General features: G+C 32.8%; 4 protein-coding genes and 1 long non-coding RNA gene across 9 annotated transcripts; 4 read left to right on the top strand and 1 right to left on the bottom strand.

The window, feature by feature from the left end:
• Window positions 1-10,882: 10,882 nt before the first annotated feature.
• LOC147065181 (brain-specific homeobox protein homolog) lies at window positions 10,883-22,203 on the top strand. Its single transcript, XM_085956941.1, has 6 exons — window positions 10,883-11,072; window positions 11,196-11,297; window positions 14,300-14,407; window positions 15,015-15,191; window positions 20,032-20,087; window positions 22,036-22,203. Exons 1-6 carry the CDS (start codon window positions 10,883-10,885, stop codon window positions 22,201-22,203), a joined length of 801 nt encoding a protein of 266 aa, XP_085813067.1.
• A 28,823-nt stretch (window positions 22,204-51,026) lies between these two features.
• LOC147065179 (protein son of sevenless-like) lies at window positions 51,027-102,473 on the top strand. Of its 3 annotated transcripts, none has more exons than XM_085957145.1 (31): window positions 51,027-51,473; window positions 60,113-60,232; window positions 60,405-60,545; window positions 61,046-61,222; window positions 62,992-63,222; window positions 64,458-64,587; window positions 64,708-64,811; window positions 65,004-65,171; window positions 67,888-67,952; window positions 68,118-68,248; window positions 68,799-68,978; window positions 70,704-70,845; window positions 71,333-71,465; window positions 71,560-71,734; window positions 71,837-71,887; window positions 74,042-74,138; window positions 74,704-74,860; window positions 75,411-75,650; window positions 76,327-76,422; window positions 76,871-77,053; window positions 77,817-77,979; window positions 80,195-80,319; window positions 80,915-81,037; window positions 81,128-81,248; window positions 81,614-81,773; window positions 89,886-90,941; window positions 96,049-96,165; window positions 96,269-96,381; window positions 96,857-96,981; window positions 100,892-101,022; window positions 101,880-102,473. In XM_085957145.1, the coding sequence occupies exons 1-31, from the start codon at window positions 51,378-51,380 to the stop codon at window positions 101,986-101,988; spliced, it is 5,160 nt and encodes a 1,719-aa protein (XP_085813271.1). In that variant the 5' UTR covers window positions 51,027-51,377; the 3' UTR covers window positions 101,989-102,473. The 3 variants fall into 3 exon arrangements, with proteins under 3 accessions (XP_085813271.1, XP_085813272.1, XP_085813273.1); XM_085957146.1 differs by having other exon boundaries at window positions 101,886-102,132; XM_085957147.1 differs by lacking the exon at window positions 71,837-71,887.
• On the top strand, window positions 81,986-84,167 carry LOC147065180 (uncharacterized). Its single transcript, XR_015071833.1, has 4 exons — window positions 81,986-82,058; window positions 82,369-82,502; window positions 82,851-83,056; window positions 83,481-84,167. It is a non-coding gene; the product is annotated as an uncharacterized LOC147065180 (long non-coding RNA).
• Window positions 102,474-149,200: 46,727 nt separating the features above from the next.
• Window positions 149,201-216,493, top strand: LOC147065178 (organic cation transporter protein-like). Its single transcript, XM_085956697.1, has 12 exons — window positions 149,201-149,643; window positions 159,627-160,564; window positions 190,349-190,535; window positions 199,654-199,783; window positions 200,390-200,518; window positions 211,161-211,353; window positions 211,524-211,629; window positions 213,707-213,957; window positions 214,307-214,386; window positions 215,020-215,195; window positions 215,509-215,681; window positions 216,032-216,493. Exons 2-12 carry the CDS (start codon window positions 160,020-160,022, stop codon window positions 216,264-216,266), a joined length of 2,205 nt encoding a protein of 734 aa, XP_085812823.1. The 5' UTR covers window positions 149,201-149,643; window positions 159,627-160,019; the 3' UTR covers window positions 216,267-216,493.
• A 3,962-nt stretch (window positions 216,494-220,455) lies between these two features.
• hoe1 (OCA2 melanosomal transmembrane protein hoepel1) lies at window positions 220,456-260,658 on the bottom strand. 3 transcript variants are annotated; one of them, XM_085956310.1, is made up of 18 exons: window positions 260,493-260,637; window positions 253,434-253,573; window positions 251,909-252,347; window positions 243,529-243,811; window positions 236,975-237,047; window positions 234,955-235,090; window positions 232,016-232,206; window positions 230,956-231,249; window positions 227,797-228,000; window positions 226,963-227,078; window positions 226,629-226,767; window positions 226,351-226,486; window positions 225,932-226,125; window positions 225,218-225,311; window positions 224,729-224,871; window positions 224,172-224,282; window positions 223,002-223,149; window positions 220,456-222,771 (listed from the first exon to the last, which is right to left on the bottom strand). In XM_085956310.1, exons 3-18 carry the CDS (start codon window positions 252,168-252,170, stop codon window positions 222,593-222,595), a joined length of 2,703 nt encoding a protein of 900 aa, XP_085812436.1. In that variant the 5' UTR covers window positions 252,171-252,347; window positions 253,434-253,573; window positions 260,493-260,637; the 3' UTR covers window positions 220,456-222,592. The 3 variants fall into 3 exon arrangements, with proteins under 3 accessions (XP_085812436.1, XP_085812435.1, XP_085812434.1); XM_085956309.1 differs by lacking the exon at window positions 253,434-253,573 and having other exon boundaries at window positions 260,493-260,658; XM_085956308.1 differs by lacking the exon at window positions 253,434-253,573 and having other exon boundaries at window positions 260,391-260,637.
• Between the last annotated feature and the right edge of the window lie 7,575 nt (window positions 260,659-268,233).

Here is a 268,233-nt window from a genome sequence, read left to right as displayed (position 1 = left end):
GTTAGCCTTTTTAACACAAAAAAATGGTTTGGAAGGGGTCTGTTTTCAAAAAATATCTATAATATTTTTTTTATAGATATAAGAGACGGCAGTAGGTGGTGGGGTTAAAAAAATCTAGCAGGTGCCACTGGATTCTCGCCTACTACTTATAGCCACGTAGCTATAGCACGTTTCAATTTATATTCCCCATACCCAGACACTCCACACTTTGAGACTGACCATAAACACCTGACCTGCAGGTATACTTAAGGGTGCTCACCTACGAGTTATTGCAGGTGGTTAAGTCATGCGGTCTTGACGAAGAGGAAGGAGAATTAAAATTTAAATCGTCTAAATATATTTTGTATTTTTCCATCCCTGGGCGTCCAGACCTGGAAACCCCCCCCCCCCCTTGTGTACACACCTGGCTGATTTTCGACTACACTACATTCCATGGACGGATCCTTCATTAATAATCAAGTTTACGCTTTCTTAATGAGTACCAAAAATCAAAATAAAATATTAATTTACACATTGGCTGCATGTCTAGTGTAATTAAATTAAGTTGGAAGTTAATTTGATTCATTTTCAGCGTTTCGCGTGGAAACTTTAAAACATTTTGTGGGGAAAATGTGGAACATTACTGAACTAATCTCGACAAAGCTAAGCTATTTACAGAACACGGATAAAGCATTCTAAAGAGGGATACTGACTTATTTGAGACAATATAAAACTAAAATACGATTTCAAGAAAATTGTTGCAGATATTTTCATACTACTGAAAAAAGTGAAATTTAAAAAAAAAAGTTATTAAATCAGTAAAAATTGTGGAAATTTGGCATCTAACCCTGACATACCATTATATTTATATATTATTATACTACTAGTAGGGATTGGCTAATGTATTGGGTGTGTTATATTTATGGATTTACATAGTTGCATACTGTAATTCATAGTATATCCAATATCCATAGGAATTGGTCATACTCATTCCTTAGATTTTTTTTTCAAAAATATATCAAGATTTACGAGACTATTAAATTAAATAAACTAACCGATTACTGAATTTATTACATTCTTAACAAACTAATAAAAAACTAACTAGCAAGAAAATAATTATTTACTTGCTAGTTAGTTACTTTATTTCATGGCATAATAATTTGACGAATTCACTTGTCTATGAAGAAAAGTGGTTAGCATTTCTCACATATTTTTTGACACCAAGTTTTCACTGCTCATTGTATAGCATAGAAAAGGTCGTCGTATACAAGGAATTATAGGCATAGTCAAATTTTTATAGCATGTCACTTGCCTATTCGTTTTGGCAAGTTCACGTTCGTCTTCAAAAATATGAAGAAGAGCTTAAAGCTTGTTTGTGAAATAAGCTCGCGCCAATAAATAAAATGATTTCTTTTGCTAAATTTTACTTTGTAAATTTATATTTTCAGTGTTTTAAGATAGTGTAAGTTATAATACTACGATATTCGTAGATCATATTGACTGGAATGGCTGTCACAACACGCTTGTGATAATTTAATCGAGTATTATAATATTAGGTATTTTATAAAACTTCACTTCACTATCATCTTAACGATATGTGTTTTGTTAGCATAAGAAACTTACTCAATAATGCTAAATATCTATAAAATACAGTATTATTTTATCTTCCTATTATTCCAATACATTAACAGCTATTCAAGGCGACTGACAATGCTGATAGATACCTACTGTTTATTGCCACTTTGATACAATCATCTTGTCTCAATGTTACCAATTTCCCCCCAAGAAAATTGTAAAGCTTATCTGGTAGAGCGGTCTGAATTCGTTTTACCCCACTCTTCCTAAATAATTCTACCCCCATACCCAATTTCCCAACCACCCCCCAGTTTCCTCCGCAAAATCTCTTCGCTTTACCCTATTACATACGTTTCATCCCATGATTGTTGGGGCACTGGCAGAAATATGCGCAGGAATGAATAACCAACGTGTCAATTAATTTGCTCATAGACAACGCGTACAAAATTAAGATTTTAAAATATGAGCGTTCGTATCTACAGATGGATGTTCCGATTTATCTGGAAGGAACATTTAAAAAGGTTAAAGAAATATTATAAAGCCAGATGCTGCAGAACCCCTTGACGAATCATTGTATTATTCAAAAAAAATTTAATGGACACTATGCCTTGGCAAATAAAAAAAAAGTTTTGCCTCAAAATTCTTAGGAACTATATACTTCGATCTCAGCAGTATAACATCATGTTAAAGATAAGCAGCAAAAATGGAAAAAAGTACTTAAATCTTAGACTATAGATACATCTAGACACCCATTGCATTGCTAAATGAAGCTGCGTGCCGTGCGTTTGGTTTGTGGGCGAGCGAACGCATTCGTATACAAATGTTTGAGACCATAGACCATTTTGCTAGTGCTCGCCCAAAGTGCTCGCACTAGATGCTCAGAATTAAAGTATAATTTTCTATTTTTTTTACGTTATATAGTATTTTTAAGCGGTCAAAATGCAACCATTAGGTAAAGATATCCATAATTTAAGTTATTTTAAAGAAGCACTAGGTCACTTGATGTTAAAATACATAATATTATACAAATAAATTATTACGAACATGTATCAACTTACCTATGAAACGTAATACCATCTTCGTGCTTATTAGTACGGCTACTACATTTTAATACAACACACAGAACCATCTTTTCTACTTAATTAACTAAAAATATTTACCACTGACTTTATGTTTAACACAAAAAATAGCAATTTTAGCAACACGGTTATCGACGCTTAGTTAAGCAATAAAGTAAGATTTGGCGGCGACACCGTAGCAAACCATCTCCCACATCTGTAAACTTTTTATCTTACTCTAGCGCGTGTCGCAGAGATTATAAGGGTGCCGAATACTTTTTCACTTGCACTTTTGCATCGTTTTTGTTCAGACCTTGACTTAAATCTTAGACTATAGATATATCACTTAAATCGTCACTGATGCTCGGTAATGGAGATGTCACATAAAACATAAGAAATTACGAGTAGGGACTTTGTATATTATATTATACGGAGTACAGTCTATTGGACTTTTCCTTCTCCCATTTTGACAGCAGGTATTATAATCAATATTGATGGGGTATATTTTCTATCAGACTAATATTCACTATTATACAATACAACACAATGCAGCTAAGAAAATTATTTGGTAATAACCAAACCAGATATTCGTAAATGAATATTTTAAGCCACAAGTAGGTATACTATTTATCTTATGTAGTTTTCAATATTTGATTTGTTTTGACATTGACAAATTGGGAAATTAATATTCATCTAAGTTTTCTCATCAAGAATAAGATGATATATTTATTTAGTCTACATATTCTGTGTGTACAAATGTGGCGCAGAGAGGTTAGTGAAACGGTTACATGTAAATTGTACGTAAAACATTTCACCGTAGCACAGTTCGCCGTGAGCTTTCTATCGGAAAGATATGACCGTATACTACACCGTATCCAATTTTATTAGATACAATACCTATGCACATTAATTCAATTTTCAACGTTGATTTTGGTAAAATTCATGCATTTAAGAATGAAAACCTAACCTAAACTAACAAATAATTCAGTATATCGGCTATTTTAAAAAAAATTTTGCTGCTGGCTTCCCGTAAGTGTAGTGTAAGTAAACCGAAAAGAACCGTGTTTTATTTTAGACATGAATTTTATGCCAGTACTTTACGACCCAAAGAGGTCGGACGGTCTTTAATATACGGCCATATATTTCCGATACAACATTTCACGGTGAAGTGTGATACGGCAAACTGCATACGTATAGTTTCCGGACATGGCGTAGTGAAACATGTTTGCGATAGGCGGTTCCAAATTTGAAACCTATTGACAGACTCAAATTCACAATTGGATAGACCCACGTTTGTTTGCGCGCTTTTCATGATCTTTTGATTGTGAATTTGAGTTGGTCGATAGGTTTTTAATTTGTATCTACCTATTGTTCTGCTGAATTCGTAAAAATAATGTCTCATCTCTAAGCCGATCATTATGCGATAGCCTGCGTTGCATTTTCACTCATCGTATGGTTCCTGAATGTTATTATATATTATTATACGGAATAATGCGTAATTGATAGGCGGCTCTCGTGGTGCAGTACGTAATGCGCTAGCCTTCCACCCGAGTTCGATTCCGGTCAGGACACACAATATTTATGTGTTTTGCAGCGCTCGGAATGGACTGGAACGCACGGAGCTTTTTCGTTTACGATGGATTTTAATTTGATTAAAAATAGTTTACTTAATCAAAATATTTCGAATTCACGAAAAATCAGAGATTTTAATGAAGCGGCATGTATTTTGTTTAAACCAAGGTACTCGTATCTTCACTCATATTTCTATCCACTCTTAGTTGCATATTTTTATTCAAACTCCTAACGAAACCAATAGGAAATTGTGATTAGTTTGTCTGTTATTTCATGTATTTTAATAATGTTTCTCACCCCAATTAGATTCATATACATATAGGTATTTATATTTGTATAAATTATTCATGTCAATACCTGTTAATAATGTATTTTTTAGAAAACCATTTCGTAAACTAAAATGATTATATATTTGTACTGATGATGAAATAAGTACATTATTTAAATTAGGTTAAGTTAATTAAGCTATTTATATATTACAGGTATTATTATATCTAATATTACACATTTTTGGACCATTATCGAGCGTTCCTGTTCGTAAAATTGTCCATTTCGAGCACTGGTTTTTCTCAAAGCCTGGGTGTTTGTGATTGTTCAAAATTACTAACAACCACCTTGTACGAAAAAACAAGGACATGGTTATTAATAATTCTAAAAAAAATGCGTGATTGATTAAAAACCACTCATCCATCGATGGGTTGAAAAGTAGGAATAGCAAGTTACAATTTATTTATTAACACAAGTCGAAAATAATCTTTCATTTCCTGTCACATTAAATCAACATGTACTCGACAACTTCATGAATTGATTGTTCGTAACATTCGTAACAAGTCGATGAGGTGGTCGGTTCTTCAAAAAGTATTTACCAAAACTAGCGCTAGAAACTAGCGCTAGAAGTGTGTTAGCATGACATAGACGGTCAAAATTTTTTTCCGCGAGACGGAGCGATAATTTTACCGATTTCACGAACCGGTACGGCCTTCCGATGCGCTCCGGTCCATTTCGAGCCCCGATTCAAAACTTTACCGTATTGTTCGCAATCTGAATGTAGAAAATCAATAAAAATTAAACAAATATAATATTTATTATGTTTTTAACACTCAGTACAGGATTACTGCATAGGTACTGTTTCCTCAAGGGGGCCTCCAAGCCTGTAAGTGCCTCAGATATACGTGTGCCTAAAACCGCCAATGCACCTTAAACATGCGTTGACTGTATGGCTACCAAAGAATACTCGAGTTTGACAAAATACATTTACATTGTGAATTTCCATACTGTTCTCTGTCTGAATCAACTTTTATCAATGGACAAGTTTTCATCTCAGTACAGTGTTGTACTATTAATTTCCGTAAGTCCGCTAATCCACCCTTAACCGAGTTCGGGAGGGGCGTGTCTATCCGAATCCGACCAATGGGGATGAAGCCACCCTTGTTGGAATTATCCAATCAGTGCTGAGCCGCGTAGCCATTTTGAATTCGGATTTGTGGAAAATTAAATAATTCTTTCGTGGAAAACTCGATGGACGATTTGGAGAAATTAGTTTGAATTAATTTTTAATTACAGTAATCTGTTTTGAGTTGGACGATTTTTCATATTTCATAACGGTAATTTCGTTAAAGGAAAAATCTCAGATTTTTCATCGGAAAATCTGGAATAACGAAGATAATGAGACGTCTCTGCATATACTTATACAATATAATATTATATTTATATTTACAATAGATACCTAGCGATTTTGTTTGGCTTAGTAATATTACACTAATAATACACCCACGATGGCCGCGCGGCTTAAATGTCGGACTATAGCGTCGTAGGTCCCAGGTTCGAATCCTGGATCTGGCAAGAACACACATTGTTTTTCAATTTGTGTATGAGTCAAAGTATGGACCTAATAGGTTAAGCAAGTGGCTGACATCCATTTATCGTAAAAACAAAATGTGTTAATACAAACTTCCACTCTGTGGAGGCCCATATTATGATCCTATTAGGATCGGAAATGGTCGGGGATCAATATAATTTAATATTATAACTAAGCAAAAAATCTAGTATGGACGACTGTACAATTAATCAAACAGTGGTCAAGGGTTCGAATCCCAGCTGAAGATATTTTCCAAGACGGACAACTTGTTAGAATGTAGACCTATTATACTCGTTATTCTGCATTTTCTTGTCTCCCAAATAGCAGATCATCGAATAGCTCACACAAAAACTTGCACTAAGAGTCTTATTTTTTGTATTATAGCACTTGAAGGCGATTCCATAACATTTGTTAAGTGATTTAATGGTAGCCTTCAAAGTAAAAATAGTCGTACGTTGGTGTATTGAAACTCATTTTGAAAATACCCGATATACTGGATTATTTGTTAGTTTGGGTTAGTTTAGGTTAGGTTAGGTTGGGTTAGGTTAGGTTTGGTTAGGTTAACCTAACAAATAATCCAGTTTATCGGGTATTTTCAAAATGTGTTTTCCGCTGTATTCCTGATAACCGAACAGTAACGGCTAGGTACTAGCATTTTATAAGTTTGAAATTTTTATTTTGTTATTACAATACGCAAGACCGTGTATTTAAATGGAGCTCAAATTTTATCGGCTTATAGAGACGCGGGTTCTAGGTTCGAATTTGGCAAAATATTATTTCTCAATGCGTGTTTGAAGTCAGAGCATGGACCTAATAGGTTGAGCAAGTAGCCATTTTTCGTAAAAAAAAAACCTCCACTCCACATAGAAAAAAAAATCGGAGTGAAAAATAAATAAAAACGTTTTAAAAAATCTAATCTTATATGTGGACTAAGACATCAGGATCTAAAATGTGGCTAATCTAATCTTGACTAATTGAATCGATAGGTACAATTACAGTATCAGAGTGAGTAAAAACAAGATTTTTTTATATAAAAAAAATGAGATCTTTTCTTTATTCAACAGTGACAGTAGGTATCATCTCTTAACATTCCTGGATGTGGCTTAGTTCTGCATCTGTCAAACTGGTATGAGAGTATCTTATCGTTTGTTTTCTTCCACGACCCGATTAAAACAAACTATTCTTTTATTTTCGTGTCAGTTCATTTTAAAAATTTACAATTTGTTTTTATGCGTATCTTTTCTTTCACCTTATCCTATTTAATACGTCTTCTCCATATTTCGCTCTCTCCTACACATTTACACACATTTTCCCTCCTTACGTTACAGATAAATAAAGGCAAATCTATGTTTTTTTTTTTTTGAATTATTAATAACCATGTCCTTGCTTTTTCGTACAAGGTAGTTGTTAGTAATTTTGGTCAATCACAAACACCCAGGCTTTGAGAAAAACACATACATATTGTGTCCTCACCGGGAATCGAACCCAGAACTCTCGGGCGGAAGGCCAGTGCCTTATCCACTGCACCACGAGAGCCGCCTCAAGGCAAATCTATGTTTTATAAGGTTTACACCTTATGTTTGTATAAAATTGGTCTGAATTTACTAAAAAATGGCGACAAATTCAAATCGATAAAATCATTAACATGAAAGTTAATTTTGTTTTTGAGGAAATTTGAAAAAAAGGATACTGTACATGAAATGAGCATGTCTCATAGGAGTTAATATTGGACAGGATTTGAAGTCTCTGAGAACATGGGAAGTAGATACAATCCAAATGAATCCAATGAATTAAGTTAGTGCATCTTGGTACGGGTGAAATTTTAGTCGCGAGTAAAGCGGCAATTACATTGTGTATCAGGGATTTCCAATAGCGTGCAACTGAGACAGATGCGCCTGCTGCAAAATATCGTTAAAGAAAAACAGTATTAAAATATACATTTTGAAAGTAACATTTTCAATGTTCATTAAACACTTAATTATGAATATAGAAAATTTGTTTGTGGATTGTTTTATCTGTTCAGTAATTTTAATCTTTTAAAATTTGGGCAGTCGCAGATTTCCATGAAATTGATGTGCCGGTAATTTCGTCAGGAAAAACTTCTTAAAAAGTAGCTTATTTTTTACAATCTGAGTGTAAAAATATCACAGCAACATAGCAAGTGATGTATTTTATTACAACGTTTTTCTTAGGTCGTATTCTTATTGGTCCGGTACAAATCTTGCAATCGATTTTTAACTAACTTCCCGACTAGCTAGACATTTGAAACTTTTAGAATATATCAGAACACGATGCCAATGCATTCTTTTATGAATTCATTTTCAGTTAATTCTATTTTGTATGGAAAGTTATTTCAGAAAGATCCGTAAAAAGTAAAAGACTATTATTGGTTGCTAAGGGGATGGTCCTAGCAACTAAATTATTAATATATATATACGTGCGTTACTATGGAAATCAAAATGAAATGTCAAAATGACATTTCAGTACCGGGTATTCTATATTTGTTTGTTTGTTTGTTTTTTATTTACTTCATATCAAGTACAAGTTTGAGCATATTTAGCATAATAATTCAACAGAAAATTTAAAGACGTTGTATATAAAAAGTTCTTTTTATCTTGTAATTATTTACCACTCAATATCGCCTTATTTTATATGTCAGTGCCTCGAACATCCACGTACCTAAAGCATCCAGTGAATGTAGGTGCTAATTAGCTGTAAGGATAATGTTACTAATATTAATGTGATGTCAACGATGAAATAGGTACCCAAAAGAAGTCAAAACAAAGTAAGAGTGACATATCACGCGGCATCACAAGAAGTATCAGTATCTTATCATTTCCGAAGATTTCTGGTAAACGAGGGGTTGAGAGAAGAAGAACGTTCTGACTCGAGAATTTTAAGGACTAGTTCTGTTCAGAGCATCAATTAACGATGAAAAAATAGTCAAAATCATAGCCATCAACTGATTATGGATATGCCATCGAATGAAGGAGATACCATTTTGTGTAATATTTTTTTATCACAATTAATTAATACAAATAAAAAGTGGAAAAAGGAAAAAATAATTTCATGCTCAAACGAATTTTTTTTTTCTAAAATGTCACCACCCTAAATGTAGAATATAACAATGAAAAGTCACATTCTTATACCTTTGTGGTGCATATTATATTGCCATTATTATTAAATTTATCATATTACAAAACAAAAACATATAATATCGAATATATTTTTATTCGTAAAATTAGAATTTGTTTTCCCCTACTCTAAGGAGTTTTCATTATTGTTAGTGAAGTCACCAACACTGTCTTCATGTTTATAAATATGCTCCTGATCAAAACCTAAATGACATCGCTGATGTACATAATATAATCGATAACGTCATGCAGGTCATATAAATAAAATAATTTCAAATAAGTAATTTATTTTACTGGAAATAAAGCTAGAAAACTAAAAACTGCCTTTAATAACCAAAATTAAAATATAAGAGAGGGCCGCAAAGACGTCGATTACTGGGTAGAGGGGATGAAATAAGTTCAGCCTTCTCGTAAACGAGTACAACCCTTGCAGTTTATCAAAACCAACCCCCAGTTAAGTCAGTTCAACTCGCGACTCGCGGTGATAACGTTCGTTACTTTGCCATATCGCAGATAGTATTGCCGAAGTGTAAATTATAATAATTATTATATTTTCGAGTACTAATATTTAAAATTCAATTTAATACCGATATTTATAATATCAACGTAAAAAATAGATAAACAAATAAAAAAAAATATTATTATTCTGCTTCTTAAAATATTAGTGGTAAAACGATTAATTTATTAGATTTTTCTTGAATTAATAACATATACAAGTAATAATAGCGTAAAACAATAAAATTATCAAACGGTTTTGTGTAAAAAATAATTTAGTGCTACAAAAATCAATTAAGTACCTACCTATATTTTAAGCTTTGTGTATTAAGAGATTGCTCTCATTTGTTCATGTGAAAACGTGTATCTTTCAAGCATGTTTAAAATGAGCTGATTCCTAGTAACTTCATTTTAAAAATACTTTACATAGTGAATATTCCAATGCTTTTTTTTACTATGTACTGTTTATAGATTAAGTAAATAAAAATCATTACACTTAATATATAGATAATGTTCATTTACAAATTGTTCCATTATTTACCAAATGAAACAACCAATGATCAAAACGTATGTAGATAGCTTTCAAATTATACTAGACGTTCATTGATACATACAAAACTTTCCACCTTTATTCTACATTCTCTTTGTAGTGATCTCTACAGAGTACTACGGCGTAGAGTGTTCTACGGATTTCAGTATTAAGACTTAGCTTATATTACTGATAACTTATCAGTAATATAAGCTAAGTCTTAATACTGAAATCCGTAGAACACTCTACGCCGTAGTACTCTGTAGAGATCACTTCTTTATTTATAATATTATTCCTTATCAGTGATAAGGAATAATATTATAAATAAAGAATATTAAAATCTATATCGATATACTATTAAACGTAATATCATATATTTATAATATATTTAGGTTTCTGGCAAATTATGACTTTTTGATCTCTGTGTTTTTTAGGTATGACATTTTGTGTTTGTGATTCAATTTGTCAGTATTATGCAGGTATTAAGAGACTCTTAACATGCCTGGTACTTTAAAAATATGTTTCTCAATAGTGTAATGTGAAAATATAATATTATATAAAATAACTATGTTTATAATAACTTCAAGATAATAAAGTATATCTAACCGAGACTGCATTTAATATTAACAATAAAATGACACGACATATTTGTTGAATCAAAGATACAAATTGACCAATCGAAATGGAGCTTCGTAAAGGCTTCGATTCAAAATCGGAACCTCCTAGACATCCAAACCGAGCCTTAAACGATCAAGAAAGCCAGCCAGCCTGCAAGACTTCCTTCCTAATAGAAGACATCCTTTTTAGAGGAAACAGAAACAAGCACTTCGATCGAAGACCGGATGTAATACCCCACGAAAATAATATTCCTCATCATTATGATAATAGCAATAACCGAGCTATTTCGCCCAAAAGAAGCGGTTACCAGGCCTGCTATGGTATACCAGAAAGTCAAGGATTCCGACAGTCTGTGGGGCCGGGTGGCATGGGAACACACGAGGGATACATTCAAGTAGCTATGGGCGCCTTGGGAGCTTATTTAAATACGGCGCCGGGGCCTTATAAGAGCGTCGAGACGCCGTATTTTTTATCGCAGGGTGATTATATTTTTTATTATTCAGATTTTAAAATAGTCTAATGGTCATTATTTAGCAATGATTAGTATGTTGCGATTGTGGCCTGTATATATCGATGGCTAGGTAACTTTTATAAATTGATTTTTATCGGTATTCTCATTTCATTTGCTAGTTTCGGACAATAAAATTTACGCATAGATTTTTTTCATAGCTACTTATTGCTTGTTGAAAAAACTGAACGTACGCTTTTAACGAAGATAGCATACGAGAATACTATTACTTAGAAAATACAGGATAATAATTTGAATACTTGTAATGCAGTACAGAGTGCCTATTATGTATACTTATCTTGTTGTTATACCATAATTATAAGACGACGTAAATCCACATCTGGATGAAGGCCTTCTCAAGGTCCTTTCACCCTTCTCGGCCCCTAGTATTTTGCTGTCACGTAATTTCACCGATCATTATAGAGCATCCCTGTAGTCGTTTAATGTCCATTGGGTATCACTGTAATAATATGATAGCATTTAACTAGCGTTTGCCTACTTGAATACTTTATGTTTAAGACACAACGAATGGTCACATTTATATATAGTATTCAGGTGCCCAAATGCGCTGTATGTCAGTTTGGTTCTTTATACAATCTTAAATTGATATTTGTTGTCCGAGATTTTATGAGTAGTTGTTGGCATGGTCGATTTGTGACTCGTGAGTGCCATTTGAGAAATTTATCTTTAAACTTACTTTTTGGCTTTCATCTGCGTGGTCATGCATAATGTTCTGAAGGTCTTCTGGGTCCTTTGTAAAGACACCACTGTCATCTGCAATGCGTTGGTAATTAAGGTATTCAACATTAATGAAAATACCACTGTTGTCCCAGTCTAGTCGCCTGAATAAATTTTCCATAGTAGCTGTTAATATTTTAATTGTTATATAAAATATATTTTAAAGCTAACAATTAATTAATTGTATTATACCTATAAGGAGTCAGTGTATATCTCCGCCACATGATCTATATACTTTCTTCTTTCCGTGCTATATCCGTTATCGGATGTCTGTGAAGAGTTCGTTCATTGTCTCTCTGTCAATTGCTGCTCTACAAAAATTTATCTAATACATAATTGCTGAAAAATTAATATACTAGTAATAAACACATTCACAAAAATACATTTTGTTGTGTTTTATTTTTGATCATGTCCGATCCCAATAGGATCATATGAGCCTTCACAGAGTGGAGGTTTTGTATTAACAGATTTTTTTACGTGAAATGTATGTTAGCCACTTGCTCAACCTATTAGGTCCATACTCTGACTCATACACGAATTGAAAAACAATATGTGTACTTGCCAGACCCAGGATTCGAACCTGGGACGTACGACGTTGTAGACTGACGCTTAAGCCGCGCAGCCATCGTGGGTGTAAATTTACTAGTATATAATTAATTGTATCTAAATAACTTCAAGTATATACCACTATATCAACGGCGAAACAAGGAGTATGTGAGAGCGGTAGCCAACTCCGGCCGCAGAACTGGATCTTCATAGATTGTCAGGAAAAAATGTAAATTTTTTTATATCGAGAACTAGTGTAATGCTCAGAACCACTAGTTTTTGAAACGGTTTCAGTAGCTCCTGCTGAACGCTGTTTTAGTAAATCAAGATTAAGCAAGAACAGCCTTACATTAAAAATCTATTTGAAATTATTAAAATACATTCTTATCACTCAGGCAGTCTTGAACGTATTCATCATTTTACTACAACCCACGACAGACCTACCTATATAGGTTTTTTCAGAAACATTTTAGGGGTCGTCCATAAATGACATCACTCAATTAGTTCTCCCCCTTTAGTTATACAACTGATTAGTTGAAAATAATAAATATGAGTACATATATATGTATATGAGTAATAATTATGTTCTCATGGAATATTAGATTTAGAATTATTTTCAGAAAAAATGAGATTATATTTTATTGCTAACCTAACCTAATGTGATGCTTTCATCACAAATCATGATATTATACCAGGTACCCCCCCCCCCCCCCTTAGGCCTTACCGCGATAATTGATGACCTCTTACCGCTGAAAATAATAAAAACGTTAGTTTGGGTCAGGGAACTCAGAAATACCTAATGGGAACTGAAATACATAACGGGTAAGGAGAAGCAGGCAACCGATCTCTAGTAAGAAGAATACGGGATAAAGTTAAACGCGTGTCAAGAACATGTCATTCGTCGAATACTAACAACTGCTCTCCGTTTATGCATTGACGTTCATTTAATATTGGTATATTACACATACTATTGCACGTCTATAATGCTTGGTTCATTTTCGTAGGACACTCACACATTCAAAACATTGCTTCAAAATTTACTGTATTCATATATAGCCTATCGGAATTATATTTATGATCTGTTCTGTGGTTTAGGTACATATTCCTTAGCTGAATATTATTTTGAGTACCACTGTGCCTTAAGTCGCTTCTAGGTTCCAAGCCTAAGTGGGCTCGCACATCAGAACTTGCCGCATGCGTCTTACGACAAATTCGTCGATGTGACGTCATCGTAAACCAAGAAACAAACGTTATCAAATGGAGCTTCGCAGATTGGCCGATGCAACTGCGACGCGAAACGATCCGCAGATGCAACTAGTTGCATTTGCTACAGCCTGCATGTTGTATCTAAAAAAAGTCGACTCCGCGCAAGCGCACAATTGGCGGATCGGTCATTTCTCTCCAGACTGTCGCCGCGTTTGGCGAGCTAGAGCTAGCAGCGCTAGGCAGATGTGCGAGGTTGTGATCATGCAACATTCGCCGGCAGTCTCAGAGGTTTTGATTTATGGCCGTCAGGCACACAAGGCAAGTTGTGATGTGCGAGCCGGCGTCTCAAGCTATATTTGAGAGGTAGTTTTAATATCCAATTTACATTAACATTGTTATCTGGATTATCAGTAAACCCAATTGTCACGTATACTTGCAATAAATTATGAAATAATGCCATGACCTATATTTATTTTGTTTTAGGATTGCCTTACCATGCCCTATTTGGCCCATCAGATTTATCTTTGTCAGCTCTAAAACACTGCAGACGAAGAAAAGCAAGAACTGTTTTCTCCGACCCGCAGTTAACAGGTAAATATTATAAATTTATACATATTAATATTAGGTAATATAATAAATTAAAATTAAAATTCCACGAAGTACCCATGGTCGATAGTATTAATATATTATTAATTATTATTAATCAAATTACTTGTTATTCAAGGCTGTATAACATCAAAGGCCTGGTCCAGACCGACATAATATACATTTCACGTACATAAACAAGCATTGAATAAAATTCCTTTAGAAGCATTTGTCATAATATTTTTGTTATTTCGCCACATACCTATACACTATCAAAAAATATAGCCAATTAGAGGATTTGTTACTGTTTTATCTTATGGAATGTTGTTTTTTTTTTATTAAATCTCGCAATTTTATAGAATGTGAATCGTACAAACTATATTTATTTTGATGTGTATCGAGTTTTCAATATGACTGCGCGAGCGTTTGTGTATCGGAAAAGCTTACAAACCATTGTATAATTTGTATACGGGCATATCTATCTCGGTCTGATTATATTTTTATTGAAAATACATAACTTGGAACAGTCTCAAAAATATGCATTAAAAAAATCCTCGAAAAAATCTTGTCAATTCAAAAATAATTTGTTAACATAAGTGATTTTTTTTACCAGGATTAGAAAAACGTTTTGAATCGCAGAGATACTTGTCTACTCCAGAAAGAGTTGAACTAGCAAGTGCTTTATCCTTGTCAGAAACCCAAGTGAAGACATGGTTCCAGAATAGAAGAATGAAACACAAGAAACAACTTAGGAAAGCGCAGCATCAGGATAAAGACAGACCGAGACAGGGTAAGAATGACATGAAGTCATAATATTATACCTAACTTATTACTATCTGCGACATAATAAATGTTTGTAATAAACGGTTTTGTATTATAAATTAAAGTATGTATTACTTTAATTACTAATCGACGTCACGGATCACTCCAATATTTTCTGTTGTAACTTACTTGAACTTCCTAAAAATTTTAATCAACTATTTCTTTTATTCAACGAAGAATTCACAATATTTTAAGAATGTATCATTCTAATTATTAAACATACATAATGAGAAAATATAGCCAATATAAAAAATCTTTTTTGAATAAAGTAAGACACACAATAGTAATACCCATTGAAACAAGAGATAACAGTGTAAATAATACGAAAAATTATTGAAAACATAATATTATATAGAAACTTGATGGTACATTAAAGACAGATTGGACACTCTCGTTGATCTGTCAAAACAGATTTTCACATACACGAGACTCAGTAGTTTTATCAACTAGTCAACAACTAATGTATGCTACTGCTTCCAGTGAAAATTATTCCCATGACCCAGATGGTTGAAATCCTATGGGGTAGAAAATTATAAAATAATTGCAAATTTTCGCGTATTTTTTACTTTTTACTCTGATCTCTGTGGTAGCTCATAATATGTGATTCCGCAAGTATTTCTACAATAACCAATATACAAATGTGATTATATTACCTAGGTGCCTACTTATGTATTTTTTCTTTGATTCTTTTCACCATAAAGCAGTTTCATTTTATACGAGATTCGCTATGTGTATATAAGTGTTGCACAGTAAACCTTTACCCGTACAAACTTCCGGTTTCTCTATTCCCAAATTAGCTTTAGTTAACTTCAGTTAGATGAGTTAAGGGCGAGTTTCGTCTGAAGAAAGGGGGAGACATCTTGTCTTGTTCAAACAATCACCAGTCAACTCCCTCTCGCATAATTGAATCAATTACGTCAGATGTCGGTACAGGGAAACCGACTGTTAGTTGCGTTTAACGCGAAAAACATTTTTAGTATGCTATTTCTTATCTTAAGGGTTAGGTTAGGTTGATCATGCTTATACAGAAGTTTGAATAAATATATATAATGTTTTAAAATATATAAATCTACTTAAACAATCTATATCTATGCATAAAATAAAACTTGTTACAATTTTATAATTTAAGCCTCCCCCTCAATAATGATTTATGTTGCATTTGGGCATTTTGAGATAATAAAATAAAACTATTTTGTTAAGAAGAAATTATTTATTATTAAAAGGCCTCTTCTGATCTCCTTAATCATTTATTTTTATTCCTCTTCCAATTTTCCATGTGAATTTTTCTCTGTGAAGTCTTTTTACATCCTCAGGGTTAACAAAAACTCTTGTTTGACAGATGCATAGATCGTTATTGTAGGAAGGTCAACATAACGGATCAAAAACAAGTGATTTAATGCTGCTAGATCAAAAAAATAAATATCCCAAACATATTATTTAGTTCAAAACTGCCAAAATGTAACATAGATCATTATGGAGGGGGAGGCTTCGATTATTAAAAGACATTCATGGTACCTACTCGGTGAGCAATATAGACTTTAAAATGTAAAAACATGAGTAATGCACAGTTTGTACACTTATCTAAGATTACTTACACACATGTTGTAAGGTATTCTATATAAACAAAAAAAAAACATCATGATTTAGATAGCTCATTTACGTAGGTATACAAACGACATGCTGCTATAGCAAAATGAACCTACGTCATTATTGTCGCTTTGTTGACGTAAAATCAGGGAATTCAGAAATAATGAGAACGGAAATACCTAACGGGATAAGGAGTAGCAGGTAATCGATCTAGAGTAATGAAGAATCCGGGATAAACTTAAACTCGTGTCAAGAATACATCATACGTCGAATACTGACAACTGCTTTCGGTTTATGCATTGACGTTCATTTAATATTGGTGTATTGCACACACCATTGCACGTGAATAATGCGTGTTTCATTTTCGTAGGACACTCACACATTCAAAACCCTGCATCAAAACGTAGCGTTTTGAATATAGCCTATAGGAATTATATTTATTTTATTATCTGTTCTGTGCGTAAAATGACAGTTTACAGATTTGTATTGTTCTGATATATGGGTTTATTAACATATTGTAGGTATGTCTTAACTAAACACAATTGTTCTTACATGATAGTTGCTTTACATAAGAAAAACATCACGTAGGTATCTTCACTCCCATTTATTGTAATTTTTTTTTTTAAATATATTTTAAATATTCATATTCAAGGTAAATGGTAAAGACAGAGAATATAAAATGTTCTGTAATTTATTTAAAAAAACTTCTTGGTTGTTTATGTGGGTGAGTTTTCAGTGTATGAGTAGTTTTCATAATATTATAATGCATATAATTTTATGTTAAACCTTATGAGATATAAAATATTTCGTATAATCGTCGAATTTTAGATTTTCTATGTATTATATATTCAATTCTACCCGTTCGTACCTACACAAATTCTAAAGTTTATGAAAAATTCTGTCAGCATAACCAAAGTGAAAAGTTCTAGAAGTCTCCGCAGAGTAACATTCCAAACGAAGTTAACTGCACCGCAAGTTTCCTCACATCTTGTAAGACGTTCTGGGAATGCTGCTAAGTTGTATAGACTTGGTGGGGGACGTTTCCCCTTTCTTGGAGAGAAATCTTAAGAGCGAGGGGGTTGAACCGCCGACCAATCAGACTGCGGGAAAGTCGAGAAGGCGGGAAAAGCGTCTTTCTTTAGTATACGAGGCCATCTTGAATAATGTGACTGAAATTATCTAATGGTACCCGGTTCTTGGAGTAATGGGTGTCTGTACCAAATTTGGGTAGAAGTGAGGGTAGTAATTGCAAAGTCTTGCAACCTCCTCTTCATCTATTTTGAGATTCTTAAAAATACTTTCTACCAATACTACATAACACATTACGGTAGAGTTCGGTTATGAGGAATACAGCGGAAAACACATTTTGAAAATACCCGATATACTGGATTATTTGTTAGCTTGGGTTAGTTTAGGTTAGGTTAGGGTAGGTTTGATTAGGTTAACCTAAAAAATAATTCGGTATATCGGCTATTTTCAAAATGTGTTTTTCACTGTATTCCTCATAACCGAACTGTGCCCACATTACTTAAACAACACGAAAATATGGATTTATAATAAATGATATGCGTATTTTTTAGTCTCTGTATTTTCCATTTCTAATTGTTTAATAATTGTAGAAATAATATAATTTTGAAAAACCTCAGAAACATACATGTAAGAAAAAAACGAACTCACGTTTTTAACTTTCCGTATAAGTGTTTTTGCTAATAAATTTCGTTCCTTCTATGATTCATGCGAATTATTTTTCATAACTATGTTTTAACTAAGGTAGATACTTCAAATTACTTTAAGGTCCTTAGTGAGACATAGGGTTTTTTGTAAATATATTAAAATAAAATTTTATCGATATAACTGACTTTCCCAATAGTATTGAATACTTCCAGATAATTTTTACATATACATAATTATTACCACGTTTTTATTAGCTCGTATTCTTGTTTGTCTGGTACAGATTTTTTCTTGTGCAGTACAAATTCTTTCTTGTTTGTCCAAGATTTTTAACTAACTTCCCGATTAGCTAGACATTTGAAACTTTTAGAATATATCAGAACACGACGACAATGCATTCTTTTAATACTTTTGGCCATCTTTAAGCAAAATTGAATTCATTTTCAGTTAATTCTGTTTTGTATGTTTCGGAAAAAATTCGTTAAAAATAATATTTACTACTCACTATTGTTGGTTGCTAAGTGGGCCCTAGCAACTAAATAAATAATATATACGTGCGTTACTATGGAAATCAATATGAAATATCAGAATGACATTTCTGTATTCTATAATATTTATTCAGTATTTCTATCAAGTACAAAAAAAGTTTTTATTGATACATAGAGTTGTCAAGTTTATTTGATTCAACAGAAAAATTAAAAACGTGATAGGTATATAAAAAGTTCTTTTTATCTTGTAATTATTTATTATACATTTTAATTGAGAGTCCAGGTGGGCTCTAGTCGAACCCAACATCTTTATCTACTATTTCCTCTCTCTACTCTGGATCGCCAGCTTAACACGCCGAGTGTCTGGATGTTCTTTTCTACTCCATCCAGCCATCAGAGTCGTGGCTTTTGGGTTGTCCCTGCGACTTTGTTAGACACATTAGACGCTTCGATGACGATGTGTCGTCTATTATTCTTACTATATTGTGTCCCGCTCAACAGAGTCTAAGTTGTGATTATATTGAGATGCACGTCGCGGCGACAAATTTAGTCTATGGTTTCGGTTCGTCATTTTGCAGAATATCTTGAATGATCACGATCTCTGTAAATTCTATGATGGAGAGTGCCAATTCTAATGTGTTCGTATTTTGAATTATTATTCATTATTTATGCTAATTTCAATTAATTTTAACAGTTTCTATGGGTGATTTCTATCGGAAAGAGATAACTTATACTATACGGTCTTCAATTGTATTAAATTCAATATGAATACTGGATTATTTGTTTGGTTTGGTTAGCTTAGGTTTTCATTCTTGAATTAATGAATTTTGTCCAAATCAGTTATGAAAATTGAATTAATGTTCATATTGAATATAATAAAATTGGAGACCGTATGGTATACGGTCATCTCCTTCCGATAGAAAGCTCACGGCGAATTGTGCCACGGTGAAATGTTTTATGTACAATTTACATGTAACCGATATTTCTATCACAACCTAGCACCCAATTATTTCTGCCAATTACAGGTAAAGAAAAGTAATTGCTTTTTTATTTTTTTTCTAGAAGTTTCTACGGCTGGATTTGCACCAGAATCTCCGAATTCTCCAGGTAGATCACAGGTAAGTGCATTTATAATCATTAATTGAAATTTTGGATTTACAATTAAAATGTGTTAGGTACCTAGGTTTTGTTTAAATGTTTAAGTAGTATTTAATACACCCCATGCCACCTCAGTTAACGAAAACCAATAGAAGAAGTTTTTTTAAGCTAGCACAAAAATCAAAGAGTAGATATAATATATATGAATTAAGAGTCCAATATTTAGATGTTTCTACACACTACATCAATAAAATTTCGCCGCAGGCAACTTTTTTATTAAAGACAACTTCATGAAATAAATTTGCACATCATATTGTGATGTGAAATTTACTATGCAATTGTGTACGACATATCTGTATTAGGTACCTACTTCAACAATATGTATAAAGATGTATTCGAGTCGCCCTCAATGGATGTTTCGACAAGCTGATATTTCGATGGTCTAATGTTAATATCCCGTAAGTGATTTTTTACAAATTGTGCAGGAAGCTAAAAAATCTAAATATTTAACATCCCGTATCTGACTGTCAATAGCACACATATGTTGTAACTACATAATATGCCAATAACCCGTAACGTAAAAAGTGGTAAAGCAAAGCACCCTAATATAATGATAGCATCCAATAAAATGTGATATATAGGTATAAAGATAAACATCAAATATGTTATATTATGTACTGTTTTACCTTTTAAATAATTTGAAAGAGACATTTGGAAGCTGAATTCAACACACGTCATGCAACACGCTTGACAGCTTAGAGCATGGGTGGCCAACCCGCGGCCCGCTGGGTGTCAACTTGTGGCCCGTGGAGCAGTGAGAAAATAAAAATAATATCAAATGCTACCGCTAGATGTGCTAATTTTGCAAATTAAGATTCGATATTGGATCAAGATTTTAAAAAGCACCATGTGCTTTTTCTGCATTTGTTACGCCATTCTCTGTAGACGTGAATTTATTACCAAGAAATTTACAAATGGAACATTGTGAACTATGTTGCGATGAACAGATAAAGAAGAAATTCCATCAGGTTGGTTTGGAAGAGTTTTACAAAACATATTTGGACAAGGATAAATATCCTGCATTTTACAAACATGCTCTAATGATGACTTCGCTATTTGGAAACACTTACACGTGTGAACAGCTTTTTAGTCGGATGAAGCATATCAAATCCCGAGTGAGAATACGAATTACTGATGTGCATTTGGAAAACTGTTTGCATGTAGGAACAACCACACTCGATATCGATATTGATGCGTTCTGCCACACAAAATCAAACTTCTCACTAAAATTTATTATTTTTATATTATTTTGTTTATGTTTTATTATTTAAAAAAAGTCTGATCTAATAAATATGTTTGGTTCTGATTTTTGTTTTATTTGATTAATATTTATAATATGTATTTATTTTTTGTTTTGTATTATAAAAATAAATGGTTTTGCGGCCCGGTAGGAAATCTCATTTTTAGAATCTGGCCCGGCTGCTGAAAAGGTTGGCCACCCATGGCTTAGAGGCAAGATACGGGCTATTACAGGTTTATTCCTGCAATGTTCAGATATGGGAAATTACTAAAATGACTGTATCATTTTTGTTAAAATAACTACAGATACGAAAATTTCGCAGTCGATGAGCAGTATTTTTGTTGTTTTTAGTATGTCAAAAAGTAATTTTCGTCATATATGTCAGATATGGGGTATTAACATTAGAACATCGGTATGTTAATGTACCTACTTATAATTTACGTAGTTTGATGTAAAAGCGGTGTTTGCCCCCTTCATAAGAACAACGGGGTCTTTTGCAATGTAGTTCCGCAACCAGCTGCGACATACATTCAATACAGAATTATTTATCAAACACACCATGTCAATCCCATAGCAGATAGATCGCACTCTATTATCATTGCAGAGTGAGCACTAAGCTTAGTAGACTTTAAGAAGCCAATTTCAAAAATAATATTTATTATTTCCAGATGTCTTCAACAGGCCACACCAAGGGCCCGAGAGTCGATGGGGGCCATGACGCCTATTCTCTACTGCAGTACCGGCCGCAAAGTGACCCCGGATCTGACCTTTCAAACCACAGTGACAGTGATATAGACATAGTTGGAGAGCATAGTGTGCATTCATATAATGCTTAGTAAAAAAATAATCGGATTATACATCCAGTGATGTGTCAAATTTGTGTGTTATGTGCGCCTAGTTTTATCTACCAGTGTAATAATGTTCCATATTATGTTCATATTTTGTTCACGTAATAGATATACCCCCAACATTATTTACATGAGGTGGGAAAATTGGAAAAGTATATGAGCCAAAGTTAAACCGATAGATAAGGTAGATCACAACGGTATTAAATGAGCATATTAATTAGCTTTTCTCCATATTAATAAATTTAATGCCAAAGTTTACATAGTATAATACTACAAAAAATAGCCATTACAATATTATTAGTATGTAAATCTTCTTTTTAATTTTTTTTTGTAGTTGAATTTTGATTTATTTGTAAATGGAGCATATCATGTTATGGAGCATCCTAGAATTCCTGTCAATCACCAATTTTATTAGTGCCTATTTCATGATAGTATCACATAACTTCTCTGATTACCTACACCTCGTATATTGAGTTTATGCTGCAATTGGAATTTGGTCGATTTCAAAAAGAGGCACATAAGGTTGAGACGATTTTCACGCAATTGCATCAATTGGCCGAGCCAGAACCAGCATTATATAAATTATAATCTATGCATGGTCCGTTTTGTTACCTCTTCATTTTTAACAATCAATGGTATATGGTTATTTTCATTCTTTGTGAGATGCCGTGGATCGTAACTGTAATGTATTACCGTCAAAATGATACACAGCACTTAAAATGAATCGTATATAGCTTCCAAACCATTTAACTGACAAGGCTCGGTTCAGACATGGCGTAGTAAATTTGTACTAGCTTCTATATCCGCAAGTCAACTTCAACTACCAATAGGCTATATTCAATACGCCGCATCTTGGTGCAGGGGTTTGAATGTGTGAGTGTCCTAAGAAAATGAAGCACGCATTATTCACGTGCAACAGTGTTTGTAATACACCAACATTAAATGAGCGTAAATACATAAACCGAGAGCAGTTTTCAGTATTCGACGTAAAACGTATTCTTGACACGTGTGTAAGTTTAACCTGGATTCTTCCTTACTCGAGTCGGTTACCTGCTATCGCCTTACCCGTTATGTATTTCAGTTCCCATTATTTCTGAGTTCCCTGGCTAGTACAAATTGACTCCGCGCGGTACAATCCGCGCGGAATCCACCGTGTCTGAACCGAGCCTAACTGTTATCAACGATAACCAAGTTAACTATTTTAATTTCATTGTACCTAAATATTTTATTTGAAAAATCGATATTGATAGATAGGATAATTATATTATAGTAAAGTGATTCTAAGCTTGGTCGGAGGAGCTTGCGAAATATTTTGTAAAATTGCGATGATTTGGCTCACATGTCGGTTCGACAGAAGTTAAAAAAAAATGTGTTTTAACCTTACTCACCTAACCTAACCTAATAATAAAGGTGCCCTTAAGCAATTCGACCTATTTAATCGATTGGATAAGAACACTCGTCCAGCACGTGACCACCCAGCCCTCACTTGACACTCTAAAAAAATTATGGTTTTAATATACGTATTTCAAGCTTTTCGAAATGATCAAAAAAGTGGTAATTTACACCACGTTTCGCAAGCTTTTCGAACCGTAGCGGAAAAGTGAAAAGTGGTAATCACTATATACTAATAACCAACAATTCAAATGACATCTAACACTAGTAAAGGAAGGTTAAAACAATCTATTTTCTTGGAAACAGCTGTAATTTTAAACACGGAGTATGGTAGCTATGAGTCGCGAGCTCGTAGAGCTTTTGGGGTCAACGCGGTTCATTGGCATCTAATACATTTAAAGGATTTTATAAAAAAAACATGTATATTTCCAATATACAATACACCTACATGTCATTATTTCTGTCTTTCATAATTTTTCTAATGAATAGAAATTCTAGTATTTAATGGTGTCGAATTTTATTAATATCATTAAAAATAATTAGAATATCAACTAGGCTTTGATAATCTACTATCTACCTTATAATATAGCTGCATATTCGATTTCTTGTTGATGACAAAATGCATTCAAATAGACCAGAATACCCACTATTCATTATGAAAAAAAAATAATCTCGAAATATGTAGCCAAATTATGTACATGCACAATGGCAAACACTCACTTCTTCATTTAACCGTACATAATAATATATTGCTATACTATAATATACGCTTTTCTTTACTGAAGAATCTGCTTTTCTTGTTTGAACAAATCACAGTCACAATTTTTAGTATCTGAAAATGAATGGGACGGAGCTTTATATAAGTATAGCCATTTTTGTTTAGGAGGCGGCACGTGAGGAATAAATAATTAAAGCTCCTACATCCTACTGATCCTCATCTTCGTAACAGAAACTATGAATCTCACTAATGTATGCTTCTAATTTAAACTATAAGTGGCTAAAATACCTATAGATGCTACCTGTTTAGATCACTTTTGAGAGATAGACGATCAACGAATGGATAAATATCCAAATTAAACATTAAAATATGCTTGTTTGACGTGGAAATGGATGGGATAGATTGTATGGGTGCCAAGTGATGGTTGGATTAATCGTGTACTGAAATAAAACCAGAAACAGGTTCAGAAGTTGTCCGCTTTCAAGATGGGTGTTTATCAGTCAATTTTAAGTCACACAAATGGTAGCAGTCAGGGTTCGAAATGGACAGGAACGCACCGGAGCGCCGTTCCTGTTCGTGAAATTGGTAAAATTATCGCTCCGTCTCGTGGAAAAAATAATTTGACCATCTGAGCTAGAGAGGACAAATAATAGAAAATCTAACACTCTTATTTTTTTGAAATATACATAAAATTTGATATCTTTGCTATGTTAATAATATCTTCAAAAAACTGTCGAGCGGTCTGGTTCGTAAACTTTTCCATTTCGGGCGCTGGTAGCAGTGTATTAATTTTTTTTAAAACCGTCATTTTTTACGAACTTTGGTAATTACCAATCCGATTTTCACCATTGATACTGTTGAAAGGAACGACGATCATGTACCCACTATTAGAAAATTATTTATATTGTTCTTCTTCTTTGACCACAATATCTGCTTCCAGCTAAATCATATTATGGACACCACACGACGCCTCCAAAAATCTTTGTCGCTTGTCAGTCTTCCCAGCTAATACCAGCATCCCGTAGCTCTGTCGCATTCACTCTTTGAATGATAAACCATATTAAATTATTTAACCATGATATTCATCTTCTACCCAAACCTCTTTTTTCTATATCAATGTAAGACAGGAAAACGTAACGAAGACAAAAAAATACCCCCTGCCCTGTCGCGGAGAAAGACGACATTGAAAGTGCAATAAATATCTGCTCTTTTTTTTTTTAATACACTGATTTTAGTTTTATAGTTTTCGTGGTAGATCTTTTTGTTTATTGGAATTTATAATAAAATATTAATTTAATATTAAATTACAATTACTACTGTATATTATGACGTATACAATTGCCAAATTGTGTTTGTATTATTGTAAAAATATTAATTGTCCACAGATTACAAAATATTAGGAACATGTAAATATTATTTGATTGTTTAAAAGTAGAATTACCACTTAAAACTTAAGAATACAGATACCATTTGGCATTTAATAAGACTCACATAAAATTATTAAGTGGTACCTGTACCTAAATATATAAACAATACGAGTAATTATTATCTAGTCAATACATTATTTTATAGTTTTAGCATGACATGTACAAAAATCTATTTAATATTCGATATTTTTATTAGTGTAAGAAGTTAGGTGACAGGTAAAATAATTTGTATTTTTCAGTGTTCAAGAAAAAAATAGTTAAGGACCGTAATGAGTTGATAATATTACTTCTAAGATTTGTTTATTATTATGTACATATTGTATTTGTGATACGGTTGGCTACGCTGAGCTGGATTTTTACAGTACAGCCACAATAAAATATTATGATCTTCACAATCGTTCCCAATGAAAATGTAATATTGCTGGGGTATGTACATGTATCCGCACAGTCAATTGGTAGCGACCGCAAACAATAACGAATTATTTTTAATAGGTAAACCATTTCTTTTATTCAACGAATAATTCACAAGATTTTGAGAATGTAACATTCCATAAGTATATTGAACATACACAACTTGAAAACTCTTCAGATATAGAAAAATCATATTTGAAAAAAAATACGATGCTCGACGGGATTTAAACCCGTATAACCACTGGTATCGCACCAATCCTACGAGCCTCCTATCTAATCACGACAATTTAAGCTAGTAGGTTATACATGAAATGCTTTTCAAATTGCGCTATTATTGACTATCGGTTTTTCTGTATTAAATCAAGGAATATTAATTGCCTTAGCCATAGTATAATTGGTTAATGCACAGTTGGCGCGATATCAGTGGTTATACTGGTTCAAATCCCGTCGAGCATCGTATTTTTTTCAATTATGATTTTTTTTAGTGGGTATAATAATACTATATATTACATTATATCTGAGGTGTTTTCAAGTTATGTAATATGTTCAATGAATTATTTCATGTAGTTTGTGAATAATTATTGTACCTACTAATCGAGCTAAGGTGTCATAATTAATTCAACAATGTATATTAATACTATGGCAGGATCGATTTCAATGGTCAAAAAACGTTTATAATAAATTGTTACGCATTATTATTTGACTGTTGAAAAGCAAAGTTGCACTAGTGATCATTTTGCGACGTTTATTTTTTTAACTATACGTCTTTATCATTAAAATTTTATTTGGCTTTACGGTCTACCGAATCTACACAATATAGTGAAATGTCTCATGTGCTTTTTTTGATGTCTCGTGATTATCACACTAAATTCATATTGCATCTTGAATTATTGGTCTACTGAAAAGTTAGCAATGGTCATTTTATTTTATTATTTTCGGTCAATACAAATATTTTAAAAGCTTGCATATTGTGTTCTTCTTCTTCCACGGCGCTACATCCCGGGGTGGGATTTGGCCTCCTCCACAACCGCTCTCCATTCACTCCGATCTCTCGCCACACTTCTCCAGTTACCGGGTCTTCCTTTATGAAGCCAGTCCACTTCTACGGCATCAGCCCATCTCCTTCTTGGACGCCCTCTGGGTCTCTTCCGTTGGGGTAGCCACTTCGTCATGATCCTTGGCGCTCTAACTTCAGGCATTCTCTCCACATGTCCTGCCCATCGTAGTCTTTGGGATTTACAGTATCTTATGATTGTTTGCTGTTCAATCAGCTCTTCCAACTCGTGGTTCATTTTTATTCTGTAGTTCCCATTTTCCAACGTGGGTCCAAAGATTTTTCGGAGTATTTTGCGCTCGAAGACAGCTAATTTATTTTCCTCATTTTGAGTTAAGTACCAAGTCTCACAGCCATAAGTGACCACGCATATTGTGTTATTATCTGACAAATTAAAATATATACGTACATAATTGCAAAAAAATATAATAAAAAATACTATTTTACTAAACCCAGGGGGTCACCCCCCATGAGTTTGGAAAACACTGGGTAGTGATAATTAAAATAGTGCCGGGTCATCGTTTTTTAAAATCCTTATCAACCTCACCCCTATTTTTTCCATGGTTGCTCTTTCAATATTGATGGAGAGGTACGGAAACTTTAGTAACTGAGTGACGTGTAAACAATGAAATCTATTGACCCACCCCGTCTAGTAGATATCGTGTGCGTAGAACTGTAGTGAAAAAGGGCAGTAATTGTTTTCACAATCGCTTCGGAATTGAACTGACTAATTGTTTCTAATGCATTTTCATGTCTATTTTTCTATTTTTTGAATATTACCAATTAAGTTTTCAATTATGTCCCCAATATCAATGAGACAGGTACTTTTTTATATTTCCCTATGTGATAAAAAAAAATATAGTAAGATGATTTTAATGAGAAATGTTTGAAAATGTATTGAAGGCAGCTCCGGTCTAGAAAATAAGTTCAGGGTCAATGCAACTGCTTATAAAAATATATGTTGAATATTTATTCGAAATACAGCTGCAGGGACATAATATAGATGTAAGTAGTCTTCTTTAATTATGTTATTCTAATTTATTTTAATTTTCAATAAGTCAACCGTATTGGTCCAAATCCTAGTACATAGTTTTAATAAGTAGTTTTAGGAAAATGTATTGTGAATATATGTTATTAAGTACCTAATAAATCTCAATAAAATTATTAAAATGCTATTTTTTTTTGTTCCCCACACAATTGTATTTCAGAGAAAAAAAGTGTTGATTCCCTCATGAAGTGAATTCCCTCAAATAAATTTTTGGCGTTAACAAGGCATACCTATATATATATAACATATTATATTGAAAATGACTACATACAATATTTTAAAAAACCTCAGACACATAATAATATGTATATTATATTATTTAAAAAAATCATTGAAAGAAGTTTGATAGAGTGGGATAAAACCAATAGATTTGATCCAGAAAAGTTACCCAACCCTTGCATAATATACTTAAACAACATAAAACAAAATAGATAATGGTATGTTAATTAAAATAACGTATAATAAATGGTACCTACCTGATTATAATGTCCCCTCCAAGGCGGTGTACTTATGGATCTCCAGTTATGGTAGTGGTATAAATAATATTATCTTTATGAGTCATGACCATCATCAGGTTGAATCTATTCACTGCTGGATGAAGGCCTCTCCAAGCTGTTTCCACTACACTCGGTCCCGTGCGTTGCGTTGCCACATAATTCCGCAGAACTTTATCATTTCATTGATCTAGCGGCCTCTAGGTTGGGTAACACTGGATGACTAAATTTGTCCAACGATTGTCCTTTTTTCGAGTGTCCAGCCCATTTCCATTTAAGGTTTTTAGCAAACTCTATTAGGTACATCGCAAACCCTTGTCTGTTCCCTTATCCACTGATTCCTCTTTTTGTCCTTTCGCGTTATGACCATCATGCACCTCTCCGTACCACGTTGTGCTACTCTAAGTTTCTGGATCTCTCTTTTGCTTAGGGTCCATGTTTCACACGGATTACGGGAAGCACACACTGGTTGAACTGGCACACTTTGCGCTTTAGGCATAGTGGGAGGTCACTTTTAAAGACATTATTCAGGCGGCCAAAAGCACTCCAGCCTAGCTTTACTCTGCGAACAATTTCATCAAATATATATCTATAGACACTTGCTGTCCCAGATAGATGTAGCTTTTCACCTGTTCGAGCTGAGTTCCATTGATGAGGATCTCGAGGAGTATTGGTTGTTAATAATTTGTTCAATCCCTTGCTACCTTGCTCTGCGTCTAAGTCACGTAGTCAAGACTAGGGAATCCAATCCCGAGCCAAAATTCTGATCCCGGGATTTCGGGATTACAATTTGACAATCCCGGGATCCCGGGACTGGTCCTGGTATTGGCATTTTTTTTTCCATTGTTAATATAAATTTTTTACAAAATAAATAACATCGGTAAAATCGGTCAAAAATAAATCTAGTATAATTTTTATACTATTTAAGACATTTATTGTTAATATTGTATATCTACGTTCAATCTTGGAAATACATAAGTTTAATGGAGTAAATATTATTGTAATATAAATAATAATGTGAATTTAATATGAGATTGCTGTTTCTGATAGTAAAGACTTAATGAATGGGTTAGTGAGATTTAAAATAGTAAAGAAAATAATCATGGGGTAGTTGTGGCCTTTCCGCTTCATAAATCTAATTAGTCAGCCAAATATGAAACTGCCGTAAAACGCATGAGAGGTGGAATTACTTTGTTAAAAGTGCGAAGCATTGTTTTTTCCAATCTTTCTCATTTTTATTAATTTATGTGAAAAAATTAAATGAATCGGCAACTTACACATGGGTATAAATCAAACTTCATTAAAACTCAGTTTATTTCTTATGTAGTTATTTGTTATTAAAAGTATTTTTTCTGTTATATTTTCGTTTTTATTTTATTTTCCATAAAAATTGATAAAAAAAATCAATCCCGGGATTCATAGGTATCTAAAATAGCTCGGGATCCTGCGATTGGAAGCCCTAGTCAAGACCCACTCAGGATTATACAGCTAATGATGCCGATTACAATGGGTGGTGGAAAGGGTGGGTAAGAATTGAAGAAGCCGTCAGCAGTGAATCGACAGTGGCTGATGATGGAGATGATAATACTATTCATTATGAAATAAGCCATGATATAAAATTCCGACAATATAAATTCACCAGTTTTATAGTATTTTGTACGAAACATGAGCGCTGGTTTATACTGTAAGTAGTTTAAGCATATCTACTTATGGCTAAAGATATGCAACATTATATGGACATAATGGTATAGGTAGATTCTACATTGCATATCTACACAGGCTGACATAGCGGTTAATATTCATGGAGTAAAACCAGAATCTTTATCATTCACAAACTCGGTTCGTGGCAGATATGTTTTTTACATACATAATCCTCAAAACAACAATACTTAAGACGGTACTTCAGTGAAACGGCAAATAATTTTCAACTATAGGTGCGACGAAATTTTGGACTTGGAGCGAACGTCGAGCTGTGAACACGTCAATTTGTTTCGTGATGGCGACGGGGGTATTAATTCTTAAATCGTGTAAAGATGACTAAAAACGTTACCCATTTACTTGAAAAAGAAAACATGTCAATGAATATATTATTATTGTTACTAATAGAAAAATAAACATAACATTAAATGGACGCATGTTGGATTTATATGACAAATTATATTTCGTTTGGCACGCGTCATTTGCACAACCCACGCATCGCCTTGCCACGATCTTTTTAGACCATGCCTCAACTGAGGTATAGCCTTAAAACACAATCACTGCTGAACTTTTAATTAACTTTTAATTACCACATTCAAATAACACGTTAATTATATCTAATGACCAAGTACTCGAAACGCGCCAGTCGCGGTGTTAGCACAAAATGAGTTAAGAGAGAGGATTGAAGAGAAATAATGAGCTTAAGCAGATACTGAGGCTAAGAACAGGACACACAATGGGTAAAAAAATTGATGTCGTCATGGAAAGAAGCGATTCGCACCTCTGCGATTAATGTGGCGTTTTGGAAGACATTGTACATATAGCAGTACAATTGCCTAAATATGAACGACACATTGTACAGCTGCAAATTGCGGATATCTTTGAGAATGTTGATGAATTTATTGAAAAGTGCCCTGACCTGACGGTGGGTAGAACGGAAGAGCTCGGTAGAATTGTAAAGTTCTTTAACATAATTGGAATGAGAGCCTGATCAGCGGGTCCTCTTCCAGATGAGAAGAGGCGATATGACAGCGAGTCACAGTCAAAGCCTCGGTAAAATCATAAAACAAAGAGAGAGGATAATTAATGTCCGGATATTTGAAGCCGTTTTCTTTGAATATAACTCATTGTATAATGTCAATTTTATTATTATAACTAATCTATAAAACGTTATGCCATCATATTGCTTCTCAGTTTTTTTCACAACACAACACAGTTAACCATAATTTCTACTAAATTAAATAACACTATTTACTTTTCTCTCTCTTTTATTTTGTTAACTGTCAATTCATGGTCGAACTGCATTGTTTTGTTGTTTTAATTTAATAAAAAGCAATTTTTTTTGTAGCACTTATTCCACTTTTAATCAATAATTTAGGACCGGTTTCGTCCGCCTCTCATCTCATTGAAAATGTCCCTCTGAGGCGGACGAAACCGGTCCTAATTTATTGATTAAAAGTGGAATAAGTACTACAAAAAAATGCTTTTTATTAAATTAAAACAACAAAACAATATTTAACACTAACTGTATATTTTTCACAAAAACTATATATTTCAGCAAGTCGTACTCCCGGCTTTGCCCTAAGCGGCCTAACCACACAAGTCAAACAGATATATTTACTGGCTTCATGTCTAGCTCATATATTTTATTTACTCTAACATCTAACGTATATTGCGGAAATTATACGCGTGCCAAGTGCTTTATCACTCGCACTTATGGTTAGTATTTGTTCACATCTTGTACCTATACGACACATGTTTTGCTTACACCGTAAACTTCATGAAGTTTGTCATCGTGAACAAAACACACAAAATAGTTTTGAGATATTGAGTAATGAATGCAATGATACATATTTAAATATATATAATATCATGCATCACTAAAACCAATAACAATACATTTAGGTAAGTATACGATAAATATTTTCCCGTCTTCAGCAGCGGCTCACGCCACTCGCTTCTGAGCCAGCAGATAACATTGCACTAATACTCACATCTTTTTATTCAACCTCTCTGTCGGTACTAGGTTTCTAGGTTTAGGGATGACTAACCGACAGTTTCTTCTTCTCCATTTCTCAGTTATAGCATATTATGGAGACCACACCGATGCCTCTGAGAATCCTTGTCACCCGACAGTTTTCTTGCATTTTTCAATATTTCATATGCTCCGTTTTGAAGTAAAAATGGTATTTATAATTACCTAATTATTATACGAAATAATGACAAAATGGGTATATATATTATATGTGTCGCTAGATTTCAAAATCATCCAAGTCCAAAATCGATGAATAGGAGAAAAACAGCTTTTTGTTTTCTCAAATACACAGTCACAAGGGTGAAAGTTTATATTATTTCGAGTATAGATTATTTAAAATTAATAAATTTCATATTTTGATAATGCAGAAATGTTAGAAAACAGTAGTTCTTCAGAAATTCACAAAAAAGTCAAAAATACCTAAAGGTGGACTTGGCTGATTTTGAAATGTAGCGACACATAGAAAGAAAGCTTCCTCGTAGAGTAAATTATGATACTCGTAGCATATTAATTATGTCAGAAAGATGAACTGTAATTTGGTCACCATCTTTTAGGTTATATAAATTGACACCACAAATCGAAAATTATTTTTCAAAACATAATATAAAAAGGATGAATGATAGCTCTTCTATGATAGAGTTAACTAGACTTCATTCACCTGTAGGCTGAATGCGATAGGCGGGGAGTCTATTTGAAGTTTCAATTTAGAAAACTGCAGGTGATTTTAATATTATTATTTTAACAATGGTGTTACCGTCTTTGAACCTGGCCAATATTTTTATTTATCAAGGTATTTATTTATTTAAATGTCATGCTGATTTTCGTTTAAAAGATCATTCATTAGTGACAAATTTCATAATACCGCACCAACACAAATGTAATAATGTACGATATCATTATCATCATCATTCTTAAAGTGGGGCCACACCGGCAACAAGTCGCGCGACAACTCGTTAAATTTTACGATAATTATCATATAATTGCTTAAGAAATTTTACGATAATTATCATGCTTATCGTAAAATTTAACGAGTTGTCGCGCGACTTGTTTTCGGTGTGGCCCCACTTTTAGGTATTCAAAACTTGGCGGATCTAGGCCACCGTGAGAAACTTTCTCCAACCCGGATGATCCACAGCGCTTTAGGGCAACCGCCCACGGCAACGGTTGGCCGTAGCAGCGCAGCCCTTATTATTTTGACCGAGCATCTTTAATTAATATTCGCGATGTTGCCGTAATCCAACAATCACAGTTTCCATACTGCGATGTCATAACATTCATAACAATATTATGGTGAATAATGATTTTTCATCTACTAAATCACAACTAATCGCAGTTTCTTATCGTTATTTTATACATATATTATTCACTGGAATGATTTTTATAGTACAAGCAGTATTATTCAATTTACTGAAAAATAATTACAGGATAAAAAGAACTTTTTATATACAACGTTTTTAAATTTGACTTGACTAGCTTAAACGATCAAAAAAATTTGTACTTCATAGAAATAATACTGAAATGTCATTTTGACATGTCATATTGATTTCCATAGTAACGCACGTATATATTAATAATTAAGTTGCTAGGACTCCAGACCCCTACCAACCAATAATGGTGTCGAAATAACTTTTCATACAAAACAGAATTAACAGAAAATGAATTCAATTCTACTTAAAGATGGATAAAAGTATTTAAAAAAAATGCATCGGCATCGTGTTCTGAAATATTCTAAAAGTTTCAAATATCTAGCTAGTCGGGAAGTTAGTTAAAAATCGATTGAAAGATTTGTACCGGACAAAGAACCACCGGACAAATAAGAATACGAGCTAAGAAAAACGTTGTAATAACCATTAAAGCAGTTGTAATTAATAAGTTCAATAAGGATTTTTTTTAAATAGAGATAAACAACTAAATAAATAAGCTATAAGCTACTCAATATATTTAACCATATAGTTTTTTTCATAATAACATATTTTTTTTAGGAAATAAAAACAACAATTATTTTTATCTATGTAAAAAAAATGCTATGTAAGTGACAAAGATATTTTTAAGTAATATTATATAGAAAATAATCTTTATTTTATAAAATAGTTTATATTATTACCTATATGTAGTTATATTGGGTCGAATATTATGTTTAAGTACCTAAATATTACCTATTTTGTCGGTACTACAATATATTGTCTAAAATATCGATTACACTACGCAATAAGATCCATTACCAGAGCTCACAAACACCGAACTAAAACAGCATTCAAGTTTATCACCACTGACATAGTTGTACAATGTACAGGGTGTCATCAAAACTCAATAAAGCACAAGGAGAAGAGAATTATTTGGTGCAGAGATTTTGTGAAAACCCTATAATTAAACTGGGCTGCCTTAAGTGTACAGAATCACACAGGGGTTGATAACATTTAATGCGAATGATATTGTTTTTACTTTAACCATTATGATTGTTAACGGTATCAAGTTTTGAAAGTTTTCGATTTTTAATATTACCCAGTTATTTAAATTACACGTCTTGGTACAATTTTTATAATACAACAAGTGCAAATGTGACCAACTAACGACAATCGAGTGTAAATAATTAGATAAAATAAATGTACAATAATTATTGTAAGTCCCATATACCTACGTAACTGTTTTAAACACTATATAAATGAGGTCGCGATATCAAATCAGCGCTCGAATTGGACAGTATTACTAATCGGATCGCTCGATATTTTTATGAAAATATTAACCAACTTATTTATGTACCTACCTATATTTTATAAAATGCGTGAATTAGATTTTTTTTTTGATATGCCTATGTAGCCCAGACGGTCAAATATTTTTTTTCAAGAGATCGAGCAGTAATCTAAGAGATCTCATGAACCAGAGCTGCGCACCGGCCCATTTCGAGCAGTGTCTCAAATAATGATCATTTATTAATATCTAGGTATTCTAAAAAAATATTATATTCATGTTTATTAATGTTTACTATTTGAAGACTGACAAGTCACAATACAAGTAAACCAGACAGTGCGTAACTTGACAAAAAATACAGTCCTGTTAAGCCTTTTATGTTAATTAAAAGATTTCGTTTCCACTGTCAATACCGAATATATCCGTATTGTCTAATTTTTAAAACCGGTATTTTGGTATTGAAAAATTCTGGGATACCGATTTTGAAATACCGATATTGCAATCCCTACATTGGATATACTTACTCGAATGTTGTGAATAAAATGGTTATATATTATAATATGAAGCAGTTATAGGTTCAAATACTGTTCCACGTATACATTTAATAGTATGTGAAAACTGTTCTCTCATGTCATTTGTACTAGTTAAATCCTTAGCACTTTTGCATTATTTTCTAAACACTAATCTAAGAGTAAATAATATGTGTGCCTAATGATTATATTAAAGATAGGTATCTCAAATTAAACATTCGTTTGTGTGACTATGATCTCAGAATGAGTCAAATCAATATTAAAACCATGACCCCCACATCCTGAAACGGCCTCCGAGGCTAGAATCTTTGGTGCCCCCCTACCTATCGTTAAGGTTAAAGGCAATGTGACACTATACAAACATTTTCCAAATGGTGTTAGACGTACAATTATTTAGCGATTTTTGTATTTTTGAAAACATGTACCTAGGTACTTGAATTATGGAGTTGCCGAGTATTGACACACAATAATCAGAAATTGCAAAAATTGGAGAAATTGAAAAACAATAAACATATTTTAAAATGTTAATATCTTTTAAGTAAAATTGCGACGCAGGCGACTTTTTTTACTATTAGAACAAATTTTTAATGTTCGTTTATCTCACTTATCTGGTCGACTCATCACGCCGGGCCCCGCCTAAGCCCGGGCCCCCAGGTCTGAGTCCTCTCAGCCGCCCCTTGTGGGGGCCATGATTAATAAATATACTGTGGGTATTCTGCGAAAAAGCACTAAGTCAAAATTTTGCTGTTTTGACTTAATGGTGAGTTAATCTTATTAAGAGTACGCTCTATAGTTTACAAAAACACACAGTCATATCTATAAAACTGGCGAAGATAATTTATGTTATAATTCAAAAAGACATCTTACATCTATTCAGAGAAAAAGCACAAAATGGACGTAGTGCATTTGCTTCTCTCATTCTCAGGCTATATTCACAAAAATCTGCGTGCGAAACTGCACTAAGTCATACTCAAAGCAATATCGCAGAAAGGAATTTGCCTTTTATACCTATATATAAAAAAAGTTAAGACCGTCCAAACTTTCAAACTCGATTATCTCAAAACTAGTATTTTTGACTTAATGCTATTCGTAGAATACCCACGATGGTACATACGTAATATGTTTTTTTTATATGAATTTATACGGAACCTGGAAACGAGGAATCGATCGCAAAAAATGTTTTTTGGTTTAGTGGGTATTTTTATTATGGAAATTCATAAATTTGTCCACGAAAATGATCGCCAAATGTTGGTTTAAGTGCAATGAACAAGGAAGCAGCTATTGGGTGAGGGAAAGGTAAGTGAATAGATATTTCGAGGGGGCGAAAAATGAAAGAACCCTTCACGGCTTTGACAATGGCTAAACAATCGCTTCGTTTTGATTACACCCTCCGATAGTATACCTTGTAAATGATTTACCTATCAAGGGCTTATTCCTTTCCGGCTGTCCTGTATAATCGTAGAGATTTTTTTTATAAGAAGACTATTAGAAGGTAATTTTTAAAATATCTATTGAATATATTTTATAAAAAAGTAAAATATAATATTCATTAGATATATTTACCCTTTTACAGTATTTTATTATATTAGATTGCTATATTATGAACAATAATTAACCGTATTCGTTGGCAATGTGTATTTGCCATTGGTGAGTGCGTATATGAAGATGACGAAAGGCGAAGCCCGGGTGGCAAAAAATGACTCGAATGTAATAAATACTACAAAACTCAAATCAATTTTAATTTCAAATAGAATATGTTGTGTTCAGTTATTATTTGTAGCAACCATGCACCGTGGTGCTTAAAGAAAGAATTTTTAGAAAATATAAAAGAATCTTGACTTGCTCTGCCGTCATTTATCTTTAATGACATGAAGTGTCCTCGGTACCCGTGTACTGAAACTCTGCCGAAACAGAGGAGTCAGGAGTTGAAAGTGATGAATCTCAGGAAGGATCGGAATTATACCGTCATCCATAAAAAAATAAATTTATGTTCCGTAAATACGGCTGTCCTAGGACTTTTTTTCAGTTACCAACTACATCCTACCTTCTTTGAACAGGCACCCTTCGTCACTAGTGTGTGTTAATAATATATTGTTTGTTGTTTTCTTTCTAAGATAACCTTTTTTATTGCAAGATACAATTTTATCTTCAAGCCATGATGGAATTGTCGAATCGAATCTGAATAATTCAGCCATTAACTTTACATGTTGATTGTAGTATGTATTCTGTTCTACGCTAGAGTGAACGAATGACTTTCAATCAAACATTGTATGAACGTCCTGTTTAAATAACTGTGACGTTTGCCACATTGTGATATTCCATATTATATGCTACACATGGAGCAAAAATCGATATTTCCTCTCCTACCACGCATATAATATGTATCCACAAACAGAAAATAAAATAAAGTTGTTATATTGAACCGATGGTTGAAAATCTCTGATATAAATTTGTATCTTACTATTCCATAAGCGTCCAATAAATAAGTTAGTAAATCGAATGATAGAATGAGACGGAGAAATTTGATAGAATGAAATACCAGACGTTTTGTAAAATGGTGGCAAATCAAAATGGACCCCATCAAATGCAATTTGCCGAATAATGTTACATTGAGAACATTCTCTTTGAACGCCCTTACCATATGAAATTAAAAGGGTATAATATTATGACGTAGGTATACACTTAATACAGTTATGATTTTTATTGCCTATTCATTCAAAGAATTACCTAATTATGCTAAAAAGATTTTTTATCATTACAAATTACGGCACGCACAGTTTTGTTTCTAATTTGTGTATTTCAAGTTAGAATCCCATGTGGCTGGGTAAACAATTCATATTTTTTAAATCAAGGGTTGAGTAAATGACTAACAACAAATTATCGTTAGAAGTCTTTTAAGATATGGCTCGTCTCGTAGTGATGCTACTCGACCATCCTACACGTACCGCAAGTTACCGCAAAATCGCGGTCACCTGCGGTCGAGAGTATGCACCGCGTCGCAGGCCAGCCGTATTTTTTTATGGTTGTGTGCAGTCTGTGTAGGTTGGCTCTTACCCGAAATCACCAAAAATATTATCACAAGCAGTTAATATCTTATAACTTATTTGACATGTTATTATTGACTTTCCATCCGGTGTAAAATTAGTGCTGCGCTAACATCACGAATCTAACCTCAAATTATACACGATGGTAACTAATAATTGAGATACGCTTTATGTCAAATGTTTTCGACGTTTCATTTCGAATTATATTGATATTTTCCAATATAATATAATAAGAAAATGCTTTGCGCTAGTTTTTTCCACGAAGGTTTAAGTTTAAACTAACTACTCTTAAGGCTGTACCTCAGTTGAGGCACGGTCTAGAAAGATCGTGGCTAGGCGATGTGCGGATTGCGGGTCGCGGGTGCAAATGACGCATGCCAAACGAAATATAATTTATCATATAAATCCAACATACGTCTATTTTATGTTCTGTTTATTGTTCTATTAGTAACAATAATAATATATTCATTGACATGTTTTCTTTTTAAAGTAAATGGGTAACGTTTTTAGTCATCTTTACACGATTCAAGAATTAATACGCCCGTCGCCATCACGAAACAAAGTGACGTGTTTCCAGCTCGACGTTCTCTCTCAGAATGCGAGCGAGTCCAAAATTTCGTCGCGCCTATAGTTGAAAATTATTTGCCGTTTCACTGATGTATCACCTTAATACTAACTATCTCTATGACTAAATGCATCGTGTCACGGACCAGCCACACTCGACCGCAGACAGCCACAGGCTACCGCAGTTTTACGGTTTCTGGCGATCCGCGTAGATCAGCCTTTAATAATAATAAAACAACTAAAATAAAAAGGTACTTACATATTTTCAAAAAAAAAAGTTTCGGAAATTATTTATAAACACCAGCAATAATTATTGCAAACGTTTAAATTCAAAATACTTACCCTCTCTAATAACCCCAAACGTCAGCGCCACTAATAGGAAGTATAAACACTTACGACAGGTCGCGTGGCTACGTGCGCGAAGCCAGCATCCCTTTCTAACATCTCCCATCAAATGGGGTAGAAAATTACACCCACTTTTGATACTATAATAAAACGTAATTCATCGAATTATTGTATCGCTGATTGGGAACGTTTGTAAGTTTCTGTAGTATGAATGTAAATTACTACCTATAAACAGTACCTACTATCCAGGGAACACAAAGGGTACCAACCAATCGTCAGTACATAGTACATACCTTCAATTCAATATTATATAGACAACCGCTGAGCCAAAAGGGCGCAAGATATTTTTGGCAAAATGTAGTTCATGAGATCAGGGGTGGGGAACTTGTAGCATTTTAAACGAATCCATATTTTGTAGAAATCACATTGAATTGTTATATTATTGTTGATTTTTCTCTTGGTGGTCATATTTTATTGATACAGCAAACAAATAAACAATTTATAAAAATTGTTTGTAAAAATGTATTCATTACTCATGTTTTCATTTGGAGAACAAATTAATGCAAATCCACTATTGACTATCTAATCAACCATCCGGAAATTGATAAGTATGCAGTTCGCCGTATCACACTTTACCGTGAAATGTTGTATCGGAAATATATGGTCGTATATTAAAGACCGTCCAACCTCTTTGTGTCGTATAGTACCTACCTACTGAGATAAAATTCATGTCTAAATAAAACACGGTTGTTGTCGGTTTACAGGAAGCCAGCAGCAACCAAATTTTGAAAATAGCCGATATACTGGATTATTTGTTAGGTTAGGTTAGGTTTTCATTCTTGAATTTATGAATTTTGCCAAAATCGGCTATCAAAATTGAATTAATGTTCATATTGAATCTAATAAAATTGGAGACCGTATAGTATACGGTTATCCCTTTCTGATAGAAAGCTCACGGCGAACTGTGCCACGGTGAAATGTTTTACGTACAAGTTACATGACGTAACCCTAATAAACAATCAAGTGTGGATAATACTAATAATTGTATTCATTTTTTTAGTTTACAATGCGGACTATCAAAACTACATACGTCGAATTTAAAACATAAATAATTACAAGATAAAAGGAACTTTTTATATACGACGTTTTTAAATTTTCTGTTGAATCATAAAAACTTGACTTGACTAGCTTAAACGATCAAAAAAATTTCTACTTGATAGAAATACTGAATAATGAAATGTCATTTCAAATTGATTTTCATAGTAACACACGTATTTATTATTTAATAATCTAGTTGCTAGGACCCCCTAACAAACAATAATGGTATCAAAATAACTTTTCATATAAATCAGAATTAACTAAAAATGAAATCAATTCTACTTAAAGATGGCTAAAAGTATTTAAAAAAATGCATTGGCATCGTGTTCTGATATATTCTTAAAGTTTCAAATGTCTAGCTATTCGGGAAGTTAGTTAAAAATCGATTGCAAGATTTGTACTGGACAATCAACCACCAAACAAACAAGAATACGAGCTAATAAAAACGTGGTAATAAAATAGGTTTGTTTCGGTGCATTTGTGTAGCGGCAAAAGTTTACTAATAAACATATAATTTGTATGTAGGATGATGTATGTCTGTCTGTACTAGGCTTTACGCTTTACAACACTCATCCCTTCTCAATAAAATAATCCACGGGCGGCTCCAGCTATGTAATAAAATTATTTGCCACCCGCCATACAAAACGGTCTAATAAGTTCAATTAAGCAGGTAATGAAAATAATAAAAGCGAATTTCTTTCATCTATGGGCGCGGGATGGAAAGCGATTTGGCAACATGTCATGAATGATTAAATCAACCAAAGACCCCTTTCGTATCAAATAAACTGGTATTCAGATGGTGTAGTTTAATATTTAGCTTTGAATAATTATTAATAGGTGTGTAAGTAGGTACGCGTTAAAAATGTTACATTCTTAAATCTTGTGTTTTATATAGGTATTATTCAGTGGCGCTTAAAGTGACGTAGAGACTCATAAATCAAATAACAATCGTCCACGTTCACTAATTTTATTACAAAAGAATTTCACCAATACGTACTCGCAATTTTTTAATGACTTGAGTCACTCAAACCAATATTTACCGGTGACGTGTACAAAAAATATTTAATTTAGCCTACCCTCATAGGTATACAATATTCGCAATTTCTGTAGGTATTGATTTGCTATCTCCTAGCAACGCAAGATCTGCCTACTATCGTACCGTGACGTATATAAACTTGTTGATTGATCTGTGCAATCTTAATCGATATAGTTAAAAAAAACAATTTTTGAGAAACACGCATATTTTATAGATTTAGGTATAATTTAATATTTTTATGACTAATTTTGTTTGAAGGCTCTATTTTAAATTTTCTGACGAGCGACAAAAAATATGTCGCTATCATTATTATATCAAAAACTTGGTATCAAAATTTTTGGTTTGAATAAAGTTTGTGTCAATTTTCCGATATTAAACTAAACTATTACGTACCTATTATACCTACTCGATCCAAATAATTAGAGCTTGTCCAGTCGCGGGTACATGTGGACGGTTCAGTGAAGTCACCTGCACCTCAACCATGTGCCAGAGGTGACTCGTCGCGAGTGTGTGTAGACGGCTCAATGAGGTCACATGTACCTGGAATGCACCAAATAAATGCAAATCGCGCCATCTAGACTAGGCCATAGGAGGGGCATGTAGTTGGACTATACAATCTTCTTCTTTCGTGTAATGGCCAATAGAATTTAGCGCAATATCAACATTATTGTCAATACGATCTAAAAAATTTACAACCGTCAGTGGAATTTTAATTTAAATTTTTGTTGGGCAATATAAGTACATAGGTACTATGATTATTTTTTTGATTATTGTGTGTCGATAGTTAATCACAAATCCAATTAATCTTTTATGCTGAGCATAATATAGCTGCCGTAATTTTTGATCTGATCGGGAAATTTCAGATCCCTGTAAAGAAAAATCTTTTATGGGAAAACTGGTTTCACGACGACATCTAATATATCGCGAAATCTTTGACGTACAATATATTCTTTGTTCATTGGTTTGTTGTGGTCTATGGTATAGACTCTATACCATTGCCGACTCAAGTAGAAAGCCGATACATTCACAACGACTGGTCCTACTTTTACCGCCCCTCCCGTTGTTGTCTATGTATGAACTGTCATTGCCTGTCATCGTTCTATATAGTGCTAATACTGATGCGTCTGTCGTGTTCATACAGGGAATGGTTTGATTTGAATATATAAGTTACATGATACATAATACACTAGCATTAACACACCTTCTACAAATCTACTTAATGCATAGATCAATGCTACTTTTTTATTTGCAATTCGATATTACCACCGGTTTTTGTGTGAAGGACTAGTCTGACTTTAACAGCTGATGAATAACAGGAATGTATATTATTTATTAATAACACTGGTAGTCAATATCGATTTGAGAAATTTTTATAATTCAATTTGAAACGAGAAAGGGCGAATCAATATATCAAGCAATCTGGGATCTGATTTTGACAGCTGAAAGGTGGACCACTCGTTGCTTGTGCAAAAAGTTATGCTCAGGCTTCATTAATCTAAAGATGGCGGTGTCTATACACATTATATTGATTATTAAGCTGATTATGTTTACCTACCGAAAATATTAGAGAATGTATTTAGTATAGGCTGTCATCAAGCTGTGGACCTCCGTTGACGATTATATGTTATTAATATTTTACAATAAACTAAAATTTGCTGTATTATCTTACCGTCGATAGATAATTTAAAATCATATCAATATTTTTTACTTCTTATCTTTTTCGTATTATCTCTCGTATTGCGAGGATGGGTTCACAGTCTGAAACAGCAAACGATATCTCAATATTATAGAATTAAAGAAACAATTGATAAACCACGTGAAAAAAATGTTATGGTTATTAAATCCCATACAAAGCCAGACAATACCAGGAAGATTTATGATAATTGATAAATAACCACGTGAAAATTTTTATTGTTTGATTATTTTACCACGTTTTTCTTAGCTCGTATTCTTGTTTGTCCGGTGGTTGTTTATCCGGTACAAATCTTGCAATCGATTTTTAACTATTTTCCCAACTAATTAGACATTTGAAACTTTTAGAATATACCAGAACACGAAGCCAATGCATTTTTTAAATACTTTTAGTCATCTTTAAGTAGAATTGAATTCATTTTAAGTTAATTCTGTTTTGTATAAAAAGTTATTTCGGAAGAAATCCGTAATCCAATCCACTATTATTGGTTGCTAAGGGGATGGTCCTAGCAACTAAATTATTAATATATACGTGCGTTACTATAGAAATCAAAATGACATTTCAGTAGGTATTCTATATTTGTTTGTTTGTTGCAAAATAGCAAAAAAATGATTTGTTGACAATTGCCTTATTTATCCTAAATTATTAATACGTAGAATTGTCAAGTTTATATGATTCAACAGAAAATTTAAAAACGTGGTATATAAAAAGTTCTTTTTATCTTTTAATTATTTAATATGTTTTCTCATTCTATTAAAAAGCCTTTATGTTAATGTTACGAGGGTTGTAGGTACCTACTACCATAGAGAGTAGACGACGAAGTTTTCAGTACCTACCAGCTACCTACTTTAATAAAAATGTTTTTGTTATAGGAGCAGTGGTCGAGATGGAAAACTTTACGAATTGTAGCTATCGATAATGAATTTTAGTTATCACTCTACTTATTACAAAAGATGTGATTTTGTGATAATTCTCTCTTCATCCTTTAGTATTTACGCATTGGTATATTTTTTTTGGCCGTCTCTTTAACGTAAGGCCAAAGCTGTCGTATATAACAGCTAATACTATAACAGCATCGCATATATTTATGTATATTTGGATTCAAACTTCAATCTCGATAAACCCATAACTAATAATTCGGATTTACAGTAACCAGGATGTCAAGTTGTAGAGAAAATATTGAAACATTAATACATATCCATTTTGTATACCTACATACCAGTAACGAAGGGTGGAGGTAGGCTGTTAAGATCCGCTATTATAAATAGTGCACATTAAATTTTGTTAGTAATACGTATTTGTTTTTATTGAACTAGGACTGCAATTTACAGATGGTGTTGGTTAGTATTTAAAAATCAATTAAACCCTGCCTAAACCAAACCATAATTGTTTTGGTATACTTTGGACGATACGACGAAATTATGCACACTTTTTCATTGTTACTTATTCGATTTCGTTTGATTAAGAATACATATTACACATAATGTTGGTTCATTTTTTTTATTCATTAAGCCCTGTCTGACCCAAACTATAATACATAAAACATTATTCTATCTATAAAATGTCCGTAGTTATGTATGATTTCATTACATAATTTCAGGTATTTTATAGATAGCCGAGTATTTTTTGACTATTATCTATTATGGCTTGGTTTTCGCAGGGTTTAAATGAATTTTATAAACTAACCAACAATGTAAATTGTAGTCTTACGAGGGTGGGTCAATAATTCCTTAGAAAAAAGCATTAAAACAGTTTTTTTTTTTTATTATTTCTCAACATAATCTCCTTGGAGCTCAATACACTTGGTTAGACGTTTCTCAATTTTTTTTAAACCGTCAGAAAAATAAGTTTTCGGAAGGTCCTCAAAATAAGCATTTGTCCGATCGATGTTCTTCATTTGAAAAAAACGTCGTCACTTTCACATAATCACTTTTCATGGAAAAGTTGTACCTATTATTCCTTTAGTTTCTATGTTTGCCGCTCCTAAGCAGTTTATGATTTGCCTACTTTTACGGGAAGTTATGTAATATATCATATATTATATGTGGCTATAAGTACAGTTCGATGTTTTTTGTCATCAATCGGGGATCATTTCTCCGGGGACTTGTTACAGACCAATCAGGGGAGATTATGTGCAGGATTGGGCGAATCAAACCGGGAACAAGATACTCGGCGTTGCGCTGTTAGGTGCGGATTACGAGTTTAGTGTCAGTTTTCACGTCAACTCGGCGGAATACGACTTAATGATTGATCTTTCGAAGCAGAATTAGGTACTCACCGTAAATGGTGGAAATCATTAGAAAATCGTCAGCGAATTAATTGAATAAGTAATAAAAATATTTGCTAATTATCTTAGTCATCGCCATAACGCTGGCATTCTCAATCAGTGTGTTGCGACCACAGAATAAGTTAATATATAAATGTACAAGCCATCGTCATGGACCAAAGATCTGAAGCAGGGTGGTTGACTGACCGTCATAAAAACCAAGTTAAAAAAATAAAACACACTACAAAAAGTACCTAAACCCTGACGGCTACAATTATTAAACATGGAACATGCTTTGCCTACGGATTCTCTGAATGCTGGTTGTCGAAATTCGAAGAAAATAAAATAAATTGCGGATTACACGTCATTCCCGAAGTCTCTCGCGGCCGCGCTACTTTTGTGACTATATTTTTCGTTACGCCTGTGCGATTTTTCGTAACGAAGCCGCCCGGGAGGTCAAGACAAAAGCATGTATCCATGCTAAAAACCCACGTTAATTTCCCCAAATATTAAAAACACGTTACGTTTACGTGACAAACTAAATATATTATTATGATACAAACGTGACTATTGAAAATAGCATATTATTAATTTGACGTGTGTTTAAGTTTATCTCATATTTTTCTAAACTCGAGATCCCTAGCCTGTTACACCCAGTAGGGCAGCGATTTCCAAACTGGGAGGCGCGAAAAGTTAAACACAATTATTAATGTCACAGGTTTGCAGTTTGCAAATGCTTAGTTTATAAAACGGCCGCTAGTTATACTACACAGCGTCATATAAAAGATTGTTTGCAAACCTGTCTGAAAATAAAGAGACTAATTTTATAACACTTCACTTCTATACTATTTTGTATTGGCGCTGCTTTGTGTCAGGACTTTTTTTTAAATATGTGGTTGTGAATTGCAATTTGATGTGTTACCTACCTTTTTCATTTTTGTATTGGTACACTGTTGACTATTTAAAAATGTGTCTGTATTATTTAATGAAACAAAGGGGAAGGAGCCAAGATTAGATTTTTTAAAAAGGGAGGCGTCGTAACATAAAGTTTGGGAACCACTGCAGTACAGTAAGCCAGTTCTCATTAATTTTGTGTTCCCTGGTTACGACACACTGGTGTGTCACGAAATATTTGACCATACCTACACGAAAACATTATATAGCATTGTGTGGCGCAGTCGATCTGACCAAATTCTCAAGACTTTCCAATTTCCAATAGAGTTCTTCTAGATTTAGCGGTACCCATTTATTTATCCAGCAATAAATAGAATATTTCACTTATACTTTTGAACATGATTTTGAACTAATCTAAACATTTAAGTCGAAACTGGAAATGTCGATTAAAATTAATTGTAGTTAATGACAAGTGGCATGTGAGTAGGTATCGCTATTCGTTGCATCGCTAAAATTACATCCAGTGACATATATAGGTAAATTAACGCCCACGACGATAGGTACTCAAAATGCAGCTCCCTACCATGATCAATATTATTACCCCCAGTTCTAAAGTTGTTGTATGGGCGATTTACTAGTTTTGAATAAATCGAATTTATTTTACATTTATAATACACATATTACAAACAGGGTATGATGGCATTACAGTTATCGGCCATTGTGCCGGCAAACGTAATAAAATAAAATTAGGTATAGGTACAATTATAAAAAGAAGACATCAAAATAGATTAAAAAAACAATTTAATAAGTATTGATAACAACAAAATAATATAAAACCAGAAAAAAAGAAGAGAAGGAAAGTCGTTATGTAATATGAAAGCAATTATTATTCAACTTGTTTAACACGTCCCATAAATGCAATAGGTAGTTATAAAAATTAGTATTTGTAGTGCCGTCAAATAGGTTAATCGCCAGTGACGTCCCTAGACAAAATGCGGCCCCTAAGCAGTGCTAAAATGCCGCATTTTATTATATTTTATACAGTATTTTTTATCATCCTTTCATGGCTCCAATATCTGAGAAATGTGTTGTATGGATACATTGCTAACAAGATATAGGTATACCACTAAATCTCACCATCTTATTTCAATAGACAATATTGCGAGTCCACGGTTTCAGGTACATTCAAAAATACACCTGACAACTTTCAAAACTCGCAAGTGACTGGCAAAAATATTCGGATGAATTAATTAGGTAAGTACCTATGTACCTACCGATAATTCAAATATAATTCGCAAATCTGCACGTGTCATTGCTGGTCATCAAGAATGTTACGTCCAAGGACAACGGAAGTAAACTAGACATCGCAAACTAGACTAAAAAAATACAGTCCTGTTAAACCTTGTATATAAATTAATATCTACATTTTCTTTCACACCAGTGAGATTATTTTTTTAATGGAAAGATATTTCCGTTATTACTAAGTTTAGGTAGGTACCTATTTCTATATATTACACTTAATGATTGTACTCGATTTGCCGCCCTTCGAATAACTGCTGCCCCCAAGCGACGCTCAATCTGCCTACCCCCACGGGACGTCACTGTTAATCGCACGATACACAGCATCATGAAACGTCACATTCGTCCTGCGATGGGGTAGATGAAATTAAAGGTTATATTGAATCCAAATATATGGCATAGTCGAATAAGTAGGCTACATATTATGTAGTGGAAGTTTTTAGACGTTGGCGTAATATGTTGCCGCGTAAATTATAATAGTTGTTAATGTAATATGACAATCTCTCGTCTTGATAATTTTATTATTTATTAATTATTGAAGGTACCTATATATCAGCGACGAAGGGTGGAGGTAGGCTGTTAAGATCCGCCATAAATAAACTAAACTAAACGTAGGCAGTCATACGAATTTGTTTTCATTGAAATGAGACTACAATTTATTTACATATGGTGTTGGTTAGTTTACTTTAGTTAGTTAGGTATTATAATTGTCAAAAAATACTGGTCTATCTATAAACATTGGATATTTTATAGATAGAATAATATTTTTTATCTATTATAGGTATGTAGTTTGGTTTAGGCAGGGGTTAATGAATTTAAAAAAGTGAACTAACAATATGTGTAATATGTATTTTTAATCCAACGACAACAAATAAGTATGAATGAAAAAAATGTCCACAATCTTGTTATAATTATACAAAATTATACCAAAACTATTATGGTTTGGCTTAGGCAGGGATTAATTGATTTTTAAAAACTAACCAACACAACTAAATTGTAGTGCTAGTGCAGTTAAAACAAATGCATATGACGAACGAAGTTTAATGTGCACTATTTATGGCGGATCTTAACTGCCTACCTCCACCCTTCGCTACTGCTATATATCATAGAAAAAATCCCAAAACGATTCGAACGTTAGTTTAGTAAGGTAGGTACCTACTAAGAGTTGATTTTCCATCTTCTCGAACTTCGACATTTGAGCTAGTTTTGATTGTTCTGCGTCCTCTTAAAATATTATACAAAGTGAGTCAATTCATTTTTTGAGTTCCAGTGGGTCTATTCTATACTTATCGAACGCTTAAGTGATAAATAGTATCAAACTTAGGGTAGGTTTGTATCAAAATATTAGCACTTATTGTAACAATTACACGAAGTTGGTTTTTATTGGTGCAATAAGTGCTTTATTTTAACAGCAGTAAGATAGGTGCTGTTAAAATATAGCACTTATTGCAACAATAAAAACCAACTTCATGTAATTGTTACAATAAGTGCTAATATTTTGATACAAACCTACCCTAAGTTTGATAATATTTATCACTTTATCACTTTAGCGGTCGTTCGATAGGTATAGAATAGACCCACATGACTCCCTTCCTTCCTCTTTATGCTCATGGTAACTCCGGTCTATACTACAGGATAATTCCAATAAACCAACGAATACGGAACCAGTTGGAAGTAGTCAAGAGTTATTGTGATGTGTTAGAAGTCGCCAAACCAGTTTTACCGCATAAGATTTATAGAATTTCTCACACAGAGATCTGAAATTTCCTAATACATTAAAATTATTATAAAACACTTTATTTCAAAGATGTTAAAGAAAAACTCCTCAATCATGTTTTCCATACCTTACCGGAAAAAAGTATATTCATGCTGCTGAGCTTTTAGGCACTTACGTAGTGTCATTATATTTGTTCATGTAATATATAATTTATGGAAATAACTCAAACTGCTCCAAATTGAATAAAGTATCAGTCAAGGTAAGTAAGTACCTATACAAATTGCTTACGATACTGTCTGCATAATGTGGACAACTTTTTAAAATAATCGCGGCAACCAGTTAATCGAATGACGTCATAGCAGTATTGCTATGTTCAAAATCTTATTACTAAAAAAACTCCAAAAACAAAATATTTTATTAATTATTAATCGATGTAAATTAAATGCACCCGCTATCAAAAATTTAATTAATTTCATTGCTATAGTTACTGCTGATGGCTATAATGACTGACATTACTTTATTAATATATTATGGGCAGTTTAGTGCACTTGAATTACCTATGTACAAGCAAATATTTTATAATTATTTCAAGTCAAGTTTCGGTATTGAATCTATTGCTCTATTGACGTATTTATATTCATAGAATTCAAAATGAAATAACTTTTATATTTATTGTTTCAAGGATTTGGAGTTGACACACCGCATTAAATATTGATTGCTCGCCGCCCTGTGGGCATGCGCAAAAATTCGAACGAGGGAGCGCCTGTCAAATTTGTGAGACAGAAAACAGAGAGTAATTAGTGTTGGGCACTAAGTATTGAGTCAGGTAGGAATGACATAGTATTGACTTGGTTTACTTACAAAATAAAATCAACCTAATAATAAACTATTATAAACGGTAGCGAGTGTATACAAAATAAATAAAAAAGAAACACTGAAATAAAATAAACCAAAATGAAAACAGATTATAATATGTTCCGTCTGAGAACGTATAAAAAAGATTATTCATTTAAATACACATAAATATATTATATACTTATATAATATATATTCTTTTAAATACCTAATCAATATTAGAATACACCACGACATTACCTATTCAAAAATATTTTCCTATTGTTATAAGAAAATATTACCATCACAAATGAAAAAGCGTATCTATGACAATAATTTATGACATCTACATCTGAAATAAGCATGTGAAAAAATAATACGTTATTTGCAATCAGATTTACGTAAAGTTTGTCAATGGTTTTGTTATTTGGCGGAGAGTTGGTACAATACTAAGTAATAATGGTCATAAAATAATAATAGTAATACCTATAGTAACGACTACATTAATTTTCCATTGTTCACATGGGGGGGACATCACTAATTGAAATAATAAGAATGGCGGCGGCGTACCGTTCCTCTGATGTCTGAATTCGTTTGTGAACGATATACAATAAAAAATACAAACTTGTCATCGAATTCGCGTACAGTGGACTAAATAATGGCTCCCGTGAATTTCGATCGACAGTTTCGTTCGAGATGAATCGTGAAGGAGCGGGCTATTATGGGCTTTGAGATCGCCGAAGAGACGCCCGCTGCGGTGACAGCCTTCGACGAAAACAAAAACATGGACGTATTACTGATTATTCTTCTCGAGACATTTTGTTTTTTATATTGTGATGGTTGAATGATCAAATGCCGGCTGTGTCGTTAGGATAAAATGTTCCCGAACAGGACTGAGCTAAGGGATTACGATTTTCTCAAAACCGACAATTACCAAAAATGGAAAGGGACGTTTGCCACTTCTTTGGGGAAGGTAAGCTCCGTGCACTATTCTCTTCGTTATTTCACTTTATAACAATGAATTAAAATACATTTTGGATACAAAGGTTGTATTTTTGTTCCCCTAATTGACATATTATGTCAATTATCTTAACATATTTTTCGTTTTCACAGATAAGCATTTATATGAAAGGTATTTGGCTTATGTCAAAATTTACGATCATTGAAAGTTGTATTAAGTATGTACTACGCGTGGTATCGAAATATTTTAAATATCTAATTAGGTACCTATATGATAAGAAAATCGTAACCCCAATTGTTTAAATCGTGATATTTACGCTTTGTTACTAATTTATGAAGACCAGAAATTCCATTTGTTTGTTTTTTCGCAGCACCTACTTACTGCTTTGCAATAATAGTATAATAACATACCTACCTTAATACGATTGTAATTTATTATACTATAAATTGCCAGGATAATATTGATGACCAGGTTAAATTACCTATAGGCGCACATATATTTAATTGCAATGAGGATATTTATTTAATAATAATACCTATATTTCGCAAGTCAGCAGATTTTGATGAAATGATGATATAGCATTTCTTTAATGTCAAAAAAACCTGTGACTAATACTATCTGAGTTCCCGGCTACAATTATTATTACACCTGACATAAATTCTTGATCTAATTTCATATTTTGTATACTTAGTTATGATTTAGCAATATCAGCAGTCTGTTTTGAACCTATGGTATTTTTATCTTACATTTATCTTATTTATTCTTATAATTTATTGGGAAAATACCTATATCGTAAGTACTCAGTAGTGTCATAAAAATTTGAATTGTTTTCATTTCATTCACTTCATAATTCGATGTGGATCCTGGCTGCCTCACGAAGAGGTTTCTTAATAAAAAGTTCTTTATGAACGGATGTTAGCCTTTGCTCAACCTTCTGGGTCCAAGCACACATTGAAAAATAACATGTGAATTTTCCACATCTGGAATTTGAATTTGAGACCAACACTTTACAAGTGGATATGATATCAATCAGCTATTGTGGGCAATGACATTATTAATGGACAACGCACTCAATACAGTAGTTAGCAAATTTGTGCATAGCAACATTCGCACATGCATAGGTAGACGTCACGCAATTTCCATTATGCGATATCACGCATCGGGAATTTATAGCAATATGACCTTTATTGCAATGGCGTTAGAATAGTGTTTGTAGTGTCAATGTTCATTTGAGCGAACCCGTTCGAACCGAACCATCGGCAGACCCGACAAAAAGCATCGGGAATTTATAGCAATATCACCTTTATTGTAATGGTGTTGAACAGATTATGCCATTTGGGAGACCCGACAAAAAAGTGAGTCATTTTTTTTTCCAGATGCTTCGTCATTGATTGTGGGCATTTTAAATGTAGAATTATTGTAAATTACATTAGATAAACATATTGAAGTTAATGGCCTTACCAAACAACACCCGCTTTGCACCACACCCGGTCTTAATCTTAACTAAAGAGATCTTTACGTTGACATAGAATGTGGTTTGCATCCTGTATTTCTCTGCTACATGTACATGAACGGGTAACATGACCAAGCTTATACAGCCTGCCAGCAGAGCCACCATGTCCAGTCAAGAATTGACTGGTGCAACGGTCCGAAGTCAAAACAGTTGTCTCCATTTGCCATTCGACATTTGGAAAAAAAACATACGTGCGCCTGCCTTTGGCGGTGGTATTCCAATTTTTCTGCTAGGTCTAATGCCGCATATTGTGTCATTAGACGGATAGTCCGGTTCCTCATGAATGATTTCTCACCATCAAGGCAGGAAGGCAGCGTAAGATAAACGTCATTTGCTTCTTCGCCTTTGAGGAGCATCGATTAAATTACAATTAAAAATTGCATTTATTACCAATAATAAACATGATTCGGCCTATTGACGATAGAATAAATGCAACAGTTTCTAAACATAAAAGCAAACCAAAATCTAACACAACATACTTATTTTGGGTTTACTTATTTATTGTATGTTCTACAATACCCATCTAAAACAATACGGTTTTAATTAAAATTCGCCTACCATTCCTGCATTTGTTTCTGTCACAAAATGGTGGAACCGTTTTGTAATGAAATACAATTGTACATCGATAATTTCTAATTGTCTAAAATTGTATAAATTGGTCTAATATACATTCATTTGAAGTTTTACATGACGTTATGTCAATCTTGAGCCATTTTTTTTTGATGATATGGAGTAGTGTATCTTCACTACATAAAATAAAACTTCACGTGAGATACATTGACACAAATATAAATAATATATTATATTATATGGAAAGACCATCAAATGTGTATCATGTATGAAAAAATATTAAAATCCTTGTTAATTATTAGGAACTTTTCGCTGGCAATCTATCTATATTTTAGGAATGTCCCTCATGTAAGAAAAATATTACTTCAAGTCCATTATTTCCTATATTTCCTCAATTCATAGTTTAATGAAGTCATCCGAACAGACAGAATGTTTTCCAAAACCTTGCAATAAATTTTTTTCATGCTTTGCAAAATTTTCTCCATTATTTTAAGTAAGGAACCCAAACAGTATAATATAAAATGCACATATAATTTAATTATTAATAATTTCTTTCAGTAGTGCAATGCCAATGACGGTTATGCCATTTCGTTTTGTTCATCTGTCATCAACTTAAATAATATTTTATAAATTGAAACTGCGCAGAATGCTTAATTTTTTTAGAAAATATAGAATTATATATAGGATTAGTACATTGTTGGAGACTGGTAACTGATGGTCCAGAACCACCGATTGTATGGTACTGGTATATCCAGGTTTTCAACAATTTTGATGCACTTATTATATTTTCTATAAAATGCTAATATTTTTCATATAAATATATGCTACACATCTCATGGGTGTGCCGATGAATATCAGAAAAGCTAAGGGAAATATATTGTCAAGAAATAAAAATATTTAATGTCGTCTAATATAATAATTTATGGGAAGAATAATAATTTATGGGAAGATGATGGAAAACGTTGGAACTGGAAGAAAAAAGACACCGTGACTAAAAACCTCAAAGAATAGTTCAACTAATCACGAGCTCACTGTTCTAGAATTCTGTAAGATGGATATCTCTACTATGAATGTTAAAGTGCAACAAAGCACATTTATTAATGATGGGGTGGATTTGGGCTCATAGTGGCTATCTTGGTAGAGGTATCTTCGTGTGGCGCAAGTCCTATTCCACGCCTGAACATAAAATGCATATTATATTTTTCTATGTGTGTTAGATCCGGTGCAAGGACCCAATTGCCGGCCACAGACGGACAGTTCTCGTAACAGGTTGAACATGCCAGTTAATAACCATACAGTTATCTTTGGTAGATAATCTGCTGCGCCCATAGACGGACACTTTTCGACCTTTCAGATGTGTGCCATGTTCAAACTGCCAGCGACCTCCCACTCCCGTGTTTTTGTAAAACTGTTGGAATTTCAACTCACCGAAAGTTTTCGGGTGACGTTAGCTAGCTGTGTCGTAAAGTAGGAGTAGCTGGCGCGATTTGGCGGCAAATTTTGACAGTTCTGTCATAATCTTCTAAGTTCGTTCGATAAGAAGTATATTATTTTTGTTGCGTATTCTTTTGCTACTCATATTATATAATTACGAATATTGTGAAGTGTCAACTAGGTACCGCAAACAATGTTTATTGTGTGTTGTTAATATGTCTGTACCAAATTAATATATTATATTATTCAAAACCAATAAGTAAATTGTTTTGGTGATTGAATAAAACATATTACATAAATTTAATGTATATAACCCTGATTTAAATAAAACAATACGTATGTATTTTATCTTAATTAAATTTTATTAAAACAATTAGTATACTATGAATAATTTATTCAAAATAAAAGAATCTGGACATATATTTACACAAACAATAAATTGTAATCATAATAAATCTAAAAAAGTAAAAATATTCGTAGATCAATCGTTCGTTCAAGTATACCCTACTTAAAACTAATTTAACACATGGTACCCCTGTGTATGATCTTGGCGAACATAACCTCCATAGTTTTTGACACTTGATCTGCCACAGACAATAACTGTACGTATATGGGCACGTCTCTTGACAGTTCGACAGATTTAAATGGGGTAGTTAAACTGATCTGTAGTGTGTCCACTAACGTACAGTTATTGTCTGTGCCATGTTCAAACTGCTACGAAAACTGTCCGTCTATTGCCGCCTAATGGGTTATGAAAATGTTTAAACACCATACCGTTTAAAAAAATCGGTGTGTGTACTTATGTACGCACGTTAGAAGTTATACTTTGACGTAACAAAACAAAAACAAAACTTGTGATAAACTAGATTCTTTGACTAGCTCTTAACCTTATAGCGGCCCGTGACGTACGACGAGCGTCATAGTAGATCGCGCGATACACGCCCGTGACGTACGAAATACGCATTCATATTTTCGCGCCTTTTTAAATGTCAAATCGACTTTTTCTCAATTTTGGTGTTGCTAGTGACATCTATTGAAATAATTCGAAACAAAAATTGATTCAAATCTTGGGTAAAACCGTGACTACAGACATATTTCAATTCTACGAAATTAGGGCTGCCAAAATTGGGAAATCCCAAACTATCGGCCGCCATTCTGCCCATATTTTTAGTGTTGAACGCGCGCGCTCGGAATATTTCATTGATGTGTATTATTTCACATGCGATTGATCATTTTTCGGTTATTTTAATTTTGTTTCCAATATATAAGTTCTATAACCACGTTTTATCAAAAAATCTGACATTTATTGTGTACTTTAGTGTTATTTTAATTTGTAACGAAGTTTTTTACGTGATATTTTAGTAGAACTTTGTGAGATTGCTTCGATGTATTTAGTTTTGTTATAAATATAGAACATTTCATTGAATATTAGTGTATTCTTAGTGTTTTTGTGATTTTAAGTTATTTTACACGTGTTTTTTGACGATTTGTGATCAAAATGGATGAGCATTTGATGCAGCATTCGGATGATGATTTGATTGAAGTGCTCGTGGAAACAATCGAATCTGAAGACGAACCGAGTGACGACGAAAACGATATTGAAGATTGTGATGACGATATTCCTGCAGACATTTTAAATGGTATCGAAAGACCATCGTTTTCATGGCAATCGGACCCATTTGATCCTCGTATCTTTTCATTCGATTCAAATATTTCGGGAGGCAAATCAGATTTGCCTTCTAATGCTCGTGAATCGGATTATTTCAAATTATTTGTTAGTGTATCATTTGTGGAGATGATAGTTCGTGAAACGAATAGACAATTTGTGTTTGCCACCAAAAACATGCGTGTACTGAGTGACCGTTTGAAGCGATGGGTAGACTGTACCACCGATGATTTTTATACCTTTTTGGGAATTTGTTTATTGATGTCGCGGAATTCTCGAAATAAAATAACAGAACACTGGTCAACAAAACGATGCTTATTTTCACCGTATTTTTCGGAGTCTATGTCAAGAAATCGTTTTGAAATGTTGCTTCGTATGCTCCACTTTTGCGATAACGAAGCACAGGTTTCAGGAGATCGTTTATTTAAAATTCGACAGGTTTTAACTTCATTGAAAGACACTTTTCAAAATCTATTGTACCCTCATCAAAATATATGTATTGACGAAAGTCTTCTTTTATTCAAAGGTAGACTTTCGTTTCGACAATTTATCCGAACAAAGGCTAGTCGATTTGGGATAAAAATATTTGTAATGGCCGATTGCCATACTGGTTTTGTTTTAGATATAATTATATATACGGGCAAACAAACGGAGATCGACAAGCTAAACTATATTGGCATATCAGGAAATGTTGTGGCCACTTTACTGAAGCCATATTTGAACATGGGCCACACGTTATATATCGATAACTGGTATAGTAGTCCAACACTGTTCAAATTTTTGCATGAAAATGGCACAAATGCTTGCGGAACAGTAAGACGGAATAGACTCGGGATGCCAAATTTCACCACCAAATTAAAAAAAGGTGAAACCGAATCGTTTCACACGGACGATATGATGGCTCTTTCTTGGAAAGATAAAAAAGATGTGACAATGTTGACCACTCTGCATACCAATGTTACTAAGCCGACAGGAAAAGTCGATTACAAATCGAAAGAACCGATTGTGAAACCCGAGTGCATAGTAGAGTATAACAAAAACATGGGTGCAGTGGATCATGGTGACATGGTCATTTCTTCCGTCACATGTGCCAGAAAAACGATCAAGTGGTACAAAAAGGTATTTTTTCACCTTATTGATCTGTGTCTACTGAATGCCCACGTCATCCACCAAGAAAAAACTGGCAAGAAGCAACCCTTGGGAGATTTTCAAATACATGTCCTGACACAGTTGATCGAAGATCATAAGACTGAACCAAAGCAGAATTTGAAACGGAAGGCTCCATTGCCAGCTAGGCTTACCGAACGCCATTTTTTGGGCAAAATTCCGTCGACAATAAAAAAAACCAATGCTACTCGACGATGTTATGTGTGTTTCAATTCCAAAACTGATAAAAAACGTAAAGAAACTAGATATTTATGTAAACAATGTGACATTGCTCTATGTTTCGAGCCTTGTTTTGAAATTTTCCATACGGAAGAAAATTTTTAGTGTTTTTTTTTTGTTTATATGTGTAAATATAGTATAAATATAGTGTAGTAAATATATTTATAAACTTTCTTTACTGTACATATTTATCGTTGTCTGTTTGGTGAAGTTATTTTATTCGTGAAACTATTTTTTTTTAAAGTGAAGTGGTTTGTGGCAACCCTAATTCTAGTGCAAATGTGATGACAGATTTACGAGATTTCGTATGAATAATTTGTTTTTGGAGCTTTTCATGACATCATATCAATGTGAGTGCTATATTTTTATATTTTTATGTAGAATTTTTTATTTTATTGAAATATATAATTCTTGGGCCCTGTTAGTATAAACTCTGTATATCGGCCGGGCAGCTGAAAGGTTAATTATCTTGTTAAATTACACGCTCAAGAAAAAGGACCGCTTATTGGAACGTCGTATGTTTATTTCTATACACTTTACTTATATTACTAAATTATATAATGGTTTCTCGTTGTTTTTATTTTTAAAGTACCAGCTGTTACTGACGTTTAATTGTTTGTTTATGTAAGGAATTGCAATTGGCCGACAATAATGAATTCGCTACCTAGACAACGGAACAACTCTAAACTATAATATTATTATTCTAATGGAATCCATTAGAATTTAAATTCAAATTCCATCAAGTACCTTCAGTTGATAGTATTAATATAATATTATTATACTGTATAATCGTCACGATTGCAGTATCATACTGTGGCGTAAAGGTAGTGCGTTAGGCTTATAACTGAACAATCGGTGGTTCGAATCCAATTGAGTCCGTTTTTTTTTCGTGTGAAAAAATAAATTATGTGTTACATGTCACACGCCAAAAATACACTCTGATCTGATTTCCCAAACGCGCCAAAAGAAGTATAACTTCACAAATGTCTTAATATAACCTTAATTAGTAGCAAATATGGCTTAGGCTTTGGCCACATAGGCAGGTGCTTCGCTAGTGCGATATGTCACTCGCAAAACTAACCAGAAAGCTACTTCTCACAGAGAATTTAAGTTTACAATTTCGAAAATGTCAAATTCGAATTTGTTGGGTGCATAATGTCAATTCATCCCATGCGTCATTATTCATAACCTCAAAATATATGGTGTTTGACATATGTCATACTGAAGAAACATCCGCCATCTTGCAAAATCCATAGATAATGGCAAAATCACTGGGGGACACAATAAAAATAACCAACACGTTTGTTCGCTGGGAGACTAACGAGGTGACTCATAATCACGTAGCTAGGCGCGAAGCGTGCAGTGTGGCCATTGCGATAGTATAGTGTGCGTCCCTTAGCTAGGATATGTCACCTAGCACATAGCCACCGAGCAAGGCACCCGCCTATGTGGCCTTAGCCTTACAATAAAGGATGGATATAAAGCGTCAAGTCCACTAAGTGTGACAGGGCGGAGGAAGCGTACAGGTTGCTCAGTTTATGCTTCTATGGGCTTGGTTAAGCGGGGATATCTTCCATGTCACTCGCATATCTTTCTTATTATTGGTTATATCGATTTGTAATTTTCGCCAATCAGTCCTTCGTTGTCGGTTTCTAGGTGTAAATTAAAATATATGCCATCTGAGGTAATGAAAGGAAAATATTTAACTACTTCGCTATTAGCATGGGTAGTGCCTCTTAAATTCTGTATTTTTATTATAGTGTTTTTGTCTAAGGTGGCGGACAGTATATTGTAACATTTACGAGAATGGCATTTGTTTTAAATATATTTATGCTCAATAGGTCCTTGTTTTCATAAATTTTAACAAATTTTTGATGCATTGTTCCATGATCGGTTTATGGTGTGACTATTGTGTTTTTGTTGAGAAATTCACTTAATTAGTATGGCATATTTTAGTAGTTGATAAGTAATACTTTTTCAATGTGTACAATTTTTAATTCTAGGCATACACAATTTTCATCAATATGCTTTGATGTATGTATAATTATTACATAAGAGTAAATATTTAATTGTTGTTTATAGGTGTTGGAGCAGGTGCATCCATCGTTGAAAGCTGCCGAGGAGGCTCTCATGTATGTGGAGGACCTCATTCTGACTTTGATGGGGAAGCTGTGTGCCAAACCATGCCCCCACACTATTCAAGTAATTATCTACCATACCATATAATATAAGCAAATATTGATGTCTCTAATAATGTCAAGAGAGTTGTCTTTGCAGTTTTTTTTTTAGAAGACTGTTCCGATTTAGGAGTTAAGCAAAACTTGTCATTTAAAAATTATGTTGTCAATGTTGTATTGGTTGTTCTATATTATAGGATGTGGAGGAGAGAGTTGGAAAGACGTTCCCCAACCCGATCGATCGGTGGGCGCTCAACGATGCTCGAGAGTCCACCGACAAAACCAAAAAGAAGAAACCGGTGCTGCCCCTCGACAAGATTCATCAGATGTTGCAGAAGGTATATTATAGCAAGACTATATTAATTCGAAATTAGGGAGAACAATATTTCGAAATAGATTCAATTAATTACCTATGTATCTTACGATTATAGATTTTTAAAACTCTAAATGAAAGATTTATTAGGAATAATGATACTCTAAAAAGATAACAAAGTAATGTCTATCCATTCAATTACGTATTTTGAATTATGGATATTATTTTGAGGTAAATAAAATTACAGCAAATATTTAATGATCATTTGTATTGGTGAGGTTTTATTGTGGTATTTTTTCGCAACTACATGTAATCAAATGTGCCACCGCGTGCCTTCTGCAAGATTCACTGCCATTTATTAGTCATATTATTCCATCTTCATGCCAGAATCATTCTATAGTTTGGCTGAATGATTAGTGACTTTCCAGCGGAATTCTGCAAACTTAGGTTAGCAAAAAAAATTCATGTTTTACATACTTCTGACATGTGTCTTTTGATTGACATCACTTGTATGTTTAATTGCAGGAGGTGTTTGCTTACAAGATCGACACGATGGTGACGTCGTTCATCGTGGCGATTGTGGAGTACATCGCGGCCGACATCCTGAAGCTTGCCGGCAACTATGTCAAGAAGATCTCCAACAATGGCGCTTTGCTCGCCATCTCCAGCCAGGATATCAAGACCTCCATGAATGCCGATAAGGTGACATAAATCTTACACGTGTAATCAACAAAATTATCTATGCAATTGATATTATTCTTCCTGATGCCTACAACTTCACGCAATTAAGACTGTAAATACATATTACATAATATAAGCTCTGAATAGAATTTAAAAATTTCGGTTTGTGTTCATTTTTGCCCCACTGCTTTCTTCAAAATTTGTCTAACAAATGACTGCCATTCTCAGATATGACACCATTTTTACTTTCTACTACTATGTATCGTCATTCTGATATTCATTTATGTATAATTTTTATAGCTATACATACAATTAAATGCACTATATGAATTAAACAGGACGTGCAGAGAAAAATTCAGTGAAACATAAATTTGATCAAAAGATAATTACTTCACCGAAATGACCTTTGTTATAAACGGCAAAATCTTCATAAAGTATTGTTTTTTTTAGCTTTGAATACCTATAATTCACAACAAAGTTTAATTTGGCTACTGACTTCACAATGGTGCCTTATTATCTCAGATCGAAAACAATCATTTTGACTAAGCACTAAACGATCCCATACCATTCTCTAAAAAAGTAATTAGCAAACTGTCAATTGCGTAACTTTCTTGAATTATTCATGGGTTTTATTGCTCTTTATATAAAAAAATGCATCAAATCTTCCGACATTTACATATTAGTGCTATGTAATGAAAATAGTAATTCGACCAAAAGCTTTACAACGATGTTTGTTGAAAGAGTTAACTGATTAAATTAAGTATTAATACGGGGAGTTATTGTGATTAAGTAACGGAAAAGTTTGCAGTGAAAGATGGATGTTATGGTGGATAGGGTAACCACCTGATTTGAGATTCAATGCCACTTGCCAAAATATTGTTGGTTAAGCTTTTTGTCGATCGTGAGACGTGATTTTTACTCTTATATCTGAAAAGTTTGCTGTTTAAAGTCCACTGCTCTAAATGTCACATATCATCTAATTGGTTTGGTAAGTTATGTTGTCAAAATGATTGTCGCCATTTGCTTTATTTGTAGCTTTGTACATAATCATAAAATATAAATAAATACTGTATAGATTATAAGGCTATTTCTACTCTATCAATGTCTCCGTTTTGTTTACACGCTCTCTCGTTACTTTCACAACATGTTGTATCATATTGGGTGACCACAGCACAAGGTGAGTTTAAGTCTTATTGGATTTTTAATATGCTAGATGTTGTGTTCTTTCTTGTGTGTTCTTCACAGGGACCGTATTTATTACGTCACAAAGAATATTGCATTTGCACAGTCAAAACATTGGAGCTGCAGCAAATTTTTGTAAATGATTATTCAAAATCATCGTTAAATAATTCTAAATGGTATCATCGGTTTCAAATCTGAAGGTTTATTTAATTGCGAACATTATTAGCAATTTCATGAATGTTTGTGGTGCTGTAGTCTACTGCTCCCTGGATAAATATTCTTATGCTCATCGCAATTGAGTCATTGATAATGTTGAGACACATAATATAATTATACTTATTCGAAATTCTTTCAATCTGTTTTTCAATAAGAATCTTTATTAAAATTGTAATTTGATTTTAGAAAATAAATGCTCTTTGGGCATGTTGGAATTCCTATGATTGCTTTTATTTTGTATTTCCAATGTAATCGGTAATGTGTGAAAAAGTAGCAGTACCTACAAAAGTAGAGTTACTAAAGTCAAGATGGCTCTACTTTGTAGGAGTTTATAGGTATACTACATCCAATAGTAGACGGTTAACTAATAAATGATTGTGCTATTTTCCCAGGCATTGATGGAGATGTTCTACCATGAGCAAGTCCTGCGCAGAGAGAAGGCGGAAGAGGAGGCGGCACTGGCACGGCCGCTGGAGCCTTCGCGGACACCTCGAGCCTCGCTCACCTACGAGGAGCTCGTCCGGGACCTCATGAGTGACGAGAAGCAGTACCTGCGTGACCTGCACATGATCATCAGAGTATTTAAGGAGGAAATTGAGAAGATTGTGCCTAAGGATTCCAAGGTATACCTATTATATTTACAATGATAATTTTTGCATAAATTGGCTATTGCGGGGCGGGACCCTGACCAAAAGACATTGATAAAACCTTTTGTATATAGATGGTGCAGGGTTTAAATAAATACAGTAGAACCTTGTTAATAAGAACACGGATAATTCGAAATTCGCCGTAATTCGAAATTTTCACAGAAAAAAAGTCCCTTGAACATTATTTTCATATAAAACCATATTTTTAATTCGAATTTTGTAATTCGAAATTATTTCAGAGTCCTGGCATATAAAAATATTCAATAAATCGTAATAAAGTACACTATTTCATGAGCCGTCAGTCACCTAAGAATAAGGTAGTGTTTTTTTGAAATACGCCATTTCTTTTGGCATTCCCCAGTGGTTAAGCTACAACATACGGCCGTAGCCATAAATTGACAAACTATAATTGAAGTAGGGAGTAAAATGATGTTAACGCGCCTGTTTGAACATGTACCGTTTAAAAAAAAAATTTCGGTTAGGTACATGTTCAAACACGCGCGTTAACATTATTTTACTCCCTACTTCAATTATAGTTTGTCAATTTATGGCTACGGCCGTATGTTGTAGCTTAACCACTGGAGAATGCCAAAAGAAATGGCGTATTTCAAAAAAACACTACCTTATTCTTAGGTCAATAATTATTATAAAGCAATCATTATTCGTAGGATGTTTATCACATTTGAATGGTCGAGGACATAGCTTATAATCAGTATTTTTAAAAGTATCTTTAAATGTGTAAATCTTGCCCATTTTTTGAATAATAAAATGCCTAATTCTTCTCAAATTTGGGATCACAGATTATCAATATAATTTTTTATCGTAAATATTTCACTATAATAATGTCGACATAAATTATATTGATGGTTTTATAAATGCGTTTAAAAATTAATAAATGTATAAAATCTTAACACCACTGCACATTTATGTACTGAAATATGACTATATTCTAAAACATTTGGGCGAGAGGTTTAAAAGAATACTATTTTATGTAATAAAAATACTTTATGCAGTCATCAAATGTTTAAAATCAATATAAAGGATAATAAGGCTTCAAAATTATATAAATAGATTATCTACAACGTTTAAGGTATGTCCAGGATCATGCTTTGAAAATAGAACAAAAGCTCCAATTTGACCTGCGCTGAGCCCCCTTAATAGCCCCTTAATGTTTAGATTTGAACATTATGTTAAATTTATCTAATTTCCAGGATGTGGAGTTGATATTTGGCAACATTGTTGAAATTTACGAGTTGACTGTCACTCTTCTCGGCTCTCTGGAGGATACTGTCGAAAGTGCCTCCGAGACCCAGATGCCACACATCGGGATCTGTTTTGAAGGTACACATCAATTCCTCAATTCCTCTTTATATTAATTTTTCAATATGCATTTAAAACAAACTTCTTATTTCAGTTTGAACTGTATATCTAGTTATGCAATAATTTATTGTTGTTTTGTAGAATTGGCAGAGGCCGTTGAATTTGATGTGTACATCAAGTATGCCCAAATTGTCACCACGCAGGAGTCCAGAGAAGCCCTCCAGTCCATCGTTGATGATCCAGAGGTAGCTAATATTCTTCTTTTTTTCTCAATAACTGCTAGATTTAGACTTGTTATACTTATCTTCACTCCGCTCTGTTTTATTGGATCTCATTCATCCAATCCATGGGGTCCATTTAATGTAATTTATCTGTCTTACGTTAGCTACTTTATTGAAATGTACTCCTGTGACAGTGTGTGTGTGTGTGATTTACAGCTATCGGAGCGCCTGGACACGGCGGGGCACGGCTTCCGGTTGGCCGCCAAGTATTTCCTGCCCAAGTTGCTGGCCTCGCCCATCACCCACGCCTTTCTCTACTTCGACTACGTTGCCATGCTGCTCAAGCTGGCTCCTTGCACCGAAGACATGGAGAGCTTTCAACAGGTTAGCAATCATCACTTTTTACTCGGTCAATCACTGAGGTTAGGTTGGTAAGGATTCGTTGGTCAGGGAAAAGGAAACATTCAGGCGTAAAACTGCAGGGGGATTATTTTTTCAAACCTGGTCTAAGTTTATGATTATATTCTGGCCTAGGCATTGACCTTCCTACTACATCTTTGAATCGAACACAGCAGACCATGTATGATATTCTGCACTTTTTTTGCACACAAAGCAGATGCTTTTAATCTTATCTCAGAGGCTGTATCCTTAGATTTTAATTGGTATTATTATTGATTTCTACTATTGTGTAAAAAAAATAATATCTCTTCCGTTGTAAAGTGAATTATGTGGAACATCACAAAGTGGGGGTCATCTTGAGTTGAGTTGAAGTTATTTGCTTAACTTGTTTGATTCTTGTTCTGGATCAAACACAGACCAGGTGCTGTATTTTGACCTGCGACCAACATGTGGGGATGCAATTTCTTTTTGTGCACAGAAAGTCGGCAAGGCAAGTGGTTATCGCTGACTCTGTTTAGATCACACTTTTTGTATGGCACCCCTCCCACCGTCTCTTGTTTCCTTCCCAAATTATCAAACATTGCTTGCATTGTGGTACATTTATAACAGTATTGATTCTCGTAAATACACCAATGTCAAAAATGTGACCAATAGAATCATATCCTTTACGAGGAATTTCAAATGGTAGTAATAAATTATTAATGATTGAAGACATTCAATAATAATTGAGGTTCTGAGGATTGAACGAATACAAGTGCATCAGTGACACATGAGAAATGGTTATGAAGGCATTTTGCGTTGCGCTGACTTAAAAATGCCCTTGTTATAATTATTAAACAGCTTACCATACAATAATGAATAAACCATCATTATTTAAAATATTTAATTGAACCTATCATTAAAATATTGCAAATTACAGAAGTGGCTAAACCAAAACAAGCTGCCGTATTGTTAATTTACAGGGAATGCAATTGTGCCGACAAATAGAATATGGTTTTTTCATAACCACCAATTCAACCACACTAAAAAAAATCTGGAAACACTGAGTCTTTCTTGTAATACAAAAAGTGTAAGAAAACTCCCTCTGGTATGATGGTAAAATCTCTGAATGCGGCGTGATTTGATTAGTCTAATTCCCAAAGATGGTTGGTTACCAAACAATTATTGGCAACATTTCAATGGGACAGACAATCTACCCATTTGAAATTTTAATTCAAATGTATGATTCAAAACATATTTTAGTTGACAAAATTTCTCTTCCGTAATACAGGTAAAACCTGATGTCTGGATATCATTGAATCAGGTAGTATTGAAACAATAAAAAAAACATTACATCTGTGTTGTCATGCTCTTGTCAATGTATCCCTGTATCCCTTTACAGAAATATTTAAAATTCCTTTAAAATAATGTATGGCATGTTTATATAAGACAGTAAACCTTCATGTAACAAAAAATAAAGATCAGTGGTAAGGTTTTCTCTATGGATTCGAATTTGCGAATTGAACATCTTCTGTACCTATATTATCATGTACTAATATTTCTCATTTCTATTTTTATTCTAGTATTGTCCGTAATTATTTCGTATACGTATCCGTTAGTTTAAATAAAAATTGTGGCATGTTAATAAATTCTAAATTATAATAGGGTAAATAATATACAGTATGCCGTATCTTCATTGGAATATTCGAAAAATAACCTGAAATTCAAATTTTTAATGTAGAACCAAAATGAATGTATATAAGACAAATTTATTCAATGTAACACAGTTAAAATATTTAAATAACAATGAACATAGTTCAACTAGTCAATGACAGGAGAAAATAAAGCAATGGTGGATTCTATACTTTCACTACACCGCCAATGATCATTTTCAAGTGTAGCCAAGCTAAAAATCTGTGTTTATGAAAAATTATGAAATGTAAATAAATAAATTTTACATTTTATGTTATATACCTATTTAATTATATATAAAATTAAACCTAACCTAACCACTCTAATAAGCATTGTGTGCAATTCAATTCCATTGTTGTAAATTTTGATCGTGTTAAGTTCAATGAGGTTGATTTTTTCTCTGTATTCATGGAAAGACACTTACAAATGAAAATTATACATTGCATCGTAGCAATATAAAATGTCATTGACTGAAAACCGCTTCATACTAATCAGTGAACACCTCATTGGCTGCAGACCGTTTAATAATCAATATGCCGATCAATGAATGGCCTCAAATGCTTTACGAACTGTCTGAAATTGTGTACATTAACTAAAAGCTTATCCTAAAGGTAAATCGATGGTTGCATTATTTAATTTTGTGTGACATACAGTCATTTTGATTTCTACAATCAAAAGTAGTGATTTCAGGCCGGTTTTCAAGTGTTTTTTTGACATTACTGAACTGACTTTACTACAATAGTTTGGTTTGTATATCAAGTACCTACAAAGAATAAAATTGTGTGAGAATTAAACTCATCGATGTTGGAAGGGATCTGGAATTTAACCACAAGTGTGTACAATTGTCTTCACCTTTGTTTAATTGATTAAATAATTTATTACTACATATAACTTGGGTACACATATTATATTATTTGGTTTCCAATATCCATTTAAAATAAAAATGAAAATTCGAAGAATTCCTTAATATGTTTAGTAATTGCGATAAAAATATTTATATTTTGATTTTGCTTTTGCTTTTGCTTTTCAGGTGGAGGGACTCATGAGACCCATTCAGAAGGCGCTAGTGCTGGCGTTAGGGAATGCACCAAAAATGTTAGCGACTATTTTTCAATAATAATTATTGTCAATTTTACCAACATTTGATTTACATAGTATATTATGAGTTTCTGTTAAAACTTTCGATTTTCATAACAGTATGAAACAAACAATTACATATTTTGAAAAATTAATATTGTAGCCGTTGATTGTGGTTTATAGTGAGGCGGCAAGTAGAATGGCGAGCAGAGCCCGTCGGCAAGTGGCTCTTGAGAAGACCAATGAACTGGCTCGCCTCATTGACAACTGGGACAACAAGGACATTGGACAGTGTTGCAATGAGTTCATCAGAGGTAATCCCACACGACACCTTTATATCAATCTCACTTTAATTTGTACTCACTTGATTTGCATCTTTGTGGTTACAATATTTTATGAAAGAACCTCTTAACGCGATTTGATTTATTCGTATCATCTACCATTGGCTGTTTTTTGTACTGCCAACTTGACGTTACGACTGTTCTTATGATAGCCAATTTTGTTTTTAAGAGAATTACTTTTCATTTAGTCGACATCTTAAATAAGTATGGCCATCTGAAATTATGTACTTTTCCACTTGAATGATATTTCTGAAAAATATTAATGCAAATATTCAGGGAATTGTCAGGGTATTATTCTACGTGTTACATACCTGTTTGTTTGATCAATAATAATTGCGTAACACTGTTCAAATACGAGAATCATTAATTGTGGCATGGTGCTGATCGACAAGCGAGGCAGCAGGCTGGCTGTCCTCTGTCTGCTTTCTATGCCTCTAGCATTTAAAATTTCATAATTTACCTATGGGCATCTATCTATTTAAAATGATTTATACTAATTTGATTGTTTTAAAATGTCTTCCAGAGGACAATCTAGGCAAAGTGGGCCCAGGAAAGAAAGTGACTGAACGACGGGGGTTTCTTTTCGATGGACTGCTTCTGCTGTGCAAGCCTTGCGCAGGCGACAAGACCAAGTCCGAACTCAAGCTCAAGGAGAGGCTCTACATTCGAAAATTGGATATCATCGATAGGCCAGATACTGACGGTTAGTATGTGTTCTAGTCGTAACATTTCAAGGCAATTTTTTGTCTACCAACTCCACATTAATCGCTGTGTACCGGGTCATTATTTTTGTCCTGGGGTAATATTTATCGGAATGCTTTCTTTTTCGAGTGGGAGCATAGAGTTATTTAGTCATGTTTTTGCTATTTCATTATTATAATTACGTTAGAAGTTTATTAAATCAACATCCGCAAAATCAAACTTTTACTGTACTTATATTTTGTCGGCATTTGACAGAGTCGATCACGATATTCTAATGGAAAAACTCCAACTTATTGGATTGTCGGATCGATTTTTGAAGCTATTCGGGAGTTATTTTAGGAACCGTCAACAATACGTTTCGTACGGCCTTTATCAGTCACGGACCTTTTACACATTTTCTGGTGTCCTCCAGGGCTCAAACTTAGGGCCATTGCTGTTCACGATTTTCATAAATGACATAGCATTGGTAATTAAAAATGCTATGTTTTTGTTGTTTGCTGACGACTTGAAACTCTTCATTGAAGTTGTCACCTTGGACGATTGTCGTCAACTCCAACTTGATATAGATAATATATTAGATTGGGGCAGGCGTAACAAACTGGACTTCAATATTGATAAATGCAATGTTTTATCGTTCATTAAAGCCTCACGAGTATTGTTTTTCCAGTACTCGATGCATGGCAGAGTTCTCTCGCAAATATCATCTGTAAGAGATCTTGGAATTACGTTTGACGGTAAACTGACGTTTAGTGGTCATATAGATACCATTTGTAAAAAGGCGTTAAAGATGTTGGGCTTTGTCTTGCGTACTTCCCGGGTCTTTTCGGATGTTACGGTACTAAAAATTCTCTATAACTCCTTAGTTAGAAGCAGACTTGAGAGTGGGTCTGTCGTTTGGGCCCCGCATCGGTTGAAGTACGGCCTTATGGTGGAGAGAGACCAAAAGAAATTTTTACGACTCCTTTACTTTCGGCTGTATGGATATTATCCGTGGCTCTATCCGACTGATTTTCGCTTAGGGATGCTAATACATACTGTAGCTTAAAATTTAGAAGGGATCTTTATTTAGCTACATATTTTTTCAGACTGATACGCGGCGTAAATGTGAACTCTGGCATTCTTGGTGGTGTTGGCTTGTGTGTCTCTGATAATTACCTTAGGAATCGAGGGCATCCGTTGTTTGTTCTCCCACGGTGCAGAATTAACCTGCCATTAGTAATGCCAATTGGGAGGGCAATAACCATGTTTAATGAAATCGCTTCGGATATTGATATATTCCACTTACGTGAGGTGAATTTAGGTGGACGTTGTTTTTTGAATTCTTAAAATAGGGTCTGCTTAACTCATCCGGTGTACTTCCTTGTACCTTATATACTTAATATTTTTTGTACTTACACATTTATACTGTAGAATAACTTAATACTGATCTATCTCTTGTTTTATGTACATAAAACTGTTTTAATAATATTTCTTTGTTTCTAAATGTCATGTTGTGAACGTCTTAAACTTATAATTTGTAATGTCCACAATATGTAAAATAAATAAATTGGAATTGAAATAAATTGAAAATTAGTTCAGTATTATTATTGTAATAGTAGGTAGGTATAAAATATGTTTGATTATTTTGTCAATACTTATTTCGATACAAACTTTTGATATTTCGTTTTTCGAATATTCCATAACTAAATGAAAAATTGAAGAAACTCCCTTGGTTTTTTGTTTCCAGAATTGAAGAACTGTATGGAGTTATCGCCCAAGTGTGGAACATCGGTGGTTCTTTGCTGTTGTGGAGCCATAGACAAGAATAGATGGATGGCTGACCTAGTTATGCTCAATACCAAAAATATGCTCGACAGAGCGCTAGACAGGTAAATTAATTCCTTCATTTCGATTATGCCGACTGAAAAATTCGAAGTTTTCAAAAGAACCAACAAATTATTAAACTTTCACTTCTTTTTATTGTCTTTCCTTTATTGGTGGCAATTTACTCTAAGTAGCTTAAATGATTTAAAGTATATATCGGTTGCAATAGCTATGAGAGAAGCTGAGGGCTGTATTAACGGGTGGGGTGTTACTGTAACCACATGGGAAGGGAATGAGTTGGGAAAAGAGGTTACATCTACTCTAAGTTTGATTTTAGACTTCATAATTTGATGTTTTGTTTAACACTGTTTTAACGCCAGTAGGCAACAAGGTTCATAGGGGTCTTGGTTAGGAGGGTAGTAAGGATAGATTTAGCTCAAACATAATATATTATATTCCTGTGAAAATATGGATTTTCGTAATTCTTATTCGTTAGAACCATTGTTATAAATAATTAACGTTTACAAATATGTATTTTTCTTTTTTTTCCAGTATTTTGTTAGACCTAGAGAAGAAACATCCTTTGAAGCTACCTCCTCCTTCGCTGTACAGATTCGCTGTTGAAGACTCAGAGGAGAATATTGTTTTGGAAGGGAAGCAAAACTCCACTGTCCCTTTAATTAGGGTATGTGTTTACAATAAAATTAGACTAATTGTAAATCATCATATTATGGAATAATTACATTTATTTTATTTCTATGTCTTATTTTTTTTGACAGGGTGCGACACTTTTAAAATTAGTAGAAAGACTGACTTACCACATCTACGCTGACCCGATGTTTGTGCGAACATTCCTGACCACGTACCGCAGTTTCTGCAAGCCACCGGAGTTACTAGACTTACTAATCGAGAGGTTCAATATACCCGACCCCAGCCTCGTATATGATGCACCAGGTTTGTTGGCCGTTGGCTATCCTTCACATTACACTATTTTATTAAAATACATCAATTCGATAGTCATTCTACATATTTCTATTTTTAAAATTTCACGCTTAGCACCGAGGAAAAAGAAGTGTTGCGAGTCTAAACAGGGCTCACCGGATTTGGGTAATGATTCAATAATATTTTGTAAATGTTCTGTTGTACATTTGTAGACTTCAATTTTTGTTACTGTATGATATTTTTATTGTTACTTATGAGGGCTTTATGCGGCTGTTACTTGGAGATTATTGCAATCATTTTCATAATTTACAAACATGTGGTTGATAGGTGTTTGTGTAGCGACAAGGGGGCATCGGGGTTTTCAGGTTACCAATGGTACCTCAGTAATATAGTCCTCACAAATATAATGCCTACTGAATACCAGTGGCTGAAGATTGTGCCACAGTCTGGCTATTGCGGAAAGCCTTAGAAATTCATTAAAAATTGGATTCAAACACGTACCTTTTACTTTACAAGGGAATGCTCTTAACCAATTGGTAATACAGTAAAACCTCGTTAATAAGAACACTGATAATTCGAAATCCGCCGTAATTCGAAATTTTCGCAAAAAAGAAAGTCCCTTAAACATTATTTTTATATAAAACCATACCTTTAATTCGGATTTCGTAATTCAAATGATTTCAGAGTCCTGGGATACAAAAATATTCAATAAATTGTCATAAAGCACACTATTTCATGAGCCAGTCATTGAAAATTATGACAGATTTTTCTTAAAACATCATAAATTACTTATTTTAAGAAGGTAATATGATTAATCCTGACATTTTATGTCCCATTAACACACACAGAATCGGAAATAATGTATGATCGTAAACGAAATTAATGAAAATCATTTTCTTTTTTTTTTTAAATTTTAATATTTTCCCCCCATACATTTCATAATTCGTAATTTGATTTTTTTTTCGATTTTCCGTCCCATGGAATTCGTATTAATGAGGTTTTACTGTATCATTACCTTGATTTAAATTACAAGGGTGGTAACAGTTTCTTGACAGAATTCAAAACAATTCGGGTAGTAATCGTAGGGAATTATTCGCAAGGACAGTTTGGTCAGTAGCATATTTGTTAAGAACTCTCACTCAGTTTAAAGATGTGTATCTCGCTCAGTTCAAGATTTTGTTTGTTTCTGAGACTTTTACATGAGGCGTCTAATTACAAAATGCGACAGCTCCACAATTCGATATTTGCGGGAAACAACGTTTTTATGTTTCAAGCTTCAATTATTTGTTTTAACGTAAGATTATTTTTTCCGTTGTATTCTATGTCGAAATTAGAACCAAATGGCAATTTGTTTCAGCCGATAAACTCTTAAATGTAACAAATATAGGCAAAATAAAATTGGACATAGCGCTACTTGTACCTCACTTTTTAATGTTATTCCGCATAAGGCACGTATTTCCGTGGCACTGTCATGAGTTTACCGGATGCTACCGGATGGGAGACGCCATTTCCAATATTGAACGTTCCCTTATTGGTTGACTTAAGCACGCACGAAATCAAACCAAGCTTTAAATAATATGAAACACGGACTTGGCGCTTTTTGTAATAAATTGACTCATTTTTTTTTCATAGGGTTTTGTCGCGTTTTGGAATAAATAGGTCAATACATATTGTGTAAAATTATACAAAGAATACATGCGTATTTTTTTCTCGATTTTGACCAAATGTGGACTTATCATTTTTTGGAATTAGACGCCTCACATATTCCTCGCTGTTGTTTATTTTTTCATTGGTATTTTATGAGATGTTAATTTACGAATGACTGCATTCTTATTTGACTGATTGGCATGTGTCAATTTGTCGTGAAAATGTTATCTTCGCAATTACTAAAAAAACTTAGTAGTAGGTATGTCAGAATAAAATTAATTTTCAATAACGATGTGAACAGTGCATAACATATCTGATGTATTCAATTGAATGTTTGTTGTTTAAAAATGTAAAAAGTGACATTTCATCTCAATAATGCTATATTGTCTGTGGTGGTATAGTTGTTAGAGCACTGGTCTCTGAAGCTGTGGTTTACGAGTCCTGCATCTGGTAAAAAAATAGGTGTTGTTTTTTTCAATGTGTGTTTGATACAAAGCATGAACTCAATGGGTTGGGTGAATGGATAATGAGCATTCCCCACAAAAAAGTCTGTTAATATAACCTTCACTCTTTGATAATTTACTTTATTGGTAGGTAGGTAATTAAGAATGATTATGTTTAATATAGGTTATTAGGTAAAGAAGATTTTTAAAAATGTTGGTTTTTTTCCAGAAAAAGCTGAAACGGATACGGAGAAACTTAGTAAAAACTCTTCACGAGAAGACTTCAAAAGATATAGGAAAGAATTTCTTCAACCGGTGCAATTCAGGTAATATTCTCGACGACTTTTAACCTGACTGAAATCTAATAATCATTCTAAACCGCACCTAAATTGGGTTCGCACACACAGAGTAAGAAGAGAGGCACATGAATACGTTGATTTTGCCTTTGCATTTACTCCCAAAACACATGTTATTTAATGTATCGGCGGACAACATACATAGTTGGAAGGTGTTTTGCATGCATTTATAGAATAGTCACTACCGAACCGCACAGAATTCATACTATTCATAGCACATGGGTTGCTATCAGCTAGAGCGGCTCCAGCCAGTCTGTCAGATCGTCAGAGCACGAAAACGAAAATGGAAGTCATGGCGATTGCAATGGCATCCCAGGTTAAGAAATATCTTTTAACTAAAATTGAAATACTATGCATTGGTATTTTAGTTTTATTATTTGTCCGTGAATACAATCATTTTCCTATTTTAGAAAGATTTGAAAACAGTATGTATTTCAAATTTGCGTGGTACATGCATATGTCGATTTGAATACGGTACCAGTGGTAGCAGTAAACAAAACCTTATGCTGATTTTATATCATGTTATTGTTTGCAGGGTATTAAATGTCTTGCGTCATTGGGTCGACCAGCACTACTATGATTTTGAGAAGGATCCCTCCCTCTTGGAGAAGTTGCGAGCCTTTCTCGACAGTATCACAGGGAAGCCTATGAAGAAGTGGGTCGAAAGTGTGATCAAGATCGTTCAAAGAAGGGTAAATATAGAAGTGTCATAATTTTAGTTATTATCCTTATACATTTTGCAGTTAAATTTCATAACACGATAATTTATCAGATGTGTTCTAAAATTATTAGAGGTAATGGCCGGATATTAGTTTCTAGTCAGCTGATAAACGTAGAAGATTGCATTCATTATTTAATCTATTATTTCTGTACAAATTGTCATAAACGTCTTAATAACCATACATAGTACTAAATAGCCTGTGACAGAATTGTATGATTCGTGAAGAATATTGAAGACTGAGGATAAAAAAGACAACTGTCAATATATCAAATACTAATAAACATGAAGAAGTGTCAATATTTTTCTTGGCATAGGAATAATGACTCAATTGAGATCGATAATTGAATTATAGAATGTTGTAAACAGTTATGTTTAGTTGAGTAACTCAACTCAGTGGTTACCTATACGATTGCATCTATCGGCACCTCAATTGTTTGACTGTTGTAATAAATTGTATAGAATATTATGTAGTATGTCTAGTTTTAACACTTTTTGAATTTGGTATGATTTTTGTGTTACAGAGTGGCATATATGATGGAGACAAAAGCGCCACCTCCCCACCCGCCCCCTCTTCCTTGGAAGGAGGTCCTCTCTTGCCCGCCCTTCCACTGGCCACCCCGGCCCCCGTCTTCGACCGCATTCCCCCTCCCCTCGAGTGGAAACCCTCCCTCTATGCCCCCTTCTGCGACCACCTTCTCGCTCTGCACCCGATCGAGCTGGCCAGGCAACTCACTCTGCTGGAGTTCGACATGTACCGAGCTGTGAGTGGTTCTATTGATCATGGCATCATACACACAATAAAGCTTCAAAAAAATCTATATATAACTGCCCTTCAATAAGACATGGGACTACAATAGTGTATTGGCAGAAATGGAATGATAAGAAAACAGATCATACAGCTTGTTTTGACACGGATAATTAAACTGTGTTATTGGGTGTATGCAGTGGATATCTTGGGGAACCTAAACATTAAGTTATCTTTGACTGGCAACTATGCCTTTTTTTAAGATAAATATATGTCTTGTGATATATTATTGAAGCTGTGAAATGCTTTATAATTATATAATAAAAATACATATTCTTTTTAACACTACAATAGGCTATGGGGCCCAATGATAGTAGTGTAATAAAACAGTTGTGTAATTAGTAATAGAAGTGAAGCAATCACAAAAACCCAGGCTTTGAGAAAATCACATAAATATATTGTGAGCCCACGGATGATGGGAACTTTTTTACACACTGGCCTATGAGGACCGCCTCGCCATGTCATGTTGGCATGGATTAGGAAAAATTAAAGAAATTCGCTTGACATTCGGTTTTGAAAATAATGCTAAATAAAACATGACAGCAGATTTACTAGTTTTTAAACATTAATTTGATATGTTTTGATTTTTTTATTGCTGCTTAATTTATAGTGATTTTTTTTATTCATTTCAGGTAAAACCTTCAGAGCTGGTCGGAGCCGCGTGGACCAAGAAAGATAAAGAGACTTCTAGCCCAAACTTACTTAGAATAACTAGACATACGACAAATGTAAGATAATATAATATTTCAAATGAAACACAACATTGTATATTAGGCTTAAAACATAGTGCAATCTTTTGTTGTCAAATAGAGCTGTTATCTATGCCTGTGTATTGTGTGCAGTAAAGTGCATTCCGAAAAATCAAGCAGTTTACTTCCATCATTCCTAATATAAGTCATCACGTCACAATTTTTTGTGTTTTTTAGCTGAGCATTTATGATGCCCACCACTTGACTTCGATATGCTGTTTGATTTTAAGTCTGTTCCATTTGCACGTTTAGATGCATTGTGAATGTCCACTATAAAACTAAATAATGTGAAAATAGAAATCAAAATAAAAGTTTATGAAATCACAATGCCAAGTTTGGTAACAGAAGAGCATTATTGATATTGCCAATGTTGAAATTAAAATATATACTCCCACATTATTATAATCCTTCCAATGTATTGTTGCAGTTTACGCGGTGGATTGAAAAGTCCATTGTGGATTCAATGAATTTAGAAGAGAGAACGGCCGTTCTCTGCCGTGCTGTGGAAGTCATGATGGTTCTACGAGAGCTGAACAACTTCAACGGAGTGTTGGCGATGGTTTCCGCCATGGCCAGTGCGTCTGTCTACAGACTTAACTTCACATTTCAGGTTCTTGGTTAATCTAACCTAATTGCAATCATTTGAAACTGTTTCTTTTAATTTTTTTTGCAAGCTACCAGTCTGAATGAAAAATATAAGCACAGTGTGACTATAAATGAAACACACTGTAAATACGGTTAGATGGTTTGGGTGCGAGTAACAAGAAATAACGTGGAGGGGGTCGAGCAAGACAACCTTTTACAATAGTTAAGACCCTAAATGTAATTTTCAGCTGGTTGAAGTCGATTTTTTTAAAATAAATTACATTTTCATTTTGTTTTCATCATTTTTACAGCTTTAGGACATTATGTTTTAATAATGGATTAGCAGAAACGGACCTTAATGCATAGTTTTCATTCATTAGTCATCGGCACTGCACCCAATGTGTGCCTTGGCTCCCCTCTGTACACCGCAGTATATGTCTCTCGACCCTCTTTATCCCGTCTGGTTTATTGAAGAGATGCCTTTTGGGTGGTTGGATGTTTTCCACCCTTGAGACATGGCCTACCCATGGTGGAGGTAGGGCATGGATATCCAACATAAATAGTGCACACTGAACTTTGTCAGACATGCTTATTTGTTTTCATTGAACTAAGAATACAAATTGCAGTCCTCCAGTCTACCTACTCTTGATGTATCAACCATAGTAATTCTCATATTAACTTTTGAGGAGTAGTTTTGATTGAATGCTTAACTTTAGAGTTAACGCATTAATTTACTCACTGTAAATCTGAGTGATTTATAATGTTGTCGTGACTTCTGTTTATGATAGATGCTTCCGGCTCGGCTGGAGCGAGCCCTGGAAGAGTGTCGAGACCTGAACATGGGTCATCTGCGAAAGTACCAGGAGAAACTGCGGAGCATCAACCCGCCATGTGTGCCTTTCTTCGGCATGTACCTCACCAACATTATGCATATTGAAGACGGCAATAAAGGTAAGTTAATTCACACGTGTGGTAATTTCTTGTCTATCCATAGCCCACTATGGTAAAGTGGTATTTCAAAAAAGGTTATTATTTTTAAATAAATTGTAACTATAAGACACTAAAACTATGTTCTGAATATTTTAAAAACTATAAGAAACTATATTCAGCCAGTATCTAGCTAATGTATTTGAATGGCGACTCGCTGACAGCAAGACTGGAATCTCCAGTTTCAAGACGTTCGCGACCGAAACCGAAGAGACGTGACATGCTAGTGTCCCAGTCTCTCAGTTTCCAGTCACCCTTAAAACAGTGGTACCAATATCAGTAGATTCGATGAAAAACCATATTTTCTTCCCAAAATTGGTTACCATGATTACCAAGATGGGCGAACCGATTTAATTAAAAATATGTGGCAGATGTTGAGAAATACTCCTGCCTGTATAATTACAGGCTGTCAGAATATTCCCGTAAAGATATTATGGAAAAAGTTTAGCATGAAGTAGGAGAGACAATGGGTTTGAGATTATGAGATAATTATTGTAAGTGGGTTTTAGTAGCGCCGTGTGCGAAGCATCAGTCATTGGCCCGTTGATGAGTTCCATCAGCAACCAGTTTGTCGGATTTTAATTTCTCCATGAGCGAAGGGTCTAATGTTTGAGACTTTTACTGTTGTTTGTTAACCCGATCGCCACGGATGGGACATATGTTGTTTTCTACATAAGCTCTGATACTGGGCGGATGTCGCAACTGTTGATATCGAAAATTGAAATGTCGGTAAAGTAGGAAATACTTCACGCATAGTATTGATTTTTGTATTGAAAAATGCTCTGATTCGTGTTCGTACCGCCATATCGATAACTTTGTCAAAAATATGTTGTTTTAATTTCATAAACATCGATCTTTCGAACCCCCTCGATCTATTGAGATTCGCCGGTACGATTGCATCAGTTCAAATCTACGCGGTATTTTTCGCGGCTGCGCAGTAGGTATACAAAATATATTTCATTCGAGTTGAGTGTGCGCCGAGTATTTACCGTGTAAAGTTGAATTCACCGCGATTTTTACATCATGTGCGGGAATACGAAAAAGACAACCAAAAAACGTATAGAAATTTGTCGTAATATTTCTAAAAATGTACTTGAACTTGTGTTCTGGATTATGTCATTTATTACTCATGTGTCTCCCCAATTGTTCCAAAGTCATAAATTATTGAAAGTCGTAAATATTTAGTAAAGATGCGTCCACACGGAATGAAAAAATATATATTATTATATTTTAGAGGATTGCAAGTTTTACCAATAAATTACGAATTACTATGAAGGAATATATAAAACATATAAATTTTTGATAAAAAAAAAACACACGGGTAGGTATACAATATAATATAAAATATAAATCATGGAATATTGACTTTTCAACTATATTACATATTATCTTCGCGTACAATTTAATGCTTGTAAATTTTTAAAACCTTACCGAAAAAAAAGTTTTTATTGCACTTTAATTTACGCAATTTAAAAAATAAATATTGTTTTTTTTACAAAACATAAAATGACAATCACTAACATTACACAATGCTCAATAAAACTGAAAAGTAATCTACAAAATCCAAGTTTCACTAAAAAAAAAATAACAAAAAAATTATTATAATATTTTCAACCAGTGTGGACTCACCTTTACGCTTAAATTAGAATGGCCCATAAAACATGTAAAATGCTGACACAATCTATGCCACGAAATAAAACTGGGGACTACCATCCAATTTTATAAAATTAGTCAGTGATTAATTGTCTTCATCGGCACACTTGTTTTGAAGTCGAGTGTTATGTCATCGAACATGGCTACAGAGTTTATCAGAACAAAGCAATATGGTAGTTTTGTTAAAGTAAACACAGCTAAATTCAACACTCCATTATGTGTTTTAGTGTGGCACTTGGATCTTTATGTATCTAGGCATGATAACAGTTGTAGCCACAATTTTTAACTGTCGTATTTATACAGCGAAGAATAACATTTCGAAAAACCTACCGCGGACAGAACATCTTTTGTATGGAAACTTTACGCACCGATCGGGTTAATAAGATTTTTACTGTGTGTTCTCCTTCTTTTCTCTTGAGCAGCTTTTCTCTGCAGCGAGCCTGAAACGTCAAGGAAAAACACAGGTGGCAACCCACAATACTATTACGATAGATTGTAACTGTTATCCTTTTTTTTTGATTTACAGACTTCCTCCCGAATTCCGAGAATCTTATTAACTTCTCCAAGAGACGCATGGTGGCGGAGATAATTGGGGAGATTCAGCAATATCAGAATCAACCTTACTGCCTCACCGTTGAACCTAAGCTCAGAGTAAGAACTGATAATTTGTTTTATACCAACCCAATTACATATAATATCAGCATAAGCTTCTCTACTATAAGGATCCAAAATATAATTATGAAAGTGAAGCTGAAAAAACAGGACTCTTGGGTCTACTGTTTAAATTTGTAACAAACTTCACCATTTTCACCTGCATTTTGTCAAAAACTGCAAGCATTTCAACACATTATTTCAGTATAGAAACAGTCGATTATAATTTCCATAAATTATTATTATTATTAATGGAGTTGCCGATTCTCTGTTGTTTGATGACAATAATATAATATAGTGGCGATGAGTGAAACTATGTGACAGGCTATCCTGGAAGATGACACATCAAATGCCTTATCAATGTGGAATTGAATCATAACTATTCACGTATTAGAATTCAGCAGAACATGTGTAGATGTTGCCAATATATCTAGAGAATATTCAGATGAATAATCACAAATATGTCATATGCATGTGTGTCATTCTTATTGAAGAGTGAAAATAATGATGGCAGTTATAAACAAGCCAGCAATCCATAGAAATATGTTTACTGAAGAGGTTTGAATTGATCAGGTGTTTGTCATTTTTTTTGTAGGCCTTCCTGGAGAACTTGAACGCATTTCCGGGCCTTGATGCTGAAGACACTAAGATACGAGATTACCTCTATAATAAAAGTATGATGATTGAACCCAGGAAAGCAAAACAGGCCGTGCGATTTGTAAGTATTGTTTGTCTAGAACATGAGATGTTTCCTAACCGCCTTATCAAATCGGGCAATATATAATTAACTATTGTTGTTGACTTACAGCCGAGAGATTGGCCAGAGCTGTCATTGAAAAGTCCAGGAATAAAGCCGGCGCGATCGCGTCACCACGCCTCTTCGTCTGCCTTCACCCCGACACTGCCCGACACCGCTGATGACCACAGCAGTAAGCCACATTGCATCCTGATCTTACTCAATTTAACGATCACATTAAACTGTAATTTACGTTTTGCTGCAATTCGATTATTTCTCGATTGCCGATGGAGGTTTAATATATTATTCTATTGTAAAATCTTTTCAATGAATTCAATTGTGATGAGATGAATAGAGCTCGAATTGAAGAATCTTATTCCTGCTATATTATTCAATATGCAAAGCAAATTAGTCCCCTCGACAGTAAGCAAACATTAACTCACTGCACAGTGATAGGGATCACTACTGTTAATTGAGATTAATTGAATTTAATTGAATTAATTGAATTCAAGAGAATCACACATGATATTGAATAACGTAATGTAAATTTGTTTGCAGGTACGTTGCAACTGTCACCGACATCATCAACGTGGGATGGCACTTCCATCTCCTCATTTGGCTCAACGGTCAGCCTGCAGCAAGTGGGGGCCGATGATGACACTTCTCCCAGACCTCTGGCTCCCCGAGGGAAATTAGCAATGGTGTGCTACTATAATAGGCCAGTGACTTATATTATTATTTCTTATTATTATTTGGATTATGTTCGGAACATATTTAATTATATGATTATTACAGTAGTCAGGACTGTGCAGTAGACAGTAGTAGTAATGAGATATTATTTTTTCCATCTGCTGCATATTATTCGCGCAAGATTATACCAAGTTAAGGGATCATATCTTATCAATATCTCTGTGCTTTATTAAACTTTTGTTTTAAGGGCACACATGCTTACCTAGAGTTTCTGTTTTTTCATTTAAAGTTGAACTATGACATTGAATACTAGGTATGATTTTTAAAGTGAAAGTGATATTATGTTACATCTCTTTTACGCATGCTAATATGATTAAAAAGTTTTTCTTTCTCTTTCTGTCACATTCGAATTTGATTACCAAAGTTTAAACATTTACTATGCGTATTAGCTGACGTGCTTCGTCGTTTACAAATTATAACATGAATTTAAAAAATATATGTATTTATAATATTAAATATATTTTATAATGTACACAGATTTTTTTAACAACTATATTATATATACTTTTATTTATTTGTCGCATATTCAAAATGTTCTTGCTATATTAAAATCTTTTTTTTAGCCGGCCAAGTAAATCCGTATTTTTGGCCATAGACTAATAGAAAAAACTCTCTGCTGTCAGATTATGTTGATAGCAAATTGCAAGATACCTAACGAAGGAATTGTGTTTTATATCAGGAATAAGAAACACTATCTGTAAGTACAATATTATGTTATTTATTACTGTAGTAGTATTCTGTGTGTTTTGCATATATTATTCAAGTGTTAATTTATTGTTTTCTTAGTCTACATTAGTTGCGTGGTTAGTTTAGAGGTTATTGCGAGAATGCCTGTGATTTCATATTTATTTGTTTGATATAATCTAAGGCGTTCTAGTTGTTATTAAACATGTTACCTACCTGATTACTTTATTTTAGTTAATCAATCTTTTTTGATGCTTTGTATTATCACTAATCCGTTTTAATTACCATTCTTCAAACAGTCGCACACTATAAAAGATTAAAAATCACACTATTAACAGTTCATATGTTATGTTTTTTGCAGATGGAGAAAATGTCTACCGAGATCTTTGCTTGTCGACGGTTTCATATGAATAAGATGGAATGAAATAAATCTTTTAATTAATAATGAAATAAATCCGACTTTCGGCGTACGATCCGAACATGGCGTGATTCATATAATATTATTTATGACGTAGACCATCAAGCATATATACCCATTTTATAGATTTAATAGTACAATTACAAAAGGTAAATATAAAGTGACTAATGTTTGTAACCTATAGCTATGTCTATCTCGCATACATATTTAAAAAATAAAACAATTTTATAATTACATTTTTGCACTAAATTTATTATCGATAATGATATAAAAGTTGCTAAATTGATTCATAATATTCTAAAATATAATATAATTTTGCATATCAGTTACTTGTATCATATCAGGTATGTCATTTGGTAGAGCTTACTCTCCAAGTCTTTTCTTTTTCATCCTCAATATCACTTTGATATTAGAAACATTGTCTTTCTAACACCATTTCAAAGACTTTAAGTTTTCTAGATGCTGTATATTAATTCTTCTCTTCGGCTATATCTGCATCTTAGTTGCAGCATATGGATACAATGCGGCGCCTCCAAGAATCTCTGTCACTCTAGTTTTTTTGCATCGTTCCAGGTCATACTAGCAGCCCGTAACTCCGCCAGATATGCTATATAGATAGTATTTAGCGGCCATCCAGGACGCCGGAATCCGGTTGGCTTGAAGAACAGGCAAACCAGATTGGGATTCTCTTCAGGCACTCGCAGCACGTGGCCGGGCCAGGTACAAAGTTGCGTATTCACTCTCAACGTGATGCGAGGCTATTTGGTGCGTTCTTTTATCTCCCGTTACTTCTAAAATTACCGCACACCCAGTATCCGTCGTAAACATCTGTTCTCGAAGCTCAGTATACGGTTGCTCGGAGCCTTTGTAAGGTGCCATGACATAAAAACTAGTAAGATATTTAAAATAGCTGCTAGAATGAATACATTGTTGAAAGGAAATGAAAACTGATAATATGATATATCAATTAATTTGTCCATCTGAAGTTGTAGATATCAGTTAATAATTATGTGTTATACCAGTAATTAAATGCTGACTTCAAATGAAAATTGACTATTAAATATTGAAATAATATATTACCAGTTTTGATTTTTTTAAGTACTATACTATATCCATGGTTCATATTACAATGTCATAGTAAAACTTAGAAGAATAAAATATGTCGTAAGACGAAATCAATCTTGGGGTTTTAATATAAGTTAAATAAATAGTACACAGCTAATTTGTTATTACTTTGAATACATGCCATGTCTTTACATCAATAAAAAACAGAAAAACAATTTAATAATGTATAAATATTTATATAAGACTTAACAACGTCTAGTTAGACATCTAGTTAGACACGATGACCTCCATTTAATTTCCTCTTATTTTAAAATTCACCAAGATATATCCTAATAAGTAGGTAAGTATATTACATTTGTACATATAATAAGTAAATCAAGTACTTAACATAAATAATTATACTGTAAAATTAAATTACAATTGAAGCAGTATATATGGACCCCACAGAGTAATTAACAATATAATAATTTATATAATTATATCGGGTATATACTATATTGACACATTTTAATGAAGTCTATTTTTCTTGGTACCTACGTTCAATGATAAATGTTGTTTTATATTGTAACATAAACAATGGTAATATGCATTGATCTTTCTGATTTTTAAACTGTGATATCTATTTTATATATCTATTGATTTCTATGTGTATTATTGATACATTATTTATTTCAAATACAATAATTTCAAAACTAACAGTAAATAATATATAGAAAGCGTCATGTTGTTTAGTTGGAACATCTACTAGGAAATTCCATCCAATCCAAATTCAATTTTTACCAGGTGGGTACTTGTAGGTCAGTTATTTTTGGAATAAAATGAATCCCTTAAAAAATATGAAATAAGAATAGAATGATAAATATTTGTGAAAATTTACCAAATCAACATGTTTAACGTGAATATTTTCACACTAAAATGATAAATATTGTTAAGAAAATATACACAAACAGTTCATTCAGAAGTTATGACGTTTAAAAGATCCCGCGAGTTAACTCGTGCGTGGCACTGATCATGAGGTGATATCAGTTATAATCATTTATGAGGAATGGTTATAAGCCATTGGCACAACCAATTTGGTTTTTGACCTTGAGAACAAAATGTACTTTTTACACGGAACCAAAACTCACGGCTGCAGAGACGAATGCTTATACAAAATATGGCGCAGTGGAATCGCCAGCAAGATCAGGTATCATTATTTAGATGTAAGTATACATATTATTTTGAATTTCATAAAATTACACTCGTTCTGGGTGTCTCGTAACAGTAAACTATATTAGTAAATTAGATATATCTTGATGAACTATAAAATAGTGATGTAATATAGACTTGTTGAAAATATATTAAGCATAATAAAATTTAAAATAAAAATTTAGAAATTCAGCCTTTCTGGTTCTCTAATATTCATAGATCTACTGGTTCTGGGATCTACTATTTCTGGCAGTAGACAATTCATATAAAAGTGATATATCTTTTTTTCAATCTTTTCAATCCAAAATGTCTCGTCTTTTTTGATTAATTCTATTTTAACAGGAAAATTATGTCCCGTCCAAACTCCAAATAAACAGACATCTTTCTTAGTAATATGAAGCTGCCCCTGAATCTGGAAGTACCAATCGTGATTTTTATCTATTACCATATTCCTGTCTTTATCTACTTTCCAAAATTTAATTTTTTTCTGTACAATAGCTTCATCTGCACTTATTCCAGCAGCTGAGAAAGGACATTTTATTTCAATAATTGTATCATCATCGCTGATGCCATCTGGCGTTGCACCGATAAAATCATACACATCATCGATAAACAATCCACATCTCTCAATCTTAATCCGTTCTTGTACACTAAGCTGTTGTAAAGCTATTGATTCATTTTCTTTACCATATTTTACCGCTTTCACGTTGGCTAATGATTGGCTATATAATAAACGTTTTACCAAAGGCCCAAATTTTGTATTTTCTCGCCGCTTACACACCTTACCAAAAACAGAGGCAGTAAGAAGGTTTCGTCGCCTTTCTAGCCATTCTGCACATTCAGATTGTAATACGGTGCGTCTTTCTATATCCCTCCTCTCATAGTTTGTCAGTTTGAGTTTTTTCAAAAAAGTTTCTTTTAACAATTGATATTGATTTTTGTCCATATCAGGTTTTTGGCAACTCTCTCCATAATCTGGATTAGATAAAGGAACAGTATGTATTGGTTTTCGCCAAGATTTTCCTATTTTTTTTTTATTTATTTTCAACCTTCTTGATTCTAAGCGATTTATGAAGGCTTTTGGGCTATTTTTATAAACTTGTTTTTGAATTGTGCAATGTAACTTATTTGTATTAAATGCGATTACCGCCGCTGCACATCGTCCCATGTACGATTGTCTTTGAGAGTAGTTAATTCTCTTGCCGCCTACAAATTTTGCAATCATGTTATTAAAAGATTCTGAAATATTAGTAGAAAAATTATAAATTAAACTTTTTGAATTTAGCACCAAACGAGAATTATATATCATTAATTGAGAAAATAGACTGCATTCTTTTAATGCTGGTACATAATTTACATCAAGCATGTCCTCTGTATTTGGTTCATTTGTACAAAAATATGGTAGACAAGAAGTATGGTCTCCAAAAACATGGTGCGGTCCATTAAATAAATCTTTTTTCAGAGCGATAACCTTTTCTTCGAAAGTACTATCTTGTAGTTTTCTATACTTGATTGCACCTATGACGGCTTTCCGCAGACGTCTTTTTCTTGACGCAATGATTTTTCTTACATTCAAGGGATATCTTGTGTCTTTGGTTAATGCCTCTATTTTGCCACAATAATTTCTAATTAAATGGTTTTTACATTCAACTTTCTCGACAGTTACATTCGGATAAGGGTGACAATCAAGAATTTTTTTGTATGTGCTGGAATCTCCATCAGCAATCAATTTTGAATAAATCAATCCATGTGTATTAATAGATTCTTTAAAGCCTTCTAATATTGCTGTAGATTCCATTCCACCTGACGGACCGGTATAATTTAAAAAGCATTTATGTTGTTGAGCAGGGATATTTTTATTTTTAGCTTTGGCGCACAAATCGCAATATTTATTTTTCACTGACATGTACAAAATCTTTCCGGTTCTTTGACCAATGATCGTGGCAGCGCCAGATGCTGCGGAATAATTGCATCTGTATGAACGTTTCGACCAACAGCCGTCTGCAACAACTGATATCATGGGAATACCAGAAGAATCGACGTCACCATTTTCGATTGCAAGTTGTCGCTCTTCTTTCGCAGCGTTTTCCATACTCTTATTTTTGGTTTCTTCAAACCACTCGTACACCTTCTGTTGACTCTTTCTGTATGTTCTTGCTGTAATCGATGGTACGTCAATTGCTGAACACATTTCTTCCAGATTTGAAAATCCACTGCCGATACTGATTATACTGGATACAAATGCGTCACACAGATTCATTTTGTTTTTGTTCATTTCAGTGGTATATAATTTTAATTTTTTACCACAAAGTTTACATTGAATAAAAAATGTACTACTAAAGTTATCCCGATTTTCCCCAAAAATTTCTAAATGTGATAAATTACAATTAAATGGAGAATCATGGTGGCTAATTAATTGAAGTTGTTGGAAAAAATATGAAAAGTCTATAATTCTACGGCCTTCTACACGGAATTTAGGGCTTGAATCTTCAATTTCATTTTCTATAATAAATTCTTCGTGTTCGTGTTCAAATGTGGGATGAAATTCTGGTTCAGGTAGTATGCTTTGAGGATTTCCATGCTCAGGCATAGTCTTCGGCAATATATCAATACTATAATACATTCAAAAATATTAGTTTAGTAGATAGTTAACAGAAAACAAAATGTATAGCTGCTATTAATTATTGTACCAGATTATAATTTTTGTCACAGACACACTAATTTCGAATAAGACATGGCACAAACATAATATAAAAATAATATAAGTACAAATGATCATTATACTTAATTGTGTGTATTAATAAGTAATACGCAAAACTTCCTTTTGCAAGATAAATAAATATTGTGAACCAAAATTTTCTGTGAAATGTGGTTTTTTCAACTATGTATAATTATGTCAAATTATAAAATAATAATTTCAAACCTTTGTGTTTTTAATGTATTAATATTTCCATCTTTTCTCCTACGTCTTTTTTTGGAACTTCCAGCCATCGGATAGTGAGTTCGTGGCATTTTTTGTAAGTACAATCGATATAAATAATTGTGATAATATTGTTAGGTACCTATGTCAAAAACCGAGGATGAAAATTTCGCATTCCCGCTGAAATAAATGACGTTCATAGTATTGCCAGGCTAAACTTTCGAAATTAAAGTTAGTTTTTAAAAAAAAAATTACATTGGAAAATATTATGTAAGTACAGGCATCCATTATTATGTTATTTGATGAAAGTATTCTTTAAAATCATCTGTATTATTATAATCTCGCAAATTCATAATTTAGTAAAAGTTAAATTTTCTGTAATATAAACATCAGTAGGTACCTAACCTATGTTGATTCATAATTTTGGCTAAGTAAAAAATATAGATATTTTTACTTCGCGATGTGTTTGGGGTGTTCTAAATTATGTAAGTATGTTTAATAACAAATGTGAAATTCGTAAAACCTCATGTGTATTATTTATTAAATAAAAATAGTAAAACTAATAGTAGATACAAATGGTGAAAAACTTCATTCTCTTATTTACTAAAATATCAATTCAATAATATTTTAGTAGATATGGCAATACTGGACGACCCGATATATGTCACTGAAATAAAATAAAATCTATCACAATTTATAAAATACATACCTACTACAATCATAATTATTTTGAATGTAGAGGGAGATAGTTATAGAAAGGGACAGAAAACTGATTGCTATGTTGCAATATTAGGCAAAATAGATTGCAACAGTGTTAAAAATTATAATGTATGATTTAGTATGACATAACGTAGAATTGACGCAAATACAAATTTCTTCAGATTTTTTTTTGTTTTGTCCTCAAATGTCAAAATATGTTTTCCTTTTGAATAATATGTTCGAATTTGTGTTTGTTTCGCCTATTTTTGTGTTCAATTTGTAGCATTCACTTTTATAAACATATTTTTGTACAATACTTGTGTGTTGGCGTATTTTTTTGGTCATATAAAGTTAAAATAATACCAGCTAAAGATTCCATACATCATACACCAATTCGCAGGTGGGTCTGGCGGATATCAAGATGGTCGAATATTTCGTGGAAACAGTTGTTTTAAAAAGGTCTCTATTTAGTATTACAAATTTATAACTAACAAGATATTTCATCATTTATTCAATGATTAATGATAAACCTTCTGATACGTAGCTTTATATTATTTCGTATGTCTATAATTGTAGCATATTTAAATAACAAAATGTCCACTCGCTTCCATTAGATTTAGAACCAATAGAAACTGCAAATATTATAATTATACTGAATATATTTTACTACATTATGTTTTATAACATTACAACTATCTATAATAAATCGTTTGAGATAATAATTAAGGGAAAAATTTGTCATCATCACAGCCTATTAATGTCACAAAAATATGGCTTCGTTCTCAATTATCACGTTTCACGGTTTCAAAGAATATTATTTTACGTCATAAAAATACTTTATGTAGTTATCAAATGTTTTACATAAATATTTGACGATGAATAAGCTTCATAATGATATAAATAGTTTTTCTACAAATCTTACGTACTATTCAGGCTTAACCTCTGAAAATACCAGAAAATAGCTGACATGGAACACCTTCCCCCTTAACAGCTTTTCATAATATTAAATGTATTAGGAATCATGGTTGTTTTGAAATTATGTTACTGATATAATTGATTTCATGCCACTCTATGATTGTAACATAATGAATAATTGTTTTCCACAGGCACTCGAATGCGAGTTCCACGTCTGGTCTGGGAGATATGTCGTGCCGACTGCCGACTGCTTCCATCACAGAACTGTCCTCGCGCCTGCTGGACAACTTTTCCAATGCCCCCCCTCCCGTCAGTCCGCGTCCCTCCTCCACCCTGCCCCACGCCGCCCCCGCTCAGCGCCCTCCGCCTCCTCCCCGAGGAGGAAACGTCCCCTCCCCCGACCATCAGATGGTTGAATTCCGCACGCCCAATGGCCCCGACTGGGCCGCAGGTCCGTGGGGAACTGAGGATAGACCCCCGGCCGTGGAACCTGTGGACTCGGCTTCGACCGAAACCGCAGCCAGAGATGACCATCTGCACCGGATAGCGGAAGAGCCCGCAAACTCCACGTGGCCTTATGCGCCCAGGCACGACACTGAGGTTTTCTGGGCGGTGCGGCCACCGGCACTCAGCCCTCGTCACCCCATCGTGGATGCCGACGTCTTCCCGAAGAGCGCCGGATCCCTCTTCGACTACCCTCCGTGCGGGGGCAAGCCGCCGGCCCTGAGTCCTCGTAATTGTAATCCTCAACCGCGACGCCCGTCTATTGTCGACGAAACCGGCCTCGGGAGAAGTCGACTGGAAGTGGACCGGACCACCAAACCTGCTCTGAAAACCAACGGAGATATCCTTGACGGCGACGGTGAGCCTCCGTCTGTGGCTCCTCGGACGTCGCGTGTAATATCCAGCAGAGAGAGCGAATCCTCTAGTCTATCTAATGACGTCACCGAAGACACCATTAAACCTCCCCCTCCGCCTGAGCGTCCCCCCGCCCTCAGCCCGCGCACGGGAATCATCCCTGCCCCCCAAGTCGATCCCTCCAGAACTCTGAAAAACAAGCGCACTCCTACGCTGAGCGGGAGCTCTACTGCCGGTAATATCAGCACCGCAGACCCAGTTGCTGGCCACCCTGACAGCCATTCGGGCCGGCAGTGCAGCATAGATGGAGACGCTCTGGTCAGGAGTACTCATTCCGAGCCCAGCCCAAAGAATTTCTCCACAGGAGACGTGTTCAGCCATTATGGAAGGTGAGATTTAGAAAAGTGTCAATGCCAATGATAACATCACAAGCTGTAAATCTTTTTGTAAATGAACTGAGGTCGAAGCACATCATGATTTATTTTTACTAGTAGCTTTTTTATCTCTAATGTGAATCAAACTTAATACAGTAAAACCTCGTTAATACGAATTCCACAGGACCGAAAATCGAAAAAAGTTACGGAATATGAAATGTATGGGGGAAAAATATTAAAATTTTGAAAAAAAAATTTTGATTTTTATTAATTTCATTTACGATTATAGATTTGCCTACCAAATTTCCGATACAATTCTTTCAAATTAAAATCTGTGCAAATACCATGTGTTATTATTCCGTTAATTGAAGTTACCAAGTAATGTTGGTAGATATTTACCACCATGTGTTGAGCTAGAATTATAAAATAATATGATATATTTTTTATTTTTCCAATTTGTCCAACACAATTGTTTGGCATTGTTTCTCTAGTAAAACTATGTGAAAATCCAATAAACAATCAACAATTAAATACCTACAGGCCTGAAACATGTGAGTTATTGTTTTTCCTTTGAGTGGAGTGCATTTGTGCCTCTGATGACATACCGCTGTGTCAATGTCATTTTTATTACCTTCATAAAATAAGTAATTTATCGTCGCTGCATATTCAATATGTCGTATGTGACGTTTGGCACATTCTGAGATAATCGAAAAAAACTGTTTTAAAAAATAACCAAAAATATTTTGTTACATTTTTTTTTTATTAAATTAGACAAAAATATTTCACTTGTTATGAAAGTCTAATTTTTAAAAAAATATCACTATTTCAGTGTAAAAAAAACAATTTACATATTTTTCTGCACATACGACTTATTCTGTGCATAATTTTTGTGCACATACGATTTATTCTTCTAGCTAGACTGACACAATATTTTGGGATCTACAATAAAATTAGTTAACACTAATACTTATTACAAGAGTTTATTTTACAATAAATATCTAATGTTGTCTTTGTTACAATTTTAATAATATAGTGTATACTTAAGAAAATTATAAGTACCTACCAAAAAATTTTTTTCTGTCATATGTGGAGCAAATTATGGATGTCTACAGAGTGAAGTAAAATAACATACTTTATCTAGGATAATGGTTATTACCTAATATTGTGTCTTCGCACTGGACCAAACACATTGAAAAAACAACATACATATAGGAAAATTAAGAAAACTAAACATAAAAAAGGGCGAATAACAATAAAAATAGTCCTAATGAGAAGGACGAACCTGGTATGCTGCCACCAATTCATTAATGATCGGTTCTATTTTTGCGACAGCGCTGAACCCACGTTCCACTAAATATGACGAAGGAAATAATACAATTGAATACTTTTGGGCTATAATCCAGGATAAAGTATAGGTATCTGCCTTATATCGGTATAATTTTGAAAATAAAACATATCAATGTTATAATGATGTACGAATAGTTTTTAGATTTTTTCTTCTACTTTGTTTTTGTTTACACCGCCCCCTTATTTAGATTCATCACCCCCAAATTGCATCCGAGGCTACTGCCGGCCCCCTGAATTACTCCGGCGCCTCCCAAGGGGCCCACTTTTAGAATCACTATTATAGACAAATTTTGAGTTTTAAAAAACTTTCTTTTTATTTATCTTTTTTTTTTAAAATCCTTTTTTGGAGTTTAAAAAACATCAATACTTACACCAAGTTCTTAAAAGATGATTGCAGCAGGCATGATACAGTAGAACCTCAATAATTCGAAAAACGATAAATCGAATTTCGCCGTTTTTTCGAATTTGTCGTCAATTTTAACCCCCAAGAATCATTTTTCATACAAAAGGTTTGTTATAAATCGAAATTTTTATTTCGTAATTCGAAATGGAATTTGGTCCCAAAGGCCATTTTTATCCATATAAATCTAAATAAATAATAGTAAAATACTTATTTTCTTGGAAAGTAATAAATTTAATGTCGGCAATTAAGTAGGCAAACACCTGCAAATTTACTGACGGGAGGCAAAACCCAAAGTTTAAGTTGTGGAAAAACCCAAAACTCCTAAAGTACTATGACACAAATGACTTATCCAAGCATCAATATTATTATTGCAGGGGTGACAATCAAGGTACATTTACTTGTCATTCATGTAAATTCAGAATCCATTATTTTATTAATGTGAAAAAAATGTTGTTTTACAAGGTAATATTAGCACATAGCCACTAAATGGTTTTCAGTGAATTTATTTACGAAATTTCGTAATTACTAAGTAACTAACTTGTGACATTTTTTATAACTGACAGAATTACGTTGTTAATATGTATTTTAATAAATAATGAGCTTCTTATCTTTTAAAATTTAAGTTGATAACAACTGAATGTTTAGATTAAACTGGCAATAATGAATACACAGTGACCCTTTGTTTGACAGGACTAGTTCACTAATTGACTTAATGAATTCACTTTTGAGACATTTTTATTATTGTTTATAGAATATTAAAGAATTTTATTTTAAATACACACCTACATAGGTACCCATTTTTACTGTGAATTTGTATGAATCTAGATTAGATTTTCGAAAGGAAAAACATTCTTATTTAGGATTTTTTATTCTTGGTAGGTACCTATCTAACTGGATGTCTGATTAGTCAGTAATTAGCTCTTAATTACAAAGTGTAAAAAACACATACTTTGAACTAGTTCACCATTGAATTACTTTTTCACTGGTAAATACCACGTAACACTATTTTTCAATGCATCGTCTCCATACAAATTGACGAATTTTTTTTTCGGAAAATTCGATTTATATCGATTTTCGCTAATTCGAAATCAAATTTTCAGGGTCCCTTGGATTTCGAATTATCAAGGTTATATTGTATCAATAAATATTGTGAAATGTGAGTGTTTTTAATTAAAAACCTTGACTTTAATATTCACGTAAATGTACTGTTAAGATCTGTCGAAACTATCCGCACTGAAGAATATATCGGATGTGCCTTGTGCTGCGGATTTTAAGCGAAATGAAATGATCGTATGTGCAACTTTTCTCACATACGATTTATTCAGATGCATTTTAAGAATAGCTGCACATACGATTTTTTTAATATCGAATTCATGCTCTCTCAGATTTTTTTAAAAATGTAAGCATACGTTCAGACCGTGGAGAAAAAAAATCCGCTTCGAGTGGTATCATTAACTCATTTTGACCAAAAAATGCACATAGGTCATATTGAATATGCAGCGACGTTATGATGTTTTATGAAATAGTGTACTTTCTTACGATTTATTGAACATTTTTATATGCCAGGACTCTGAAATCATTTCGAATTACGAAATTCGAATGAAAGGCATGGTTTTATATGAAATTAATGTTCAAGGGACTTTTTTTTCACGAAAATTTCGAATTACGGCGAATTTCGGATTATTAGTGTTCTTATTAACGAGGTTTTACTGTAGTATTTAGTATTTATAGCTCACGATCTTCTTGTGAAATAACTGACTCAATTACATAATATTATAATTTTGTTACATTGTGGAAATGCTGGTAAGGAACAGTGGCGGCTGGTGGTCTTCAGAATAGCATTTTCTGGTAGTGCGCAATGGTTTACCTTCTATACCCAGCATTGGAGCACAAGCTCACGCCACTTCCCTCGGTTCAACGCCAACTCTTGCGCCTCCCGCCATGTCAGACCTGCAGCACGTAGGTCGCTTTTGTAGCACCGCTGCAGGGTGAGGGAGGGCCGGCCATGGCAACGGAACCCTTGAGGCTGTGCCATAAGGGTACGCAGTGTCACACTCTTTGGCGGCATCAGGAACACTTGTCCTAGCCACGTAAAGGTCGTAAAGCGTCTCTCCATGATTACCTTAATCACCGAAAGCTGCCGTGTCAATAAGCTAAGACAATATCGTCGGTCCCTATTAAAAAAGTCGGATCTGCAAAATGCTATTTTTCAGTACGAGCAATCAAAGATGTTTCATCAAATATCCTTTGTGACTTATTGCTTGCCATAATGAATAAAAATACGTGTTATAGAAACTTTTTTATACGTTTATAAAAACATCCGTCTGTCCGGTGAACATAGCAGCAACTGTCAGATCCGACGTATCTTGCTCACCCACGCCCAGCCAACAAATTCGGTTGGTAAGAACCGACATTGTTATTCGGACACTCTCGGTAGATCCGTCATTTTTAACTTGAGTATCTCGAAATTTTTCAAACAAACAAAAAAAACTGTGGTTGTGGTATAAATGTTTAAAGTGTTTAAATAACTTTTACGTAATAATCCGAAAATGACAAAATTTCAGATCCGACTTTTTTAATAGGGACCGACGATATCATAGTGTAAAATTACTGAAATATTGAACTTCTCAGAAGGTAAATTAAATATGTCTTTGTTTATTTATTATATTTCTTAAAAAGAGTTTTTAAACAGCTCAAATGATTTAATATCAATAAAGAAAAATAAATGTCACGATTTACGACTTTACGCTCTGAGCAAACAATGCTTCAGCCGAATAAATAACCGCTGATGTGTTTTTTTGTTTATTGAATGTATTTGAGTGGCTTAGAAATAAATGCAGTTTGTATTTTCGTAAAAGTTTGGCGATTCATTAAATCTTAAATGTGAAATTGTTAAAAATTAACTCGCCAACATTGTTATAAAACAGAAACTGGCGTTTTTGTTTCTAGAGTCCTAATTTCGTGCGCCGATTTAAAAGTGTGTAAAAAATTCTACACCAAACGTCATTACAGGAACATTCGACCACGGTTTAAGTAGTATATAATGACCTCATTGTAATCCTGTGCAAACTGAAAATCTGTTTGAATCGTAATCGCTTTGCGCACGAACGGAGTATTGTTCATAGTTCGCGAAGTGAGTGATACACGTATGAATAACAATGAAAAGTTGAGCGATGTCTTCAAAGATGCAGGCGGTGCGTAGCACTTGCATGGTATTAGAGGAGCCGCCGCTGGTAAGGAATGATTTGAAGCCATAATAATATTACCTATATAGGTTCAGTAGTACACTACACCCTGTTGAAATTCGAAAATTAATTAGTTTCATTATGAAAATATTTTTTCCATCTTGAATTGTTTTTTTTTCTGTTTCAGGTATGCAGAGACATCTCCTAAACCTCTACCGATGCTTGTGAGTAACGAGCTTTATAATCAGCCGCCCCCTTTAAGTCCGCATGTCAACGTGCCCAACTCTGTGCAGAACTATGAAAGGTTTGTATCTATTTATAAAATTATGTTGCAGATTGATTAACGCTATGTTTAGAACATCATAAAATATTCACATACAAATCCTAATGAAATTTTGTGTTTTCAGGCATCACGGAGTGAATGTAGCAGCATTCAGTTTTCCATCGCTTGGTACGGGTTCCAGCGTCAGTCCGAGTTGTCCGCCTGTCGCCAGACCGTCTCCCACTGCTACTCATTCTGGTACACTCCATATTCATGAGTATCTTTTTCCATCGCTCGAATGTTATCGTTAAACTTCGACATTTCAACAGATTCCTTTCTTTAAATAATTTTTCATTTAATTTTAAAGTTACAAATATTATGTAATTCGTAATTCATAATTGAACGTAGTTATGCAGAATGTAGCCAGTCCACAATAATGTCGAGCTGAGATAATGGCACTTTAGTAACAACATGATTATTAAAAATGTAAAATGTCAATTTGTAAATAGTATTTTATTTCAAGATTTTTAGTTTTTTATTTAGAACAATTTTTTTGCGGCTTGGCTATTTTCAGCAGAATGTAGAGAAAACCTCGCATCTGATCTATATCAAATCTCATTTTTATATTTTTTGTGGACTGGCTACTTTCTGCATAACTATGTCCAATTTGGCTTTGTTAAAATTTTGAGTTACCAAATTCATTTTCCACATCGTAATTTTCTGTTTGTTTCAGTGGTGCCGCACACCCCTCCGCCGCTGCCTCCGCGCCGAAGAAGGGACTCTATCCCCACCCCTCCAGCTCCCAACCCCCCGCAGCCTTCACCCACCATGCATACCCACTCCACTACACTCACGCAGGTTTGTTGCTTACATAATATTGTATATTTTGTTAACATATCTATTTGTCTGGGTTTCTATTGTATCTTTATATAGAGCTTCCTAACCTTAGGGCTTGAGCAGACTGAGAGCGGTCTGCGTTCTGCGTTCAACCGACAGTTGACCGGTAGCATTCAATAAGAATTCCGACAGCAGACATGTGGCGGTCAACAATAAATGCGTTCCATTTGTATACAAACGTTGTAGTGACACGGGCGCTGCGTATGCGAGACCGCTGTATTCCGACTGCGAGTGGGAGTAAGTACGCAACAGCGGTGCGTTCTCACTTCCACTCGCAGTCGGAATACAGCGGTCTCGCAGAAGCAGCCCCCGGGGTGGTTTCGCTCTATGTCGTTTGACAGCTCAAATTCCGAAGATGAACCATTGCTTTTGTGGAGCTTAAAGGCGTCTCAAACAAAACGAAAGCACTGGATGTATCCGATAAATATGAAGCGAGAAGAAGGAGAATTTGATGTATTTTTAGTACATAAAATTTTTCAGCAATTCATTAAAGATGAAAAACGATTTTTTATTTACTTTCGCATGTCAATACAAAGCTTCGATGAATTATATAATTTGATTACATTTGACATAGACTTGTGAACTAAATATAATCTAGGTACTAAAATTACTGCTGTAATCAATGCATTTTATCAAACCGGATATTTAAAAACTTAATATCGATGATTTTAAACGAAGTGACATATAAACTTATTTGTTTGTGTACCTACCTCTATCTATAATATTTGACATTTCGATTCTAACCTTTCAATTTTACCCATAACCTCACATGTCAAATTTATTCTATTATTGAACTATGAAAACTATAAATCTCGCCAAATTATCAAGTATTTATGCACGTAAATCAATCAAGTGTTGATTTAAAAACAATATGTTTGTATTAAAAACGATTTATATATAATTTGCGTCACTTAAATCAAGCATCAATCTTCTCTCTATCGATTAATTTTTCTGATCCAGACATTGCAACGGTTGAGAGGTACGGAGTTCTTTGTGATTCCGGTAATAGAACTCTAGAACGCAAGCGTCCTCATTGACCGGCGCGGTCTGACTGCCTGCTGTGTGCACAGTCATGATGAAGTCCATACAGTACAAAGAACGCTGAACTCTGAACGCGGAACGCAGAACGCCTGACCGCTCTCTGTCTGCTCAAGCCCTTAGTGAGTCACCAGCGATTGGGCACTGCGCCACAAAGTATTGTTTAAAGTAAAATTCAAGCATTTTGTTGACGACACATTTAGTGCGATGATGTTAAAATAAAAATCATTTATAAAATAATGCGAGCACCAAGTCAAATATTTATTTATTATTCTTTCGAAAAAATTAGTTAAATGTTTAGTTGGTGTTCTAATTCCAACACTAGCAAATAATTACTTGCACTAGTATATGGCAACATTTGATATGGGATAGTAGAAACTTTAACCACTGCAAATAAATCGTACTTCTCATTGCTGCCCATATTCAAATCCAGAAATGTCCACAGAAAAACTAAGACCCGGCTCTATAAAACCGTCATACTCACAGTCGTTGCATACGGGTGCGAGTCATGGACGCTAAATATGAAAGCAGCTGAAATGTTGGACTGCTTTGGTTAGTGGAGAATTAGGTACAACACGGAACTATACCGCTTATACCAAGATTCAAAACTCTCCACCTCCATAAAACTCCAGAGGCTAAACTGGGCAGACCATGTCCAGCGCATGCCTGAGTCACGGATACCGAAGAAGAACCTCGAAGGAAACCCAGGGGGGAAAAGGCCAGTGGTAAAACCACGCACACGATGGGGTGATAACATTACAAAAGATGCCAACCAGCTGCTAAAAATCAGGAACTGGAAAAGACATGCGGAATACCGTTCCGGCTGGAGAACGGCGGTGGAGGAGGCCAGGGCTCGACTTGAGCTGTAGCGCCATCGAAGAAGTGGAAACTTTAAAAAATGTTTATTTGACAAAACCTACATTCAAAAGTTCGATAGTACATATTTGAAATCCTGCATGAATATCCCAAAATAATAAAATTAGAACTTCGATGTTTATGGATTCTTTTGACTGTAAAAGAAGGGTTTCCGTTTATTGAAGAAAATGTAATAAAGACAGAAGTTTAGAAGTTCTACCATTTCCATTTGACATCAATCGTTACTTACTATCAGGAATTCAAAAAGGTCATCATTAAAACTAATTTTTGATCAGGAATTACGACTAGCTCTTTCAAGCATCGACCCAGACAAAAAATCTTGTGTCCTCTGGAACAAGCGTAGGTATCTCATTGAAGTATGCAAAATATATTAATTTAAGTCACGAAAAAGTTATACATATGTATGTACATAATATAAAGTATTCTTCAGTGTGCTGTGCAAATTTTGTGATTTGAATTGTGTGCAGTGGGCTGTGATGTGAAATGATTGAGAAGGACTAAGATACGAGGGTGGGTCAATAAGTCCTTAGAAAAGCCGACAGGTGGCGCGACTAGTACTGTAAGCGGTTTGTTTTCATGCAGCGGCACTACCGATTCAGTATGCTGCGAAGTTTCAATCAGATTGGTCGGGTTGTTGTTTTTTATTTTCGTACATTTAAAAAAAAAATTTGCTTGTTTACAAAAATGGAGAAAATTGAGTTTAGAGCTGTTATTAAACATTTTAATATAAAAGGGTTAACAGCAAAGGGAATAAAAAATGAGTTGGATTTAGTTCACGGCATATCTGCTCCTTCACTTGCAACTATTTATAACTGGTTAAATGAATTTAAACGTGGTCGTACATCAACAAAGGATGAACCACGCTCAGGACGTCCTGTAGAGGTGACTACACCAGAAATGATCAATAAAATCCACGATATGGTGTTAAGTGACCGAAGATTAAAGTTGAGTGAGATAATTGAGGTTACAGGGATCTCAAAAGGTAGCGTCATTTCTATTTTACATGACAAATTGGGCATGAAAAAAGTTTCTGCAAGATGGGTGCCGCGTTTGCTCACAGTCGACAATAAACGCAATAGGGTGGTGGCCTCTAAAGCCCTGTTGTCGCTCATGCAACGCAATCCGGATGAATTTTTTCGTCGCTTTGTGACTGTAGATGAAACATGGATACACCACTATACTCCCGAGACGAAAGAACAGTCAAAGCAGTGGATTGCGAAAGGCGAACCATGTCCAAAGAAGGCGAAAACCGTAAAATCAGCTGGTAAGGTTATGGCTACTATTTTGGGATGCACGTGGAATTATTTTCGTTGACTATTTGGAAAAAGGAAAAACAATAACAGGGGATTATTATGCATCTTTATTGGACCAGCTAAAAAACGAAATTGAAGAAAAACGGCCTCATTTAAACGGGAAAAAAATCCTCTTTCATCAGGACAATGCCCGTGTTCACATATGTTTACGATCAATGGCTAAAATTGAAGAATTGAAGTTCGAATTGGTCGACCACCCACCGTATTCGCCAGATTTAGCCCCCAGTGACTTTTTCCTTTTCCCAAACTTAAAAAAATGGCTAAGTGGACAACGTTTTTTTTCAAATGAAGAAGTCATCGATCGGACAAATGCTTATTTTGAGGACCTTCCGAAAACTTATTTTTCTGACGGTTTAAAAAAAATTGAGAAACGTCTAACCAAGTGTATTGAGCTCCAAGGAGATTATGTTGAGAAATTAAAAAAAAATACAAAAATAAAAACTGTTTTAATGCTTTTTTCTAAGGAATTATTGACCCACCCTCGTATTTCCCATATACTTATATGCTATGCCCAAGCACCTAAGAAGTAACATATATGTACCTGTAAAATATTTCATTATTTTACAATAATTGGTATTGGGAATTGTTATGAATAAAATAAATGCATGGGATTATGAAAGTATTGATCGTTATTTTTTCTACAGTGTGGAGTACCAGCCGTCCCTCCGAGATCGACGTCGCCCCCTCCGCCTCTGCCTCCGCGCCCGCAGCCCCAGCCTCCCCTCCTCCGTCTTGCTCAGTCTACCATTCTGCAGAGGAGGCATCAACACAACAAGTGAGCCACAACTCACAACTTTACTCTATTAATTATTACTATCAGATTCAACCAGGCTGTATTCAATGGGAAACAATGGATCTTGAGATAATTATTTGTATTAAACTATCATGAAATACATATACCATGGCAAATACAGTCAATATGAGTCAATAGCAAACTAATAAAAAAATAGGTTTTTTATTTAATACTTAATTAAAATCGAAATTATTTCCTGCGAGTGGCCGAATAGAATCTGGTCGACTCAGAAAAAAGACAATATAATTTCTTATACATAGTATGTAGCAAGCATGTCCTACGGGTCGATCGCGGGATGGATTTTGGTCAATCGCACCATAGGGTGATAGGAATTGAGTTTCAGTTATTATATTGTAAAATCATTTCATTGAGATTATCCATGGGAAGCATTGACCGTTCTGATTTTTCTTCCACTTTAAATTGAGGCGTAGTTTCACCTTCCGTCATGCAGTAAGCTCTTTGAACAGTAGGATAATAGTTTGATGATGAGTGCAATGAGTGCCCAAAAGAAGACCTAAACATCATTTACCCGCGGAATGAGAAATTGAGCTTTTTCTGTGAAAGATGATAGGTGTTATTTAATTTGCAACGCGTCAGTGCCCTCGGCCAAATATAATATTAAGTGTGTTCAAGTTGAAGAACGACAATAAGAGAGTGTGGAGATCACTGCCAGTCTTGATACTGGATAGCAGATCACGGCCTACATGAAAGACATGTCTGGTACCTAAAACCTCGTTAATATGAACACAAAATTTTTATCAATTTTTTGTCCCGTCGATTTGAATTAATTGACATGTTTACTGCATTATAGTATATTAATAATGAATGTTTTGTGTTAGTTTCAGCGGCGAGAATGGTAACAAAACCCCCCGCCTGCCGCCGAAGCCTCCCCCCTCCACGGTCTTCCACTCGCCCAGCGTAACGCACGCGCGCCAGGAGACGCAATAGCGCCACGCCATATCGTCCCATCCACCGTTCACCGTCACCCTGTTACTTCATCTGTTCACACAGCTCATTATTATTTGTAATGTTACGAGTCCGTCTCATTTGTTAGTTTCCTTGTAAAGTAAAAGTATTCATTTGGGTGGTTTTTGTCCAATCTTTCCCGCGTCCCGCTGGCAGGATAAGTTTTGTTGATTAATGTTGATTGTTAGATATGTATTGTGATTCAGTTGTGGTTCGTGTATTTCAATTCTGGATCTCAAAGTCATTACAGCTTTACAGGAATAAGATGTGTGACCTTCGCATTCCCGTATATGTCGGTAGAGTTTATGGATATATTATTATCTAGCACATAACACAAAACCGCCACAAGACAGGATAAATTGACTGTACCGATAACGATCATTGTTTTCTGTGGTTGGAAAGCGCTGCCTCTAGCATGTCACCTTCCATCTACATGCGACCGGTGATAGTTTTCAAAATCAAATTTTAAAAAAATATATATTATATAGGTATTGTTTATTGTAATATGTATATATATTATATATACATATATATGTATGGTAATTGTAGAGACAAACTGCAGCTGGATTTACATATGTGTTATGATATTATGTTTCTGACAACATTGTTGTGTTATATTTGTCCAGTATTACAATCATACTGAAGGCATTACATTCCGATGATGAAAAGATTTTACCTTCATTTGTTATTAGTGGCAGAAACACCTTCTGATAATCCGCAGTATACCGATAATTACATTTCTTGTAAATATCTCATTGTTTTTTTAACTGTTATTGTATTGGCTATATTATATACTATGTTCTCTGTTTGCTAAACGTTTTAAAGTCTATATTATAAACATGCATTATCTGTTATATGTGCCATAAATCAAATCATTTCAATGCTGTTGGTTCTAATTTCACCTGTGTTCTACTAATATATTATAATTCGGCCACATTCATTGCCTACATTTATATGGAACGGCTTTCATTTATTTTATGAATACAATATGCGAAATAACGTTTAAAATAATATTGCTGCATTTTACATATTCAAAATTAAGACTTAATCGGTATAATTGTCGTTTTTCCTTTATCCTTTAAGTAATTATTAAAACACCTTTAATTTTTTGCTGTATATAAATTTAAATGTATTCACATGTGGCACTTGCAGAAATGGTATTTACTGATAAATTTATCAAATAGCTTTTATGATGTTTTGTTGCCAAATTGGTACCCCATGTTTGTTGGGAGACATCATTGAAATAATATGTATATATTATAATGTTGCCGTATTTATGAATTTTTTTTTTACGACAACATATTGAAAATATTGCCAGACTCGAAGGAGTGTTTTTTATACTCATTTGTATTATATTCAGCTTTTACTATTTTTATAAAGTTAGAAAACTGTGTGTTGTCATGCTGTTACCTAAAATTTTTCCTTATTTAGATATTTTATAGAATTGTCTACATGTGCTTATAACATGCATAATATAATACTCATTCGCTAAAAGGATGCAGTGGTAAGATGTTTTTATACCGTTGAAAAGAAGTGATTTCCCACTATCTTCTGTTTTTTGCTGTTTTTCGAATATGTTGTAATAATTTGTACAATTATCCATGTTGCTTACTTATTTTATAATATTTCTCAGTTGAGTGTATCAGAATAAAAACACAGTTTTGATAGAAACTTATAGGTATTAGACGATTATTTGGTTCTAAATTTGTTTCTTAAATTTTCACGATGGCGCATTATTGCAAACTCATAAAGCAACATTGATCAATACCTATTTTTGTCTAAAATCGTATTTCATAACTGTGTTTTTTTTAGATACCTGCATCTGGGTTGATACTGGGCAGTTTTATTAAAAACCCGTTTTTGTATTCCCCTTTAATACCCAAGTATTAGTTGATTTGAGTGGGAAGTGGTCTTCCATGTGTTATGTGATTTTTACAATATAATAATGTTATTAATACCGATATCTGTTTTTTATGCCTTTTACGTATAATCATATTGCAATGCACCACATGTAAAGAATATTCAAATTAATTTGGAGCCACATGGTTTTTGATAACACATTCGATAGAAAGTATTAATGAAATTTTTAAGTCCATCGTTTTTCCGTGTTTCTTCAAAGGCATAATTTTATTTATAAAATAGATTCATTCATTCATAAGTTTATTGTTATCACGTTTAATCATTTTGTGCAATGAGATAATTTGAATGGGCCATAGACAATTTAAATATGAATTCAACATAATACAGTATTATGTACGTTATAAATAAATAAATTGTTGAAAATTATATTCACTTTTTTTTTTTGTAAATATGAATGACGATTGCCCTAATGGTGTCCACTGATTCTTTTAAACTATAAACCGATGGAAAATATTGACATTCCTTACATATTTTTTATGTGGTTTAATAGTAATAAGTGAATTGAAATTTTACATGGATGCATTACGTTTTCTGCCATTTTAGTATTATTGTTTGTTGAATTTAAACTTAGTCAGATCACTATTTTATTCATTATTTGTCTTGTTAAAAATAAATGAGTAGCTGTTGAGGAAAGAGTCAATACTGACATGATCTAGTTTTTATTATCAGATAACTGCCCCATAGATAACCAACCGACCTTGTTTATAGTCCTACCAGGAAAGTGTATTTGCATCCCACGGTATAAATAAGACATACCACTGTAATCTATCGGCCGCTATTTTCATGACCATGTCCCAGTTTCGCTATTTAGTTTAATTGTATGCACATAAAATGCAGCAGTATTTTATTTTAACTTACTCTTTTAGAATGCATTCACCGAATGCGGCAGTGGCCTGTGTCGGATGCAATTCTGATGTCGGGACTTATTGTCGACAAAAGTTTGTGTTAAAAAGATGATTTGGTATGGCTGTATGTCTTGTTTATAATTTGTGAAGTGGTAATAAACACAATGATTTACGAAATGAATTTTTTCGATTGATTGCAGTAATTTTAGTACAATGTGCTTTTCATTAAAATTGGTTATTAATTAATAATTGAAATGTTATAATCGGGGTTTGCGTGTAGGTTTATTCTCATTAATAATTATTTGCAAAGGTGTGGTATTTCCTGATGCGGATAGTGAATACTGCGACGTGACTCAATTTTGTACGATTATTTTTAGCTTTTCATTTTCGTGTTTATTACAAACAGTATTTTCTCTCTCAGTGAGACCATTGTTAATTCCTTTCGCTAATAATTACGGTAATTATTTTAGATTTACGAACAATTGCAACGTCGATCGAAATGGCACATTTTTTATTTTAGGTTTTACAATTTTTAGTCAAATAATATTATAATTATATTATAATGTATGATGCTTGTTAGTTTGGCTCACAAAGTGCCAATCTTCAATACATATTGTACTAATACAAAAATCCATATAAATCCAAGAAACCGTAAAGATCCAATACCGCAGGCAAAAAGACGATTGTGAAATCTTCATAAACAATATATTATTAATGTTCCGTGGCAGTGTCGCCAGTGTATATAGAAAATAATTATAGCACATAAAATGTGGTAAGAAATAATTCTAGGTAAAATGTTTTATGGTAATTTATATAAATATTATATAATAATTGTAATACATATTGTGTACTTGTACAAAGAGAGATTGATGATTCATTTTATCTGCGAGAGGATAGATTGATCTGTTTTGAAATATTTTTTTTGTAAATTTTTTAACGAAATGTGATTTGATTTTTTAAAAATATTTTATAAATATGTAAATAAATATAGTAGGTTTGATTAAATCGTTTTTTATTGATGTGGCATGTGGCATGTTGCATAACATGTTTGTTCAATCATTATTTAAATATATTATATTTGTATTATATTTTCTTTTTCAAAGTGTAAATTATTAAATTGTGTATGTTACTGAAAGAAAAATGGCAATATTTGATATTTTATAATAATTGTAAACAAAATCTTTAAGGACCACTATAGTGATATAGATTGTTAACGGCTCTCTTTCATTGAGACTTTTCATCTCCGTGATTATTTATTATCCACTATGACCAGATGACAGCTTCTCCAAACCTCTCTCCCACATAATATATATAATATGATATATATTGTAAAATGTTGCTTTTTCTACCATAAAATCAATGGACATTATTGCAAAAGAATTGTTCAGATTATCGTAAAGATAATTTATATTTATCTTATGAATTTTGAATGTATTAATTTTACAAAAGTAAAACGGGTTGTTAAGTTTTGGCCTTTCATAGAAATATCATTAAAGGTTTTCTGTCAAATTCATACCGAATCTTTTGCATAGAAATCTTTTTTTACTGATACTTAGACCATACTAAACATACTATAGAATAGGTAATAAAAATGATATTTTATCAGTGAAGTGCATATTGGCATTTTTTATGATGCATTGTTGTCTTTTCAGATAATATGATTAAACAAAGTTATATGATGGCAACTTATTATATGTTGAAATGACTTCCTGTGTATTGAAATGTCAACATATTATGTCTATTCTTATTGAAACTCGTTGAAAAGTTATATAGAAATGAACAGTCTCAGTGCGATTAAGCCGGCGACCCGCTAAGTTCTAATGTTAGATTATTAAAAGAAAATTAAATAATATTATATCATTATGATATTGTACATTTTAGAAAAGAGAGCCCAAATTCGTTAGAAAATACCGATGCGCGTGTGTCAATGGTATGTGATACAGACACTCACGCGAGTTATATATTTGCTAGGGTAACGACGGCTGCCAGTGCTTCAAACGTTTTCACTTTTTTATCCAGCTTTTCAAAATATTGTCCTCGAATTTAATAGCCTTCAAACAGGCAATATGATTTGGATCCTGTCGAGTCCAGAAAAGTTAAAAAAAAATTCTTGCATGTTAAGAAGGGCATATTTCCAAAATCAGATTTGAATTATTATTCATAAGTTAAATTCAACATCCACAAATATGGTAATATTATACGCCTACGTCGTCTGATTGAGAGAAACCGAACTGTAAAATTCTATTATTTTAGGAAGACCTTGTTTGATTCAATTAATTACAATAATTAATATTGTGCAGATTTTGTATCTTGTAAACTCTACAATTTCTCGAATTTCTAATGGTATTTACTGTCCCATATTAATAACTTTTCTTTGTTATAATCAGAGTCTTCAGGATGTCATTGTAAACAATAAAATTAATATCTAAGTATCTCATTATTTAGTGACTTGGACATGTTTAAAGATAAGTACATGTCAATGATATTGCTCCGTTTGATGTTAATTTGGCTCTTTTTACCGGTCACAAATTGCTGTACAGAGATAATAATCAAAAAATGGGCTTGAAAAGTTTGCTTAGTTATAGTTATACAATTTATAAATGCTGTCCTGGTGTACGGTGTACAGGATTACAATTATTAGATAAAACGTTTGGAGCGGTGGGGGCCGTCAGAAGATGAAATAAATCAATTGTTAAATTGTAAGGAGCACACTCAAACAGGTAAAACAAAATTGATACCGGGAATTCGGTGTTATATAAATAAATATATTTTAAAATAAATTCAAGTGATGATAATATGTTAAATGATACGTTTTTTAATTTTTACAACCCAATCTTATCCCGAATAAATGGCATGAGGTATAATTTTCAAAAACCTGTTCATAATAATTCAATATTCATCATAGTCATCAATGACATTTTTGCATTTAAATGGCTGGATGATTTTTTAGCCAATAACAAAAATATATTGTCGCCCCAAAAGCAAAAGGACACTTTGACGGTTTTGAGTTATGAATGCAGTTTTGTTCGTATTTTTTCTCTCTACATTGTAGGCAAAATGGCATTTGTCGAGTTAAGTCACTTGTGTATTTGTAAACTAATCTTCAATTAATGTATAATAAAACTATAGCATGCACACGATTTTGCCAGTCTGCAGTGGTTGCAAAAATAATATAAGAAAAAGAGTTCTATGTGTAAATTTAAAAATGTGTGAAGGCCTTTGTACAAAAAAAAAATGTTTCAGAAAAAGTGGATCTTGTGACGACACAAGATATGAAAAATAAAAAAAATACTTTTCAATCTCAGTAAAAACGCCTGTACACGTGCATGAAATTACTGTCCGCAATAGTGCTTATTTTAAACTATCATGACAATAACTGTTAACATGTAAAAGTGCTGACTGTCTCTCCAATCTCATTCTTCAAGAGTAAGCGAGGCGCGATGTCATTTTATACTATCTGACGGGTCGTATTGAAAATCGGTTAAGCTCAAAATGAGTAGTTCGTTTTTTTACCGGCATGTTCTACTGCACAGGCGTAGATCGAAAATAATCTTACTTGCGCGTTGAATTCGATACCTTCCAAACTTGTTTGATTTATGCACGCAATCTTGCCAACTACAGGATAATACATGTTTCCTCATACATTTTCTTACTGTGCACAGTAAATCTATGTACGTGTAAACGGCGTATAAGTCACTTGTGCCCTGTATTTCATTTCAAAATATTAAGAAATAACCTCCACATGATTTTTTTCCACTCAAAAAAAACTTTAAATGCGTTTTTCTCAAAACTCTATTTTTACACAAGTGCCCCTTTGCTTTTGGCGCGAATGAAGTCTTTATTACAATAAATAGAACCAAAACAATATTGGAGATATCAGGATGAATTTGTATCATTCTAATTATGTAATCAATTTCTATTTTATATTATTAGGTACATAGGTATTGTGTAAAATTACACATTGAATATGTATTACTTACATATTTTTTATTAAATTTTGACCACATGTCTTATCAGCTTTTGGAAATAGATGCCTTATCCGTATATGGATCCATTATTCTGCTTGGTTTAGACCTACATAGCTTAATCTTTCTCTATGTGAGGTAGGTACATACATAATTATGTTTTATTCAATTATTGATGACAATTTTTTTACATCCCTTCCTAGGATAGAAAGATGAGTAAAAAATAATGTGAATTTCCATTTTCGCTTCTGAGCGATGTGTGTGTCCGCAGAATGGAGGTTATATATAAAGAAAATCTATAACTCATTCGCCCTACCTGCTGGGTCCTTGCGCTGAATTAATCACATTGGAAAAACACATAATTTGAATGGAACCTGCGCCCACAGCTTTGAAAAGATAGCTGCTTTACCAAGTATGCCACCATAGGAATTATGCAATGTAACTTCTTACATTTCTAAACAAGCCAACACCCGAGTCCTTATCCAAATACAGGCGGCTCTTGATTTTCGTACATTTCTCAAAACTTAGATTTTTGTTGATAACGCAAAAACTGGTCACTTGCAGTCGCTCCTCCAATCCGTGTCACCTTCTCAAATAAGTAAATAAGTTTTGCGCGTGCCGATGCGTTGTGAATTTAGCCAGCCAGTTTTTTGTTTATGTAAATATTTCGCCTTTATAAATTTATAAATATGAGTGAGAAACGGAGAAACTGCAGTGTTGATACGGACAAAAAGAAAAAAGAAATTTAGGACTCGTAAACTTCATACGATCGAGACAAAGATAAAAATAATTAAAAGTTCTGAAAGCGGTGTATTTTTTGTTTCAATCAACCATTTGTACGATATGTTCAATTTTGAAAAACGATTAAATTTAAGGAATATGTTCAAAATTGTGGAAATATATTCGAAAAGACACGCCATAGTGTTGGATGACATGGAAAGTTTTTTGTCATCTTGGATTGATGATCAACGGCAAAAAGATGTCCCTTCGAGTTTCGAGAAAGCTGGTTCGGATTAGTCAAGTAATTTAGTACCACTAAATGATTTAGTAACTGAAAAGTGTCCGAACACAGTACGATTCTGAGTGACGTATCAAAATGAACAGAACACAGCGTAACAGCAAAAATAATTCGTTAATTAATTTTTTATTCAACAAATAATTCACAAGATTTAAGGCTATACCTCAGTTGAGGCACGGTCTAAAAAGATCGTGGCTAGGCGATGCGCGGATTGCAGGTCGCGGGTGCAAATGACGCTTGTCAAACGAAATATAATTTGTCATAAATCCAACTTGCGTCCATTTAATGTTCTGTTTATTGTTCTATCAGTAACAATAATAGAATATTCATTGACATGTTTTCTTTTTAAAGTAAATGGGTAACGTTTTTAGTCATCTTTACACGATTTAAGAATTAATACCCCCGTCGCCATCACGAAATAAATTGACGTGTTCCCAGCTCGACGTTCTCTCTCCGAATGGCAGCGAGTCCAAAATTTCGTCGCACCTATAGTTGAAAATTATTTGCCATTTCACTGATGTATCGCCTTAACAATGTAACATTCTTTTTATTGAACATACCTACATAATTTGAAAACACTTTTTATATATTTCTCAGAAGTGTTTTCAAATTATGCATGTTCAAAAAATAATTAAGTTAATAATTTCATTTATAATGGCCATATTAGAAGAATTGGAGAAAGAAATTCTACGACAACTAATTAACTCCACTAAAGATAACGTGTTCAAACTTGTCTCGTGACTTGTTTAGTATTTAGTGAGAGGTGGTGGGGGCTGCTATTCGAAAAAAGAGAACAAAATGGATTGACTCAACTAAATGATTTTACTAAATTACTCGACTAAATTTGTCTGTTCATACATGTTTAGTTACTAAATTACTCGACAAATTCGAACCGGCCTTAAGGCTCTTAGTTTGCATGGAGATGGGAAGACTCAATTAAAAAAAGATTCTAACATGGAATTTCAAGCAAGAAAAGGCTGGTTCGACAAATTTAAAATAAGGTATTCTCTACATAGAGATTAGCCCTGCTTGGTACATTATCAATGACAGAATTATAATGCCATATTCATTGAATTTTAATATTAACACTCGACCGAAGGTAGGTACTTGATGGAATTTGAATTTAAATTCTAATAGATTAAAGTTTTGTACTATTCCAATTGAGTCGTTTTTTGCGACCCGGGTTTCGCCTTACAGCATCTTCAGGCACTATGTACACTCACCAAAAGGCAAATATACACTACTGACAACGAATACAATTTAAGTCTAATTTATACAACAAATCAATACAATGAAGTAAAAACTTTATCACCTACCTATTGAGTCAATAAAAAAATATATAATAAACAAATTATGAATAGTTGAAGTGTTTGTAAAAAAACCCCCTACCTTATCAATAATAATACACTCGATAAGCATATTATATAAATCGTCGAAACCTAATAATAGATCATTAGCAATTATAAACAATAAAAATATTACACTCGAGGAGTAAAATCGTCCATTCTGGGAACAATGGTAACGTATTGGAAATTAATGGAGTTAACTAATGAGATGTATCTATGATAATATCAGTCTTTAAAAGTTATGAATTTTAGTTTGACCATGGAATATTGTTATCAATGTTATGGAATATGGATACATTTTATACTAGCACTTTTGGTCGTGTTAGATACCAACCTAGGTAGGTATTCCCATATACAACAAAAATACCATTTCCTCAATGTTTTAAGTGTATTTTTTTAGAAATAAATACATTAATTTCAATATTGTTTTAAGTTAGCAGGTGTCTACTACTAGCATTATTATTCGGACCACTTTTTTATTGCCTTATTTTTATTGGTATCACGGTTTGTTTAACAATTAAGACGAATGTGGTTCTATATTAAAATATATAGATAACTAGCAAAGCTTGTAAGTTTGAGGAAGTTATCAAAAATATAATTAGCATTTTTCAAGGTAAACTAAACTATGTACCTAGCTGTTTTAACAAGTAATGCAGGAGAAAGTTTTGTATTTTGAATATATATTTAGAATTTACATGGTATATATATATATATAATAAATATATCTCAGTGACGAAGGGAAGAGGCAGGCTGTAAATTCTTCTTCTTTGGCCATATCCGCCCCTTAACTGGAGCATATGGACACCACGCGGCGCCTCCAAGAATCCCTGTCGCTCGCCAGTCTTCTTGCTTCGTTCCAGGTCAAACCAGCATCCCGTAGCTCCGCCGTATACACTCTGTAGATTGTATTTAGCGGCCTTCCAGGACGCCGGAATCCGGTCGGCTTGAAGAACAGGCAAGCCAGGTTGAAGTTCTCTTCTGGCATCCGCAGCACGTGGCCGAGCCAGGTCCAACGTCGCCTCTTCACTTTCAGCGTGATGAGAGGCTGCTTGGTGCGTTCTCTTATCTCCTCGTTGCTCCTAAAGTCATACCACCGCACACCCAGTATTCGTCGCAAACATTCCCAATAAACAGTCCCAGACATTCCGCATCGAGTTAAATGTTGCTCCAGCCATTCCCATTCGGATAGCGAGTTCTCTTTCTGCAAAATGCCATCTCCCGTGATGTGTACCCCCAGGTACTTGAAGCTGCCGACGCTCTCGATGTTTTGTCCGTCGCAAATCAGAGGGAAATCTGGATCAGGACAGGTGCTATTACACAAGACGTTGGTTTTCTTCGCGTTGATTTTCAAACCAACGCGAGAGGAGTTGTTATGCAACCTGTCGATTGTCTCTTGAATGTCCTCGATTGAGTTGTCGAATAGGACAGCGTCATCGGCGTATTCCAGGTCGCATAGCTTCACCATGCCTCGGTCGGGTGGTATTGACTTCCGTAGTATGAAGTCAAAGAGAATAATGAAGAGAAACGGTGCAAGGACACAACCCTGTCTGACTCCGGTCGTGACCCCGAACCATTCCGTGATAGTGTCTCCAATTCTGATACAGCATTCGGTATTCTCGTGCAGGCTTTTGATTATGGCAATGATCTTGGGAGGGATCCCGTATGCTACCAGTATTATCCAGAGGGAGGGGCGGTGCGGACTGTCGAAAGCCTTCTCATAATCCACAAATCAGCAAACCATCGGACTGTTCAGCTCATGGCTCTGCTGGAGAAGACATCGAAGGTTGTGGATTTGGTCTGCACACGCTCGACCAGGTAGAAACCCGGCTTGGTTTTTCCTGAGGACGTGAATAATTGGGTCCCTTATTCTCATTAAGAGGATGTTTGCCAAAATCTTTCCCGGAACACTGAGTAGCGTAATGCCTCGGTAATTGTCGCAGCTTAGAGGGTAACCTTTTTTATGAAGTGTGATGATTTCACCGTTCACCCAGTCCCTTGGACAGCGCTATTCTTCCCACACCGTTGTCATCAGATGAAACATAGGATGCAGGATTGCGCTCAGGCTGTACTTGAGGAACTCAGGATGAATCCCGTCTCCCCCCGGTGCCTTTCCGTTCTTCAGCCTTTTCACAGCCGATTTTATCTCGGTGTGCGTGGGCGGGCAATCGGAAATGTCGGTCGCTCGGGGAATGTCCAAAAGTAAAGCTTCTGCAGATATGTCAAAGGGATCCAAAGGGGGTGAGCGGTTTAGCACTCCGCAGAAATGATTCTTCCAAATCTTCTTGACGCATTCTGCGTCAGACTCTATTGCTCCACTGGGGCCACGAATAGCTCCGGGAGTCGGTGGTCGCCTGCTGCAGACTTCACGGGTGACATTCTGGAGTCATTTCTGCTTGCTGCCTCCTCTGCCGCTTCAATTTGCCGGTTCATAAAATTGCGCTTGTCCAACCGCACGGATCGTTTGACTATCCTGTCTTGGGTCTGGTAGTCAATCTGGCGGTCCTCGGTTCGGTCGGGGTCTGTCTCCTCGTCTCTCAGGGCCTTTAGCCTGGCTCGTTTTACAATTTCAACCCACGTTTCGTTAGACATCCACTTTGGCTGCTCACTCCTTCTGGTACCAAGGACGGTACGAGCTGACGACACAATCGCACTCTTTGTGAGGCTCCAGTCCGCCTCAATGAGGTCGGATTCAGATTTGTGCCGCTCGTAGATACGATCTACACTATTTCGTACAGCAGTTTCGAAGTCGATCCGAATTCTGCGGCGTCGGAGCTTCTCAACGTCAATTCGTTCGCGCTTTGGAGGCCTCGCCTGGCGACTGAGTTTTACTCGGATGTTTCCAATGAGTAACTTATGATCGCTATGGATATCGGCACCTCTGTAAGTACGCACGTCGAGAAGTTCCTTTCGGTGCTTCAATCTGTACAAGAAGTGGTCAATATGCGTCCTAGTGCGCCCATCAGGAGACGTCCATGTATATTTGTGAATGACTTTGTGGGGAAAAATAGTGCCTCCGATGGCGAGCTCGTTCAAAGTGGCGAATTCTACGAGCCGTTCACCATTATCGTTGGGGTCACCGAGGCCGTGTCGTCCAATCACCGTGGGGCCAAGCACCGGGTCTGCTCCTACTCTCGCATTATAATCCCCCATTACAATCAAATAGTGCTCATTAAATTTTGTTGTCATACGTATTTATTTTTAATTGCACTAAGATTGCATTTTACAGATGGTGTTAGTTAGTTTTTAAAAATCAATTAAACCCTACCTAAACCAAACCATAATAGTTTTGGTATATTTTGGGCGATCCAACAAAATTGTGGACACTTTTTCATTCATACATATTTGTTTTCGTTGGATGAGAAATACATACCTATTACACAATAGTTGTTGGTTATTTTCGTTAAGCCCTGCCTAAACCAAACTATGGTAGATAAAAAATATTTTTCTATCATTGAAATATCCAAAATTATGTATGATTTAATGACATAATTTTATATATTTTATAGAATGACGAGTATTTTTTGACTATTATCTATTATGGGTTTGTTTTCGCAGTGTTTAATAATTGAATCTTAAAAACTAACCAACACCATCTGTAAATTGTAGTCGTAGTTCAATGAAAACAAATACGTATGACTGACAAAGTTTAGTGTGCACTATTTATGGCGGATCTTAACAGCCTACCTCCATAATTCGCCACTGATATATCTATTATCAATCGGTTTCATTATGTAATAAAATAAAATTATCTATTTTCGGTGAACTGAATAATCTTTAGGGTGAACGGAAAGTTCGTGCCACGAAAATGGCGGATACGGATTTTCGAACGTTGAAGGGTTAAAAAAACATTACTGAAATTGTTTATTTTATCCCTATAATTAAAAGTAAAAATTATTATGGTATTCTATTTTTGCAATTTGTATTTTTGATTACTATTTAATCTCACAAAATATATTATAAGAAGATAATATAAACATACCACATAACGCTTTCGCTGCTGAATAGATAATGAGATTTTAATTGCCCCCTTTAAAATGCACGTTAATTACATCGATCGGCCGCCTGGTCATTACGCACCGTGTGCGTCTTCCGCATCCAAAGTATTAAGCGTGAAGTTCGATAGTTTTGACAGAAAATATTACGTAGTTAGAGTGATGTTAAACGAGAGATATCGATAGAAGACGCTTCATGTAAGATAAGTCGAAAATAATAATGGTAACAGTAATTAAATTTACCCTGTGTAATTCATGCGCAGTAGAAGAAATTGCAATCTGCGCAATTACAAGGTTAAGTTGTTCCACTATTGACTATAGTAAGTATTCAAGGGATCTGTCTATAAATTACTTTTATCACATATATAAATATTTTGAAACTTTTATATTTAGACAAGTCTTTGATGTTTAGTATATTGAAGTCTTAATTATTAGATAAATATATTTAAAATAATATATATCTGGAATTTTCTGTCTGGAGTTTTTTATCCGCAATATTCGTGTATTTCGTGTATACCTACATATAAAAATTCTTTCAGGGCAAATTAAAAGAAATATTTTAAATCGATTTTTTATGTTTTTCCGAGCTAAGAATCAAAAGTTTCCCTGCCAGAATCAGAGTTAGAGGTTTTTCTTTCGTATCAATATATACGAAGTATTTTTTGGATTCCTGTTACCTACCTTCGTGTTATTTTATTTATATTTTATTTTTAAATTGACGAAAACGCTGCCCGACTTTCGTAAGTTAGGTTTAAAGTATTAAAATGAATTTAAACGACATAGCAATAAAACAAATAAACATTTTTTAAAACACAATAACAAATGTAGTGACTCATATGTTTAAATAATGATAAGGACTGATTTTATCCATTAAGAAGGACATTTCCAAAAACAATTAATTAATGCAAATACGTTTTTAGAAGTCATAAAAACTTGAGCTGTATTTTAAAACTATATAAACAACTTCCTACCCATATTTGTCTCCACTCCACACAAAATTATTGTGACCTAAGGTTATTTATTTTATGAGGGCAGATTATTGTGAATGACCTTTATGTAAATGGAAATTATTTTCCTGTCCAACCTTACAATATTAATTTAACCCCATTTCACATCGTGAGTAAAATAATAACACCAATAATTTTACTTTAATTACCACTTTATTAAATAAAATTATTATATTAAAATTTATTAGAGTAAATATTTGATGCACCATCGGTGGTGCAAGATGGGCACTGAAAATAATTGAATTATTGCATTTGAAAAATGCACTCACAGTGCATTAGTTACTGAAAAAACTGCCAAAAATGTGAATTAAATGGCATTATTAACATTAAAATAATGTCAATGACAAAGACACATTTTCGCGGTCCATCAATTAAATGCATTTTCATAATAAATTAATAATAGTCACTTATAATTCGCTGTCGACCGAAGGTGCTTGGTGAATCATGAGTAGTAAGTATGTACCTACTATATTTATTTTGTAATTCTTAATTCAAATTCATTTATTTACATGAGTGGACATTTTACAAATTATAATATTATGTTTTAACATGTCCACAAAATAACGGGAAAAAATATGAGTAATGAAAAATAAATAGATATTTTTTTTATTCAATACTGAATATTCACTAGATTTAATTAAGAAAATTATATTCTTCTTATTTTAGATAATATATCATTTTGAAAAACCTTATAAATATAGGATTTATATACAAAAACGTTAATAATACAATTTAGTTATCGACGGACGTTGGTTACAACTAAGTGAGTAAACGCTGATCGTCTTTTAATTGGTGGAATTATACGGATAGGGTATATTATATACCTATGCCTTATTTAATATTTATTAGGCATGCCCCACATCTTGAAGCGGGTCCCCAGGCCAGGATATTTGGCGGCCCCCCTACCCATCGATAAAGTTAAAGGCAGTAGGACGCTTTACAGAATAGTTTTCTAAATGCTGTTTCAGGTACAATCAAAGTGTATTTTAAGCATTTTTTTTATTGTTGAATAAATCCACTTGAATTATCGAGTTCGATTACATCACACAACCAGAGATTTTAAAATGTTATTCGTAAATAAATAGCGCCGCAGAGCGACTTTTTCCCATTAGGGAAAATTTGTGATGTGTGTTTATCAGATCGACCCGTCACGCCGGCCTCACCCCAAAGTTCGGGCCGCCAGGCTAGAGCCCTGTTAGCCTCCCACCCCTTGTGGGGGCCACGGTTATATGACGTATTGTATTATTATTTGTATGAAACAACGTCCAGCTAAATTTACTCATAAGAGAGAATGTAACTATCGGAATCGATTTGTTTTGTTATAGCTCACTTGCACCGACATTTTTAGAGGTTGTGATCGAAAAATCTTGTCTCGAGAAATAATCAAAAAATGCGAATCTCGAGAAGTGGTTACTAGGAAAAAATTAGGTAAAGGTTAAAAAAAGGGAATTTGAAACAGAAAAAGAAAGCTGCCGACCTTGATCTGAAATGAAAACTCAAGAAAGGCTTTAAAAAAAGTTGTCGACGACGAATGAATCTCGAACTTGATCTCAAACGGATACGGCTGCCAGAAAATTTGAGCCGGATGAGTTATGAAAAGAAATGAGATTATTGAGAAATCAATAAACCAGTCTTGAATTCGAGAAACGGAAAAAGCTGAGAAATCGCAAGCTCTACCGCAAATGGCGCGTTAGTTTGTACATTGGATGAACAAAAATTGATGCTTCCGAGCTGCTCGCGCATCAAAACTCGTTTCGTCTGCAACGTGTCGAATATGTCGATGTGTCGTCATAGTTACTCACAAAACAGACGTTGCCAAATGAAACTCCGCAAATTGGTCGAATCCGACTTTTTGTCTGAAAAAAAAACATCTAGACATCAACAAATCGCATGCGCACACCTACGAATTGGTCATTCCTATACCGGATCGCCGGTCGCCGCATCCAAACACACACACACATATATATATATATATATATATATACGTTTCGAGAGGCTACGCGCGACTATCGCTAGATAGATGTGCGTGGTCTTCATATGCAACATCAGAGCGACGTTCTTAGAAGATTTGATTTATGGCTGTGTAGCAAACGAGGCGAGTTTAGATGTGAGAGTCGGCTTAGTAACAGGTACCGCAGGCCAACATTAAGACTGACAAAGTACTTAACTCATTTAGGTTATTACCGATTAGTACATAATATCTATTATATATAAATATATATAATAACCTCCTAATTAAATAAATGTTGACCAATAAATAATAAATAATATTTTAAATATAGAAAAACAACGCTATTTTTTGACTTAACGACAAGAGTATAAAAAAAAACTACTCGTAGTATCTATATGTTTTCGATAAATAATAAGAAAATGGTTGTATCGAGGGTAAATTAATAAATTTTCATATGTTTTAGACTTAGGAATATAACGGAAAACTAGATCACACTGTCTCAAAGATTTCAAAACGGCAGCTTAATAAATTGGTGAACTCATTGCCTGGACTACGATGGACGTGGATTCAAATCTCATTCGGTACAATTTTTACGTACGATATAAAATCTCCTTCATTCCAAATCTTCATAATATTATATCAGATCACCTCCCAGAGCGTGACGTTAGAATATATGGACCATACAAGTTCATATACGTAGCTGCACTTTTTAATGACATTTGAGATAAATAACGGTGATTGAAAAGTTTACAGTACACATTAGTTTGTTATACCCTACATTAAAAATCTTTCACTGAAATAGTTGGAAAGTTTATTTTTAACGCAAACGCTGGAGAAAAATACAATAAATATTATAATATATTATCTTTTAAGCCATGTCCGATCCTAAGAAGACCATAGTAATATGGGCCTCCACAGAGTGGATGTTTGTATTAACAGACTTTTGTTTTTACGAGAAATGGATCTTCTTGCTCAACCGGTCCATACTCTGACTCCAAACCCACATTGTAAAACAATATGTGTATTTGCCAGACCCAGGATTCGAACCTGGGACCCACGACATTATAAGCCGACGCGTAGGCCACTCGGCCATCGTGGGCGTTATTATATAGTCACCGATTATTATTTTTTCCTCCATCGGCCGTTAAAAAATCATCTTGCCCCCAGAGTAATGATCTTGTCAATATTATATTATTATAATTATCATACAAATGTGGTTACTCGACAGACTAGACGTATTCTATAATGGTTGGAAAATCGTTTAAAATTATGGTCCCGAGGTGTTAGCAAATGACTTATTCATCTCCAAATAAACGAATAGAATATTGAAAATTGAAGTTCTTCACTTCCGACACTCATTGGTCCAAAAATATTTGGGGGGGGGGGGCAAGGGGCCTTTTGAACATTTTCGATAATTGTGCAATATATTTTTTGATTATTATGTGTCAATACTCGACAGCTCCATTATTAAATTGGATGTATTGAAAATCGCCAATAATTCACTGTATAAGTACCCTTAATTTGAACTAAAACACAATTTGAAAAATGTTAATGTAGTGTTTCACACTGCCTTTAATCTTAGCGGTAGGTAGGGGCCCGCCAAATATCCTAGCCTGAGGGCCCGTTTCAGGATGTGGGGACCACGGTGTAGGTACACCGAGAAATTAGGCTGTGAAGAAGAAAAAGAGCATATGGGACTAATTTACATTCTCCTGCTTGACCCCCCTCAATATTAAATCCTGGGTGCGCCACTTTTTCACTGGTATCTAAATGCGTTTTATCGCTTTTGCGCATAACGGTATATGGGTCGAGAGGAGTGGACGGAACTGGGGATGCTTTCACACAGTCGCGAATGCAGCCGATAATGATGATAACTAGTTGGCTACTTAAAATTTACGTTTGTTGAATGCGAATAATAATATATTTTAATTACTCAAAAATTCACATACACAGATTCCCGGTGAAGATATCAGCAATGCGGACTATGTACATAACAGTTCTTTGAGAGAAAGACTAGAGCTGTGTAGCCTAAACTTAGATGGCGCCACCTTGGATTTGTGGATGTGAATGGATGGAAAATAATCAATAAGCAACGGCACTAGATTAGCTGGGATAGAGAAAGTTTCTGATGGAAGCCAAGGCCCGTTGTGGGTTGCACCCAATAATAAATTGGTGATTGTTTCGCCATTTTTACGCCATAATATTATTTTCATTATTTGATTAAATATGTCAAAATAACCGGAAGTGATAAATAGTTGCCGTAGAAGCCAAATAATTATGTTATTTTTGAAAATGTGTCAGGTTTATAAATGAATTTCACCCGTAGTTCCCCTTTTTACCAAGTATATAATATCTGCGGGTCTATTCTATACAAAAGGCGACTATCGACCGCTAACGTGTTAACGTGATAATGTGTTAGTATTTGTTACATACATTTTATATTGAAATATTATAATTGTAATTGTATTGTAATCAGTTAATCAGTCGAAACTGTCTCTCTCTCGCTCATGCTCTAAATTTTAGCACAGGCAGGGGGCATGCCGTTAAAATATATCATTTATTACAACAATTAATACCGGCTAATTATAATTGTTACAATACGTGTTAATAATTTGATACAAACATACCCTAGTTAGCGGTTTTAGCGGACGAAAGCAGCCTTGTTATCAGCAGCCGCTGATATCGTTAATTAAATTGGTAAATAAAATAATCCATTTGGTATTTAAAAAAAATGCAATGACCCCAAAGAGATTGAAGACTGGGAGGAGTCCAATCTCTTTGAATGACCATATTATGCTCAATTAATTGACATTTATTTTCTAGCATCGCTATTATGCCGTGGGTTGAATCAAAGTTGAAAGAATAATTAAAATGTTAATTGTTGACATAATTAGAGTGACTTTATGAAAGACTGCTCTCATAAAAAATACCCTAATGACATTGTTAAAATAATTAATATTTAATTGCACATTTTTTTGCATCAACAAATAATGTCTACAGTCAGCGGGAGTCAACCAGTAATAAATAGACCAATAAGTATTAAATAATAAATGTTAACCCTCTCTGACCGAATAGGTGTGTAAATTTATCGTAATTATTCGTAAACGTGTATCTACAGTGTAACATATCCAAAGTCATAGAAGACATCGGCTAATGGGAGTTTCCATGAAATCAATTTTATTGTTTTAGAACAAGCAATCACGTGGACAAGGAAGGTGTCATTTGATCTGTACCCTACCAAGATCGAAACAATTCACATACCTATTAATTAGATGGATAGATATTTATTACCACTGTGAAATAAAAGTAGGAATGGTGGTTTTAAATATTGCCATGCGGCATGCCTAAAAGTCGAGACAACGCGGCGCGTATGACACAAACGGACACTAACGGTTCCAACAATTGAGATAACCACGTGTACACTACAGCAATTTGTGGTTGCTAGTCACAGTGGTAGGTCATAGCACTGGTGAGCATCCCACCAGTAGTTATAGCTGGGCGTAAATAGGTAAATATGACCAGTTAATTACTACAACTCGGTCAGTGCTAAAGACACGCCTGGCGTGTAGCAATTAGCATGATATTTACATGTGGTAATTAACTGGTCAGTAGTGAATGTATATGGGACGTTATTTACAGAATGTTGAATACAGTTATTTAGAATTTTCGACGACACATTTAACTTTTAAGTTCATCTGCTTAACTTAAGTCACCTGTTTACTTGTGGACGTTAAACTCACGTTAAAGACTTTGATTGTCTGGATCTGTATTGTGAATCTGTACGGGGAAATGCGGTGCTCAGCGTCAGAAGCAACAAGGTGGGGAAAAGTAAGTGGTGCCGGACAAGCTGCAGTCATTCCGGCAAGAAGAATGTGCGGTTTGCGGACAAATTTTTTTATACATCAGTAATAATTGTTGAGATACTAATGTTTATTATTTGGTTATGTAGACGAAAATTATGTTATGTTCGTACTTAAGGAGTTAACCGGCCTTCCGAATAGCCTTCTGTACATAGTCTTTCAACGGTCCAGCGGATACGCGAGGCGGTCGCCAACCGCGGAAACATGAAGGCCTTAACTACCTCTATCTATGTCCAAAAATACTAACAAAATGATAGCACGGGTCTAATAACCTACCCATATACAATATTAATTAAACCTATTCACTAAAACTCACTTAATGGCCGAGAAATTTTCTTGGAATTAAAATTTGCTGTCAAGCGAAATGCCTATACTGAATCATTTATTTATATATAAATCTATAGGTACAGTAATATACAGTGACGTCCCGTGGGAATAGGCAGATTGAGCATCGCTTGGGTGCGGTAGCTACTCGAAGGGCGGCAAATCGAGGAGAATCATTTGGTAGGTATACCTATGTAGAAATAGCTATATAAACCTAGTAATAACGAACATAGCTCACTGGTTGGAAACAAAATGTATTAATTCACATAAAAGGTTTAAAGGTGCTGTAATTTTTTTGCTGGTTGGATGTCTAGTTTACTTCGGTACTTTGTTAGTAATGTATCCATACAACGAATTTCTTAGATATTGGAGTCATGAAAGGATGATAAAAAATACTGTATAAAATAATGGGGCGACATTGTGGCGTTGCCTAGGGGCGGCATTTTGTCTAGGGACGTCACTGGTAACATAATTCCATATGCCTGCTTTCAATTTTAGAAAAAAATATAGAAATTCTTAAAAATTTTGGTTGAAATGAAAGCATTTTATTTATTTCAAAATCACATTTCCATCACAAAAATAAATCGTTTTTTATCGGGATTAGTTTGATACAGGGTGTTCAACGAAACCACTTATCATTAAGGTCGAATTCGTAGGTCCTAGATCTTGTCACGTCGTGTCAATTGTAGAATTTTATGATGCATGTGTTCATGATTTTATCCAATTCAAGTATTTACATATTATATATTTGTTTCATTGCTCATTTATTTAAACATAATAATAATATATATACGGACACAATATTTTCCTGACGTCAAATTTATTTTCTAAAAAAGGCTGTATGGAAAATGCACCACAATTAAAAAAATACCGTTATATTGAGAAACCGTATATTGAGGTATTGTGGTAAAAAAAAATTATTTATTAAAATAAATATTATTAAAAACGAAGCTTTAACTGCGAGCTCCTGTCATCATTTATTCTTATTGGAGTTATGAAAAGTCATTGTTCAGACCTTCCCTCCAATTTTGTTAAAGAAATTTAGAATCTCACCGAACTCTTCCATCCAATCCGATGCCAGGGCACATTTTAGTAGATTATTGTGTGTTGTAGTTCTTCAACGTTCTAACGCATTGCCGACTCAATTAGAAAGCCGATACATTCACAATGACTGACTGGTCCTACTTTTTCCGCCCCTCCCATTGTTGTCGATGGATGACCTCTCATTGCCTGTCATTGTTCTATATCTATAGAGTGCTCATACTGACGCGTCTGTCGTGTTCACACAGGGAATGGTTTGATTTGAATAGATGAGTTACATGATAAATAATACGCTAGCATTAACATATCTTCTACAAATGTTTTGCATAGGTCAATGCTACATATTTTTTGGAAATCGATATTACCACCGGTTTTTGTGTGAAGGACTAGTCTGACTTTGACAGCTGATGAATAACAGGAATGTACATTATATAATAATAACACTGATAGTTAATATATTTGATGTGAGAATTTTCTATAATTCAATTTGAAACGAGAAAGGGCGAATCAGTATGTCAAGCAATCTGGAATCTGATTTTGACAGCTGAAAAATGGACCACTCGTTGCTTGTGCAAAAAGTTATGCTCAGGCTTTATTAATCTAAAGATGGTGGTGTCTAACGGTAACTTTAAATCGAATTATCACTTCACAATATAAACGATTTTTCTGTGGAATGTAGATTATTACATTATACCTAGAAGAACATACATAATTTTATTATTAAAAATATATTAACATACTTTTGATTTATAAATGTTGTCAAAAATAATCTGTAAAAATGCAACGAAAAAATATTAGTGATAGGTGGTGATTACCTACTCTAGAATTAACATGTACCTATTTCGATTAAAAAATATATGTAGTTTATTGATACCTGTTAAGATTTATGTACCTTTTAAAATAGAATACTTTAAAATTCATTTTCATCGTATTTAGAGGGGATTTAAAAAAGAAAAAAAATAAATGCACTGGGTAGACATTTATTAGTCAATCAGAAAAAAGCTGATTAACGTTCAGATGTCAAAACGTCGAAAGCTGTCGTTATACGCCTTTTGACATTGATATAGTTATATGCGCATTGGTTTTTATGTATACATATTTGCAAACGCGTATACCTATATTTTTAACAATTGAGTGTTTCACAAGCATAGTGAACCAAGTCCATTCTGGTTATTTTAGAGTAAGCTAGGTTCAAACATAATATTAGAGTATTTATAATTATGTAAGGGTATGATTTCCCTTACAATAATAACTTAAATGGACTCAAAATAAACTTCAGAATTGCAATCATATAATTATAATTATAAATACTCAAATATTATGTTTGAACCTAGCTTACTCAAAAATAACCAGAGTGGACTTGGTTCACTATGCTTGTGAACCACTCAATTACTTGCTTCACTCTTTCATACCATAGTCTCGGAGTACAACATTGTACGGTTTCCATCAGTCTACGTTCAATTAAAATTCATTTACATATTTAAACGGGTAAATATTGCAAATCAAAAAATCAAGATGTTCATTGAGATAGTACAGCCATTAAAATAAGAATGACTTAAATAAATCAAATTTTATAAAACAACTTATCCAATATGTCGGTATCTGAATCAATTTGATTGAACATAGTTATCGCCCTCCCAATTGTCATCACCAATGACCTGTTAGCTCTGCATATCGGAGAAACAAACAACACAACAAATATATACTTACCTAATTAGGTTGAACAAGTGGCTAACACCCATTTCTCGTAAAAAAATCTGTTAATACAAACCTTCACTCTGTGGCGCATATTATGATCTTATTAGGATCGGACATATATATATATATACATATATAAATATACTTTTATAACAACATTGTGTTGACTTCATCTAGGAATTCTATGGGACGTGTGGCACTCATAATTTTGTGCAACTATCTGGGGCATTTAAGCAGATCGTTGGAGCGGAGCTCGGAGTAGGAGCACGGAGCAGGAGCGTGGAGCAGTGGAGCAATGGGGTTTCGTCCGAGGCAGGAGCGGAGCCGGAGCACTGAAAGTCTGTAATGTTCCAGTGCTCCGGATGTTTTTTTTATTTTCTTCCTAAAATCCAATGATAATATTATATTTGACACTTTGCAACACTGGAATTATTTAAAATATGGCAATACTGGCGAGTGATAAATAACCTCAATTTTTTGACAGAAGAAGCAAATAATGATAGACGATTTGCTGTTGGATTTGTTTAATATAATTAAAAATGAAAAGGATGAATAATAAAACCTTATTTCAAAACAACTTATTTTTTATTTTTTTAACATTAATTAAGTATTAATATACTTACACAATAGTATAATAAGTACCTATGAAAACTTTTTTACCCGGAGCGGAAGAGACCCTGGAGCGGAACTGAGTGGAGCAACTCAAAAAAGGGTTCGTTTCAATCCTCTGATTAAGCCACGCGCTTACGATAACCATTTGTGGATGCGATAGTACACAATAATTCGTAGGTGAACATCCCTAGTAATAGATGCAGGCCAAATAAATTTGGAAATCACTAAAACCTGCTAGATTTAAATCTATACTTATTAAAAATACTTTTTCAAAATGGAACCTTCCGCAACCATTTTTATGTGTGCGCGTAATTGCCGGAAGTATTATTAATGATTTTGTAGAATGCAATATTCCAATACTTATATTATTTTAAGTATAGAAAAATAATATTATTGATAGGAATCGATTAGAATGTAAAAGTAGCAAATAAATTTTTTATGTAACAGCATTAACCAAAATCGGTTATCAACATTTGGCATTGGACGTTCTAAAGAATTGTACTAACTAATTTGCACTCAATTGAACTAAGCACCTACTTTAATGCCTATTTGAAAGTATTTTAATTATCTTACAATACAGTTTTAAATATAATATAATGACTAAAAAGTATAGCTATTCACCTCTATAATAATACAACGTGTAGTTAAGTTCTTGGAAGCACGATTCGATTTAGTATAGCTTAGTCAGTACCAATGAAAACTAATAATACATTGAAATTATACAACGACATTATTAATATAATATACTATATCATTGATTTGTACTATAACAATTGACAAGATATTAAGAGATCGTCCGGCAAAATGCTAATTCACGTTTAATATATTATTGCAAGTAACCATATTATACATTATCAGACGCGAAAACAGAAAAGTGGTATAGTATAACTCGAAAAAAATATTCAAAATAACTTATTTTTTATTTTTTAAAACGGGGATGGGGTTAACAAAATCTAGCAGATACCACTGACTTTCGCATTTACCCCGCTTATTGCGTATAGCTTGTCGTTGCTTACACCATGACCCCTCACACTTTTTCGGGTATATTTCTCTACCCAGACACTCACAGTAAGCAAAGATACGAAAATCCAAACGGCAACAAAGATTTAGTGGCTGTAGTAGCCAATCAAGGATATTGATTCAAAACCGAAATCCAAAATTCTGGCAACTCAAGCTCAGGAAATGAGGTTTTGTTTGTGTACAGGATAGTTTATTAAATTTTCTATGACTTGGAAGGATTGATGACCGAATCATACATTTTGATAATCAAGCAAAGGAAAACACTTAGAAAATGGCGAAGGAAGGTTTTCCAGGTTATTCTGCTCTTCTGAGAAAATTTAAAATTTGGTTGGAAAAACGTTTACGACTGGGATGAAATCAAGCTATGAGTTTTAAATAGTGTAAGTACTACAAAATACGGACAAATTCACAGACTTTTTCTTTCGCGGCATACCTGAAATCGCTGGCACACATTTTGGTGGACACTGCTATAGTCTATAAACTGTAAAAGTCTCATCAATATATTGAAGAAACCTTTCTTATTCCAAATGGAGCTTTTTTTTGGTTTTTCTATGAACATCGCTGAAGCAAGTTCCAGTTTATCATAAGTACCTACCAATATTCTATGCAATCCAAACGGAACGGTCCTATATCTCTATTCACTGATTGTGTGCAAATTAGTATATCAGCCTTAGACTATAGATACATACCATCGCATCTATTCTATACACAAGACTGCTATAAATAGGCCGCTATCGGGAGCTATCGATGGTAGTTTTTCATTTTTTGTATCGAAATATTAGCACTTATTGTAACAGTTACAATACGTTAGTCATCTAAACAGTGAAAACTGTCTATCTCGCTCTAAAATTTACCAGTCAAAACATAGCATTTATTATAACAATTACAACTAATTTATTGTAATTGTTGCAATAACTGCTAATATTTCGATAAAAACCTACCCTAGATAGCTGCCGTCGAGGCCGAAAAGCAGTCTTGTGTATAGATTAGATGCGCAGGAGTCCTTTTCATTTTCATATATTTAGGATCCATCTCTTTAGAAGACCGATGGGTTAAAAAATCTATATTTATTTATGTGACGTAAATCTAAAATACAATGAAGTAAGTTAAAAAAAAATGTCAGATTAAAAATATTAAAATTCTGTGTCTGGCAATGTGACCTTACGAACGATATGCATAATAATTATTACGGTTGTTGTAATTATGTATCTTGGTACGTTCCCTTTTTCGGAAGCATATGTACGAAAAGCTTGTCAACTTCCGACATATTAATTAAAAACATATCATTACTTCCGTCTATTTGAATTATTGCCTTTTTAAACACATTTTTTGCTCAAATCAAACAAAAATCTAATATTATGTAGTTATATCAACGAATTGAATATAATATGCTAAACAAGTATTAATAATTATTGTCTTTCTCATCGTTTTCTTATATTAAAAGCACGTGATTTTATTTTTGTAAAAAGTAGCAATAGTCCAAGTTAATTCTGTATTATTCAGGAGAGCACTTTAAAACAATTTTGGTGTTTATGTTAAATTCAATAATTTTATAGCTAAATTAAATATATTTCTGCAATTTCTGACTCATTTCCTATTTATTCAGTAAAACAACATAAGTCAACAATAATGAAAATAGTTTAATTATTCAACATATCTATTTTTTACTGGTTAAATTTTATTACGCCCACGATGACTGAGCGGGTAACTCGTCGGTTTATGATATCGTGGGTCCTGGTTTCAAATCCCGGGTCTAGCATACACGTATTGTCAGCATCGATTGACGAAGATGACGCAAACAATTCGTCAGAATAATATTGAAATGGGGCCTCGAAACAGTTCAAACCAGTCATAAATTATTAAATTATACCAAAATCCCAAATGCTATATTAAAGTGATCAGTCAGTACGTCTGACCTTTACACCACTAAACGCGCCGCTGCATATATATTTTCAGTGTGGTTGGAGTCAGTGTGTAGACTGAATAGGTTGAGCAAGTGGCCATCACCCATTTCGTCGAAAAAACAATAATCTGTTAATGCCACCACTTTGTGGGGGTTACTGCCAAAAGTTGGTAAGTCTCTAAAATCAGTCATAATGCTAATTTATTTGTGCTTCGTGTGCATGTTCTATATATCGGATGACCTTGATTTTTTTTCTAGCATCCTACATATTTATAATATATATATAGGTATACATAATCCGTTGTTAACTCTAAATAGGTACTTACCCAAATTATCGACTTATCAATTTTTGGCAGCAACCCACGATATGATCTTAGGATCGGACATGCTAAAAAAATATTGATTACATACCTAGGTACTTTTACTCAAAGAAAAAGCAAATAAGTGTTATGGTATTAAAACTTGTTCTCAATATTATTATTGCTTTTATTTTTACCAGAACACCCGGAGAAATATGTCATAATGTTTATAATATTAATTTAGATTCGCACTGTATTCATATCATATTAAAAATCAAATTTAAAAACACTTCATGGTGTGTCCATATTATTATGTAGTTAATTTATAAGTATTTTTACAAAAATGTGTATCAAAGCATTGTAGCAGTCCAAACCCCTTGGATCATAGTTGTATGTTCATTTTTATTTTCTAGTATCGATATGTATAACAGTGAAACCCCGATTCTACGGTTTTCAAGGGACCCTAAGAAAAAACGATAAATGCGGGATATATTATAAAAATCAAAAAAAATAAATAAACTCGTTTTTCTCCTGATTTTTTTATGACGTTTTGAACTATTTTTAGTTTCTAAGAGTTCTAGTTTTCTTCATGCGGGGCATTTTAGTTGCGACTTTTTTGTTACGGAAATTTGTGATACAAGATGCGAAGCAAGCCTATCTGAAAGGTCTGTAGTATGTATCATAAAATGAAATGAAAAATATTCAACAAAAACCGTCACTCGGGATAATATTTGTGACGGGACCATAATGAATACGTGTATTAATTAAGGCGCTAAGTACCAAAAAAATAAAAACTGACATTTTTATAGACAAATATTCTACATACCAACGCCAATAACTTCAACTATAGTCTAAGTGCCTCAAGCAAGTCAAAAAAATACAGCAAAATAATTAAACCCGTCGACGTTGTAAGTCCGTTGGCGTGTTTTATTTATAATGGTGTAAGTAGCACTGCAGTAATCAATGGCATTCAATATAAAATGGCTGATGGTGGTGTGTTGACACTTGCGAGTTCTTAATACCTAAAATTATAGAAGCTGCCGTGATTGCTTCACACTGTAAAACCACATTTTTCAAAAGGTCTGCTTCATGAAATTTTACTGCAATGACTCGGTATTTTGTAACTACAGGCAATACTACTTCTTGGTACTTAGAGCCTTTAATACACGTATTCACTAAATTTTATTTAGACGATAGATCGAGGAAAACGATAAACCGGAGAACGGTTAATGCGGGATCATTTAACATTGTTCTTATGGGTGTTTGGCGGAACTTTCAAAAATGAACGATCCATGCGGGAAAACGATTTATGCGAGAACGGTAGATCGGGGTTCCACTGTGATAGGTAAATACTATTTTTTTAAATAGGTAATAAAAATATTTTGTCAACTAGTGATTCTTGATGTAGGATCGCGAGTTAAAATCCGGTGGCTAGGTCAAATAAATTGTCAGCAAACGAATTCAAATTTAAATCAATTAGAATCTGAATTCAATGTGTTGAAGCGAATTAAAAAGTATGTGAACACCCATATATAGGTATATTAATATTAATATATTCACCTAACTTCCACATAAGATACATAATATATAATATATAAGCTAACCTCCTGTGAATCTTCACCCGGCATCTCATCCACACAATCATCACAATAGATCTATGTGGTTATCTCAAAACCAAAGCTCACTACTGCATATTGTCTGTATTACTGCTAAAGTACTATTGAGCTTCATGGCTTGTTGTAGTATTAAATAAATGTTATTTTTATGAAAATGGTGACGTTTCCTTCGTAACGAAATTCGGTTATCATTTTAAAAATATTTGTTGTGTGTAGAGTTGGGTATTTCCCGAGAAAATCTCAATTTCGAGATTCGGGATTTCCCAAAATGATGAAATTTTGAATTCTCGAGATTCAGGATTTCCAGAAAAGAATTCTCGAGAATTCCCGAGATAGCGGGAAATTAAAAAAAAACCTGTAAAAATCCTAAAATCAGTGTAAACCGGACAAATTCCAAAAAAATATGTTTTTTTTTATTTATGTAAGAAGACAAAATAGAAGTAGGAAAACAAAAATATTTCAAAACATCACTTAATAAAATGGAATTTCAAAAAACACAGACTGACAATCGCGTACGCTTTTGAAAAAAAAATCCCTGATGTTGCAAAAATTGCGCTTATTTTCAGTCGACGTTGGCTTTATTGTGTTAAATGCCCCGATCAGTGTTTGAACGTTTTGTGTTTTCTGTCCACTTTTTTCATATAGAAAATCGTTTTTCAATTAATATTTGATAATAAATAAATCCCGAATCCCGAGAAAAGATTCTCGAGATCCGAGATTTCCCGAAATGTTAAAAATTTCAATTCTCGAGACTCGGGATTGAAAATCTCGAAAATTTCTCGAGAATTCCCATCGGGAAATTCCTGAAACCCAACTCTATTTGTGTGTGTGTCATTGTGCCTCTGCAAAATTGAATATCGTTTGATCGCACCACTAACGCAGATTCTTCAGTCAATACATACGTATTCTTACATATCTTCTTTTGTCATCTACCATCCTCTGGAAATCACTGAAGCAGTGCATATCCCATGATGTGACAACAATTGACAAAAGTTTCCTTTCCTCATAATGAATAAGAATCCTGGGCTTTGATTTCAATAATTGAGTTGCTAAGAGTCATAACTCACATATATTCCAAAAGAGTGAGTCGATATATATTATTTTTATATAAATATGTATATAATACTCCAAACGCTGCAGACATACAGCTCACTATGAGAAATAGAGCTCCCTGATTGGTTAAAAAGGCCTTAATGACAGAACTCACATTATTCATTGAAAAATGTGAGTTATGACACCAACAGTCAACTTTGACATCAATTTTCACGACTATTTTTCTTTATATAGATTAATGTCTTTGGAATCATTTGGTATATTTAACTCAAAAATGACAAAATTGCAAAATGTGAGTTATGACTCTAAGCGACAAGGGAATCCAATTCCGAGCCAAAATTCTGATCACGGGATTTCGGGATTACAATTTGACAATCCCGGGATCCCGGGACTGGTCCCAAAAATTTTATATTTACAAATAACATTGATAAAATCGGTCAAAAATAAATATAGTATAATTTATACTATTTAAGACATTCATTGTTAATATTGTATACGTTAAATCTTGGAAATACGAGTACATAAGTTTAATGGAGTAAATAATATTGTAATATAAATAATAAAGTGAATTTAATATGAGATTGCTGTTTCTGATAGTAATGGGCTAGCGAGATTTAAAATAGTAAAGCAAATCATGGTGTACTTATGGCCTTTCCGCTTCATAAATCTAATTAGTAAGCCAAATATGAAACTGCCAAAAAACCTATGAGATCATGGTGGAATTACTTTGTTAATAGTGCAAAGCATTGTTTTTTTCCAATCTTTCACATTTTTATTAATTTATGTGAAAAAATAAAATAAATCGGCAACTTACACATGGGTATAAATCAAAATTCATACAAACTCAGTTTATTTCTAATGTAGTTATTTGCTATTAAAAGTATTTTTTCTGATATATTTTAGTTTTATTTTATTTTCCATAAAAATTGATAAAAAAATCAATCCCGAAAGTTTCGGGATTATGTTTATCAATCCCGGGATTCATAGGTATCGAAAATAGCTCGGGATCCCGGGATTCGGGATCCCGGGATCGGAATCCCTAATCATAACTACTTACCCGAGTTTTCACACATTAAACAATAAAAAAAAATCTTGCCATCGACAAATCGTTTAGGATCCCTACTCATTTTGTTACACTTTGTTCGCGAGCCGTATGCTTGGTACTCATGTATAAATAATCGATTGTTTTATAAATGTTACATTAATTACCGTTAAGTGAATGTTTGTCGTGTTGTAAAAATCAAAATATGTCTGTAATTATGATTTATTTTTGGCATTGCAGTATGATTTTTTATACAAGGTTTTTCGGTTATTCAACTTAGGATTTGTATGGGTAGCTAGTATTTAAATTCACAAAAATAAACGTAATGTAGTGCAACTTGACTATACTATATTAGTCAGACATTGTGGTAGACCAGAATGTAAGGCTATCTATTTTTTAATATAATTTTATGATGTATCTGTTCAGAAAATCAAAACGTTATCAATTATTTTTAAATATATACTCTTGTTTTATGGTTGATATGTCATTGGTTATAAACTGTGTAATCATAGCATATGATTAGTATTTGAATAATTATTATTATATTATTAATAATTATAATATTTCAGGTTTACCAAAATAAGGTCACGAAAACTGTTAATTGAAATAAAACATTATTCATATATTAATTTAATTCTACTTGAGAACGGATTTTTGTTAGCAAAAATTTCATATTCGATAAATCCCAGATAAGCCTTGCAAGGAAAATCCACTCGTAAATTCTTTGCCCTTTTACTAGTTCTATACGTTATTATGGTTTGAAAGAAAATTTATCATGTTCTTGGCATGGTAAACAAAGAATTGACTAGTAGGTACCTACATACAATATAAGAGTGTAAGTTAAACTATCATTTGGAAGCAAAAAATTACTCAAAAAACTTATATAAGTACAATAAATTATCTAAAAGACATTAAAATTTTGAGAAATCCATAAATTATTAATTTTACTATAATATGAAAAAGAAAATTAAAGCTGCAATGCTACTACACAACTATAATCGTAATTATTTATATCAGTTTTCTATAAATACATTATTTTGTAATAGATTATAAATTAATGAACATTCTTTTTTCAAAGATCTTTAGACCCACAGTTTAAGAATCACTCTGAACACTGTCAATTCTTGGTAAAAAGACAATGTATTAATATCATGTATCACTTATTCCAAATAATTTAATAATGATCAGGACCGGTTTCGTCTACTTCGATGGGTTATTTTCAATTGATTTCGTCATACTACATAAGTACCTGATACATTTTGCGTTTTATTTTAATAAATACCATTAGCCTTCTTTATTTTCAAAGAGTTCCCCGAGTAAATAAGTATGTCATAGATTCTGCAAATAAATGTGTTCTAGAATTTTATTGAAATCAGGGTCGATTGATAGTGACTATATGAATAGATCGAACATGAACTCAGTGGTTTGGAAAGCACATTATTAGGTGTACTTCGTTGGTATATTATCAATTATATATTATGTACATGACATCATTACATAATGGAGCTACTTTGTCAAAATGCGTGCAAAATTGTTAATACGGCAAGCTTTCAATGTACGAGTAGCATGTACATAATATACTATATCACCACAGTATTATACTAAATGCCATAATGCCTATGATATAGAAATATAAAACAATTAGTGATACATAATATATATACGTATTTTATAAACACGTAACATAACGGTTAATGCATTGATTTTTTATGTAATTTTATTATTCATTTGTAGTTCAATTTCAATTTTCACGTTTGCATATTATTATAGGTATATATTTTCATGGCCATATTATAATGTTAACACTTTCAGAACCTTTTTTTATAAATTTAATATATTTTATTTTATAATATTAAACTAGATCACTTGTGTTACTTTATTTTTTCATGCACTCCTTTAAGAGATGGGTTGGAAGTTATACGCTAAAACTATGAATTATTCAAATGAAAATTTTACGCCATCTAGAAAACTTAAATAAAGTAAGTAGATAAAACCAAAAATAAATTTAATAACAAATAAAACTCGTAATTTTTAACTAATTGTAAATTAAACTTTGAAATAAAAAATAGATTTATGATTATTTTTAGATGTTTATGTATTGCCTGATTACTTTTAATTTGTACAATATATTTAAAAAAAATGTATTTAAGTGGGAGTGCTATGGAAGCATATTATTCTACTTAACTGACAAAATACGTAGGGATTTTAAAATATTTTAAATACCTATGTACTCAATCAATTTGTTTATATTTAAATATTAAAATGAAAAATATATCTTTTGTATACAAAGATAGACTAATTACTTATTTAAAAAAAAAACTGTTATAAAACGCGAGTTCGTTGAACAAATTCATCTTATTAATAAATTATTTTATGATTATATTTCTCATTGGTTCCCTAGATTTTTTTTTCATTGGGCCTAACAATTCGGTGTGGGTCTTGGTCGCCTCAAGAAAAGATTTCGTAACAAATTTATTTTTTACGAGAAATGGATTTTAGCCACTGACTCAATCTATTAGGTCCATGCTCTAGGTCCAAAAACACTTTGAAAAACAACATGTTAGGTTTGCCAGTTCTGGGATTCAAACTCGACTACCCTCGACTTACCAAGCGAACACATTACCACTCGCGACAGAATATTACAAAAAGATTTTATAATAAGTCACAGTTTTAATTATAAATATTAAAAAAAAAAACATGGATTTTTTCATAAAATGAAAATATGTATCTTTGAAATCCATTTTATTTATATCGAATAGAGCTCTGATACTGTAATTACACCGATAGCAATACAATCCCTTAATTGCACTAACCTGAGACTTTGGGGCTTAATGTGTAAACTAGGACAATTCCCATGTTTGCTTTGAATTGAAGTCAATCACACGTCAAAAATGATTTTTTCCTTTCGAATGCGTTGACCTTTTATTTTCTGCCGGGCGTTTTGAAAGTACGTTACGTTTTTGAGTACATTGACACCTGCTTATATCGTGCTCATTGAAAAAAAATCACACGTCATAATAGCACTCATTATACTATTATATTCGCAGTTAAATGATTTAAATGTAATTTTAACTAAAGCGTTATATTGATGAATGAATTTGATCGCATTCTATTTAATAACTAAAATTACAAAAATTATAATAATTGTAGCATTGTATAACTTCTTCTACTTCTTCAAGCAGGCAAGCCAGGTTGAGGTTCTCTTCTGGCATCCACAGCACGTGGCCGAGCCAGGTCCAACGTCGCCTCTTCACTTTGATGAGTGGCTGCTTGGTGCGTTCTCTTATCTCCTCGTTGCTCCTAAATTCATACCACCCCACCGCACACCCAGTATCCGCCGCAAACATCTGTTTTCTAAGCTCAGTATACGGTTGCTTTGAGCCTTCGTAAGGTGCCATGATTCGCTAACATAAAGCAGCACCGTCAGAATGCAAGCGTCGAATAGGCGGCATTTGGTTTTGACCGAATACAATCATGAGTCCCAGACACTCCGCATCGAGTTGAATGTTGCTCCAGCCATTCCCATTCGGATAGCAAGCTCTTTCTGCAAAATGCCATCTCCCGTGATGTGTACCCTCAGGTAATTGAAGCTGTCGACGCTCTCGATGTTTCGTCCGTCGCTAATCAGAGGAAATGTGGATCAGGACAGGAGCTATTACACAAAACGTCGGTTTTCTTCGCGTTGATTCTCAAACCAACGCGAGATGAGTTGTTATGCAACCTGTCGATTGTCTCTTGAATGCCCTCGATTGAGTTGTCGAATAGGACAGCGTCATCGGTGTCAACGTCAGCGTCAGCGTCAACACTTTCCATGAATGGTGAGGGACTAAACACAAATAAATTGTATAATTTATTGCCACCTTATGAAGGTTCAGAGCTACTGTTAATTAATCTTTGATAACAGATGCATGGATACTGTGTGTTCAGTGGGTAATATCACAAGAGCAACGAAGAGATAAGAGGGCGGACATGTGAAGAAGCTAATTTGGACCTAAGTCGGCCACGTGCTACGAATACCTCAAGAGACCCATCATGTCCTGCCCTTTCTGCGAGTCAGCTAGATTCCGGCATTCTGGAAGACTTACTACCATAAAACGTGTATACGTGCAAGCTACAGAATGCTGACATAACTTGGAATGATCGAAAAAGACTAATAATGAAACCTTGCATGAAAAATTATGGGTAGACTATTTATGTCCACTAACTGAACATTTATGTGTAAAAAATTGGAAATTATATTTTATATAATAACATGTAGGTATATATTGAATTAATTAACTAAAATGTTGGTAGATTACTAATATAATTGTATAATCGTATGATTTAACATTTTAAAAATATGTCAATCTGGCATTTACTTATTACACCGTGAATTAGTGTTACTAAACTAAATATGTGGGCCAAACAGGAAGATAATTATTAGAAATAATATTAAAAAATATTCTAGCAGGAACGAAAAAAGGTGATGACTGATGACACATTGTGGTAATCCAAAAGTCCATAGTAGGACTTTTAGAAAAACGATGAACTAAATCCAAAATACTTTCTAGAGGAAGCCTAATGTCGCTCTGAAATATAGTGTCGAGAAAAATAAAATTGTATTGTTATTTTCATTCAAGAATCATATCTTTCCACCAAAAAATAACAGTAAAGAAAAAATATTATTTAATCAAATTATTTTGCGATCATAATTATTTCAGCTATGAATGATTAGATTAATTGAAAATATTAAATCTTTTGATGCTTACGATACTTTGTAAATAATTAAGATACATGTTAAAAAGCTCTGTTTGGTTAGTATTTCAGAACTGATATTAATAGTGCTTTCATAGTTAACAATCGAACGATTTGTATCCATCTGAAATCTGAAAATAATATTGAAAGACATTTTTTTATTCAGGGCCGTAAATAGGTTTGGCGTTCCACCCAACAGACCGCATCCCCGGCTAAGTGGCGATTTGATTCGGTATCAATTACAATAAGTAATACCTTTGAGTCAATCGATAAAAGGTTAAATTAATGTGTAATGATAATACTTTGCTACGAAGATTCATTCTTCACGCTGACTGAAAAGAGCATATCCGGTACGGTACATAAGGACTGTACTCAGGAAAAAACGTTGCCAAAAAATATTTTAAATGGTATTAATTTCATGGATTAACTTACCCCTACCACTAGCCATGATTCCAAAATTATTGTGGTCTATTGTATAATGAGAGCCATATTCTGGATTTTCATATAAAGAGCTACACCATAGTAACGTTCTCACGTAGTATTAAATACACAAATTCGCGCATCTTGTCACTTCAGAAAGGAAAATTCGCGAAAATAAAAGTATAATAGGGAAATAAAATACGTATATTTTTATCAAGAGATATTTGGGAGCCGCACTTAACCCAACGAAGAGCCGAATTTTTCCACGTCTGGTATAGTGTATACATCAAAATTTTAGTGTAGAAGTGTACCACGAACGATTTGTCAAGCTCTTGATTGAAGTGCACTAAAGGGTTCACGATTCCCGAATTAGTCTCTTTTCGTCAAACATTAAGATGCCCCGCTGAAAATTTTTATTCAAGTGGGAAATATGTAAGAATATTACAGTAGAGATAAATCCACTCTTATCAGGCGCTTAAATGTTCGGTCGAAAATACGACATGATTTTACTCTGACCTGTATGTGTATGTGTTATATGAATAAAATAAAACAAAAATATAATAAACCGATGATTTATTTCAATGTCTAAAATAAAAACGTCAATTATTAATTAATGATTAAAATGCTGTTACACTGCATAGCATGTTGGATAAAAGGAAGAGCTATCAAAGTATGTCTGACTACTAACTGAACTGATAGGCAGTGTAACTAACTGGTTTCTAGGGTGAATAATAACTTTCATCTAAAATAGTAAAAATACTTAACAGTAGTAATCAAATTAAGAATCAATCTTAATATAGTGAATACATTCACAATATGTATTATTCTTCTTTATGGTACATTTCCAGTTTAAATTTGCTAGACACTAAGGGTTGCGATCAAGAAATCTCGTCTCAAGAATTCTCAAGATATAATAAGTAAAAGCTAATCTCGAATCATGAAAATAATTTTTCTTCATTTCTCGAGAAATCGGGAAATTATCACTAGGTTGAGCTGAGCTACAGTCCGCAACCGGAAATCTAAAAAAACCGAATGAAATTTCTCAAGAAAATTTGATTTCTCGGTATCAAATGGTCTGGATAGTGAACTTCTAAATAAAATTTCTACAACTTTCCGATAATTCAAGATCTAAAAAATGAAAAAAAAAACACCGGCAAGAAAAGGCAATATCGTAATAATGTCAATTCATTGAGAATCTCGAGAATTATTGAAAAAACAAATGGTCTTGATTTGGAGAATTCTCAAATCTCAAATAAAAAAGTCGATAAATCACAATCTCTAATAATTGCCACTACAAAATTTATGTATACATAATATACCTACATAGGTCGTGGTGAAGAGGAAATCATTTTTTCTTTGTATATTATGATATGATACAATTATTACACCCACTCTAAACACACGTGAATATGGGACATAGTACCTATTCGAAAATTGTTTAATTAGTTAAGTTAGTATGATCGAAAGCAGTTCAATGAGAAAATATATTACGAACATAAATCAGGTCTGAGTGCAGCACTGTTTGTAATTGTATTCGATTACGTCGATTGGGAATCATATCCGGAAAATTTTTATGAAAGATAAAATGAAAAAAAAAACAAAAATAAAACCCTACTTCCTTTTTCTCGGCCGCCAAATTTCAAGGGATTTTGTAGACCTTAAATGCACTAACCATGATCAACGGAAGTGCATTTCGTCGACATTATTATATTTAGCACTTGATAATAATTTAAAAAGGATTTGTGGATTTAAAAAAAGCGCGTTTATGACCTTAATCGGAAATGAATGATGCAATCAATGTCTTACAGCTGTTAACAAAAATAGAAAAAAGCGTCAAGTATCATTATCTAATTAAAACTGTCCATTCATTGCCAAGCTCTTACTTTTTAGCGGGTATTTATGTAACCGTATTGCATTAAAAGTAATTAAAGTCAATATTAAACATTTAATTCACCCTTATTGCTTTTTTTCGCGCCAATTATGTGAATACTCACTGCCGAGTCTCTTTCAAGTTTATTTAAACAAAGTATACGATGTCAGTATGAGTTCTTCTTCTCCTTTTCGTGCTCTTTATTGAAGGTTGGCGACCAACTTATAGTACACCTTCATATCCTGGGCAATTCAAGTTAATGACTCCACTAAACCACAGCCGGTATTAATCGGGCGTTCACGAGACCCTACATTTTGATGTGAAGCAACATTTTTATGATTCAGGAGCAGTTACCCAAGACTGGAGGTCGACATGCACTCAAATATGCTATGGCTCAATTTTCACGACGTCAAGTTAAGAGTATTCATGGAATAAAGGAGCACGTAGAGACAAATATTCTAGGGCAATCGGATTGGGTCACCAACGCCTGGAACATTGAGCCATTTACAGATGCTGCATACCCAAGAAAATCTTTTTCTACCTATGTCTGTACTGCTTTATACCTTTTCTCGCATCATGAGTTGGCGTAAATCATTTTGTTTTGTCAGATTGGCTCGTCTTAAAACGTTTCCATTGGGAATGTGATCAGACCAGGATATATTTATGGTAATCCAATACAGTCACACCTCAAAAGCCTCTATTGCAATTAACAAATTAATATTTGTATAATAACTACGTACAGTTGGCTTCTTCAGTCTAGCGCGTGTATAGTGGTTGTCATCGAGATTTCTCGAGAAATACTGAGAAATGATAAATCTCGTTTTTACAGATTTTTTTCATAAATTTCGATATTCTCATTTCTCGAGACATCATCGTTGAGAATCTCGAGAATTACATATCTTATGATTAAAGTACAAATTTTGTTATTTGTGCCGCTAAAAACGGCTTTTTTATTTTTTATGGGGACCATAAAAGTTATTTGCCAATTATTAATTACGCACCTGTTGACTTATTATTGTTTTTTTAGTGTAAGTACCTAATATGAAAAATAATTTATATAATTTGATTCAATTTTTTGCAGATTCAATTTATTTCTTGAATCAATTCGATACTAAGAATTGACTTTTTTGTAAGAAATAAACATCCCTGAGTGTGTTGTTTGTGATTATTTATAAACTTACGACGTGTGTTTTAAATAAAATGGTTAGTTTCAATGTTATGATTATAAACGAACTTAATGTTATGTGTTCATTCATCTAACAATAACAGCTCTAGTTTACGGTTGCGGTTTTCCCTCCAAAAAATAAATTCGGAAGTACCGTCACCTATCAAACGGAAATGATTTCTTCATTTTTCTGGTCCATCGACGGCGACCTTTCTTGCTCATTCCAAGGTCTGGTACTTCGAGCCGTACCACACCAAATCCCGGCACCGCTATGACTAACTCTACAATAACGTACTATATTTTTAATGCAATACTGTAAATATCTATTATACCATTTTAAAGTAATAAAGTTTTTTTATTGAAACGGATTTTTAAAAGGCATTGGTTATTATTTTATCTCAACAAATCGAATTAAAAAATATGTCGTAGATAGTATATATATACAAGGTAAAACGTCCATTATATAATTAAATAGTGCATACCTGTTTCGGTACCCGGTACTTGAGTATTCACTTACTTATATAATTTTATGGTCTCGGGATATATTGTTCTACTTTTATTACAATAAAAGCTTGTTTACACGGGCTTAGTGCTAATAATAGTGATTACTAATTATTATTAGCAATCACTACTCGCACTAATACCGCCACGAAACAGGCCGAATTAGTAATAAGCATTCATGACTAGTACTAAGCCCATGTAAACAAGCCCTAAGACAGACGATTTTACTTACCCGAGCATAAGGAGTATTTTCATTAACCAAACATAGCGTTGGGTAAAGCGATAACTCTAAAATTTGAGACACTACTAAAACAGTCTGTTAATTAAATTGGAATTTACGTGGAGTGGATTCAATGAATAATTCACAAGATTTTTTACCTCAAATCTTGTGAAAAATATTCGTTTAATAAAAGAAATAGTTTATTAAATTATCAACAAGTGCAAGTAGGATAAAACTAAAATTTGGAGTGTTCTGGGCGTCGGTTAGTAATTAGGACATTTAATAGATACCTTGATTTAAAAAACATAAAAACCGATAGGTAACTAAACATAACCCAATTTGGTAACCATTTCATGTAAAAACTACTAGTTAATTTCATTGTAATTAGATAAGATACCCGTAGCTTAATTAGTGAAGAACATTGGCGCGAATCCAGTGGGTTACAGGTATATATCTCATCGGGCGTTTCTTTTTTTTAAGATTTTTTCCAGTAGGTATATATCTGAGGTGTTTTCAAAATATGTGCGTTGGTGTAGGTGCTTAACTCATTCGCTGCTGACTATATAATGAGATTTTAATTAGCACCTTTAAAATGCACGTTAATTACATCGGTCGGCCGCCTGGTCATTACGCGCATGTGCGTCTTCAGCGTCCAAAGTATTAATCCAAATAATTTTGTTTCATCAATGCCATTAAATTATACAATGTGTGAAATTCTATGAAAGTATATATTTTGTTATATTATTTTTCCACCAAGAATTGACAGGAGTTAATACCATTAAATCTATTCTTATTCTTTTTCGAAATCACTATAGCTCAATTTGAGTATTGGCCTCTTTCACCGTCATCTCCAGCCTAGGCTCATCCCCAGCTTTCAAAATTGAGAAGCATCCCTTCCACCTGGATTCCAATGAGGACCTAGATATGACCAACCCAGTTCAGTCTCAAGAGCTTTATGAAGGTGGAGAATTTCGACTAACGGTACCTATATACATACACATCATTATATTATTATATGATTTCACACCCCACCCTTGCACACAGGTCCATTTATCTACTGCAGAATCTATCTATCAAAGACGGTCAGTCCAGTTGTTTGCGCAGTTAATGTGCACAATTTACTTCCATACAATATCACGGATAGTATGAGTATTATGTACCTACCTACATAATATTATATGCATCTCTGTTTTTTTATGGTAGCTTTTGGACTTTGGCAGAAACAGAATTAAAGCTGTTATATAATACTTTACAAAATATCAAATAGAATAAACAAACGCACCTATTACTAAGGAGACAAAAAAAAGTTCTTAATTAAATTTTATTTAAATTTACGTGAAATACTGCAAAGTTCCTCCAGGCGGAAAATAAAATGCAATATTTGCTTAGTGAAAAGCTCGTGCATATGTATATTTTTTTAGATTCTCGCAGGCGGGAAACTTTTTTGTATGAATCATACTTAATTTGTGGCCTGTTAATTAATTAAAATTTTGTAAAAAACCGTGAATCACCAAGCCAATCTCCATAACGTCCTGAACAGTTTATATTAAAATACACTTAAACAATATATTATTATTAAATAATATTATTTTAGAAGCATGTAACACGTGAATAGCAAGTATGTACATTTATATAAACTTAATTATAATATTTTTTTTCGACACCCACGGTGACCGAGCGGCTTAAGCGTTGGACTATCACACCGTGGGTCCCAGGTTCAAATCCTGGGTCTGGCAAGTACACATATTGTTTTTTCAATTTGTGTGTGAGTCAGGTTATGGACCTAATAGGTTGAGCAAGTGGCTGACATCCATTTCTTGTAAAAAACGAAATCTGTTAATACACACCTCTACTCTGTGGAGGTCCATATGATCCCATTAGGATTGTACATGGTCGAGAATTTTTTCCAGAGCCCTGTCTGTATTTTTAGTAAATAATATGTAGTAGACTTAATTTATTACTAAACTAAGCTTATATTGATGTGACTTATTGTTATCTGTGCATGTCTTCCTTAACTTTTCCATCACTTTCATCTTTTCACTCCTTACTTCCACTTATCTTGGTGAGTTTGTCGATTCAGCGTATTTTGGGGGTTTATTGTAGTTAATTCGATGATTTCTGATGATTAATTATTACTAACATAAATATGATGATAGTAAACATATTAATAAAATATCTTTAAATATATTTGAAAAATATCAATCTCAATAAATTTTCCTATTGACCTCGTATATAGATCATTGCTAGGGGTCAAAAAATATGTAAATAATTACAAGATAAAAAGAACTTTTTATATACAACGTTTTAAAATTTTCTGTTGAATTATTATGCTCAATATGCTCAAACTGGTACTTGATATGAAGTAAATAAAAAACAAACAAACAAATATAGAATACATAAATGTCATTTTGATTTCCATAGTAACGCACGTATATATTAATAATTTAATTGCTAGGACCACCCCCTTAGCAACTAATAATAGTCTTTTACTTTTTACGGATTTTTATGAAATAACTTTCCATTGAAAACAGAATTAACTGAAAATGAATTCAATTCTGCTTAAAGATGGCTAAAAGTATTAAAAGAATGCATTGGCATCGTGTTCTGATATATTCTAAAAGTTTAAAATATTTAGCTAGTCGGGAAGTTAGTTAAAAATCGATTGAAAGATTTGTACTGGATAAATAACCACCGGACAAACAAGAATACGACCTAATAAAAACGTTGTAAAATAGATAACGTGACAATAATGTCACCAACTGGAATGCATTATCTCATCACAATTTTATCAATTTCGATTCTTAATCATCATTAAACATCGTTATATTTTCCTGTCTCAATTAAATACAGCCACCATCTTTCCATCATGGTTGAATTCAATATAGACAATTTTTTTTTATGTAGTTTTTGGCACAATATTTTGGTCGGATTATTTCAATATTATGATTACACAGTCATTTTCCCTCTCTGACGTAATAAAAATATATATACCTCGCCTTGTCTGTTGGCCAGGAAGAATGAATATTGTTAAATTTCCGTTTATCAATAATAAAGTAAGTAAGATAGACAGAACATCAGTTGTTGTTTGTGTTTATCTGATAGCAATTGCATAAGTTTGTCTCTGTTTATCGGATGTAAGAATGAAAAGGAACGCTATGCTAGGCTTGAGCAGTTAGTTTTAACTAAAATGGTAATGAGATCAAGTCATTCGAACGGATACACCACCGATTCTAAACATTTATTCAATAAAACAAAACATACTTTTGAAAAACCTCATCAATATTATAATAAAAACTAGAAAAAAAGTTGAACCGAGCGGGACTCAAATTCATGTACGTATTTCATTTTCCGGGTGAGTGCTTTTGCCTCTAAGCTTTAGTATGAAATAAATTTAAGTATACTTCAATGGAATATAAATATAATTTATTCAAAAAGGAAGAAAATATTTTCGTAATAATTTATCATTAAATTTGATAGGTACCAAAATTAGATAAAAAAACATATTCTAGGTACATATTTAAATATCCAATGAAATGTGTTTATTTTACTTACATTATAATTATTATCATTAGTACCGTATCTATATAATATATTTTTGGCTTAGTACTTAGCAGGCACCTACTGGAAAAATACGATATAGGCAGTAAAAAATAATTATCTATTAAATTTACATCGAACATTTTAGTAGCCATTGTCTTTAAAATCATATTAATATAATAGATAAATAATATGTAATAGTAAAATCGTAAGGGGCATTTTGAGATAATATTATGATTATTTTTGGTAATGCTATATAATAATTTCGATATAAATTATTTATATTTAATATCAAATTCTATTTGATGATAAATGACTTTTAAAGTAAATGAATGTAACATTTGCTGTAATTATTGCTTTGTGTATAAAGTGAACAAGCAACAAATTAGACAACAATAGTCTTTCACCATCACAAAGACATACTTAATTTTTCATTCGTTGTGAAAATTATATGTTATGATCTTCACGTCAAACAATTCTCATTCAGTGTGAGGGTAAGAAGAACCACGCCTCAGCTTAAAGTGCGGTGAATCACATCTTCTTTTTCTCTCACTACTACGACAAGCCGTAAGTTATTCAATCCGAATTAAATTATTATAAGACCACTGAGATTTCTTCATGGATAATTTTATTTTATAACACTCAAAAAATCTGGTTAGGAATATAAAAATATGAATCGTTAATGCTTTCCCTTAAAAATATCAATGAGATAATATATAGGTACACACACAACTGAATGTAGGTATACGGTTTTTACATTTTCATAATATAATTCCTGTGTGTTTTAGGTGCGATCGTCCAAAAGTCATTCCACGTACGATACGTTGGACATGTCTGTTATAAACAAATATGACGTTATCTTCACAAAATTTACATGTCAGCAGAAATCTGAGCGAATATTACATTCGATGATTTTTATTTAAAATTGTCTATTAATTGTCTATTATTGAAAGTAAGCATTACACCCATGATATAATGTTTAACTAAGATTTTAAACTGCTTTAAAATAACTAATAAGTATCTTAGTCTACCACCTTTTTTATTACGTACCCTAGACGCTTTACGTGGCTGGGACACGTATTCCGGATGCCGCCAAAGAGTGCGACACTTCGTACCCTTGTGGCATAGCCTCAAGGGTTCCGTCACCGTGGCCGGCCCTCCCTCACCCTGCAGCGGTGCTACCAGAGCGACCTACGTGCTGCAGTTCTGACATGGCGGGAGGCGCAAGAGTTGCCGATGGACCGAGGGAAGTGGCGCGAACTTGTGCTTGCCCTATTCCCCAATATTGATCAGATATAGATCAGCCCTATCAGATTATTTCTTAGTATTTTGTAGAACGATAATATTAAAATTATAATATACACAAAAAATATTAGAACGCAATGTGTTATTAACTATTATAATATTATATGTCGATGAAATGCATTATGATTATTTCACAAATCATTAAAGTGAGTAGCCACCGCTAATAAATTTAAATAAAAACGTCAAATTGGCATAGTCTATCGTTTTTAATACAATATGACAAATGATTAGCCTTGTCACAACATTATTGTGTCTTACAGAAGAAGAGACATTATAATAATAATTATATCGTATTTTTTATAACATTTCAGTTGCAAGGTGCCGCTAAGTAATGACGGGTGATATCTACTATAATATATTGTCCTTCTGGTGGTCATTGGTGTCCCACATTTTATGATAGCTTCGAGATGTAGAGGGTGCCGGACGAGACAAGGAGAGAACTTACGGTGCCATCTAAATACTGTTGGTGATAGCGATCGTATGTAATAAACACATTAGCCTAGCTCAAAGATATTGAAGAAAAGCTTGTAATATAGAGGTCAAGCCTAAACCAAAAAGAGAAAAAAGAAAACCTTCTAAAACTAGGTACTAATTATTGTCAAACGTATCCTGATTTTTTACTTTTTATGTACAAAATTGGCATTAATTTACGTCAAAGTGGAATTTGCTTCAGTGATTTTTAGAGAAAGAAGAAGATTCAAGATGTTTCGCCTTGCTTGTCAAATAATATGTATTATTTTAAAGAGCAGATAACAACGTATTATGTAGCAACTACCTATGTGTGTGTCAACAACTAAATATATATAATATAATATTACGTGTTTTTGTAAATCCATAAGATCTATTTTACGTATATATTAATAATTATTTGAATATGACTTAAAAATCAACTGTATTATTAATATAAAATACTTCATTAATTTTAATATAACTATTTTTTTTAGTTAGTACCTAAGTACCTATTTCTGAAAAATCTTTCGGTATAAATTTGGACTTATTTGTAGTTTTTTTGTCCATCGCCACGTATTATGTTAATCATTGTTATCTATAATGAACGAAATACTTACAATTATATTACATTGATTTATAATTTTATACTTTGTACGTTATACGTACAACTAGATAAAACCACAATAATGTGGTTATTTACATTTTACGATTTATTGTCAATATTTTATATAATTATGAATTTATTGTCTTTTGATTTTATGATATAAAAAATGAATCCCCATTGAAGCGTAAATAAAGACTAGATAATCTTAATTGTATGCAAAATTTATTTTGTATTATAAAAATTAATATATTTTATAATATACCTATTGAATGGGAAAAAAATAATCACAGAACTGTGTCTATACTTTTATTTTTAGTGGTTGCGTATATATATAGTAAAGTTACGTTTTAATTTATATTATTATCGTAATGTAATATGCTGAAAATATGATAGTTTTTATGTACTATTCACATGTTTTTGCACGAATTTATACTATATAAATTATAATATTGATTATGGTGATATTTAAATTGAAATTTTTCTGTTTTTTTTTCTTTGTGTCGCTGTCGACTCAAAGATTTGCTGTAAATCAACCTTTTCTTTTCAAGAGGGCCAAATTAAATACCTACGGAAAACTTTATCCAAACAATAAAATCTTATTCAATCTGGGAAGGCAAACATCTTATTCGTGGGACAAGGTTGCTCATTATTGATCTGGACCTGAAAAAATTCGACTGGCAATTGACCTCGACATCTCTTTATGTTGTGACGCTTTTGTTTCGACTATAAGTGGTGTCTCCAGGCAGGTGGAAAGCATCTACTCACCACCGCAAATCCTCCTAGGTCTTTTTTGTGGTGGTGTTTTTTGTGTTGTACTGACGGGTAATGTAATTATAAACTGATAGATTTACTTGGTAGCCCTCTTTGTTTTTCCCCTTCTTTTTAGCGGTCCAGCATGCTTTTAGAGCAGGGGTAGTAAACCTTTTTATACCTACCGCCCACTTTTGTATCTCTGTTAATAGTGAAATTTTCTTACCACCTACCGGTTCCACAGTAATGGTAATTTATAAAGTAGGGAAGTAACTTTACTTTATAAAATTTATTGCATGTCATAATAATTACTTACCAAATACTTTATGTCAGACTTTCACTAAGTTAGGCAGAATAAATCTTTATAACACAACTAACTGTAGTTAAACCTGTCTATAGGTCGCACTATAGCGCCATTTAGTTTCACTTACGTAACGTGAACTAATCTTATGCGATGGCGATATAAATAGTAGGTACCTATATTTTCTGAAATTTAAACTGTCACGGGGAATTTTATGAAAACATAATGAAAATATTTTTAAAACCCTTACCGCTCGCCATGAAAGCTGGAACGCCCACTAGTGGGCGTTGGGGACCAGGTTGACTAGCCCTGCTTCAGAGTATTAGCACTGCTTCAATAAAACATGCAGTGGTTGCAACATTGTCGTTGTTTTTGTGACAAACGCAGTAATGTAATGATTTCATATGTGGACTCGGTTATATTATGAAATTTTAGTTGACAACTTTTCACAATGCTCTGACAAATTGTCCCTATAATTTTATTTAAACAGTATGACAATATATTAAAAAAAAATGTATATATTAATTAGATAAGTCCATTGTCTAACTACTTCATTAACTTCATACATAATCGCATAATATTCTAAATGTAGTTAAAGTTTTCATGATTTTATTGAAATCGCCTGTTAACGAACATTATATTATTAAACCGCAACCAATAAAAGTTTGACAAGCTTCCGATTGATCTAATTGCAAACTTGACGAAAAGTGCAAGTAACTTGTGCAAAGAGCGAGACGGCAAGATGCATTATCTTCGTCTCTTTCTCAAGTAATCAGATTCGCGCGTAAAATTTATAAAAGCGATAGTTACCGCCAACACCAAATCAGTGCAAATGTTGTACGATCATCAGCTGTTTGATGACCGCCATTAATCAATTTTTCGAATTGTTCCAAAATCAAAAGTGACAACCAGTGTCGAGTAGATAGATGATACAACTTTTTTTAGTACGGGAGACGTAATGGAACCTGTCTCCGGCATTCGAATTTTTTTCGGTTACTCGAAGTAAATGAGTTTTATTCTTAAAAGTGATAATAGTTTTTCTGAAATAGAATAATACAACAAAGAGGTATTCTGATTTTTTCTATTGTATCCTCGGAGCAGTATAATCTGACATTGACACCAAAAAGTTTACTAAAAATAATTGTTTAATTATTATCGAGTTATGGATTGGATTGAGATGTTCATTTTACTGCAGTTAAAAAATAAATAATCTCAAGTGAAGTGCTGAAAACTTTGTGAACTATTGTGCGATATCTTGAATTTTCAAAGTAAGTGTTTCATTAAATTTGATAATATAATATGGTTTTATTGTGTATTAAGTGAGATTGTGATATCTTTAGTTCCCAGAATGAAGAAATAGAGAAAAATAAAGAAATATTTGTAATGTTTTTTTTCTAATTCGGGCAGTTTTCTCCATAAAAAAATGTTAGACCTCGCAGATTTCCGGTCCAAATATGTTTTTTGATTGAATTGAATCGGATGATAGATTCAATCATCCCATGTGGGAAAAAATTCTCAAGTTCTCGAGAATCTCATTAACAATTCTAGAGAATCTCGATACTTAATATAAAAAAACTCGAGAACCGAGAAGCAATCAGTTTTCTCATTATATCTCTAGATTTTCTTTTTATTACAACCTCTAAACGTTTAAACACTGTCTAGTAGGTGATAACGAAGTTACAAATAACCTCTTACAATGTACTCTTCTATCCACTCTTAATTTACTGATGGATGAAGAAGATCCCTTCGTGCTGTCCAGCCATCTTGGTCCTTAATCTTATATTAGCACTTTCTCTAAACACTATTATCTCATTGGCCGCCCTTTATATATAGACTACCACTCGATGATGCCAACAATGATCTGCCCTTCGCAGTGGCGTCCCGTGGGGGTAGGCAGATTGAGCGTCGCTTGGGGGCGGCAGTTACTCGAAGGGCGGCAAATCGATAAGAATCATTAGATATATATAAATAGCTACCTAAACTAAATAATGGTGGAAACATCTTCTCATTAAAAAAGCATTTCACTAGTTGGAAACAAAATGTATTAATTAATTAACATACAAGGTTTAACAGGACTGTATTTTTGTCGGGTTCGCGATGGCTAGTTTACTTCCGTTGTCCTTGGAGGTCAGTCCTTGATGACCACCAATGACACGTGCAGATTTTTGAATTATAGGTAGGTACATACTATTGCCTAATTTAAAATTTATCTATGTATTTTTAAATGTATCTGAAACCGTGGACGCACAATATTTCTATTGAAGCAGAGATAGCATTTAAATTGGATTTAGTAGTATATATTTTGTCGGTAATGCATTTATACAGTACATTTTTAGATATTTTAGTCATGAAAAGATAATGAAAAATATTGTATAAAAAACGTGGTGGCATTTTGGTACTGTCTAGGGGCGGGATTTTGTCTAGGGACGACACTGGCCCTTCGAGATAATAAGTATGTAGTTTGCAGCTTGAGATTTTGATGCATGATATATAAGCCACTTTTGTTTATTCCCTTATCCATTAATTTAACCCTGCGCGTTATGCCCAGCACGTCTGTATAATACAGAGTATTTTGAGTCTAATTTTATTTTTTACGAGTTTTTTACATATTTGAAATTAATACCAAATTGAAAAATAAATACTACTCAATTTTTTATAGCAATATGTAATCGAATTTCACAGGCTCGTCAAATATGGTATAATATACATAAACTTGATACTAAAACTATATCATTAATAACAATATATTATAGTTTAATTTATTATCACCCTGTAATACGTTTGTTAGATACACATACGTAAATATCATTAAACCGTATATGCATTTTTGTGTAATCAATCTATTCCTAACGATGTCATTGATTAATACCTTGGGCATTTATTATTTGAAACATCTAATTAAATATTCATAAAAAACATATGTGATTGTTTATTGGCATAGTAAACAAAATATCGGAATCAAAGAAAATACTTTCATACACAGCGCATACTTTAAATAACTACACAAGAATTGTAAATGCTCGAAAAAATAACAGTTTGACAATATTTGCATTTACAACGTTAATTATCATTTAATCTACTTGTCATTTTGATATAATGTTCTAAATATCATCTATTTTGGTGCAATATTCTATAACTATAAAAGCTATTGAAGAACGCGGCCTCGTTTATAGATGGATCCAAAACGTATGAAAGTGATGAAATTTTCATTCAGAATCTCGTAAATAGGTAGATATTTTGTTCCTATATTATAATTATAACAATCTATGTCAAACTGAAATTTTATTGCTTTCAGCTGTTTTTATAATGAAATCACAGTCGGTATCATTCACATATAAGAATATTCAAGATCAGCGACAAAATTGCAGTAGGTATTTATACTATCCTGGACTAACCGTATCAGATAACCAACACCTTAGATATTGAATTACTTAGTTATAGTTGTTGCATAACCAAGTTAATTTATCTATACTTACGTCTCTGCTGCCATGGTAGTTTCATGGTACCTTAAGGCCTCAGTTGAGGCATGGTCTAAAAAGATCGTGACTAAGCGATGTGCGGATTGCGGGTCACGGGTGCAAATGACGCATGCTGACCGAAATATAATTTACCATATAAATCCAACATGCGTCCATTTAAAGTTCCTCACCGGCCATGGCAACTTCGCCGCCAGACTCCACGAGTTTGGCTTGATAGTAGATGGGCCGGGTTGTACCTACGGGCATGACCACCAAGATGTTGAACACATCCTCTGAGATTGCCCGCTTATGGAACTCGAACAAGCGGAGCTGTTTGCCAGGGTCCGTCCTCACACGGGCCTAATTGGTCATGAAGATCTGATAGCAACCAAGGCCAACTTTGCGGCATTCGAGAAATTTGCAGCGTCGTATGGGGAGCGGGAAAATCCCGACTCTTCTGTAGACTCATCCATTTCAATTCGTGACACTCAGTATGCGGGTACACAAAGCGCTTAACGTCAGCGGACAGCAGAGCCAGTCCAAAAAACCAAAAATTTTCTTTCTTAACTTTCTTCTTTGCACTACGGTGCATGGTTGCAGCATCAGTCCCGTGCGGCTCCGTCTCGGGACGAATGAGCACTTAAAATCACTTCTTTCAGACACGTTTAAAGCGTCATAGAAAGCGGCCGTGCATATCCACGGCTATGCATATATGACGGGTGGCGGTGGTGGGCACTTTAACGTATTTTCTATTAGTAACAATAATCATATATTCATTGACATGTTTTCTTTTTAAAGTAAATGGGTAACGTTTTTAGTCATCTTTACACGATTTAAGAATTAATATCCCCGTCGCCATCACGAAACAAAATGACGTTTGGACACCTCGACGTTCGCTCTCAGACTGCCAGCGAGTCCAAAATTTCGTCGCGCCTATAGTTGAAAATTATTTGCCGTTTCACTGAAGTATCGCCTTAATGTTATCTCAACATATTAACTCACATTAAAACCATCTCCTTGGTAACATAATCAGTCCATGAAATCCTCATTACATGACAGTCCTGTCATATTTCAAAACCTTCCAGTTTTCTGATTGTCTTTTTCTTTAACGTCCACGTTTCGAATCCGAAGGACGAAAGCCAATACGGATATAATGTAACATCTTATAATACATATATTTAATGAATACTTCACTTGACCAAAACTGATATATTGTAATTTACTGTAGTTATGCAGAAAGCAGTCAGTCCACAATTTGGGTAAATTTGTACCTACATGTTTTTTTATAAAATGTTCTCTACAAATCATATAGGCTCCTTCATACAAAAATGTTCTAGAAATTCATAAAGGAATATTCACTAATAGTAGAATAATATTATGTTACCGTTGATTTGCAAACAAAAAAAACATTCCATTACCTATATCTCATTAATAGTTTCTCACACTCAAAATAAATTAGTCTTTATCACATTTATCATTTAAAAAAACCTAATATTCTACCTATTATATAGGGTATAGTTTTAAACTGGTTTCTTTCTGCATAATTAGTACGGCCAATTTATTTATACACACATATTATATAGGTATCTAATACATTGGTATTTAAACGTTACATGTTACAATGTATCGAAATTTTTATTTAAAAAAAAAATCTTAAGTAAATAATGCCCTTCTAATAAATGATTATCAGGCAGCTGTTTCTTAATCATAAAATATTAAATTATATTATGGCATATTATATTGTACTCGTATCCTGGGAATCGAGATGGAGAAATATTTCATAGTATTGATTGATACAATTTCATAGCATCAAAAAACTGGTAAGTATCTACTTAACATTTTAAGTATGGTCGTTTTATATACGAGGGTGGGTCAATAATTCCTTAGAAAAAAGCATTAAAACAGGTTTTATTTTTGTATTTTTTTTTTATTTCTCAACATAATTTCCTTGGAGCTCAATACACTTGGTTAGACGTTTCTCAATTTTTTTAAACCGTCAGAAAAATAAGTTTTCGGAATGTCCTCAAAATAAGCATTTGTCCGATCGATGACTTCTTCATTTGAAAAAAACGTTGTCCACTTAGCCATTTTTTTAAGTTTGGGAAAAGGAAAAAGTCACTGGGGGCTAAATCTGGCGAATACGGTGGGTGGTCGACCAATTCGAACTTCAATTCTTCAATTTTAGCCATTGATCGTAAACATGTGTAAACACGGGCATTGTCCTGATGAAAGAGGATTTTTTTCCTGTTTAAATGAGGCCGTTTTTCTTCAATTTTGTTTTTTAGCTGGTCCAATAAAGATGCATAATAATCCTCTGTTATTGTTTTTCCTTTTTCCAAATAGTCAACGAAAATAATTTCACGTGCATCCCAAAATACAGTAGCCATAACCTTACCAGCTGATTTTACGGTTTTCGCCTTCTTTGGACATGGTTTGCCTTCGCAATCCACTGCTTTGACTGTTCTTTCGTCTCGGGAGTATAGTGGTGTATCCATGTTTCATCCACAGTCACAAAGCGACGAAAAAATTCATCCGGATTGCGTTGCATGAGCGACAACAGGGCTTTAGAGGCCACCACCCTACTGCGTTTATTGTCGACTGTGAGCAAACGCGGCACCCATCTTGCAGAAATATTTTTCATGCCCAATTTGTCATGTAAAATAGAAATGACGCTACCTTTTGAGATCCCTGTAACCTCAATTATCTCACTCAACTTTAATCTTCGGTCACTTAACACCATATCGTGGATTTTATTGATCATTTCTGGTGTAGTCACCTCTACAGGACGTCCTGAGCGTGGTTCATCCTTTGTTGATGTACGACCACGTTTAAATTCATTTAACCAGTTTTAAATAGTTGCAAGTGAAGGAGCAGATATGCCGTGAACTAAATCCAACTCATTTTTTATTTCCTTTGCTGTTAACCCTTTTATATTAAAATGTTTAATAACAACTCTAAACTCAATTTTCTCCATTTTCCATTTTTCCATTTTCCACAAGCAAATTTTTTTTTTAAATGTACGAGAAACACACAACAACCCGACCAATCTGATTGAAACTTCGCAGCATACTGAATCGGTAGTGCCGCTGCATGAAAACAAACCGCTTGCAGTACTAGTCGCGCCACCTGTCGGCTTTTCTAAGGACTTATTGACCCACCCTCGTACCTAGATATAGCATACATTTTTGACGCATCTAGATTTTGAGGCCTGAATCTACATCATAAATACACTTAAATGTGTTTAGTTATTTATAACCATAAGCATCTTAGTGCTGCATTCAAAATAAACAACACAGATTCTCAAAATAATTCAACGAGTTACAGTATAAATCTAAAAATAATGTGTTTTTTTTAACCATGTCCGATCCTAACAGGATCATATGGGCCTCCACAGAGTGGAAGTTTTTATTAACAGATTTTTGTTTTTACGAGAAATGGATGTCAGCCACTTGCTCAACGTATTAGGTCCAAACTCTGACTCAATAAACAATATGTGTAATTGCCAGACCCAGGATTCGAACCTGGGACCCACGACATTATAGCCCAACGCTTAAGCCGCGCGGCCACCGTGGGCGTAAATGTGTTTACATACATATTAATTAGCGAAGTTATTTCTCTGATTAGCCGTATCTTGATAAAATGATTACCAGCTTTAAACTTATTATGAATTTCTTGTCAATTTAGTATATTTTGACACAATGGGTGATTTTCAAGAAGTCATGTTTATCATGTATATTTGAAGACTATTTATATTATGTTGCATATTCAGTAGTTTTTACACTGTTTTCATTTAAAGTGTAAATACATAATACACAAAAATGGTAAAAGTACTAGATTATTATGTTATAAAATATAATCAAATATATTCTTATTCCCTACTTTCAAATTTGTACTTTACAAATTACTAATTAATAAATGTTTATTAATATTAAGTAGTTGTACCTTAATATTGTTATTGTGCTAAATAACGGTAATTTATTTTTACAACATAAAGCTATATTTAATAAATAACGGGAATAGCTATTATTAATTAATTACAATAATTAATATTCCAATTTATTTGAATACCTACTTTTTAGTTCGCAAAATTTCATATCTGATGATATTATTATGAAGGAATATAATCGATTTTATTAACTCTAATATAATATCAAGTATTAACGTAACTCGGGTTTGAAAATGGAATATGTTTATTCGTTATGAAGCAGTTAAATTAATTATAACATGTGTTTTTACTTTTCTTGACTATTCAATCAAAATATTTTTCTTATAATAAATTCCATCGAGGGTTGCTTGAAGATCTCTCCACGTGTACTACTTTCAATACTTTGACATACAATGCCGCCAAATATGAGTGGCTCATAAATCAAACTAATTGTAAAATATAGTTACATGTAAATTGTTTATAAAACATTTCGCCGTGGCACAGTTCGCCGTGAGTTTTCTTATCGGAAAGAGATGACCATGTAATATACGGTCTCCAATTTTATTAGATTCAATATGAACATTAATTCCATTTTCATAGCTGATTTTGGCAAAATTCATGAATTTAAGAATGAAAACCTAATCTAACCTGATAAATAATCCAATATATTGGTTATTTTTTTAAATTTGTTTGCTGCTGGCTTCCTGTATAGTGTAAACCGACAATAACCGTGTTTTATTTAGACATTTTATGACAGTACTATATGACCTAAAGAGGTTGAACGGTCTTTAATATACGGCCCTATATTTGCGATACAACATTTTACGATGAAATGTGATACGGCGAACTGCATATGTACAAGTTTTCGGACACGGTAAAATAATACTGCGTCCTTACTGGCTAATTTTATAATGTCTGGGTTTTATTTATCTTCGGAATAAATACGTCTGGGATTGATGCGAATATAATATTTGGAATTAGGTATAATTCTGATTAGTCCATAATGTAGATACATATTTACTTGCTATATTATAATATATAAACAATAAAATAAATATTCATAAAATTGGACATGTATGATTATGATTCTGTATATATTTTTGATAGGAAAATTCTGCCAATGTTAGATTTTTAAATTACGATAAAAATAAAATATATCTACCTAGTTAAAAAAAAGTTTTGCTTTTATTAATAATTACTTACAAGCTCCTTCCTTAAGACGTGTCCCTTTACTTCTGGGCACAAAAATGAAAGGAAATTCAATGTCAAAGTCTTTTTTTTTAATTCCGATTATTGTCTAATAGGAACTGCGTTGCTATCGAAAAGCTTTTAATACATTGTGATTTGTGGTCAATAACCATTACCTTGGGCGGATATAGAATAAATATCTCAAATGTTTAGGGTCAATGTGCCATATTGACTGTACATTTAGTAAATAATTAATGATTCCGGTAGTAGGAGGGTAGGTATCAATACTTATTACAAAAAACTATAGATTTGTTTATAACACAGCTACCTACGCAATTAAAATTATTGAACTTTTTTTCTATAAGTGCCTGAATACTTTTAAATATGTTAGCATTGAGTTTTTGTACATGAAAGACTATTATTTTAAAATGTATACAAAACATATTCAATATAGAAAAATAAATGACGACTGATCTGATTGATGGTGTTCTGTTATAATAATATAACGCTCAAAATATAAGTGTAAGAACAATAACACTGAGTATGTTGGGTTTTGATAGAGTGGAAGGTTATGTTAAGTTTTTCGTTTCTTTTATGAAATGCTTGCTAGCTATTCGTTCAACCCAACCCAACACACATTGAAATACAATAATTGTTAATTTAAAGTTTGATATTATTTTCATACATTTCGATGCATCATTATCACACACCAAGGTTGGGTTAGGTTAGATAAGGTTGGGATAGATTAGTTATGTTAGGTTGGATTTGGTCTAAAAAGAAAGTTATAAAAGGTCATGCGGTCATCTGCGGCACCATGACCAAAAAATATTCTGCCACTACTATGGTTTCTAATTAATATTTACATAATATATAATGATGATAACTTCGCCAAGTTGTTATAATGAGGATATATTAGGTGGTTATTACAAATGCACCACCGTGGCATAGCTAGTAGGATACCTGTCTCTATAATCGTAGTCGCAGGTTCAATCATTCGACTGAAAAAATGCACGTTGTATTTTCCAGTCGTAGGAAGGATTCTAGGTGTTTGACAAAAAGCTACCAACTATTCTTCGTAAAAATCTATTTACAATAATATCAACTCAGCAGAGGCCCATATGCTCTGCATAGGTTTTATTTTTTCAAATTTCTAAGCCTTTCAGATCACCTGAAGTTATAAAGGTAGGTACTTTATTTTTCATAAATAATATTCGCTTAATAGTTGAGTTCGCTTCTGTGGTGTGGAATCTACAGCACGTTACATATAATATAAACCGTTTCGAAGGAGTACAAAATAGATTACGAAAGCACGTTAAGTTTATAGCTTACTTGTAATAATAGAAACTAGATCTGAACAGTATTCTATTTTCAAACTTATCAATGGTTTTATTGACTCGCCAAACCTTTTCCAAAGGGCGTGTTTCCATTGTCAATAAAGATTTACGCGAAACCAACCTTTGTACTATGTCAGTCAAAGTGATTCTCATTTTACACAACACTCCTTTATTCGGAGCTCTTGTTTAAATTATCACATTTATTTCTCCACCGCTGATCCATTCAATAATTTCACATACTTACTTCATTTAAACGCGCTCCAAAATTTGTATAACTGGCACTATTCGAATTTTAAATGCATGCCTTTTCTCTTTCCAGATTATTATTATCTCTTTCTGTTCTATCTTAGATTACGCGTATAATTTCAATATTATAAAAATATAACATTTTCGTTTTTTTTTTTTCATATAATTTATATTTTTTCCTTTTTACTTTATATCTTGTTCGGCTTTTCTATTTTACAACGTTTTTCTTAGGTCGTATTCTTATTTGTCCGGTGGTTGTTTGTACGGTACAAATATTGCAATAGATTTTTAACTAACTTCCCGACTAGTTAAACATTTGAAACTTTTAGAATATATCAGAACACGATGCCAATGCATGTTTTTAATACTTTTAGCCATCTTTAAGTAGAATTGAATTCATTTTAGTTAATTCTGTTTTGTATGAAAAGTTATTTCGATACCATTATTGGTTGCTAGGGGGTCCTAGCAACTAAATTATTAAATAATATCTACGTGCGTTACTATGGAAATCAATATGAAATGACATTTCATTATTCAGTATTTCTATCAAGTACAATTTTTTTTGATCGTTTAACGCTGCGGACCTTTTAATTACCTTTTAATTACCGTATTTAAATAACATGCTAATTGGATCGATCGGCCGCTTAACGGGGACACGGCAGCCGTGTCATCCGCGTTGAATGAGTTAAGCTAGTCAAGTCAAATTTATATGATTCAACAGAAAATTTAAAAACGTTGTATATAAAAAGTTCTTTTTATCTTGTAATTATTATAATTATTTATATATGGAAATTTTGCAGGTTGCAATATCTCTTTCTAATCTAATTATAAATATATTTATAATCAATATAACTGTTTATTTTCCTTAATAAATAATAAAAAGGGAACAAAAATATAAATTTATAGACTATTAATTACTTATCTGGTTTTTGAAAGATAACTTTAATGAACGTTATAATTTATTTTCCAGTATGCAAAATAACAAATAAATGCGGTTGTATTGTTTATGTTTCGTTATATTAATTTGTTTGATTTTTTTTTGTAATTTTGAAACATTTTACATTTTAAGAGACATACTAATGATTTTGTTTTTGTTTCAGATTGGAGCCAGAATCCTAAACGAAAAACTTTCCATCCTACCGACAGCGCGTTTACGATAACAATCATCAACTTTAATGCTAAGTCACACAAAAAAATTATCATCGAGTCAAGCATCGAGCGATTCACTTAATTAGTGTATAATAAAAGGTTAAAATCTAAAAATATTCTGACACTAATCATTAGAAGTATTTTCTGTCGTAAGTGATGTTAATATCACATATGCTGACGCAATAATCTTTGACGTACATATAAAAACAAAATCTGACTTAATTTATTTAAGTCAAATCTCTTGCCGAATGACAACACAGTATTTGACGAAGAAATACATTGACAAAATTAAATTAGACTCAAAGTTTTCTTTGTAATAGACAATCTAATAAAGACAATTCAACATGGCTCCTCAAGAAAGGAATTCTATTCCTTGCGAAGAGTCTGTCCCACCCCCAACATGTGACGCAGCCCAAAGTACAAACGATCAAACAACTGCTCAAGGAGAATCTATGTCAAACGAACATAGGAGATTACACGCTCTTAATCCAGGCACAGGTTCTACTGTGGGTTGCTCGCAGGATCTGCCAAATTTCGTGTCAAAAAATGACGGATCTCTAAATTCAATGGGAGCTTTTGTGAACAAAGCTTATGAGACAGATCCGACAGACGAGAATAAGAATATTGAAAGAGTAAAAACGGGAGGAAAACGAGGTAGCAAAGATGAAAAACCTGTACATGAATTAATCGAAGACGATTTGACAGATTTTGATGATCTGCTGCCGCACATTGGAGAGTTTGGTCTGTACCAGAAGATCTTGTTTTTGCTGATGATTCCGTTCTCTTTCTATGTGGCGTTTGTGTATTTCGCTCAGATTTTTATTACTTTAGTGCCAGAACAATATTGGTGCAATGTTCCTGAGCTGATGAATCTGACGCAAGCTGAAAGGTGAGTTGAATTTATTAATTTATATATTACGAGTATCATAGTTTTTGACATTAATAAGCCGGATCTTCTTGATAATACATCTTACAGTGGGAACGTAATAGTGAGTAGTGTTATAGAACGGTTTAACCAGGCTGCTATAATTATCCAAAATTAGTAATTAACGATTTTATCTTTTTTTTGTGATTTTACCGAGGCTTTGACTGCCACTCGCTGTCACATCGCCTCTTCTCTTCTAGAAGGGGATCCGTCGATCAGGTCCTCACTGCTATTCTGTTAAAGAACTTTACAATTTTGCCAAGCTCTTCCGTCTTACCCACCGCCAGGGCACCTTTCAATTCGTCGACATTCTCATAGATATCCGCAATTCGCAGCTTTACTCTGTGACGTTCATATTTAGGCCATTGTATTGCTTTATGTAAAATGTCCTCTAAAACATCACATTCATCGCAGAGCTGCGATTCGCTTCTTCCCATGAGAACATCAAATCTTTTGCCCATTGTGTGCTCTGTTCTTAGCCTCAGTATTAGCTTAAACTCGTTACTCTTCAAAGGAGACTCTACAAACCAGGGTACCAACCGTGGTGATGGTAGAATAGACTTACTCTATATCCCCTTTTCTAATGATGCCCTATGGTGAAAATCTATCCTCATACTTTGGCACATTTTCTTTATAGCCTCTTTCCCGTCCAGGTTTTCTGGTATCCACTGATATGTCACCCGTGAATGGCCAGCTTTCTTTGCCAGATCATCCGCCCTTTCATTACCCTCAACACCCATGTGCTATGGGATCCATTTAAGGCATATGTATGGCGTCTGAAACGAGAGTCGTCCTTACATTAACTATAAAATGCTCAATATATAGGTCGAACACTGTACAAGCATCTATTATCACATACATGGAATCCTCTCATGGACTAGGGTCACCGTGAGAATATCTAGGGATATAATAATCTGTTTAGGGGATATAGCAGATGTTCCACGAAAACATCATAAACTATCGATTTTATGATGTGACAATTACACTTACTGTGGGAATTCGGTCTGTCATAAATTTACTTATTTACTCATATCTTATATCTAATAATATTTTATTACAGTAATACATACATAGATTCTCAAGACGGTTCCCCAAAGTATTTTTTGTGAACAGATTCAATGTATCAAATAAATAAATAAAAATATATTAGATAAGATGAAAAGTAGGTATATCTTACGAATAAAATAATTGTGATAAATTTGATAATTTTACTTAAGTTTTGTGTACCTATTCTATTTATACAACGGCATATAAAGATTATCTAGAAGAAACGGTGTGTATGTTTGTTTTTCATTGACAAATTAATTGAGTATTAAAGTACCTACTTCTAAATATCTAGCGCAAATGACTGATATAACGACTTTTATGATGTGATTATAGCGTGACCGAAAAAAAATCTTCAATTTATTTTAATAACTATTTTATGAAACAGCGCGTATTCCAATTGCATTAGTCTCCTAACATTAAGATGTCGTAGTAGGTACTAATTACGGCAAGAAAAGTAAATAGACCACATTTTTACAACGTTTTTATTAGCTCGTATTCTTGTTTGTCCGGTGGTTGGTTGTCCAGTACAAATCTTGCAATCGATTTTTAACTAACTTCCCGACTAGCTAGACATTTGAAACTTTTATAATATATCAGAACACGATGTCAATGCATTCTTTTAATACTTTTAGCCATCTTTAAGCAGAATTGAATTCATTTTCAGTTAATTCCGTTTTGTATGGAAAGTTATTTCAGAAAAATCCGTAAAAAGTAAAATACTATTATTGGTTGCTAAGGGGGTGGTCCCTAATATATACGTGCGCTACTATGGAAATCAAAATGACATTTCAGTATTCTATATTTGTTTGTTTGTTTGTTTTTATTTACTTCATATCAAGTACAAGTTTGATCATATTGAGCATAATAATTCAACAGAAAATTTGAAAACGTTGTATATAAAAAGTTCTTTTTATCTTGTAATTATTTAATATTTAGGCACACGCTTCGTTACTCGCGCTTCAAATTTGTTGCAAGTGCGTTATTTTGAGAAATCGTTAATAGAGATGAAAGTTTACAAAAACAAACAAACAAATTTTTATCAATATTGGACCTCTAGTTTTTGAGTTAAACTGTTCAAACTGTTATACAACCTCCCAAGTTTCAGAATAGGTTATACCTACAAAACTTTGCAAGTTTATAAGGGTTAATAAACAATATCTATGTAATACGATGAATATTTTAACTTGATAAACACAAGTGTTAGGCATCAGACGGTCATTGGACTATAGAGCTACGCCGAATATTGCAGATAAGACGTCAATAAACTAATTGAAATGATATCACCAAAAATGTATAACAGCGACATGCACCTCGCGCCCTACGTCTATTATTTGTAATTCTTTGTAACGCGTATATTTGTCCGCCATATATGTACTCGCATTTCCGTTGAATAAACTTTAATGTTTTAACTTTCGTGAAAGCTTATTGTTTCCCGATCATCTTCTCGCCATCTAGTCTAAATACATCCTTGAAGGTAACAATAAGGATAACAGGAAGGATAACAACATGATACCACATCAGGTTCCTGTCAACCCAAACTACCTGTTTCGTTTGCCTTACTCAGTGACGTCCCTAGATAAAATGCCGCCCCTAGGCAGTGGCAAAATGCCGCCACATTTTTTTTATAATTACAGTACCTACTTTGTATCATCCTTTCATGACTCCAATATCAAAGAAATGTGTTGTATCAATACTAATAAGATATACCACTCAATCTAATTTTAATGCCATATCTGCTTCAATAGACAATATTACTAGTCTACGATTTCAGATAGGTACATTTAAAAATACACCTGACAAGTTCCAAAACTGACTAGCAAACATATTTGGATAAATTTTAAATTAGGTAAGTATGTAGGTACCTACTATAATTAAAATATTATTTGAAAATCTGCACGTGTCATTGTTATTCACCAAGGACGTGAGGTCCAAGAACAACGGAAGTAAACTAGACATCGCGAACCCGACAAAAAAATAATTCCTATTAAAACTTGTACAGTAAATTAAAACATTTTGGGTACTGTTCGGTTAAAGCGGATACAGCGGAAAACGCATTTTGAAAATAGCCGATAAACTGGATTATTTGTTAGGTTAACCTAACCAAACCTAACCTAACCTAACCTAACCTAACCTAACCCAACGTAATCTAACCTAAACTAACCCAAACTAACAAATAATCCAGTTTATCGGCTATTTTCAAAATGAGTTTTCCGCTGTATCCGCTTTAACCGAACAGTACCACATTTTGTTTCCAAATGGAGAGCTGATTTTTTTAATGGAAAGATATTTCCGTTATTACTTAGTTTAGGTACTTAGCTATTTATATATAATAAATAATGATTCTCCTCAATTTGCCGCCCTTCGGGTATCTGCCGCCCCCAAGCGACGCTCAACCTGCCTACCCCCACGGGACGTCACTGGCCTTACTCCCTGGGGGACATAACAAAACGAACACATAGATGGACAACCTATTGCACTATTAGTATAGTAACACAGTTTCTGTTATTTGATAATGAAAATGCCGAGACATTTTTTTTATATAGTGCTCCAAACTTGAAACAACATGATTTGCATCAGAATCAGAATAAAAAAGCCTATTTGGTCCGCACGAAGTATTTTCAAATTCACGGTTAAATTATTGCGTAACTTTTTACTGGGAAGTCAAGTCACGTCTGCTACAGTTTTTTTTTTGATAGGTAACCTCTCTTCAAACCGCAATATTTGTTTATTTTATTATGACAGTAGTACCATGCGCTTTGAAATTAATAGCAATAAATATAAAAAAAATAGCTCAGGGAAATAAAATTCTTATTCTTCTTAGTCCATGTCCGCTCATTAAGTAGAGCATATTTAATTCAAATGTATTTATTTTATAAGCGAATATTATACATTGTACAAGTATAAGCCAACGATTCTTGGAGGCGCAGTGTGGTGTCTAGGGATTCCAATCCCGGGATCCCGGAATCCCAAGCTATTTTCGATACCTATGAATCCCGGAATTGATAAAGATAATCCCGAAACTTTCGGGATTGATTTTTTTATCAATTTGTATGGAAAATAAAATATAAACGAAAATATAACAGAAAATACTTTTAATAACAAATAACTACACTAGAAATAAACAGAGTTTGAATGAAGTTTGATTTATACCCATGTGTAAGTTGCTGATTCATTTTATTTTTTCACATAAATTAATAAAAATGGAAAAGATTTGAAAAAAACAATGCTTCGCACTATTAACAAAGTAATTCCACCATGATCTCATACGTTTCACGGCAGTTTTATATTTGGCTGACTAATTAGATTTATGAAACGGAAAGGCCATAAGTACACCATGATTTGCTTTACTATTTTAAATCTCGCTAACCCATTCATTAACTCGTTACTATCAGAAACAGCAATCTCATATTAAATTCACATTTTTATTTATATTAGAATATTATTTACTCCATTAAACTTATGTATTTCCAAGATTGAACGTATACAATATTAACAATAAATGTCTTAAATAGTATAAATTATATGAGATTTTTTTGACCGATTTTATCGATGTTATTTGTACATATATTTTTTTATATTAACAATGGAAAAAATGCCAATCCCGGGACCAGTCCCGGGATCCCGAGATTGTCAAATTGTAATCCCGAAATCCCGGGATCAAAATTTTGGCTTGGGATTGGATTCACTAGTGGTGTGGCATGCACAAGTAGAAGAATATAATCGAAGAAATGAGAAAAAGGTTTATAAAAAATATACAAAATAACAAGTGATAGGGTTTAGGGATAATAATACCGGTATTCCAAAAACCGGGATCCCACTATTCATCGATACTAAAATACCGGATTGAAAAATCGAAAATATCGGTATTTTCGGTTGATTTAATAACTATGCCTTTGCTTTTTCGTACAAGATGGTCAGGAGGTAATTACATTGAGTCATTTACATACTCGCATTTATGGTGATGATTGAAACATTTGCTCAATTACAGTTTTTAGGTGAAGTGTGCAGTTAATTATATTCCTCCATTTATATATTTTTATATTTTTAGTTTTATTTATAGTCAGAATTAAATATTTTGTGTAGTGCTCTCGTGTTGTTTTGTTGGCTGGTATTTCGTGAGATGTTTGAAGGTAAATTTCGTAATTATGTTGTATACATAGAGCTCTGAGAGCCCATCGGTTCTTTTCTAGTATTGGGCAGTTGTTGATGACATGGAAGTGTAACCGTCAGTCACGACCCTCAATTTAAATTATTTTAGGTTAGTTCTCAGTGCTCCGTGGACTGGTATTATCTGCATTAAGAAAGCAGAAAAATACTCAATACCTTAATTACCATAATCTCAAATGTAATAGTCAATGATGAAAGTGAAATGTGCAATAACAAAAATTTATTTTATTAACCACATATTTATTTTGGTGGAATACTCTCGACTTTTTGGATGAAATATTTGTTTTTTTGGCAAGAAGAGCTAAAAGAAAGCTTTTGACATTGGTTTTAGATGAAAATTGGTAAGAGTTAAAATAAAATTCGGTTTCTGGATAGAATTTAATTTCATTTTGTGCGGAAAAGTTGACGGAAATGAGAAAAAAATGTCTTGATAATATGTTTTTAACGGTACTATCGATACAGATGGCGTAATAGGTACCAAAAAACCGGTATTGATATTTTTATTCGGTATTGCAATCCCTAATAGGACCAATTTGATTCACTCCGTAATCCACCAAATAGACTTTATCCTTTATCTTAAGAATTCAATATACACATAAACTCGCTTCACCCAAGAAGAATATAAAGATGTCTAAAGCTACTACATTTAACAAAGTAATCTATCTCCTAATTGGCAATGCTAGGCTTTTAGTTTGCATAGCAAAGTTCTTGGTTATATATTGTGTACGTTGGAAATAAATAGGTATCAGCCAAATATAATATTTTAATTTTCAGTATGTAAGCATACTTATGAAAAGTCAGTTGACAACACGTGTTGTCACGTGCCATCATTTCCGACTATGCGAACGAAATGAAGATGGAATTAAATAAAGCCAGTGTGTGCCATGTAAGTGGGGCTTCAGAAAACATTGTCACAGTTTCCATTACCCCTAAATGAAATGATGAATTCCGCGAAACCTGGTAGGAAATCACGGTAGGAAACGTTTCAATTTGGCAATTTTCACACTGCCAGTTTAAATATAAAATACCAACGTTGTGATTGACAGTAATTTATTATATATGTTATTTTGAATGTTAATTGGTGCAAGTTATCTTTTTATAAATGCAGTAAATACCGTGGTATTGGTGCAGGTTAACACAAATGTAATGTGTCGGCCTATCCCTATATACTATAGCTTATGTGCCAAAGTAACGTGCATGGCAGAAAGTTAATAATTATCATCAACCTGCAAGGTCCTCTACGGTCAGGTCACTGTACTTGGTAATTGAGAATTCTCACCATAGTGTTGGTTATTACTTTTCTCGAATGCAATGTGGTATTATGTTTGAAATTAATAAAAAATGTAACACGCTAATTTACGAAGGAATTATTCGATTGAAAATATTAATTTACCGCACACAGGTCACCGGATTGTTTTCGAAGTATAAGTAGTAACTTGCTCAACGATCGGACCTCGCAATTCGTGGCCTGACTATAGAGGGCCCTGTCTACTGTCCTATAGACGTGTTGTCTAAGTAGATATGCCCACAAGTAATACAGTACTTAACTGCGTACTTATCCGGTTAAACCACTTTGATGGTTTATAGTGATTTAAGTACTCTTAATCAAGTTTCCAAGATCAATCTCAGTCCTTGAGAAATAAACCTCTAAAGCAGTGTTTCTCATTTTTAATGCTAACCTAGCATGAAGATACCATTATAAAGTTTTGGATCCAATTTACTTTAGGTATATGGTATTAAAATATATCGTAAATTTATACACCGCGAATAAATCGAGATTCAGTTTTCTATTTTCTGCTGGTCGAATTCGCTTGAAATCAAATTTGAAACTTTTTTTAGGTTTTCTTATTAAAAATCGGTTCCAGTTGAATGTCGATGGCTGTTAGCTTTTTTAAAGTTTATCTTGCCAAAAAAAAAATCATCGGTAAATTCTGTGGTTGTAGGGTAAAAGCTCTATGTAATGCTAATGTGTGTAAAGAATTGTGCTATTTTTTATGTATCATAGATTTTGTCACCTGTAAGAAAGATAAATAGATATTTTATTTTTAGAAATAGTTTAATTTAATAGTTAAATCATTTTAAACTCTAACATTGAATATAACACAATACAAAAAATTTAATTATACATAAAAATAATGTAAAAGAAATAAAAAAGATACAATAATTAACTTCTAAGCAAATGTATTTTGAAAACTATGATTTATTTCAAAGCCGATTAAGTTAGCTGCAACCAAACTGACTTTTACCATGAAACTACAGAATTTTTAAAATTCCGTTCCGGTTCAAAGTCGAGAGCTTTTTTAAGCTTTTCTTTAGAAACATATTTTTTACAGATTCAGTTCCGACAAGAGAATAAAATTATGCATTAAAAAGAAAGGGCAGCTGCTTAATACAATTTTCACCGACAAATAAGAAATTCCGTTCTGGTTCCAAGCCAAGTCTAGTGGTTTATTTCCCGGAAAATTTCAAAGCTTCTATTACAGGTCGAGGTTCAGTGTTTGATTGCTGATGATAATGTAGAAAATTGTACAAAGGATCCCATTCCTGCATTACATATATCTCCTTGTCTACCCTCGCTACACAGTTTTGAGAGTTATATTTTATAATAATATCATAATTACATAAAGAAAATTAAAAAGAAAGTTGGATACATTTCTTAAACATTTTTCTCATGTGTATAAATTAATCTTTGTATATATCATTTTATATAATGTGTGGCGTTCAGATTAAAGTAAAATAAATTTTAAAAACATTTTTATCAATTCTATGATACTTGGGTAATTTATGTTGAAATCTGTTTCGTGCTGACACATCTTCATAATGACGACAATTAATTATCTCATTAAAATAATTACAATAATTTTTGACACCCACGGTGGCCGCACTGCGACTATCACGCCGTAGGTCCCATCTTGGGTCTGGCAAGTACACATATTGTTTTTAAATTTGTGTGTGAGTGAGGGGTATGGTCCTAATAGGTTGAGCAAGTGGCTGACATCCATTTCTAGTAAAAAACAAAATCTGTTAATACAAACCTCTACTCTGTGGAAGCCCATGTGATCCTATTAGGATCGGACATGGTCTGGGGAAAAAAATATGCTCTTTCACGAAACCGCCAATTCAGCTAATAATTAAATAATAAACGTATGTATGTACCTACCTAAGTTACCTATAATTTTAAACTGCTAAAAATTGCTGTGAATAAAAAATACTGTATCAGTAAAATAAACTTAACTAAACTAATTTAACTAATTTCATGTTGGGCACATTGAATTAGTATTGTCTTACCCATTAAAATTTACTAAATAAAAAATATTGAGCTGTGAATAGAGTATTTTATATTCGTATGTAATCAATAGTGCCCGGATTTGTATGCAACAAAAAACATGGTTATATGCATGCACGTATGCACTTAAAATCAATAAAATATGCACTAAAACCGAAGAAATATGCAGTTAAAAATTGTCATTTTTTGTGGGAAAAAATTGTAAATACCCACTTTACCCAATATTACTGACAAAAAGTCGAATAACTAGTTAATAATTTTTCAACATAATACGATATCAGAACAAAAAACACCAACAAAGAATATAAAGTTAATCAATTACAATTTTCAAAATAGTTTTTTCACAAGTACCTACAAATAATTGAATATTAATTGCAATGTAAACCAAACATAACTTAAAAAAAAAAAACGACACACTTAACTATTCCTAAATAGTATTTTCTGTTTTTTGCCCGAAAAAAAATACATTATTTTTTTCAATATTATGCTCTGGCATAAAATTTTTCCGCATAGGTAACTGTCATTATTTTGTTTATATGCGGAAAACTACCTATCAACGTCCACTTGGGCAAACTTTAAATAATAATGCACGAGTTGACTTCACTTTTCCACTGATTAATCCACAGCTCGGAGATGGCATTAAAAATGCAAGTGCATCTAAACTATCTTCCTTCCTAACTTAGTTATATTTCGATAAAATAATTTAAAAAAAACTAAAATTATACATTCAAAAGCTCTAAAATATGCATTTATTTACGAAATATGCACTAATATCTCAAATATGCTCTAACGTCTCAAATATGTATTTACATGCACAATAAAATTTTATTTTTGGATTCTGTGTCTTTCAAAACAGATTTCTGTGCAACTCTCATAGCTGTGCATACACCCTAACAAAACATGCACTAGCATATAAATCCGGGCCCTAGTAATCAATGATGGTGGTACCTATATGAAATCTTGAAAAGATGCCCATTTAAAAAAATCATTTAAAGAATATGAAAAATCTTGAAAAAATAAATATTGCTATATTTTTAATCCCCCTTGGTGATTTTTCACAAGAGTACCTCAAAAACTGCCAGTATCTAGAACCTCGATATATCTTAAACTGCTTCTAGTAGGTATAGATGTATTTTATTATTACAACGTTTTTATTAGGTCGTATTCTTATTTTTCCGGTGGTTGTTTATCCGGTACAAATCTTGCAATCGATTTTTGACTAACTTCCCGACTAGCTAGATATTTGAAACTTTTAGAATATATCAGAACACGGTGCCAATGCATTTTTTAATACTTTTTTTTACCCATATTTAAGTAGAATTTAATTCATTTTTAGTTAATTCTGTTTTGTATGAAAAGTTATTTCGGAAGAAATCCGTAATCCAATCCACTATTATTGGTTGCTAGGGGTCTGGGGTCTAGCAACTAAATTATTAATATATACGTGCATTACTATGGAAATCAATATGACATGTCAAAATGACATTTCAGTATTATTTCTATCATGTACAATTTTTTTTGATCGTTTAAGCTAGTCAAGTCAAATTTATGATTCAACAGAAAATTTAAAAACGTTGTATATAAAAAGTTCTTTTTGTCTTGTAATTATTTAATTTTCATTTATATACGAATATGTTACATTAATAAGTTGCTTATTTTTAATAAGTGGTACCTATAATGGAAAGTTGTTATTATATTCGACTTAATTAACTACCTATTTATCTACGTGTTTTTTTTATCAGAATACCACATATATTTTCAACTCATCTAGCATAATAAAATACTAACTACACTTAACATGGGTAACCAATGCTAATAACGATCTAATTTGAATGGAATGTCTCTGGTCGATAATAACATTACAACTACCTAGTGCCTATACAACATAAAAATATAAATTACCCACTGCATACTAGCAGTACGCAGGTACCATAGTATCAAATTTATTCAATTAATTTACTAAACAAAAAAGATTTCCCTATCAGTGGCTGACTACAAGGTTTTTAACAAAATTTAGTAAGTACTTATGCCTTACACCTACATATGCAGTCATCTAAATTTTTTTGTACTCATTCGAAATAAATAAAAAAACCTTACAAAACGTAACACAACCTAGGAATAAACACGCTACATTGATTGAATGCTGAATCGGACACAAAGGTTGTGTTTAATATTTTGTTTACTAATCTCAATGTTATGCTCCAACCTGGACACGCATAATGTTGTACCATTCTTTTTGGATTCTCCGAAATTTACCTTTCAAATCCTGCAACACATAATTCCCTCTTATAGCATTTATACAGAATTCGATAACGTAGATTTTGTTAAGTATATTATTATATTAGAGATAATTATGACAATAATGGAATATGTTGACAATGTGTAGATACATTTTTTGGGACTATTTTTTTCATTATTACCTACACAATAACATTTATATTTATACCTAGAACCATCAAGGTCCTTCAGGCTGGCACAGACTACCCCGTTAGTTTTTTAGTTAGTCATGCCACTGGCGTCAAATTATATAATAAAATGGCGTCTCACGTAGTTGTCAAATTGCTGAACAAGTGCGTTGAACTTGCTAACGTGAGATAATAGTAAAAAATAAAACTGGTCCATTTTGCATATCGGATTATAACCGTGACATGGCAATATTTTGTCCTAGTAAAATCAACACACAAATAAATGCTAAGACCGAAATTTTCTTGACAATTTATTTTACTAAAATAATTTTATGAATACGCATATTGTGTAACAACGTACGTATCGAGGGGGGGGGTTTCAATTCGGAATTCTGAATCCCAGAATCCTGTTTATTTTTTGATTCCAAAATTTCTGAATTTAAAACGTCGAATCGTAAGATTCTGTGTCTAGCTTATGTCTAAATCGAAGTTTTGTGAACTAATGAATAATTAATAATCTTTTATTGTTTATTATTATTTTAAATGTGTCGCTAGATTTCAAAATCAGCAAACTCCAATAGATGAATAGGAGAAAAACAACTTTTGTTTTCTCAAATACAGTCACAGGGGTGAAAGATTATATTATTTCGAGTACATATAGAATATTTAAAATTAATAAATTCCACATTTTGATAATGCAGAAATGTTAGAAAGCAGTAGTTCTTCAGAAATTCACAAAAAAGTAAAAAATACCTAAAGGTGGACTTGGCTGATTTTGAAATGTACGACACAAATATTTTAATTAGAATTTATAATAAAACACCCTTTTTGGTATAGGTTCATGTTTTCTCCAACCAGGGATTGAAAATTTTGTCCGGGATTGTAATATATCCTGTAGCTATGGTACCTCCAGCGAAAGTATGATCTGGTAGCAAGTCGCTACTTATTAATTATACATGACTTAGTTTTGATTTTTCAAGTAGGTCTGTAGTATCACTAGAGACATTCGGCGGCTTAATACGAAAGATGCAAGTAAACTGAAAAGTTACATTTTAAAGTGTTAAAATATTGAAAAATGATGGTCACAATAAGAAAACATGATTTGATATATAAAGGATTCTAAATTATACATTATTAATGTATACTTAATCAATGATTTTTTTTTAAATTACATCTTAATTAAGTATAAAAGTAGATGGAAATCTTAATGAAAAAGGATAGTTTTTAGTTTGCTTTAAATTAAATCAATTTTTCTTTTAATCATTTTAGAAACATATAAGTAATACCTATTAATTAATTAAAACACATTAAAATTACAAGAGGTATCAAAATGATATAAACCAATGGTATCATTAGTAAATTGTATTCAGTATGTATGGCATATGAAAATGCAGAGACTACGCTGGATCGGTCACGTGCATAGAATGCCGGATGATATACCGGTGAGTCGGGCTATGTACACAACCCCCGATGGCAAGAGAAGACATGGACGGTCGAAATTGAGATAGCTAGACTGTACTACGGGAGATTTAAAAATGCTCGGTCAAAACAATTGGAGATTGGATTGTACCTACTACCATAAATTATAAATTATTCATTAATTAAAATATAATACAATATGTAGTTTACACCGTAGATAAATTGTATTCATTTGCATCTTTCGTATTCTGTTACAGTCATGTTCTCAATAGACACTCCAATCAGCCAATCAATGCTCAATATTTGCCACATAGCTTATAAATTATAAAAAAAATGTCAGCACAAGAATACGATACTCCGCTTGTCGATTTTTAATGTGTCAAAGTGAAACTTTTTGTGACACTAATTAGGTACCCATATAAGACTCCCACTACCGAATTGCACAAATTTAATTAAACTTTTTGTGATACCCATTCTATAGTGTTTAATCAATTATAAAACTCCCAGTGCCAATTTGCACAAATTGAATTAAAGCAATTTCATGCTATACGAAAACAAAAATTGTAATCAATCACAGGTATTATATTTTGCAAGTAATGTCATCTATTAACCGGTGATATGCAATACCTATGTCGAAAAAAATATTATTATACTTCGAAATGAAGGTCGCTCCACACTCTAAAATATTATTTAGAGCATAGAGTGACTTAGAATATATTTTTTTACCTTTCGTGAAATAGTAAATGTAGGTATAAGATTTTAATAGTACTAATACAAGGTATCTATAAACCGGGTGCTTATGAATATACCACATAGTACGGAATACTTATTATGAAATATTCCATATAAATACATACATATTTATACATACATTATGTTTATACATACCTACATACATTTTTATTTATCCGTCAAAAGATACACAAATTATAATATTGGCAAAACAAAAAATAAATTGTGATTTGCAAAGCGTGAGGATTTATTAATACGTTTTGATATGCAATATAAACTTGCAAATCAAACATTAATTTTATTTAAAAACATTATAAGATTGGCTGGGGTAAAAAATACCTTTTTACTCGATGGCAATAAAATTTATATTCAAATTTGATTGAACACTACTAACTTACGGTCCAGTGTCGGATCACAGGGTAAGTATAAAATCGCGCCACCTCCCTTAACCCTACAGGTGTCCATTTCGAAAAAAGTGTGGAAGTATAATAAATTATTATTGATTTTATGGCGGTAAGAGGGGAATAGAGAAAGAAACCAGAGAGGCCAGAGATTAACACTTTGGAGCAGGTCTTCGCCCGAAGAGGGGTTCTTACAAACCAAACAAACTAATTACATATCATTGTTTAATTTATAAACATTATCTAATAGTATTATATACAAAAATAAACAATCTTTTAATATATATGTATTATACAAAAATATAAAAAATAATAATAATTTATATTATATAAACTAGAAATTAAGTAGATAATACAACCATAGATAGATATATATACATAATAGATATATTCATAGGTTATATATATATTCATTAGATATAGTCATTTAACTGTCATTTACTTTTGTTTGTAAGAAACAAAAAGGCTTTTTATTTTATTTATTTATTTTATTTGGGAGGGGAATATAGCAAAATCTAGTATTCGCCACTGCTTACGAAATACAGCGACGTGTCGCATCCACGTGTGGTTATCGAATGCGCGTGGTCTAGCGGTCATAGTTATAAGGATCGTTAGTGTCCGTTTGTGTCGTCCACGCTGGTTTGTCTTTTAAACATACCGTATTAGAATAGTAAAGCAAATTACGGTTGCTCTGAGCCTTCGTAAGATGCCTTGATACGTTATTGCAAAACAGGGCCCTCAGAATGGTCAGAATGTCATGCAATCGATTTTTGACTAACTTCCCGACTAACTAGACATTTGAAACTTTTAGAATATATCAGAACACGATGCCAATGCATTATTTTAATACTTTTAGCCATCTTTAAGTAGAATTGAATTTATGTTCAGTTAATTCTGTTTTGTATGAAAAGTTATTTCGGAAGAAATCCGTAATCCAATCCACTATTATTGGTTGCTAAGGGGGTGATCCTAGCAACTAAATTATTAATATATACGTGCGTTACTATGGAAATCAAAATGACATTTCAGTATTCTATATTTGTTTGTTTGTTGCAAAATAGCTAAAAAATGATTTGTTGACAATTGCCTTATTTGTACTAAATTATTAATACATAGAATTGTCAAGTTTATATGATTCAACAGAAAATTTAAAAACGTCGTATATAAAAAGTTCTTTTTATCTTGTAATTATTTGAGATACAATTTAGAGAGATAAGGATACTATTTTGGATTATTTTCACCGAGGGAACAGCTAAAATAAATACTTATCAATGATTTTATCAATCAAATTATTACTTTCTCATGAAGAATCGGTAAAGCTAGCCGTGTCTCTAGCAAGGAGACTGTCTCGAGTACCGAACATGGAAAGCCCTAAAAGACTGACAACCATGTCAAGGTTCTCTGATGACAAAGCCTGCAAGTGCCAAATACATAAAGCAAGGTATGCCATACCCACTAAAATAAAATTTCCCCTTCAACAAAGACCCTTCAAATCGAGGAAATGTTATATTTGCTAACTTGTGGAGCGATATCTCTACCTATTGAAGACTATAATAGTATGATATTACAATAATAAGATAATAAGAGTATCTAACTAGAACAAAAATTGTCGGGGAACTGGGTAAATTAAGTAAATTTGAAAACTAAATAATAATAAATAATAAAGTTAATAAAAATGAGCAAAATTTAAAAAAGCGACAAAGATGCTGCTGCATTTTGCAACTATCTACACTTTTAAGTTATTATTGATTTTATACACCTACCAGTAGGAACTTGAAAATAAAGTACTTAGAGATTTTACTTGGACCTTGAAGACAGTCAGTCAATATGCAAGTTAGTTTGATAAAAAATAATTCATGATAACATCAATACCGTGTTATCAAAATATACTGTGGAGTAAAGTGAAAATGTTTTGAATAAAATGGTTTTGTTCTACACACCGTTTAATTCATATTGCCTATATGGTGTGCAGTTGGTAATTCTTACTACATTATTTATTATGTAGAATGTATTTGATTAATTTCAATCCTGAGAGATATTACGTAGCTGAGGATTAAACGGATCCAACCGAATTTATATTTAGTAAATCGTCTTCAAAATAAATATTTTTCAGTATTTTTTTTCTGAAAGCAGTTATATTATAATATGATTATTGCTTATAACATTACATGAAAAGCAAGTATTATTTCTCACATTTATCACGCGTTAATAGATATGCAGTGGTGAGAAAACTGTTAGTAACTAGTTTAGTATGACACTTGTACCCTTTTAATTACAAACAATTTGGAATATATATATAACGAGCATTATACGTTATTTTTTTATGACATTTGAAATTATTTAGAAAGCTCGTGAAGCATGGTTAAGTTGGTAAACTCCACAAATATAATTATCACTCAGTTACCAATCCAATTTTCTTATTCTCGCTTCTTGGCGTTCATTTTTTATGCTAATTATGATTACTTACTCGATTACAGTTATAAACGGTTCTACACAAATGTTATCGTATTTTTACGACTGGCTGCTTGTCTACTCAAATTGACGGATTGTCTTTATGCCCTGCAAATTGGCAAATAAATTTCACAGCAGTAGTGTGAAGTTCTCTTAAAGTGAATCTGCAATGCGAAGGTACCTGTAGCTAATTTCATATCTGGACCAGTGGTTCCTTTTTTGCTTCAATTTCATGTATTTAGGATCCATGTATATAGAAGGAGGTTTTCAACATCTTTGTTTAATCCCCATAATCAAATAAATGTTTGGTACATAATACAAAAAAAAACTCCACACCTGAAGTGGAAAATAGGTACTTACCTACTAAATTTAATAAAACATAAATACGTTGATTGATTTCGTTGTCGGTTATTTATGGTCGTTAAATCCAATATATTAACATTTTTTTATGTGGAAGGCAAATTATAACATTTATAACTATCGCCTATACTTATATATATAGATATAAAAAATTAAACAACAGAACCTATCAATTAAGTTAGTGTCTATCTAATACTGTAAACAATGTATTACATAAGTGGTAGTATTTTTTTTATAACAATGTGATAATATTATAATATATTCACATCGAAAATTAGTCTGATATATACTGAGATAAGATTTATAAGTGATCAAATTTCATGTTACATGATATATTATTATATAACGAGGGTCCTTGATAACAAAAATATTTTTCTTTTTTATAACTTTCAGGTGTTATGAGTTTGACATTAACAGTTGAAATAATTAAAAAAAAAATAATTTTTGTGTTATTTTCATGGTGGTTTAACAGATATATGATAGGTATATTTAAAATTGTTATAATGCATCACGTGTTAATTTTGAGTATTATGTTTCAACAGATAAAAAAACAAGGATCTTTTCTTACTTTACGTGACCAAAAATATTATAACGCTCACAACTCCAAAAATTTCAAATAATATGTTTACACCTATCTTGGAAGTAATCACCATTTCTTGGTATTTATTCGATAAGTAATATTTATTAATTTATTATATTTTTTATAAATAAGATAATTTCATCTCCACTTTGATGATGTAAAAAAATAATCCCATTTTTCTTAAAATACACAATCCACAACATTGCTTGTTACTTTGCGAATACGAATATCATCGTTATTTCCGTCCATGGATTGTTCGACATAACATTTGAATTTACGTAAGAAATGTGATAATATATTATTTAAAAGATTAGTATTTTATTGTTTATTTTATGCTCTTATCGTGAACGAGAGATAGAACATTCCTTTCGTCAAGTGACATGCTATACAAATTTTAGTACTTTTGATGCGATCCCCCAAAAGAATATCTTAAAAGAAGATCATTGAAGAATATTTAAATAACCGAACGGCGCAAAGAGGTTAGAGTTAGAGTGGTTAGACCAGTATTTCCCAACGTGGGGCGTACACCCCCGAGGGCAAATTTGAATGTTTTGGGGGCAATGTGCAAATCATTAATATTTGGAACTAATTTAATTGTAATTCCCGCCGAATAGTGATATAGGATTTTCGTTGAAGTTTTGTGTCATTAGACAACTTTTTATCTAGCTTAAGTTACCCACAGTGTGTGGCTCAGAAGCATGTCCAATGTAAACATTATCAAGATTAAAATTATATCAAACAACACTATAATATAAGGTAGGTACCTGTTTGCACGTATGAACAAAAAATATTCCGGAAGTATTTGTATGTTTTAATAATATTATATAAATTTATGTTAAAATATATATCAGAATTAAAATTTTATTAATATAAAATGAGATTGTTAATTGTGTCCGCTGGTTTCACGGTCACGTCAGCGACTTGTATTGGATATTTGAAAGTATTTCTGATTCCGCGTCTTGATAGCATTTTATTATACGTGCTTAATCCGATTTTATTATTAAAGCCAATAATGATTATGGTACATAATATTATATTGTAGTGTTTTGTATAAACTACCACAGACAATAATATTTTTCTAACATTTCATAATGTTTACGTTATCGCTTTGATTAAGAGTGATTGAAAGAAGAGTGTGACATTGCTCACTATTTCTCATATATTTTATAATATTAAATTTTGCCTGCAATTCGTGATGCCATATTATATTAATATCATTGTATTATAGTCGCTTGTTAAATATATTTCAATACGTAATGGAATATTTACGTATTTTATAATAATATGGGGTACTTATATAATATAAATTAAGAAAATTATGTAAAGTTTCTATTATCACACATAATCAATTATTAACACATTTAATGCAATATCAGTTTTATACGTATATAATAATAACAATAAAGATTTTGAATACTACTATCAATAAATAATTTCAAACTTATTAATATAGAAAATTACATTATAATATGTATCGTATAGGTACTTCTATATAAGATGGTTGGTTATCCTAATACAGTGATTGTATTATTTTAACATTTAGATAGGTAAATAAAATTCATGTGACGTTTTATACAAGTAATTAAGTCTTGTTGTTTATATTTAAGAATAATAATAATTATTACATACAATTGAAATAACCTTTCTTCTTATTTTATAAATTATAATAATGTTTCATCTTATTTAATATTTTAAACAATGACTTTATGATAGACATGTTGTTTACTATTTTATTTTTTATTACCTCTTAGCAAAATAGATGATAATAGTCAATTTTATTATGACCGTTTTATGCCATAATTAGGTACTATAGGTACTTACCTACTACATAAAATAATATTTTTTAGAATACATTTTCTTGACTTTTATTTGTGTGGTCATAATTTACAATACAGAAATATGCCGGATTGTTTGAAGACAGACACTCCGAGATATTCTCTTTAATAATAAATTAATAAGTCAATTCAAATTTACACTTCTGATGAGATTTTAATTTTCCCAATTTTTGTATGCAATAAAAATAATAATATTTTTATTTCCCCACCCAGATAATAAAGCATATTGGAATTTATTCAGTAGTACAATTAAGTACCTGCCTACTAATTTTAACATAAAATATCAATTTTGCTCCTAAGCAAAGCATATCGACCCACCCCTTGAGAATAGTAATCCTCTTGAAAGACCTTTTAAGAGAAATACTTGGTACTGTTCGGTTATCAGGGATACAGCGGAAAACACATTTTGAAAATAGCCGATAAACTGGATTATTTGTTAGGTTAACCTAACCAAACCTAACCTAACCTAACCCAACCTAACCTAACTTAAACTAACCAAAACTAACAAATAATTCAGTATATCGGGTATTTTCAAAATGTGTTTTCCGCTGTATTCCTGATAACCGAACTACTTTTAAGGAGGTTTTTTTTTGTTGAAATTTTTCCATTGAATAAACAAAAAATTGTACTGCAATAATTTTAATTATCCTATAAATTGAATCGCGTTAAATTGAGCAAAAATTTTTTTAATGAAAAAAATCATCATTTTATTAAAATACAATACTTATTTCTATTAGATTAGGACGCCAAGCGACCTGCAAGGTCTAGCGAGGCAGTTAGCTATAGCCAACGGGCTCTGCTGGTATCAATTTAATTTATCAATTGAATTTTCAAGATGGTCAGAAAAGCGGCGTTGCATTTTAATAACCGCGATAGATATTCAAATAACCGCGCATGCGTGGAAATCGAATCCGGTGTACGCGTAATTTTATTGTAGACATGTCTGCCTCCATTTTATTCAATTAATATGGCCCGCCATTTATGCTCGGATCGAGCGGAAAAAAGCCTTGGGAAAACGAAGAAAAACTTGAAGTGAGTAGATACCTACAGCACGTTTAGTTATGTTACCTGCTTAATAATAATTATACTTACCTGACATAGCGATAATATTTTCGTATTTAAGAACATATTTGATTATCAAAGCCTGGCGAAAACTTGTCACAGAAAGATTTCCTAATTATTGATCTATAAATTCTTTATGGAACTCTATAATATAAAATACAATAATAATTTCCTAAGCCAGGATCTTCGAGGGCATTTAAAAAAATAAAATACTTTTACCCCTCCCTCCCAAATAGGGGCAGCAACCCGCAGCAACCTATACTCGAAAAATATTATTTACGTAAGAACCAATGTACCTATGTATTTATTTATTTTATCATATTATATTCGTGTCAAGCCTATCAGGCACCATTAGCGAGGAGTTCAAGACTAGTCAATGCGCTCCCGAGAGTAAGACGTAGACATTTTAGGTGAAGTGCTTTGTATTTTGTATTCGAAATTTTATTTTTCTGTATAAAATTGTAGGTACTTAATAAATATGTTTATTATTATTATTTTATATATTCTCTTCTTCTTTCTTGTGAGGGTAATATTTATTATAATGTAAATCTCATGTTGTGCACGTCTTGAATTTAGATTTGTTATGTCCAGTTGTCTGTTTGTTTTCTTAAATAAATAAAACTTAATTAATTATTTAATAATATTTTTTCTTCATTATGATTTTCATTTCGATTATAACTATAAGGGTTGCTGGCCGTCTCTGTTTGGATGGAATCGTTCTGAAAAAATAGACCTTGCCCAGTATCCTAGTTGCACTTGAACAACCGGAACACAAAAAATCCCGGAATTTTACAAGCCATCGACCCGATTTTTTTTTGTAGACCGAAAAGTAAGAAAGCTTTTCTATAATAACTTTATTCGCATACTTATGGAAAAGGTTATATAAATGGTTATAAGCCTGAATGAATCGGGTAAGGTGGAGAGTGAAATTGGATGGATTATATTTTTTGGGAAGAAAAGCCGATGGTAGGTACTGAAAAAATGGCAAGAATCTTTGACGGAATTCCTGAAAATCGAAAAAAATCGGGTCGAATCTTCCATTAATTATTTAAAATAAGTTTTACCAATAGGCTGTTATTATAATGAACTACTTACTTGCTTTTCGTTAATAGAGATCATTTGGAGATTTCTAACACTACACATTACATATTATATTAGGATATTGTTGTCAGTAGCGAAGGGTGGAGGTAGGCTGTTAATATTCGACATAAATAGTGCACACTAAACTTTGTCAGTCAAACGTATTTATTTTCATTGAACTATGACTACAATGTGTAGATAATGTTTGTTGGTTTTTAAAATTCAATTAAACCACACCTAATCCAAGCCATAGTAGATAATAGTCAAAAATATAAGTTTATTTATAAAATTATGCCATTAAACCATACATAATTTGGATATTTTATAGAGAGAGGATATTTTTTATCGATTATGGTTTTGTCCATACAGGGCTTAATGGATTTAAAAAAAAACTAACCAACACCATCTGCAATATGTATTCTTAATTCAATGAAAACAAATAAGCATGACTGAAAAAGTGTGTAATATTTTTGTCCAATTACAAATAGCATAGGTACCTAAAATATTATGTTTTGATTTAGGCAGGGTTTCATTGAATTTTAAAAAGTAACTAGCAACATCTGAAAATTTAATTGTATTCTTAGTTCAATGAAAACAAATAAGTATGACTGACAAATTAGTCGAGTGTGCACTGTTTATGTCAAATCTTAACAGCCTACCCCTGCCTGTATTTATTTCGTGTTCATGCATTATTGAAAAATACACACATACGTAATGTTATGTTTCGTTGTCTGTAACGACATCGGAGGAAATTTATTGAAATGTTTATTAAAAAAATGAAGAAATTGTTGTATAACTTAACAAGTTAAATAAAAATCAGTGACATCTTTACTTTTTGAAAATCGAATCATTGGATAATGCGTAACATTTTACATAATATTATGCAAAACGATAATAATTGCAAGATAAAAAGGACTTTTTATATACAACGTTTTTAAATTTTCTGTTCAATTATTATGCTCAATATGCTCAAACTTGTACTTGATATGAAGTAAATAAAAAACAAACAAACAAATATGGAATACTGAAATGTCATTTTGACATTTCATTTTGATTTCAATAGTAACGCACGTTATATAATTTAATTACTAGGACCACCCCCTTAGCAACCAATAATAGTCTTTTACTGTTTACGGATTCTTCTGAAATAACTTTCCATAGAAAACAGAATTAACTGAAAATGAATTCAATTCTGCTTAAAGATGGCTAAAATCGATTGCAAGATTTGTACTGGACAAACAACCACCGGACAAACGAGAATACGAGTTAATAAAAACGTTGTAAAAATGAATGTCAACTGGTTATTTGCTTGAAATAAAAATGGAGTAAAGCATTAATTAGTAATAACTGTAATCCTTATCCTAAATAGCTTAGGGGTGATGCGACGCATTATAAAATCAAGGGTGTTGAATTAGACTGGTTAGAGTAACCGACTTGGAAAAATGACATGCTGTGTTTTCAGCGTGATTGAATCCAGATAATGTATTGAACACGTTGGTAACATTCATTTCTTGTAAAATAAAAATCTGTTAAGAAGCCTCTTCGTGAGGCGGCCGAGATTCACAACGGATTGTAGAGCCGTATCCTTAACGAAGGATCATAGTAATATAAATATTATGTATGTATTACTTAATATGGGTATAATTATAGTACATAATGTTTTGTTTCATTCACTCGTATGGCCGCAGGGTACATCATAAAATTATACATAGGATAAAAGAAGGCCTTATCCGTCGAGATTGACAATCGATTCTTTCGATCTTCAATCATGAGATCCTGACGAAGGATAAAAAGAAGTAGTATTCTATTATCTTAATAGTTTATATTTTTTTGTTCCTGGGGGCTAGCCCAGATCCGAAACCCCCCCCCCCCCCCCTTCTTGTGTACGCACCTGAGAGATTTGATTAGTATATAGCATTTGGTAATATTGATATATCTTCTTCTTCTTCTTTTTTGGCCATATCCGCCCCTTAATTATTGGAGCATATGGACACCACGCAACGCCTCCAAGAATCCCTGTCGCTCGCCAGTCTTCTTGCTTCGTTCCAGGTCAAACCAGTATCCCGTAGCTCCGCCGTATACACTCTATAGATAGTATTTAGTGGAATTCCAGGACGCCGGAATCAGGTCGGCTCTAAGAACAGGCAAGCCAAATTGAGGTTCTCTTCTGGCATCCGCAGCACGTGGCCGAGCCAGGTCTAACGTCGCGTCTTCACTATCAGCGTGATAAGAGACTGCTTGGTGCATTCTCTTATCTCCTCGTTGCTCCTAAAGTCGTAAAATAACCAAGCGCACAAACTGTGCATATATATACATAATTAATTATTATCTTTGACTATTGTAACAAAGGTTCTGTGGAAAACAATGTGAAACGATAATAGATTGATTATGCCAATAAATAAATGAAGTCATTAAAAGTCGATATAATCAATATTATCTAGCCAGAAAAACGTCCGAGGTTTAAGTACCTAAATTCCTAACGTTTATTTTCTTTTATTTTGTTAACTGTCAATTCATGGTGGAACTGCATTGTATTGTTGTTTCAGTTGAAAATGTCCCTCTGAGGCGGACGAAACCGGTCCTAATGTATTGATAAAAAATACTACAAAAATGCGTTTTATTAAATTAAAAAACAATATTGTAACGTTTAATTATGCATAGGTAATGACTTCATGCTGTTGGCGACCCTGAGTAAACCATTGAGATCATAGTATATAAGTAGATCCTTGCCATTCGATAGATATCATTCTTTTTTATTATTATTACTACTGATTAAAGATTTTTTGCATAATGACAGTTGAACCAGTTTGTGTTCTGTGTCATATGAAAATTCATTGATTACTGGGGTCACAGATTATAATTGATAAAATGTAGGTACATAATATTATAATATACTTTATAATAATGTATAATACTGAGGTTCTCCTATTATACCAGAGTTTTGCCATGCCAAATAATTATTATAACTACATCTCATTGGGTGCGAAGTTATAAGCAATAAATTTAAATATGGAATATGTTTGTAATGTATTTGTTTTATGGTGGGGAAAATTTATAGCTTTATAGCAACTATTCCGGAAGCGGATTTTGCAATCGGTTTTTGGCGGCAATAAATAATAATCTGGACAAAATGGCGGAAGCTATTATTATTTAAAATGGCTGCCGCATAGAAGGTTTGAATTAAGAATTGTATTATATACATCTTATAGACGGAATTTCAAAATGCATCATAATTTTAATACAATTTACAATTTTTATCGGATTCCCTGTAGATCTGGGTCTTGCACATTTTAGTTCCACCACAAAAAAATATATCGCTACGTTATGAAGACAGATATATGAATGATTATGTCCTGATTTGTCTTACACTGTTTTATGAAAACTAAAGTCCTTTATATTGTTCGTATCAAGACCACATTATGTATTTATTTTTTAATTAGAGTGTATAGGTGCTGTATTCAGAAAAAACTGATTTATAAGATAACAAGGTATTGTTTTAACAATGAGATTTAAAGATATTGGCTTAGTCACGATTTTACGGAAGTAAAAAAAATGTCTCGGCATGCTTTTAGCTCGTGTGAAACTAAAAAATAAATCGTACAATATAAGTCATTAATGAAACCAATTAAAATTGAATAAATTTGAATTTATTCGCTCACATGTGTTATATGCTACGTATCTGGTCAAGTTGTTCAAATTCGAAACTATAAATTGCCGTAACGTCAAAGTTAACCGAAGTTTTTTTGATGAAAACGAATGATAATCATTATATTATAACTGGTGTGAGTTGTAATATGAATAGGTACTTCATTCTATAAAGAACTAGCAAATTAAAATGACGTCATCATCCAGATAGAAAAGATCATGAAAATCCCTGCCAAAATGACATACCTAATTGATTATAGACAGTGATGTCGAACATACAAACATGTATGTGTAGCAGCACACGCGACAGAATTATAACTTTTTGCTTTGTTTATAATGAAAAGTTTATTCAGCTTCCATTTATTCGCATTCTAAAATCGAGACAATTGATTGGGGAAACAATGAGATATATAACGCTTGGCTATAGTTTAACCCATCGTCCCTCCTTTGCTACTATCAAATTACTCCTAACGAATTGTAACAAGTGAATTATTCTACAACTAACTTGGGAACCTTTTGAGATATCCAGATGAACCCTAATTAATTAGTATGTGCAATATAGTCTATAAACTGTGAAAGTTTCAAAATATTTTTTTAACACTTGTCAGCGTTGCCAACATTTCATTTTTCTCGCCAGTATTTTTGAATAGGCATCCTTGCAAAATACGCACCTGACGTATAGCGTTAAAAATCTATCGTTTTTGACACCGTAAAATTTCACAAAAAAAGCCAAAATATTACACCATCTTTGTTGGAAAATCAACATGTTGAACTTTTATACCTTAGTATCGTACCAATAAAATAAATTTTATATATGATATTTAGGTGATAACTTTTCCCGTTTTAAGTTTTAGTTGTTTTTTACTCTGTCTGGTATTTTAAATGACAATTGGCCACACTGGTTGTTATACAGCCAAATCCGATATACTCTTTATCACGCTAAAAGAAATTTCACATAGGAAAAAAATGAAAACCTTTGATACATTCTATATATATATATAATATTGAGGAAAATTTATTAAGTATGTAATATGAATACGTAGTTATTTTATTAAATATTAAAAAAAATAGATGGAAAGTCCATCTCAAGATTTTTTTGCTGATATCTAGAATTTAGGTACGAACGTGTGCCTCATGCAAAATAACAGAAAAAGATTACTATAAGTAGATAGCTCATTAAAGTTAGTAAGTACCTAACTACAACATCATTTTTTAAATCACTGCCAAGGAAAATGTCTTGCATATGTAAAAGTATTAATTTCACAATTAATTAATGAAATCATTTAAATGGTCGGTTCTTCTACAACCTTCCAATAAACAATCTTGTTAATTCTTTGCAAAATGTTGCACATTATTTTAATTAATAACGCTATTTTCATTTATTTTATTCATCTGTCATCAATTTCAAAATAATATTTTTTTAATTTAAAATTAAAACTGCGCATAATAGCGCCTGTACACGTGCATGGATTTACTGGCAGCAATTGTGCGTAATTTAAACTATCGTGACAATAACTGTTCGCACGTAAAAGTGCTGACTGTCTCTCCAATCTCATTCTTCGCGAGACGCGATGTAGTCATTTTATGGTACTAATTGACAGGTAGTGAAAATCGGTTAACTTTAAAATGAATATAGTTTTTTTTGCCGGCAGGTTCGCCACTATCGTTCTACTGCGCAGACGCAGATCGAAAAAATCCCTACTGTCGCATGAAAATTCAGAAGCTTCCAAACTTTTTTGATTCATTCATGCAAGCTTGCAACTGCAGGACAATACATGTTTACCCATACATTTTCTTGTTATGGCCGCGATAATACTTACTGTCAACAATAAATCTACGCACGTGTAAACGGGGTATAAGACCCGTATGCATTTCAGGTTTAATTTTTATTATTCATTAATTGAACTGGTGTTGAACGCAGTAGAACTCCCTTTGAAATAAAGTTTTTTTTTGTTAATAACATTAGTAAAGTTATCTTATATTATTATGAAGATGAACATCTGTCAACGTAAATAATTCAAATAACACAGAATTATCAAAAAATATTGTTTGAAAAACTTTTCTTTATTATAGTTATAAATTAATAAAAAAATAAATAATATAACATCACACCTTTCATCAACTGCAGTTGGATATTTTTATGTAATAAACGAAGGTTTTCATATTATTATTATTATTTATATCCACTTGCTCAATTCAGAGTTGCATTGGTGAATACAGTTTCATTATAATCACTTCGTTTATTTTTCAAGGCGAAATTCAGATTGAAAAACCGACTCCAGGAAGTTCGCTTCCTCAACAGTGCTGGAGAATCGGAGGCACGTGAGAATAATGCTCTTCTTCTGAATTCTGACGATTAATTCGCAGAATCAGCAGAATTGTGTCATGATCAATTTTTGGATCTTTGGACTTGGAATCCAATGCCAAAATGAGATCACTTATAACTTGATGCTAATTCATTCAAAATATAATAGAAAATGATTACAAGTAATTTGAACTTAGAATGTGTACAAAATGTCCTATTTTAAATATTTTTTAAGTCAAGATTTTTTTATTAACATATTATGTGTTAAAGTTAAACGTACATACATATTTTTTAATGGATCGGAATTAACAGATAATTCATAATCTATCATTTTGAAATATTTCAAAATTACATTTTATTCTTCATAATATAATAATATTGCCTATTTTGAAACTACATAATAACATGCTTATTACAAAAATTCTTCGACCGAATATGATATGAACACACATATTTTCATTAAAATACTGGCCCAAGTGTCCTTATTATGGATAATAAATAATTCATAATAAGTACACGATCTAAGGTACTCGTATTTAAGATTCCGCCAAGAATTAGTTACCATTTTTGTAATTTAATTCAAGATAATGGCAATGAGCGATGGGGATTTTTGGAGGCGCTTCGTGGTGTACTTTTGTTCCATATAGAAAACGGGTATGGTAAAATAACAAGAATGATTTGACAAGGATGATGAATGAATGATTTTACTGATTAATAGATGGCATCAGGAGTAGTCCAAACATGCTTTTTTCATCCGGTCGTACGCCATTATGTTTTTAATTAAATTATATTTTATTCGAAATTTAATATATCTACCTGCATAATGCCGGGTCCACACCAAAAACAAGTCGCGCGACAACTCGTTAAATTTTACGATAAGCATGATAATTATCGTAAAATTTCTTAAGCAATTATGATAATTATCGTAAAATTTAACGAGTTGTCGTGCGACTTGTTGCCGGTGTGGACATAAGATTTAAAAAAAGAGATTTATTTTTAATTTTTAAGATGTTTTTCTAGTGGTCATGAATAAAAAATGTATTGTTTTGATATTTTCAAATTTCACTTGCGACATCATAAAATCACTTTGTATTGACAAAGTGATTTTAAGGCGATATATCAGTGAAACGGCAAATAATTTTCAACGATAGGCGCGACGAAATTTTGGACTGGCTGGCATTCGGAGAGAGACCGTCGAGTTGGGAACACGTCAATTTGTTTCGTGATGGCGACGGGGGTATTAATTCTTAAATCGTGTAAAGATGACTAAAAACGTTACGCATTTACTTTAAAAAGAAAACATGTCAATGAATATATTATTATTGTTACTGATAGAACAATAAACAGAACATTAAATGGACGCATGTTGGATTTATATGACAAATTATATTTCGTTTGGCATGCGTCATTTGCACCCGCGACCCGCAATCCACGCATCGCCTAGCCACGATCTTTTTAGACCGTGCCTCAACTGAGGTATCGTACAATTTTTTAAAACAAATTATTGTTTTCTTCAAAAAAAAAAAATAGTTCTTCCCACTAATACCTATGTGTTTTTAAAAGTTGTTTTTATTGTGTATTAAGAAACAATTTTTCATAATATCCAATCTTGACGTTCTCTGTTTTTTAACGAGTCTACTTATCGAATAAACGCATTTTCTACGCAAAAGATCACCGACAGGTGGCCATGTTTGTAATTTTGATTATATAAACGACACAGATAACAGCTGTTTGATTGGACTACGAAGAATAATGTCAACGTATTTGCCAACAAGTCTGAGGTGACTGCACAGTATCTCTAAATACTCGAAATTAGAATAGCAGATCCTTTTCTGACATGATTATGTTTGACGAGGATAGAACTTAGTAATTTGTCTACCATTAATTATTGTTTTTTTATTGATAATTTATTTATGCCCAGTTAATATGCACTTACAATTCAATGTAAAACTACGTGCTAGTTCAGTGGCAAACTGTACACTGTTTGATTTTTCTTATAATTCCAGGCAATCTTAATACAAAGCAGTTATGTACGATCACAATTTATTATAAATCCGATTGTTGCGCCTTGCATCTGTTTGTACGATTTCCATTCTATCTGCTACACCAAGTCATGATGCCTGATAATAGTAGTGTAGTATAAGTGAAATCATCTCAAGCCTTCAATGCCTCCTCTTACGATATAGCCCCTTAGCATGCGTTTGAAAAGAACCCATCTCACCCTAGAGATTCGTTTCAAAAATACTTTCAGAAAGGTAATATGAAGACGGTCGCATTGATTAAAGATTTGATAGAAATGAAGGTAGCTGCATTGACGTCTCGCAAATTAATTAATGTATGTCAATAACACAACTGTAATACTAGATTCCGTGAAGTCGGCAAATATTTCGCCTGCGGCGCTAACATTAATTTCTGTATGTATTAGAATTTAAAAAAAAATTATACCTATCCATTTTAAATATCGAAATATTACAGTAGATATATGTAATGATTTCACATATATTTTTTTAACACATTAATAATAACCCCCGTGGTGGCCGCGTGGCTTAAGCGTTTGACTATAATGCCGTGGGTCCCAGGTTCGAATCCTGGGTCTGACAAGTACACATATTGTTTTTCAATTTGTGTCTGTCAGGGTATGGACCTAATAGGTTGAGCAAGTGGCTGACATCCATTTCTCGTAAAAAACAAAATCTGTTAATACATACCTCTACTCTGTGAAGGCCCATATGATCCTATTAGGATCGGACATGGTCGAAAGAAAAGGAAGAAAAAGAATAATAATATGGAGCGGCATTTCTCTTCTAATTAAAGGCGAATTGATTCCAAGATTCGAAAAATTACATGGAGAATAATCCCATTGTTCTAGTTGGTATTTATAAAGCGCCTTGAAAAATATTTAGATATAAATGCCGCCTCATTTTTTTAAATAATAAAATTGATTGTTAATAATTTGATTTTTCTATTTCACAGAGTTTCCCTGGCAATTCCAGTAAACGCTGAAGGCCTTCCGTCAAGATGTGAGGAGTACGCAGTAGACTGGAGTACGCTCATGCAGGATGGAGTGCCGACGCTAGATCCCACCTGGGAGAGGAGGTCCTGCTCCAGAGGTTGGGAATTCAACCTCACCGATGTGCCATATCATACGATAGCGACTGAGGTTTGTAATAAACGAGATTAAACTATTATTGCCATCACCAGTCTGGATCAGTAAACTGCTAGTTGGAAGTCTGGTCAATCTGATTATGCTTCTTTCAATCAACTACGTGAATGTCGTAGATTCAGTTGACGGTTTGATACCTCTTACGTACCACTATAATGGTTACATTTTTCTAACAATTATTGTTACTTTTTCTGCTATTTATCTTGGCCACATTCATTTAGGATTTTTGAAAAACACTATTAAGTATATAATATCACACCTTTTTTACTATTATCCAACTATTCCATTGTTTGAACTTGCGCGTCATGCTTTGGACCACACTTTTATTGAGGGGTGGTCTTTAAATGACAAAGAAATTTCGGTATGTTTTGACGGTAACCGGGCAAAACAGAACAGCCAGAAGAAAAATTAAACATTAATTTTGTGGAATCTATTTAGGTTAGGTTAGATTAGGTTAGGTCATTATTTCGTTGTACCTAGTCACCCAATCATTAACACCGAGTTAAGTCCCGTTTATTTGAGGTTTTTTAGCGATTAGGAATGCAGAAATTGGGTATATAATTTGATTTATTATGGCGTATTATAAATCTGTGCTATTAAAAATCTTTTACATAATAGGGATAGGACAATTTATTTCAGTATTAAATTTATATTTTTCCTGAAAGGTCATAGTTATATTGACCGTTGTTCTGTTTTGTCATTGTTCTGTTTTGTCATGTTCTGTTTTGTCACTGTTCTGTTTTGTCATGGGACTGCCCTCCAGCTGTCAACAAACTTCGTCATAAATTCTTTTACTCTCTGTCTAAATTAAGTATTTTTTAACATCATCTCACATCATCCCCAAATCACAAAATAGATCATTGAAAATTTTCGATTTCGATACAGTTTTTAAACGGAATAATTTATTCTCTGAAAACATGAATTTATATCTATTTTATTGGTTCTGTGGTGTCACACTTTCTCCAACCCTTTCGTCGCAAATCATCAAATTTTATCAGAATCCTCTACCCTTGATATGATCTTTTGATATCGACAACGTTTTAAGTATGGTTGAATAGTGTAGATATCTACTATGGAAAAGTAATAATATTCTCTCAGCGTATAACATTGCGTAAAAACTGCGACGTATTCTTCTCGAATTGCTTTGGTTTTTAGGTACTTTCGTCTCTGTTCTGGCAGAACACACTAACCGGAGAATACTAGTTTTGAGTAATTTGACTTTGAAGTTTTTTTTTTTGACTTTTTCGAATTAGTGTCTTCTGCCAGAATAGTGACGTAATATGTACGTACTATTATTTACGTTTTTACGCGATTGTTCATCTAAATCTACTTAATAATTATTCATAGTGTAAAAAAGCCATGAGCTTTTATATTTTTTTTTACGAAAACAGTTTATTCCATGTAAACAAGTACCTTTTTTTCGATCCAAAAATCGTCAATTGAAAATTTGAAATTTTCATACATTTTGATACACCATCATCACAAACTAAGATTATATGAGGTAATATTAGGTTGGGGTAGGTTAGATTAGGTTAGGTTTTGTTATGTTAGGTCAGGTTAGGTTTGGTTTGATCTAAAAAGAATGTTGTAAAATCGCATGGCTACCTCTGCGGCACATTTACCAAAAATTATTGTTTGTATCCTATGCATGGAGCCAATGGATTGAACAAACTGGCTGTACAATAAACATGGCGTATGAATGTTATTTGTTATTTTATTATACATCCATCTACAATGTGAAGGATCGTATTATATTATTATGGTCTATCTTCGGTCTGAATTTTGATTTACCATTTAAATTGTGCAGTAGTTATTCTTGAATGAAAATGCTGCCTGTTTTTATATTATACTATGATGTATTTTAGGTTTGTGTTTTCTTGTTTTAATATTGGTAGTCATTTGTTAATCTTATTATTTATGGCAAACACCTCACAATGCTAATTGTTTGGATTGAATCGAATCGATAATCGATTGAATGAATGAACCAAATATTGTTTAACAAAATGAATGAACAATGTTCATTTCACGGAAACGCAAAGGGTCGCGTTTTTTCTAGCAAACTGTCATTGTCCGCTGTTTATCAATAATTATTGTTTAAATAAATAAATGGCTGTTTCACTCAAGTTTATAAACCTTGTTCGCATTTCCAACGGCATGATTCACAGCTTGACGAATAAAATATTGAATGATTTCTGCACAATAATAATATTATTAGCAAATTGAAAAACGTGAAAAATGACAATCGATGTTCATTTTAACAGATGCGTTTTTTGCATTATTCTTTATTATGCTAATAAAATTCAAATTTAGAAGACCTTAAAATAATACATAATAAAACGTATTACAATCGCAAACCGAATCCAAATCAAAATGTCTCATTCAAAAATGATTATTTATAGTGTAAATGGCATCCTGACAAAACAGTATAGATTTTAAATTAAATTAAAAAATTACGTTATGATTCATTTATAAAAAATAACGAAAACGGTAGGTAACCATAAAGTTGTGATCAAATTGAGATGATTCTCACGACACTGGCACGCCGTCACGGCGACAAATTTATTCTATGGTTTCGTCATTTTGCAGAATATTTTGAACGATCACCACGTCTCTAGATTCAATTATAGAGAGTGCCAACTGCCAACTTTAATGTATAAGTATTTTAAATTATTATTAATTATTCATGCTAATTTCAACTAATTTTAACAGTTTCTCCTTGTGCGTACGTTCAAATTAGTTGCAAAAAACATATTACGTGCTTATGACATGATTTGAAAAAGTGTAGACACATAAAAAATGATAAAAACGTTCAAAACGTCATGTAGGTGTCAATGCAGTGCGGTTCAACGTGAGGTGACCTTATTGTTGTTTTGGTGATTTCGGCAGATTTAGCCTATTGATAATGTTCGTTTAAAGGTTCAAAATATGCTACGGGATGGGAGCATCAGTCTGATAACATTTTAAACACCAAGAAAAACGACATTACACACTTTTTTCCCGTAGCGGTAGCTTACTGTGACGTCACGTCATAGTTCCTTATTTTATTGAGCAATAGAATTTGTTATTAGATAATTATATTTATATAGTTTAATTTCAATGTAAACAACACCCACATTTTTATCTATTGAAATATTGCATGTAATTAATTATATGGAATACTCTGGTAAAGCTAACGGCTACCGAACGATTTAAATGCATCTGACCTAGAGTTTAATTTTAATTTGAATACGAAGTTATTTGCTCTAGAAAATGCTAATAACTGATTATTCAATGACACACGAATACAATGTTGATTACTGGACCGGTCAAATGATTTTTGTATGTAGATTTGTTTTAGGAAGTAGGTATCAGGTACCAATAAAAATAATATTACATACATATTTAAATTAGGTATTATTGCGTCTAAATTAATGTATAAGTGTTTAATATACAATTTGTTCATTTAGTTCACGTAACCCAGAGGTAAAAAATGTAGACCAAATATTGTTTAGGCTTAGAACATGTTAACATCAACGGTAGGTACTGGAACCGAATGCGGGGTTTTGCCGCCTCCCGGAAACAGCTCCACTGTACTGTTAATAGAACGGGTTCTGTATCTTGCGTCCAATTTCAATGACACAAACATAGATAAAATAAATATTATGATCATACACACCAGTGTTTAAAAGCACGACAGTATGAGAGTTATCCTGCTCTTGTGACGGGTTGGCTTCGATCCTCTTCTTAATGTCGGAATATAAAAGTTAGATTCTCTCCTCTTTTAAAGCCAATATTAATGTTTGAATCAGAAACCAACGCCAGGTAATTAATACCTTCATATGTTGAATAAACGAAACAAAATACTTGAATAGCGATTACATTGTTCTGACAGAATCGCAGAACGCTAGTCCACCCATGATGTCTAAGCTCTTGGCCACAGCGGACGGACGGGCAGCGGCGTATGCAACTCAAACGTATAACCGTGTGTGTTATGCCCAAACAAAAGACTCTGTTTACAAACATTTCACACACGGTTATACGTTTGAGTTGCGCACGCCGCTGCCCCGCCGCCGCCGGGCGACCACTGCGTTCTAGCACAACGGAGAACTTAATCTAAAATTAATTTATTATTATGTCATGTAAGTGAAGTGCATCATACGTTTGATTATTTTAGATACATTGGTGGTGTGCATCTCTGATTTGGAGTGTAATTAGTGATGAGTCCAAACAGTAAACTTACAATGTTGAGTGCATAAAGCAAATTATTCTAGATAATATATTTGTAACGTTTTCAAAATATATAAGATACTACAGAACAGATTCTGAGTTCCCTGTAAGATACCATCGAGTTAGCCGATAGTTTTTTCCACTTCCATGGCCTTGCCCTTATGGGTACTATGTCTCTTTCTACATAGTTAAATCACACGAGTCAATGTATATAATGCTGTTTTTCGTTTACAGTCGATTGAAAAGAACTCCATTAGTTAGATGGGTATCTGAAATGCACCCCATTAGCCGTATTACATAATCTTTGTAATGGCATGATTACGTATAACACGGAGAGTTAGTGGTTATACCTACACATCATCCTCCAGTGGCGAAGGGTGGAGGTAGGTTGTTAGGATCCGACATAAATAATGCATATTAAACTTTGTCAGTCATACGTATTTATTTTTATTGAACTAAGACTACAATAATTTACAGATGGGGTTGATTAATTAAAAAAAACTCAATTAAGCCCTGCATAAGCCAAACCATAATAGTTTTGGTATGCTTTGGGCGATCCGACAAAATTGTACACACTTTTTCATTCATACTTATTTGTTTTCGTTGAATTTGGAATACGTATTGGAATACACATGTTGTTAGTCAGTATTTTTAAAATTCATTAAGCCTTGTCTAAACCAAACTATAATATACCTATATAAATATTATTCTATATATAAAATATCCAAAATGATGTATAATTTAATGTCATAATTATAAATATTCTATGAATAGACGAGTATTTTTTGACTATTATTTATTATGGCTTGGTTTTCGCAAGGCTTAATGAATTATAAAAAATTAACCAACACAATTTATAAATTGTAGTCTTAGTTCAATGAGAACAAATACATATAACTGACACAGTAATACTATTTATGTCAGATCGTAACAGCCTACCTCCACCCCTCGCCAGTGCCATCCTCACCACGTACCATCTTTGTCGCATACGGCTCTGAAGACTGCTAAGATAGCGCCCTTTCATATTTTTAGCTCACAAACAAGTTAGAATCCGTATAACAGAAGGAAACATAATATTATTGAGACAGGTCTATTTTTTTTAGTTTATTATAAAAAGTGACCTATCGAATATATTTTTTCGTTTATAAAAAAATAAGTAGTAATTTTGGTTCAGATATTTTTATGTTGTGCAAAAAATAACTGCTTATTAAGTAACTGTAAGAGATACCTACTTACATCACGGATATTATTCCAGTGGTTAGTTTGACACTTTTATGGGCGCAGCTTTGTTCAATGAGCCATTTCATCACTGTGGATAAACACGGTAAATAGACCAGATAACACTAAAAATAAAATTGCAGCAAGGTTGATGTCTGCCTACGTTCCCATGAAATGGAATGATTCATTTTTAACCGGATTCAGTGCATTAATAGACATAGCATGTGCAATTATTTGTGCATGTTTGCAGTAAACTATAACCTACATAATTTTTAGGTAAATTAAAAAAAATAAAAACTGGCAGCATATCGATGTAGTCGTAAAAATGTACATTAATATTAATTTCTTGATGCAAAGACATTGAATGAACCAAAATAGTAAAAAAAACAATATGTAATTCTTATTCCATATAATTTAATAATGATCAGCGGATCTATTCAGCGGTTGTCTAAAACGGTGCTTCCTAAACTTTTTCATACCACGGCCCTAGAAGTCAGAAAATAAAAATCTAAGGCTCCCCCCTCCCCAAAATGTTAGTCTTTAGTAACCAATAGTAGATACTTTATTTAACATTACTTATTATTATAAGTATCTACCTTTTTAATAAAAATATATAATAGTTTCATTAAATATATATAATTTCATAAAACATATTTTCATTTACAAGCTTGTAAAGCAAAATTAAAAAAAAAAATTAACTCAAAATTTATTACAGCAAACTTATTACAAATAGGATTTAATGAGAGGGGAATAATTTCGTATTTTTAAGGTATTACAATACAAGTAAGTATTGTAATCGCGTGAAAATTCGACCTCGAGATTTTGACTGATTTGTATCAGGTATCGTCAGTGATAACATTTTTATTATTTTTTTCAAATACTGAAATATTCCACGGCTCCGTGGTAGGAGCTTCAGGGCTCCCTAGGGGGCCGCGCCTCCCATTTTGAGAAGTACTGGTTTAAAAGACGAATTTTTAAGTTAGATATCTACTATATTATAACATCATACATAATAAATAGGTAACATCTTTAGGAGTTATCTTATTAACGCGTCCGGCGGGTCCTCCGTTAAAAGTGGTATTTTGACGATTCCATAGTAATCGCATAAAAGAGCATTATTATCATAATTTTTCATGATTTTTGATTTTTAATGGATCTGCAAGTAATAGTAATTTTGCATGCTTAAATAAGGCGTTCTCAACCTTGCAGCCGACAATAGTTGAGAATAATTTCCCATTTATGTGAATGAACTGTGTGACTGTGATTGAATTAAGTGGAATAAGAACAGCATATGTACCACTGTTCAGTGATATGTACATATTCCGTTTTATTATAATATTATAAAACCTCAATAATAAAAATCGAATATTGAAAGAACACCCTAGCCTTTTATGAATGAGAATATCTGTGAATCTTAAAAAATCATTAAAATATGTATATTCTGTAAGTATAATATTAAAATTATACATGATAGGTTCACAGCAAAAATCATCTACCAAGTATATAAACTTTATAGAATTACTTTAAAACTTTATAAACTAGCGCAAAATTAACAAAGGTGTTCTATTTTCAAATATTTTTTTAAATTGAAAATATAATAGAATGCACTGGTACATTGGTAAGACATCATGTCTTGTTTATAGATATACTTAGTGTACTGTAGATAATAATATTATTAAGGTGATATTAAAATTACCCACGTTGTATAACTTTATTCATTTCTAAGCGGCTTTTAATACCACTATAATAATTCAATTAAAATCATGATATTTAATATTAAGCCTGTCTGTTATACTTGAAAGTTAAAGAGTTCAACAGATTAGTGTTTACATATTCATTTAAGCTACTTAGCATCTGATATATAAACACATCCGGGTGTTTAGATTATATTATCGGATACAACCTCGCATATAGCCTACCATAAAATATTATGATACGAATCCGTGAAATTCCGTGAAATCACAATTTATATCAGTGATCGAATTGAAAAATTCCATAAAACGGAACCGGAAGTTATGTGAAAATATTTATCCATAATAATTACATATTTTTCAAATAAAAAGTGACCGACAGCCTTTGAAAAGCAGCCAAAACTATTTTTTTAAACTACCAACTAAAAATTAGCATAATTTTTGCCAGGGCCTGATAAAGATGTTGATCAGTTGGTACCTAATTGAATAATAAACCTTGGTTTATTTTACATTTATAATTTCCCCTAAATAACAGTTGTTAAAATATTAATAAAAGTATAATACCATAGGCTAGTTTATAATTATAGAACCCCACTAGGTCATTTAAATATAATAGAATTAAACTATATTCATCTAAGAGAAGACCCCCGATCTTTGATCCAGTACGAGCGAACTACACGTTTGCTGTTTCGATATTTAACTTTAGTTAGCTTTAAGTCATTTTGACGATGTATTTATTCTCCAAAATAGCTAATTATTCAAATTCTATTAATTTACACTGATAAACCATCGTCATTAATTTACCTTTACCACACAAATTGAAACTTAACTATTTATCAGCTCGAGTCAAAATTTAATTTATATTATTATACTAAAATGTTTGACAATCAATTTTATTGTGCATGTGACATGAAATTTAATTTTTAAGTGCCGTACCTAGATATAAAAACTTGGATACGTCTTAATTTTATATGTCACGCACATCTCATGATTATGGTTACGTATTAGATAAAACTGTTCTATTTTGTATCCACGTGACTGAGCTCCGCTACGCTGTGTTCATGTAGGCACACTTCGAGCACTGACTATAAGAATTAATCCAGCGAATCCAATAGACATTGTATTTATGTTTGATCAGTACTAATAGCATGATACATTTTTATGTAATTTTGATTTGTGGTCGAACTTGAAATGTCTCTTTAGATAAATCAAAACACACAAAGCTTTTAGTAAGCAGAGAGAGTAGTAATTACTTAGAACCGGTATATTTTCAATATAGACAATATTTACAAATAAATACCAGATTATTATTACCGTGATAATTGATAATATTCTTAATCTTCTTAGTACATATAATTTTATTAAAATGATTTATGGAAATGCTTTTAGGATATTATTTTAAAAGGTCAATTAACTTCACGACGCTATTAGATCATTTATTAATTCTTATATTGATACAGTTAAAATAGTATGATAAATTTCTTATAGATTTAAACGAAAATTGACAGGTGACTATACTATTTTGAATGAATAATAATATTTATCATTATCTATTCTTTTGCTACTGGGCATAATATGAATGTTTATGTGATTCAATTCTGTATTTGTAGACAATATTATAATATCGGAGATACACATACATTGGACGCTAAAGACGCGCTTAGCGTGTAACGATTAAGTGGCCATTCGATATAATTAGCATGCTATCTAGTCAGCAGTCAATGTGTTGATACAACGAGAGTTCCGAATTCAAAAGCAATTTAATATTAATTAACAATTTTTTAATTCAACGAATAATAATACCTTTGTCTATTTAATTGTAGATGATAGATTAGCATATTGCAATTCTGACCAGATAGCATTGTAATCTCACTGTCTCGCATTTGGATGCTGTCATTCAACGAATGGATAACACACAATCTTTGTAACCAGCCATACATTTCAATTTGTAATAAATAGTATTTTTTAAATATTTAATGAAGTTTTTTTTAAATTTATAGTTGGGATGGGTGTGCGAGAAGGACAACAGACCAGCAACAGCGCAAGCAATTTTCTTCTGTGGTGCCATACTTGGAGGGCTTATTTTTGGATGGCTCGCTGATAAATATGGAAGGATTCCTGCTCTTGTTGGTAAGTTATCATTAAATAACAACAATGGTTTGTTGTGACAATTAATAGCCCTAATATAAGGAATAATAGATTAATTTTTGCACTTATATTGGGTTCTTAATTCAAGTAATCGAACACCAAAATAATATGTTTAGTACTGAATAATAATACAAATATATTATGATAGGTATTAATGGGTGTTATTATGTCGTTTTATACGCCAACAGTGACCAAATGGCTTATGCGTCGGTTTATAATGTCGTGGACCCCAGGTTTGAATCCCGGGTCTGGCAAATACACATTTTGTTTTTCAATGTGTGTTTGGAGTCAAAGTATGGATCTAATACGTCAAGTAATTGGCTATCATCCATTTCTTGTAAAAAAATCTATTAATACAAATCCCCACTTTTGAGACCTATAAATTATGATCATCTTAGGATCGGACATGGTCAAAAAAATATGTAAACTTTGCAATGGAAAATTTGACGAACCGGAATATTTTGAAGAAATGCCGATTTCCAACCTTATAATCCGCATTGGTTAACTCACTTATAATAACAACTAAATGAATATTGATGTCAATGAATCCCTATAATGCATTATAGATATTTCTTGTTATTTTTTCAGGAACTAACTTGGTAGGATTCCTGGCCGGAGTGGCAACTGCTTTCTGCAACAGCTTCTGGCAATTCTGTGTCTGCAGGTTCCTCGTTGGACTGGCTTTCGATAACTGCTTCACCATGATGTATATCTTGGGTAAGTTTTTTTATACGCTAGATCAGCGGTCGGCAATCCAATTGTATTGGCGTGCCACAAAACAGGTAATTCAAAGTACTGGACACTCAGCGTGCCACTGAAATAAAACTAGTAAATCGATTGAAAGACAATTTTATTTGACTATAATAATACACGCTAGATAAAAACATAATTAAAAATATAATATTTAAACATTAGTGACTCCCTTGAGGTTCAATTTTTCAATTTTTAAATTTCATTCTGGAAACCGTACGATATTGTGTACGATGTTGGGGGGACATGCTCAGCGTAGGTCAAAATTGAGCTTTTGTTCTATTTTCAAAGCATGATCCAGGACATACCTTAAACGTTGTAGATAATCTATTTATATAATTTTGAAGCCTTATTATCCTTTGTATTTATTTTAAACATTTGATGACTGCATAAAGTATTTTTATTACATAAAATAGTATTCTTTTAAACCCTCGCTCTAATGTTTTAGAATATAGTCATATTTCAGTACATAACTGTGCAGTGGTGTTAAGATTTTTTACATTTATTAATTTTTAAACGAATTTATAAGTATAATTTATTTATGACGAGGTAATTTTAGTAAAATATTTACGATATAAAATTTTATTGATAATCTCTGTGATCCCAAATTTGACAAGAATTAGGCATTTTGTTATTCAAAAAATGGGCAAGATTAACACATTTGAAGATAATTCTAAAGATACTATTTATAAGCTATGTTTTTGACCATTCAAGTGTGATAAACATCCTACGAATAATGATTGCTTTATAATAATTATTGACCTAAAAATAAGGTAGTGTTTTTTTGAAATACGCCATTTCTTTTGTCATCCCCCAGTGGTTAAGCTACCACATACGGCCGTAGCCATAAATTGACAAACTAAAATTAAAGTAGGGAGTCAGATCATGTTAACGCGCGTGTTTGAACATGTACCTAACCGAAAAAAAAATCTTTTTTTTTAACGAAGCACTGATCGCGTCCCCATTTTGTGATGGCCAAGTAACATGCGACCCTTTGCCATATAGGATAAATAGTCATTTTTATTAGCCGGGAAACACACTAATAATAATTTTAAAATACAATTATAATCGTCAAATAGTACCGAAGGCAACTTTCTTTACTATTAGAGTCACGCCGGGCCCCCAGGCTAAAGTCCTGTCAGCTCCCCCCCTTGTGGGGGCCATGCCCACTACTATCGTAAGTATCGTACTACCATAAAATATGTTAAATATACAATATTATTATTGACTTTGTAGCGCAAACAAAGTAATCGATAAATTATTTGAATATTTAATTTTTTTTTAATAAAAAATGCAATTTTCTGTTAGTTGAATACTAAATAATGCCTCTATGGTAGAGTTGTTCTAACCATTGGCGCTAAAACGCGGTCACTGCCTTGCATTGCGGATCGGCAGGGTTACCAAAGAGAAATGAAATTATTATTAATAATTAATACATATCTAAGAATATTTATTTCGTTAAGATTGCCTCTGTCGTATGCATGAGATTCCCAAATACTTAATAGGCTATATACTGCTCATTTGTATGCATGAGTGCAAATATAATCATTTGTTTAGCGACGTCACGATGTGACGTCATAATGTGTCATGGCGTCCAAATAATGGCAAACTTATAAAATTTTATTCCCCGACCATTAATTTAAAATTTTGAAGTTGTAAATGTGTCTGAAAGTGTGCGAACGGTACCATATAAATTTAATAATTATACATGAATAACTATTATGAACTTTAAATAATTTATCAGTTATTTTATCACATTTATTTTATAATTCTACTGTACGAAAGGATAGAGTATTGCCAGTAAATATTTTGATTTGGTGGAAATACATACATACTATGACTAACTCCACTTCAATTATGAGATGTCAAAACAGAATAAGAATGAATGACAGAAATGCAATTTGTTTTAGATAATAATATGTAATGATCTCTGTATAATATTATCATTTATACCAATCAACGTATGACACTATTGATGTTACCAGTGTATTTGAGAGTTGTGCCTTGTTTATTACAGTTATCTTACAATAATTAACTAAGTAGGTAGGTACCATAATATTTTGAAGAATGCAGAATGCTTCCAATTGCATATTTTAATGCCAGATGCAGTTGTAGGTACCTATCTTTGCGGTCGTTTAGCGGAGGTATTTAATCGTAATCTTACGTAAATCCATCGTATCTCTCCACGAGAAATACTGCGTTTTGTAAGCGAAATACGAGGCATTGTATCAGTTACCTACTATCTAGATTATAGACTATGGATCAAAATTATACGTATTTTGTAAACAGCACGACTAGGAACTGTTTTTAAAGTTCGCAAATGTTTTACAGAGTCAACAAAATGAACAAGGGCCTCAAGCAAACGTTTGTTGTAATGAATGCAAAATTAAAATGACATTTGAAAGTGACAGCTGAAGCAGCCATTTTGAATGGTGCGTGACGTCAGATTGCTTACGTCACAAACAGTGCTATACGCTATATGGTGTAAAATCGGTTGAATAGCTTATAAAGAATTTAGTAAACTCATACATACGGCCCTTAAGTATTATCCCAATGTTTAAGAAACTGTATAGGTTAAGAGATGCGATACCTAATCAGATTGTTCAAAAATAATCCTAAACGATTACAAAATATCAAACCAATGATACTACAAATAAGTACTTGTAGTAAAACCAGTAACAAAACAAATACACAAATTATTAATAGAATATTCAATTAAAACATTTATAGCTAAGGCCTGTCTCACACGAACTATAATCTTCTGCGATAAACCGAAGAACGCATTTGATTTTTTTTAAATACAGATGCCATTATAAGCCAATTGCAAGCATTGCAAATGCAAGACAGATGAAAAAAAAGTATCTATAATAATTAATATACCTATGTATTTAATTTTTATTAGTGAAAACCCTGATTATTGTTTAGATTGCTGTGACACCAACCGTGAAGTTCGTAATACTAATAAATCGCCGGACAAATAGACGTAACATAGGTAACCTTTTTTTACCGGACAACTGCATTCCACGTTTGTGCATATCACATAATAAGAATATTATTACTCAATAATAATTAATGTAACTGACATTACAGTAGATCGGAAAACGGTGTCAGAATAATCATCGTCTATTATGATTCAAATAACATGAAATTTTCAAAGGATAAAATATTTTGTAGTACGTATATAATATACTACGCAACTCTGGGTATGATCTTTTTTCTAGGTTTGTGCCAAACTAAGCACTGATTCATTATTATTTTTATGCCATCCCTTATCGGAGGTCGGTCACCATCAGACCGATCTTTGCTCTATCATCTGTTTGCTACCCGGAACAGTGGCTGCACTTGTACCAATCGCCGAGGTTATTAAGCCACGTAATGCGGCATCGTCACCTGCTACGTTTACAGTTGATCTTTCTGTACTTTTGTTCACATACAATGTGACCGAGGTACTCTAGTTTTCTGGTTTTGATACTACATATAACTATATTCGGTCCTTTCTCATGCGTTTGAAGGCGTTAGTATTTGTCACTGTGTCAGTCCAATGGAACGATACGCAATCAGTCAGTTAAGATCTTGATTTTATAACGAGGCGTCTCATTATGAGAAAAGAACACTTTATGGTCTCAATTATTGTTATTATTTTTTTTGTCCAATTTCTTATTCAACCATGTTCCTAAATATATATATTGCATCACACGTTCCATTAGTGTTGAACTAACGTAATCCCTAAATATTTAGATTAAAAAATAGAATAATTGTCTTAGGAAGAGTCACAATTTTTATTAAATTTCTAAGCACATCAGTATGTATTTAATCTGAATTATCTACAGTACATTATGTAAAAATAAAATAAAACTGTTTTTTGCGATCTGTGTGTAATATCCACCTCGGCTTCGTGCCAAATACATAGTTTGTGCATAATAAATCTGTTTGGTGGAATAAAGAGGTGGCATTATTTTAGTCGTGTCTTACAGAGGTGCTGGTAACGCAAACTGTAGGCAATTTAATACAAGCCGAGAAAAACATTTCACAGTTTAATTTAATTATGACAATTTATTAAATTATAAACGCCGCAAAAACAAAGCTCAGGTCAACCATGTCGAGCTTTTTGCACTAGATAAACGTTTAGTTTTAGAGCGATTAGTTGAGATTATATTGGCAAATTAAATAATTATCATTATAATCGTCAGTCGAGGTCAAGTCATTTGCCGAATGAAGGTTTCTCCATTCCTATCGGTTATTAGTTGTTCGCTAGCATGTATATTTCCGACTAACTTCCAATTCAGATATTTTTTATTGTTTCACGGTGACCCTGTGGAACTTTAATACTTCAACGGTATCCTATCTAATAGGTACATATCATACCTTGCTGTACCTATGTTTTTTTAATCCATAAGTTTATTTTATGCAGTGTCGTCCCTAGGCAAAGTGCCGCCCTTAGATAGACTTAGAATGCCACCCCTTTACATTTTTAGCCTCAAATTGTAAGCAAATTTATTGGGGACCTACTGACCTATTTTATTAGTCACTATCTACTGAGGTTTAGAGCAGGGGGGGGAAAACTGCGGCCCGCGGGCCGCATGTGGCCCGCCGGGTATTTTTTTGCGGTCCGCCATCATTAATTGTACTTCTGATTACGAATAACTTTTTCATATATTTTTTAAAAAATATTAACAATAGATTAAAATTTGTTTAGCAATAGTACGCGATCCATTTTCAATAGATATTGATAGTGTACCGACAGAGCTACAACTTGAGATTATTGATCTGCAGTGTGACACTGAGTTAAGAGAATTGCATAGTCGTGAAGAAATCTCCAAATTTTACAATGGCCTTAATTCAGACAAATTCGACCAACTTAAATATTATGCAAATAAAATGTTCGTTATTTTTGGATCAACCTATATATGTGAACAAACATTTTCGATCATGAGCCTTAATAAAAATTCCTTACGATCAAATATCTCCGATGCCCATTTACAAGCAGTTTTGAGAATATCAACTACAAAATTAACACCTGAATTTAAAAAAATGTTAAAAAATGTACAACAGTTTCATTCTTCGCATTAATTTTTTTGTGATGTTTATTTTTCGTGATAATAAATAGTGTATATCTAAAAATATTATTTTACTTGCGGCCCGCCGCTCATTTTGAATTCTTGAATTTGGCCCTCCAACCAAAAAGTTTGCCCCCCCCTGGTTTAGAGCATTTTAACGAAACATATTCTCAAACAAGAGCATTTTTATGAACGTGAGGTCTGGGACGCTGACAGGCTAGGAGGCACCTCGTATTTTTTTATCTTATAAACCGCATTTGGATATTACAATACAAAATTAGATTTTTATTGCTTCCATTTTTTTAATTTCTTTTATTTTGTTAACTGTCAGTTGAAAATGTCCCACTGAGGCGGACGAAACCGGTCCTAATATATTAATTAAAGTGGAATAAGTACTATAAAAAAATGCGTTTTATTAAATAAAAACAACAATCAATTTTTTAAAACTAAGATGTTGACACTTTCTAACAAATCGACCGCATTGTCCGTTCTATTCATGTTCTTTCTTTCATTTGCCGCCCTTTAAAATGTGCCTACCCTAAGCAACGCATGACTTGCCTACCTCCACGGGACGTCACTGATTGTATGGTGATTCTGAGTTATAGCTAACATGCATCTTTGAGATATTAACTTTCACTTACGCGATGAGCAATAATACAAATTAATGTTTTCGAGATTTGAGTAAATTGAAATCGGAGTTGGGTTGGTGTGATTGGAACAGTGAACAATGAAGTTATTCAAAAGGGTATATTATGTAAATAAGAAGTCTACACATATGATTCATTTGGATTTAAGAGAAAATAAAAACTTAAATGACATGATAAAAACTATGCTCTGATTCAATTAATCATACAGAAGAAGGACATGGCTAAAAACAACAATCAACGTCAGTTAATCAATCTGAATACAGCCATTTTAGAGCCACACTGAATATGACGCGAATAAAAGAATCGTAGCCATGGCCTAAACAAAAACGAACCATAGGTGCGAATGGGAAACCATTCGGCAAGCTTATAATTATCTCCGCAAGATGTGTCAGAGTAAGATATAATTTCTACGGCTGAATTAAATATTTTTTAGAAACGTCACCGGTCAATATCGATTTGAACGATTACATCCATTTTAAACTGCGAACTTTAAAAATAAAGTTAGTGGTAATTATTTTTTGTTAATTTAGTAGGCAGTATGTTTAACTATGTTGTGTTTAAATTTGGTAGCCGTACTGAGAAGAAACATGATGGTACGAGGGTGGGTCAATAATTCCTTAGAAAAAAGCATTAAAACAGGTTTTATTTTTGTATTTTTATTTTATTTCTCAACATAATCTCCTTGGAGCTCAATACACTTGGTTAGACGTTTCTCAATTTTTTTTAAACCGTCAGAAAAATAAATTTTCGGAAGGTCCTCAAAATAAGCATTTGTCCGATCGATGACTTCTTCATTTGAAAAAAAACGTTGTCCACTTAGCCATTTTTTTAAGTTTGGGAATAGGAAAAAGTCACTGGGGGCTAAATCTGGCGAATACGGTGGGTGGTCGAACAATTCGAACTTCAATTCTTCAATTTTAACCATTGATCGTAAACATGTGTGAACACGGGCATTGTCTTGATGAAAGAGGATTTTTTTCCTGTTTAAATGAGGCCGTTTTTCTTCAATTTTGTTTTTTAGCTGGTCCAGTAAAGATGCATAATAATCCCCTGTTATTGTTTTTCTTTTTTCCAAATAGTCAACGAAAATAATTTCACGTGCATCCCAAAATACAGTAGCCATAACCTTACCAGCTGATTTTACGGTTTTCGCCTTCTTTGGACATGGTTTGCCTTCGCAATCCACTGCTTTGACTGTTCTTTCGTCTCGGGAGTATAGTGGTGTATCCATGTTTCATCTACAGTTACAAAGCGACGAAAAAATTCATCCGGATTGCGTTGCATGAGCGACAACAGGGCTTTAGAGGCCACCACCCTATTGCGTTTATTGTCGACTGTGAGCAAACGCGGCACCCATCTTGCAGAAATATTTTTCATGCCCAATTTGTCATGTAAAATAGAAATGACGCTACCTTTTGAGATCCCTGTAACCTCAATTATCTCACTCAACTTTAATCTTCGGTCACTTAACACCATATCGTGGATTTTATTGATCATTTCTGGTGTAGTCACCTCTACAGGACGTCCTGAGCGTGGTTCATCCTTTGTTGATGTACGACCACGTTTAAATTCATTTAACCAGTTATAAATAGTTGCAAGTGAAGGAGCAGATATGCCGTGAACTAAATCCAACTCATTTTTTATTTCCTTTGCTGTTAACCTTTTTATATTAAAATGTTTAATAACAGCTCTAACCTCAATTTTCTCCATTTTCCATTTTTCCATTTTCCACAAGCAAATTTTTTTTTTAAATGTACGAGAAACACACAACAACCCGACCAATCTGATTGAAACTTCGCAGCATACTGAATCGGTAGTGCCGCTGCATGAAAACAAACCGCTTACAGTACTAGTCGCGCCACCTGTCGGCTTTTCTAAGGACTTATTGACCCACCCTCGTATAACGATTCATAGTTAAGTTAATAATAATAAAATTGAGGTTCTACCGTGCGCTATACGCGAGAAACACGGATTCATTTTGCCGAACAATTGCCACTCTCTTTATTATTATTACTCTGACATCGTAGCCAACTTTCGTTTAGAAGACGGTATTATAATTTTATTTATATTATTATTAATATTATTTTCTGTAAATTCTTAAAATTCACAATTCAGGTTGAAAATGAAGCAGTGACGTCTCTAAACAAAATGCCGCCCCAATTTTTTATAGAGTTTTTATCATCGTTTCATGACTCCAATATCTAAGAAATGTGTTGTATGGATACGTCATTACTAATAAAATATATACCACTAAAACATACAAAATTAAATTTAGATATAAAAGTGAATACATAAATAATATACCCAAGTTAGATAATATATAGGTAGGTACCCAAATCACCAGAATCTGAGGTCCTATTTGGTTGATGTTTCTGACACATTTAGTTTGTACCATTTAGATTCAATACACAGATTTATTATTTTCACATCAATTTTACTATGCTATTATTGTTCGACTTGTAAACAAAATAATGTTCCTTAGTATTTATTTAATAAGTATACACTTATTTTTAATCATAAATACAATATTAATTGATATTCTCAAGACTGAACCATTAAAATAAAAAACTTTCCTTATTTTTCCTTTTTTGTTGCGAAGTCAGTGACTATATCAATCAAATCTGCTGAATTTTTAGTGGAAAGATATTTCCGTTATTACTAAGTTTAGGTGGCTATATATTTATAACTAATGATTCTTTGATTGGTTTGGTGCCCTTCGAGTAACTGCCGCCCCCAAGCGACGCTCAAGCTACCTACCTCCACGGGACGTCACTGAAATAAAGTACACTAAACTTATTGAGTAGTGTAATAATAATAGATACCTTTTGTAGCTAATATCGTATTTTATAAAGGTGCGATTATGCAAGTGAAATAAAATTGCACTGAACAAAATGCTTTGTTCTTCCAAGGTGTATGCATGCACTTATGTCTATGTAGATGGCTGATATAAACGTGTCGACTATAATCGAAAATTCTTTGTCTTGTCTAGAAGATAATGGATCACGGAGTAAATGCCATTAGGTATTGCAAATTCAGTATCACGAAACAAAATCTAAGCTGTTTATACACAAAGTCTTAATTTAATTATAATACTAGGTATTATAAAATTGTAATAAATGAATGTAGGCGATTTGTATACTTTGTCGTTTAGGTGATTCAAACATAGCAGTACCTAACTATTAATAATTAATACGTAGTCCAAACTAATTTATTCTAATAATATGAACTGCCTATATATCTAGATTAAATTTAAATACTCCAACATTTATTTAAGAGCAGTGCGCAATAAATGTAAATTTAAAATAAAATTCGTCACCTTTTGGGCATGCATAAATATGGAGATTGTAATTTCTTGAGATTTCAGAATTCCGGAATATTATTAATTTTAATAAAACACATTTTTTTTGTATGATATTGAATTCACTTTTTTATATTGTACTGGTTTCTCTGAGTTGAAAATTACCCTCTGAGGCGGACAAAACCGGTACAATTATTTAATTTAAAAAAGTGGATTCAGTAAAAAAAAATGTGGTTTATTAAAATTATTAATACAATCCATTTTCACCATGATTTGATAGTTAACACAATTAAAGGAATTCCGGAAAATTTGATTGTCAAAATTTCTAGATTAGTTTTTCTGCTTCCCGTGAATAAAAAAAATGTGAGAATATACTAGGTGGTAGTGCCACTTGTCAACATTATTAGGTATTGATATGCTCAATGTATTAAAATACAGAGAAGGAGTGTGTTTGTATGACTGTGTGTGTGGTGTGTTATATAGACAGATAAATCAGGACAATAATTATTAATCATTTTTAGTATGCTCACTAACAGTGACAGGAAGCTAGAAACATATACTCAGAATATTGTATTCAACATAGGTACACGTCATGTAATGAAAAAAATTCGAAATTTAAAAATAGAATAATTACATTCTAGAGAAACGGAAATTTTCGAGATGAGAGTTCTCAATACAATAAATTTAATATAAAGCCTCCTGAATGTCATCAAATACTGTAATAAAATGTCGACATTAATATTGAAAATGGCATATTATTCTTTGACCCGTGTTTAAGATTTCCCATTTTTATAGACACTTGAGAATAATACGTTTTTACAACCACACCTACGGGTGTATTCTATACACAACGCGACTATTGACCGCTAAAGTGATAAAGTGATAGTATTTATTACATATTTGTATTGAGGTATTATAATTGTTACAATAAGTTAGCCGTTTAAAAAGTCAAAACTGTCTACCTTGCTTTAAATTTTATCACATCCAAGAGAGGTGCTGTTAAAATATAGCACTTATTGCAACAATTACAACCATCTTATTGTAATTGTTACAATAAGTGCTAATACTTTGATACAAACCTACCCTAGTTAGCCGTCGTATTTATCACTATATCACTTTAGCGTTCGATAAGTATAGAATAGACCCACTAGAAGGTAAAGTAGTTCATATTATTTTTGAGCGCTAACCTTCAGACATGGATACTGGAGTGCCTATTTATTTGTAATATATATAATGTAATAAGTATTTTTAAGTAGATTTTTCTTTTTTGTCTGATTTAATTTCCATTTGAATTCGGACCACGCAAACACTTCACCATCAGACATAACGTCACCACTTCTGTGATAATATAAATATTACAATGACGAAGGTTTCATAATGTACTAATATTCAGCTCCATACTAGACGTTTATTTAGCCTACCTTCCAAGAAAAATATACTGAAGACATTAAAAAGTTAACAAATAAACAGAACCATCTGTCTTCAAGTATTGAATTTAGAATTTGTATCAAAGGTAAAAATATGCCAACAGAGCAACAACTTTTGTATCCTTTGGTATATTCCGAGACCTTCTTGTCTCTTAATTAGATATCTTTTTTGATTTCCAGTGCTGGAGTACGTTGGACCAAAATGGCGTACTTTCGTTGCCAACATGTCCATCGCTCTCTTCTTTACTCTGGCCTCCTGCTTACTGCCGTGGATCGCCTGGTTCCTCGCCGATTGGAGATGGTTCGCTGTCATCACCTCAGCTCCCCTATTGCTCGCCATCGCTACTCCGTGGGTAGTCCCCGAGAGTGCCAGGTCGGTACCAAACTATTTTTGTGTAATACACAATCCCAACAAAAATAAGATCATCACCAAACTTTGACCTAGTAGTGCATCTTGTAAAAGTGTACCTAGTTCAGAGCGCATATATTAATTGTAGGCATCTATGTATGTATACTAACTTATTATATGTATTTTTCTTTCAGGTGGTTGGTGTCACAAGGAAAATTAGACAAAGCTCTTGTCATCTTGAAGAAATTTGAGAAAATTAACAAATCTAAGATCCCGGAGAAAGTTTTGAAAGATTTTACTGTAAGTAGTAGTAATTTATTTTGCAATATCCGAGAGGAGAAGCCGTGTAGTGAACCTCTGATTCTGATCGATTTACAATGCTTGAGACCAACAGGCAATTAAAAACAAAAATATTCAATCAACAAACCTGATGAAATTTATCGACAGTCGTTCAAATACAAACAGCTGATTGCTATTTAGCCTCAAACATAATCGCTAAAAATGGAAGAGAAAAAGACGAATATATGAAGGAAGCGTGGTTAAAATGCTTTCACGATCTCTTTAAAGATGGAAAGAAATATTCAAAGAATAAAAGATATAAAAAGGCTAGAATTGTAATTTTCAGAAATTGTAATTTTTAGAAACGTCACCGGTCAATATCGATTTGAACGATTACATCCATTTTAAACTGCGAACTTTAAAAATAAAGTTAGTGGTAATTATTTTTTGTTAATTTAGTAGGCAGTATGTTTAACTATGTTGTGTTTAAATTTGGTAGCCGTACTGAGAAGAAACATGATGGTACGAGGGTGGGTCAATAATTCCTTAGAAAAAAGCATTAAAACAGGTTTTATTTTTGTATTTTTATTTTATTTCTCAACATAATCTCCTTGGAGCTCAATACACTTGGTTAGACGTTTCTCAATTTTTTTTAAACCGTCAGAAAAATAAATTTTCGGAAGGTCCTCAAAATAAGCATTTGTCCGATCGATGACTTCTTCATTTGAAAAAAAACGTTGTCCACTTAGCCATTTTTTTAAGTTTGGGAATAGGAAAAAGTCACTGGGGGCTAAATCTGGCGAATACGGTGGGTGGTCGAACAATTCGAACTTCAATTCTTCAATTTTAACCATTGATCGTAAACATGTGTGAACACGGGCATTGTCTTGATGAAAGAGGATTTTTTTCCTGTTTAAATGAGGCCGTTTTTCTTCAATTTTGTTTTTTAGCTGGTCCAGTAAAGATGCATAATAATCCCCTGTTATTGTTTTTCTTTTTTCCAAATAGTCAACGAAAATAATTTCACGTGCATCCCAAAATACAGTAGCCATAACCTTACCAGCTGATTTTACGGTTTTCGCCTTCTTTGGACATGGTTTGCCTTCGCAATCCACTGCTTTGACTGTTCTTTCGTCTCGGGAGTATAGTGGTGTATCCATGTTTCATCTACAGTTACAAAGCGACGAAAAAATTCATCCGGATTGCGTTGCATGAGCGACAACAGGGCTTTAGAGGCCACCACCCTATTGCGTTTATTGTCGACTGTGAGCAAACGCGGCACCCATCTTGCAGAAATATTTTTCATGCCCAATTTGTCATGTAAAATAGAAATGACGCTACCTTTTGAGATCCCTGTAACCTCAATTATCTCACTCAACTTTAATCTTCGGTCACTTAACACCATATCGTGGATTTTATTGATCATTTCTGGTGTAGTCACCTCTACAGGACGTCCTGAGCGTGGTTCATCCTTTGTTGATGTACGACCACGTTTAAATTCATTTAACCAGTTATAAATAGTTGCAAGTGAAGGAGCAGATATGCCGTGAACTAAATCCAACTCATTTTTTATTTCCTTTGCTGTTAACCTTTTTATATTAAAATGTTTAATAACAGCTCTAACCTCAATTTTCTCCATTTTCCATTTTTCCATTTTCCACAAGCAATTTTTTTTTTTAAATGTACGAGACGAGTACGAGAGGCACGTCAGACAGTCAAAAAATATTATTTGGTAAATTTTGGCACGTGTACGTAAAAAGGTTCGCCATCCCTGATATAGGTACATATTATTTATATTATTATCATAATCAGCCTAGATCAATCCATTGCTAAATGAAGTTCTCCTTAAGCTGATTTCACAATTGTGTCTGTTCCCAGCTGGCTCTCCTAGTATTTATATCTCATTCAAATTATTTAATTTAATTGAGATATCATCAAAATCAAGATTCATAAATCAAAAGGTTTCTCATAGAGTTCCTTAAATAAGTTCTGACTTTAGAAAATACTAATTTGTAAGATAAAAATAAAAATTAGTTCTTTACGGTGACTAAATTACTAGACACTGACTAAATGAGTATTTACTTTGAAATGCTTCCAGGAATCCTGCCTGAAGATCCAGAAAGAAGAAGAGACATCAGCCCGCAGCTACTCCGTCCTGGAACTGTTCAAGACGCCCCGTCTTCGCAAGACAGTCATTCTGCTGATTCTCATCTGGATGATTATCTCTCTGGTGTTTGATGGTCACGTGAGGAACGTTGGATCACTAGGACTCGACGTATTCCTGACATTCACAGTGGCCGCTGCCACCGAGTTGCCTGCTGATACTTTCTTGACGCTTGTGTTGGACAAGTGAGTTCGAAACTATTTACGATCTGTCTCCTCCTTTTTTTGTCTTAAAAAATTAATTAAGCTGATAATGTACAGAACTTGGTAGACACTATTTAATTGATTCGTTAATTCTATCATTTACCCTGATAGATTTCAATTGACTTGTTACCATCTTATAATGGTGAATTCTCTGATACAACAGGAGGTGCCTGTTTCAAAATCTCGAACGCACAGACGTAAAAAAATAAAATAATAAATTTAGACAAACAATACATATTTAAATATAATAATTTATTTAAAAAATTAAGATAATGCGTGAAACAAAAAGTATTTATTGGTAATAAAAAAATGGATTTTTTGTTAATTGCAGATGGGGCAGAAGATGGCTAGCCTGTGGCTCCATGGTGTTCAGTGGGATCTTCAGTTTACTTGCAACAGCTGTTCCTTCTGGTTAGTGCTATGATTTATTACCCTATAGTGCGAAAATTATAAGTTCAAGTGTCATGGCCGCCGTCGTGGCGCTGCGATATATTATGAAAGGATTGTCAGTATTGTAGTTCTCGAAACGGTCATGCTTCATGTTAAACTTGCTGCGGTCTAACATTTATTTTTCATTTGCATTGCCATCTGTGAATATTTACCATAAACATTATCTCAGTTCTATACCAAAATCGAGCTCCTGGTATTTCAATCTAATAATACAATGACTGCTCAGACCTACAAATTTATCTGTAGAATGGCCAAAATGGAACTACGAATTACCATAGGACGCCATTTTGAAAATGTCATTCAAATGTCAGATTTTGTTCAGTTACGAGTCTTGATCGGGTAGTTTTCGACAGTGGCTCCTATATCCCATTCTTCAGATAAGTTTGTAGGTCTGTATATTAGTGTTTTTTCTTATCATTTATGTAGTTTTATTAAACCTTATTGGATAATTTATATTCATCTACATAATATAATGCATAATAAGACTATGCATATGTCATAGAACTTATTTCGTTTGATGTATATCTATTACAATAAACTCAAATGTTTTTGATTATAATTAGACTTCATTTTAATCATAAAAATTACTTTCAGGTGGCTTATCAGCTGGACTTGCCATCATGGGCCGCTTTGCTGTTAACATTTCTTATAACATTGGTCTACAATATGCTGCAGAGCTTCTTCCAACCGTGGTGAGGGCTCAAGGAGTTGCTCTCATTCACATCATGGGATATGTGGCTAGTATTTTGGCACCATTCATTGTCTATTTGGTAAGCAAATATTCTGTTCATTAAACATACATTTTATTAAACATAAACATACATTTATTATACGGTTTAATATTTTGATTTGTAAGAAATTAATTATACTGCTATATACACGCAGAATAATATCTGTACACAGAAAGCATAGGATTGATAAACTTTATAATAGACATGGGACCCTTTGCCTCATTCGTATAAATAAACTAAAATGACACACCTGGAATTCAAGCCTGATAAACAACATATTATAATAATTAATTATATTATTATAGGTAATTAATTGTATTTTAAAATATTAAGTGATTCTATTCCGTTTCAGGTGACATATTACCAAGCACTTCCTTTGTTGATCTTGGGAACTCTCGGAGTCATCGGTGGACTGTTATGTCTTTTCCTTCCAGAAACTGTGGATAAAGATCTTCCTCAGAGCCTTGCTGACGGAGAGAACTTTGGAAAGGATCAGACATTCTGGCAATTCCCATGCTGTGGAAAGTAAGTGACTATCTAATGTAACTTTCTTAATTTTTTTTCGAATGGGATGTAACAACACATTAAGTTAACTAATGATAATTATTCTGATAAATCGCAAAAGCAAATGCTATTAAGTTAAGTTATCAAGTATTTTATGATCAATGAATTCACCTCTAAACTCCACAGTTCAAGGTACTATAAACTAGTTTATCTAAGCACAGTAAATCACTTTTTCTCACTAGAAACGACATTTAAAAATCAGATTAAATTTTTTTCATTGTCATTACTTAAACGTTAAAAGAATATTAAAAATCCTTAAGTAACCTTATTAAGAAATCTAGTTAACACATTTTTTTCTATTAATTTATCAGGAAATCAGTAGAAGAAGAAGAAGTCCATCACGAGCATCCTGGCTTCTACCTCCGCCGATCGTCCCTTGCGCTAGCTTCAATGAGGTCAGCGGCGAGTCGAAGGTCGTCAGGGTTCAACCGACCCAGCCTCGTGGGACCCAGCTCCCGGGCGTCAGTCAGGGCCTCCATAAGGGCGGCGTCCATGAGACAAAGAACTGTCAGTATGTCCAGTAATGGAAACACTGAATTAGCGTAATATAGGTAACTGAAATTAATATTGCAATCAAGAATGGTATTGCTCGATTGATGACATTTTATTTGATAAAAAATGTTCTTGATCAGAAATATTATTGTACTTATTTAATTCAAAACGGCAGATACTATAGGATGAAATATTACATTTATGGAAATTGTATACTAAATATTGAATGAGTTCTTCTGATATTTAATTGGTTCAAAAATGTCAGTTTTTATTGCTAGTGATTATAAGTACCTAATATAATATTTTTATAAAACATAATATCAGTCACTTTTCATAATTAATATTAAGGCTATACTTCAGTTGAGGCATGGTCTAAATAAATTGTGGCTAGACTATGTGCGGATTGTGCAAATTATACACAACATGCGTCCATTTAATGTTATGTTTATTGTTATATTACTAATAATAATAGTATATTCATTGCAATTTTTTCTTTTTCAAGTACATACGTAAAGTTTTTTAGTCATCTTTACACGATTTAAGAATATATTCATCTGACGTCATGACAAAACAAATCGACGTGCGCACACCTCGACTGTCAGTCTCCGATTGGCGACGAGCGCCAAATTTTGTCACACCTACTGTTGAAAACTATTTGCCGTTTCACTGAAGCACGCTCTTAATTATTGTCTCAATAATTAATTATAATATTTATTAATTTCAAAATAAATGAAAAAATTTATAAACTGACTTTGTCTATGTGTAGTTATTATTAAATTCCATAGATGTATTTTTTTATCCCTCAGTACCTAATGGCTTGAGTCTTTACTGACATTAAACAAAATGTATAGTGTATAAAATACAATTATTATAAAATAATATAATATCCAGTTATTATTTACTGATGACAGAGATATTTGAGTGATAAAAGAATCTGATTTAAATGATAGATTATGATACATCGATGATCATTGCATGTTATTATTAACTATTAAGCAGTATTTATTGTATTATATTTAGTGTTCAAAAGAAAACCCTTCAAGGTGTAGTTCGTTTTACCCTATTTTAGTATTATTAATTTAATCTATTGTCATTAAAATTTTAAATGGTTCTTTCCATTTTTAGTTAATCTAACGTATAGAGTTGTGATAAAGAATAATTTAACTAACAAATTAAATAATGTATTAGTCACAAATAGCTTTGATTGCCACATGAAACATAAATCATTATTAGTATTTATTATAGTTCTTTTATGTTACCGCTCCGCTTTTATTATGCTTCTCTAAACTTTTAGAGACTTTCCATAAAGTCCTAAAGTTTTAAAATATTTCTTTGACTCACATCTGTCTAGTAGTATGTAAAAGAGCGAGCTAAAATAAATAATTAATTTATTGATAAAAAAGACAGATGTCAGTATTTACATAATTAATGACGTATCTTTCAAGATTATTTTTAAGAGAGCCTACTCTATTTTTAAAGAGTATTCAAGCTATGTGATCATATCTCTTTTCTAATTATAGAAAGTTAAACAAAATTCATAATTTAACTGACTATAATCGTTGTATCGATTCATTATGTAGTAGTCTATTTTTCAACCGGACTAATCCTATATTCCTTGTACATCGACATGTGTTTAGATAACTACACTTTAAAAACGGCTGTTTATACTTTAACTAAGTAAATAAGGCATATTTTGTGTTAAATACACTTGTATCGATAAAATTTCCTAAAATTTGTGTTTTACATAACATCCTGCGATTATTTTATATCATCTTCTGTACAACGTAAATATTAATTACAACTTTTGAATTAAAAACATTATTTTTTTATAGTTAAGAATCTGTTCCAGCCATATCTAAAACAATAAAAATGAATTTATAAAACCCCAAAAAAATGTAAAATATCAAAATATAATATATCAATAATTCAATACCATATTTCAATAGAGAAACAATTCAAAAAATCTCTTTCCACGATAATGGCGTTTGAATTTTCTAAAGCCTTGATTTTGAGGAAAATTTATGTTTTTTATATTATTTAGTTTATTGGAATTCAGCAATGAAATTACAGTTTAATAAGGAATTAGCCCAGAAATTTCAGTATATAACTGAATTAATGATTACTTAATCTAAGAAAGGGTTTTTCGATTTTATGACACATAGAAGAAATTTTTGACTGACTTTTCTACATTGAATGGTATTATTAACTCAAAACCTTGAATTTTGAGTTGTTTCCTTATTGAAATGGGGTATCGATTATTATTTATTGTTATAAAGGTAGGTTGAATAAAAAGCAATATAAATATTAAAAAAAATGAAAAAACATGTATGAATATAATATTTTTACCTACCGATTAACCTGTAATTTATTTTATTTTAAGAAACATTGCATAATTATTATTGTATTAAGTTATCATGTTAGGTTCCTATACCTTTTTAAATATTGTAAATAAATCATTTTTTGTTCTATATAATGAAATAAATATTTAATTTTGTAATAATTATTGAATCATATTGAGTATTAATTATTGATATTCCTATACCACATTACACTAAGATGTTGAAGAAAACCTTAAAAAATGGGACAAAGAAGGACCGGACCGTCTCATAGCCATCTAATTTTCATACCTACTGAATCATAATTTGAACTCACTATTGTTCAATTGGAATACTTCGATTTGCTTCATAGATTTTTTGTAAGAAAACCATACAAGTTTCGTCGACCTGGAAAACATACCTTGATATGAATGTATTTTTTCCCTCGCCTTATTCCACTTCTGAGGAATTGTATGAACCACCACATAGTGAAGTCATCGGATGGATTTATGGGGATTGGATTTTGCAATAGCTATTTGTTAGCTATTTGTAGTGTGGGAAAAGGGAGAAGCAAAAGTAAAAATGAATATAAAACGTGAACTCAACACTGCACTGAGGAATAATAATAAAATCGAGGACGCTTAGCCAAAGGTGTGTAAAAAACATTTAGGAACAAATGCGTTATAAATGGTTGGTTTGAAATATTATCTTCAGCATACAAAAAAGTGCCACAGCAAGATTTATTCTGTAAAAAATTTATAATGATGGTCATAAAAAATATATGACAATACAAATAAAAGTGCAAAATTGTTTCTCTTCTGTAAAGTTTCAAATTGTCACTAGGATTAGCAGGCTCAATATACATTTTCATATTATGATCATGATCATTAAAACAATATTTATAACAAGTAAATGCTTTTATTAAATTTATTTCATTTGAAGAAATTTTAAAACTAATTGTATTTACAAATCATTTACATTCTCTTAACTTATGTACACAATATCATTGATTTATTAAAATATTTTGACTAAAATGGCCAAGAATAAATAATATTATTATTTTATTAAAAAACCTATTTTTCAAGTAACTACTTACGGCAAAATTGGTCCCTTGCAAGTTAAATACTATGTTGAATAGAAGCTTAAATTAGGTACATCTCTTTTCTTACATCTTGCAATTATTATTTTCTCAATCATTCATAATCATCCATAATCAATTAATAAATTTATTTAGGAAACTATATTAGGTATATTGTACGCAGAAAAATATTAACTATACAAGCAATAAAATTAATAAAGAAACAAAAAAAAAACTGTCAAAATTTATTAAATAAACTGAAAGATTTCTGATAATACCACTAAAAATAAATGCTTCATTAAAAAGAAGTCACAATAAGAATCATTTGACTAAATGTGTGCGGTAGATTGACACGCTAAAACCATTTTAGACCATTCTGGGCTATTGTAAACTCATATTGTAATTGCTAAACTTCGATATAAATTCTGAAAAACATTTTAATACATATTTTCATATCATGTGCTTAAAAATATTTATCGTTTCATAAGTAGGTAGTTGTGATTATAATAATGATCTTTTTATATATCTACATATTTTATTCAGTTAATAAAATAAAAACTATTGAAATTAACATAAGAAATATTGTGGTTGATTCTTTTGCATGTAATAAGAGACAATAATATTATGTGACAGAAAAACCTAAAAAATAATAAATACTTACTATTCAAAAAAAAATACCATTTATCACAAAACAATAAATTATTAAAAAACAATAAAATCATTTAAAACATTCAACTGGTAAAAAATACTCGATTATATATAAAAAAAACTAACTATATTATTATAATGAAAAAAATACTGTATTTTACCTACATACAAAGGAAAACAGATGTTCTCTAAAATCTCTTAGGAAAGGAATTTTTATTATTATAATATTAATATTGTCTATAAGTAACAAAAAGGTTCTTAGTTTGTAGATATTGTATAATTTCAATATTTTAATGAAAAAATAGTAATAAAATTAACCATTATTTGAAAATTCTAAAACAGTTGCGAACATGAAAAACAAACTATTATATTATTAATCTTCTAGAATTAGTCTAAGTATGCAGAATTAACAAAGAAGTTTAGTTGTCACCATTCTAATAGAGTTTTACCATATTCTGAATGTAAAATGTAAATAACAATAATAATTAATCTTAAATACTACAGAGGGATTAGGTTTGTTTCGCTATTTTATAGGTATTTTTAATAACCCCTAAATAATATTATAAATTAATGTAGGTAATGAGCATGACAGCCATTATTTTTATTTTGTTTTTGGAAGATAATGTTTTATAAAAGGAAAGCATTTCGAAAATGATTTATAATAATCTAATAATTGTATTATAATGTATTATACTTGGTAAAAATTAAGGCACGGTGAGAATATGATATTCGGTTTGCTACAGCTCCCTGCACACGAATACATCAATCGAATCTAATATCAAAGGTTTTTGTCATGATTTTTATAGCCGAATTCGATATTTATAATATAATATTACAACCAGCATAATGGGTAACAGGAGTAATGATAATATACAAAGATAATACTATATTGGGAAGGAGAGTTGAAAGCTCTGTGGTTAATAAAATTATTTTCTTTAAAATATACCCACAAAATGAAAGTCATTGACTTTCAAAGTGTGTATTGTGATGATAATATACCCATTCCATCTCTTTCAAATTGTGTAGAAACATGTCCTATCACTGACATAAAGTTATTTATTAATTTGTATAATACTTCACAGTCGACAATAGTTTCTATTCTTCCAGGTAATTTCTATTTGATCACGTATTTTTCACATAGTATTTTGTTAATTTATTCGTCTAAAATAGTATCATATTAAAGTAGGTTATTAATAATAATCTGTCAATATTGCACAGTCATGGACTGGCTATTTGGATAAGCGACAGCTCGCAACGCATACCGGCCAATTGACCGATAGCTATTAATCGCCGCATAATTAGTTTGGCATGTACGGGAGATCATGGAAAAATTCCCATGCAAGATTATATCGTCACCGTTCAGGCAAAAGTCACCAACCCCGAAAATGGCAGTTTTGAGTTGAGTATGTCACCCGAAGCGTAAACTTATGTTCTTTAAGATGCTAAAGTCACCACGGTACATTAGTTAGTAAAATGTTGCTTAAATCCGAATTATTTGTTTTCCACTAAATGACTTTCGATAAAATCTTAACAAGCAAAAGTCTTTATAGGTGAATAAACATTATTGACTCTAAAAAAATAAATCCTTCGTTATAAATATACAAGCAAAAGTCACTATACTATGGATGGTGAGTTTTACTGATTTGTCATTTGAAAACTTCTAACACTTGTCTGAAATACGCAAAAATAACCAAACAGGAATAGTTTACCTTAGCTTGTTATAATAAGATCGCTTTGGTCATATTATTAACAAGCAAAAGTCACCAAACCATAATTGAGCTACCTTACCTCCTTCAAAACCTTCCAGATGTTTTTTTTAGCATCAAAAAGTAAAAGTACCTTAAAGAAATTATTAGGAAGACATGAGAAAATAATGTAATGTAGATAAAACTTTAAAAACATTTAAATCTGATTTTTCCTGCATTTTCAAACTTTCAAATTGCGATATCTCAAAACTATGTTTTTAGGGTTGGTGACTTTTGCCTGAACGGTGACGAATGTACCTACATTGATGGATCGGAGTGACCGAGTAAATAATTGATGAGAACCAATGTTCATTCTGCGATGCAACGGCTCACGAGACACCATTATAATGTTACAATGTTTCTAACGCCACAGAATGCCACGCCTGCATTATGGAATAGCACGAGTGAAGTCATAAATAAATGGCCTTAGATATTCCAGAGAGGTCGAAATCCTCAGTCAAAACCGACACAAAATATGAAGATACATTATTTGTTGCGATTATCGCCAGGCAGAGGACAATATAAATAAACTTTCTGACATACCCACAGAATATTTAGTAGTAATGTTATTTGGTTAATCTAGTTTTGGTGAGGTCAGTGCCAATGGATGACGCAGTGGCACACGAGCAGATATCCGGTCGCCACCACGATGCTACCCAGCATGACGGGGAATCCCACCTTGAAGTACTCCATGAATGTGAAGCGGTAACCGTGCTGTTCGGCCACGCCTGCACACACTACATTTGCTGATGCACCGATCAATGTGCCGTTGCCTGAAATAATTTACATGATTTTTTATTTCTATTCCATGTACTTACAGTTAATGATGAAAGTATTATTATATTGTACTAGAATGACAAAGATTACCAATAGACATATTTACTTTTTACAGGATTATATGAACATTATAACAACTACATCATACATGAGTTCCTACTTTATCAAAATATTACACATTTTATGTATATTAAATTATCAAAAATAATAAATTATTATTTTATACCTCCTAAGCATGCTCCGAATGCCAGGGCCCATACCAGTGGCTGAAGAGGCAAATTGAGTTCGGGATTGTTTCCAAGAGATGTTGCTATCCTGATCATCATTGTGGTCAGCGGGATGTTGTCTACAAATGCCGACGCTATTGCTGACACCTGAAATGGTATAAATACATTCACATTAATAAATAACAAGTATTTCTACCTACTATAGTATTGATAAAGATAGAAGGAAGTGCATACTGTCGTATGAAAATATGGCATGATGTCTTTGGTGGATTGCCCTAGAATTGGAAATCCTTTACAATATAGCAAAGTAAATAAATATGATAATTTGTTTAAGTACATATTGAATACTTGACATGCCAATCTGTTATGCGTATATTATTTTCCCTTTGTTTAAATTAAAATACAGGTAAACCCTCCGTCTGTCACAAAGGACATGTTAAACAGTTGAACTGTTAATAATCCATAAGGGATAAATAAAAATAAATAAATAATAAAAAATGTTAATTTTGTGTTACAAATAAAATTAATTATCTACATTGTTACACTGCTTAGCCTGTCTGCACTTATTATGTAAACTTTGTCGATAAATTATTATCAAATAATCTAATTGTATACACAATATTATTTAATTCATTGTGATGATTTCTGGCACGTGACACAATCTGTCAAAATAAGTGTGGGACAAAATGAATTTGTACTTGCCGGGTCGTGATGAATGAGGGTTAAGTACCTGTAAGTAGTATTGCTATCAATACGTGAGCGGTAGTGTGTTTTTGTGATTAAAATAAAGTTCAAGATAGTTTGGGAAATATTTTTATAGCTAAAAATCATCATTTAAACTTGAAACCCTGATTTTCCGAACCAGAACATTGTTTTAATTACGATGAAAAGTGACATTACATCTTGTCAAATACAATACTATTCAATTGTGTCATTGTTTATCAATTATCAGGGAAAAATAGAAAGAGTTCTTTATACATAATGGGACAGAATAATATAATTCCTCTGCTTTTGGTGGGTTATACAGGGTCATATTATATACCTTTACGCTAATGTGGTTTTATTACCTATATTGTTTTTGTTTCTTCCGTATTAAGAACACAATTATTTAACAATGAGAAGGAAAATATTTATATTATAGCAGCATATTAGTTTATTCATAATTTTACCCATAATATTAACAAGATGGCCACTGCAAGTCTGGATTCTTCAGAAACGGATAAAATCACGTTCTCCGTTTGTTTGCCGATCCAATCAATTAGACCCAACTTTGACAGAGCCTGTAAAAACAAAAACAAAATTAGGAGTGTGTTACTGGAATATTTGAATCTGAGAATATTCTTTTTTCCTTGTCAACTTTGATGATTGGTGTGTAATTACAATAATATAATTATAATGAGTATACCCGGGATTATGTAGATAATTTTAAGTTATTTTACGATTCACTTAATATTCAAATAATGAACAATAAATTTTCATAACACTTGTAAGGATAGCTCATAAGCCCTTGTGCAGTCACAACATAGCTGTGTATGTCATATTATTATGTAGCAACATTTAATATTAGGTAGGTACTGTTAATTAAGCATATAAAATGACATAGGACTTTCAGGATTTGTCACTGTTTACATGCAATTCATCTTCTACTAATTATATTTAATATTTTCATAATTTATTTGGGATATCGGAAATTTATACGATGCCTACAAATTAAAGTAATGCTTACCTCCATGAGGATGAAAAGTGCTGCGAAAAAGAGCAATGTAGACCATTCCACCCTGGCAAGAACCGCTTCCATGTCTTCCCGGTCTGCTAATATCAATAGCAAGAGTGCTCCAAGAAGTGCGGTCCATCCGAGGGATAGTCGCTCTAAAAATATCATGACACATTGTGTTGAATACAATAAATAGAACATACATATTATTTAATATTGAATGAAAAAACAACCAAATAAGTACTAATAATATATGACACAGTCGGTAAAATTTGGTTATAGGACTTTGTTTGATTTATTGAAAACTTTACTTTTGCAAAGTCAAAAACAATTTGAAATAAAATTTTTTGAATTACCGGTAGAAAGTATTGTATGAAAATAAGTTAAATTCGAATAACGAATTTTGGATATTTATTTCTGGACAATAATATGCTGCTAAATATATTATAAAATATAATGTACCTACATAAGTGTTAAATTTATACATATTGTTTGACTTACGTAATTCTGGAATGGAATGTAGGAAAAATACAATAATCACAAAAAGAACGGCAACAGCAGACTTGACCAGAAGCACCCTGTTCCTTATTGGATACTGAAATTGAAATGAAAAACAACATTATTTTTAACCATTTATAGTATTATTATGTTTCCTGACTAAATTTTATAATAAAACTATTCCTATTGGCGTGGCAGTAGGATATCTGTACAATATAATTTTATCCCAGTGGTACGCGAAGATAGAAGCGGAACACGGTGTTTATAGTGTATGTACCTACCAGGTACACTATCATGTGATTTACTCTTCGTAAATTTCACGTTAGTATATAATATGGAGTGAATATTAGATAAATTATCTAAGTACTTTAACTAATTTATTACTATGACACACCTCCAATTAGGGTTCCCAGATGTCCTCTTTACCTAGACAAGTCCTCTTTCTTGAGGTCAATGACCGTGTCCGGTTTTTTTTTATCATTTTTATCATTTAATGTGTAACATGTCCTCTTTTCATCATCGTGAAATATGGGAACCCTAGCTCCAATAATAATGTAATTTTTGCATTGTACATTCAGACACACTTTTAAATATACAAACATAGTAATATGGTCATGTTATCGATTATATAATTCCCACATGTCATTGATCAGATAAACAGATAAGTCTCAATATTTTATTTTAATTTAATAAATCACATTCTCAACAAACAAACACCTTGGCAGTAAGTTCCTGCAAGTTCGCTCTATAGTTTTCGCCTCCGTCTCCGCCATGTTTCAATTTCTTCTTCAGCTGGGCGAGGAGTTTGTTGACTTTCTTCAGCAGCGTCTCCCGCACTATGTCCTCGTCTTTGGAGTAGCTCGAGAGCGAAGCGGCCGCTCGCTGCCATATTGAGATTTCACGACGCAACTCTGAAATAATAAAAAAATAACTATTAGGTACTAATCCTTTTCTGTTATACTTAGTTACATATTATTATATTTAGTTTATTGATGAGAGTTTGAAACACAGCATGTGGGCAAACATTTTCATTATCACAAGCTAAATAATTGTTGTCTGTAGTTATCTACCGACTCAACTTTACTAAAAAGGTTCTGGAATCTCTTTTAATAGCTAATATTTTGCTTAAAACTCACCCTGCACGTGTTTAGGTTCCGAATGCCTCAGGCTGTTCATATCTCTGAAGTAATAACGGAGATGTATGTAAGTTTGTATGGCCACTAGGACTATGCCAAAGCTCATGTGAAACGTAAACGTCGTGAAGTCGATGCCCTAGAGAAAAAGCAAACAAATAAATAATAGTACAGTCTCTTATTGTGTAAATATTTTTGTTTCTCTATCTATTCTTCTCTCCATTCAAAATTTCAAAAAATGTAATTCTTTTTAAGAACAATGGATTAGGCAAAAATCTTACAGCTTTCACAATCTCTGAATTTGAAGCGATGATAACGTTTGGTGGATCTCCGACAGGTGTCAAAGTGCCGCCGACGTTCGAGTAGATTATCATGGTCATCAGAATCGGCACAGGATTTAGTTCCATCACTTCACAAAGTCTACAATGGAAAAGAATAAAGATAAAGTTTCATTGTATTAAGGTTTCACTTTAGTCAATCGATACAAAAAATAGCAGTGAGTAGGTATCACCTAAAGATACTATACACAGTAAAACACATTTTCATTCATAGATGGCAGTATTTCAGAATAGAAATTATTATTGAAATAATTGAATTATATTTATAAAAACATACCTTATTGTGACAGGTGTCATAAGAAGAACAGTCGTTACGTTATCCAAGAATGAAGACATGATCGCCGTGAAGAAACAAAGATAGTTTATTAGTGGCCATACTTTGCCACCCGTTACCTAGGATATAGACAAAAATCAAGATTACATTGACATTGTTCACATTTGTTTCACAACAACAAGCATTTAACATACATAGTATCCGAGTACTACAATTATTGTGGTTAAATCAGTTTTTATATCTATTTTTTAAGTTACTACAATATCTAGCGATATCTATTATAATTTAAAGAAATTAATAACACAATATTATTGGGCCCGTCTCTGAAAAAATAGCATTATTGTTATTTTAGGTTTAGAGTATAATTGTTATTAAATAAAATATTTTGCGTGAAAATCGATGACACCATCAGTTAGCTAATAATAATTATCAAATCAGTATTAATTATATTACACTGGTCAAAGTAAACGATCTTTCTATAGCTGTTGATAATTGAATAGCCTAGCACCATCTGTGATCCATCGAGTATAGGTATAACATAATTTATATAAGTAAATTATTATTAGTCAATATTATTTCAATAAACAAGTACCTACACATCATTAGTAAACTGTATTAATTTACCTGGTGCCTTTGTACCTTTTCATCAATTTCGTTATGTATTTTACAAGTTTATAAGTACATACATGATAATAATAATTATATACTATTTCGGATAACTTCTAATAGGCACTATTCACCACTACAAGATTATAATATTCTGCACTGGATATTTTCAAAATGCGTAATAAAATTTTATTGCGTAAAAATCTTTATTATTTTATTTAAGCATCATACCTTGTAGGCGTAGACAGCCAGATAATCAAATATCCCCGTCTCGGAGAGGATTGCCACGAGGACCATCATTGAGAAAAGTAGCAGAAGAGTCTCCACGTCGATCCAGGAAATCACTTCCGAAGTGGAAGGTCTCTCGTCCAGCGCTGCGAGGATCGCCACTGACATTGTGGATGCAAGCATCGCCGCAAATGTCCTGTGGACTATCTGAAAAAAATGCAATTTTATATATTGTAATATTTTCTGAAAGGCTGCCAGAAAGATTATGAAATAATAAATGGAATGTAATGAATGAGTGACATCTAGTGACCGAATTAGGAATTATACAATTAAATACAACTATTGAAAAATCAGAGAACCTAGTGGAAAAATACGAAGCTTGAAATTTGAGAATTTTTTTTGATAATTTACAATTTCAACTGTATTAATTAATAAACATGTATCATTTATCGAGCTTAAATATTGGGACCATACCTAAAAGGGATTTCATATAAATAAAAAGGATTTCAAGTTATACACATTTATATTTTTTAAAAAAATCGATGTTTTTTAAAATATGTATAAAAAGTATTAAAACTATGAATTAGTCAAAAATCTAAACGGTGAAAATTTGAAAACCTAAGGGAGGCATGTCAACAGAGAACCGAGCGGAAAAATACGAAGCTTGAAATTTGAGATTTTTTTTATATAATTTACAATTTCAACTATATTAATTAATAAATATATGTATCTGAAAACATTAAAAAGATTTTAATTTTTTTTTAAATTTAAAGATAAACTTACAATTATAAAAGAATGTAATAAAATGTGAATTCATTGCAGGGTCACATCTTATTATTACATTATATTTTATGGTCATTTATTATTAAAATTTAGTTTATTAAGTTTTAAATTTTTCGTCGTTTAGATTTTTGACTAATTCACCGTTGTAATATTTTTTATATTTATTTTAAAAAACATTGATTTTTTATAAAAATATAAATGTGTATAACTGGAAATCCTTTTTATTTATTATTTTTATAATGCTGTGAACTTGTGTGTGTAGTCTCTCACAATTTAAAAGAAACTGTGATAAAATGAGCACATAGTTTCAACTTATTATTAGAACGTACATATTAGATACTTATTTTTTCATGATTATTTTTATCAATTCAATGATATTTTATTAAGGGGGGACATGCTCAGCGTAGGTCAAAATGCAGCTTTTGTTCTATTTTCAAAGCATGATCCTGGATATTCCATATATACATATATAACCTAACCTAACCAATTTTTTTTAAACGGTACATGTTCAAACACGCGCGTTAACATCGTTTTACTCCCTACTTCAATTAAAGTTTGTTAATTTATGGCTACGGCCGTATGTTGTAGCTTAACCACTGGGGAATGCCAAAAGAAATGGCGTATTTCAAAAAAACACTACCTTATTCTTAGGTCAATAATTATTATAAAGCAATAATTGTTCGTAGGATGTTTATCACACTTGAATGGTCAAAGACATAGCTTATAATGAGTATCTTTAGAATTATCTTCAAATCTTGCCCATTTTTTGAATAATAAAATGCCCAATTCTTGTCAAATTTGGGATCACAGAGATTATCAATATAATTTTTTATCGTAAATATTTCACTATAATAATGTCAATATAAATTGTACTGATGGTTTTATAAATGCGTTTAAAAATTAATAAACGTAAAAAATTTTAACACCACTGCACATTTATGTACTGAAATATGACTATATTCTAAAACATTAGAGCGAGAGGTTTAAAAGAATACTGTTTTATGTAATAAAAATACTGTATGCAGCCATCAAAATGTTTAAAATAAATATAACGAATAATAAGGCTTCAAAATTATATAAATAGAAAAAAAGCTCCATTTTGACCCACGCTGAGCACATCCGCCCTTAAGGGGGAGAGGCATACCAGCAGAAGCACTTAGCGGAAAAATACGAACCTTGGAATTTGAGATTTTTTTTTGATAATTTACAATTTCAACTGTATTAATTAATAAATATGTATCTGAAAACATTAAAAAGATTTTTTTATCATTTTTATCAATTCAATGATATTTTATTAAGGGGGGACATGCTCAGCGTAGGTAAAAATGGAGCTTTTGTTCTATTTTCAAAGCATGATCCTGGACATACCTTAAACGTTGTAGATAATCTATTTATATAATTTTGAAGCCTTATTATCCTTTATATTTATTTTAAACATTTGATGACTGCATAAAGTATTTTTATTACATAAAATAGTATTATTTTAAACCTCTCGCTCTAATGTTTTAGAATATTGTCATATTTCGGTACATAACTGTGCAGTGGTGTTAAGATTTTTTACATTTATTAATTTTTAAACGCATTTATAAAACCATTAGTATAATTTACGATGAGATAATTTTAGTAAAATATTTACGATAACAAATTATATTGATAATCTCTGTGATCCCAAATTTGACAAGAATTAGGCATTTTATTATTCAAAAAAATGGGCAAGATTAACACATTTGAAGATAATTCTAAAGATACTCATTATAAGCTATGTATTTGACTATTCAAGTGTGATAAACATCCTACGAACAATGATTGCTTTATAATAATTATTGACCTAAGAATAAGGTAGTGTTTTTTTGAAATACGCCATTTCTTTTGGCATTCTCCAGTGGTTAATCTACAACATACGGCCGTAGCCATAAATTGACAAACTAAAATTGAAGTAGGGAGTAAGATCATGTTATCGCGCGTGTTTGAACATGTACCTAACCGAAAATAAATCTTTTTTTTAAACGAGCACATCATTTCATATTTTTTTATGATTATTTCTATCATTTCAATGATATTATTTTGTGAAGTTTTTTCGAAGGTAAATACATCTCAGAGGACAATAATGTACCTATGTAATGTTTGCTGCAAATGAATCAGCAATGCAAAATGACTTGCAACTATTTTAACCATTTTTAGTTAGTACAAAAGCTTTACTTCATGTATAAAAAGCTCTGTATTTATTATAAGAAGGTTTTCTTCAATGTGTTTGGTTTGAGTATTTATTTCAGTTGATACAGTAGATATTATGTAAATATTTGTAATGTAAGTGATGTTAATATTATTTTGAAGTAGGTATTGCAAAACAATGATAATATTACGACAATTTCTACCAACCTCAAAAACAATCAACACGTAAAGCCCTGCCAACACACACGCGGCCATCAATACGCCCTGCTTGATGTCGATCGGTTTCAAGTCGTAGGTCATGGCCACTGGCGTGATGACTCCGAGGTCGCTGGATATCGTCAACCGGAGTAGATCGGGCTGGGTGGTGTTCAGCGCAGTCGACGTTGTGGTAGATCCGAGGGTGATGTTCTCCAGATAGAAAGAGTGCTCTCGGCGGAGTTCAGGAACAAAGTCCACCATGTCGCCAGATACTAGCGGAATATACCATGTGTCTGACAGAGTCTGAAATGAAATATAACGAATTTGTAAATTTATAAATAGCATTATCGAGAAGCCCAGTCTCAATAGACTCGTGGAATATTTCATCCACTAAATAAGGGGTCGGCAAAGTATGGTCAGCGGACTAAATCTCCTCTTTTTATTCGACCCGAAAGCTAAGAACGAAGCTTACATTTTTGAAATCTTTTGAATGCTGTCATTTGTTATAACCTTGAAATTCTTCTTCTACTACTCACGAATTACATAGGGTAAATTTTATTATTTACGACAGCTCTTACATTACCAGTACCTGCTAACATTGAACCCCAATTGGCTGAAATGTTATCTAAAAAAAAAGCAATTCTTTTCTTCTCATGAGTAGAGCTGTAGGTATTTCAAGGAAAAATCTTTGCTTATTATTAAGTTATACTTTGTTCAATAAATTGGTGAAATCTTGTGTTTTCCTTATTCTTGCAGTACCTAGGGTCTACTACGTATTCTTTGCAAAAAGAAGTTTGCCAACAAAGTTTGTAACAAAATCATAGATGATACTGTTTTGCAGTTGTATGGAGCACAAAAATGTGAATTTAAACATAATATCATTTTCAAGATCGGGTGGGTATCTAACAGATAGCGGTACCCAAAGAACAATGAATCCTGGTCTTCCAGGACCTACCTAATTGTTAGTAGTAGGTACAAATTTTATGAACAATAGCTAATTATTATTGGCTATAAATGTAGGTAGGTAACTACCGCAAGAAATAATTATTGTAACAATGTACTTCCTCACCGTTCGAAATATGACGTCTCCCTGGTTGAGAGCGCTGATGTTGTCTACGGTGACGGGTACTTGAACGCTGACCAGTTCCACCCACGCCCGGAGCCATTTCTTCGACATGTTTCCATACTGCTCCGGCAGGAACGGACCGCTTAACGCCACTTTTATTTGTTGTTGTGTAGGGGGTTCCAGGAATAAAAAGCCTGATGATTTAAATATAAAACATTGTATTAACATCATTTTTTATAACGTTAAGTGGTACATGATCAAGGATTCCGTTACCGTAACCGACGTGAGACGTAGCGATGGACTGAAGGAAGTGACACGATTTTGTGCTCGCCCCGTGTTCCGATACTAAGGTGTAGATTCTGTGACGTTAAGCCCTCATTATTACTAGTTCGATTCGGGAACAAATTATGAAAAATAATTTTATTTGAGAAAATACTACAAGTTGTCAGTCTACTCGCAAAAGACACGAATAAAAAGATGAACCAAGCATATTATGCTAATCAGCCACCGAGCTAGCTAAAATGAAAAATCTTTAGAAATGTAGTTAAGCGTGCGACTGACAGTTTCACTTAAATTTTCACCTACTATTAGAGGTTGTGATAGAAAATTCTCGAGAAATAATGAGAAAACTCGACTCGCGTTTCTCGAGATTTTTTTTATGAAATTTCCAGATTTTCATTTACCGAGAGATTGTTAGGCAATGAGATTCTGAAAATCCTCAATTCATCAGGTACGTTGAATACACATAGTTATTTTTATATAACGCATGAGTTCAGAAGATTTTAAAAAAACCCATTCAATTAAACTTTCACATATATTATTATTTTTAGATTAGATTTCAACCCGTGAGACATAATAAATATAAATGTAATATTTCGTCCCAGAATACCAAAAAACGAAGGAATCAAAGATGATTTTTTTGCAGATGACATTTGAATTCACTCAGCACTTATGTACGCGCGTTAGAAGTTATACTTCTTTGGCGTAACAAAACAAAAACAAAACTTGTGATATCCTAGATTCTTTAAGGGGGGACATGCTCGTCGAAGGTCAAAATTGAGTTTTTATTGTATATTCAAACCATGATCCTGGACACTCCTTAAACGTTGTAGATGATCTATTTATATAATTTTGAAGCCTTATTGTCCTTTATAGTTATTTTAAACATTTGATGACTGCATGAAGTATTTTTGTTACATAAAATAGTATTCTTTTAAACCTCTCGCTCTAATGTTTTAGAATATAGTCATATTTCGGTACATAACTGTGCAGTGGTGTTAAGATTTTTTACATTTATTAATTTTTAAACGCATTTATAAAACCATTAGCATAATTTATTACGAGATAATTTTTGTAAAATATTCACGATAAAAAATTATATTGATAATCTCTGTGATCCCAAATTTGACAAGAATTAGGCATTGTATTATTCAAAAAATTGGCAAGATTAACACATTTCAAGATGATTCTAAAGATATTTATTATAAGCTAAGTCTTTGACCATTCAAGTGTGATAAATATCTTATGAATAATGATTGCTTTATAATAATTATTGACCTAAGAATAAGGTAGTGTTTTTTTGAAATACGCCATTTCTTTTGTCATTCCCTAGTGGTTAAGCTACAACATACGGCCGTAGCCATAAATTGACAAACTATAATTGAAATAGGGAGTAAAATGATATTGACGCGCGTATTTGAACATGTACCGTTAAAAAAAAAATAAAAAAAAATTCGGTTAGGTACATGTTCAAACACGCGCGTTAACATAATTTTACTCCCTACTTTAATTATAGTTTGTCATTTTATGGCTACGGCCGTATGTTGTAGCTTAACCACTAGGGAATGACAAAAGAAATGGCGTATTTTAAAAAAACACTACCTTCTTCTTAGGTCAATAATTATTATAAGGCAATCATTATTCATAAGATTTTTATCACACTTGAATGGTCAAAGACATAGCTTATAATAAATATCTTTAGAATCATCTTCAAATGTGTTAATCTTGCCGATTTTTTGAATAATAAAATGCCTAATTCTTGTCAAATTTGGGATCACAGAAATTATCAAAATATTTTTTTATCGTGAATATTTTACAAAAATTATCTCGTAATAAATTATACTAATGGTTTTATAAATGCGTTTAAAAATTAATAAATGTAAAAAATCTTAACACCACTGCACAGTTCTGTACCGAAATATGACTATATTCTAAAACATTAGAGCGAGAGGTTTAAAAGAATACTATTTTATGTAACAAAAATACTTTATGCAGTCATCAAATGTTTAAAATAACTATAAAGGACAATAAGGCTTCAAAATTATATAAATAGATCATCTACAACGTTTAAGGAGTGTCCAGGATCATGGTTTGAAAATACAATAAAAACTCAATTTTGACCTTCGACGAGCATGTCCCCCCTTAATTATCTTGTTATTTCTCGTTGTATTTATTTTTAAAGTAACAACTCTGTCACTCTGATATTTAATCGTTTGTTTACGTAAGGAATTACAAATGGCCGACAGTAATAATTCGTTGCCTAGGCAACAGAACAATTCTACTACCAAACTTGCGTTTGTATCCAGCTGACTGATTCGCAGCTGTTTTCATACTGTCGTAACGGTCTGCGCGCGCAGCTCTCAATTTCACTCTGGCCCCAAAAGAAGTATAATAATAATAATAATATGTAACTTCAAAAATTAAAAAAAATATTACACGAGTCTTGCAATGTTATGTTCTAAGTTAAATTTAAAATTTAGCCGCGAAGATATTGAAAAACTTTTTTTGAGAATTCTGGAATAAGCAATCACTATCTCCACGTCACTACGTAGGCAAATTATCGAGAAAACAACAATATTAATGCAATATTACAAAATTGTTTCAGCTGATATAAATTTTTGAAATACATTAATAATAAAACGAATATTGGTATGTTGACTTACTCTTGGTTTTATTTATAGGCACGGATAGCTGTCTGACTATTTCCACCTTTTCGTTCTTCAGCATCAGGATCGTAGTGAAGACAACCCAACAGATAAGCAAGATGCCTATCTTCGTGGTCTTGACCCACGGTTTCGTCTAAAAAACAAATATAATATTAGTAAAAAAAATATTGTATCTATACAATATGATGTATCAAAATTCCTCATAATTACTGTAATAATTGCTATAATTTAATTAGATAAAGAAATTATGAGTATGAAAGGCAAAGTAGTGGGTATACAATGTGAGTAGGTATAATTTGATTTTTTTCCATTATATAGGATTAAATTCCTGAATTTGCAGTCAATCATATTATTGATCTGATATTTTTCTCAAGTCCTAGTAAACTGAGTCAGTGACAAAGGTATTGTAAAACAGAGGGGCTAGGACATTATGGACAAAAACTTCGATTCCTATAGATGGGCCAAATTTATATGGCATTTTTATCAATCAATATAATATGTTTGGATTCAGTGCATTCATTCAATGGAAATTATCAATTTAAAAGCTTCCTCAAAATTCTATTAATATATTATTTCCATACTGTATTTGCCCATATTATGGTCAATATAAATATTGCCAATCTTGGAGCGAAAATATTGATTTACTTTACCCGCTAAAAGGAAGAGAAATAAAGAGGAGATTATCACAATTATTAGTATCTATGATATGGATCCAAACATATTATGATGTAAAAACGACATATTGTATCATTTTGAATACAGCCAAGATAAATAATTGAAAGCACGCCTTCCGTATAAACTGCTACTATGGAAATACAACATTGAAATACAATATGTATGTATAAGAATTAAAGTATTATTACTTATCTAAAACGTCTTTATTGTCCAGAGATACGATCGACATTTTTGATGTCATATCGATTGGATTACTTTACTTACTCGTAAATGCATCATAAATCCATTTGTCTTGACAAAGCTACGAACTTGGCATACATGTCAGTGGTATTTACTTAGTGAATGATAAACTAATAATTAGTAAGTATAGTTGATACCGATAGATTAAATCAATAATGAATAATGATTAATCATTGTGATATCGAAATCATTTACAATGACTAGCCTGACTTCCAATAAATCATTGAATTATTTTTATAATTAATGAATTTTGATTAGAAAACCGCGAACAAAAGCACGCATGACAATTCTTATAAAAAATACTTGTACCTAATTGAAGATCGTAGCTAAATGAATTTCTTGCCACTGTTTTTGTTTATTTTAATGATATTATGTATCCGTGCAATCGTGTATTCGTGCATTAATTTTTAATGTATAACAAAGGTGATACCAGGATTAATGATGTTGAATGCGTTTTAAATGAGATAATATAGTTTTTGTTTGGAAATTGTTACGATTTTCACTAACTAGAATAATTAATAACAAAGTTCGTAAAAAAAACTCCCTGTCCCGTGTGCCACTGCAGGGCATAGAGAACTTTCTTGTTCAAAACACTACGGTTATGTAGGAGTAATTATTTTGATATTCCAGTAGTTGTAATATACATTTATTTCGCAAAAAGTATATAATATATAATAATAAATCAAATAGGTACCTACATGCTACCAATAAAATAGCGTTACATGCTATGGATAATACATATTTTAGGTCCTGCGCTGGAATAACGGTGTAGATACAGTAATGCTGTAAGTTATACAGAAAACGTCATAATAAATTAACCCTTTTATAAGACCTGGCGAAACGCAAAAAGACCGTTATCTTAAATAGATTTGTTTTTTTTTAGAATTATAACCATGTCCTTGCTTTTTCGTACAAGGTGGTTGTTAGTAATTTTGAACAATCACAAACACCCAGGCTTTGAGAAAAACACATAAATGTTTCTGTCATATCCGGGAATCGAACCCAGAACTCTCGGGTGGAAGGCCAGCGCCATACCCACTGCGCCACGAGAGCCGCCTAAATAGATTATTAATACTGGTAAACCGAAAAGTTTGTTTCTCACCTTATGTCCAGTTTCCGTATCTGTATCGTCATGCCCCAGTGCATCGTGGGGTAATTTTGACGGTGTTTTATGACTGCAAAAGAAAAATAACAATAATATAGCTTTTAATCCCACAATCCATAACTTTCAGTTTATAGACACATCTGAGAGTGGAGGGAGGACATATAACGCACCTCCTTTGCTTAGACGACTTTTAATTTCATGTTAAGAAACCTCATCAGAAACCAACCAGGATCCAAAACGAGCCAATAATATTATTTACTAGAAATTATTACACGTTTAAAAAATATATTTTACGCACCTATTATAATAATTATAAGTGTAATGAAAGATGAACGTGACCATTCGCGCAGTTATACCAGCGAAACTTAATTTTACACAGTAGCGAAATATAACATTACTTTTACCTATATTTGTCTCGATTAAGATTATATTTGTCTTTCACTCTGTCTGTGACGCACAAACTGTGTATCATTGACGAACGCACGCATCTTTGTTGCGCGATCGCATATATATAACACTCATCATTCAACCCTCTCGAGCACGCTGTACTTCATCCCTCAGTCACCTACCTATATGCATTTCACTCAGACGCGTTGGTATTCAAATCGACGCGTTCTTTAGTTATGAATATTATTACGCTATATCGCAGTGATTGTGATAAAATTGTATAAAATACTATTATTGAGCGCATCGATAATAATGTAAAAGTGGTAATGTCATCCGGTAATTTTAATCTAGTACATACATCGGTACCTAAAATTAACCACCCTGTGCTTTTAACTACCTACCAACTATTTACCATTCTTTACATAGTAAGTATCAGTCAAATATTGTCTTAAAATAAATTATTTTAAATTAGTTTAGTACTTACATATTTATATTTTATGAATGTATGTCTAGTTAATAACCGGTGATAGTTGAATATGTAGTCAACTCAGCCAATGATACCATAATTTATTATATTGTACCTATTTATTAATTTATATAGTTATATAAACTATACTGCTATTTAAAACCCTAAATACATCTAAACCAATCACTGTTAGCTACATATTATTATACAAATTAGAACCTGTCCAGAAGGTTCAAATGCAACATATTAAAGTTATGCAGTTTCAATACTATTCAACTTAACGTTAACGATAATTTCAGGAGGTCCACGATTCTGAAAAATATGCAGATGATAATATAAATACTCAAAGTTAGCTTAAATGCAGCTACTTGTGTTCAGATCACAACTAACGTCGCAATAAACCACGTCACAAGTGTTTAATTGGACAAGTAAATGTTTACCAATTGCTCTTAGTTTATAAATAATAATACTGAATATTTGGGTGATTTCGAGAAATGTTATTTATGGAAACAATAATAAGCGATTTCAAACTGAGAACAATTTAATTAATTCCAACAAAATGACTCAGTACATAAATACTTACACTATATTGAATACAGGAAATGTCGATCACGAAGTGAATGATAATCATACCCTCAGAGAAAATACACTAACAGTAATTTTGTAAGCATCTGGAAGTAAATGATTGGCATACCAGTATGTTTTCGATGACGTATGATTTGCCATGAACCCGTGCAGTTGTTTGAAATAGACGGCAAATAATAGTTGTGGAATTATTTCCACAGGTGCGCTAAGAATCTCTGATAATTCATAAATCACACCACCTTTAAGACTAGGTGGGTAAGTACTTAAAATAAATGCTAGCGGATCCAGAGAATGGTGAAGGGGATTATTATTTAATTTCTAAAAAATATCTAGAGTCTGTCTTCTATAAGCTGGAGCGCGGTTTCCCCCCCCCCCCGCTTCAGCATTCAGCACTGCATTCCCTCTCGTTCCGTCCCATTGAAAACTTGCAACAGTCGAACGCGATGGCACAATGCTTTCCGTCCGCAAACGACGTGACGTGAACGCCAGCTTATAGAATACAGACTCTAGTTGATTTCGAATTATTTATCAATAGTAGGATATGAAGCAGTGATATCCAACGATTTTGACGCAACGTTAATAAAAGCTCTACAAAATTGCGCTATTTTAGTATAGAAAGTAAAGTTTATGATGAATTTTAAAAAATGAATATAAGCACATATAATATATTTTAAATCTCAATGGATAAAACATATAAAATTGTGAACATACATAGTTAACCCTTCTGCAAAAATATATTAAAACCAATAGAAAAAAACTTTTTTGAAAAAAGTAAGACACCCAGCAGCAATTGAACCTGCATCTCTCGGGTTTCGCGCCCATGCATATATACGCATTATGCTATAGGCGCCATACTTAATTGCGACACATTTTAACTAATGGCTCTTAATACTCCTGAAGCGTTTTCAAATTGAGTTACTATTGGCGATCGGCTTTTGTATTTTAAACCAAAGTAGGTTTTACTTAAATTATCTATAGCGTAAGGTAAGCGGTCAATTTGATTTTATGAAGAAGAACCTATGTGTTATCAATTTTGTTAAGTATCATAATATAGATGTAAAACATATTTATACATATCACAATATTATCTAGTAAATAATAATATTAGTCAAGTGTCTAGTAGTAGCCTTCATAGCAGCTATTGCTTACCTACCTCTTATACATCATAAAAATCTTACATCTTAAATGGCACTAAAACAGCGCTCTAAATGGACAGGAACGCACCGGAGCGCCGTTGTGGTTCGTGGAATTCCAAAATATACCGTTCCGGCTCGTGGATTCATTTAAAATTGCGTTGCGGTTCGTTAGATTGAGATATTTATGTGTGAATGTATCTTTTAAAGTTTTTCTCAAAATTAAAAATTAACGAAGTTATGTCATGCCGGGCGTGCAAGGGTTAAAAATAAAATTTATGACATCCCTAAATTTCTTTCAATTTTCTTTTTTGTGTCGATACATCCGTGTCTAAATGCATTGTCTAAACACTCCAAATAATTGCATACTTACATTAAAAAAGTAACTACAGCTGCAAGCTACAAAAGAATTGTGCCTTTGCTGACATTGTTTGAAAACCTTTTGTACTTAAATAACTTAAATTCAATAAAAAATAAAGTTGGCACCTACATATTTGTATAATAATTTCTAAAGTATGAAACATCTCAGTACAGTCTCGCTTTTACCTTTGACTGGTATGCATTGCGAATTTACTTACCTACTAATTTATTACTTATATTTTATTGTGAGTGATAAAACTTATTTATTTTCATCGCCATCTAATCGCCGCGTTAATTTTATACCCACGTCTATTTTTGCGGGCAAAATTTTCGGTGGTAAAATTAATATGATAAAGTTTGGTAATTTAAATCGTACAATTCCGCTAAAATCTACTTATTAGTGATAATCGCTTGTTTTTTAAAACATTTTGTATTATTTAAATTTGTTCTCTTAAAATTTGGTTAAACATCTCAGCAGGCGATACCTTTCTATATATTACATATAAGTATATTTTTTGTCGTTGGTATCCAAACTGATTTAACATATAATGCTGTTAACCAGTGGCCACAAGCAGAATTTTTTCGTTTTGAAAGTGATAAGTATGAGTGGATATTTATAAATTTAATGAAGGTTTAATTAAGTAGTAGGTACTTCGTGTAAATCTGCTAAAACATTAAGAATTCACTCCGATAAGCATTTAAGATCGACAATACAGTTGAAACAGGGTTTTCTGATTCAATGTCATTTCGACAATTGACTCGACGTGTTAAAAAATATTTATGACGTGTCGTAAACCCTTATTTTTACAATGAATAATAAATAAATGCACCATTATGCCAATTTCCTACAAAAATGTTTTTGGTATGAAACTATTGAATAGCCTACCGTAATTAGTTTATTTTTAAGGGACGTTTCTATTGTGTTATAATTACATACGTTGTAACTTGCTTCTTTAAAAATAATAGAAATAATAGATACTCGTACCTACTATGTGGAGAATTTTTAGTTAATTTTTGTTTGTAAATTTGTTTAAAAAAAAAAGGAATATCCTCCAATAAAATTTTATTACTATCATAATAATAAATTATTGTTCTGTATTATCATTATTCATCACCGTGGCAATAATAATGACTATAATGAGACTAGGTAAGGACAAACATCACAAATTGAATCGTTTAGTTTAAAATACACTCACAAATTAGGTAGGTACGTGTTCAGTGCGGACAACAAATAATTTTAGATGGTAGTCATAGATTAAATAAATACGGTGGTAAGTTCTTTAATCTGAGGTGGTAAGTGTACGTATATTACAATAATGGTAACCAAAGCATCATCATTGTAACATATAGGTCATGGTCTCCACAACGAGGGACTGAGAAGGCTCTAGCCTGGGAGCCCGTGCTCAGGAGGAGCCCGGCGAGGCGAATCGACCAGATAAGTGAGATAAACACACATCACAAATTTGTTTTAATAGTAAAAAAAAGAATTTTCTTACAATACTATTATTTAAAGTTATGTGGTTATACGAAACAATTCTTAATTGTTTATCAATACTCGACATCTCCATAATTCGTATGGATGTTTTAAAATATACAATAAAACACTAAATATACAGATTATTGTTACCCCGTACATACTGCCTTTATTCTTAGCGATAAGAAGGGGGCCCCACCAAAGATCCTAGCCTGGGGGCCAGCTTCACGATGTGGGGCCTATGGTATAGGTATATACATACACTACAATATTAGTCCTTATAATGTTGAATATAGGTAGGTACCTACTGATTAATGACAATTTTATATTATTCTATAGGAATCGTGTTTAGCAACTCGAGTTGCACCTTCCGTCATGTTTTATCTTATATAATTAATGATACTTCTTCTTCTACCCTGTCATGTCCTAATATTGGGGCACAGGGCAAGCATTGGCGCCACTTCCCTCGGTCCATCGCCATGCGCCTCCCGCCATGTCAGACCTGCAGCAAATAGGTCGCTTTTGTAGCACCGCTGCAGGGTGAGGGAGAGGCGGCCACGGCGATGGAACCCTTGAGGCTGTGCCACAAGGGTACGAAGTGCCGCACTCTTTGGCGGCATCCGGAATACGTGTCCCAGCCACGTAAATCGTCTTTTCGTGATAACTTCAATCACCGAAGGCTGCTGTGCTCACGAACTCGGGTATTTGTAACGCGGTCGTACCAATGTACCCTTAAGATTCGGCGGAGACATCGATTCTCAAAGCTCAAAAGCCGATAATTAATGATACACCATTGGTAATTTAAAATGCTATAATTACGTAGTTTGGTGATGATGGCTTGAAGATTTTCTTAGAAGTAGGTATGGCCTAATGGCCCTTATGGTGGAGAAGGTTCAAAAGAAATTTTTGAGGATCCTTTGTTTGAAGCTGTGTGGATGCCATCCATGGCTTTATCCGATTGATTTATCTTAAGAACGCTTACACACTGTGTTCAACCAAATCGCTTCGGATATTGGTATATTCCTCCTGCGTGAGAACGAGTTTATGTGAACGATTTATAAATTCTTTGTTTTATAACTTCTTAAATAATTAAATGGCGTAGTTAGCTCTATCAGTGTACAGATATGTACTGTATAAATTTTGTATTTACTCGTCTCTGTATAGGTACTTACTATTTTTTCTAATAGTTGCTGCATCTATTTCTTTATTTTTAAACACTATTTTAATACTATTTCTTTGATTTTTTTAAAAATATTCTGTGCTCGTCTTGAATCTATAATCTGTAAAATTTGTTAGATGTAAATTAATTTTTAATTTGAATCTTTATGGTAGGTATGTGGATATGTTGTTTTTTAAGTTTAATTAATTAACAAACTGAACTATCCCAAATGAGACAGTAATATAAGTTATAAGCAGTGACGGTGGTGGTAGAAGTAACATGCCTGCTGATTATGGGTGGTAGATAAAGTAAGAGTAAAGAATAATACAATTCTTGACGGTATACTTTGTTGAGACGAGGTTCTTTCGCCTGCGGCGCTAACAATCCTTGCCCACTTGCTCAATATACATCCACGTAAGAAGTTCAAGGTTTATTGTTGCATTTATACATCCAACGTACGTACGTATGTAAAGAAAAAAATTAAGCATACCGTTTTTTCGGAAAATTATAGAGCGTTCCTGTTCGTGAAATTTTCCATTTCGAGCACTGCACTAAAATATATATTATGCATCCTTGGTGCCATCTTTTTTATATTAACGTACAAACGTTTTTAAATGACGGTAGTACCAATACGGTTATTTTCATATTGAATAAAAATTTGGCGTATAGTACGAATTACTATTTTACATTTTATGCAGAAGCACAAGATCGCTTGGCTACACTGAGAGGTATACAGAAATAATCAATATGTTTTATTATTGTCTCGTCGTCACACGGTGGCAATGAAAGTATTTTTTAAATTCAGACGAATCTAATAATTGCATTGCGACTGATTGTTCTGATGATGAATTTGTAGCCCAAAACAACTCTCAACACCCATTCTAAACTACAGGAATTATAAAAACGAAGCGTACAGCTTGACGAATGATTTTATTATGGGAATGGTTGAGCAGTTTTATTTAGATTGATTAAAAAAGTTCCACTCACTTGTTGGGCATAAGTCCAGCCTGCCCTTCGACCACCATGTTGTTGGAGAGGAAGCTGACTTTATGCTGGTTAGGGTCGCTCTTCGCGAGCGCGGGGATGAAGGGCGTGCTCTCGAAGAGGGTGGCCCCGGAGGCCGATCCCACCCCCGATAGTTTTCCCGTAGAGCCATGGTCGATAGACAGGTGGTTGGTGTGGCCGTTCGCGAGGCCCTCCTTCGTGGACTGCCGCTCGCAGTCGGAGTGCAGCTCGTCAGGAATTGAGATGTGCTCCGAGTGGGGAGGCGCTGAAAAAAAAAAAAAACAGTTATATTAAAAAATCGTCTGGATTATTATTTTTACATTTCGAATCATCTTTTTAAACTATTCTAACCAAATTTTTACCATGACGTTATTTTAAAATACATTCTTGGTTACAATTTCTTGAGATTCTCATTAATTATTTCTCGAGAAATGACAATCATCACTATTCTTATGCTCGAGAATTACCGAGACAAAAACTCTCGATCACAATCGCTATCTACGTCCAGAATCAAAATAGGTATGTAACGTTATAATAATATTATTTGAAAATAAAAAAAAATATTTATTAATATCTCAAGTCAGGACTTGAACACGGATTTAGTCTAATTTATGGCTCAACAATAATTGCGGGTGGAAAAGTTGGTATGTAGTTATTTATTAATGATTTGATACAAGAATTTACACTAATCTTTTAATATTAACGACACGATACGATATCAAGTATAAGGTGTACGTTATTCCAATAAACAAATTCGTTTAACTACCCTTTACCGAGTATAACATAAATAGGTATTTGAGACAACAATCAATATTAATAATATAAGTATGTATATTTGATGAAATTATTCCCAAAATAAAGTAGGACTGGGGTGCTTTTGGCCGCCTGAATAATTTCCTTAAAAATGTCATCTCGATAGCTAAAACGTAAAGTGTTCAATCAGCATTCATAATTACCTACTTCCCGTACTATGCGTGCAAAACATGAACTTTACTCTCAGTAAAAGAGAGGTCCACTGGCACAACGTAGTATGGAGAGATGCGTGCTGCAGTGCAGACGACATCAACATAGGCGGTAGAATAAACGTTGGTAGGTGTTCATCCAGTAGTGGGTTAAAAGTTCAAATATTTTATCTTATACTTTTTAAAGAATGATTATATGAAAAGGTTAGCATTGTTGACGATTGTGGGGTGCTACTTAAGTTCAGGTTCGGACATTTTTACTATGCAGATGGCTGGATCACAGTTTACCGTGAGATGTTATATCGTACATAAATGGCCGTATATGATTGAGATCAAATTAGTTTTATTTAAGACACAATACCTACGAAATAAAAACCACCGGAATAAAAGGGAATGATAGAAGAAAATAGGTGGATAAGTTAATACTTTGGACGCGGAAGACGCACACGGCGCGTAATGGCCAGGCGGCCGATCGATGTAATTAACGTGCATTTTAAAGGGGGCAATTAAAATCTCATTATCTCTTCAGCAGCGAAAGCGTTAATTAGAAACACAACCAAATCAAATAATTTATATAAAATTCTGGTAGCTGCTATTAGTAGGTATAATATATCACTTTCAAATATAATAATATGCTAATAATGACAGCATTATTATCAGATATTTGATACAAATCAATATAAAAATAATGTTCTTATTGGATGTAATAACATTATTAAAACATTTAAACTGTCTACGCCGTCTCGCACATCTAAGATCGTCTCGTTTGCGACATGTCGAACAAGTCAATTCACAAAACACACGTTACCAAATGTAGCTCCGCACATTGGTGGAATGTGACATTTTAATTTGAAAATAATATCTGTGCATCTGTTCTATACACAAGACTGCTTTCGGCCGCTATCTAGGGTAGGAAAGTATCCAAGTATTAGCACTTATTGTAATAATTACAATAAGTTAGTTGTAATTGTTACAATAAGTTCTATGTTTTAACAGCACCTTTCTTGGCTGTGATAAATTTTAGAGCCAGATAGACAGTTTTGACAGTTCAGACGGCTAACTTATTGTAATTGTTACAATAAGTGCTAATATTTCGATACTTTCCTACCCTAATTAGCTGTTGTAGCGGCCGAAAGCAGTCTTGTGTATATAATAGATGCGCTGGTGTCGATTGCAATAAATCGCACGTGACTCGGGTTGCAAGTCGCTCGCCGTCAGCCACCGTTACCAAGACAGCTCACGGTGAACTGTGCTACAGTGAAATATAATACGTACAATTTACACATAACCCTTAAGTTTGACTGGTAGTACTCGTAAGTAGGTAGGTACTGCGCTACTACGTTATATAATATTTACAAGGTACTTCGGCAGGTACAGATATCTTTTTTTGATATAATATGATAATAATAAAAAATCATTGATTCACTTTAGATAATGCAATGTTAATCATCATTGTCGAGTTCATGACATTCCACGTATATACGGAAGGTATTTAGATTGTATCGACATTATCAAAAATCGTCATAATGAGTGGTGTAGAATGTAGATAACCCATGTTGGTCTTTGGATAAAAGATTTATTCTTCTCGTCGCTTTGCTCTTGCTCGTCTGATAGCCTTCTCCACTATTCCTCTTCATCCTCGCCCCCTCCGACCTATGACCTAACTCAAAGTGAACATTACATGTTTTTCCACGTACCTAGTCATCATTTCTGCGAGCTACATGACAAACAAATTCAAGAGTCCGGCGAAGTATAGTCTGCTTAGAATCTGGAGAATGCTGATAATGGATTCGTTATTATGTTTACCCATTAACGTAATTCTCAGCAACCAGCACCACATTTAAAAAGTGTTTAGCATCTGTCTTTCTTTTGCCCTTACTATCCAAGTCTTAGGACAAAGGCAAAATAATCGGAAAGACTTGATATACCCATAATAAGATATTATCTTCGGATGATTTCGCAATGAGCAATCTATTGTCCGCATAATATCTCAGTTGTAGAACTTTTTACCTCCGATAGCGACACTAATTTTCCCAATAATTATCAAGTGCTCTTCTTATAGTATTATATTATTCATACGGATTGAAGTGATCTGGAGAAAGAATACACCGCTGCCTAACTCCCGGTATTTTTTAAGTTTTTAGATCAGTCGCCTTTATTATAGCAGAGCTATGATTATAAAAACTTTTCATGAGGGATAAAAGATGTGCCGAAACTCCCATCTCTAGGAGGACCTTCCACATATTGTTCTGCCATCACACCCAGTCAAAAAAGCCTCGATATAAACACCGAAGCATAATACGGGTGGTATAATAAATTATTTCATGCATTTTTTTATTAGCTGGCGTACGTTTCTCACGCGTACCTTTCCTGGTTATAAAATTAGCCAACTCTTTTGGAACTTGCCAGCTGGTATAGTGCTTTCTTTCATACGTTTTTTTGAGTAGGTAAGTACAGCAAAAATGATGAATGATAAAACACATAATATAATCCTGATTGATGTTATCATCGATACTATCAATATTAGTTTTATAGCTAACTGATTAAAAGTGTTGTCGGTGTATTTTTCATATACACATGAATCTCTATATTGTAGTAGGTACTGTTGGACATTCCATATTATTTGAGATTTTCCGGGAGGAAGGCGCCCAACGGGTCTTTCATGCAACAACACAATATGTGGGATCCTAGTTTCGCCCATACTTTATACCTAATTGTGTATTTTAAATTTTTTTCGTTTTATTATCCAACTGGTCAAATAATAACTTCACAATTACTAGGATGTGTTAACTTGTTATGTTATCTCTTAGGGTTTTGCTTTCGTGTCCTCATTCCTTGGTTTCAAAACATACATTTGGTTTTGGCTGGGGCCCCTCTTGCTTCAATCCTATATGTCATTTATTAATGTTACTCTTTTTTACAAGAAACGATGTATAATATTAATTTATTATTAGTATAAATAATGTACCCACATAATTATTATTTATAGAAAATACTGGTAATATCTTTATGTACGGATTAATATTATATGAAAATGATTTATTATGAAGAATAAACAACTCAGTTAAGGATTACATCGAGTACTTAGCACTTGAAAAATTAATTCGTAGATCTCGTAAGTCACAAACAGTAGACGATTGTAATGTCCAAAATAATATCAAATAGTGATTTAATAATGGGTGAGGGGAACTAATTTAATTAGCAGATATGTATATATAACATAAATGGTCAGATTAACGTCATTGGAAGAATTATATTTTTAATTACATTTTTTTTATTCATTACCGAATCACGGAACAAACCAGAATTGAACGGAATTTGGAATAGCATTCGTTTACAATACATAGTCGATAAGAAATGTTTGCGTGTATAACCTTTAAGGCTGTAGTTGTGATTTTATAGCGATCGTGAAATGCGATGGATGTGGGTTCAAGTCCAAGCTGCCCATTTTGTTTCTAGTTTTTTTTTTAATATATACTAGCTGAAGTACCCGGCTTCGCACAGGGTCGCTTCGTGGTTATATTTATCTTAGATATTTGAAAAATAATAAGAGGTAATTATTTTTTTAATATTAAAATATCTGTGTAATACAATATGGCAATATGAAAATAATTCTAATAGGAGTAAAGGTCAAATATAAGAACACTAAATTAAAATCGAATCCAAAATATGAAAACGTTATTAATGTTATTAATATGTAGTAAAAAAAAAATCCAAATTGGATGGAACAAACAAACAACAAACTTTGTATTTTAAATAATAATAATTTAGAAACCTTCGCAGGTGTGCGCACAACAACTGACAAAAGTTTCATCGCAATCGGATGAATGGTGTAGAAGCGCATACGAATAGTAGAAGAAAATGATTTTCTAAATCAGAAATCTTCGTGGGCATGCGCATGACAACTCACCAAAGTTTCATTGCAATCGGATTAATGGTATAGGAACGCATACGAATAGAAGAAGAAGAAGATGGTTGTACTAATTCAAAAACCTTCGCGGGCGTGCGCACAACAACTGGTCAAAATTTCATCACAATCGGATGAATGGCATAAGAACGCATACAAATAGAAGAAGAAAAAGATGATTGTACTAATTCAAAAACCTTTGCGGGCAAGGGCACAACACTTGATCAAAATGTCATTGCAATCGGATGAATGGTATAGGAACGCATAAGAATAGAAGTAGAAGATGATTTTCTAATTCAGAAATCTTTGTGGGCATGCGCACGACAACTCACCAAAGTTTCATTGCAATCGGATGAATGGTGTAGGTACGCATTCGAATAGAAGAAGAAGATGATGGTTTTACTAATTCAGAAACCTTTGCAGGCGTGCGCACGACAACTCACCAAAGTTTCATTGCAATCAGATGAATGGTATAGGAACGCATACGAATAGAAGAAGATGGTTGTACTAATTCAGAAACCTTCGCGGGCTTGCGCACAACAACTGGTCAAATTTTCATCGCAATTGGATGAATGGTATAAGAACGCATACGAATAGAAGAAGATAGAATGAGGAAGAAGAAGAAGATGATGGTTTTACTAATTCAGAAACCTTTGCAGGCGTGCGCACGACAACTCACCAAAGTTTCATTGCAATCTGATGAATGGTATAGGAACGCATACGAATAGAAGAAGATGGTTGTACTAATTCAGAAACCTTCGAGGGCTTGCGCACAACAACTGGTCAAATTTTCATCGCAATTGGATGAATGGTATAAGAACGCATACGAATAGAAGAAGATAGAATGAAGAAGAAGAAGAAGATGATGATTTTTCTAATTCAGAAACCTTCATGGATGTGCATACAACCACTTACCAAATTTTCATTGCAATCGGATGAATGGTATAGGAACCAAGGAAGAAGAAGAAGATACTTGTACTAATTCAAAAACCATTGCGGGTGTTACCACAATAACTGACGAAGGTTTCATCGCAATCGGATGAATGGTATAGGGACCATACGAATAAAAGAAAATAGAATGAAGAAGAAGAAGAAGAAGAAGAAGATGGTTGTACTAATTCAGAAACCTTCGCGGGTGTTGGCACAATTATTGACGAAAATTTTATTGCAATCGGATGAATGGAATAGGAACGCATACGAATAGAAGAAAAAGAAGAAGAAGAAGATGGTTGTACTAATTCAAAAACCATTGCGGGTGTTACCACAACAACTGACGAAGGTTTTATTGCAATCGGATGAATGGTATAGGGACCATACGAATAAAAGAAGATAAAATGAAGAAGAAGAAGAAGGTGGTTGTACTATTTCAGAAACCTTTGCGGGTGTTAACACAACAACTGACGAAGGTTTTATTGCAATCGGATGAACGGTATAGGAACCATACGAATAAAAGAAGATAGAATGAAGAAAAAGAAGAAAATGATGATTTTTCTAATTCAGAAACCTTTATGAATGTGCATACAACCACTTACCAAAATTCCATTGCAATCGGATGAATGGTATAGGAACCATACGAATAAAAGAAAATAGAATGAAGAAGAAGAAGAAGATGATGATTTTTCTAATTCAGAAACCTTCATGGGTGTGCATACAACCACTTTCCAAAATTTCATTGCAATCGGATGAATGGTATAGGAACGCATACGGGACAAACACACAGACAGACAGACATATAGACAGACAGACATTCATTTTTATATATTAGTATAGCCTATACTCTTCCCGCAAGTGCAAGCAATAAGTTTACAAAGTTTTATCGCAATCGGATGAACGGTATGGCTGCGCATTAAATACGAACAAACAAACACACAAACACACAAATATTAATTTTTATATATTAGATTATAATTATAGGTACCGCGGAGGTTGTTCCAAATTATGTATGCGTACCGGACGCCCCAGCATTGGGAAAAAAGACAAGAACAAGGTCACGCCACTTTCCTCGGTCCATCGCCACTTTTTGCACATTCCACCATGTAAAACTGCAGTGCGTTTATTGCTATTGTAGCACCGCTGCATTGTGAGGGGAAGGTCGGGTACGGCGACGGAACCCTTGATTTTGTGCCACAAGTACGGATACTTAAATAGGTAAGTACCTATTAATTTTGACTCAATTAAAAAGTAAGTATGATTTTTTCGCAAACTTTTGAAAAATCTCGTGGGACCTTGTTTTTGAATAACGATTCTACACAATGAGTTAGTTAGCTAATGTTATTATTAGGCATTTTAAACGGTCAGTCTGTTGGTTGGGTTGGACAAAAAGTGCATAGCGCACGTACATCCTGCAAGAAGAGACCGGCCACATGACAAGTAAGTGGGGCAGCCACGTTAATCCGACCAATTGAGGACATCTCCCCATCATCATTATCTTCGCATCATCAGAATTGCCGGCTGACCGACGACGTTTTGTCAACAATGGCGCCTGATAACGCTCTTCTGCGTTGCTTTCATTTTCACTACCGCCGAGTCCTGAGAAATTGCAACTTGAATATTTCAAGGAAATATAAATTTAGATACCTACGCATCGTTTTCAACCTTCACATATCTATGCTTGTTTAATACGTGAATATTTTAAAACATTATTAGATAATTAAAAAAATATAAAATACTGTCGATTGATGGATATTGACTACATATTATTCAAATCTTATCAGAATATTAAATTTCCTTTTAGTGAAATTCCAAAGCGATTATTTAATAAAAACAAAGATAACATCAAATATTTAACGAGGTGATGCTAATATCCGATAGGGCTTATGTTATCTGACAAGATGAAACAATATAAGATTATAATAGCAAATAATATATTTATAGATAAATGATAGAATATTATTGTAATATTCATATTGAAATTAAAGCAATGTGCTCTATTTTCAATGTAAATAAATGAAAACTCTTTTTTTAAATTTTGATAATAATGGATTGTGCAAAAGATACACTCAAAGTTACATTAAGACGGTGATAATAAATTGAAAACATAATATGTATTGTTATGGATCTTAATCTTGTACCATTTCATTCGAATTGTTTTTTACCGACCCGAGATCGAGTCTTTTTGGCATATTCATGCACTATGCATATTCATATAATATGGTAAAATATAGCTGACGTAGAATGTTTACCGTATTAAGTAACTACAATCTGTATCAGTTGTATATTACCAATAACTAAATGTGTGTAGAGCCTGAATATACTAAAAGGCAAAAACCAGATCCCTAAAAATAATTAAAATATTACAATTATTAAAATTAAAATTTAATTTCTATCAGTACCCTTGGCCAATAGTAGATATTAATAAAATTAATAATGATTATTGTACCATAATAAAAGATAACCGACTTGCACGATTTCTCCTATTATAGTAGTATACTATTATAATGTGTTATAGCAGTACAGAGTTAATATAATTGAAAAAGAATAAATGTAAACTCACCCCCAAACTGCCTCTCGTAGCGGTCCCTGAAGGGCGCGAGCGAAGGGTCGTTCCTGATCTCCTCGGGAAGGTCGGACCACACCTCCAGCGAACCCGGCGTCACCTCACTGTCGGCAACCAACGAATATTTGCTATTAAGATCGCCAATGCTGCCGCGACTCCTGTCCTTAGGCCGGGTTTTATTACCGCCCTTCACCAGCCTCTTGATGGACAGAAGCTTAGGCCGCTTGCGTTCGGCTTCTACGTCGGCCGAGCGGACCATGATTGATGGCTATTACACTGATTTACTGTCAACTGGATTTGGTTTTCATTTGTGTCTATTGTTAGTTTTTTTTTATCACAGATTAATATTTTTATTTATGACATTTTGACAGTATTTTTCATAAAGTTAATGTAAAGTTGACAACGTTTCACTGTTTCAAAACTATTATTTATTTACCTAGTAAAAGATAATAATCATTTTGCTATAATATTTATACTAAACAATGAGTACCTACGGATAAGGAATCTTTATAAATCCGTAGTTTTTTTTTAGAAATTTAATACACATGGAACAATACAAAAGCTATGGCTCCATTATTTTTAGATATGTATTGGATTGGTCAATTAAAGTGTGTTAAATGCTTTAATTTAACAATAAATATTTTTTTTACCTTTTACCCTTACACAACTTTATTTGTTGAAATGTCAGGTTCTAAAATTCAGACTGTATTGACACATTTTTCCTAAGAAAAAAAACTACAACAGAGTACACCATCACAAGGAAAAGGGGGTGCTGACAGGGCTCTAGCCTAGGGCCCCGGGCTCAGGAAGGGCGTGTGATGAGTCGACCGATAAGTGAGATAAACACAGACTACAAATTTGCTCTAATAGTAAAAAAAGTTCGTCTGCGGCGCTATTTTAGTTAATTAATTATTAATAATTAAAATATTTGAGTCGCTTAGAATCATAACTCACATATTGCAATTTTGTCGTTTTTTAGTTAAATATGCCAAGTGATTCTAAATGAATTAATCTATATACCGAAAAATAGTTGAGTATTAAAAGTCAATTTAAACCATGTGAAAATCGTTGACAAAGTTCATTGTTGGTGTAATATGTCGTATATGTCAAAGAATAAAGTTTCGTCACCAACGCCTTCCTAACCAATCGGGGAGCTCTATTTCTCATAGTATGCTGTATGTCTGCAACGTTAGGAGTATTAGGTATATATATTTAAAAAAAAAAAGTTATTCGACTCTCTCACTCATTAATATTCTAGGGAGTTCAATACTGTTCTTCTAATTACAAAAAATAGTGCTCTGTTGGTTTTTAGCGATTATCTCAAAACTTGATTTTTGGAATATGTGAGTTATGATTCTAAGCGACTCATTTGATTGTACGATGCAACTTTTAACTGTGTGCTGATACTCGGCAACTCTATAATTCAAATGGATGTACATATTAATAATACGCTAAAAATACACCTTAATTTTACCGTGTACACCATGGAAAACGCTACTGTAGTGCGTCACACTGCCTTTACCTTTAGCGATAGGTAGGGGGGCCTTCCAAACATCCTAGCCTGGGGGGCCGGTTCAGGATACGGGGGCCATGAAGTACACACTCAAACGTAAACCAGTAGGGCAATAATTATTATGCATATCTATTGAATTTTGATTGTATCTGTTACTATATAGGTTGCCATATTAGCAGTCAAGTGGCATACAGATAAAATTAGTTGAAAATGTAATCTTCCAGTTAAATTTTAAACTTAAAAATAGGTAACGGTACGACTATTATAATATATAATTATTCAAGAAAAGAATTCTATAAGGCTATGAAAACGTATAGACATTAGTTTGATATATGATGCATTTTGTCGAATTTTGAGGTCCCTAGGAAGTTTAATAAAACAATACGTATAATCAAGTAAATTGTGTAGATTTACGTTAGGTACTGATAATTTGAATAGTTTTGCTAATTTGATGACTATTATATCACTGACTCCAGTGGCTAAGATTAACTTTTGAAGGGAGGTAAACGATTTGTAGCTGAAAAAAACGCACTCCTAGGTACATTTACATTGTCGGAAAAGTTATATGCAGGTTAGGTAAGTACCTTAGGTACTTACGACCTATACATCGTATTATGATATTCTTATTAATAAATTAATACATGCCAAATAATATTACATAGAAACCCATTTATTTTTAAAGCTCATAGATAATATAAAATTGGATACCTATATTATTTCAAAATAATAAATAAATACGACGCTATCTCAAAAATAACATCAATCATTTTCAATCTATATTTGCAAACTATTGCCAAAGCGTTCGCAATTTATTAATTAATTGCGGATATTTTATTTTATTTTAGCATCCACCTTTTTAGTCACCATCTTCCATACATTTTAATTAGGCAATAATCATAATAAAACTATGTTTGCAATAATCCAGATTTTATTAAGATTGGATAAGTGGCATTGTGCGTAATTTAAATATGCTGGGAGTTACATTATTTCTAATACTGAATACAATATAAATACACCCACGATGGCCGCGCGCTTTAAGCGTCAGTATATAGCATCATGAGTCCTAGGTTCGAATTCTGGGTCTGGCAAGTACACATATTGTTTTTCAATTTGTGCGTGAGTCAGAGTATGGACTTAATAGGTTGAGCAAGTGGCTGACATCCATTTCTCGTAAAAATAATATCTGTTAATACAAACCTCCACTCTCTGGAGACCCATATAATCTTATTAGGGTCGGACATGGTCAAAAATATATGTTTTTATAAGTCTAACAATAAAAATAATTGTTTGATATTATTGAGAGTTGAATGTAAGCGTAAGCGCTAAATAATCACATAGTACGGAGTCGTGGCTACTGATATCTTCTGATATGTAGGTATATCTAATAAATTACGTAAATAAAATATCGTTCTTGTCTATTTTATTAAAATATAGTAAATAATCCTGCCTTAGCAATTCTTAGTACATACTTACTATATTGGTTATGTTACTGGACGTGTTTATTCAATCTAATTTTTTGCGACAACCAGTAGGTATGCCAAGGTAAATAAATAGTAACTTGCGTTGATTCGTTTAACCACATTTGCAATGCATCTTCGATGTTATCATAATAATTACCATTCTGCATAGGTACACAGGTAACCGGATCATAGGCATGTCGCTGGGTGCACTGTTCCCTTGAACGTCGATGCTAATTCATTTAGTTAGCAAATGATTTGCATGACACCAATCAAAGAATACCGAAAAAGAACATAATAACAATAATTCGCTTTGGTATTCACAAAAGTATTGACACCAGTACCGAATAAATCAATGACGAAGACTCCATAGTCCATACTCGGTGACTGTTTAAAACTTCCTTCTTACGAAATATAAAATTAAAATAACCTAACATGTAAAAGATATATTTATTTTTCAACAACATAGCAACCCGTCTTTAATGATTGAATTTAGGATTCACATACACATTTATATATTGATTATTGTATCTAAGTCTATCGAATCTTCTACTAACACATGTAAACAATGACGGGTCTAGAGAAATTGGGCGACCGGGCGCCACGCAATCGAATGAAATTCGAAAATAAATAGACGTTCGTGAATTATAGGTACGTACATTTAAAATATATATTTAATATTATTATTTATATTTAAAGTATTATCTTAGTATTTAATACTTGGTAAGAATTGAAATATACACACATAAATAATGATTTAATTGTGATATATTGAAGTATGCGAATGTGCGAGAATCGAGTCCTTTTATTTTTATATAAAGCCTCAGGCATGATAATTCTCAATCCGCAATAAAAAAACATTATGTTAAGAGCAAAATGAATTAAAACTACTAAGTAGTAGATAGAAACTGATTAAAATTCCTCCTCGACTTTCAGTATAAAATCGTAAGAAACGTTTATTTATTTCATTCAACAGTGCGGCGCACAAATGTCCTGTCGCCCAGTTGTTCTATTCTCACAAAAACTTGGCATAATCCAAAATTTATGATATGAACTTTGATGGTATTTGTCAGTGAGATCTGAGGACGCCTATATGCCTATGCCCATTGGCTATGTTATTTTACGCACAGGAGACAAACTCCGGATGACCTACCGGACAAGAAGTCTAACTAACGAATCCGTAGATATTTAGCGCGAGTTTGGTATCCGGTTCTGTTTAAAATTACTAAAGATGAAACAAAATTTAAATTCAACTTCCATAAATATGACTGTCCTAGGTCTATTTTTTCAGTTATCTACCACCGCCATTAGTATCAATAATTATTATATGCTTGTATCGGATTGAAAGAAATTGTCGCCGAGTTTATTTTAGCGCCCCCTCCTTAATACTAAATACTATATATTTTCATTGAAAAATAAATTGTAAAGAGTAACAAACGATAATAAAATCCTACCTTGTTTTGAACGTTTTCATATACAAAGAATGTAATTTCGAATCCATCTTCTCATGGAAACTTTTGTAATTTATAGAAACAATTGCGAACAATAAAAATAATCAATTAATAATACTGACATGTTGTAAACAATATGTCATACTAGTAAACACTGTATTATCACTTATCAGACTACATTAATTGTTATTCAGACCGTGTACATAATATGCACAATATAGTATGTATAATAATAATAATGAATACGCCCACAATAATATTAATAAAAATATTATTATTAAATTATTGTTATAATAATATATAAGTACAAATAACAATAGCTAAAGGACATAGTACAATGAACTCCAGATAGTAATTATGGTTACTTTATATTTATTTAAAAACAACTAGTTTACCTACATAATAATTTGAAAGTGAGAAAACTCTCTTATTATTTATAAAAATATTATTCTAATATATTATATAAAACTATCTAAACTAGTTTTATCATAGCGTAAGCCGTAGGTACTCAAAAAGAAATAGATCTGTTTTAATAGGTATTTACTTGATCACTTTAAGTGAAAAGAGATCGTATCTAGTTATTGCCAGTTGCGACCGTCAGTCATGAAGTGCTGACCAAGATGAAGGATTTCTGGCAAATATTAGCCTATCCAAGGATGTACGAAGACCTATCTAAATGCTAGTTAAATATTAGTAACAAGCCTAATTAGGTTGAGCAACTGGCTGACATCCATTTCTAGTAAAAACAAAATCTGATCAATGGCCTCCACTCTGTGGAGGTCCATAATTATGATCTTATTAGGATCGGACATGGTCGAAAAAAAACAAGCATAGTACTATGGAGCTCACAATGTATAATATATTTATTGTATAATAATTAATTTTCTGAAAAATAATATTTTAATTACATAGCCGATGCGTATTTAATAACATTACTTAGTGTTTAAAGTAAAAAATAAATTTAGAATCTAAAATAAAATGTTAAAGGATCTCGTTTTATTATTGCATATTATAAGTGTTATTTTATGGTTATGATTGTTTGTCATTAATTTATATTGTGTTTGATGTATTTTATATTTATTTTGAAAAATATTGTTTTTTCTGAAAATAAGTAATTTTAAACCCTTTTTATTTATATCGAATCAAGTTTTCTAAAGGTGATAATATTGAAGCTTGATTTAAAAAAAAACTGTTTAAGGTATGCGGTTTTCAGTGTGCAGCGACAAATTTATGATTAGGGTAGTGTACCGTGCCATGAAAAAGATTGGGACTCACTGAATGTTATCACTACATTCTATGTGAAATATACATGGGATTAGTCTATTTAGATCTAATAGTGACGTTTCAAGATAAAGCGATTTCGCTTATCTTTAGTGCCATCCTTTTTGGCGATGTAAAATATTTACTCAGTACTGCAATCTTTGGTCCTCCATTAAACTAAGTAATGTGAACACTTTCGCGGTAAGTGCTATTTGCCCAGCCAGATTAGGCACGATTATTAATTTGAAAAATATTGCCTTGGAGACTTTCACCTTGCCGACCCCTGCATGGCAATAAAATCGAATTCGGCTATGTTTTATTTTATCCGAGATACGCACGTGGCAAGGCACAGTATTGTCATTGTTATTAACTATACAACTATGAAATCTGAAATAACAATAGTGATAAAGCGAGCCACAGTGTCTGTGAAAGAATTTCCTAATTAATACTACTGTACTTATATTGTATTATATATGATATGTATAACACATAAGGAGCGTTCATTAGTTTTTATCTTTCCCAGCACGTAAACTATGACAGATGAATAGAGTTTTCTTTTCAATACAGTCCCCTGACAATTCAGTCGCACTCTATCCGCATATCGCAAAACGAATTCAATTGAAAATGTTATAAATTACTATCATGCGTTTATTTCTTTCCATGGTATGAAATTTCATCATAGAGCGGTACTCGAAATCGAGCAATTTCTTAGTAGGCTTACATGAAGACCCGCTTTCAATTTTCTCACGTAGTTTGTCAGAATCGTACAGAACTAAAATACAGCTTTTAACTACATTTTGGAAATATTTGACACGTATCTATCTACATAGTTTTTTTTAAATTCTTGTAGGCCTATTTGTATTTGTCGGTATGTATATCGGCCCATTGGTATGGGGCAGTTTGGAACCAATACAAAAGTAAGATCTGTACTATGATTCTTTTATATACAGACGTTTCCCCTTTCTAAATTTTCTGAAAAATTCTGTTTCAACGCAACTATTGCCTTCCAAAATTTCAGATGGGTATCACTTATGTATATCTCTTATGGTGAGGAAAGAAATTCTGTTTTGTAATCTCACTTCCAATTCATAGTTTTCATAATACATAATATAAACATTACAAGAAGCATTATTTATAAATAAATGAAATTGACTGTCTGCATATAAAATTGGCCGATATTTTTTTATTATTCGCAACTTTAAATCGGAATTGTAAATGTTTGCGTTGAATATTGAACTATGCAGAGCACGTTGTTTTGTCTACACTCTACATAGATTAGACTTAAATACATTATACTGTTATTACATACATATGTATTTTTATGCAAAGCTATTAGTTTGTTTACAAACATAGACGAGAATACAACTGCAAAGGTACGCTGAATCTTCAAAAATAGTGGTTTATGATAATAACTACAAACTTTCAATATAAGCAAAATTCATATTGATTTTATTTGGATAATTCGGTATACGATGCCAAATAGTTATAACTCACTAAACCAATATTTTAAAGGAGAGCCAACACAGAATGTTGAAATCAGTTAGGCAGGAAAATTTCAATGCAAAACTTGATATTAAGATGGTATTCAGATAAAATTATTTTGTCATAACATTTTTAAATAACGTATTAAATAATAGATATTTACTTTCGTCAGCTCGATAGATGTAATAATTGCGTTTATATGTTTTTTTCATACCAATGAATGTACATTTTCTCAAAGAAACCTTAAAAATGACAATAACTGCACCTATAACCAATGCTCAATAAAGTGCCGAAATAATTATCAAAAGGTTTCTCAAAACATACTGTTTCCGTATGAAGATAGTTTAAGAGATTAATAAAATTTAATGAATTATGCACACTAGTAGAATCTATCATTTATTTTTTCATCCATGTTCAATGATATTGCCTTGATGCTTTATATGATGCGTCTATTCAAAAAATCGATATTTTAGTCTACAAAGTGTGGTTAAAATATATTAAAACATTACCTAAACATTATTATGATGTATAATTTTACTCAATGTGTAATGAACCCTATGGATCTATAGTCTAAGAATGAACCACAGCTTTAAAAACTTGCCAAAAGCATAATAAAAAAATGTTTTAAAACTTATAAATTGAGTAGATAATTATGTAAATAAATGATGTTATGTTGAAATTTATTTCGCTTACAGGGTTTATTGGCAAATAAAATATTCGTATTGTTATATTCTGAAAATAAAATACGATGAAAACATGAAACTGACGTTTATGCCAACTACTTATACTTGAACGCGGTAAAATGTTTAATCTATTTTTGAAAATAAACGCCTCACGTGTGAAAGAACATGGTAGAATAATAAAAAAATAAAACATTTATTTATTGAATTTTCATTGCACGCTGCTAGTAAACTTTGGTCAATGTTGGTATTTAGTATTAAGTTTTCTGATATATGTAAATACAAATGAAAAAATAATGGAACTCGCTACTACACAATTATTAAGATAATGAGTTGAATTAAACAATATTTACGCTTTAATTGTGGGTTGAGAATAAATACTGAAAGTCCTTTCCTGAATAATAATTTAATTATTATAATTTATATTTTAACTATCGTGTTAACACTAAATAACATTAGCGATACCACTAACTAAAAAAGGCTAGAAGTATTGAATCGTCGAAATGATAAAGCGCCAATAAGGGTTGCCCGATTATAATCGATGATTCACGATGGTCGTAAAAATTGTGGCCTGTCATAAAATTGCACAAGTATTTTAAAAATTGTCACACATTTAATACTATAAGAATAGATTACAGTAACACAGTCGGCCCACACGAAATCTTAATTTCCCACTCACTAAACTATTTTTATTTCCAACAAATATTCTGAAAATTCACAAACGCGACAACCGTTTACCTCTTATCACACGTAATAAAATACTAAAATTACAAAATAGTCGATTTCGCGAGAAGAAAAAAGTATTTTATATTTCGGTCGCCAGGATTAATCTTTTTTAATGTCTATTTGCAAGTGATACGGATTAAATGAAACGACCAGTCGCGGCGATGTTATTTTTGATACTGACTGGACATATCGGTCTTCTCTCTGTCTTGAATGGAAAGCGTCTATCGTCCTGAAAAACTACAAGATGTTAGGAAAGCTGCAAGGCTTACGTGCTTATTGTTTCATACGCAATAATTATTATTTTCCTATTAAATGTAAATTGCAAATTATTCAAATATTGAATTTAATTATTATCTGTATTAATTAGGAATGCCATAAGTAATTATATATATCTATATGCCTACGTTGATGTAGGCAAATTACTTAATAATTGATCATTATTATATGTAAATACTAGTAAATATGTAGTTTTAAAACGTCAAAATGTGATACGGGTACTATTGTTATGCCAATTTTGGAATTACTATTTGGCTTTCTCGTCATAACTTATTTTGTATAAATCAAAAATTATATAATATACATCTTATATTATTAAAATCGTAGTCAACGTGTATTTAGCTATATGTACCTAATATTTAGCTATATTATATCTTCATACTTTCTTTCTTTATGAACACGACTCTGTTCCTGTTCTAAAGCTGAAACATAGTTATCAATATAAATCTTAAATCTATACAATCAGTTTTAAAATAAAATGTTTAGTCCAAATTTATTGCAATCTTCAATAACATTATCGTGTATATTAAATTAATAAGCGTGTGCCGTGCGGACAGAATTTTTCCTACGCCTTGTTTTATAATGTACCTAACCTTGTTTTTAATTTTTTAATCTCTCTTTCTGTATAGCCTCCTGCATATGATATTAAAATCGTTTGGGGATGTTCCTAGCATTTTTAAAGTTATTATCGTTATCAGAAAATGACATACCTAATTATGTTGACAATTAAGAGTCAGCTGGATTACCTAATTACGTTACGTGATTATTTAGGTTATTATGTACTGAAAATATTTTGTATTCATAGAGCTATAAACAATAAAGTGATGACAGTATTTAGTAAACAAGTGATTTTAGGTCGAATGAGAAAACATTTATTGGTATATATTTGTGATAAAAATTGTATGAAGCAATATTATTGATATTTTATATTACTTATACATATGATGCAACTTTTATTCATCTCTGGAAAATACACATTATCGTAAAAATTTTATCTATAGGTACCTACCAATAATGTTAAATAAAAAATGTAGTCACTGAAAGCGTAGCATCACGTATCACAGTTTATTCAACATTCCAGGAGAGACAAATATGTTGTTATATTATTAGTAAATGGTATTTCCTTCCTCACCTACGAATTTTTAAAAAAAACAACATAAAAAAGTGGGCGGCTCTCGTAGTGTAGTGCGTAAAGCGCTGGCCTTCCACCCGAGAGTTCTGGGTTCGGTTACCGGTGAGGACACAATATTTATGTGTTTTTCTCAAAGCCTGGGCGTTTATGATTATACAAAATTACTAACAACCACCTTCTACGAAAAAGCAATGACATGCATAACTCTAAAAAAAACATAAAAAAGTGTGCACACTTGGTCTTTAAGCCGCTATAAATATCCAACAAATCAATAAGTCTATTGTCGAAGAAACGTGTCACGACGTTGGTGTGCCAAAGATAACAATATTTTATGCGAAGTTAATATTCGCAAGGGTAAACTTTCGGAACACTGTGTGGTTGATGATAAGCGCGACCTTGCCATTGGTAATCCACACCTCGGAAGACCCTGTACCGTGTACTGTAACAGTTGGTTAGTAGGTAGCGCTTTTACCATGCGTGAAGACTGACGGCAGATAATTTATTTAATTTAAATGTTACGTAAAGTCCTGTACTGCGGCACATTTCGTGATTTACCTAATAAGTTGGATATTGATAGTCGACCAAAATCTATTCCTTTATAGAATTAAACATATTTTATTATGCGGCTAATTAAAACGAGAAAAAATCACAGATATGCATAGATAAACATATTGTTTAGATAAGTTACTGCTATAACATTATTAACCAGTCTATAACCCGGCGTAGATTCTGAAGGGGAGGTGTCTTTAAAGTTTTTATACGAGAAACGTTTATTAGTCGTATTTTAAATCTATTAATCCCAAAAAAAACACGTGAAGTTGCTGAACGTATGATATAAACTCGTGACCCCGTGAGCGGACATTCTACCACTTGTCCACTGCGGGTGTATTATAATTATAAAAAGTCAAATTAGTCGAAGCCTTTAAATTTATAGAACATTAAATGTAGTTTTTTTAATAAATTATCAACACCTAATTTATGGTAAATAAAATTTAAGAGACAACTTTTTGAATTTAAGACAATTATTCGTTTTTAAATAAAAATATGTACTCTAAAAATATCAAATAAACGGTAAAATATGTATAAATAAGGTAGGTATTTCAAAATTACCAAACAATTAACACTGAGTGATTATGTTATTGTATAATCAGGAATGGAAATACGTACTGAATTGTATAAATGTATTTAATTTACTTTTTTTTTAATAATATTATACTTATTTTGTTTGCAACAATGGATTATTCCAGACGAATATTATATGAAAGCTAATCCCGGGATAACAAAACTTTAAATTCCTAGATTAAAAAAATCTATAAACCGAGAGAATCCGGAATTGCAAAGCCTAGTTTAGTTTGTATACCGCGTTTTGAATCGATTTTATTTTATAAACGATATGACGTGTGTTTCCATTCAATTCATGTAATTCAATCAGTACTTTTAACATATAGTTTGAAATAGACTACGGAAAATCATAAAATGAATATTTTTTACTCCTTTAATATTTTTTTTTTATTAATTTAGAGATAGTGAGACTTATATCGCGTCTTTCAATAAACACGATCACTATCATAATGGATATACAATACAGAAACGCATGTTCAATGATAGCATAAGTATACATACTTACTAGATCTTTAGTGACAGAGATAAGATTGAAAATATATATTTTTTCATATTATACTTACAGCAATCACTAATTTATTAGAAAACATAAAAAATAAATTATCCATGGAACAATATTGTTTTACTATGACCGATAAGCATTAAACAATAACTACTAACCTTCATTATATAACGTTTATCTGAGATAACATTATTAGTAATATTGTGCCGTGACTTAAAATTTAAAAAAATTTAAATATTTCTCACAAATGCACAGTAAAATAATTTATATATTATCCCATCGGTTGCCAACTGCGAAAATGTATTTATTTGCAATTCAATTGGCATTGTTTATACACTTATAATATATAAAAAAAAACAATAAATTTGATCAGAAGTCAAAAATTTATAATCTGAAATGAAGATTTCACGTTTTTACTGATACACTATTAATAATGTAAAGATGTGCCCAGACGGAAGCTTTCATTTAGAATTAACGTCAATATTTAAAAAAATAAATCTAATATAACATAATATTACAAACGACATGCATACTATGTATATTATTCTTAGTGAATAAAGATACAATTTATTATGAATACCTAATTATTGTTGTCAATATTAAATATTAATGGCAAACTGCATACATACGTCAATGAAGATAACAATATAATTTTTTATCATTTTATTATTGAATTCTTAGTAATGTTACATGAAATACAGATATACCTACTCGTAGAAAAAAATATATGTCAACAATGATGGCACAATTAGTTTATTTGTATCATGAATATACGTTAAGTTCTTTAATCTTATTTTAATTTGAATATTTCATAGTAAAATAATCGAGTCGGAAGTTTTGATTTATATATTTTATTATTATTCATTGCATGACTTAACCATTTCAATATGTAAATCTTTCACTAAATTTGTATGCAAAGTAGCTAAATAGTACCTAATATGTCATGTCATTATTATATTATTATTATTAATGGTGATTAAAAACAAACGAAACACGTGAGAAAAGAAAAGTGTCGTTATTGTCTAACCAACTCAAAGGAAATGCAAATAAAAATACCGACATTTCGATAGACATGTATATTGCGTCTGAGATTGAGTTTTATAAGATGTACGTAAATTTAGCTTATGGATATCAATTAATTTGATTGGGATATTTTCTTTTTCGCGTGATATCACTACAGTTGGGAAATCTGTAATTTGTACAATATTATGCTTACATGGAAATTGTAGATTAGGCGTGGAAAATTGCAACAGTTCTACACTACACGCACCTTTATAATGGCACCGTACCCGATGTTGCCCAAGTGGAACGTATCGCGTCGGGATTATTGCCTATTAGGTAATTGTCTAAAATAACTAAGGTGATAATAACTCAATCATCCCGTCGTGATACATTTCACTCGTAGAATAAAGGCACAGTTATAACCTGATGATGGTGCTGTCGTGTGAATTTTCGCTGGACTGAAGAAATAGGGGATGACAGGGTGAATTACTATTAAAAAACAAAAGTTGTGATAATCTAGATTCTTCGACTAGCTCTTAATTATCGTGTTAAATTACACACGCAAGGAAAAGGGCCGCTTATTGGAGCGCCGTTGGTTTATTTCTATACAATTTAACTTATATTACTAAATTATATAATTACTTCTCGTTGTTTTTATTTTTAAAGTAACAACTGTTACTCTGATGTTTAATCGTTTGTTTACGTAAGGAAGCAAATGGCCGACAATAATAAATTCGTTGCCTAGGCAATGGAAGAATTCTACTATCAAACTTGCGTTTGTACACAGCTAACTGATTCGCAGCTAACTTCATACTGTCGCGCACTTTCGTAACGGTGTGCGCGCGCAGCTCTCAATTTCACTCTCTACAAACGCCCCAAAAGAAGTATAACTTCGAACCACGAATATAAACTCGACACACCATCCGATTGATTGATAACTTCTGCGTCTAACTTGCAGTGGTGAAATGTTTTTTTTTTTTGGCATCGCGACTGAAACTTGAGAAATATGTCAGGAGGCAAGGTAATTAGTTTACATGTACTAAATTAAGAAAAGTATTTTACAATAGCCGCCCCATCTGTCGTCTACTGTCTACACGCGTAGGATTCAATATTATCTAGGTATATTTTTTTTTGCGATTACCAGAGTTGCCACGCGGTGGCCATTTGCTCCATGGTCTTACGAACTGGTACTACGAACTGGGTGAACCACATACAATCCGTATCCTGCTAGTGAAAATATGTATTACGATAAATATATTATCTAATTATTGCGATGTTATTTCGAAACCATTTCTTTTAATCGTATAGAATAAAATGTCATACTATCTATGTCATATTGTGAATGTCTTGAATTTATAATTTGTAAAGTTCAATATCTGTAAAATAAACTAGAATTAGGTTCTCAAAATGATATGAGTAAAAAACATTGGGTTTATTATTAATAGTTAATTAATTAATAAAAATAAATAATTTGTCTTATCGGGGTTGATAAATAAAATTACACATTTTGAAGACCATGCCCGATCACAAAAGTCACCGCACGCGACTGATATATATTATTTTAAGCTCATTCCAATGGTTAATTATTGAATTATAAATAGTTTTACTTTTGATGACACTTATATAATTATTTATACTATTTCATTCGTCAATAGAACTACCTACTAAACATATCTGCTTATACAGTACTGCGCGTTTTTCCAGCCGGGTATAGGCAAAATGATTTAGTCGACTTAAATATAGTTTTTAAGCTAGTCTTAAAGCTAGCCTATAATTGAAACGAATCATTTGATATTCTACTACGATAATAATCTTAGATTTTAAAAGAGATAATACTTTAATAAAATTTTGAAAAATGTATATTATTATGTAGACTACATATAACGTTTAGCTAAAATCTAGATTATAGATTAATCGTAGTCTTGCGATTTTAGCGATAACGACGACATCACAATCAAACAGTATATATATATATATTAAAATTAATTAAAAATATTTATTATGAGACAACATTTTAAAAATCAATGATATAACTTGGAAAATTCACATAAAATTACTACCGTGGGCTATTTAAATTAATATACCTACGTAAAACGTGGGCATGTCAAAATCATCGACGCGGGCGGTTAAGAAGCGCGTAGAAAAGCACGTTTGAAAGCTCGCAGCAATCCGTATAACCATTATTATATGAATCGTTTATTCATTCAATATCACGTGTCGGTGAAGATGTTATGACATTGTCAAGATTCTGGAATGTTACACAATTTAGTACATTCAATTTCACACTATTTAATGACTAAATTATATTATGTTTATGATTTATGATTGTGCCGTTTGGGTGGCATTTGCCAATAATAAATTATCATCTTATTAAAGATAACCCATTAAATAGTGTTTTACTACTATCTTTTACGCAGACTGATTTCTCAATTTGTTGTGTAGCACACGGAGCGAAAGTTCAAAAATACCCTCAAACACCACTGACCGTGAAATGATAATGCCAGAAATAATAATTTTATTGCGTGCGATACTTTGACCCGCTGCTTCTCTCGGAGGAAAATTACGAGCTATTTTTGCAAAGCCGTTGAACTGGGTTCAATGATTTATTAAAACATCGTCGAGCTTTCCCACCTTATACATACTAAATTAAAACTTATTTCGTACTACATAATTAATTTATAGTATCTACGCTTTCTAACTTAAAACTATAGGTACTAACGTTATAATAAATGACAGTAAAGTTGTGAGTTAGCGGATTGACTACCTGTTATTTAGTACCTATCTAAGGATGTTAATAATCAAAAGCATGATATCAATTAATATCATCATAATATTGAAAAATAACGATGTTTATTGGTACTAAGACCCAGCTGTGCGGATAAGGCGTGGGGGCAATGACCTTAAAATTACGTAAATTCAAAATACATTTTCATAATATAACTTTGCAAAACATTGCATTGAGGGTAATTCGAATGAAGCATTCTATGGTTTGAAGTAGGTACTCACCAAATATTATTAAATTCAATTCTGTACTCGTAGTACATAAATGAGCTTTCAATAATGCATTATCTCTATAATATTGAGGTCCCGTTTTTTGTAGATAAAGTAGCGTTTGAAGTTTTACCACTGTTAACTTAAATAATAATTGTTATTTGTTCATCTTTTGCGAACATGGATTCGGTACCCTATAGGGTCAACATTTAACATGGTATTTGTATGCATTCTGGGAAGTCTGTCTGTCTGTCTATTGTCTGTAATGTTTTCTTTTTCAGTTGACCTCCAGTGGATATCTCGTGATTGTGTTTGTTTCCTTTCCCAACATGAATTTCAATTAATGTTGTTGTGGAATCTTGTGCGCATTTGAAATCGCCACGCTATATATTATATTGTGTTATTCTCGAAAGCAAATAATTATTACAACGGAAAAGAAAATGCGTCCCTATCTAATTTAATAATGTTATTTTACGCAGAAGTTGCTTTAAGTTACAACAGAGAAATGATCGGTTGTCCCTAACCCGTAATCTTTTAACCAACTTTTACAGGACACACCGAAGATCAATACTAGAGTATAATATTAAAATTAAATTAAATTTTCCTCTCCTTGCAGTGCTTGCTAGCAGAGAGTTGATAGAATGGAAATTATATAAACATATTTGGTTCTTATGTGACATGTTTGTTAACCATTTGCGCAACTAATTTCATCCTTACGCTTGGTCCAC

Source organism: Rhyacophila brunnea, unplaced genomic scaffold (assembly GCF_057557595.1).
Source record: "Rhyacophila brunnea isolate RB1 unplaced genomic scaffold, BYU_Rbru_1.0 scaffold_6, whole genome shotgun sequence".
Classification (NCBI taxonomy): domain Eukaryota; kingdom Metazoa; phylum Arthropoda; class Insecta; order Trichoptera; family Rhyacophilidae; genus Rhyacophila; species Rhyacophila brunnea.
The sequence above is the reverse complement of the archived record's forward strand: the minus strand, read 5'-3'. Positions and strand labels throughout refer to the sequence as shown.

Coding starts and splice junctions, on each gene's coding strand:
- LOC147065178 (XM_085956697.1), top strand. CDS start 160,020: ATGGCTCCTCAAGAAAGGAATTCTATTCCTTGCGAAGAGTCTGTCCCA. Junction 190,536..199,653: donor ATCATACGATAGCGACTGAG/GTTTGTAATAAA, acceptor TTAAATTTATAG/TTGGGATGGGTGTGCGAGAA. Junction 200,519..211,160: donor CACCATGATGTATATCTTGG/GTAAGTTTTTTT, acceptor TTTGATTTCCAG/TGCTGGAGTACGTTGGACCA.
- LOC147065181 (XM_085956941.1), top strand. CDS start 10,883: ATGGAGCTTCGTAAAGGCTTCGATTCAAAATCGGAACCTCCTAGACAT. Junction 11,073..11,195: donor CCACGAAAATAATATTCCTC/ATCATTATGATA, acceptor GCATGGGAACAC/ACGAGGGATACATTCAAGTA. Junction 20,088..22,035: donor ATTCTCCAGGTAGATCACAG/GTAAGTGCATTT, acceptor TATTATTTCCAG/ATGTCTTCAACAGGCCACAC.
- LOC147065179 (XM_085957145.1), top strand. CDS start 51,378: ATGTTCCCGAACAGGACTGAGCTAAGGGATTACGATTTTCTCAAAACC. Junction 71,888..74,041: donor ACAGGGCTCACCGGATTTGG/GTAATGATTCAA, acceptor GTTTTTTTCCAG/AAAAAGCTGAAACGGATACG. Junction 81,038..81,127: donor CAAAACAGGCCGTGCGATTT/GTAAGTATTGTT, acceptor GTTGACTTACAG/CCGAGAGATTGGCCAGAGCT.
- hoe1 (XM_085956309.1), bottom strand. CDS start 252,170: ATGGTCCGCTCGGCCGACGTAGAAGCCGAACGCAAGCGGCCTAAGCTT. Junction 235,091..236,974: donor ATACGGAAACTGGACATAAG/GTGAGAAACAAA, acceptor TTTGTTTTTTAG/ACGAAACCGTGGGTCAAGAC. Junction 223,150..224,171: donor CCATCTTGTTAATATTATGG/GTAAAATTATGA, acceptor ATACCATTTCAG/GTGTCAGCAATAGCGTCGGC.